The following is a 267,665-nucleotide window of genomic DNA, read 5'->3' as shown; positions in this document are numbered from 1 at the left end:
CACAGTCTAGAAGGGGGAGACAGAGAACAAAACCAAACATACTAACAAAATAAAATAAATAGAATAGATATGTACAAGTAAAATAAATAAATAGAGTAATAAATACGTACAAACATATATACAGGTGCTGTGGGGAAGGGAAGGAGGTAAGACGAGGGGATGGAGAGGGGGAGAGGAAGGAAGGGGCTCAGTCTGGGAAGGCCTCCTGGAGGAGGTGAGCTCTCAGTAGGGCCTTGAAGGGAGGAAGAGAGCTAGCTTGGCGGATGGGCAGAGGGAGGGCATTCCAGGCCCCGGGGGATGACGTGGGCTGGGGGTCGATGGCGGGACAGGCGAGAACGAGGTACGGTGAGGAGATTAGCGGCGGAGGAGTGGAGGGTGCGGGCCGGGCTGGAGAAGGAGCGAAGGGAGGTGAGGTAGGAGGGGGCAAGGTGATGGACAGCCTTGAAGCCCAGGGTGAGGAGTTTCTGCCTGATGCGTGGGTTGATTGGTAGCCACTGGAGATTTTTGAGGATTTTAATCAGATTTTACTCACGTTGGACACAGTCCCCAGCCCACATGGGGCTCTCAATGTTCATCCCCATTTTGCAGCTGAGGTAAATGAGGCCCATACAGGTGAAGTGACTGACCCAGGGTCACACAGCAGACAAGTCGGGGAGTCAGGATTAGAACCCCCACCCGGGCTATGGGGTCCCATACAAGGACCACCATTCTCCTGGTCTCCCAACCCTGTAACCTTGGCATTATCTTCAACTCAGCTCTCTCATTCAGTTCCATCCCCCAAGGCTATGCTGCTCATTGCTTTGCTACTCAGCCAGGTCTGAGAGAGGTCAATCAATCAATCAATCAATCGTATTTATTGAATGCTTACTGTGTGCAGAGCACTGTACTAAGCGCTTGGTAAGTACAAGTTGGCAACATATAGAGACAGTCCCTACCCAACAGTGGGCTCCTGAGAGAGATTTCCCCTGTCACCCCAAGCTTGCTCTCTGCAAGGCCTCTCATGATCATGTCAAGGGGCAGAGTATGGTGGGAGGTGTGATTGGGGTGGGACAGGCCAGACCTAGCACAACATTCATTCATTCATTCAATCGTATTTATTGAGTGCTTACTGTGTGTAGAGCACTGTACTAAGCGCTTGGGAAGTACAAGTTGGCAAGATATAGAGACGGTCCCTACCCAACAGCGGGCTCACAGTCTAGAAGGGGGAGACAGACAACAAAACATATTAACAAAATAAAATAAATAGAATAGATACGTACAAGTAAAATAAATAGAGTAATAAATATGTTCAAACATATGTACATATATACAGGTGCTGTGGGGAGGGGAAGGAGGTAAGGCAGGGGGGATGGGGAGGGGGAAGAGGGGGAGAATAATAATAATAAAGACCATATAAAGATATGACTGAGATTTTTCATTTTCATTTCATTCAATCGTATTTATTGAGCGCTTACTGTGTGCAGAGCACTGTACTAAGTGCTTGGGAAGTACAAGTTGGCAACATATAGAGACAGTCCCTACCCAACAGTGGGCTCCTGAAAGAGATTTCCCCTGTCACCCCAAACTTGCTCTCTGCAAGGCCTCTCATGATCATGTCAAGGGGCAGAGTATGGTGGGAGGTGTGATTGGGGTGGGACAGGCCAGACCTAGCACAACAGCCAGAAGCAGCAAGGTCCAGAGGAAAGAGCACCGGCCTGCCAATGTATTGTACTCTCCTTAGCACTTAGTACTGTGCTCTGCACACAGTTGGCTCTCAATAAATATAATTGACTGAATAAATGACCTGGGTTCCAATCCCATCTCTACCACCTACCAGCTGTAACATGGGGCAGGTCACTTAACTGAGCTGGGCCTCAGTTTCCTCATCTGTAAAATGGGGATTAAGGATCCGTTCTCCCTCATTTTTAAACTGTGAGCCCTATGTGGAAAAGGGACTGTGTCTGAACTGATTATTTCATTCATTCATTCAATCATATTTATTGAGCGCTTACTGTGCGTAGAGCACTGGACTTCATATTTCATATTTCGTATTTACTCCAGTGCTAGGTTCAGTGTTTAGTAATAAATGCTTAACGAACACCAAGACTTTAACTACCATCTCTGCACAGATGATTCTCAAACCTCCCTCCCCAGCCCCTACTTCTCTCCTTCTCTGCAGTCTTGCATGTCACCTATCTTCAGGATTTTTCTACCTGGATGTCCCAGCAACACCTTTAACTCAAAGTGCCCAGAATAGAACTCATCTTTATCCCAACTCTATCCCCCTGCCTGACTTTCCTATCACTGTAGACAAGGACCACCATCCTCCTGGTCTTCCAACCCTGTAACCTTGGCATTATCTTCAACTCAGCTCTCTCATTCAGCCCCTATATTGAATCTGTCACCAAATTCAGGAAGTTCTAGACCACTGTGACCAAATCCCCTCTAAACTGTGAGCTCAATGTGGGCAGGGAACGTATCTACAGAACGGTGCTCTGCACAGCAAGCACTCAATAAATACAATACAAATGACCAATTCTATCTTCATGACCCCTCTAAAACCTCCCTTTCCTCTCCACCCAAAGAGCTCCCACACTGACCACACTTAACATATCCCCACCTTGAATACTACATGTCTCCTCACTGACCTCCCTGCCTCTTTGTATCTCCCCACTCTAGGCCATACTTCACTCTGCTGCCCAAATCACTTTTCTAAAAAAATCACTGAGTCCACATCTTGTCTGTATGTCTGCCTCTCTCTCTCTCTGTCCATCTGTCTGTCTGTCTCTGTCTGTCCTCTCTTGGGTAAAATTCAGCCCCTGAGGACAGCTGGGTTTTATTAAAGAAGCGGGTGGGGCAACACAGACCTGTCAGCACCTTTGGGCAACAGTTGTCAATCAGGAGTTTCCTAGGCCAGTCAGAAGGTGGACACCCATCACACCCTTATAGGAGAACTGGGCCAGCCCACCCATCACTTAATGGTCTTCAGTCCTACCCCATCACTAATGGTCTTCAATCAATCAATCAATCAATCGTATTTATGGAGCGCTTACTGTGTGCAGAGCACTGTACTAAGCGCTTGGGAAGTACAAGTCCTACCTGATGAAATGGAACCTGAAGTCCTGGTGGTTAATCCCCTGTTCATTAGCTAGCTAGCAGAGCAGGCTTTGGGAGGCCCGTTGAGAAACACAGCACCTACAAACGTTGCCAGTGTGACACAGAGTCGGCCTTTCAGGACACGGCTAAAAGCAAAAGAATGAAATAATTGCGGTACTTGTTAAACAATGACTATAATAATAATAATCATATTTGTTAAGCACCTACTATGTGCCAAGCACTGTACTAAGTGCTGGGGTGGATACAGGCAAATTGGGTTAGACACAGTCCCTGTCCCACTTGGGGCTAATGGTCTCCATCCCCATTTTACAGATGAGATAACTGAGGCCCAGAGAAGTAAAGTGACTTGCCCAGGGTCCCACAGCAGACAAGTGGCGGAGCCGGGATTAGATCCCATGACCCTCTGACTCCCAAACTGGTGTCTATCCACTATGATAATATTTGCTAAGCTTTTGCTATGTGTCAAGCACTGTTCCAAGAGCTGTGGTAGATACAAGGTAATCACATTGGATGCAGTTCTTGTCCCAAGACGGCTCACAATCTAAGAAGGAGGGTGGACAGGCATTGAAGCCATTGAATCTCCCTGTTACAGATGAGGAAAGTGAAGCACAGGGAAGTTAAACGACTTTCCCAGGGTCATCCAGCAGGCAATTGGCAGAGTCAGGATTAGAACCCAAGTCCTCGGACTCCCAGGCTTGTGCACATTCCTCTAGGCTATTCTGGGAGCCTTGAGGTTGATACAATATAAGTGAATTAGACTCAGTCCCTGTCCCTGAAGGGATGGATCACAGTTGAAGAGGGCCTGGGATTCAGAAGAACCTAGGTTCTAATCCCAGATCCTCCACACGCCTCTTCTCTGTGCCTCAATCACCTCATCTGTAAAATGGGGATTAAAAGCGTGAGCCCCATGTGGGACAGGGACTGCGTCCAACCTGATTAACTCCAGTGTTTAGAACAGTGTTTGGCCCATAGGGAGCACTTAACGAGTACCATAATGATTCATATTACTATTAGTAGTGATCCCGATTTTACAGATGAGGAGATTGAGGCTCAGGGAAGTGAAGCGACTTGTCCGAGGTCACAGAACAGACAAGCGGCATAGCTGGGATTGTACTTTCCAAGCACTTAGTACAGTGCTCTGCACACAGTAAGGGCTCAATAAATACAAATGAATGAATGACATCTGGGGGATGTCAACTGACACAGGCCTTCTCCCCTGCACCCCATCTGCAGGATTCAGTTCAGCCCTCCCCCTCCCCTGCTTACCTCCCTGGCTGGGAAGAACAATTCACAGTTTCCTTCTTCACACTTGGTCACATGACCTGGCCCCCCCACCCCCACCCCGACAACGGCCACCCCCTTCCAAGGTGTTGGTACAAACCACAAAACGCCTGCCCCTGGGTGAGCGGGAACTCAGCCCTGTAAGATGGGGGCCAAACGGAAGCCAGGCGCCCTAGTCAGTCACACCCTCCCCCCCCTCACACCTCCCCCCTCGCACCTCCCGCCCCTCCCCAACTCCCCCCCACCACCCCGGGTGGATGCACAGGAACTTTCCGTTACACCCAAGCCCTGGGCCCCCCCCCCCCCCCAGCCACCCAAGGGAAGCGAACGAGGCAAAAAGCAGCCAAGTTTGTCGGTGTGCGGTGGTGGGGGGGCCTGCTCTTTGTCTGGGGATCTGGGGGTCAGCCGGGCTTGCTGTCTACTTGTGTTGTTTTATTGTCTGTCTTCCCCTTCTAGACTGTGAGCCCGTTGTTGGGTAGGGACCACCTCTATACACTGCCAATTTTCACTTCCCAAGCGCTTAGTACAGTGCTCTGCACACCGTAAGCGCTCAATAGATACAATCGAATGAATGAATGAATTATGGAGCCGGGGGCCGGGCTGAGCCGGGCCCTGGGAAACCGTCTGGTCCAACCCCAGCAGAACCCGATGGATAATGATAATAATAATAATTATGGTATTTGTTAAGTGCTTAAATGTGCCAGGCACTGTACTAAGCGCTGGGATGGATACCAGCAGATCCGGTCGGACACAGTCCCCGTCTCCCGTGAAGTTCACAGTCTCAATCCCCATTTTACAGATGAGAAAACTGAGGCCCAGAGAAGTGAAGTGACTCGCCCAAGGTCACGCAGCAGACAAGCGGTGGAGTCGGGACTAGAACGCATGACCATATAACTCTCAGGCCTGTGCTGTATCCACTATGCCATACAGTGGGGAAAGAACATCCGCCCTTTTGGGGTCTGGAGGCTTTCTCTCCCGAGACCTCAAAGCTCTTCCCCAGCCAGCCTCCCATCCATCCCCACACCACCGCTAGCTCCAATTTTCAGCTGGAGACGCCGAGGCTCAGAGGGGTTAAGCAACTTGTCCAAGGTCACACAGCGATCCAAAGGCAAAGGTGAGATGAGCCCCCCAAGTTTCCAAACCAACGCTCCCTTCGCTGATGACTTGACACCTGTCCACACGTTTTGTTTCATTGTCTGTCTCCCCCTTCTAGACTGTGAGCCCGTTGTTGGGTAGGGACCGTCTCTATATGTTGCCAACTTGTACTTCCCAAGCGCTTAGTACAGTGCTCTGCACACAGTAAGCGCTCAATAAATACAATTGAATGAATGAATGAATGTTTCTGGGAATGAAGAGCCCCCCAGTGGGCCTGGGACAGTTTACGAAAGGAGGCAATGAGGGAGGTCTCCCCAGTTTTAAAACATCCCGGGGCCTGAAAGGACCTCAGGACCCCAAAAGGTCACCTCATCTAGTCTTCTTTCTACAGACAGAGAATTTGGGGTTTTTTTAAGGGTATTTATTGTATGTGGTACTGAATTAAGAGCTGGAATAAATACAAGATAATCAGTTTGGACGCAGTCCCTGTCCCACACGGGCCTCAGAGTCTTAATCCCCATTTTCTGGATGACGTAACTGAGGCCCAGAGGACTGAAGTGACTTGCCCAAGGTCCCACAGCAGACAGGTGGCAGAGTTGGGATTAGAACCCAGGTCTTTCTGATGCCCAGGCCCGAGCTCTGTCATCATCATCATCATCATCATCAATCGTATTTATTGAGCGCTTACTGTGTGCAGAGCACTGTACTAAGCGCTTGGGAAGTACAAGTTGGCAACATTTAGAGACAGTCCCTACCCAACAGTGGGCTAACAGTCTAAAAGGGGGAGAAAGAGAACAAAACCAAACATACTAATAAAATAAATCAAAACTAGACGCTTCAAGATTCTTTACTGGTATTCTTGAGAAACTGGACAAAAGTGTGGGAGGAAATCATCCAATAACCTGTCTGGAAAATGACATACACCACTGTCTACTGAAACTATATAAAGAAACTACTTGGAGCCATTCAAAAATTTTTCATATACACACTCACTGTCCACTAGGCCATGCTGCTTCTCAAGTAGTCTGCTTCATTATGCTGTTCCTATCGACCCGGGGCTGGGAGCTGGGCAGCTGGGAAAAGGAGAGGCCCAGCAGGAAAGAAAGGGACTTTCCTGAAGGAGTGGGGGGTAAGAGGCATGGGGACGGGACCCTAGCAAGTCTGGTGGAGGTGAACAAGAGGGCTTCCCTGACTAAGCCCCACTTTTCTCCCACTCCCTTCTGCATCACCCTGATTTGCTCCTTTTATCCATCTCCCCTCTCAGCCCCACAGCCCTTACTTCCATATCTGTAACATGTCTATTAGTCTCACCCTCTAAACTGTAATCTCATTGTTATATTGTTCTATTGTACTCTCCCAAGTGCTCTGCACATAGTAAGCGCTCATTAAATACGATTGAGTGTTGACAAGGCTGTGTGCTGGGAAAAGGCCATTTTGGGGGGGTTTCCAGCTGTCTTATCCTCCTCTCTGCGGGCTCAGGTCCTGGGCTGGGAGAGGGGTTGGAAAAGGGGGTCCTCATGAACTCCACACCCCCCGACCCCAGAGTCTCCTGCCGTCCTGGAGCCAGAATGGGGCTGGGTCTATGGCATGGGCTCTAGACTGTCAACTCATCGTGGGCAGGGAACGTGTCTACCAACTCTGCTGTATTGGACTCTCCCAAACACTTAGTACAGTGCTCGACCCTCAGTAAGTACTCAACAAATACCATCCATTGATCGATTGACTGATTGAACTGGGAGGATGGAGAGTTGATGTATATATGTACATATTTATTACTCTATTTATTTATTTATTTATTTTTCTTGTACATATCTATTTTATTTATTTTATTTTGTTAGTATGTTTGGTTTTGTTCTCCGTCTCCCCCTTTTAGACTGTGAGCCCACTGTTGGGTAGGGACTGTCCTATATGTTGCCAACTTGTACTTCCCAAGCGCTTAGTACAGTGCTCTGCACACAGTAAGCGCTCAATAAATACGATTGATTGATTGATTGATTGATTGATTGATTGGATGGGGCGCCCCCTTCAGGAGAAGCCAGGTACTGGAGGAGCCCCCACCTCCATTAATCCCACAGGACCCTGGTGGGGGGCTCATTCAGTCATTCATTCAGTCGTATTTATTAAACACTTACTGTTTGCAGAGCACTGTACTAAGCGCTTGGGAGAGTTCAATACAGCAATAAACAGTGACATTCCCTGCCCATAATAATAATAATAAAAATAATAATGGTATTTGTTAAGCGCTTACTATGTGCCAAGCATAGTGAGTTTACAGTCTACAGGGGGGACAGGCAGACACAGATACAAATAAATAGGCACCTAAGTGCTGTGGGGCTGGGAGGGGGGAAGAGCAGGGTGATGCAGAAGGGAGTGGGAGATGAGGAAAAGTGGGGCTTAGCCTGAGAAGGCCTCTCAGAAGAGTTGTGCCTTCTATAAGGTTTTGAAGGCAGGTGGAATAATTGTCCATCAGATTTGAGGCTCCAGACATGGGGCTGGAGCTGGAGCCATCTGGGGTCCAGGCTAGTGGGAGAAGGGGTCATCCTAGATTCCTGCCCAGAGAAACCCTGAGGGGGAAGGTGATTGGTCAGTGACTTTTCCCCTTCTCGGACCTGGTATAATAATAATAATGGCATTTATTAAGCACTTACTATGTGCCAAGCACTGTTCTAAGTGCTGGGGAGGTAACAAGGTGATCAGGTTGTGTCACGGGGCTCACAGTCATCGTCCCCATTTTACAGATGAGGTAACTGAGGCCCAGAGAAGTGAAGTGACTTGCCCAAAGTCACACAGCTGACAAGTGGCGGAGCCAGGATTAGAACCCATGACCTCTGACTCTAAAGCCCGTGCTCTTTCCACTGAGCCAAGCTGCTTCTCAGGCCCCACTGTTTCCCCCCGCCCCTGAAACGGATAAGGATGCAAGAAAAGCCAGGCAGAGTCAAAATCACAGTCCAACCACCTCGGGGAGGGGTCAGAACACAAAATATTATCCTGCACCTAACTCATCCCCCTTTTATGGCATTTGCTAAGCACTCACTATGTGCCAGGCACTGTACTAAGCACTGAGGTCGATACAAGCTAATCAGGTTGGACACAATCCCTGTCCCACAATGGGCTCACAGTCTTGATCCCCATTTTACAGATGAAGGAACTGAATCTCAGAGAAGTTAAGCAACTTACCCAAGGTCACCCAGAAGCCGACACTTGTGGGCAATGTTGGTGGGCACAGCCTCTTTTCAGAGAAGTCCCTCCAGGAGATGATCCCACCCCGACCGGAGGAGGTCATGTGGTCACTGCCCCCTGGGCCGCAGGTCACCAAATAACCCTGGCCTTGTCCAGGATGGTGGCTCTGCTTGGCCTGGGCCTGGCTCCATTGGGAGAATCGCCAGAATGACCACCTACCTCATCATCATCATCATCATCAATTGTATTTATTGAGCACTTACTGTGTGCAGAGCACTGTACTAAGCGCTTGGGAAGTACAAGTTGGCAACATACAGAGACAGTCCCTACCCAACAGTGGGCTCACCTCAGAGGCAGGAGGCTGGCTTGGATGGCTTCTGGAAGTCCCGGGCAGCTGAAGGATTCTGAGAGGAAAAACACAGAGAGTCGCCTTTCCCGGCTGTCCGAGCCAGGAACCAATTCACTCTGGGGGACCTGCCACCCTCCCTGGCCCCCTGACCTGGAGAACTCCATCTTACTGCGCTGAGCAGAGAAGGGTCACCCGTCGCCCTGCCAGACAGAGGGGACCCGGTCTTTTCGGGGCTAGTGGCCCCATCCATGATGGAGCATCTCCCAATGGCCACCCAAGGGGAGATGTCCGATTTGGTCAGTCTACCAGAGTGGAGACCTCAGGAGGCAGAGGAAGTGGGAGGGGCCTGCCAAGCCGTGAATCTTATTATTATTATGGTATTTGTTAAGATCTTCCTATGTGCCAGACACCACTCTCAGCGCTGGGGAGGATACAAGCAAATGGGGTTGGACACAGTCCCTGTCCCAAGTGGGGCTCACAGTCTCAATCCCCTGTTACCAGATGTGGTAACCGAGGCTCAGAGAAATTAAGCGACTTGCCTAAGGTCAAACAGCAATCAAGTGGCAGAGCCGGGATTAGAATCCGTGACCTTCTGACTCCCAAGCCCGTGGTCTCTCTCCACAAGGCCATGCTGAATCTCCACTCTTGGCTTCCTTGGCAGGCTTAGAAATGATGGAAGTGACATGGCCTTGGCAGCTGGGCCCTGGGTATTACAGAACACACTTGTCTACAGCCTGTGATGGGGGATGAAATTAAGTTCACTTCAAAGGCTAGAGATACAGAAGATGGAAAACAATTATGCTCATTAACGGGGCTCTCAAGTCACACTCCCCCCTTTTAGACTGTGAGCCCACTGTTGGGTAGGGACTGTCTCTATATGTTGCCAACTTGTACTTCCCAAGCGCTTAGTACAGTGCTCTGCACACAGTAAGCGCTCAATAAATATGATTGATTGATTGATAATAGGGTGGTTCCGATTTGGAAAAGAAAATGGGGTTTGTGTGTGTGCATGTGTGGCACGTGTTCAGTATATGGATGGTTATATTCATTCACTCATTTAATTCAATCGTATTTATTGAGCGCTTACTGTGTGCAGAGCACTGTACTAAGCGCTTGGGAAGTACAAGTCGGCAACATATAGAGACGGTCCCTACCCAACAACAGGCTCACAGTCTAGAAGGGGGAGACAGACAACAAAACAAAACATGAGGACAGGAGTCAAGTCGTCAGAACAAACAGAATTAAAGCTAGATGCACATCATTCACAAAATATATAGAATAGTAAATATGTACAAGTATAATATTAGAGTAATAAATCTGTACAAACATATATACAGGTGCTGTGGGGAGGGGAAGGAGGTAAGGCGGGGAGGATGGGGAGGAGAAGAGGAAAAGGGGGGCTCAGTCTGGGAAGGCCTCTTGGAGGAGGTGAGCTCTCAGTATCAATCAATCAATCGTATTTATTGAGCGCTTACTGTGTGCAGAGCACTGTACTAAGCACTTGGGAAGTACAAGTTGGCAACATATAGAGACAGTCCCTACCCAACAGTGGGCTCACAGGGCTTTGAAGGGAGTAAGAGAGCTAGCTACAGAGGCCGAGTGTATGCGAGTATGGCATGCGTATAGGGGTCTATCTAAGTGTGTGCATGGGTGTATATGCATGTGTATGTAGTTCATGTGTGGGTTTTTTTAAGGTATTTGTTAAATGCTTTCTATGTGCCAGGCACTTCACTAAGCACCAGGGTAGAGACGATTTAATCAGGTTGGACATAGTTCATGTCCCACATGGGGCTCACAGTCTTAATCCCCATTTTTTTACAGATATGAGAACTGAGGCCCAGTGAAGTGAAGCGACTTGCCCAAGGTCACACAGCAGGCAAGTGGCGGAGCCACAATTAGTACCCATGACCTTCTGACTCGCGGGCCTATGCTCTAACCACTATGCCATGCTGCTTCTCCTTCCCTGGAGACCTCACATAGTAAGTGTTCAATAGATACCATTGATTGATAGTTAATCAATCAATGGAATTTATTGAGCACTTGCTGTGTGCAGAGCTCTGTACTAAGCATTTGGGAGAGGACAATAAGCAATGCGATCCTACAAATGCTCACAGGACAGGCACTGGTCTCACCTTGACGGGGCATGGAAGGAGGAGGAGCGGGGACTGCAGTGGGATGAGAGACATAGTCTCTGAGTTCCTCCTTCCCCCAAAACTCCTCCAGAGGTGACAGGTTCGTTTCCCCTTTCCTCTTCTCTGCCACAGCCCTGAGGGGAATAATAATAATAATAATAATAATAATGATAGCACTTATTAAGCTCTTTCTATGTGCAAGGCACTGTTCTAAGCGCTAGAGAGGTTAAAAGGTGATCAGGTTGTCCCACGGGGGGCTCACAGTCTTCATCCCCATTTTACAGTTGAGGTAACTGAGGCCCAGAGAAGTGAAGTGACTTGCCCAAAGTCACACAGCTGACAAGTGGTGGAGCCGGGATTTGAACCCGTGACCTCTGACTCCAAAGCCCGTGCTCTTTCCACTGAGCCACGCTGGGAAACCCCAGCCCTTCCAACTGAGCGGGATTCAAAGCAGTGCACTATATATACATCTCAGCTGGGGCATGGCCGCCCTTTTTTTCCTTTTTATGGTATTTATTGAGCGCTTACTGTGTGTCAGGCACTGTACTGAACACTGGAGTAGATACAACCCAATCAGGTTGGACCCAGTCCCCGTCCCTCCCGGGACTCAGAGTCTTAATCCTCATTTTCCAGGTGAGGTCACCGAGGCCCAGAGAGGTGAAATGACTTGTCCAAGGTCACATAGCAGACTCATTGCTTCTCAGTGCCTGGGAGGGACTACCCAGATGATGATGGGGGAGGGGTCCCGCCATCGACCCCCGGCCCACGTCATCCCCTGGGCCTGGAATGCCCTCCCTCTGCCCATCCGCCAAGCTAGCTCTCTTCCTCCCTTCAAGGCCCTGCTGAGAGCTCACCTCCTCCAGGAGGCCTTCCCAGACTGAGCCCCCTCCTTCCTCTCCCCCTCCTCCCCCTCTCCATCCCCCCTGCCTTACCTCCTTCCCTTCCCCACAGCACCTGTATATATGTATATATGTTTGTACATATTTATTACTCTATTTATTTATTTATTTATTTTACTTGTACATATCTATTCTATTTATTTTATTTTGTTAGTATGTTTGGTTTTGTTCTCTGTCTCCCCCTTTTAGACTGTGAGCCCAATGTTGGGTAGGGACTGTCTCTATCTGTTGCCAATTTGTACTTCCCAAGCGCTTAGTACAGTGCTCTGCACATAGTAAGTGCTCAATAAATACGATTGATGATGATGATGGTGCGGGGTGTCAGTGGAGGGGGGAGAGGCGGTGGAAGGGGGAAATTTCCCTCATATTAACAGGTCCCAGCTCTCTTTCTCAGTGAAAACAACTCAGGCCCAGAACTCCGACACCAACTTGGGGCTGGAAGTCAGAAGGAAAAGCAGCGTGGCTTAGTGGAAAGAGCACGGGCTTGGGAGTCAGGGGTCATGAGTTCTAATTGCGGCTCCACCACTTATCAGCTGTGTGACTTTGGGCAAGTCACTTAACTTCTCTGTGCCGCCTTACCTCATCTGTAAAATGGGGATTATGGCTGTGAGCCCCACGTGGGACAGCCTGATTATGTTGTATCTACCCCAGTGCTTAGAACAGTGCTTGGCACATAGTAAGCATTTAACAAATAGCACCACTAGTATTATTACTGTAAGAACCTGGGTTTTAAATCCCAGCCCCGCCACATGTCCGCTGTGTGACCTTGGGTAAGTCGCTTCGTGTCTCTGGGCTCAGTTCCCTCACCTGCAAAATGGGGATGACGACTGTGAGCCCCAGGTGGGAGACCGACTGTGTCTAACCAGATTACCTTGTATCTACTCCAGAGCTTAGAACTGTTTGGCACATAGTAAGCACCAAACAAGTACCGCGATTATTATTACTATTATTAAAATTATAAAAATTCCTCGTCGGCCTAATCATAAAAACACCCTCACTCAGTCGGCCCATCTGGAGAGGGGTTGGGCAGACCCCAGCTCTCCCGGCCGGGCTTTCCAGTCTGTGTTCCCCGGGAAAGCCTTGGAGGGATAGGAAATTTGGTTTTCATTAGCAGCGAATGTGAGGGGTTCTGTCGGATTGAATGGGGCTTTTAGTCCAGCTCAGGGTGAATTCTTTCCCAAACGTTTTTATTTCTTTTCTCCCTTCCTTGCACCAACCCATCTCCACCTCTTGATCTCCCACTGGCCAAGAGGTTGCCCTGAAAGTCGAAGAAGAGAACCCACCCGGGCACCCCACCCCACGCCAGCTGGGCATGAATGGGAGACGGGATGTCTTTACCGTCACTGACTCTGAGGTTCGACATGATGTTGACGTTGATGTGGAGCCCGCTCGGGACCCAAGGCAAGGAAGGTGTTGGAAAAAAGGGGAGCAGGGGAAAGGGGATTTTCCTGGGCTTAGGGGTGCCCTCAGGGGAGCCCCCCACTTCCGGCTCCTCCCTCGATTTCCCCCTTTCTCTCGGCCTGTGAGGTGAGAGTCTTCTCTACAGCTGTGCCTCTCTGAGAGAGTCACCCATGTCGAGGATTAGGCTTCTTTAAAAAAAATTCCCTGTGTCCCTCCTCTCTGCTAGCCCGCGGTTGGAGTGGTTACCATCTAACTACCAAAGAGGATGTGGACTCCGACGAGAGCTTGAGTGACCAGTGCTGAGCATGCTGGAAGGGCTTAGTGGCAGGCCAGGGCTGAAAGCGGTCTACTTGACTCTCAGCTGGTGAGCCTCTGGGGGTTGGGGGGGTGTCTCCCCATAGGAGACCTAAAGTCCTGGCCTGAGAATGGGGAGACCTGTCTTTGCTCCCAAGCCCTGCCCCTCGGTGAGACTTTAGCCAATAATAATAATGATACTTGTGGTATTTGTCAAATGCTTACTATGTGCCTAGCACTGTTCTGAGCACTGGGGTGGATACAAGCAAATTGGGTTGGATACAGTCCCTGTCCCACGTGGGGTTCACAACCCCACAAATACCATAATTACTGTTATTATTAGATGTGTGGTCTCCTCAGCCTAAAGTGGGTCCCGCCCGGAGGCAAGGGGATGGATGAGAGGACCTCTGACGGCCCCTTCCAGCCCCGAGAGCTCGCTTCCGATCCCAAGGAGGGCAGCCAACTGGAGTGTGGGAGGTCAGGGTTTCCAGTGCCTGAATTTCTTAGATTACTGTTAATTCTCCGCAGAGAACATCGCCTCTGCCAAAACCACAGTCAGGATCAGCCTGCGTGACTGATTCCTTCCCTGCGCCTGCCCCGCCTCCCCCCCACAACCCAACAGGCTGACCCCGGGCATCGGAACCAGTGGGTCAGAGGGAAGGGGCAACCACCCTGCAGTTGGGCTAGGGGGACGGGGGCATGCTAACGGACCACCAGGAGAGGACACGAAGGGGGACGCTAATGATAATAATTGGGTCATTTGTTAAGCGCTTACTATATGCCAGGCACTGTACTAAACGCTGGGAGTAGTTACAAGGTAATTGGGTTGGACACAGTCCCTGTTCCACATAGGGCTCACGGTCTTCATCCCCATTTTACAGAGGAGGAAACTGAGGCACCAAGGGGTCACCAGGGTGGGGAGCAAGGAGGCGACACCAGCAAGGACCACCAAGAGGAGACATGAGGGGGGATGCTAAAAATAATAATTGGGACCTTTGTTAAGTACTTACTATATGCCAGGCACTATACTAAGCAAGCCGTCACCAAAACCTGCCGGTCTCAGCTCCGCAACATTGCCAAGATCCGCCCTTTCCTCTCCATCCAAACCGCTACCCTGCTAATTCAAGCTCTCATCCTATCCCGTCTGGACTACTGCACTAGCCTTCTCTCTGATCTCCCATCCTCGTGTCTCTCTCCACTTCAATCCATACTTCATGCTGCTGCCCGGATTATCTTTGTCCAGAAACGCTCTGGACATATCACTCCCCTCCTCAAAAACCTCCAATGGCTACCGATCAATCTGCGCATCAGGCAGAAACTCCTCACCCTGGGCTTCAAGGCTGTCCATCACCTCGCCCCCTCCTACCTCACCTCCCTTCTCTCCTTCTACTGCCCAGCCCGCACCCTCCGCTCCTCCACCACTAATCTCCTCACTGTACCTCGCTCTCGCCTGTCCCGCCATCGACCCCCGGCCCACGTCATCCCCCGGGCCTGGAATGCCCTCCCTCTGCCCATCCGCCAAGCTAGCTCTCTTCCTCCCTTCAAGGCCCTCCTGAGAGCTCACCTCCTCCAGGAGGCCTTCCCAGATTGAGCCCCTTCTTTCCTCTCCCCCTCGTCCCCCTCTCCATCCCCCCGCCTTACCGCCTTCCCCTCCCCACAGCACCTGTATATATGTATATATGGTTGTACATATTTATTACTCTGTTTATTTATTTATTTATTTATTTTACTTGTACATTTCTATCCTACTTATTTTATTTTGTTGGTATGTTTGGTTCTGTTCTCTGTCTCCCCCTTTTAGACTGTGAGCCCACTATCGGGTAGGGACTGTCTCTATGTGATGCCAATTTGTACTTCCCAAGCGCTTAGTACAGTGCTCTGCACATAGTAAGCGCTCAATAAATACGATTGATTGATTGATTGATTGATAGGGTAGATACGAGGCAATTGGGTTGGACACAGTCTCTGTCCCACATAGGGCTCACGTTCTTTGTCCCCATTTTACAGATGAGGTAACTGAGGCACAGAGTGGCCACTAGGTGGGTAGGAAGGGGGTGACACTAGCAGGAATCACCAGGAGGGGATATGAGGGGGGGACCTTAATAATCATAATTGGGGTATTTGTTAAGTGCCTACTCTATGCTAGGCACTTCACTAAACGCTGGGGTAGATACAAGGTAATTGGATCGCACACAGTCCCTGTCCCACATAATAATAATGGTATTTATTAAGCGCTTACTATGTGCAAAGCACTGCTCTATGGGGCTTACAGTCTTCATCTGCTTAGAAGCAGCGTGGCTCAGTAGGTAGAGCCCGGGCTTTGGAGTCAGAGGTCACGGGTTCGAATCCCGGCTCCGCCACATGTCTGCTGTGTGACCTTGGGCAAGTCCCTTAACTTCTCTGAGCCTCAGTTACCTCATCTGTAAAATGGGGATTAAGACCGTGAGCCCCACGTGGGACAACCTGATCACTTTGTATCCCCCCAAGCGCTTAGAACAGTGATTTGCACATAGTAAGCGCTTAACAAATGCCAACATTATTATTATTATTCATCCTCACTTTACAGATGAGGTGAGGCACAGAGAAGTAAAGTGACTTGTCCAAGGTCACACAGCAGACAAGTGGCAGAGCCTCGTCCAAAGACAGCCCCCGGGCCAGGATCATCAGGGGAGGACTGGAATGACTCTGTTGGACCCCAGACCCCCCGAGCTGGTCCGGGTGGCTCCTGATCAGCGGTCCTGGAGTCGCCCATGAAACCCAGATGTGCCCGGATCCCAGTTGCCTCTGGAGGACTGCTTGCCCCAAGGGCGAGGTGGGACTCTGCTTTTGCTCCTCTGGGAAAATCCCCAGGGAATTCCCGGACGGTCTTGCCCCAACAGGGACGCCGCATCGGTCCTCCCACTTCTCAATGAAGCAGCCCTTCTGGGAAGTGGGGAGAAACCCAAAGATGCTCCTCCAGCACAGGGGGATTCTCCCCCTTCTAGACTGTGAGCCCGTTGTTGGGTCGGGACCATCTCTACCTGTTGCCCACTTGTACTTCCCAAGCTCTTAGTATAGCGCTTAGTACAGTACAGTGAAGCAGCGTGGCTCAGTGGAAAGAGCCCGGGCTCTGGAGTCAGAGGTCATGGGTTCAAATCCCGGCTCCGCCAATTGTCAGCTGTGTGACTTTGGGCAAGTCACTTCTCTGAGCCTCAGTTACCTCATCTGTAAAATGAGGATTAAGACTGTGAGCCCCCCGTGGGACAAACTGATCACCTTGTAACCTCCCCAGCGCTTAGAACAGTGCTTTGCACATAGTAAGCGCTTAATAAATGCCATCATTATTATTATTATTATCATTATTATTACAGTGCTCTGCACACAGCAAGCGCTCAATAAATACGATTGAATGAATGAATGAAATGACTCCCCCAAGGTCACACAGCAAAGCCACGGGAGACCCCGCGGGCGAACCCAGCTCTCTTCCTCCTCCTCCGACACCTGTCTGCCCCTGGGAGATGGGGGGACCCGGGGTGGTGGTGGGGGGCCTTTTGCCACCCGAGTGGAAGGGAGAGATAAGATAGCGGGAGGCTCACGCCCCCAGCAACTTCCAGGGATGAAACTAATTAAAGAAGCTAAAGGAGGGTCCGGCCGCCCACGGAGCCATTTCCAGACAACGGCTCTTCGGGGAAGGCTAATGAATTTCACAGGCGATCTGGGCCCACTGATGAAAAGGGAGCTGGTCGTCGCGGCCCCTTGTAAAAGCCGGGGTGTGCGGCTGCACTCCCGGCGGGCACATCCGGGCCGAGCCCATGGAGCGCTTGGCTTCGGCCCTCGTTAGCCACCCCGGCCCACAGGAGCCCCATCTGCTTTCCATCACCGAGTTCGGCTCCTCCGCTTCTAGTGAGGAGCAGCACGGCCGAGTGGGAAGAACCCGGGCCTGGGAGTTAGAAGGCCGTGAGTTCTAATCCCTGCTCGGCCACTTCTCGGCTGTGTGACCTTGGGCAAGTCACTTCACTTCTCTGGGCCTCAGTTACCTCATCTGGAAAATGGGAATTGAGACTGTGAGCCCCATATGAGGCAGAGACTATATCCACCCCATTTGCTTTTATCCACCCCAGCGGTTAGTACGGTGCCTGGCACATAGTAAGCAGTTAACAAATACCGCAATTATTATTATTATTCTGCGCGGAGGTGGCCGGGGTCCCTTCAGGGACGGGGGTCTGTGCCCTTCACCCCTGTCAACCCGAGGCTGATGGTCTAAGAGGGAGAGAGAGTAGGTAACAAATTCCCATTTTACAGATGAGAAAACCGAGGCCCAGAGAAGTGAAATGACTTGAGGTCACACAGCAGTTAAGTGATGGAGCCGGGATTAGAACCCAGGTTCTCTGACTCCAAGCCCAGGGAAGCAGCGTGGCTCAATGGAAAGAGCACAGGCTTGGGAGTCAGAGGTCATGTCAGCTGTGTGACTTTGGGCAAGTCACTTAACTTCTCTGTGCCTCAGTTCCCTCGTCTGTAAAATGGGGATGAAGACTGTGAGCCCCACGTGGGACAATCTGATCACCTTGTATCCTCCCTTGTATCCACCTTGTATCACCTTGTATCCTCCCCAGTGCTTAGAACAGTGCTTTGCACATAGTAAGTGCTTAACAAATGCCATTATTATTATTATTATTATTTCCACCAGGCCATGCTGCTTCTCCTCTCAGGAGTTGTGGAGTGGAGCCTCAGGCCTTCTCACCCAGTGACCTGGAAGTGTCCTTGCCGGCCCCATCAATCTGCCTTCCCTGTGAAGGTGAATTCATTCAGTCATATTTATTGAGCGCTTACTGTGCAGAGCACTGTACTAAGCGCTTGGAAGAGTACAGTACAACAATAAATGGACACATTCCCTGCCCACGAGGAGTTTACAGTTTAGAGGTAGGGAGGCAGACATTACGTGAATCATCCAAGGCCACGTCCTTCAGGCAGCTCTCCCAGAATCCCGTTCCCCCTCCTGCCCCAAGCCAACTCATGTCAAGGCCAGTTTTCTCTTTCTCCAAATCCCGCAAACCAATCATCAATCAATCAATTGTATTTATTGAGCATTTACTGTGTGCAGGGCACTGTACTAAGCACTTGGGAACAGTGCAGTATAACAGACACATTCCCTACCCACAGAGAGCTTATAATCAGTCTAGAAAGGGTGGCAGACATCATCAATCAATCAATCGATCGTATTTATTGAGCGCTAACTGTTTGCAGAACACTTGGGAGAAGACAAGACAACATTATTTCAGGCACATTCCCTGGCCACAATGAGCTTACAGTCTAGAAGGGGAGACAGACACGAATAGAAATGAATAAATGACAGATATGGACATCAGTGCTGTGGGGCTGTGAGGGGCGGTGAGTAAAGGGAGCAAGTCAGGGCGATGCAGAAGGGAGTGGGAAAAGAGGAAAAATGAGGGTGTAGTCAGGGAAGGCCTCTTGGAGGAGATGTGCTTTTAATAAGGGTTTGAAGGTGGGGAGAGTAATTGTCAGACTGATTTGAGTAGGGGGGGAGATCCAGGACAGAGGCAGGATGTGGGCGAGAGGTCGGAGTCTAGAGAGAAGAGTTTGAGGTTCAGTGAGTAGATTGGCATTCAGGGAGTGAAGAGTGCAGTCCGGGTTGAAATAGGAGAGCAGTGAAGTGGGGAAGGAAGGGGCAAAGTGATCCAGCAATCAATCCATAAATCAATAAGTCAATCACACCAACTGAGCCGCTACCACGTGCCTATTCTACCTTTGCAACATTGCTATAACCTGCTCTTTTGCTCTCCATCCAAACTGCTACTCCTCTGATCCAACCACAAACCATATTTCACCTTGTCTACTGCATCAGCCTTCTACAGCCAGCCCACACCCTCCGATCCTCTGCGCTTAACCTCCTCACTGTGCCTCGTTCTCGCCTGTCCCGCCGTCGACCCCCGGCCCACGTCCTCCCCCTGGCCTGGAATGCCCTCCCTCCGCACATCCGCCAAGCTAGCTCTCTTCCTCCCTTCAAGGCCCTACTGAGAGCTCACCTCCTCCAGGAGGCCTTCCCAGACTGAGCCCCCTCCTTCCTCTCCCCCTCATCCCCCTCCCCAACTCCCCCACCCTACCTCCTTCCCCTCCCCATAGCACCTGTATATAGGTTTGTACATATTTATTACTCTATTTATTTTACTTGTACATATTTACTATTCTATTTATTTTATTTTGCTAATATGTATTGTTTTGTTGTCTGTCTCCCCCTTCTAGACTGTGAGCCCATTGTTGGGTAGGAACCGTCTCTATATTTTACCAACTTGTACTTCCCAAGCGCTTAGTACAGTGCTCTGCACACAGTAAGTGTACGATTGAATGAATGAATGAATGAATCAGCCTCCTCACTGGGCTCCCAATCCAGGCTTCACTCTGCTGAGAGTGAACATATTTTGTGTATATATCTAGAATTTTACTTATTTTGATGCTATTGATGCCTGTCTACTTGTTTTGTTTTGTTGGCTGTCTCCCCCACTTCTAGACTGCGAGCCCGTTGTTGGGTAGGGATTGTCTCTGTTGCTGAATTGTACTTTCCAAGTACTTAGTACAGTGCTCTGCGCACAGTAAGTGCTCAATAAATACAACTGAATGAATGAATGAATGATAGAATCGTTTTTCTAAAAAAAAAAAATTCAGTCCACATTTCCCCATTCCTCAAGAACCTCCAGGGGTTGCCCATCAACCTCTGCATCAAACAGAAACGCCTTATTATCAGCTTTAAAGCACTCCATAATAATAATTATGGTATTTGTATTTTTAGACCATGAGCCCACTGTTGGGTAGGGACTTCTCTCTATATGTTGCCAATTTATACTTCCCAAGTGCTTAGTACAGTGCTCTGCACACAGTAAGTGCTCAATAAATATGATTGATGATGATGATTTGTTAAGCGCTTATTATGTGCCAAGCACTGTTTTAAATGCTGGGATAGATACAAGGTAATCAGGTTGTCCCACGTGAGGCTCACAGTCTTAATCCCCATTTTACAGATGAGGGAACTGGGGCACAGAGAAGTTAAGCAGCTTGTCCCAGGTCACACAGCTAACAAGTGGTGGAGTAGGGATTGGAACCCATGTCCTCTGACTCCCAATCCCGTGCTTTTTCCAATAAGCCACGCTGCTTCTCCACTAGCTTGTCCTCCTCAAGTCTTACCTCTCTGATCTCCTACTACGATCCAGCCCACTCGCTTGGCTCCGACAAAGGCAACCCACTCACCTCAATCTTGTCTATCTCACCGCCGACCATGCTTTTCCCCGGCCTGAAATTCCCTCCGGCACTCCACATCCAACAGACCACCACTTTCCCCACTTTCAAAACCTATTATCGTCTTTCCTCCAAGCGACCTTCCCGGACTAAGCCTTCATTATCCCTAATTCCTCTCCCTTCTCTGTCACCTATGCACTTGGGCCTGTATCCTTTAATCAATCAATCAATCGTATTTATTGAGCGCTTACTGTGTGCAGAGCACTGTACTAAGCGCTTGGGAAGTCCAAGTTGGCAACATATAGAGACAGTCCCTATCCAACAGTGGGCTCACAGTCTAGAAGGGGGAGACAGAGAACAAAATCAAACATATTAACAAAATAAAATAAATAGAATAGATATGTACAAGTAAAATAAATAGAGTAATAAATATGTACAAACATATATACGTATATACATTTCCCAAGCAAATGATTCCCCAGAAGGCACACGGTGCTTTCCGGATTTGGGAGAATCGGTAGCAAGTTTCGACTGCTATGAAATCATCATCATCAATTATATTTATTGAGCGCTTATTATGTGCAGAGCACTGTACTAAGCGCTTGGGAAGTACAAATTGGCAACATATAGAGACAGTCCCTACCCAACAGTGGGCTCACAGTCTAAAAGGGGGAGACAGAGAACAAAACCAAACATACTAACAAAATAAAATAAATAGAATAGATATGTACAAGTAAAATAAATAAATAGAGTAATAAATATGTACAAACATATATACATATATACATTTCCCAAGGAAATGATTCCCCAGAAGGCACACGGTGCTTTCCGGATTTGGGAGAATCGGTAGCAAGTTTCGACTGCTATGAAATCATCATCATCAATCGTATTTATTGAGCGCTTACTATGTGCAGAGCACTGTACTAAGCGCTTGGGAAGTACAAATTGGCAACATAGAGAGACAGTCCCTACCCAACAGTGGGCTCACAGTCTAAAAGGGGGAGACAGAGAACAAAACCAAACATACTAACAAAATAAAATAAATAGAATAGATATGTACAAGTAAAATAAATAGAGTAATAAATATGTACAAACATATATACGTATATACATTTCCCAAGCAAATGATTCCCCAGAAGGCACACGGTGCTTTCCGGATTTGGGAGAATCGGTAGCAAGTTTCGACTGCTATGAAATCATCATCATCAATCGTATTTATTGAGCGCTTACTATGTGCAGAGCACTGTACTAAGCGCTTGGGAAGTACAAATTGGCAACATATAGAGATGGTCCCCACCCAACAGTGGGCTCAAAGGTGGGTCCCATTCTTTACCTGTAAGCTTTCCCTCGCTACTTGTAGGGCTGTGCTGAATCAGGGTTTATGTCTATTGCCCGGTCACAGTCTCTGATGGCAGCATTGGGTCTTTAAGTACTTGATAGTCGCCCCAAGTTCAGCCCCACAGCACTTATGTGCACATCAGTTATTTATTTTAATGACGGTCATCCCCTCTAGACTGTGAGCTCCTCGTGGACATGAACCATGTCTACCAACTCCGTTATTTTGTTATTTCTAAAACGTTTAGTACAGTGCTACACACACACAGTAAGCACTCAATAAGTACCCTTGATCGATCGATTGCTTCATTGCCTAATAATAATAACAATAAAAATGGCACTTATTAAGCACTTACTATGTGCAAAGCACTGCTCTGAGCGCCGGGGAGGTTACAAGGTGATCAGGTTGTCCCAAGGGGGCTCACAGTCTAAATCCCCATTTTCCAGATGAGGGAACTGAGGCCCAGAGAAGTTAAATGACTTGCCCAAAGCCTAATACTGTACTGAGTGTTTGGGTAGGTACAAATGAGTAAAAATAGCCACACCCTACCCTCAAAGAGTTACAGTCTAATAGTAGGAGCTGAGAGAAACCAGCATTTATAAATATTGTGGCTGTTGATAGGAAGGATAAAAAAAACCAAGTACCAGAGTTATTATTATCAGTAATTAAAGTGCGAGTAAATAATAAGTTGAGAATATGAGTGAAGGTATATTTCTTCTAGACCGTAAGCTCCTTTTAGGCAGGGAAAGTGTCCGCCAACTCTGTCGTACTGTAGTCTCCCAAGTGCTTAGTACAGTGCTCACTTTTAGACTGTGAGCCCACTGTTGGGTAGGGACTGTCTCTATGTGATGCCAATTTGTACTTCCCAAGCGCTTAGTACAGTGCTCTGCACATAGTAAGCGCTCAATAAATACGATTGATTGATTGATTGATTGATTGCTTAGTACAGTGCTCTGTACACAGCAAGCTCTCATTACATTCATTCATTCATTCAATCGTATTTATTGAGCGCTTACTGTGTGCAGAGCACTGTACTAAGCGCTTGGGAAGTACAAGTTGGCAACAGAGACGGTCCCTACCCAACAGCGGGCTCACAGTCTAGAAGGGGGAGACAGAGAACAAAACAAAACATATTAACAAATAAATAGAATAAATATGTACAAATAAAGTAAATAGAGTAATAAATATTAGGAGCTTACTCTCAGCCAAGCACTACGGTGGATAAAAGCAAATCAGGTTGGACACAGGCTGTCATTCATTCAATCGTATTTATTGAGTGCTTACTGTGTGCAGAGCACTGGACTAAGCGCTTGGGAAGTACAAGTCGGCAACATATAGAGACGGTCCCTACCCGGCAACGGGCTATTGATCGATTAAGTGATTGAGACTAAAGTTGGATGGATACCACCTGAGAAGGTGGAGCTAAACCTTGGGAGCCTCCTGGAGGAGTTGGGGTTTCGGGAGAGCTTTGAAGATGTGGTGAGCTGTGGCCCAGTGGCTATGAACAGACACGAGGCCTTTTTGTTTATATTTTGGTTTTTTTTATTGTATTTGTTAAGCACTTACTCTGTGCCAGGCACTGTTCTAAGCGCTGGGATAGATACAAAGTAATCAGATTGGACACAGTCCCTATCCCACATGGAGCTAACAATCTTAATCCCCATGTTACAGATGAGGAAACCGAGGCACAGAAAAGTGAAGCGACTTGCCTAAGGTCACACAGCGCACAAGCAGACACAGCATGGCCTAGTGGAAAGAGCCCGGGCCTGGGTTCTAATCCCAGCTCTGCCACTTGTCTGTTGTGTGATCTTGGGCAAGTCACTTTGCTTCTCCTTGCCTCAGTTGCCTCATCTTTAAAATGGGGATTAAGACTGTGAGCTCCATGTGGGACAGGGACTGTGTCCAACCTGATAATCTTGTATCTATCCTGCTCTTAGAACAGTGCTATGCACAAAGTAAGTGCTCAGCAAATTCCACTTTTATTAGTAGTAGGAGGAGGAGGAAGAGTATTAAGTGGCAGAACAGGGATTAGAACCCAGGTCTTTCTGATTCCTAGGCCCGGGCTCTATCCACTAGGCCACACCACTTCTCAGCGTGCACTATGCACACGTGAGCACTTAGGGAAACTGGAAACAGGGTTGCCTAAAAACCATTGTAAAATCATGACCAGCCTCCCCACCGCCCAGGGGGCCTAAGGCCCATCAGGTAAGAGATGCCAAAGCTGAATTCCAGCGAGCCATTAGAACCCAGGAGTGTTTACACAAAGCATCAAAGCGGGAAAGCATGTTTCCATATAAATATCTTCACACTTCAAGAAACAGTTAAATCACTTAGGAGCCCGAGATAGCCACTAAGAACGCTCTTTGTGGGTAAGGAGGAGTGGAGACTGGGCTCCTTCTCCACCGGGCGGATGTGGGCTTTGCGTTATGCCAGTCATTAGGCTCGCGGCTGGGCAGGCCTCTGGAACCCATCTGGCCAATCCTCCTCTAATGGGAAGCAGGTCGAGGCCTGCTCGAATCCCAGCCTGCTTCCTCAGTCACGTGGTTGGCATGGACCCTGAGAGGGGAATAATAATAATAATAATGATAATTGTGGTATTTGGTAAGTGCTTACTATGTGCCGGGCACTGTACTAAGTGCTGGGGTAGATAGGAGCAAATCGGGTTGGACATAGTCCCTGTACCACATAGGGCTCGCAGTCTTAATCCCCAATTTACAGACGGGTAACTGAGTCCCAGAGAAGTGAAGTGACTTGCCCAAGACCACACAGCAGACAAGTGGAGGAATCGGGATTAGAACCCATGACCTATTGACTCCCATGTCCGTGCTCTATTGTGCTTCCCTACAAAGGGGAACATCTGGGTTTCTCCCCAAAGACCATCCCCAAACCATCTGTGCCTTACAGCCTCCAATCCCCAGCCCTGGTGGGAATGGCCACCCTGGTCATCTTGGATGTCCTCAGGGAGACGGGATCTAGCCCTTCCTGCCTCTGTGGCATGGGGAAGATCGGGGTCAGGACATCTGACCAACCCTGAGTGAGGCTTCCCCGGTGGGCCCCAGGTTTCTCCCACCCATGGGGACGATTGGATGTTTGGAGGAAGCACAGTTATGGCAGCCCTTTCTGCTCAGCCCGTCTGAGGCCCTTCAAGGAAGAGGCCTCTAGACTGTGACTTTCTAGACTGTGAGCCCACTGTTGGGTAGGGACCATCTCTATATGTTGCCAACTTGTACTTCCCAAGTGCTTAGTACAGTGCTCTGCACACAGTAAGCGCTCAATAAATGCAATTGAATGAATGAATGAAAAGAGGCAGTGATGCCAATTGGCCCATCCCTAAGTACTGGGATGATTGTCCACCTTCTACACTTTATTGATACATCTCCTCCAAGAGGCCTTCCCTGTCCCAGAGGATGCAGTGTCAGTTCCTTGTCCACCTTCTACACTTTATTGAAGATACATCTCCTTCAAGAGGCCTTCTCTGTCCTGGAGAATGCAGTGTCCGTTCCTTGTCCATAAATGGATCACTCATTTTGGCCTTTTTCTGCGGCAGTTAAGCTCTCCCCGGCCCTCGCCGGGGGTTACCTGAGGGAACCTGCTAACCACTGGGCACCCCCAGGAGCTGAGAGGGCACCCACAAAATGCTAGACGAGTTCTGGGATCCCGGTCGGGGATGCTGCCCTGTCTCTGACACCCCACTTCCTCAAATCCGACAATTACTCTCCCTCTCTTCAAAGCCTTATTGAAGGCACATCTTCAAAAGGCCTGACTAAACTCCCCTTCTTGTCCCACTCCCTTCTGCATTTTACAGATTACAGTGTCCATGCCTGTAATTTATTTTTTAATATTAATTGTCTGACTCCCCCTCTAGACTGTAAGCTCTTGTGGGCAGGGAATGTGTCTGTTTATTCATTCAATCGTATTTATTGAGCGCTTACTGTGTGCAGAGCACTGTACTAAGCTCTAGGGAAGTACAAGTTGGCAACATATAGAAACGGTCCCTACCCAACAGTGGGCTCACAGTCTAGAAGGGGGAGAGAAAGAACAAAACAAAACATATTAACAAAATAAAATAAATAGACTATGTACAAATAAAATAAATAGAATAATAAACATGTACAAACATGTATACATATATACAGGTGCTGTGGGGAGGGGAAGGAGGTAAGGGGGGGATGGGAAGGGGGAGGATGGGGAGAGGAAGGAGGGGGCTTGTGTTGTACTCTCCCAAGTGCTTAGTACAGTGCTCTGCACACAGTAAGAGCTGAATAAAATATTGAATGAATCAGTGAAAGAATCTGAAGAAAAGCTTGCATGTATATTAGCTGCTCCCTTTCCAATGGCTCCTTCCCCACTGCTTCAGACTGTAAGATTGTTACGGGCAGGAAACGTGACCGCTAATTCTGTTGTATTGTACACTCCCTAGGGCTTAGTACGGTGCCCTGAATTTAGTAAGTCCTCAATAAATAGCCTTGATTGATGGATTGCCTTCAAACATGCCCATGTATGTACTTCCATCCGAAAAAAATGCTCTCTTTTCTGGGAGCCCATAATCACCTGGCCCTCAACTCACTATTTGCCCTTCAGCCAACAGCTTCAAAGCCATGACATAGGCGTTCTCACCACCCCTAGGTTCCAGCAATCCCCCAGCTGGAACTGCTCGCTTCGGTGTTAAAGAACCTGGGTTCTAATCCTGTCTCTGCCACTTGTCTGCTCTTTGACCTTGGACAAGTCACTTCACTTCTCTGTGCCTCAGTTACCTCATCTGTAAAATGGGGACCAAGATTGTGAACACCTTGTGGGACATGGATTGTGTCCAACCTGCTTAGCTTGAATCTATCCCAGTGCTTAGTATAATGCCTGGCACAAGTAAGAGCTTAACAACCACCATTAAAAAAAAAAGTGTAAAGTCCTTTGGGAACCAAAGTTTAAATAGGGGAATAAAGCTAAACCTGTTGATGATGACTTTAAGCCGCACATTAGAAAGGACTGAAAAATCCAGATAATGATTTCCTACTAAAGGTGAGGGATTATATTTAGTTTATATCTGGCCAAAAAAAAAAAAAGCTTCAGGATGTAGGGTTGTGGGGGCCGGGAGAGAAAGAAAAAGAAAGAAAACAAAATGTGAAGCCGAGTATTTTATGGGCAGTATTAAATCTCCATCACACAATGAATCACGCAGTTCTCAGCCTAACGAGGAGGACTCCGGAAAGTCTAGTGAAAGGAGTCAGTGGAGACTCGGGGAAATATGAAAAACTCCGTCCAAGATGCACAAAAAGAGCTTTTTTTTTTTCATCTAAAAAAAGAAGCGAGAACACCATACGTGGTGAAACCTCTGAAAATGCCACCCTGATAGCAACACCCAGGCAGACCGCTGCCCGGCCTGGCCGGGCCCACGGTCCTGGGGGGATGCGTTTGCAACTCCCCTTTTGCTTCCTCCTCCACTCCCCTCCCCTCCTCTGGGGGTGGCCTCTAAGGGCGGCAAAGGGGCCACTGGCCCAACAGGCCCAAGGGATTCGCTCTTCTTTTCCCACCTGGCTCCCCAGGGCCACTGAGACACTTCTGGAATTTGGGCTGAGGGCAATCGGAGGTGAGAGTGCACACCCTCACCCTAGCCCCTAGGCCCATGGATACCTCCCCCCAACTGTAGTCAGGATGACTAGAATAATAATAACAACAGTCGTGGTATTTGTCAAGCGCTTACTATATGTCAGGCACTTCACTAAGCGCAAAACTGGTTGGACACAGTTCAACTAAGTCTCAGTCTCAATCCCCATTTTACATCTGAGTTCACTGAGGCCCAGATTGCAGGAATCTGTAACTGCAAGGGGCTGGGACCTCTCCTCCAGAACCCTTCAAACCCACGTCATTTAGGCTCAGCTAGAGCCCCGGCCTGGAAGTCAGAAGGACTTGGGTTCTAATCCCGACTCCGCCACATGTCTGCTGTGTGGCCTTGGTCAAGTCACTTCACTTCTCTGAACCTCAGTTCCCTCATCTGTCAAATGGGAATGAAGGCTGGGAGCCCCATTTGGGAAAGGGCCTGGGTCCAACCTGATTAGCTTGTATCTACCCCAGCGCACAGAACAGAGCTGGGCACATAGTAAGCGCTTAATAAATACCATTATTGTTATTATTGTGATTACATCAGTGGGTTTTCTGGCTGCTGAGGGGGCAGAGGAGCAGGCCCCCGCCCTTCAGGATCAGACCGTGACCTGGAAATGCTGCAGGGGTCCTGCCACGGTCTCAGTCTTCCCCGCGCCTAGCTTTAAATAAACGCAGGGAGGTCTCACGTTTCCCAGGCAGGGCAATCCGTCTTGCAAACGGGCCAGAGAAGGGATGCAGAAGTCAGCAGCACGATGTGAAGGAAGCCCGCTAGCCATTTTTCTTGTTGTTTCTGCTCTTTCCGCCGTTGGCACAGAACCACAGAAAACCAGAGCTGGAGTTCAGGGGCTCGATCTGGCTGGGATTTGGCAGCCGCGGAACTCGGTGTGCTCTGCTACAAGCACAGGTCCCCTCCTCGAGCTGGATCCCCCCAAGGCCCTGGGAAGAGGTGGGGGGCCACTCGGAAGGAAAAGTGTAGCTCAGCAAGCAGAGTGGTCTAGTGGGTTCAGCCAAAGTCTGGGAGACAGAAGGGCCTGGCTTCTAATCCCAGTTCTTCCACTTGTCCGCTTTGTGACCTTGGGTAAGTCACTTCATTTCTTGGTGCCTCAGTTACCTCATCTGTAAAATGGGGATTAAGACTGTGAGCTCCCTGTGGGACATGGACTCTGTCCAACCCAATTTACTTGTATTCATCCCAGCGCTTAGTACAGTGCCTTTAACATAGTAAGCCCTTAACAAATACCACTCAGCCTACCGGAGAGTCCCTGGACAATCCACTAGCAGACTAGGACAACCCTGGCAGCTGCCATAATTATCATTATTAATTTATCAATCAATATTTGTTGAGTGCTTACTGTGTGCAGGGCACTGTACTAAGCACTTGGGAGAGAATATAACAATATGACAGAGACATCCCCTGCCCCCAGTGTACAGTCTAGAGTGGAGAAGAGATATAAATATAAATGTTATGGATATGGATATAAGTTTCTGTGGGGGTGGGGGAGGTGGCTGGTGAATAAAGGGAGCGAGTCAGGGTGATGCAGAATGGAGCGGGAAAAGAGGAATTGAGGGCTTCGACAGGGAAGACTTCTTGGAGGAGATGTGCCTTCAGTAAAGCTTTGGAGGTGGAGAAAGTCGTTGTTGGATATGAAGAGGGACGATAGGACAGAGGCAGGATCTGAATGAGAAGTAGGTGGCGAGATCTAGGTACAGTGAGTAGGTTGGCATTATTATTATTATCATCATCATCATTATTATATTTGAAAAGCACTTACTAAGTGCCAAGCACTGTTCAAAACACTGGGGTGAGATGATTTGCTAGGGGCTAGACTGATCTGCTAGGTATTTGACTGCCAAATAGCTTAGGTTCGAGGCCCTCCACAAGCTACTAAATCTCACTGTGCCCCTCCAGCTCAACAAATCAATCAGTAAAATTTACAGCTTAGGCTATAAGCTCCTGTGGGCAAGCTACCAACTCTGTCATATAATACTCTCCCAAGTGCAAAGTACACTGCTCCGCACAAAGTAAGTATTCAATAAGAGAAGCAGCGTGGCATAATGGAAAGAGCCTGGGCTTGGGAGTCAGTGGTCGTGGGTTCTAATCCCGGCTCCGCCGCTTGTCAGCTGGGTGACTTTGGACAAGTCGCTTAACTTCTCTGTGCCTCAGTTCCCTCATCTGTAAAATGGGGATTAAGACTGTGAGCCCCATGTGGGACAACCTGATCACCTTGTTTCTACCCCAGTGCTTAGAACAGTGCTCGGCACATAGTAAGCGCTTAACAAATAACCATTATTACTATTATATTAATAAATACGGTTTTATTGATTTACAGAGCCTCTAACCCAACCAACCAATAAGTGGGATTTACTGTACGCCTTCTGTGAACAAAACACTTTCCTAAACGCTTGAGGAAGTACCACAGAAACAAAAGACACCTTCCCTGCCTTCAAAGGACTTGCAATCTAGTGGGGAGATTGGCGGTCATAAATTATTTACAAGTAATTGGGGTAGGAGGAAGAGTAAGGACAAAACCGATCCAGTAAGAGCCAAAGTACAGGAGATGAAATAGCTGAATAAGTAAGTGACATGGACGGAGATCAATATTTACCACCAATCTATAGATCGCTCTATATACCTAAGAGCTGAAGGTGGGTATAGAGGCATAAGTACTAAGGACTGTGGGTTGGAGCCCAAATAGATGCGCTTTTCTTTGCCCCCTTGGCAGTGGATTGGATTTGCAGCTGGGTAACTGCCTTGTCCATTTGGTGATGCCAGGATTCAGTCGCTGGCCCTCAGATCAATCAATCAATCAATCAATCGTATTTATTGAGCACTTACTGTGTGCAGAGCACTGTACTAAGCGCTTGGGAAGTACAAGTTATGTAATATAGTATAATATTATACTCAGATATAATAGTGGTCCTTGTTAAGTGCTTACTATGTGCCAAGCACTGTTCTAAATACTGGGGGAGATACAAGGTAATCATTTTGGACACAGTCCCAGTCCCATCTGGGACTCACACTCTTAATCCCCATTTTACAGATGAGGTAATGGAGGCCCAGAGAAGTGAGGTGACTTGCCTATGTTCACACAACAGACATGTGGTGGAGCCAGGATTAGAACCCAGGTCCTTCTGACCCTAGGCCCATGCTCAATCCACGAAGCAATATCCTGGGCTGAATCAGAACTGGGGAACCCAAGAGTTTTGTGGCATTTTTTAAGCACTTTCTATGTGCAAAGCACTGTTCTGAGCGCTGGGGAGGTTACAAGGTGATCAGGTCCCACGGGGGGGATCGCAGTCTTCATCGCCATTTGACAGATGAGGTAACTGAGGCACAGAGAAGCCAAGGGACTTGCCCAAAGTCACAAAGATGACAATTGGTGGAGCCGGGATTTGAACCCATGACCTCTGACTCCAAAGCCTGGGCTCTTTCCACTGAGCCACACTGCTTCTCTAAATGCTTTAGAGAAGCATTTAGGCTTTAAGTCGAAGCTCCTTGCAAGCAGGGAACGTGCCTACCAACTCTCTTGTATTGTCCTCTCCCAGCTCCATCGCTTGTCTGCTGTGTGGCCTTGAGCAAGTCACTTCGCTACCCTGTGCCTCAGTTCCCTCATCTGTAACATGGGGATTAAGACGGCGAGCCCCCTGTGGGACATGGATCGAGCCCAATCCATTTAGCTTGTATCAACCCCAGCGCTTAGTACAGTGCCTGGCACATAGTAAGCATTTAACAAATACCATTTTAAAAAATTGCTTAGCACAGTGGTCTGCACACAGTAAGCACTGAGTAAATACCGTTGATGGATCAATCAGCTTCTGGCTCTCCTCATTCAGTGAGCTAGTCCAGGCCTCAGTTGGAGCAATCTGCTGCAGAATGCTGTGGGCAGGGAATTTGTCTGTTATATTGCACTCTCCGAGGAGTTTAGTCCAGTGCTCCGCACTTAGTAAATGCTCAATACCATAATTTGATTAATCATTAAGTGAGCTTGTCAATCATATCAAGCATTTACTGAGTGCAGAGAATTGCCTTAAGCGCTTTGGACTCCCCCTTTTAGACTGTGAGCCCACTGTTGGGTAGGGACTTTATATGTTGCCAACTTGTACTTCCCAAGCGCTTAGTACAGTGCTCTGCACACAGTAAGCGCTCAATAAATATGATTGATTGATTGATGGAAAACAGAACAAAATAACAAACACATTCTCTGCCTACAAGGAGTTTGCAGTCTAGAGGGGGTGACAGACATCATCAAGCAATCATATTTATTGAGCGCTTACAGTATGCAGGCACTGTATTCCATGCTTGGGATGATGATGATGATGATGGTGATGATGGCATTTGTTAAACGCTTACTATGTGCAAAGCACTGTTCTAAGTGCTGGGGGGGATACGAGGTGATCACGTTGTCCCATGTGAGGCTTACAGTTTTCATCCCCATTTTACAGATAAGGTAACTGAGGCACAGAGAAGTTAAGTGACTGGCCCAAAGTCACACAGCTGACAAGTGGCAAAGTTGGGATTAGAACCCATGACCTCTGGCTCCCAAGCCCGTGCTCTTTCCACTGAGCCACGCTGCTTCTCAGCCACGCTGCTTGTCCTGGGAGAGGACAAAAGAATATTATAAGAGGCACATTTCCCTGTCCACAACAATCTTCAGCAGATTGCTATGATTGGGGCCCAGACTAGCTCATTTATTCTTATATTAGTATCATTATTATCGTCGTTATTATATTTTGTTAAGGGCTTACTATGCCAAGCACATTCTAAGCACTAAAGTAGATCAGACAGAGGTAGTCCCTGTCCCACATGAGGCTCAGTCTAAGTAGAGGGGAAAACAGCATTGAATCTCCATTTTACAGATGAGGAAACTGAGGTCCTGAGAAATGAAGTGACTTGCCCCAGGTCACACAGCAGGGCAATGGCAGAGCCAGGATTAGAACCCAGATAATAGTAATAAAAACTGTAGTATTTGTTAAGCACTTACTATGTGCCAAGCACTGTTCTAATGTCTGTCATCTTAAGGTGCTGAGAAGCAGCCAGGCCTAGTGGAAAGAGCCCAGGACTGGGAGTGAGAGGACTTGGGTTCTAATCCTGACTCCACCACTTCCCTTCTGTGTGACCTTGGGCGACTCACCTAAATTCTCTACGCTTTAGTTCCTTATTCAGCAAAACGGGGATTCAATAATTCTTCCTCCCACTTTTCATCCATTCATTCAATCGTATTTATTGAGCGCTTACTGTGTGCAGAGCACTGTACTAAGCACTTGGGATATACAAGTTGGCAACATATAGAGACGGACCCTACCCAACAATGTCCTCACAGTCTAGAATGGGGAGACAGACAACAAAACAAAACATGTGGACAGGTGTCGTCAGAACAAATAGAATTAAAGCTAAATCAATCAATCAATCAATCAATCAATCGTATTTATTGAGTGCATACTGTGTGCAGAGCACTGTACTAAGTGCTTGGGAAGTACAAGTTGGCAACATATAGAAACAGTCCCTACCCAACAGTGGGCTCACAGTCTAAAAGGGGGAGACAGAGAACAAAACCAAACATACTAACAAAATAAAATAAATAGAATAGATATGTACAGGTAAAATAAATAAATAAATAGAGTAATAAATATGTACAAACATATATACAGGTGCTGTGGCGAAGGGAAGGAGGTAAGATGGGGGGATGGAGAGGGAGATGGAGAATGCACATCATTAACAAAATAAATAGAATAGTAAATACATACAAGTAAAATAGAGTAATAAATCTGTACAAATATATAAATGTGAGCCCCATGTGGGACCTGATTATCGTACACCTACCTCAGCACTTTAGTACAGTGCTTGGCACAGAGTAAGAACTTAATAAATACCACCGTTAAAAGAATAATAATAATTATCATTATATCTATTATAACTATTGGACTTGGCATCTGTGTTCACATGAACTTGGGAGGAGATCTCAGTGGCTCTGGAGTAATTTGGGGTGGGGTGGTCTCCTGGAGAAATATTACGTTCAGGAGAACTCAGCATATTTAGGGAGGACGTGTGTGACATCACTTCATTTCATTCATTCATTCGATCGTATTTATTGAGCGCTTACTGTGTGCAGAGCACTGTCCTAAGCGATTGGGAAGTACAAGTTGGCAACATATAGAGACGGTCCCTACCCAACAACGGGCTCACAGTCTAGAAGGGGGAAACAGACAACAAAACAAAACATGTGGACAGGTGTCAAGTCAACTCTTCATGCGGTACGCCCCGCGTAACATGCGTCCCACATGTCTCCATGTTTGACGCTCCCATGTGCCGTTGGCCGGACGCTGTTGAACAGAACAACTCCGCCACAGCCCCCAGGCCCGGGGGAGCCGTTCCTCGCTCAAAATGGCCACCGCCGAGGAGCCGCCATCTTACAGAGCCACTGGCCTGCCAAATATCAGAAAGAGAAATTGAAATCTTGAGAGTTGGGGTGTTACCAGCAGAAGACGCTCGCCATACCTCCCAATAGTCTAAGTTGTGTAGGCCTTTTGTCATGAATTTTTGTAAAAATAATAACGACGCCCACTGCCAACAGGGAGTGCCTGTCGGGATGCCAACACCTCGATTAGCCAACGTCTGGGGTAGAGACAGGGGTAAAATGATCCATTGTCTGCAGGATCCAGCCGTTGCCATTGCGTAAGACTCCGGCGTGCTTGGAATCAATCTCCTTCACCGCACTTTCCCTTTTCTCCGGGGAATTCTAGAGAAAAGACTTAGGGAGCTGGGGCCGGGAGGAGGGCAACCCTCTTCCCCCAGAAGTTGGAGGCTGAGCCGGGACTGTCACGGAAGACTGGGACTCCCCACTTGAAGTAACTCCGTCGCCGAGCGGATGTCAAGTGGCGTATCTTGGCTGAGGGGGAGAGAGCTTGGGGGCTAGAGAGAAGCAGCGTGGCTCAGTGGGAAAGAGCACGGGCTTTGGAGTCAGAGGTCATGGGTTCAAATCCCAACTCCGCCACTTGTCAGCTGTGTGACTTTGGGCAAGTCACTTAACTTCTCTGGGCCTCAGTTCCCTCAGCTGTAAAATGGGGATGAAGACTGTGAGCCCCACGTGGGACAACCTCGTCACCTTGTATCCCCCCAGCGCTTAGAAGAGTGCTTTGCACATAGTAAGCGCTTAATAAATGCCATTATTATTATTATTATTATTATGATAGAGGCAGGAGACCTGGATTCTCATCACAGCTCTGCCACTGGCCTGGGTGGGGTCACTGAACTGCTCTGGGCCTCAGCTTACTTATCTACAAATTGGGAATAATAATAATATCTTGCCTCTCCCTACCTCGCAGAAATAGTGTGAGGCAAAAACAAGATAACTGATTTGAGAATAAGCATGGCCTAGTGGAGCGAGCACAGACCAGGAGTCAGAAGACCTGGGTTCTAATCCCGGCTCTGCTGATGGCTCGCTGTGTGATGTTGGACAAGTCACTTAGCCTCTCTGTGCCTCGGTTACCTCATCTGTAAAATAGGGATTAAATACCTATTCTCCCTCCTACTTATTCATTCATTCATTCAATCGTATTTATTGAGCGCTTACTGTGTGCAGAGCACTGTACTAAACGCTTGGCAACATGTAGAGACGGTCCCTACCCAACAACGGGCTCACAGTCTAGAAAGGGGAGACAGACAACAAAACAAAACATGTGGACAGGTGTCAAGTCATCAGAATAAATAGAAGTAAAGACAGATGCACATCATTAACAAAATAAATAGAATAGCAGACCACTTGGTAGACCACTTAGACCACGAGCCCCATGTAGGATAGGGACTGTGTCTAATCTGATAAACCCTGTATCCACCCCAGCATTTAGAACAGTGCCTGATGCATAGTGAGTGCTTCACAAATACCAAGTGGAAAAAATAAAGCACTCTACAATCACTCAACACTGTTATTATTATTATTATTTTATAGAACCTTATTACCCTTGTATAATTAAGTTGGAGGTACCAAGGTATCATCTGGTCCAGTGCCCTGGCCCTAAGGAGAAAAATAACTAAACCATAAAAGACTGATGTTCCTTAAAGACCTCCAGGAACAGAGAATTCACACCTTCCCCTAGTACCTTATTTCAGGATTTTATTACCCTGAGTTTCAAAGTTCTCATTAGTGTTTATTGAGACCCTACTGGATATCCAGAAACCTACTAAGAGGGAAGCAGTGTGGCCTAGTGGAAAGATTATTGGCCTAGCAGACAGAGGACGGATGTCCTAATCCTGCCTTTGACACTTACCTGCTGTGTGAGTTTGGACAAGTCATTTAACTCCTCTGTCCCTCAGGTCCCTCATCAGCAAAGTGGAGATTCAATAACCTGTTCTCCCTCCTATATAGACTGTGAGCCTCATATGAGATTTGTATATCTACCTCAATGCTTAGTACGGTGCTTGGCATATAGTAAGTGCTGAAGAAATGTCAGTTATTGCTATTATTATGGTTATTAATCAATCAATCGTATTTATTGAGCGCTTACTGTGTGCAGAGCACTGTACTAAGCGCTTGGGAAGTACAAGTTGGCAACATATAGAGACAGTTCCTACACAACAGTGGGCTCACAGTCTAAAAGTTATTATTATTATTACCGTTATTATTTGCTTGGAAAAACTCTCCTGCTCTAAATTTCCATTCATTCTGTCTTCTGTGGACCTGCTGGACAATAAAAACCATGCTAATAATAATAATAATGGTACTTGTTAAGCGCTTACTATATGCCAAACACTGTTCTAAGCACCTTGGGTAGATACGAGCTAATCAGGTTGGTCACGGTCGTCGTCCCATATAAGGCTCACGGTCTTAAATCCCCATTTTACAGATGAGGTAACTGAGAAGTGAAGTGACTTGCCCAAGGTCGCACAGCAGACTAGTGGCAGAGCCGGGATAAGGACCTAGGTCCTTCTAACTTCCAGTCCTTTGTTTTATTACTTGACTCTCCCTTACACTGTTCTGCTTGGATTTCTGCCTGGGATAACGCAGGGAGTTTAAAGAGTTGCACCTCTAGAAAAGCCATTTTTCCGACGGCATGCCTGAAGGTGTGAGGAAAGGGGGAAGCCAGAAAATAGGCCATTGCCCTTCAGAAGAGGGACTTGTTGACTAGTCGGCAGAACTAAGTTCCTTGTGGACAGGGATCGTATTTACCAACTCTATAGTATTGTCTTCTCCCCTCCTTCAAAGCCTTATTGAAGGCACATCTCCTCCAAGAGGCCTTCCCTGACTAAACTTTCTTTTCAATCAATCAATCAATCGTATTTATTGAGCGCTTACTGTGTGCAGAGCACTGTACTAAGCGCTTGGGAAGTACAAGTTGGCAACATATAGAGACAGTCCCTACCCAACAGTGGGCTCACTTTAACTCATTCATTCAATCATACTTATTGAGCACTTAGTGCATGCAAAGCACTGTACTAAGCACTTGGAAAGTCACCCTGACTTGCTCCCTTGCTTCATCCCCCCTCCCAGCCCCATAGCACTTATGTCCATATCTGTCATTTATTGATTTCTATTCATGTCTATCTCTCCCTCTAGACTGTAAGCTCATTGTGGGCAGGGAATATATCCATTTATTGTTTTATTGTACTGTCCCCAGTGCTTAGTACAGTGCTTTGCATCCATTAAGTCTCAACTATCATTAACTGATTCCATTCATCCTTTGTGCTTAAGCTCCTTCTGCCAACCTAGGGCACGGATGCCAGGGTGGTTAGGAAAAGTGGCACACCACCAGGCCACTGCAATCCAAGTTGGTGGTCATGGAGAGGGCCCTTTCCTTTGTTGTCTTGCAGATTACCAGGGTTTTTCCCCAGAACATCCCTTCATTCATTCATTCAATTGAATTTATTGAGCATTTACGTGGGCAGAGCACTGTACTAAGCACTTGGGAAGTACAAGTTGGCAACATTTCGAGACGGTCCCTACCCAACAACGGGCTTACAGTCTAGAAGGGGGAGACAGACAACAAAACAAAACATGTAGACAGGTGTCAAAATCACTCACAGTGCGCTGGTCCAGTGTTTTTCCCAACAGCCTCTAGTTCAGTTGCATCATCATCATCAATCGTATTTATTGAGCGCTTACTGTGTGCAGAGCACTGTACTAAGCGCTTGGGAAGTACAAGTTGGCAACATATAGAGACAGTCCCTACTCAAGAGTGGGCTCATAGACCTCTGGAGCATCCACCTTCTTGGGTGTGGCCTCCCTTCGTGCCCGCTTCCAGCTGGTGCTTGGGAGTCTGCAGCTGTTCAGCCGCTCCCGGCTCCAACCCGACCCAACCTTGTTTCGGGAAGCGGGGCTTCCAGGTTGGAGACCCACCAGGTTTGGAATCTCACCGACAGCGTTTCCTCCTTGCTCTTCAGTGCTAAGTCTGGCTCGCTAAGCTTGGTGATTGACAGCTGCAACAGGTCTGTGTCTTCCCAAACAGGCCCACGTCACCCTGTCCTTTCTTCAGAAGAGTCCTGTTGATCATCATCATCATCAATCGTATTTATTGAGCGCTTACTATGTGCAGAGCACTGTACTAAGCGCTTGGGAAGTACAAATTGGCAACATATAGAGACAGTCCCTACCCAACAGTGGGCTCACAGTCTAAAAGGGGGAGACAGAGAACAAAACCAAACATACTAACAAAATAAAATAAATAGAATAGATATGTACAAGTAAAATAAATAAATAAATAAATAGAGTAATAAATATGTACAAACATATATACATATATACAGGTGCTGTGGGGAAGGGAAGGAGGTAAGATGGGGGGATAGAGAGGGGGACGAGGGGGAGAGGAAGGAAGGGGCTCTGAAGAGAGAGGTACTCACCAAGTCAAACCCGCCTCTCGAGACCGTGCTGGCCCAGCCCATACCATTCTTCTTGGCTGCTCTTCTCTTTATAATAATAAATAATGATGGCATTTATTAAGCGCTTACTACGTGCAAAGCACTGTTCTAAGCGCTGGGGAGGTTACAAAGTGATCAGGTTGTCCCACAGGAGGCTCACAGTCTTAATCCCCATTTTACAGATGAGGTAACTGAGGCCCGGAGAAGTTAAGTGACTTGCCCAAAGTCACACAGCTGACAATTGGCAGAGCTGGGATTTGAACCCATGACCTCTGACTCCAAAGCCCGCGCTCTTTCCATTGAGCCACGCTGTTTCTCCTAACCCTCAATCGTATTTATTGAGCACTTACTGTGTGCAAAGAACTGCACTAAGCATTTGGGAAAGTACAATAGAACAACAAACAGACACATTGAGAAGCAGCATGGCTCAGTGGAAAAGAGCACAGGCTTGGGAGTCAGAGGTCATGGATTCAAATCCCAGCTCCGCCAGTTGTCAGCTGTGTGACTTTGGGCAAGTCACTTAACTCCTCTGTGCCTCAGTTACCTCATCTGTAAAATGGGGATTAAGACTGTGAGCCCCATGTGGGACAACCTGATCACCTTGTAACCTCCCCAGTGCTTAGAACAGTGCTTTGCACATAGTAAGAGCTTAATAAATGCCATTATTATTATTATTATTCTTGCCCACAATGAGCTCACAGTCTAGAGACAAGCTCACATTTCCACTCTTCTTTTTCAAGATTTGGTGATGAAATAGCACTTGGAAAAGCAGGAGATGAGGGGTACTACCGATTCTCTCTTTTCAACCCTGAAGGGAAAATAGGGCCACATATCCTTTTTTTTTTTTTAATGATAAGTGCCTTTACTCCCAAGGTGATGGTGGTCCAACCAAATTAGCTGACAACACCACCCATCCATCCATTTATTCCTTCATTCATTCATTTGTATTTACTAAGCACTTACTGTGTCCAAAGTACTGTACTAAGTGCTTGGGAGAGTACAATATAGCATTAAACAGACACATTTCCTGCCCACAACAAGCTCATAGTCTGGAGATAACTCACCACACTCTACATATCCTGAGGTTTCCAGAGTTACAAATAAACACACATGAATCTTTTAGACTGTGAGCCCACTATTGGGTAGGGACTGTCTCTATATGTTGCCAACTTGTATTTCCAAGCGCTTAGTACAGTGCTCTGCACACAGTAAGCACTCAATAAATACGATTGATGATGATGATGATGAATTTATTCAACCTCTCCCATCTCCTAGTCTGTTCCTCCTCTGAGCCTTCTCATAGGCCAGACGCAGTCACGGCATATCCATACCATCCTGTAAGTGGTTCCTCCATAACCTGCATTTCAAATTCATTCATTCAATCGAATCCTATTTATTGAGCATTTATTGTGTGCAGAACACTTTGCTTAAGCGCTGTTGTACCCTCAAAGGGGTGTAGAGTTTAATTAGCAGTTTCAGTGAAAGCTTCAATATGTGCAATGAATTAGTCCCTAATTTGCACTATCTCTACTTTTTTTTCCTTTAATGGCACCTGTTAATCACTTACAATGTGCTGGGAACTGTACTAAGCGCTGGAGTAGATACAAGCTAATCAGGTTGGACACAGTCCATGTCCCACTTGGGGCTCACAATCTTAATCCCCATTTTACAGATGAGGGAACTGAGGCACAGGGAAGTGATGTGACTTACCTACCTAGATTAGAAATACCACACTTTGGGCAATAACTCTTTAAACCTACCATCTTGTTATTCAAACAACTTGACCCCTTTCTGGATTGCATAGATATATGCATATGTATATATTCTTGGCTATCCCTAAATCAATCAATCAATGGTATTTATCAAGCGCTTACTATGTGCAGAGTGCTGTACTAAGCTCTTGGGAGAGTACAACAGGATTTGAGTTGATGTCCATTTACAATGCACATTGTAAATAGACCACATTGAGCCAAGATCCATGGGGGACAGTGCTTTGCACATAGTAAGCACTTAATAAATACCACTAAAAAAACTATGGGTATACCTGATGATATTTGACAAAATTGACTTAAGGGGAGACTGCGAAACTTGAGGGATGAAGGGTTAAAAAATACTCTACTTTGGACTCACTCATCACGGTCCATCTGGGAGAAGACCTTATCGCATCGCGTCGATGCTTGGGATGCACTTTATTAATATTCTTCCTCCTGAATGGATCCAAGTAAGAGAAGGGGGAAGCTCAAGATTCTGGCCAAGTGCCACAGAATTCCTGGAGGGATCAGCGGAGTTTAAGAGAGATTCTTCTGCATTAAAGTATTAAGGGAATGAAAAGAGACTATAAAAACAAAAAGTGTTTCAGATTAAGGCGGGGACGGCAGGGAGGTAAGGGGAGTGTTGGGGATGGAACTGCGTCAAACTTTTTCTTGCCCCATTTACCTCCTTTGTTGGGAAATTTCTCCTCCCTGGAGATTGAAGCCGGAGCAGGGAATGAAGCGGTTTTGCGAGAGAATAGTGGCCCCTGCAGACAGTCAGGATCTAAGCAGTCCTTCCCCAGATGCAAGGAAGGCAGAGGCTTTGGGGGACAGGGATTGCTGTATCTTTTTTTCTTTCATTAATGGTTTTTGTTAAGCGCTTACTAGGTGGCAGGCACCGTACTAAGCCCCAACCTAATCAGGTTGGACGCAGTCCCTGTCCCACATAGGGCTCACAGTCTTAATCTCCATTTTACAGATGAGGGAACTGAGGCCCAGAGAAGTGAAGTGATTTACCCAAGGTCACACGGCAGGCACGTGGCGGAGTGGGATTAGAATCCAGGCCCTTCTGACTCTAGGGTCCATACTCTTAACCACACGGCAACACTGCTTCTCATTCCCTTTTGGTATTTTGGTATTCCCTTTTGGGGTGATTGAACGGGTGATGACAGCCCCCCCAAATCAGAGCAGCGGCTTTGGTTTCACAGAGGTTTGCCCAGATTGGGCCTGGGAGGGCCCCAGCTACTGGTCACCCACACTCACCCAGGCAGTCAATCCTATTTATTGAGCGCTTACTGCGGGCAGGGCACTGTATGAAGCACTGTATAACAACAGTTGCATTCCCTGCCCACATTGCGCTTTCAGTCTGCTGCCTCTGGGGAACTTGTCAAGCCTCTTTGGGGGTCAGGGAGTGGGGGAAGGCAACAATTCCATCAGCATTGAACCCCAACTCCACAGATTTAAGAGGCGGGGCAGCTAGAGAGGAAGACTGTGGCAAAGGCTCGGGTGCCCTGCTCCAATTTCAACTAATTGCTGCTTGGGAGAAGATGTGCCCACCCTCCCTACCCTCAGAAATTTGGGGTGGCTGGGGGGTCTGGGGGAAAACAACCTCCCATCACCTCGCCCTCTTCTACCTCACCTCCCTTCTCTCCTTCTACAGCCCAGCCCTCACCCTCCGCTCCTCTGCCGCTAACCTCCTCACTGTACCTGGTTCTCACCTGTCCTGCCGTCGACCCCCGGCCCACGTCCTCCCCCTGGCCTAGAATGCCCTCCCTCTGCTCATCCGCCGAGAGCTAGCTTCCAGGCTAGCTCTCTTCCTCCCTTCAAAGCCCTACTGAGAGCTCACCTCCTCCAGGAGGCCTTCCCACACTGAGCCCCCTTTTTCCTCTCCTCCTCCCCATCCCCCCGACCCTACCTCCTTCCCCTCCCCACAGCACCTGTATATATGTTTGTACAGATTTATTACTGCATTTATTTTACTTGTACATATTTACTAGTCTATTTTGTTAATGATGTGCATCTAGATTTATTTCTATTTATTCTGATGACTTGACAACTGTCCACATGTTTTGTTTTGTTGTCTTTCTCCCCCTTCTAGACTGCGAGCCCATTGTTGAGTAGGGACTGTCTCTATATGTTGTCAACTTGTACTTCCCAAGCGCTTAGTACAGTGCTCTGCACCTAGTAAGTGCTCAATGAATGATTGAATGAATGAATTAATGAATGAATGAATGAATGAAAAGGCCTGCCACCCTGTCCAACCCCATAGTCTCTCTGGTCATGGTAGTTCTTTGGCCTTCCTACCCCAAATGAAGATTTCCCACCTGGACCCGTTTATTTTTCTACTGGACTCTCCCAAGTACTTAGTACAGTGCTCTGACCACAGTAAGTGCTCAGTTAATACGATTGAATGAAGACAGCACCCAAATGGGAATTTCCTGACAGATCTTGGGAGACAATTTAGGGCAGAATGCCTTTCCCAGACAAGTGGCCGCCTTCAACTGCTCAGCCTGGGCTATTGTTGGGAAAGGAATGAGGCTACCTATAATGATTGCTGTTTCCTTCCTCTTTTTATCAGCTCTATAATAATGATATAAGGGGTGATGGAGAAGAAGACGGGGTAGTATCCCTGTGGCCTGGGTCACCATGGAGACCTGGACCGGTCACGGGTTGAGGCCAGGGCCCTGACTAAATAAATGAATAAATAATAATCATATTTGTTAAGCACTTATGATGTGCCAGGCACTGTTTTAAGTACTGTGGTAGATAAAAGCTAACCAGGTTGGACACAGTCCCTGTTGAGCCATAGGGCTCAAAGTCTTAGTACTCATCCAGAGCTTGGAACAGTGCTTTGCACATAGTAAGTGCTTAATAAATGCCACTATTATTATTATTATTTTAAATATGAGGGAACTGAGGCAGAGAAGTTAAGTGAGTTGCCTAAGGCCACACAGCAGACAAGTGGCAGAGCTGGGTTTAGAACCCATGACCTTCTGATTCCTAGGCCCATGCTCTAGCCACTAGGCCATGTTGCTTCTTTCTACCGAGGAGCTGGAAAATTTAAGGGCATGTGGGGGTCGAGGAGGGATTCACTGTTGTTTATTAATCCCTTTGGGAGATTAGGATTGACCCAGCTGACTCACACAGAGGGAATCAACCCTTCTACCGTGTGTGGCCCTTATTACAATAATAATAATAATGGTATTTATTAAGTGCTTTCTATGTGCCAGGCATTGTTCTAAGAACTGGGATAGATACAAGATAATCAGGTTGGACCCAGTCCCTGTCCCACGTAGGGTTCACAGTCTTAATCTCCATTTTACAGATGAGGGAACTGAGGCCCAGAGGAGTAAAGTGACTTGCCCGAGGTCACACAGCAGACATGTGGCAGAGCTGTGATTAGACTCCAGGACTCCAAGCCACCCACCAAGGGGCTTCCACCTTTTTGGGGTTGGGAAGGGGGATAGATCTGGCCCCTCAGCTGGGCTTGCAGGCCCCAAAGTCTCACCTGGGATAATGGGGGTAGGAGCCAAATAGGGAAAAGTGGTAGGGAGGGGGAGTGAAGATAAGGCTCTGCCTTCTCACTGAGGTCCCAGAGGCCTAGATTGGGCCTCAGTTGTGAGGGCTCCTAAACTCTGTGAGCTTTGGTCAGAGGAAATGGGAGAGGATGCAGCTCTCAGCTCAGACTTCTCGGCCCCGGGTGGAGAACACCGTGGCTTCAACCTAGTCTAGCACGGTGGTTTCCCCGTGCAATGGTGCCCGATCCCCGCGAGCCTCCCGGAGGCTAGCCGTCCATCCCTCAGGCCCGACTACCCTTCTCCATTTGGCTAACCAGTCCCACTCAGCCAAATCCCCCGCACCAGGGCCCTCCCACCCCGGTTCCCTTTGACTCAAGCCAGTCACTCCACTCCTCAACCTCTCTCCGCTGACAGAGTTGCCCTGCTCTCACTGTACAAAAGGGGAGACTGAGGAGAAATTCATTAATTCATTCAATTGCATTTATTGAGCACATACTGTGTGCAGAGCACTGTACTAAGCGCTTTGGAAGTCTCTATATGTTGCCGACTTGTACTTCCCAAGCGCTTAGTACAGTGCTCTGCACACAGTAAGAGCTCAATAAATACAAGTCGGCAACATATAGAGACGGTCCCTACCCAACAACGGGCTCACGGGCCCATGCTATCATCATCATCATCATCATCATCAATCGTATTTATTGAGCGCTTACTATGTGCAGAGCACTGTACTAAGCGCTTGGGAAGTACAAATTGGCAACATATAGAGACAGTCCCTACCCAACAGTGGGCTCACAGTCTAAAAGGGGGAGACAGAGAACAAAACCAAACATACTAACAAAATAAAATAAATAGAATAAATATGTACAAATAAATTAAATAAATAGAGTAAAAAAATATGTACAAACATATATACATGCTATCCCTGGCTATTCTTTGAGAATGAGGAGGGAAAGAGAAAAGTGGAGGAAGGAAGAGGGAGAGTACTTTGTGAATGGAAATTGATCAGTATTTGGGATTTATGAGGCAAAAGACGGTGAAAGAGGGTCACGGATTCAGACCCTGTAGTTTCCGGGACGGGGGGTGTTCCGGCTTCTCTCCCCTCCAAGTCTCGCTTGGCCCTCTCTGACCAAACCGTCCCAGAGTCTGGTTGTTTTTATCTCCACAGCATTTCCTCCAGCTGCCCGGCCCTGGAGCCCTCAGGTGTTGGCAGAAACGCCCGAGTGCCCGTGACGACCTGCCTGGGGCTGGGGAGCCCTGCCGGAGTCGAGAAGGTGGCCCCTGCCGCCTCCGAAAAGGTGTGAGATACTGCCCGTCCCAGTTGACTCAACGGTCTCCGATTATCTGCTCGGCGCTGAGATGCAGATTAGCAACCAAACCGAAGAACGCTCGACACAGGAAGAAGGGGAACAGGAACAGAAGGTGCCGTCATAACTTGGCGGTGGCGGCAGTCGATAGAGCTGATAAAAAGAGGAAGGAAACAGCAAATGCTGCATATAGCCGAGCCGCTCGCACACACATATACCGGAAAAAAAAACACACACATACAGACAAAAAAAACTGACAATGCATGGCAGCTGGGGGAGTCCTGAAGAGATGAGGATGGAGAGAGCCAATGCCCCCTCGTCCGGGAGTCTCAGGACAGCACCTTTCCAAGAGGGGAAATTTAGGAGGACCTGGATTTTAAGAGCAGACTGCCAGGTTAGCGTTGCTGCCAGAGAAGGGGCCACTGTGATGGAAAAGTTTGCCCAGGGCCTTTTTTTTAAACTGCATTCACTAACGCCTACTATATGCCCATACTAAGCGCTGGGGTAGACACAGGCTAATCAGGTTGGACGCAGCCCATCTCCCCCATGAGGCTCACAATCTTAACCCCCGCTTTACAGATGAGGTAACTGAGGCACCGGGAAATGAAGTGACTTGCCCCAGGCCACCCAGCAGGCAAGTGGCAAAGCTGGGATTAGAACGGAGTCCTTCTGACTCCAAGATCCGCGCTCTATCCACTAAGCCACACTGCTTCTCGGCTCTTGGCTACAGCTATTCAGGGTAAGTTATGAGGTTTGGCCAATTCTGGGGGTGGTGGGATGAGGTTTATATACTTTGGTTCTTTGGGCTCTGCTGCCCATTTCGGATTAAATACCGCCCAGAGAAAAATGCCCAGCCTTGACAGATAGAGAAAAACAAAAAATACAGAACTCCTCAGCCCTCCTGCCCAGCGAAAAAGCAAGCCCAAAGTTAAATCCACCAGGGCACAGCCTCTGTCAGCCCCTGTAGGTTTTCTTGGTCTCTCTCCTGGGGTCAGAGGCTGTAGGCCTCAGGATGTTTGCCGGGAAGCTAGTGCTAACTTCTGGTTCATTTGTTCATTCAATCGTATTTGCTTTAGAGAAGCTCAGTGGAAAGAGCCCGGGCTTTGGAGTCAGAGGTCATGGGTTCAAACCCTGGCTCTGCCAACTGTCAGCTGTGTGACTCTGGGCAAGTCACTTCACTTCTCTGGGACTCAGTTACCTCATCTGGAAAATGGGGATTAAAACTGTGAGCCCCCCGTGGGACAACCTGATCACCCTGTAACCTCCCCAGCACTTAGAACAGTGCTTGGCACATAGTAAACGCTTAATATCATCATTATTATTAGAACAGTGCTTTGCACATAGTTGTCACCAATTTGTACTTCCCAAGCGCTTAGTACAGTGCTCTGCACACAGTAAGAGCTCAATAAATGTGATTGATTGATTAACAAATACCATTATTATTATTATTATTTACTGAGCACTTACTGTATGCAGAGCACTGTACTAAGCACTTGGTAGAGTACAATATAACAATAATCAGACACATCCCCTGCCCACCATTAGCTCTAGAACCAATTTGGCATGGACAACCGAGAGCAATGGCGTTTACGCCCGAGGTCGCTATTGACCTCCGGCCAGCCTCTTCACTTATCTGGTCCTCCATATTTTCATCTTTAAAATGGGCCCGCAACCTCCACCTAAAAGACGTCAATGTTGAAAAAAAAAAGAGAAAGCTGGGGAGAGGATCCTGACAGGCTATTTTTGTCTGATTATCTTGTTTTTATCCCAGTGCTTAGAACAGTGCTCGACACTCTGTAAGTGCTTAACAAATACTATCATTATTATTTAGAGGTCCTTGACACTGCAAGCCCCAGGAGGAGGCCTATGCTACTGGTGAATACAGATGGCTGCCCTGGGGCAGAGGCCCTAGCTGCTCTGGCTTGGCAGAGGAGACCATGGGGGTGGATCTGGGAAGGAGAGTTGTCTCTCATAGAGCGGCTCTGTGCCAACATCATAAAGTTGAGGGAGCCTGGGGGAGAGCAGCCTGAGTGCCTCTGTTCCAGGGAAACCTCCATCTCATCTATCTACCTCCCCAGCGCTTAGAACAGTGTTTTGCACATAGTAAGCCCTTAATAAATGCCATCATTATTATTATTATCTATCATCTCCATCTCTTCTGTCCCACTGCCGACCTTGCGCCCATGTCCTGCTTCTGGCCTGGAACACCCTCCCCTCCTCATATCTGAGGGACAGTTACTCTCCCCGCTACAAAGCCTTATGGAAGGCTTTGTTTATTATTTTCTTGTATTCTCCCAAGCACTTAGTACAATGCTCAGCACAAAGTAAGCACTCAATAAATGCTCAGGCACTCAAGAAATCCATTTCCAATTCAGCCAGTCTGGGAAGGAGTATTCCAACTCATTCATTCCAACTCAACGCATGGAGTTTGGAATTTTGAAGTTCCCACTTGCTACTGCCCCTGTGGATCTGAGAGTTGTATTTAAGGATATGACCCAGATATTTTTGATCCGGGGGTCTTTTAAAAAAAAAAAATCCCTGATTTACTGTAGCTTTCCTGGGCCACTTCTCCTAGCTGCAACTCTGATCTTTATAAGAAAGCTCAGCAAGGCAGGAAGTCATTAAGTAATTGGTTCTGGAGTTTCCATTGCCTAATTAATATGACGATAGCTTTCGGCTCCCCGTATATTTTAATTTCAGTGCATTGAAAGACCCCCAGGCCTACTAAAGCAGCACTAATTGCTCCAGAAATGAAACTTCAACAGGAAACCAAATTCTTTTTATCAATAACATTGTGTCATAAACAAATTTTAAAGCCAAAGTGGAAAACGCTGAGGCTGCAAGTGAAAAAATAATAACAGATCCATCTCGATGGTTGGGGTGAATGCTAAACACCAAAATAAAATATAATTATCCCCATCCCAAATCTTAAATTAAATCCCTTCAGGAAGAGGGACTTTCCATACAAGGAGCCAGGTTGTATGGTTGTGGGATTTAACAAATTAGAGTTAAAACCAATCTCCGCCTCCTCCTGGTCTGGCCCCAACCACCAGTTTCTCCCAATCCACTGCCAGGGACTTAACAGCCTCGGCCTAGTTTGTTGCATTTAGGCCAAAGGAGGCTGGATTGGAATGTAGCTGCCCCACTACATCTCAGCTAGACCTGAAGCAAGCTCAAGGACTTTGGAAGAAGGAAGAAGATGAAACAACCCATAATGTCAGACTACAATATTTATTATTATTAATGTCGGTCTCCCCCTCTAGACTGTAAGGTAGTTGCAAGCAGGGAATACATCCATTACATTGTACTCTCCCAAGCTCTTAATACAGTGTTAGCCACACAGTAATCCCTCAATAAGTATGACTGACAGACTCCAGGCAGTCTGACTTCTCTCTATGGGGGGAGAAGAGCTAAACACTCCCCACCTCCTGCCCCCCAGAACCATTAGCCCTAATACATTTCTAAGACATATACCTGTTTCTTCCTATCCTGAAGAATTGGTTGCTGAAGGGAACCAAGACTTTCTCCAACACATCCTGAAGTTCAGTTCCTCTGACCAAATGCCAAATCTCAGATGAAGAGTTAAGGGAATTTGGGTGACATGGCTGAAGGTGAGAAAACCAAGGGGCTACTTGGCTATCATTAAGTCTATGATGCCTTATTCTCAATGGACACCCATCTCTATCGAGAATCAAATAACAAGAAGTGGAACTACAGCAGGCCAAAACCAGGCATCATCAGGGAAACTCTTGGCATTTAAGATAGTGAGATTTGCAGGATGGAAAATACTCTGACGAGAGCAAAGGCATCAGCCTCAAGGACTATTTTTGAGGGACCAGTATGGAAGGGGTTGGGAGTCTCACGCTGGTCGCAGCCACACTTGAATCGGATGAAGTCTGATCGTAGTTCATTCAGTTCGATCGTATTGAGCACTCACTGTGTGCAGAGCACTGTACTAAGCACTTGGGAGAGTACAACAATAAACAGACACATTTCCTGCCCACAGTGAGCGTGCAGTCTAGAAGTAGTTGCAACTTCTTCAAACACCAAGACCTCTTTGCTTGGAAAGGAGGAGGTATCTTCTTCCAAGACTAATAACAGATTTCCCAGCAGTGTGGCCTAGTGTAAAGAACACAGGCCCGAGAATCAGAGGACTTGGGTTCTAATACATCCATATTTGTAATTTATCTTATTTATATTAATGTCTATTTCCCCCTTTAGACTGTAAATTCCTTGTGGGCAGGGAAGGTGTCTGTTTATTGTAGTTGTATTGTACTCTCCCAAGCACTTGGTACAGTGCTTTGCCTACAGTAAGCGCTCAATAAATACAACTGAATGAATGAATAACCCTGGTTCTATTAACTGCTTGCTGTGTGAACTTGGGTAAGTCACTTAACTCACCTGTGGCTCAGTTTCCTCAACTGTAAAGTGGGGATTAAATACCTGTTTCCCCTCCTACTTAGAACAAGTCCCATGTGGGACTGTGTCCAACCTGATTAATTTATATCCACTCCAGGGCTTACAACAGTGCTTGGCACATAGTAAGCTCTTAATAAATACCATATTAGTAATAGCTCAGGCTGGATCAGGGGCAATTCTGCCTGGTGGGTGGAAAATGGATAATAATAATAATATCATTTATTAAGTGCTTACTATATGCAAAGCACTGTTCTAAGTGCTGGCTAAGATTAACTGATTGACAGTCTCTTTGGGGTAGAGGATCCTCTTAATTGCTTTGCCTTTCAGAGAAACTTATCATACACTTGAGATTTATATCCTAAATGACTTATTGCATTCCCAAGAATTCAGACTAAAATCTAGAGATGCTGACAAACACACTCCTTTTTCATGTGGGAAGTACCAGCTCCCCACTGTACTTTCTCTTTTCCTTGTCCTACGTCCTCTCCCGACCAACTCTCTACAACCCCACATTCTTAAATGTCAACTTGGCATCAAAGTACTTTGGACAAAAACTTCTGGTTGAACTCATAATTAACCCCAACATCTTATTATAACCTCTAGACACTCACACAAGAAATAAAAGGGATCTTGTTTTAAACTGTTTCACTCAGTCCTGATTTTTTTCCCCCCTGAGAAACATACATAGTCCTTGGTGGTAGTGAAAATATAATTTTTATTTTTTTTAAACAATAGCTGCCAGCAGTACATGGTATACTTGTAAAATGTTCCAGAGAGAAAAGGAAAAAAATGTTAGGCATACTACAATAAATTCTCATTTGACTTCTGGAATAATTTTACAGTCAGTTTTCCAATTCAGTTCAATGTCCTGGCTTGGGGAGGGAATTTTTTTCCCCCCCGTGATGAAACGTAACTAAAGAGCATAAGCAATAGACTGGATGGGAGGGAAAGGTACTTTTCTTGGGGATGAGAGAGTTCCATGAGACCTAAGAAAAGATTCCTTCTCTATGTCCAAATACTGGAGTGGCACAAAAGAGGTTGATCATTTTTGGATTTAACCACAAGATAGGATGTGCAAGGGGATGAAACAAAATACTTTTTTTGTGAGTGCTGCTGATGCCTCTGCGCTGTTGATATTATCTTTTAAACTGACACAGAAATAAAACCATCAATAAACGACCTGTTCTACTGGGGAAATCTCACCCTGCAACTGAAGGAAAAAAGTGCCTAAAAGCACAAATTTTTGACTGCCACCCAAAAAGATTGTTCGCATGGATAAGGGCAGCTGACAAATATCAGAAATCTCTGAAGCGCACAGCTATTGCTCGGGTTTAAAGATAAGGTTGTGACAAAGCAAGAGCAGCTCGGAAATGTAGTCAGGATTGGATTTTATTACAAGAATTAATGTCGGTGAAAGGCGGCTGGAGTGCCAGTCTACGTCCTAGCTGCTCAGAACTGAGGTGGACCAAATCCGTTAGCACCCAGAAACCTTTCCTAGCCAATGTCCCCTCATCTTGGGCCTCTTTCTGGGTTTCCTGGGATCATTTGGAAGGAAACCTGATCTCTTGAGTTCGCTCAAACTTTGGCCCCTCCAATGAGGTTTGAGTAAGAGAATCCAACCTTTCCAGGGTAGAGTGGAGCATTTAATCCAGGGTCAATCCCACAGTGTTTTCCTGAAGTCAGAAGGGTGCTACTAACACATCCTGTATTTAATCTGTGATTAGCGGTGAAAAGTCCCATTACCCACATGGCCTAGAACAGCTGGGAACTGCTTAAACATCCCAGAAAGGATAGCCTGTTGGTGGAGAAAAGACGACACGAGGAGATGGGTAAGGTCCAAAGGGGGCTACAACCTTCCATTTCCCAACTTTCCCCTGCCTGTCACAATGTCACAACCTCGGCTTGGCTGCTGTATTCCCCCATCCCAGTCGGATGGAGGGCCAAGAAAGTGACACAATTTGTGCTCCTGTGGAGAAAACAGTTCCCCTCTGAAAGAGACATACTGGAAAAGAACTGGGCTGGCTCAAAACGTGGGCATGTGTAAGGGGAGGGAAAGCGAATGAGGAAAATGAATAAGTGATGGGAAATGAAGGTCTAGGAAGATGAGACCACGGATAAGGATTCAAGCTCCACAAAGCCTAAGTCTCCTCGGTGCTTACTTTACTAGAATTCAGCTCTTTCCCATTCTCCCCACCCTTCCCTCCAACTTGCAGATATAGGCACCGAGAAATATACTTCTTTCCCAGCTCTGCAGCCATGGAGTAATATTTGGCCGCAGCATTATCTGTGGCGTGTCTTTAGCACACTCGACAAAGGACTCAAAACAATTTCCCCATTGTGGGGTAGGGGGGAAAAGTCTAACAGGCTTTCCTTTGAAGGCAGAAAAGCCTCTACACTTCATGCAATATTTTAAAGTCTGAAAGATCTGTCGGCCGAGACCATTACTCTATCTGCAAGAGAGCTTGGTTGAAAGGTAAGACAGACGCAACTCCCCAAGCCAAAGGGACACGTATTACAGAACTTTTCTCTTCTTCATCTTCCTCTATGAAGCTAACTTTATCGTTACGTAAAGTTGCAAAGAAGCAGGGTGCTTAGAAAAGTCAGGCTGTTGAAGCCGGTGCTTACCAAATATTAGTGTAGAAAAGGGTCAAAGCTTGGTTGCATTAAATGCAATATACTTAAAAGTGTCCAAACTGCAGTCTGCAAGGAATGGCACTTCTAAAATCTGTTCAATAGAAAAAGGGTTACAAAAAACCCCCCAAAAAACAAAAAAAAAATCCGTAACTATAATCATAATCATGTTCTTTGGAGTAGTTTTCATAATGGCTTTTTTAAAACAGCTAAATTTTACTACACAAATTGAATTCCTATTTGATGTATTTTTCCAGGTTCTTCCTCCCCAACCAGAACCAAAACTAGTTCTGGTTTATAAATAAAACTGAAACTTTTAGAATCATAATCACGCTACTCCTCAGTGGGATTGTGGGTTTAAAAAAAAACACAAAAAACAACAACAAAAAAAACCCTTAATAGAAATGCAATGATTGAGATTACCCAAAATTGTAGTCGACACACAGACACACACACAGACACACACACACACACACACACGCCTTAACCACTCCAATTTAACCTAAAAAGGAATGAATGAATAGTTCTTTCCACTCAAATACTGAACCCCATCAAGGGAAGTTCTACTTTTCTCTAGGAAAGCTATGCATTCCGTAGGTTAAGGCAAATACTTTTCCTTCATAAAGGTCACTTACATTAAACATGCTTAAAAAAACAAATCAAACTTGAAAGACAATTGATGCCACACCTTAACTTAACCTACACTATTTCCTGTAATTGTTCATTTTTGCACTGCTATTACCACATACAGTAGCTCTACTTCAGCCAGATCCAAGTTTGCATTATATGTAGTGTTCCTTATATCCACCCGATTTTCCCCAAGGAAAAATGGTTTGCTAACCTCCCACCTTAAGGAAGAAGCCCCTTCCATTCCAAGTAAGCAGGAGAATTCAGAAACGGTTCAAACAGAGGACAGTGGGTTAACTTTGGCCGTGGAGCCGAAACATTAATGTTTGGTACGGGCTGAGGTGTCTCAGGTATAGGCAAGTCGCTCCTCTTAGATTAACCATAACAGAAGGGCAGTTCATGCCCCAGGAAGGTCCTGAGAATTAAATATCGGCTCTCCCACTGAGCTCTTCATTATCTATATTGGGTGTGATATAACTAATAAATGCTTTGAAGTCAAGGGAAGAAAGAAAAACACCCACAAACACAAAACTTCTGCAAAAGGCTCTCTTCTCAGGTGATCAAGTCCCCTGGTGCCTATCTAGAATAGTCTGAAATGGTACAACTAGATGTTGCCAATACAGTGATAGTCCTTCCACGCAGTTTGCTAAAAATCATAAACTCAAAAATACATATTAAATATTCCTGGCACGGTGCTAAGAGAGGGCCCTACTTGGGATGGCCCTGCGGGGAAAGAGGACAGGCCCTCTCTAACAGATCCTCCCCTCTCCTGCCCGAGGGACAAGATGGCCAACTCCTCGCGGTGGCAAACGAAAACCTCCGGGTTCGACGGGATTTGGGCTGAAACCTTCAAGACACTTTTCAGGTGAAATTTTTTTTTTTCCCCCAAGTTTGCTACTGTACCTGGCCTATCCTTGATCCTAACCTTGAGTAAATGCACAGTCATGCAAAATGAAACGGCTATTTTATAGAGAGAGGAGCAGTCTGTTAAGAGAAGCGCATTCTGTTAGGGGAGGTCTCTATGATCTCTCTCTCGCTCGAGTGTTGCTTTATTTGGTGAGTCTTTTGGCCACGTCGCTGTAGGCTATTTCCACCTCCTTATCGCCGGGACAGGTGTTGGTGAACTCATCCCGGCTATAGGCATTAGTTAGATACCGCCAAATGCCGGTCATTCCTTTGGGAATATCAAAGTTACGATATTTTTTGGCCACCACCTAAAACACACACGAAAAAATACAAGTCAGTTCATTCTTTCCACCTCACATGGAGAAAACCAAATCTTTGGGATTTTTTTTGCTTCTTTAGCCCACTAAAACCTTGGCAAGTCACTTCACTTCTCTGGTCCACAGAGATTAAGGGATTAAGACCAGGAGCCCTATGTGAGACCTGGACTGTATCCACCCTGATTAGCTTGTATCTACTCCACCACTTAGTACAGTGCCTGGAATGTAGTAAGTGTTTAAAAAATACAAGGCAAACACCCTGCTATCACTAAACAATCAGCATGCTACTCAATTCCCCCTCTAGACTGTAAACTAGCTGTGGGCAGGGAATGTGTCTGTTTATTGTCATACTGTACTCTCCCAAGTGCTTAGTAAGGTGCTCTTCACACGGTAAGTGCTCAATAAATACGATGGACTGACTGACAATTAATAATAATAATAATGATGGTGTTTATTAAGCACTTACTATGTGCAAAGCACTGTTCTAAGCGCTGGGGTAGATACAAGGTAATCAAGTTGTCCCACGTGGGGCTCACAGACTTAATCCCCATTTTCCAGATGAGGGAACTGAGGCCCAGAGAAGTGAAGTGACTTGCCCAAAGTCACACAGCTGACAAGTGGCGGAGCCGGGATTTGAACCCATGACCTCTGACTCCAAAGCCCGAGCTCTTTCCACTGAGCCAAGCTGCTTCTCTACAGACAATTCCTCTGCGCAGGTTCTCAGTCCTGAATTCTCAGAGTCAAGGCCCGCCCGTTATTCCCGACAAGGTCGGATGGAGGATAGGCAAGCTGGATTTATGAAACAAGGCCACGAAGACCAAAGCCACGGGGAAAGATCATAGATACGAATGCTTCCACCATGGAGTCGAATAAACAGGGGTCACCTGAGGGTGCTTATTACAGCTACAGCAGAAACTGAGCTCGGTCTGCCCCATTCTGGGGGGAGATGAAGAACACGCCATCAAAGCCTGCTCCATTTGGCAGGGGGAGAAACCAGCTGGGCATCAGGCAACCTAACTGCGAAGCCAGAGCGACAGCACGGGTTAATGTGGCAAACCCCAATTCAAGATTAACTGGTAGGGCCCGTATGAAACTACACACCACAACCTGCTACTTCTGGTGGGGTTGAAACACCCAAACACACAACAGAAATTAAGGGCTATGTTCACTTTTTTTTTTTAATGGTATCTGTTACATGCTTACTATGTGCCAGGCATTGTACTAAACGCTCAGAGAGACACAAACCAATCACGTTGGACACGATCCATGTCCCACATGGGGCTCATAGTCTTAATCCCCACTTTACAGATGAGGCCCAGAGAAGTGAATTCATTCATTCAGTTGTATTTGAGTGCTTCCTCTGTGCAAAGCACTGTACTAAGCACTTGGGAGAGTACTCTATAACAAAAACAGACAAAATCCCTGCCCACAACGAGCTTACAGTCTAGTGGGGGAGACAGACATTGATATAAATAAATAAATGACAGATACAGACATAAGTGCTGTGGGGCTGGGAAAGGAGATGAATACAGGGAGTATGTCAGAGTGACACAAAGGGAGTGGGAGAAGAGGAAAGGAGGGCTTAGTCGGGAAGTGAAGTGACTTGTGCAAGGTCACCTAGCAGACAAGTGGCAGAGCCGACATTAGAACCCAAGTCCCTTTGCCTCCCGTGTCTTGGCTCTATCCATTGTGCCACGTCGCGTCTCCCTTCATCATCAATCGTATTTATTGATTATTCCTTACTATCATTTTTCCAACCCCAAGGCAGTTGTACTGTGCAGTTTTAATTGGGTTTAGGGTCTCTCTCTTGACATCAGTGGTCAAGCAAGTTTAAAGAGGTCAGTGGAGCCGGATCTGGTGGACCGTCCAGACCTCACGGGCCCAACCCGGCCACGCTTACCTTGACGATATGCAATTTGGGCAGGAGGTTGCAGTCTGCTAGGGTCATCTCGTTGCCATCCAGGAACTTACGGGAGGAAACCTTGATGTCCTCCAAGCTGTTCTCGTCGATTTCGTCGGGGAGGGGAGAGTTCAGGTACTCGTCCAGCTTCTGCAGCGTTTTCAAAAGATTCCGCTCCAAACCTGAGAAGGGGAAGGAAGCAATGTTTAAGAGGGGTTGGGAGACCAAAACAAAACAAACCAACGTAAAAACCCATAAAACCACGGGGTTTTCATTCATTCAGTTGTATTTATTGAGTGTTTACTGTGTGAAAGGCACTGTACTAAGTGCTTGGGAGAGTACAATAAACAGACACATTTTCTACCCACAACAAGCTCACAGTCTAGAGGGCAGAATCCATTAGTGCTCAAGGTCCACGTGACTATATCAGGAAGAGTCTCTCTGGCCAAAGCCCAATGTTGTGGGGGCTGATTATTACTCTATTTATTTATTTACTTATTTTACTTGTACATATCTATTCTATTTATTTTATTCTGTTAGTATGTTTGGTTTTGTTCTCTGTCTCCCCCTTTTAGACTGTGAGCCCACTGCTGGGTAGGGACTGTCTCTATATGTTGCCAATTTGTACTTCCCAAGCGCTTAGTACAGTGCTCTGCACATAGTAAGCGCTCAATAAATACGATTGATGATGATGATGAAAGAGAAGCAGTGTGGGCTAGTGGATAGAGCATCGGCATGGGAGTCAGAAGGACCTGGGTTCTAACCCTAGCTCTGCCATATGTCGTTTGTGGGACCTTAGACAAGTCACTTCACTGCTCTGTGCCTTGGTTCCTTCATCTGTAAAATGAGGATTAAGACGGTGAGCCCTAGGTGGGACATGGACTATGTCCAACCAGATTAGCTTGTATCTACCTCAGTGCTTAGGACAGTGTCTGGCACATAGTAAGCACTTAACACACATCATTTAAAAAAAATATCAAAAAGGAAAGCTTACAGTCCAAAGGATTAGTATATCTGTATATGGGGCTTGGCCCACATCAACCAATCAATCAATCGTATTTATTGAGTGCTTACTTTGTGCACAGCAGTGTACTAAGCATTTCTGAGAGAAACAGCGTGGCCCAGTGGATACAGCACAGGCTTGGGAGTCAGAAGGACCTGAATCCCCGCTCCACAACTTGCCTGTTGGGTGACCTCGGGCAAGTCACTTAACTTTCCTGTGCCTCAGTCACCTCATTTGTAAAATGGGGATTAAGTCTTTGAGCCACATGCTGAAAAGCAGCATGGCATAGTGGATACATCACAGGCCTGCGAGTCATGGGTTCTAATGCCAGCTAAGCCACTTGTCTGCTGTGTGACCTTGGGCAAGTCACTTCACTTCCCTGGGCCTCAGTTCCCTCATCTGTAAAATGGGGATTGGGACTGTGAACCCTATGTCAGACAGGGACTGTGTCCAACCTAATCGTCTTGTATCTACCCCAGTGCTTATAACAGTGCCTAGCGGATAGTAAGCACTTAAGTACTATAATTATTATTATATGGGACAGGGACTGTGTGCAACCTGATTTGCTTGTATCCACCCCAGCGCTTAGTACAGTGCCTGGCACATAGTGAGCGCTTAAATACCACAAATTATTATTATTATACTATAACAGGCACATTCCCTGCCCACAACAAGCTTAAAGTCTATAGGGGGAGAGAGACAATAACAGAAACAAATAAAAGATACGTAAGTGCCATGGGGCTGGGATGGGGGGGCCGGGAGATGAATAAAGGGAGGAAGTCATAAAAATAGAAAGCGCTTACTCTGAATGGCATTGGGTGCACCCACATTACGTAGCTTTGGGAGCAAAGCATATTTCTAACCTTCCCAGCGCTTAGAACAGTGCTTTGCACATAGTAAGCGCTTAATAAATGCCATTATTAAATTAATTAATTACGGCATCTCCTAACACAGAAGCGACTTCACGCCTACAAAGAGAACGAGCAACTAGGCAATGGACACCAGAGGGCGCCACAGCCCATTAAATAAACTAGCCAACTGAGGGATGAAAATTTAGGATGAAAATTTATCAAAATACCATTTCCAATCAATAGAATAATAATAATAATAACGGCATTTGTTAAGCACTTACTATGTGCCAAGCACTGTTCTAAGCTCTGGGGGGATACAAGGTAATCAGGTTGCCCCACATGGGACTCACAGGCTTAACCCTCTTTTTACGGATGAGGGAACTGAGGCACAGAGAAGTTAAGTGGCTTGCCCAAAGTCACACAGCTGACAAAGCCCTTCTGAGAGCTCACCTCCTCCAGGAGGCCTTCCCAGACTGAGCCCCCGCCTTCCTCTCCCCCTCGTCATCCCCCCCGCCTTACCATCCTTCCCCTCCCCACAGCACCTGTATATATGTTTGTACATATTTATTACTCTACTTATTTTACTTGTACATATTTACTATTAACTATTTATTTTATTTTCTTAATATGTTTTGTTTTGTTGTCTGTCTTCCCCTTCTAGACTGTGAGCCCGCTGTTGGGTAGTGACCGTCTCTATATGCTGCCAACTTGTACTTCCCAAGCACTTAGTACAGTGCTCTGCACACAGTAAGCGCTCAATAAATACGATTGAATGAATGAATGACAAGTGGCAGAGGGGGGATTAGAACCCAAGGCCTATGACTCCCAAGCTCAGGCTCTTGCTACTATGCCACGCTGCTTCTCCATGGACACAACCCTCTTCAGAAGATCCCATCTTCCGTCACAAGAACCCAAATCCTTCTAACTCCCAGACCCAAGCTATGTCAATCAATCAATCAATCGTATTTATTGAGCGCTTACTTTGTGCAGAGCGCTGTACTAAGCGCTTGGGAAGTACAAGTTGGCAACATATAGAGACGGTCCCACTAAGCCACACTGATTCACCCTAGACTATAAGCTCCATGCAGGCAGGGACCGTGTCTGTTTATTGCTATATAGTACTCTCCCAAGTGCTTAGTACAGTGCTCTGAACACAGTATCTGTAGAGGGAGGAAGATGGGAAATGGCTCAAACAATACTGAAAATTACGGGCTCACTGCTCCACTCTTGCACAGCAGAACAGGGGGCTAATGCCTTCTTATCTCCCAGATTGCAAGCTTAATAAAAATAATTATGGTATTTGTTAAGTATATCCTATGTGCCAGGCCCTGTATTAGGTGATGGAAACACTTACTATGGGAAAGAATGGGTTCTAATCCAGGCTCTGCCACTTGTCAGCTGTGTGACTTTGGGCAAGTCACTTAACTTCTCTGTGCTTCAGTTACTTCATCTGTAAAATGGGTGTGAAAACTTTGAGCCCCATGTGGGACAACCTGATAACCTTGTATCTACCCCAGTGCTTAGAACAGTGCTTGGTATATAGCAAGCGTTTAACAAATACCATTATTATTATTACTATGAGCTCCAAGGATAACCTCCTACATGGAGCAGGGGGCCTCAGTGCAATTACTCCCTGTCAGAAGGAGCTGGGTTTTTTTTTAATTTTTATGGTATTTGTTAAACTCTTGTTATGCTCCAGGTATTGAACTAAGTACTGGGGTAGATACAAGCTAATCAGGTTGGACACAATCCCTGTCCCACATGGGGCTCACACTCTTAAGTCCCATGTTACAGATGAGGGAACTGAGGCACAGAGAAATGAAGTGATTTGCCCAAGGTCACATAGTCAACAAGTGGCAGAGTAAGTAAGGGTTAGAAGCCAGGTCCTTCTGTCCCCCAGACCTGAGCTCTATCCACTAGACCACGCTGCTTCCTTCTGGACTGTAAGCTCATTGAGGGCAGAGAATGTGTCTGTTTACTGTTATACTCTCCCAAGCGCTTTGCACAGTGCTCTGCACTCAGTAAGCGCTCAATAAATACGTTTGACGGACTGATTTTCCCAAACCTTGAAGCACCCCAGGATCTGACATTTGGGGCTGACAGTCACTGTTCTTCCAACACCACCCTGATGTAGGGTCACTAAATCCTAAAGACGGAGGCTCTAGATCAGAGAGAATAAAGTCTTTCCATTGTTTTAATTTCATCAATTGTATTTATTGAGCGCTTACTATGTGCAGAGCACTGTACTAAGGGCTTGGGAAGTACAAATTTACAGAGACAGTCCCTACCCAATGGTGGGCTCACAGTCTAAAAGGGGGAGACAGAGAACAAAACCAAACATACTAACAAAATAAAATAAATAGAATAGATATGTACAAGTAAAATAAATAAATAGAGTAATAAATATGTAAAGAGGACTGCAGCGTGGAGGAGAGAGACAGATTCCAGGTTTGAGCTAACAAAGCAAAGAAGATCAGGAAGCCAAGGAAGGATTTCCTTTCTCTGACGGAGGGAAGAAGCAGCCTCGCCATTTCCCGGTGCAAAAAAGTGATCCCATTACGGTTGGCATATTAAGAAAGTAGGAAATTAAATTACCATTAAGATTCAGTAGCAATCTAAATATGCAACACCTGGCTGGGTTTTATTTCCCATTGAATGGCTCTTATTGTTCGTATGATCAAGATTGTGAGGGCTGCCATGGAACACAGGAACACAGACTACTATTTGCAAGTGGGAAGCTCTGTGGAAATAGCACAGGCCTGGGTCAGAGGACCTGGCTTCTAATCCCTCCTCCTCCACTTATCTGCTGTGTGACCTTGGGCAAGTCACTTCACTTCTCAGGGCCTCAGTTACTTCATCTGTAAAATGGGGACTAAAACTGTGAACCCCATGTGGGACATGGACTGTGTCCAACCTGATTATCTTACATCTACCCCAGCGCCTAGTATAACCCCTGGCACATACTGAGCGCTTAAATACCATAAAAAAAAATTGTCAGAGAATAAGAGTTGCTCCCTCCATCTATGCACCCTTTAGTCAGTGTGTTCACTGTGGGCAGGGAAAGTGTCTACTAACTCAATTGTTCTGTACTCTCCCAAGCACTTAGAGGGGAGACAGACATTATTGCAAATAAATTACACTTTCTAGGCCCCAGAATTTGACAGGCTCCTTCTTTAAATCCAGAATTCTTTTCTCGGTGGAGAAAGAGAGGTACTAGTCGAGATACTTTCCCTCAACACAATCATGAAAGCAACCACGCTGTGGTTGAGACAAGAGACCTGAAACAGCAAAAGCTCACTGGAGAAGCCTGTTAAACTCCCAAGTGGCTTGGAATATTGTTTTCCAAAGTCTCGCTGCTGCAGCGGATCCCTGTGGCGGAAGGTTGCTTGGCAACTGCAAGTTCTTATTTACCAATCGGTAATTTAATAGAAAGGCCTTCAAATTATGCACTGTGCAGTTCATTGTGCCTTGAGTCCTTATGGGCTGTGGCATCTTGAGGGCTACAGCGCTATTTTAGGGAGAATCGAGTTGGAAGTTAAAGGAAAAAACGTAGAAAGTTCTAGAAAGCTACAGCTGAATGAGGCATCCTTTCCCCTCGGAGCGCCAAGTTTGGTTTGGGTTTGTTTAAAGGTATTTTTAAGCTTCTCGAGACAGCCAAACTTCCTGCTGGTCAAAAATTCCATTTAGTAAAGTTCCACCAGAAGGAGAGGGGAGATGTAAATCAAGACAGAAAAGTTGAGATTTTAGGCAGGAGGGAGGAGAGAAAAAGGGGAAGAGCCCAAAGAAGGCCGGGACGGCAGGAGGGAGACCCCGACCAGTGTCGAGGGCTGAGGGGCCACAGTGGACCACAACAGGAGGAAAGTGTAAAGAGAGACTTAGTTGTTCAGCAGGGATGCCGGCTGGGGAGGGAAGGTATTCCAATATGATAATAATACGTCTGGTACTTGTTAGGCCCTTCCTATGTGCCAAACATTATTCTAAGCACTGGGGTAGATACGTTAATCATGTTGGACACAATCCGTGTCCCACATGGGGCTCACACCCTTAATATCCATTTTCCAGATGAGGGAACTGAGGCACAGAGAAGTGAAGTGACTTGCCCCAAGTTACACAGTGCAGGATTAGAACTCAGGCCTTCTGAATCCCAGGCCCACCCCGTACCTACTAAGCCACGCTGCTACTCAATATGGTCTCAGTTTGCGCCCACCCTCATTTCTTAGACAAAAACTTTGGCTGATACAGCCAGGGGCTCTCTCGTTAGGGGGAAGAGGGGAGGAAAACCACTCCAACCAAAGACTGCTACTGGAACAAGTCTGCGGTCAAAGCTGTGCAAATATTTGAAGCAATGGGTCATTATTTTGCGAGACAGGCAGAAAATGCTGACATCCAACACCGGGTTTTATAAATTTCATCGCAACGGGCAAGTCTGCCCCAGCGATTTCAATTTTAAGAGGCAGCCACATGGCAGTCTTGGCTGCCTGCCTGCCTGCTCCAGGGGCAGAGGAAGGATATTTGCCAGTGCAAAGCCAGGCTTTACTTAATAATACTGATATCTTGTTGCTCCTCTTCTGCCAGCACGGCAGTTGTGTGCCTTCCCTGGGAGGGCCCTGGATCATTTGCTGCCATTTAAGGGTGAAAGAGGCCTCAAAACACTTGCCCAGAAGAGCCCCACCCAAGCTGCCTGCCTGAGCTTCTGTGGAGAGTTTTTTGAATTTCAAACCGAGGCTGGAAAGTTTTAGTTGGATTTTTTTTTTTTTTTGGCCTCTTGTTTACTAACACTTGAGCTTTCGGTGTAGCTATTTTAGGAGGAGCTGGTCTCCTCTTCCATGGAAGGAGAACGGAAGTCGGAAGGAGGGGAGTGGAAGGGGGAGGGAAAAAGAGTGCAACAGGATGGTCTGGGCCAAAGCAAAAAAATGGGGCCTGTTTTGATGAGTTTTGAACTGCGAGCCATTCCTAAGGTGAAAACTTTAAACAAAGGACAGTGTACAAAAAGTCTCTGAAACGAACGGGAGTCACAAATTGGCATCTAGCCTAAGAACAGGCCAAGTGACAACCACTTCCCTCCTCCCCCACACCAAAACAAAACAAAAAAACCCCAAAAAGGCCTTCCCCACTTAGCCTTGAGTGCCAGTGATAAGAGTGAAGATCAGATAAGGCCTAAAGTCCCCCCCCTCAACCTTACAACCCGTCACCATGTGATAAAAAGCAGCCCTATGAAGAGGGCACTCAGAGGCATGCTGTCTGGCATGCCAGCCTCTGGCATAGGTGCTAAAGACTCGCTATATTTATTTTATTTTACTCATATTGCTTTATTTATATTAATGCCTGTCTCCTCCTCTAGACTGTAAGCTCGCTGTAGACAGGGAATGTGTCTGCTACCTCATATGGAAAATGCAGATTAAGACTGTGAGCCCCATGTGGGACAGGGACTGTTTCCGACCCGATTAGCTTGTATCTACCCCAGCAATTACTATGTGGCAAGCACGGCTCTAAGTGCTTAATGAATACCATAAAAAAAAAAAACCTACCTCTCTCTGTCCAAATGACCCAGGCAGGAAGCCCAACTTACTCCATCTTTAACCCTGTCAATCAGGAGTAAGGCCAGACGGAGAAACAGGTTCTCTCGGGAGTGCCTGCAAATTCGCGAATCATTACAGCTCTTTCCTACTACAGTCGAGAAGGATTTGCCTTTTTTACCTTCATTCGCCTCCGGCCTTGAATTCTTGATGAATGCGGAAAACTTGGCAAAGATGTCCATTCCTGCAGTGTTGGATTCCGGGTGCTTTGGTGACAGCTTTAAATACCTAAGCAGGGGAAGTAGCAAGGAGTTATATATCATTCCCAAAAGACCTCAGGGGCCGTATTCTCAATAGGCCTGGTGTATGTGGACCGTAAAACTGCCATAGAGGAAGAACAAATGAAAGTTAAAATCATGAAATCTTTCGCCCTGACTTGCTCCCTTTATTCATCCCTTCTCCCAGCCCCACAGTACTTATGTACATAGCTCTACTCCCTTCAAAGCCCTACTGAGAGCTCACCTCCTCCAGGAGCCCTTCCCGGACTGAGCACCCCACCTTCTCTGCTCCTCTGCCCCTTCCCACAGCACTTGTGTATATTTGTTCATATTTATTACTCTATTTTATTAATGATGTGTATACAGCTATAATTCTATTTATCTATTCTGATGGTATTGACACCTGTCTACTTGCTTTGTTTTTTTTTTGCCTGTCTCCCCCTTCTAGACTGTGAGCCTGTTGTTGGGTAGGGTCTGCTCTATCTGTTGCCGAATTGTACTTTCCAAGCGCTTAGTATAGTGCTCTGCACACAGTAAGAGCTCAATAAATATAACTGAAGGAGTGAAGGAATATTTATTTATATTAATGTCTGTCTCCCCCTCTAGATTGTAAGCGCATTGTGGGCAGGGAATGTGTGTGTTCATTGCTATTTTGTACTTTCCCAAGTGCTTACTACAGTGCTGTGGACACAGTAAGCGCTTTATACGATTGAATAAATGAATGAATGAAATGCTCTGTCCTACGGGAGTTCACAGAGATTCTCGGTTACGGTTCTGGTCACCCTTCCGGACGGCAGATGTTAAATCCTGACAATTCTACAGGAGGTGAGGGACTTGGCCACGTGACTGGCTGGTGGTCGGCCAGACACCTGGCCTGAGATAAGCGGGGTTAAAAATGGGGGGTCTTTCAGCTGGGCCTGGCCCCCCGGGAGCTGCAATGGCTTGGCCATTTTAAGAAGCAGCATGGCCTAGTGGAAAGGGCACAGGTCTGGGAGACATAAGGTCACAGGTTCTAATCCCGGCTCTGCCACTTGTCTGTTGTATGACCTTAGGCAAACTGCTTCACTTCTATGCCTCAGTTCCCTCATCTGTAAAATGGGGATTGAGACTGTGCGCCCCATATGGGACAGAGACCGTGTCCAACTCGATTTGCTTGTAGCCACCCTGGCGCTTAGTACAGTGCCTGGCCCATAGTACGCGTTTAACAAATACCATCATTACAAAGTATTCTAATGAGACATTTTCCTTATTTGAAGGCAGGCATTTATGCCTAGACATTTTGAAATTTCCTATAGCTAGGCGTGCCTACATTACAACGTTCCTCAATGGGACTGAACGACCACACTGTTTTTAGACTGTGAGCCCACCGTTGGATAGGGACTGTCTCTATATGTTGCCAACTTGTACTTCCCAAGCGCTTAGTACAGTGTTCTGCACACAGTAAGCGCTCAATACGATTGATTGATTGATTGACTTCAAGTACTATGGAGCATTTCAAAGGAAGGACACAACTTGGTCCCAGGTCAAGAGTCGAAATGAATGCGGTGCTCTGAAACGCACTCTTTCTCCCTCAACGGAGGAAAATAATAATAATAATAATAATAATAACAATAATAATAATAATAATAATGGCATTTGTCAAGTGTTTACTATGTGCAAAGCACTGTTCTAAACGCTGGGGGGGTACAAGGTAATCAGGTTGTCCCATGTGGGGCTCACAGTCTTAATCCCCATTTTACAGATGAGGTAACTGAGGCTCAGAGAAGTTATGACTTGCCCAAGGTCACACAGTAGACATGTGGTGGAGTTGGGATTGGAACCCATGACCTCTGACTCCCAAGCCCGGGCTCTCGCCGCTGAGCCACGCTGCTTCTCACGTGAAGGACAGATTAGTTGACTTAAATGTCTCCAGCTTATCTGAGCAGTTCCTGGAATGTAGCGGCTCCAAAATGAGCCAAGGCTAAAGGAATCCGGTAGCTTTTCAGCCCCATTTTTGGGAAGATTAACCAGCTAGACGACCGGTAAAAATACCCTGAAAGCATTGAAGAACCTCAGTTCCTACACTCAGTGATGGATGGTGACGTCTTAAGTGGCAGAGGCTTTACAGAGTTTTGCCAATCATAGTCTTAGAAGGTCTTTCTGCCTGCCGGCTTGCTCAGGGTGAGGCTAAATACAGTTGGCTGGCTTGTCTTTCCTTCCTGTACTCCAAACTGCCCATAATGGTACCTTTCTTCTCCATTAAATATAGAAGTTAGACGTAGTCACTGGTCTCTGGGTTTCTGCCAACCACCCTGACTGGCTCAGAATCAAACCTGAAGTCACAGGGGTGGGGAGGGGCCCTACTGGTCTCCTCACACAATAAATTCTCCATTCGCTCCTTCCTGTGGATCCAGCTAGGGAACACTTACCATGTGTTTCGAGTTAATGCGTTTGTTCACTGCGTCTCGGAACAAAATCCAGGACAGTATTTAGCACGCGGAGGGCATTGACTAAATGAGAGTTGAATGGAGCTCATTCAGAATGTGTTTGTTGTCTTGGGGGGAGAAGGGCCAAAATAAATGCAGATGGGCAGAGTGAACTACTTGCGTTTTGGGGGATTTGTTTTTCTTTAATGGTATTTGTTAAGTGCTTATTATGTACTAGACACTGTACTAAGCACTGAGGTTATGCTACAGAATAGGTGAGATTGCATAGGCCAAAACAAATGCAGATGGGCAGAGTGAACTACTTGAGGGTTTTTTTTTATTAATGGTATTTGATAAGTACTTACTACGAACCAGGTACCGTACTAAGCACTGAGGTTATGCTATAGAGCAGGTGAGACTGCACAGGCCAAAATAAATGCAGATGGGCAGAGTGAACTACTTGAGTTTTTTGGGAAGTGTTGGGTTTTTTTTAAATGGTATTTGTTAAGCGCTTACTATGTGCCAGGCACTATAGTAAGTGTCGAGGTTATGCTACAGAGTAGGTGAGAATGCAATGACCAAAATAAATGCAGATGTTCAGAGTGAACTAGTTTTTTTTTAAAGGTATTTGCTAAGCACCTACTATGTGACAGGCACTATACTAAGTACTGAGGCACTGTACTAAGTGCTGAGGTTAATTTAATTGTGGTATTTGTTTAAACGCTTACTATGTGCCACACACTGTACTAGGCACTGGGGTCGATACAAGCAAATCAGGTTGGACCCAGTACTGTCCCACATGGGGCTCACAGTTTCAATTCTCATTTTACAGATGAGATAACTGAGGCCCAGGGACATGAAGCATCTTGCCCAGGGTCACCCAGCAGACAGGTGGCGGAGCTGGGATTAAAACCCAGGACCTTCTGATTCCCAGGCCCATGCTCTACCCACTAGGCCACACTGCTACTCCAAAAGTTATGCTACAGAGTAGGTGAGATTGCATAGGCAAAACTGTACTAGGCCACTTTAATATTCATTTCAAAGCCACTAGAAAGTCCTACCAAACAGTTCAATGGCTAAAGACTGTATGACTTGACGCAGACCCCAGACTCCACCTGACTTGGAAATATCTGAGGACCTTGGCCAATAATTCAACATTTTCCCCCGCCCTGCCTCCAAGGGGAAAGATGATCAAGACATTACCTAGTCCAGTCTTCACCCTCAAGCTGGAGAGTGACTAAACTGCACAGGACAAATCACTGTCTGTTCTGACAGACAAGAAGCAGCATGGCATAGTAGAGAAACACAGGCCTGGGAATCAGAAGATCATGGGTTTTAATCCTGGCTCTGCCACTTGTCTGCTGTGTGACCTTGGGCAAGCCACTTCCCTTCTCTGTGCCTCAGTTACCTCATCTGTAAAATGGGCATTGAGACTGAGCCCCACGGGGGACAGGGACTGTGTCCAACCCCATTTGCTTGTATCCACTCCAGTGCTTAGAACAGTGCCTGGTACATAGTAAGTGCTTAATACCATAATTATTATTATGCTATTTATGTTCGGGAATGGACACCCCACACTTCCCTCACTAGTCTATCCCAAGGAAAGTTCTTCTGACTATCCAACCAAGTTTTCTTCTGCTTCAATTCCCAGTTGTTGAGTGCCCTAAGGACCACCATCATCACCTAAGGACCATGGTAATTATTGAGCACTTACTATGTGCAGAGCATTGTACCCGATGCTGGGGAAAGTATAATACCATAGAGTTGATAGATGCAATCTCTGCCCACAAGGAGCTTACAGTTTACAGGGGAGTGGGATAGTAATGAACTCCTCGCAAAAATATCTTCATTAATGGACAGTCACAGAAGTTACCTCTTGGACTTCTCTCCTCAAGCTAGGGAGTCCTATTCCTTTCATGGTTCCTCAAAGGATCACCCTCCTTTTCATCCCTTTATTAGACCCTTTCCAGGATCTTTAAGTCCCTTTTCAACCATGATATTCAGAACTAAGCAGTAAGTTAAGGGTCCAATCAAGACCTCTTCTTTGCCAGGGCTCAATTTCAGCACCAATGGGTGGAGCTTGCCAAAAGGGACTGCTTTTTTCCTAACTCTCAGCCCTAGGAACTGGGGACCTTCCACACCTTAAACCCCTCACCCTCCTTTCTTCTTTCAGCTTGAGATGACTCATTCTCTAGATTCATTATGGGCGGGGAATGTATCGGCTAATTCTGGTGTACTGTACTCTCCCAAGTGCTTACTACAATGCTCTGCAGAGAAAGTGCCCAATAAATACCACTGAATGAATGAATTCACTGGAGAGATTGGAGAAGGTGTCAGCATTCAGTGTCGAGGCACACAATAATTACGATATATGTTAAGCGCTTACTATGTGCCACACTATGTGTACTAAGCTCTTACTATGTACTAAGTACACACTTACTATGTGCACTAAGCGCTAGAGTGGATATGAGCAAATCAGGTTGGATGCAGTCCCTGTCCCACATGGGGCTCGGTCTCAAACCCAATTTTACAGATGACATAATTGAGGCACAGAACTGAGTGACTTGCCCAAGGTCCCACAGCAGACAAGTGGTGGAGCTCGTCTATCAATTCTATGGTATTATACTTTCCCCAGAATCGGGTACAATGCTCTGCACATAGTAAGTGCTCAATAATTACCATGGTCCTTAGGTGATGATGATGGTCCTTAGGGCACTCAACAAGTGGGAACTGAGGCAGAAGAAAACTTGGTTGGATAGTCAGAAGAACTTTCCTTGGGATAGACTAGTGAGGGAAGTGTGGGGTGTCCATTCCTGAATATAAATAGAATAATAATAATTATGGTATTAAGCACCCATGACCTTCTGATTCCCAGGCCTGGGCTCTATCCGCTACGCCATGCTGCTTCTCATGTGGAGCTGTGTCTGTGGCACATCTCCACAGACTAAACACAGGATATGACCAAGCAGAAGGGCCTTCCATATTGGCATTATTAATGGCACTAGTTTAGAGACTCATTCAATTTGTGATTGAACAATACATCTTAGGTCAATTAACCGATGGTTTTCATTGACTGCAAAGCACTACATGAAGCGCTAGGAAAGTACAACAGAAGAAGCCCATTCCCTGCCCACAAGGAGCTTATGAACTAATGTATGAGACGGATTCATGGGGAAATCACTGAACAATTGGATATACAGATAAAAACAGACATACGTTCAGAAGTACAACTGTAGACTACACTAATGTTAGTACTAAACTTACCCTAGACCTCAAGCTCCTTTTGGGCAGGAATCATGTCTACCAACTCTGTAAAACTGAATTCTCCCAAAGAACTTAGTACAGTGCTCTGCACACACTAACAGCTCTATAAATACCACTGATTGCTTGATCGCAATGGTCTTCGGTTACATGAAGGGAATATCCCGTTCAATAAATAGCTGTGAGGTTGGGCATTAAATACGTGCCTCAACCTCAGGAGCTAGATATGGAAAAAAGGGGTTCAAACTGGTTCCATCCACTTCCAGCCTTCCATCTGGCGCTTATTTTCACTCAATGACAGATTCCAGCCCTTCTGAAACAGGAATGGCCTCAATCCATATTTTATGAAGATCACAATTTTAATTTATTGGCTCTGTGGTATTCTAAGTGCCTTTGGTAAGTAATTGAAACCGGCAAATACTCTAAAAACCTCACTTCAGACAGTAATGTCAAGTGCCTTAGACGCAGTCTGAAATCAAGCCAATAGATGTTCTCACCAATGATGCTTGGGCGTCAAAGAGTTTCGTTGACCAGATGGGCATGGACATTTTACTAATAAAGAATTGTGGAATTTGTTAAGCGCGTACTATCTGCCAAGCACTGTACTAAGAGTTGGGGTTCATAGAAGATAGTCAGGTCAATCAATCAATTGTATTTATTGAGCGCTTACTGTGTGCAGAGCATTGTACTAAGCGCTTGGGAAGTACAAGTTGGCAACATTTAGAGACAGTCCCTACCCAACAGTGGGCTCACAGTCTAAACGGTCCCACATGGGGCTCCCAGTTTAAGTAGTAGCAAAGACAGGTGTTGATTGCAGTGAGGGAATTGAGGTACAGAGAAGTGAAGTGACTTGCCCAACGTCACCCAGCAGGCGAGTGGAGGGACTTGCCTGGCAAAGTGTCATAAATAGATGACGACGTAGTTCTCTCCGGATGACACACTGCTCAGTATGTTCAGTTCTATTTGTATATCTTGGCCTGTGAGCTTTGCTTTCATGGCTCAAGGCCAAAAGGCAAGTCTCTCAAGTCTTAGTGCCTTGAGAACAAGTTACCTCTCTATTACTGGGGGCCCAATTACTCAGCCGGTGGGTTATCTTGCTTCCCCCTCCCTCCTCCCCCCGGCTACTTTCCATTTGATCACTTCACTACTCACCAGTTCCTCCAGAGGGGCGGTGACAGAAATTAAAGAAGCTGAGGCTCACAGCAGGCATCTGGCTGCATTGCCATTTTGCAGCTCTTTTGCAATAAAAAGTTTTGGTGTGAAAGGAAATAGAAACTGTGGCCTTCCGGGAGGTTTTTGGAATACTTGCGGGTTTCAATTTCCCATCGAGGACTGGCTTAGAGAAGAACGATCATGAGAGAGTCAGCGTGGCCACGGGAAGAGAGCACAAGACTGGCAGTCAAGGGACCTGAGTTCTCAGGCCAGCTCTGTCACTTGGCTGCTGAGGGATCATGGGCAACTCAATTTCTCTGGGCCTCAGTTTCCTCATTGGTAAAATGGGGAGAAAGCATCTGGCCTCCCTCCCTTTTAGAGTGTAGACACCCAGAGAAGCAGTGTGGCTCAGCCGAAAGAGCACAGGCTTTGGAGTCAGAGGTCATGGGTTCAAATCCCAGCTCTGCCACTTGTCAGCTGTGTGACTTTGGGCAAGTCACTTAACTCCTCTGTGCCTCAGTTCCCTCATCTGTAAAATGGGGATTAAGACTGTGAGCCCCCGTGGGACAACCTGATCACCTTGTAACCTCCCCAGCGCTTAGAACAGTGCCTTCACATAGTAAGTGCTTAATAAATGCCATTATTATTATTATCATCATCATGTGGGACAGAGATGGCTTCCGATCTGTTTATTTTGATGTACCCTGCCTTCAGCACACACAACAGTGCCTGACATACAGCAAGTGCTTAACAAACACCATAAAAAATAGTAAGGGCTTAATAAAGATCGTTCCCCCCAAAAAAGAAAAAAAAAGTCGGTTCATGAGGGAATCATATCCTCCTTGACCGTCCTAAAATACATGCAAGTCACAAGTATATTCATGAATCGGATTTCACCAGGGGGTAGCCATTACCAAGGAAGCGAGAATCTCTCTCTAGCTGAGCCCAAACACTCTGTCCAGAGCAAAAGAATGGAAGACTCAACCCACTGGACTACTGAAATGAATGTGCATTCTTTTGACACTTACTTTGGGGGACAGAGAACTTCTTCCAGGAACTCCTCGATCTTGTTCACATCAGTTTTGACTTCACTATTGAAGGTTATAAAAGGTGGATGGGTCCCCGGAGCCAAATTCTGCAAGTCAGCAGGTTTCCTATTGAGGGGGGAAGAAAAAAAAAGTAATCTTCAAAAGGAAAACAGCCCCCCCATCCCCGCAAAAAAGTAAGATAGGAAGGAATGCTAATTCCTCAAAATTGGATCTAGACAAATAAAGTTTGAAAGAGAAAGGTGACAAATTGAGCAGTTCCCAGCACTTAGAACAGTGTTTGGCATATAATAATAATAATGGCATTTGTTAAGCGCTTACTATGTGCAAAGCACTGTTCTAAGCACTGGGGAGGATACAAGGTGATCAGGTTGTCCCACGTGGGGCTCACAGTCTTAATCCCCATTTTACAGATGAGGTAACTGAGGCACAGAGAAGTTAAGTGACTTGCCCAAAGTCACACAGCTGACAATTGGCAGAGCTGGGATTTGAACCCATGACCTCTGACTCCCAAGCCCGTGCTCTTTCCATTGAGCCACGCTGCTTCTCTAGTAAGTGCTTAACAAATACCATCACTATTATTATTGTCATTATTCCCCCCACTACACTGAAATAAGTACACCTCCTGGACCTGGGTTCCAATCCCGGTTCCGCCACTTGTCTGCTGTATGATCTTGGGCAAGTCACTTCACTTCTCCAGGCCTCACTTACCTCATCCATAGAATGGGGATTGACCCAATTAGCTTGTATCTACCCCTGCACTTCGTACAGTGCCCAGCACACAATAATAATAATAATAGAAATAATAATAGTGGTATTTGTTAAGTGCTTACAATGTGCCAAGCACTGTACTATGCACTGGGGTGGATACAAGCAAATCGGGTTGGACATAGTCCCTGTCCCACGTGGGGCTTACAGTCTCAATCCCCGTTTTACAAATGAGGTAAGAGTTGAATAAGTACCATAAAAAACCCACTTCAATAAAAACTAAACAAGATTTATGGAATTTGATGGCAGGGGATTAGAGTCCCAGTCCTACCCAAAAGACCTATCCCAAACATGCCCTTTTTTAACTCCAAGCAAGATGCCAAAAGTTTATTCCGTTCAGATATTTAAAATAAAACCTATTTTCTTAGTCTCGATTCAACAGAGAGGTGAGCTGCCCTTTCATGACAAATCTGTCATAAAAAGGTAGAAAATGGGGCCCTGAAGAGCCTTCCACGATCTGTTCCACAGAATCCCCCTTTTCAGGTTTTGTTACCCTTGTGTTTGCTCATTCCCCTTCCTATTTGCTGAGGGAAGAGTTGGAACTCAATCCTATCAGCTTGAGATTCCTTCATCTCAAAGAAACTTTTACCAGTCCCAAACCCCTCCCCTAAATCCCCTTTCTCTTTGTTCCCTGCAAGGATCTTCAAACCAAAGCACATTAAGTTAGCTGAACCTGAGCTTTCAGAAAAAAAAAACAAAACTTTTTTTTTTGTTTGTTTTCTGAAACCTTCCCAAACTTAGCCCCATTTTAACACTGGCCATTTATTTTACTACATGATACTTCAGTTTGAGATGAAGCTTAAAAGGTAGGTAACTCTGAAGCCAAACTGGAGAGCACATTTTGGGGGAGGAAGCCCCTCATTTTAGAAGCAGGTTGCAGGATCATTTCAACATTACAACTTGGGAAGCAGTGTGGTCTAGAGGAAGAGCACGGGCCTGAGAGAAGGACCTGGGTTCTAATCCCAGCTCCACCACGTGTCGGCTGTGTGACCTTGGGCAAATCACTTCGCTTTTCTGTGCCTCAGTTACCTCATCTGCAAAATGGGGATTAAGATCGTGAGCCCCTTGTGGGACTTGGACTGTGTCCAACCTGATTAATTTGTATCTTCTGCTCCAGCGCATAGAGAAGCAGCATGGCTCAGTGGAAAGGGCATGGGCTTTGGAGTCAGAGGTCATGGGTTCAAATCCCGGCTCCACCAATTGTCAGCTGTGTGACTTTGGGCAAGTCACTTCACTTCTCTGGGCCTCAGTTACCTCATCTGCAAAATGGGGATTAAGATCGCGAGCCCCTTGTGGGACTTGGACTGTGTCCAATCTGATTAATTTGTATCTTCTGCCCCAGCGCATAGAGAAGCAGCATGGTTCAGTGGAAAGGGCATGGGCTTTGGAGTCAGAGGTCATGGGTTCAAATCCAGGCTCCACCAATTGCCAGCTGTGTGACTTTGGGCAAGTCACTTCACTTCTCTGGGCCTCAGTTCCCTCATTTGGAAAATGGGGATTAAGACTGTGAGCCCCCTGTGGGACAACCTGATCACCCTGTAACCTCCCCAGTGCTTAGAACAGTGCTTTGCACATAGTAAGTGCTTAATAAATGCCATCATCATTATTATTATTACAGTCCTGGCACATAGTAAGGGCTTAACAAATACCATTTTTAAAAAAGCAAAGCAAAACAAAACACGTGGGAAGAGCTGCGAAGGCCCAGCTCTAGATGGAAAACCCTCTGCCCCATCTCTGGGGTCAGTTGAATTTAAGAGATCCTCTGCAGATTTTTCCGTCTTCTCTTCCGGACTACGTGCCCCGCCTTGATCGCCACAGGACGGCAGAGGTTGAAGTTCCAGCCCTGGCTCTCTTCCCACTTGACGGCTCCAGCCTTCTCACCACCCACTCACATTCTTACGCACACAAGCACATTCATCCGTTTTTCGTTCATTCAATCGTATTTATTGAGCGCTTACTGTGTGCACAGCACTGTACTAAACGCTTGAATGTTGGTACTTGTTAAGCGTTTACTATGTGCCAAGCACTGTCCTAAGCGCTGGCGTAGATACAAGGTAATCAGGTTGTCCCACTTGGGGCTCACGGTCTTTATCCCCATTTTACAGATGAGAGAACTGAAACCCAGAAAAGTGAAGTGACTTGCCCAAAGTCACACAGCTGACAAGTGGCAGAGCCGGGATTAGAACCCATGACCTCTGACTCCCAAGCCCGGGCTCTTTCCACTGAGCCACGCTGTTTCTGTGTTTTCCTGAACTTCTTCCAGGCTCCATTTGGGTTGAGCTTAGCAGGAGGGACAGGGAGTAGGAGAAATAAAAGCTTAGTCAGGGAAGGCCTCTTGGAGGCCATGTGCTTTAAGGCTTTGAAGGTGGGGAGAATAACAGTTTGTACAATATCATCATCATCAATCGTATTTATTGAGCGCTTACTGTGTGCAGAGCACTGTACTAAGCGCTTGGGAAGTACAAGTTGGCAACATATAGAGACAGTCCCTACCCAACAGTGGGCTCAAAGTCTAAAAGGGGGAGACGGAGAGCAAAACCATACGATATGAAGGGGGAGAGAGTTCCAGGACTGAGGGGGGATGTGGGTGCGGGGTTGGCGGCAAAGTAGGTGAAACTGAGGTATAGTCACCCAAATCCTTAAGCAGGAGGCGGGGAAACTGTTACAGTTCAACTGATCAACACTGAAAAAATGACAGTTGGAGTACGAAAAGGCACGTGACATCCCGTCGCTTTTAGGTGAGGCTTTTCAGAGGTCATGGGTTCGAATCCCAGCTCTGCCACATGTCAGCTGTGTGACCTTGGGCAAGTCACTTAACTTCTTGAAGCCTCAGTTATCTCATCTGTAAAATGGGGATTAAGACTGTGAGCCCCACGTGGGACAAAATGATCACCTTGTATCCCTTCCCAGCTCTTAGAACAGTGCTCTGTACATAGTAAGTGCTTAATAAACGCCATCATTATTATTATTATTTTAAGACACCCAAAAAGTACTAGGTACTGTACGTGAATAATAATAATAATATTTGTTATGCACTTACTTCCTTCAAGGCCCTGCTGAGAGCTCACCTCCTCCAGGAGGCCTTCCCAGACTGAGCCCCTTCCTTCCTCTCCCCCTCGTCCCCCTCTCCATCCCCCCCATCTTACCTCCTTCCCTTCCCCACAGCACCTGCATATATGTATATATGTTTGTACATATTTATTACTCTATTTATTTATTTTACTTGTACATATCTATTCTATTTATTTTATTTTGTTAGTATGTTTGGTTTTGTTCTCTGTCTCCCCCTTTTAGACTGTGAGCCCACTGTTGGGTAGGGACTGTATATGTTGCCAATTTGTACTTCCCAAGCGCTTAATACAGTGCTCTGCACATAGTAAGTGCTCAATAAATACGATTGATGATGATGATGATGATGATGATGTGCCATGCACTGTACTAAGCTCTGGGATGGATACCAGCAAATCGGCTTGGACACAGTCCCTGTCCCATGTGGGGCTCACAGTCTCAATCCCCATTTTCCAGATGAGGTAACTAAGGCACAGAGAAGTGAATGACTCACCCATGGTCACACAGAAGACAAGTGGCGGAGCTGGGGTTAGAACCCATGCCAGTGTGGCTTAGTGGAAAGAGCACGGACTTGGGAGTCAGAGGTCATGGGTTCTAATCCTGGCTCCGCCACTTGTCAGCTGTGTGACTTTGGGCAAGTCACTTAACTTCTCTGTGCCTCAGTTCCCTCATCTGCCAAATGGAGATTAAGACCGTGAGTCCCATGTGGGACAACCTGCTTACCTTGTCTCTACCCCAGTGCTTAGAACAGTGCATGGCACATAGTAAGTGCTTAACAAATGCCATTATTATTATTACTATAACCTTCTGACCCAGTCCTGTGCTCTAGCCATCCACTACACCACGCTGCTTCTCTACTGAACACCAATATAACCTTGCACTTGGATTTGCTCCCTTTTGTCACCCCTCCCTCGGCCTCACAGCACTTATGTATATAACCATAATTTATTTATTTATATTACGGTCTTTCCCTCCCCTCTAGAATTTAATCTCCTTGTGGGCAGGGAACGTGTCTACCAACTCTGTTGTGCTGTATTCTCCCATGCGCATAGTGCAGTGCTCTGCACACAGTAAGAGCTCGGTAAATAATAATAATAATAATAATAATAATGATTAGTCAGGGAAGGCCTCTTGGAGGAGGTGTGCTTTTTGGCTTTGAAGGTGGGGAGAGTAATAGGCTGTCAGATATGAAGCAAGAGGCAGTTCCAGGACAGAGGGAGAAAGTGAATGAAGGGTTGGTGGCAAGGTAGGTGAGACTGAGGTAGAGTAGGATTTTTTTTTCTTTTTTGGTATTTGTTTAGCATTTACTCTGTGCCAAGCACTGTGCTAAGCACTGGAAAGATACAGGGTAGTCAGTTTGGACATAGTCCCTCTCCGTCATGGGGCTCACAGTCTTAATCCCCATTTTACAGATAGGGTAACTGAGGCACAGAGAAGTGAAGTGACTTGTCCAGGTTGGCTTTAGAGGAGCAAAGTGTGCGGGCTGGATTGTGGTAGAAAAATCAGTGAGGTAAGGTAGGAGAGGGAGAACTGACTGAGTGCCTTAAAACCTTAAATCAATATTTTACATTTAATAAAGGACTCAAATAAAACTGAGAACTCAAGCAAGAAAGCCAAAGCCTGAGGCCATTAACTTCTTACATCCAGTTTAAGTCATTCATGGGTCTGAAAAGACCACCGGTTTTAATATAATGCATTTTACCTTAAAGGGGGAAAAACAAGTCATTCATAAGATATACCGTTCTTTCCTAAACTTCATTAAAAGAAAATTACTTTATCACAGTGCATGCCCAAATTACTAACCAATAGAAAGGGAGGATCCATTAAAGAAATTGGCTAAAACGTCCCACAGATCCTTCAACAGTACACAAACAATCAGTGAAATGTTTGAGTTGGGTCTCCCCCGTCTAGACTGTAAGTTCGCTGTGGGCAGGTAATGTGTGTTATATTGTTATATCGTACTCTCCTAAGTGCTTAGTACAGTGCTCTGCACAGAGGAAGTGCTCAATAAATACAACTGACTGATTGACAACCTCCAAGAACTATGGGTTCAGATATCATTCATTCATTCAATCATATTTATTGAGCGCTTACTGTGTGCAGAGCACTGTACTAAGCGCTTGGTAAGTACAAATCGGCAACATATAGAGGCAGTCCCTACCCAACAATGGGCTTACAGTCTAGAAGGGGGAGATATCCTATATGAAGCACATTCAGAGGTGAATTCAGAGGACAGATCCCAGACTTGGGAGTCAGAAGAACCTGAGTTCTTAATCCCAGCTCTGGCACTTGTCTGCTGTGTGACCTTGGGAAAATCACTTCCCTTCTCTGGGCCGCAGTTACCACATCTGTAAAATGGGGATTAGGACTGTGAGCCCCACAGTGCCTGCACTGTGTCCAACCTGATTAGCTTGCATCTACCCCAGTGCTTAGAACAGTACTTGACATATGGTACGCACGTCAACACCATCATATTTATTATTAGAAATTGTGCTTTGAGGGATGGAAAAAAAGCCAAGTAACCTGAGTAAAACTGGGCATTTTTGCTCTATTAATCGCACTTCTGTCAGAAGGAAGAGCAACATTTTGGTGCAATATTTTTGCATAAACTCCAGGTATTCCAAAGCACAATTCTTTTCTCTCAATTGGATTTATTGAGCGCTTACTATGTGCAGAGCACTCTAATAAGCGCTTGGGAGAGTACGATACAAACAGAATTACCTGATGTCTTCCCTACCCATGACGAGCTTACAGTCTAGAGGGGGAGACAGACATTCATATTAATAAAACACTAACAATCTAGTTGGGGGGATAGTTTTGACACTTTATTCGGGCTCTCCCCTCATGGGACTAGGCACAAATTACCTGGCAAAGGAAACAGTAAACTACCGGGAACTTGAGAGCATAGCTAGAGTTGGAAGGAATTTCAACTGAATAGGAAAGCTTCAGCCAGACAGACAATGGCTTAGTTTCCGGGGCTCTGAATCAACTTTGGTTTGCTAATCTTTGTATCTCCCTTAATCTTGTGGCAGAAATCAGACCTTGAGATAAGGGCCTCTATGGTTTTAAATCCTGCGTGGTTTCAGCTTTCCTTTGTATGAGGTGAAAACCCTCCAAGTTTGTTTTTGATAAAAGAAAACTTTTTTTTTTTTAAAAAAAAAAGGGGACCAAACTGAACAGATGTCAGTTGATGCTTTAAGCAATCTAAGGAGCTTAACTTCCGTTAAAATTTAGCTTGGTATGTTTGGGACAATAGCAGGAAGTTGTGGTGGTAGAGGTCTTCCAACTCTGACAAGCACAGCTAGATGGTCCGAGAACTGGCTCTGGGGTGGCACAGAGAAAAGCATGTAGTACCAAGGAGCAGCTCCACAAATGGACAAAAATTACACAGTCGAAGTATAAATCTGCCAAAGTGGGACACATCTGTTCGTTTTCTCTTTTGGCAAGGGCCCATTTCCCGATCTCCTGGTTCATGTTCCCAGGACACTACGACCAGAAAATACTGGCTACTATTCAGACAGAAACCAACACTCAGGGATAAGGCAGCAGTGACTTCTACTTCGCCCCACTGATGTGTTATTTGTCTTAAAACTAAAAACTCAAGTAAGTCCACAATTGAGAAAGAGTTCTTCAATGCCGAATTCTTGCCTTAGCATTCTGACTTTCATTCGAAGTCAGATTCTCAATCCTGTGTGGTTTGGTGAATTTCCAACTGCTTCAGACAACAAAAAGTTTGTAAAAATGAGAATTTTCTATGAGGTGGAGAATCAGAAGGAGCTAGAGGCTAGAGCCTCACCCAAATCAAAACTTGGAACCTGGCTCATCCCGCACAAGGGATGAGCCCCCTCCTCCCCTCCCCACGCCCCCCGCCCCCGCCTTACCTCTTTCCCCTCCCCACAGCACCTGTATATATGTTTGTACGGATTTATTACTCTACTTATTTATTTTATTTGTACATATTTATTCTATTTATTTTATTTTGTTAATATGTTTTGTTTTGTTCTCTGTCTCCCCCTTCTAGACTGTGAGCCCACTGTTGGGTAGGGACCGTTTCTATATGTTGCCAACTTGTACTTCCCAAGCGCTTAGTACAGTGCTCTGCACCCAGTAAGCGCTCAATAAATACGACTGAATGAATGAATCGGGGTCACTTGCTGTGGCCCCCTGAACCTCCAATATTCAACACAGCTACACCAGGCCCTGACGGTGCCAAGGTATAGTGCCCTCCCTGCCTGGCGGGGTGACGGGTATAAGAGGCGCGCCCACCTACGCCCAGCCCACCTTTCCACAGTCCGGCACCGAGTGCAGATCACTCCTGCTAAAGGCTCCTGAAATCAATCAATGGCATTTATTGAGCGCTTGCCATACTAAGCACTTGACAGAGGACAATGCCACAGAGCTGTAGACACATTCCCTCCCCACAACGTAAGAGATTTTGGGGCTCTCATCTGCTTCCCCTCACTCACTGAGGGTTTGAAACCAAAGTCTTATTATCTTTACAGCAGTATCTACAGATTTGGGAGACTCACCAATAATATTTTGTGGCCCAAGTCTGGCAGTAAGGGAATAAGAGAAGCAGCGTGGCTCAATGCAAAAAGCATGGGTTTTGGAGTCAGAGGTCATGGGTTCAAATCCCGACTGCCAATTGTCAGCTGTGTGACTTTGGGCAAGTCACTTAACTTCTCTGTGCCTCAGTTACCTCATCTGGAAAATGGGGATTAAGACTGTGAGCCCCATGTGGGACAACCTGATCACCTTGTAACCTCTCCAGCGCTTAGAACAGTGCTTTGCACATAGTAAGCGCTTAATAAATGTCACTACAAAAAAAGTTATTTCTCTTTTTGGAGGGGTACATTAACTTTTTCAGGACATTCTGATTCTAGCCCATTCTTTCTAGAATTTTGATTTGCTCCTGAGACCCAAGCAGACTGAAATAGTTTAAGAAAAATTTGCCCCCTTCTCACTAGTGGGTCACTCCCCACGCCCTCTTTTTTGAAATGGTATTGGTTAAGCGCTTACTGTGGATCAGGCACTGAACAAAGCGGTGGGGTAGATAAAAGCTAGTCAGGTTGGACACAGTCCATGTCCCACATGGGGCTCATTTCACAGATGAAGGAAATGAGGCACAGAGAAGTGAAGTGACTTGCCCAAGGTCCCATAACAAGCAAGTAGCAGAGCTGGGGTTAGAAATCAGGTCCCTCTGATCCCCAGGCCCGTCTCTATCTACTAAGACATGCTCCTTCTCTAACAATTATTATGAGAGGTACAAAAGAATAAGTTAAAGTGTGACAAATGTGACAGAGAAGTTTTTGAGCTTGGTGATGGTGAATGCATTTATGAACTACATTTGACTGAAATTTTCCTCCTCTCCTCACGAGTGGCTCATGCGGCTCAAGTCGAATAAACTGGCCTACTGACGGAGGAGAGAATGGAGCCTCTGTCCTGCCTGTGTCCAGAGGAGGAGGAACTGTATGGCCTCTGAAAGGTTGGCAATGTTCCTCTTCATTTCAACTCCATCCATATTTCACTCGGGTCCCTAGTTACAACTACCGAACAGACTGGTAAAATGGTTTTTTTCTGATGGCTCGGGATGATCTCTGAGGGCATGGCTCATCAGAGCACAGGTAAGGAAAAGAAACTCACCAGAAGGTCAATCAGTCCATCTTATTTAGTGAGAGCTTACTGTGTGCAGAGCACTGTGCCACGCACTTGGGAGAGTGCAATGCAACAGGGTTGGTAGATGCTTCATTTGAATAATAATAATAATAATAATAATGGCATTTATTAAGCACTTACTATGTGCAAAGCACTGTTCTAAGCGCTGGGGAGGTTACAAGGTGATCAGGTTGTCCCACGTGGGGCTCACAGGCTTAATCCCCATTTTACAGATGAAGGAACTGAGGCACAGAGAAGTTAAGTGGCTTGCCCAAGGTCACACAGCAGACATGTGGGGGAGTCGGGATTAGAACTCATGACCTCTGACTCCCAATCCCAGGCTCTTTCCACTGAGCCACACTGCTAGACTTGGAAGCTCAAAGGCCAACCTTCCGCCAAATGAGGTCTACTGTTGTAAAGACAGAGGAGGTCGAAGTCAGCATATAGGAGGTCTATTGTAGATCTAGTTGGTGTTTACACTAGAAGCCACAATGCTCCAAAAATCAGCCCCCTTGAACCTGATCTTGCTATTATGAAGGCCTCACACCTTAGGAGAATGTTTACATTTGAAAAGGATGTTCTGGTGTCAGAGAAAAGGAAGGGGACTCCACGTCTCCACCACAAGAGAAGTGGCGTGGACTTGTGGATAGAGCACGGGCTTGGGAGACAGGAGGGCCTGGGTTCTAATCCCACCACTGCCACATATCTGCTGGGTGACCTTGGGTAAGTCGCTTCACTTCTCTGGGCCACAGTTACCTCATCTGGAAAATGGGGAATAAGACTGTGAGCCCCATGTGGGACAGGGGCTGTGTCCAACCTGATTAACTTGTATCTACCCCAGCACTTAGATCAGAGTCTGGCACAAAGTGCTTAACAAATATCATTTTTTTAAAAGTCCCCATTTCACACAAACACACACACTCTTTCTTTCTTCCTCTCTACCTCTCTCCCCCCCTCCCCCCCCCCGACCCCTTCCCACCACTAGGCTTCTCACTGGCACATACAGACAAATCTTACCATCTTCACCATGTTTTGGAATAAACAATATCTGGTGGTGAATAACGTGCCTGGAGAGAAGCAATTTTAATCACTGGTAATGGGGTGGCAAGAGACAGAATGGATTTCTTACAAAAAGGGACCAGAGGGAAGCAGTTCTTTTTCTGATGATGATGATGGCATTTATTAAGCGCTTACTATGTGCAAAGCACTGTTCTAAGTGCTGGGGAGGTTACAAAGTGATCAGGTTGTCCCACGGGGGGCTCACAGTCTTAACCCCCATTTTACAGATGAGGTAACTGAGGCCCAGAGAAGTGAGGTGACTTGCTCAAAGTCACACAGCTGACAAGTGGCAGAGCCGGGATTTGAACCTCTGACTCCAAAGCCCGGGCTCTTTCCACTGAGCCACGCTGCTTCTCTGATCCACATGCTAGACCAATTTACTTCAAGATGAAGACCTACAAAATTAGAGGGTCATTGAAGGACAACAAAAGGATTTAATACTTGAAATTGAAAGGAAATTTTCCATGACTTTCCCAGACCTGCTTCCATTAAAAAGAACCCACACAGGGAGAGACTGTCACAGACATTACATAAGGGCAATAAATGGGCCCCCAAATTAAAGAAATTAATACTTTCCTTGTGAGATTGGGCCAAAGTAGGCTCAAGATTTAGCCAGATTCTCCCAGGAAGCAAACTGGAATCTAAATCCTTTGTGAAGCTGAGAGAGGGGCATCTGTCTGTATAGTGTTTTGAGGGTTTTCTTAATGGTATTTGTTAAGCGCTTACCATGTGTCAGGCACTCTACTAAGAGCTAGAGAGGATAGAAGTTAATCAGTTTGGGCCTAGTCCCTGTCCCACCTAAGGCTCACAGTCTTAATCCCTGTTTTCCAGATGAGATAACTGAGGCACAGAGAAGTGAAGCGACTTGCCTGAGGTCACCAAGCAGACAAGTGGCAGAGCCGGGATTATAACCCACATCCTTCTGACTCACAGGCCTGAGTTCTATCCACTGAGCCACGGCTGCTTCTCTGGGGGTTTTGTATGCCAACACTGGGTAAGGTGGAAAGAATTTTATGTTGGGATTTTATTTTTATGCTTTTTCATTCATTCATTCATTCAATTGCATTTATTGAGAGCTTACTGTGTGCAGAGCACTGTACTAAGCGCTTGGGAGAAATGCCTTCCACAAAGGCACGAAAGGTGCTCCATCACGGCAGTTACACTAATGGATGACTGTTCAAAGCCTCATTGGGGAAGACGGGAATATGAACATACTTATTAGCACAGATTGGGGTTCTTTGCCTTGCTGTGCCAATCGAACCTGAAAAGTGGTTTGTTCTTAAGGATAAAGTATTGCACGACAACCTCCTTTTGTCAAAAACTGCAGGCTTCTAAATCACTCTTAGTATGGTTCACTTGCTCTTGGTGGGTTCCTTTTGCCAATGCTCACGACACGCTTTGGCTCAAAACCCAAGGAATTAAAACAGAGCTATAAGTCACAAGGAAGAAACTTGAGAATGCTACGGGCCTTTGGCCGTTACTCTTTAAAAATCAAATCCAACGTTTATTTCAACCTGGATATTTTATGAAAGGTATTTTATGCCACACACAAGATGAGTTGTTTCCCTGAAGTTACTTTGAAATCTCTGACGTCGTGAGTTGTGTGCCTTATTCGAGGCTGACTCTCGTGGGGGCCACTTCTCTAAGAGGCCATTTTGTGTTAAATAGGTATTTTAAGGATGGCTGGAAAGATGGGGGGCACATTTCTAAAGCCAAGAAGCTGAGGATGGGGAGAGAAAAAAGAGGCTCTTCTTTCCTCAATATCCTCGATAATGATAATTATTTGGAGTAGAGAGCTGCGAGAAGAAACTTGTCCTGGAAGTCAAAGGACCTGGGTTCAAATTTTGGCTCCGCCACGTCTGCTGTGTGACCTTGGGTCAGTCACTCAGTGCCTCAGTTCTCTCATCTGCAAAATGAGGATTCAAAACCTGTTTTCCCTCCTACATAGACTGTGAGCCTCATGTGGGACCTGATTCTCTTATACCCATTCCAGTGCCTAGTACGGTGCTTGACAAATACTATTATTATTATTATAGCTCTGCAGCCACATAGGTCCTCAGAATGCTCCTCAATGCTCATTCGTGCCAGGCTCACGCCAAAGTTTCCCAGAGAGAAGAACGAAGAAGAGAAATTGAATTCCAAAGCCCTTGGGAATTGTATCCTCTTTCCGGAAGCACGGATGGTGGTCACTCTCAGCCAGATATCGCACCACCTGTTCCCAGTCTGGGACTGTGTTGAGGGCTGTTCGGGCTTACTTGCTCCAACCAAAAAAGGGATGGGAGAAATTGGGGTATTTTAGGATACGGTCAGGGGGTGTGCCTGGCGGCCTGGTCTATTTTTAGGCAAGAGAAGGGGAAGTTTCCTTTGTGGTGCTTGGGAGCCTTCCAACCTGTATCCGCAGAACTTGGAGAGAAGAGGCAGGAAGAGATGGATAAACATGCGGATTAATCTCCTCTACACTGTAAGGTCGCTGTGGGCAGGGAAGCAGCGTGGCCTAGTGGATAGAGCCTGGGAGTCAAAAGGACCTGGGTTCTAATCCCGGCTCTGCCACGTGTCTGCTGCGTGACCTTGGGCAGTTCATTTCTCTGTGCCTCAGTTACCTCATCTGAAAAATGGGGATTAAGACTGTGCACCCCATATGGGACATGGACTGTATCCAACCTGATCAGCTTACCATTCATTCAATTGTATTTATTGAGTATTTACTGTGTGCAGAGCACTGTACTAGGTGCTTGGAAAGTACAAATCAGCACCAAAGAGATGCTAACCTTTGTCACCTAGACATGTTCTCCTGCAATCCAGATCCGTATCAGCACTGGCCTCCTCAGTCAGTCAGTTAATTGTATTTTTTGAGTGCTTACTGTGTGCAGAGCACTGTATTAAGCCCTTGGGAGAGTTTGACAATAAACAGATACCTTCTCTGTCCACAATGGGCTTACAGTCTCCTCCCTAAACTTCTGCAGTCAGCTGACCCAGCAGGCTTTTAAGGTGACTTTGACCTGTTTGCAGACCTTAAAGAGATTCATTTAGGCCCACGGGCCTGGGACACAAAACCACTCCTCTGCCCCCCTTCCCATCGATTTCCCCTCTCCTCTCACTGCTCCCCAGAAGCCTGGAAGAAAGGAGCTTACAGTTTTGAAGACCTTTCAGGTTGGGGATAAATAATACATGCACAGTGCTTTCCCAAACACCCCGCACTGGATTCCAGAGACTTATGGGGCTTGGAGTTTTCTCTTTTCCCTCTCCCTTCTACATCTCCCTGACTTGCTCCCTATATTCATCCCCCTGCCCAGACCCACTGTGCTTATGTCCATAGTACAGTGCTCTGCACACAGTAAGCGCTCAGTAAATACAACTGAATGAATCTGTCATTTATGTATATTCATATATGTCTCCCCCTCTAGACCGTAAACTCATTGTGGGCAGGGAAGGTGTCTGTTCTACTGTATTCTCTCAAGCTTGAAGTACAGGGCTCTGCACACAGTAAGCGCTCCATAAATATGATGGCTGCAGCAGTTCACTGGAAAAGGCAGTATTCGTTCATTCAATTGTATTTATTAAGCATTAACTACGTGCAAAACACCGTACTTGGCACTTATGTATGGAAAGGTCCTGAGGGAGTAAATTCAACCTCAGCTCATACAAGACCTTGTTACATAGGTCTGAATTTCTACAAAGCCAGCCTGTGAGAGAGAGACACATACACACACACACACCAAAGGGGCTAGGGAAACTCCTGCCAAGAAAGTATTTTCACTATGCCTCCAGGTTTTCATTGGAAAGTTTGCCGGTTTCCTTTAATTTCCTTCAGACTAAGGTTCGGCTTCTCTGAAATTCATAAGGAAACCTAGAAGGCAAGGCTGGCCATTCATTCAGTGGCTGAATGACTTGTCGAAGCCACAGTCTTCGTGCAGTCTGGATCTGAGGACTGCCTAAAAAGATGACGTGTCCTAGTGAAAAGAGCACAGGGCTGGGAGTCGGAGGACTTGGGTTCTCATCCCGGCTCTGCCACTTGCCTGCTGTGTGACTTGAGCAGGTCACTTAACATCTATGTGCCTCAGTTTCCTCATCTGCAAAATGGGGGTTCAATAACGGTTCTCCCTCCCCACTGGACGGTGAACTCCTTGTGGCATGGGGAATGTGTCCAACTTGCTTTCCTCTTATAGGCTTCAAGGTCCTTGTGGGCAGGGAACATGTCTACAGTGCTCTGCACAGTGTAAGCACTCAGGAAATATCACTGACTGATTGGACACTCCTCTCTAGTGGTTAGTATCCCCGCCTGTCATATGGGAGACAGGAATTTGATTCCCTGATGAGGAGGCAAACATTTCCTCTAGACTGTAAACTCAGTGTGGGCAGGGAATGTGTCTGTTTATTGTTATACTTACCCAAGCACTTAGTACAGTGTGCTCTGTACACAGTAAGTGTTCAATAAATACAACTGACTGACTCACTAATCAGCTGGAGTGCTCCTGACCAAAACACATACAGAGCATGGGGGTAGAGGGGCCAGGGAAGAGAGAACCACCAAACTATGCCTACGAAAATCACATGACAAATTCCAGCAGAATTTGCTGGACCCCCATTAAGAACTTACCTTTTCAAGTCAACAGTTGTAACACTAAACACCACTCCTTTTAGCCAAAGAATCATGAAGAGTCTCTGTGAGAAGGGACAGTTTCCTATGCTTTCACCATCGCTGCCAGCCTGAGAAAGAGAAAAGGTCAGTGTTAAGAGGTAAAGAGGTAGAAAAGAAATCACTCCTTGGGCTTTGAACAAACTTTCAGCAAAAGACAACTGGAGCAGGGGAGCAATACAGTGGCCTAGTAACTAGAGCACGGCCTGAGAGTCGGAAGGATCATGGTTCTAATTCCAGATCCGCCACATATTCGCAGTGTGACTTTGGGCAAGTCCTTTCCCTTCCTCTGTGCCTCAGTTACCTCATCTGTAAAACAGGGACTAAGACTGTGAGCCTCACAACATGGGACATGGACTGTATCCAACCTGATTAGCTTGTATTTATCCCATGGTTTAGTACAGTGCCTGGCACATAGGAAGCACTCAACAAATACCATTTAAAAAACCCCAAAAAACCCATAGAGCAAGTAAGGGGTGAAAAGGGGTCTTTGTTTGCTTCCTTTCCCCACAGAGAAGAAATGGTTGGAAAAATATTAGGGAGAGGGATAGGGTGTAGACATCTGTTTGCCTGAAGACTGAGGCCAAGTTCTTTTTAACATTTTCTGATCCACCCACGGAAGCACTCAACAAATACCATTAAAAAAACCCCTAAAAACCCGCAGAGCAAGTAAGGGGTGAAAAAGGTTCTTTGCTTCCTTGCCCCACAGAGAAGAAATTGTTGGAAAAATATTAGGGAGAGGGATAGGGTGTAGACATCTGTTTGCCTGAAGACTGAGGCCAAGTTCTTTTTAACATTTTCTGATCCACCCAATTGTCTCACATCTCTTCTTGCTTAAACGAAAGGTACTCAAAGTCACCAAGGAGCTTTCCACGAAGAGTTGGGAGGGGACTCTTCTCCATCGCTTTAGCAAGGCTCTGGACATATTATTTATTGTGGTATTTGTTAAGCCCTTATTGTGCCCCAAGCACTGAGATGGATACAAGTTAATCAGGTCGGACACAGCCTCTGTTTCATATGGGGGTCACGGTCTAAGTAGGAGGGAGAATAGGCCTTTTACAGATGAGGGAACTGAGGCACAGATAATTTAAATGGTATGTGTTAAGCACTATAGGCTAAGCCCCATACTAAGCACTGGGGTAAATACAAGATAAGCAGGTCCCACATGGGGCTCACAGTATAATTGGAGGGAGAACAGGTACTGAATCCCCATTTAACAGATGAGGGAACTGAGGCCCAGAAAAGTGACTTCCCCAAGGTCTTACAGTTGGCAAGTGGCAGAGCTGGGTTAAAACCCAGGTCCTCTGACTCCCAGTAGCGGGCTCTTTTCACTAGGCTACATTGCTCCCTAGAGGATACTCAATGAGAACCGATGGGAGCGAGGATTTCCTGCTGCTATAACCTCTCTGACTGGGAAACTCAGCATTCATGGATGTGAGATTTTGGTCGGGGGAGGAGGGAGAGGAACAGGACTGATATTCCCTGTAAACACCCCATTTCCCTGATGCAAGCACTTTCCCACAGGGAGCCAGAAAGTCACAAAAGAAAGAAATCTTTTATCGCAACCAATATTTCTAATTCCCCACCTAATGAAAGGAGCAGTTGTCTCCCCTTGGCTAGCTGGTGAGTAAGAAGTTTCCAACAACCACAGTGGAATGGTCTTTTTTCATAGCACAACGCATACTGTTCTAGAGAGACAGACTAACCAAAGGGTGTGACTTCTGGTAAAGACTGAATTTACTTACAGCTTTGGTGGTGCCTTGGGTTCCAAGATCTTCAAGAACTTAGCAGACCAATAATAATAATAATCTGCTTCATCCGTCCCCCTCCTATAGAATTATTCACTGAATTACATTCTCCCTCCCCAATCTACACACCCTGGTTACACCATCACCTACAGGACAGCAATTGATACAGAGCTCTCTGGGACATTTTTCTGTTCTTTGTTCCCTTGCATTTGCTTAAAGTGTAGGTTTGTATTCTTTGTAAACCAGTTTCCTCCATTACATTGTAAGCCTAAAGGAAAGCAGGACCACTTTTCCTGTCACAGGTTCCATGCCTTCATCTGGACCCTTCTTCCTGCCCTCCCCAATCTTCTTTTTTTAAAAAAAATGGCATGTTAAGCACTTACTAAGTGCCAGGCACTATATTAAGCGCCACGGTAGATCCAATTTGATACTACTAATGCCTATCTACTTGTTTTGTTGTCTGTCTCCCTCTTCTAGATTGTGAGCCCATTGTTGGGTAGGGATTGTCTCTATCGCCGAATTGTACTTTCCAAGCGCTCAGTACAGTGCTCTGAACACAGTAAGCGCTCAATAAATAAAGTTGAATGAATGAATGAATCCAAGCTAATCAGGTTGGATTCAGTCCCTGTCCCACATGGGGCTCACAGTCTTATCCCCATTTTAGGGAACTGAGGCCCAGAGAAGTCAAGTAACTTGTCTAAGATAACACAGCAGCCAAGTGGCGGAGACGGGATTAGAACCCAGGTCCTTCTGACTCTGAGGCCTGGGCTCTACTGGACGACTCAATCCCTCATAAACCTTCGGCAATTACCCATTAGACTCCACCTCAAACTCCCCAACTTTGGCTTTAAACCATTCAACCAGCACTGTCTCTCCCTCACCCTCTCCTCTCATTCACCTTCTTCTTCTCTTCCCCACGTTCCTCCCCAGTTCACTTCCTCACCGTGCCTCGTTCTCAACTTTCCCACAGCTTCCGACCTCTGGCTCACCGCCTTCCTCCTCTGTGGCCCCAAGACCAAACTCAGGGTTCAAGCAGCTCAACAAGGCACCCACAGACCCGAGGGTGGAAGCAAGTGTCATCAGGCAGTCTCGACGGCCAACCGGAAGCATGCAACTTCGTGGACTTCAACCAACCAGACTTATTGAGCGCTTCCTTGTACTAAGCACTTGGGAGAGAAGCAGCGTGGCTCAGTGGAAAGAGCTCGGGCTTTGGAGTCAGAGGTCACGGGTTCGAATCCCAGCTCCTCCACGTGTCTGCTGTGTGACCTCGGGCAAGTCACTTAGCTTCTCTGCGCCTCAGTTACCTCATCTATAAAATGGGGATTAAGACTGTGAGCCCCACGTGGGACAACCTGATCACCTTGCATCCTCCCCAGCGCTTAGAACAGTGCTTTGCACATAGTAAGTGCTTAACAAATGCCATTATTATTATTATTATCATTATTATTATTATCATAGCAATATCACAGAGCTGGCAGACCTAGATCCTGCCCACAATGAGCTTACAGTCTAGAGGGCTTAATATTTTTACTCTTATCACACTAAATTCTCATTTAGGCTCTCATCATAGTTCATTCATGTATATATGTTTGTACATATTCATTACTCTATTTATTTATTTATTTTACTTGTACATATCCTATTTATTTTATTTTGTTAGTATGTTTGGTTTTGTTCTCTGTCTCCCCCTTTTAGGCTGTGAGCCCACTGCTGGGTAGGGACTGTCTCTATATGTTGCCAACTTGTACTTCCCAAGCACCTAGTACAGTGCTCTGCACACAGTAAGCGCTCAATAAATACGATTGATTGATTGATTTGTTTTCTCTCCTCCTGCTACTACCCTTGCATCTGTTCTAATCCTACTTCATCAGAACTACCTTACCGAACTCAGATCATTGTTGGCAGGCTCGGCTCTTGGGGGGAAATGAGGCATTGTAACAGGAATCAATCAGTGTGATTAACTAATGGCTGGCCTCCAGTTCACTGTGCTTCAGTCTATCAAGCCAGGATACCTAACTACTGTATTTATTGGCATAATTGCCTCCATCACATAATTGCCCCACCCCAATTTTTGAGGAGGAAATAAAGGATCATTTTTTGTACCAAATAAATGCAAGCAGTGCTAGCTGCACACACTGTGGGAGGAGAAGAAAAGGAAAGAATGCAACAAAACAGAAGAGATGGGCTTGGGCTGGGGGATGGGGAGTTATGTAGACATAAAAGGAGGGGGGAGTTAAGCCATTGAGTGCCTATTGTACTCAGCGCTTGGGAGAGTGAGCATAGAAAGACAAAACTTCAAGGGCCCTTAGCTTACACTTCCCTTTCTCCCCTCAGTGATAGATTTAATTCTTATAGGTCCTGCAAACTTGATTGTGTGTCCCTGGCATGTTTTAATGTAACCAAATGGTTTTGGGAAAGTGGAGCAATGATGCATGTAAATATGGCATTTACCTGTGGAAACCATTGGGAAAAAAAAGAGACTGACCCATGTCCTAGTTCACCGTCAGCAGAATTTATCTTTTGTTGATTTTTCAGAGAACACTGTACAGTCCTGGACTTTGGGGAATTGCAAAAATATGACCCCTGCCTCTCCGGAGCTGCGAGTTTAATGGAGTTTGCAACAAGATAAAACTGCACTCTCCCAAAATCTTCCACTGTCCCCCTTTGTCACACCCCTCTCTGGCCCATCAGGCCTGCATTGCTGGCATCACAAGTTCGGGCATAACAGAATTTGTGGATGGGGGAAGGGAGAGAAAGTCAGATCTTCTCTCAAGTCAACCACTCTTTTCCAACTTGTCCTTCAGAAAGGTACAGAACGTTATCCTGAACACGTGCCCTTTTTCCCCTCCATTTCTCAAGACCAAAGTCATGATCATTAACCCCAAGCAAAAGGCCCTATGCCCCTCCAGTGGTGAATGTTGTTGTATGGCTCTTGTAATAATTGGGAGGGCAGCAGCCCGACACAACCTTTAAAGTCACGACACCCAGCAGTTCAAATAAATAAAAAATAAAAATGGAGGGGGACCCCACCCCTGCCAACATAGTGTTCTATTCACTAGACCACGCTGGAGAAGCACCTTGGATAGAGCATAGGCCTGGGGGTCAGAGGACCTGTGTTCTAATCCTGCCTCCGCCATGTGTTTGCTGTGTGACTTTGGGCAAGTCACTTCACTTTTCTGTGCCTCAGTTCCCGCATCTGTAAAAAAATGGGGATTAAGAATGTGAACTCAGCAGGGACTGTGTCCAACCCACTTACCTTGTATCTACCCCAGTGCTTAGTGTAGTGCCTGCCACATAATAAGCACTTAAATTCCACAATTATTATTATTATTGTAATAACCCTTGTGCTCTGTTCTTCCTGAAACAGAAAAAAACTTACAAACTTTCTAGTACATGACTGTAAGCTCAGTATGGGCAGTGAACTTGTCTGCCAACTCTGCCCTGTTGTCCTCTCCCAAGCGCTTAGTACAGTGCCTGATGAAAAGAAGGCTGCCAGGTTGATGCCTCTTAGGAGCCTTAACTTTTTTTTTAATGGTATTTGTTAAACACTTAACTCGTGCCAGGCACTGTACTAAACTCTGGGGTAAATACAAGCACTGGGGTAGATACAGGCTAATCAGATAGGACACTGTCCCTGTCCCACATGCCACTCAGTCTTAATCCCCATTTTACAGATGAGGGAACTGAGGCACATGGAAGTTAGGAGACTGGCCCAAGGTCACAAAGCAGATAAGTGGTGGAACCCAGAACCTTCTGACTCCTAGTCCCATGGTCTATCCACTAAACCAAGTATTTAATGTTTAGTTTAATGTGACTTTTAATGTTTTACTTGGGACAGGTTAAAGGATTGTTCACTTGGAAAAGTGACCTTCAGTCTCTCTTTCAGACGGATATAGTTAAGAGACCTAGAAAGGCAAGCTGAATTTTATTCCTTTTTTGCTTTTTTAGGCGAGCAGAGAATTAGGGGTGAGAATCGAATGCAGCACTGTATGAAAACAGATTTACACAGGGGGAAAGTCTACGGAAAAGAGGCTATATAAAATAGCTATCAAAGGTGTTTCAAAACGAAGTTGAAAAACAAAAAAAAAAAAACAAGTCCTTTACAGCCCAAAGACAACACAGAACTGTAAGCTCGTTGTGGGCAGGGAACATGTCTGTTTATTGTTACACTGTATTCTCCCAAGCGCTTAGTACAGTGCTCTGCACACAGTAAGAGCTCAGTAAATATGAATGAAAAATGAATGAAAGAGAAAAACATAACCTGAGCCCCAAACTTCCAAATCAGAAAGTACAGGGCCTTACAGGCCATGCTGAAGCAGTGTGGCTCAGTGGAAAGAGCATGGGCTTTGGAGTCAGAGGTCAGGGGTTCAAATCCCGGCTCCGCCACTTGTCAGCTGTGTGACTTTGGGCAAGTCACTTAACTTCTCTGGGCCTCAGTTCCCTCATCTGTAAAATGGGGATTAAGACTGTGAGCCCCACGTGGGACAACCTGATTACCTTGTATCTACCCCAGTGCTTAGAACAGTGCTTGGCACATAGTAAGCGCTTAACAAATACCAACATTATTATTATTATTATTATTATTATTATTATTATTTAAGACCACGCTGATTTCCATAAATAATCATACTATTGAGAGCCTACTGGGAGAGAGGAGGGAGGGCATTCCAGGCCAGAGGCAGGACAAGGGCTCGGGGTCAGTGGACGGTGAGACAGATGAGATGGGGACACCGTGAGAAGGTTAGCACTAGAGGAATGAAGTGCTTTAAAGCCAATGGTGAAGACTTTTTGTTTGATACAGTGGTGGATAGACAACCACTGGAGTTTTTTTGAGGAGCGGGCATGGATTTTCTAACTCCCGCCTCATTAACGCAGAGCTCCTCATGAAACCATCTGGACTTGGCTCTTTGTAAATCAGTGAACAGGGCAAGGCTTGGCTGCTCACAGAAGACGTGATCCCCTGCTGACTTTCAAACAAGCAAGACCAGGACAGTCTGTCTAAAGGAAAAAAAGAAAAATCAAGCCTCTGGCCAGGCAAATCTTTTGGTCTGGAACCTGAAGTCCAGAATCTAAGAGAAGCAGCATGGCCTAGTGGAAACAGCACAGGCTTGGGAGTCAGAAGGTCCTGGGTTCTAATCCCAGCGCTGCCACTTGTCTGCTCAGTGACCTTGAGCAAAGTCACTTTGCTTCTGTGGGACTAAGTTACCTCACCTGTAAAATGGGGATTAAGACTGTGAGCCCCATGTGAGCAGGGACTGTGTCCAAACTGATGAGCCTGAATCAACCTCAGTGTTTAGTACAGTGTCTGGCACATAGTAAGCGCTTAAATATCATTTTTAAAAAGTGTGTCAAAGAAGAGACGAAAAACACAGCGAGTCTGGGGGCTTGGGTTTGATTACAGTTCATTATTTGTTCCTCCCAATGCTGTTTGGACTTTGCAGTTTGAGGTCAGTGATCTGAGCAGCACCTGACAGGACTAGTGACAGAATCCTTGACCCAAACCGACACCTGGAAGATCCAGTATTGACCGATGCCCCTCTGCATGGGAAGGCCATGCAGACAAGACAAGACCACTCCTGCTGGGGGAATTAAAGGTTTGAGAAGTCGTTTAAACTAGTGGATAAAGCACAGGCCCGAGAGGCAGAGGACCTGAGTTCTAATCCCGGCTCTGCCACTTGCCTACTGTGTTTCCTTGGGCAAGTCACTTTACTTCTCTGGGCCTCGATTCCTTAATCTTTCAAACACTTTCTCCTTCGACTGTGAACCTCACCGAGGACAGGGAGTGTGTCCCATCTAATCGCATTGAATCTACCCCCAGAGCTTAGTACTATGCTTGACACAAAGTGCTTAACCCCTCCACAGCATTTATGTCCATAGCCATAATTTACTTATATTAAATGTCTGTCTTCCTGCCTAGAATGTAAACTTGTTGTGGGCAGGGAATGTGTGTTACATTGTTGTGTTGTACTCTCCCAAGCATTTAGTACAGTGCTCTGCACAGAATGCTGATAAATATGATTGACTGACCAATACCACAATTATTATTATTGTTTATAAAATTTTCTGCAGCAATATGCAAGACATATGCCACCCCACTCTAGTAACACACACCTTGAAAAACAGTTTTAATAAGGAAAATCCCCAGAAGTGAAATCTAAACATCAGGCAAGTGCAGTGAGTTCTGCGGTTTCCGCTATCGGTAATTTATTTTAACTTCTGTCGTCCCACAAAATGGTAAGCTCCTCAGAGGCAGGGATTGCATCTAGCCACTCTATTCCACTGTATCCTCCAAAGGGCTCAGTAAAGGAGCCTATACAGACAGCATTCAACAAATACCACTGACTGATTAATTGATAGATAAAAGTTGCCCATCATGCCCCAGATTTGTTATGGGGGGATTGATGTCCATCTGTAAACACTGGTAGGCTCGTAACTGACAACAGAAGCAGACTCTCTGGAATACTTCCAGACTCATTAATCATCTGACATTAGGAGGAGGAAAACTTTCGTCTCTGTCTTCTTCCCTCAGCAGACAAAATGGCCACCAAGGTCTGGCTTCTTCAGAGGAGGGAAAGGAAAAGGCATGTTCATATGCAAAACTATCCCATTTAACCTACCTCCAACTTGTTCAATCTTGTCTCTGCCCACCCCAGGTATCAATGAGTCTAAAGAAAGTCTAAAAACTTGCCCTGGGAGCCGGTTAATGCAGTCTTGGAAGAACGCTGATTACTTCATCGTCCACACCCACTGTGTTCTGAGCACTAGGGTAGGTGCTTGGGAATTTACAGTAAAGAGCAAAGTTGTAAGCTCCCTGTAGGCAGGGAATGTGTCCGTAATATTGTCCTCTCCCAAGTGCTTAGCAGAGTGTTCTGCACACTGTAAGCATTCAATAACTATGACTGACTGATTAAAAGATGTGGACCCCACACTCCTGCTCCTTAGAGTCTAGGAGAAGACAAGTGAACACACATTGACAAACACTCAATATTTGAGTGCAAAGACTTGCCACTGCTGTAGGGGAAAAACAAAGGTCAACGTAATGGCCACTTCCACCTCTAGACTGTAAGCTCCTCTTGGACAGGGAACATGTCTACCAATTCTACTGTACCATACTCTCCCACGCACCTAGTACAGTGCTCAGCTCACAGTGAGCACTCAAATACCACTGACTGATTGGGAAGGCTGGGAAAGATCACCAGCCCCATGACACCAAAGGGGAAAAATAAAAAAATGTTTACAGACCAAGTGGTCTTCAAGGGGAACCAGCTGCCAGAAATTGGTGAGCTGGGGCCTAACTGAACAAGGTCATAATAATAGTGGTATTTGTTAAACACTTACTATGTGCTACGTGCTATGCTAAACTCTGGGATCGACAGTTCCCGTCCTTCATGGGGCTCACGGTCTTAATCCCCAGATGAGGGAACTGAGGACTAGAGAAGTGAAATGACTTGCCCAAGGTTACAGGGCCGACAAGTGGGGGAGCCAGAATTAGAACCCAGGTCCCTCCAACTCCCAGGCCCCGGCACTATTAACATTCATCTAGCTGAGACAAGATGAAGTTTGAAGGCTCCCTTTCCATTCCATTTCGTTCACCTGGATGTGGGCCCAATCCTCCATGTGGTCTTCTTGTGGGTTGGCTGTCCAAACTTCATTCCCTAGATTCTTCTGTCCCAAAGATAATACATTTGTCCCTGGACAGAGCTCTCCCTGTTTATATCCACAGAATAAGCAAACAGTAGGCAAGGAAGTGAGACCTCCTCAATAAATTCCACCTACCCGCATTGGTAAAGAGGAGGTGGGGGGAGAAGAAAAGTGAGAGAAGCACAAGCCACAACAGATGTGCTCTTGTGAGAACAGGTCCTGGAAATCCTGCACATTCAGTGCCACTGTGACCAACATTAAGGGTGGGGGACAGCCGCAGCCCCCCTCCCCCACATCCCCAGCCTCAAGGGGCATCACTTGTAAACTGATGCTAGGGCAGATTGAATTCCAACTTCCCTCATCACTCTGTCCAACTTAACCCTTTCCAGAAGGTGATTTAGTATCTTCTCTGAATACCTCCCTAGGAAAATTCCCAGCCTAAATGTCCGTTAGGTCTGCCAATTGTCAGCTGTGTGACTTTGGGCAAGTCACTTCACTTCTCTGGGCCTCAGTTACCTCATCTGTAAAATGGGGATTAAGACTGTGAGCCCCCCGTGGGACAACCTGATCACCTTGTAACCTCCCCAGCACTTAGAACAGTGCTTTGCACATAGTAAGTGCTTAATAAATGCCATCATTATTATTATTATTATGGAGTGTGCAGAACTAAGCACTTAAATGGCCTTTCCCGGATTTGAGAACTGATCCTGCATCCTTCTTGCATCCCGCCGATTTTCCTCAGCAAGACAACCCCTGACTGGAACATGGAGTTTCTGGACACCCATATTAAAAAAGCCATCATGTGCAGACCCCAGACATTAAGACAGGAATAGATTTGATCCCCTCCAGACTGTAAATTCCTTATCAGTGTGGAATATGTCTACTGACTCTGCTATACTATACTCTCCCTGCTCAGTATAGTGCTCTGCCCACGGTAAGTGCTCAATCAATCAATTGTATTTATTGAGCGCTTCCTGTTTGCAGAGCACTGTACTAAGCGCTTGGGAAGTACAAGCTGGCAACATATAGAGACGGTCCCTACCCAACAGTGGGCTCAATAATGACAACCGACCGGCTGATTTAAAAGACTGCAGCAGTGCCTTTCAGTAAACACTACCGTAGTTGCCTGACCTATCAGGTAGCCAAACAGCAAGGGAAAACACAACGGTTTTCTCCTAGCCAAAGAATTCACACCTTCCATTCATTCATTCAATTGTATTCATTGAGCGCTTAGTGTGTAGCTTGGGAGAGTAAAATACAACAGTAAACAGACACATTCCCTGCCCACAAGAAGCTTACAGTTTAGAGGGTGGGGGAGACAGTAATAGCAATAAAGTACAGATATGTACATAAGTGCTGTGGGGATTGAAGAAGAAAGGGAGCAGTTCAGGGCGATGCAGAAGGTAGGGGGAGAAGAGGAAAGGAGGGCTTAGTCCGGGAAGGCCTCTTGGAGGAGATGGGCCTTCAATAAGGCTTTGAAGGGAGGGGGGAAAAACAGTCATTCTCTGTAAATTGACCATTCCTGACCAGAGGCAGGACACGGGTGAGGGGTGCGTGGTGAAATAGATGAAATGGAGGCACAGTGAGAAAATTGGCATTAGAGGAGCGAAGTGTGGCGAAGTGTGCAGGCTGGGTTGGAGTCAGGAGAGTTACTGGGGCCAAGAGGTACTGAAAGAATGGAAATGATTCTGCAACTCAGCTACATTTGTTCCAGAATCGGTTGGTTCTAATTAGAAGAACAGCAGCTTTGAGATCTGCAACGGACAGATGGTTTTACTCCCCCCTCACCCCCCTTCCCCTCTGACTGACCACCAAGCCACAATACAGCTTTTGTATGCAAATGAATGGAATCTGTGCTGGACAAGAAATACATCATGACTTCAGAAACAATCGCATTCACTCAGCATTCTCAAATTATGCCATTTGGAAAGTGTCTTATTCTCTGCTGCATAGAGAGGCCAGTGGGAGAAATGAACATTTTCTAAAAGGCCAATTTCCTCCATCTTCACTGCAGACCACAAGCTGCTTAGGGCCAAATATCACATTCACTTTCACCACATCTACATTCTCTCCTTTCAGTGGAATAATTATATATATAATGGTAGTCGTTAAGCACTTACTATGTGCCAAGCACTGTTCTAAACCCTGGGGTAGATACAAGTTAATCGGGTTGGACAAAGTCCCTGTTCCGCATGGGATCTGCACTCTTAATCCCCATTTTCCAGATGAGAGAACTGCGGCCCAGAGAAGTGAAGTGACTTGCCCCAAATCACACAGCAGACAACACAGGGCAGAGCCAGAATTAGAACCCAGGTAGTTCTGTCTCATCATCTCCCACGCACATTTTCTTCTAATCTCCCCACTGCAAATGAGAAAAGGAGGCACCCAGATGTTTATGCTCCTAATCAGGAGTACAAATATAAGGTGATGTCAGAATCAGCATAAAGTCTTCAAGCATGTCAGCAGCGGTGGAAATGTCCGATTGCACGACCATCTCTGAGAGCAAAGTTACAGAGCTCTGAAATACAAAATTCTACTCTTCTTTCTTCCAGGGCTGTAACCTACGGTTACTCTCTCTCGCCCTATCAATTTAACTGTGTTGTCTGCTTTAGAGGTGGGTTTTATTAAACAAAAAATAAATAAGATAGAATAAACACAACATCTATGTCTATCACTTCTTTCTGATAAGATGTGCCATATGACTTTTAATACGGTCTCAGTGACAAGGAGTTAACTTTGTTTTGGCAAACTTGCAGAGAGCTCTTAAGGAAGACGGCATAAGTGGAACAGCTATTGTAAGCAGGTCTGCTTTTTCGCCTTCCCCTCCGCCCCTGCCTGAGGTTTAGAGTACAACATGTGCTTTGGCCTTAATGCAAGACACTTACTCCCTCTCTATGCTCCAAACAAATCCCCAAATCCAGTCGGTAGTTCATCCAACCACAAGAAAAGAAACCTATTCCCATTTCCATTTGGGCTTCTGAAACCCACGCTGGGATCAGACTTAGAGCTTGGAAATTATATGAAGCCGAGGAAATCACGACAAAGTAATGCAGAATTGATTCCTTCATCAACAGGCGATGCCTAAAAGAACTCAAGAATGAAAAAGTTTGACTTATGGATTGCTCCAAAACAACACTAACTGAAAAAAAGTTTCCATTTTGCTAGGGGTACCAAATGGATTCAAAATCTTTTGGTGTATTCTGTTTACAGTCACAGTACTCACAAGCATAGAAACTGTTCTACACTTCTCAAGAGAGGCATTTTTCATTTTACATCGTGAAGAGCATCAAATCCAAATCCAACTTTAAGAAGAAAAGTTGTTTCTAGGTAAAAGAAGTTTGAGAGACACAGAGACAGACAGAGGCATAGCCTGGCAGACTACAGTCAGTTTCGTAATGTTTTACTCCAGCCAAAAACACAGGAAAAAAAAAATCTGAACCAAATCCAAAAGAACTAGCTGATCTCATTAGCTCTGCTTAAGAAAATTTCAGATGTGACCTCACTCCTGGATTACCCTCCTATATTTAGTTTATACCTTATAAGGATATTTAAAGTACTAAACTGACAGCCATTTCCTTTCTCCCCAAAAAGAAACTTCCTTGCCCTTTTGTCTATCAACAATGCAAGGATTAAGTGTGGGCTTCAATGGAAAACCATGCAGAGAAAGCAAGCATTAATAGAGTGCTTGGTTTGAAATTTTAGCTCTCCTCAACAACCATCATCTACAGCGTGTACATACACACACACAAACCCCCACCCCCCACCTAAAATCCAAATCTATCACCCAAATCAGAGACTAGTCACGACACATTTACTAAAGGTAGCTAAAGGTTCTTTACAAAACACTAATTAACCAAACTTCCACACTGAGTCAAGTAATGGAATTTTCAAGTCTTCTTCCTTGGCAAAATTCAGAGGTTAATGAATTCACAACCTTTTGAAAGAAAAACTTTTAATTTTTCAAACATGCAAACGAATTAAAGCATGCCATAAGGAGCTAAACCCAGAGTCTGGGGGGGAATAAGCAAAGAGCAATAAGGAATCAATCATTTATTGACCACTAACTCTGTGCAGAGCCCTGTACTAAGCATTTGGGAGAGTATAACACAACAGCAGACACATTCCCTGCCCACAAGGAGCTTACAGTCTAGAGAGGGAGACAGACATGAATATAAACAAATTATGGACTTGGCCATAAATGCTGTTGGGTGGGGGTGAATAAAGGAAGCAGGTACAAGTGCAAGGGTGATACAGAAGGGAGTGGGAGAAGAGGAAATGAGGAGACAGAAAAGTACCTGGCCATCAACTTTCTAAACATTGGAGCCAGTTGCTTATAGAAGCCTAATCGATGGAAACCTGTTTATACTTAGGCTAAGTGTATTTTACCCTGAAGGGCTGCATAAAACTTGGATTTCCATGTCAATCATATTTATTGAGCCCTTACCATGTGCAGAGCACTGTATTAATTGCTTGGGAGCTTACAATACAACAGAATAAGCTGGTATGTTCCCTGCTCATAAGAAGTTTATAGCCTTCATTAGTGCAACATTTTTTTTCCCTTGGTATTTGTTAAATGCTAATTATGTCTCACCACTGTACTAAGCACTGAGGTAGATGCAAACAATCAGGTTGGAAACAGTACATGTCCCACAAGGGGCTCACAGTCTTCATACCCATTTTACAGATTAAGTAAAGCAGCGTGGCTCAGTGGAAAGAGCACGGGCTTTGGAGTCAGAGTTCATGGGTTCAAATCCTGGCTCCGCCAACTGTCAGCTGTGTGACTTCGGGCAAGTCACTTAACTTCTCTGTGCCTCAGTTACCTCATCTGTAAAATGAGGATTAAGACTGTAAGCCCCCCATGGGACAACTTGATTCCCTTGTAACCGCCCCAGCGCTTAGAACAGTGCTTTGCACATAGTAAGTGCTTAATAAATGCCATTATTATTATTATTATGCAATTGTGGCACAGATAAGTGAAGTGACTTGCCCAAGGTTTCAAAGCAGACAAGTGGAGGAGCCAGGTTTAGAACCCATGACCTCATTCATTCAATCCTATTTATTGAGCGCTTACTGTGTGCAGAGCACTGTACCAAGCGCTTGGGAAGTACAAGTTGGCAACACATAGAGATGGTTCCTACCCAACAATGGGCTCACAGTCTAGAAGGGGGAGACACAAAACAAAACAAAACATTAACAAAATAAAATAAATAGAATAAATATGTACAAATATTTAATATTTATCCTGACTTCCAGGCCTGCGCACTATCCACTAGACTGTGTGATTTCCTACTATAATTTAAAAGATCTTCTCAATCCTCCCTTGATTCATTAGAGAAGAGGGAGGCTCAGTGGAAAGAGCATGGGCTTGGGAGTCAGAAGTCATGGGTTCAAATCCCGGCTCCGCCAATTGTCAGCTGTGTGACTTTGGGCAAATCACTTAACTTCTCTGTGCCTCAGTTACCTCATCTGTAAAATGGGGATTAAGACTGGGAGCCCCACCTAGGACAACCTGATCACCTTGTATCTTCCCAGTGCTTAGAACAGTGCTTTGCACATAGTAAGCGCTTAACAAATGCCATCATTATTATTATTATTATTATTAATTATTCAAGGCAAAGGACCCAGTGAGCTAAAATGAGTGTAGATTCAACCTCTGGGGCTAAAATGGACAGTGGCTGGAACCCTGGATTAAGTGTTCAGTCAATCACTGGTATTTACTGAGCACTTCTGTGTGCAAAGGATCGTCCAATACAACAGAGTTGACAGACATGTTCCCTGCCTGCAAGGAGCTTACAATCTCAGGAGATCAAATTTGACCCCTGCCACTAGTGAGCCCAAGGATTGGGGGAGGGAAAGGAAAATGGGGAAGGGGAAAAACAGTGGGAAAGAGGGAGGGAGAGAAAAATCAGCTTCCCTCTCAGGTTACCTCTCCTCCTTGCCTTCTTCATGGGGATGCTCATAATGGAGGTGTGGATGACGAAGGAGTTTCCTATCACAATTGGCAGGATCTTGGGCCGGCAACAAAATTTCACAACCGAGAAGTAGTGTATCCTAATGGATAGAGCCCAAGCCGCGGAGTCAGAGGAGCTAGGCTCTAAACCCGGCTCTGCCACTTGTCTGCTGTGTGACCTCATGTGAGTCACTTCACTTCCCTGTGCCTCAGTTCCCTCATCTGTAAAATGGGGATTAAGACTGTGAGCCCCTTATGGGACAGAGACCGTGCCCAACCTGATTAGCCTGTAGCTACCCCAGCGCTTACAACAGTGCCAGCCACATAGTAAGTGCTTAGAACAGTGCTTTGCACATAGTAAGGGCTTAATAAATGCCATCATTATTATTATTATTATTAAATACCATTTTTTAAAAATCCAAAATCCTGATATTATGACCTGCTCAAATCCATAAATGGATTTTCAATGTTCATGCTAAAAAATCAGCTCCCCCAATACTCCACTTGCTGGGTTTGTGAACCGCAAACTTTCTTGGCTTGAGCTACATGTTCAGAAAGTGAATGCTCCAGTGATCTGGTCGTCAGGGGCAGAGTTCAATCTTGCTTTTACCTAGCAGTGGTGGCCGAGCGGAAAGAGCACCGGCCTCGAAGTCAGAAGACTTGGGTTTTAATCCCAGCTTCGGCCGCTAGCCTGCTGAGTGACACTGGGCAAATCCCAACTTTTCCGGGCCTCAGTTTTCTCATCTGTACAATGGGGATTCAACACCTCTTCTCTCTCCCTCTTAGACTGTTGAGCCCCCTCGGGGACAAGGACTGTATGTCACCTGATTATCTTGGATTCCCCCCACAGTGCTTAGTGTAGGGCTTGGCGCAGAGTATGCACTTAAATACCATAATTCATTCATTCATTCAATCGTATTTACTGAGCACTTACTGTGTGCAGAACACTGTACTAAGCGCTTGGGAAGTACAAGTTGGCAACATATAGAGATGGTCCCTACTCAACAACGGGCTCACAGTTTAGAAGGGGGAGACAGACAATGGAACAAAACATGTGGACGGTTGTCAAGTCATCAGAATAAATAGAAGTAAAGCTAGATGCACATCATTAACAAAATAAATAGAATAGTGCATATGTACAAGTAAAATAAATACACTAATAAATCTGTACAAACATATAATGATTATTATGGCAACAAAACCAAGACTAATAATAATAATAATAATAATGACGATGGTACTTGTTAAGTGCTATGTGCCAAGCACTGTTCTAAGCACTGGGGTAGATACAAATTAATCAGGTTGGACACAGTCCTTGTCCCACATGGGGCTCAACAGTCTAAGAGGGAGGGAGAAGAGGTGTTGAATTTCCATTTTACAGATGAGGTAACTGAGACCCAGAGAAGTTAAGTGACTTGCCCAAGGTCACACAGCAGACATGTGACTGTGTGACTTTCTAGACTGTGAGCGCCCATTGTTGGGTACGGACCTCTCTATATGTTGATGACTTGTACTTCCCAAGCGCTTAGTAAAGTGCTCTGCACACAGTAAGCGCTCAATAAATACGACTGAATGAATGAATGAGGCAGAGCCAGGATTAGAACACAGGTTCTCTGACTCCCATGCCCATGCGCTATCCACTGAGCCATGCGGCTTCTGACTGATCAGGCTGATTACATATATCTATTGCTAATGGTGGGCCAAAGGAAAAAGGAAATCCTGTAACCGAGAGAACTTGCTGATCACTCTAAGATCCCACTGGCCCAGGAAGCAGTAATTGGAGCCAACTAGCGCTGGCCAACTCATAGGGACTATTATATGTACTTAGCTCAACACTCTTAAAGCCCTCAGGCCTCTTATAAATTACTCAATAAATTAGCCAAGTTCCAGTCTGTGATCACATAAGTTAATCATTCCAAGCAATCCAAATTCTGTTACGCAGGCCCATTTTTACACCACTTGGGAAGCACACAGGTTACTTTTCACCATCTCCGCTGCCGAGAGATGGGTACATCAGTTAGTCGTATTTACTGAACGCTTACCGTGTGCAGGGCACTGTACTAAGTGCTTGGGAGAGGACAATAATCAATCAATCAATCAATTGTATTTACTGAGCGCTTACTGTGTGCAGAGCACTGTACTAAGCGCTTGGGAAGTACAAGTTGGCAACATGTAGAGACAGCCCCTACCCAACAGTGGGCTCACAGTCTAGAAGGGGGAGACAGAGAACAAAACCAAACATATTAACAAAATAAAATAAATAGAATAGATATGTACAAGTAAAATAGAGTAATAATAGACAATAATAGATAACAATAATAGACAATAGAACAGAGTTGGTAGATACGTTCCCTGCCCACAGTGAGTTTATGGTCTACAGGGGGTGGGGTACATGGTGGATAGATTGAAGGTCAAGGCAAAAGAAGCAGTGTGGTCTAGTGGAGAGAGCACGGGCCCGGGAGTTAGAAGGACCTGGGTTCTAATCCTACCTCTGCCACTTGTTTGTAGTATGACCTTGGGCAAGTCACTCACTTTTCTGGGCCTCAGTTATCTCTACTGTAAAATGGGGATTGAAACTGTGAGCCTATGTGAGACAGGGACTGTGTCTAATCTGATTAGCTTGAATCTACCCCAGCGCTGAAGCAGCATGGCTCAGTGGAAAGAGCCCGGGCTTTGGAGTCAGAGGTCATGGGTTCAAATCCCAGCTCGGCCAACTGTCAGCTGTGTGACTTTGGGCAAATCACTTAACTTCTCTGTCCCTCAGTGACTTCATCTGTAAAATGGGCATTAAAACTGTGAGCCCCCCGTGGGGCAACCTGATCACCTTGTAGCCTCCCCAGCACTTAGAACAGTGCTTTGCACATAGTAAGTGCTTAAATACTATTATTATTATTATTATTAATAAGAGCTTAACAAATACCATTAAAAAGACAGGGAGAAAGAAACTAGAGGCACTAGCTTCTCGGCCGGTTTACTCTGACTTCCTACACATAGAGAAATTTCCCAAGAGCTTTTTAACTTTCCCAAACAGGGACGAGATTTTTGACCCTTTCCCCGCATCCCAAGGGACTAGGCCTTACAGGGCAAAAAACAGCTCTTCCTCGGCCATGCCTCCGACCCATACTTGTGCCAACATCAACGAAAGAAACTGAGTCAGCGGGTGGGGCAACCACCCGTTCCCAATGATGCAGCTCGACCGGAGATAACTGCTCCCAAACACTCACTCCCAGTCTTCCCAGGAGAGAGGTCCCATTATACGGAGATTGCCTAGGGCATGGTGAAACTGCCTTGGGGTGAGAATTTCTTGGAGGGAGGGGCGGGGTGTGGCTGCCATTCAACTCTGCTTAGAGAAAGGGATGCCAGGGCCACTGTAGAAGGAGCCACGAACCTGGCGAGGGCAACCCATCAAGGTTCAGGTATGCAGACACTTGTTATAGCCACTTTTCGGCTTGATCAGTCAGTCATTCAATCAATCGTATTTATTGAGCGCTTACTTTGTGCAGAGCACTGAGAAGCAGCGTGCCATAGTGGGCAGAGCAGGGGCCTGGGACTCAGAAGGTCAAAGGTTGGCTCAGTGGAATGAGCACGGGCTTTGGAGTTGGAGGTCATGGGTTCAAATCCCGGCTCTGCCAATGGTCAGCTGTGTGACTTTGGGCAAGTCACTTAACTTCTCTGTGCCTCAGTTACCTCATCTGTAAACTGGGGATGAAGACTGTCAGCCCCACGTGGGACAACCTGATCACCTTGTAACCTCCCCAGCGCTTAGAACAGGGCTATGCATATAGTAAGCGCTTAATAAGTGCCATTATTATTATTATTATTATTATTATTATTATTATTATTATTAAGGGTTCTAATCCCAGCTCTGCCACTTGCCTGCTGTGTGACTTTGGGTAAGTCACTTCACTTTTCCGTACCTCCGTTACCTCCTCTGAAAAGGGGGGATTGAGACTATTAGCCCTACATGGGACAGGGACTGTGTCCAACCCGATTTGCTCATATACTCCGCAGAATTTAGTTAAGTGCCTGGCACGTAGTAAGCGCTTAACAAATACCACAATTATTATTACTAAGTGCTTGGGTGAGTACAACAAGCCCACAGAACAACAAGCTTACAGTCTAGAGGAGGATCTAGATCAGTGGTACTTATTGAGTGTTTACTGTGTGCCGAGCACTGTACTAATCAATCATATTTTAGCACTCTATTAAGTGCTTGGGCGAGTATGCTCCATCAGAATTGGTAGATGTTCCCTGCCCACAACGATCTTACAGTCTAGAGGAGGACATTAATATGAATAAATTACAGATTTGGACTTAAGTGCTGTGGGGCTGAGGGAGAGGTGAATATCTAAGCGTTGGGGACATTCAATGTGTTGTTCAGGTATATGTTCACATAGACATGTTCCCTACCCACGAGCTGAGTGTGTAGAAGGGCAGAAAGGCATTAATATAAATCATTTATACCATGTAATTTATACTATGTACGTAACTGAAGCAGTGCAGTCTAGTGGATAAAGCACAGGCCTAGGAGTCAGAAGGATCTGGGTTCTAATCCCAGTTCTGCCACTTTTCTGTCACTTAACTTGGGAAAGTCACTTAACTTCTCTGGGCCTCGGTTCGTTCATCTGCAAAATGGAGATTAAGACTGCAAACTCCACGTGGGACATGGACCGTGTCCAATATATTTACTTTGGATCTACCCCAGTGCTTAGGGCAGTGCCTGGTCAATAGTAAGCGCTTAATAAATAACACAAAAAAATGCTACGGGGCAATCGCCCAAAGGGCACACCATCCAAGTGCACAGACAACACAGAGGGGAAGTGGGGGTGGGGGACGGGGAAAGAGGGATTAATTGGGGAAGGCCTCCTGGAGGAAAGGTGACCTTAATAAGGTCTTGAAGGTGGGGAGAGGGCAAGTCTGGAATATATGGAGGAGGAAGGAGCTCCAGGCCAGTAAATTAAGAATAAATTATATTAATTTAAGTAAATTAAGTAAATTAGTTCAGAGTTAATGCCACAGACTTTCCAAATGGCCTAAGTATTGATTGGAAAAGCAGTATATTGACATGTCAGTGATAAAAGTCCAGTATGACTCAGAAAAGAAGTGAAATGTTGAACGTTAGAACATAAGTCAAGGCACTGTACTAAGTCTTGACAGAGCAACAGAAGCAAGATGTCTGGCCTCTGCCCTCAGGAGGCTTACAGTTGAATTCATTCATTCAGTCGTATTTATTGGGTGCTTACCGTGTGCAGAGTACTGTACTAAGCACTTGGAGAGAGTACAAATAGGCAAAAATATTTATCTATAGTGGAAGCTGGATGAAGAACAAGAATAAAGTGCTTAGTACAGTGTTCTGCACACAGTAAGTGCCCAATAAATATGACTGAATGAGGCAGTAGAAACACATCAGGCCAAAACAGCTGAACAACAAATTGAATGTCCATATAGACACCTAAGTAAACAGGGAAGCAGCATGGCCTAGTGGAAAGAGCCCAGGACTGGGAGTCAGAGGACCTGGGTTCTAATCCCGGATCCACCACTTTTCCGCTGTGTGACCTTGGGCAAGTCACTTCACTTCTCTATGCCTCAGTTCCTTCATCTATAAAATGGGGATTCACAACCGTTCTAGACTGTGAGCCCGCTGTTGGGTAGGGACCGTCTCTATATGTTGCAAACTTTTACTTCCCAAGTGCTTAGTACAGTGCTCTGCACACAGTAAGCGCTCAATAAATACGATTGAATGAATGAATGAACCTGTTCTCTCTCCTAAATTGCGAGCCCCAGGGGGTACAGGGACTGTGTTTTATCTACCCCATGCTTAGAAGACTGCTAGACACAAAAGTGCTTAATACCATCATTATTCAAGAAATTAAAATGTAAATATCTATAGAAATGTAGCACCAAAGAGTTTTCTTTTCTTTTGAGAGACAGAGGGGAAGAAAATCCTTAGGTTGGACAATGCAGCAAAACAGGCTAAGGCAATGAGCTTACTTTGTGACAAGGCTTCCGTACGGTAAGGGTATGTTCCAAGAGTACGGCACAACAGAAGCTTTGGGGAAAAAATTCCAAAACCAAGAGCCAGGCACTGGAAGTGGTATAACTTCTGTTGTACTGTACTCACCCAAGTGCTTAGTACAGTGTTGCGCACACAGTAAGTGCTCCAAAAATATGACTGATTGAAACTTACAAAGCACTTTGTTATTCATTCATTTCAATAGTATCCAGCGTTTAGAACAGTGCCAGCACTTAGAACAGTGCTTTGCACATAGTAAGCGCTTAATAAATGCCATTATTATTTATTGAGCACTTACTGTTTGCAGAGCACTGTACTAAGCGCTTGATACGCATCCCCTCAGGGACAGGAACCACGACTAACCGTGTATTCTTTCCCAGCACTTAGTACAGTGTTCTTCACACTGTAAGTGCTCAATAAACACTATTACACTCTAGAAGAGTGGTTTACAGGAGTCAGACAGCTGGCACTTTTTCTCACTAAAGGCTGTGATCTTAACAAGTATTTAAACTAAGCAGGCACAGGGTGTGGACACGAATTGGATTCCCAGTCCACAGTCTCAAGTTCGTTGCGGGCACGGATTGAGTCTACCAACTCTGTTGTATTCTCCCAAGCGCCTAATAATAACCATGGTCCTTGTTAAGAGCTTACTGGGTGCCTGGCACTATACTAAGCACTGAAGTGGTTACAAGCAAATGGGGTTGGTCGCAGTCCCTGTCCCATGGGGGGCTCCCCATTTGACAGATGAGGTAACAGATCCAGAAAAGTGAAGCGGCCTGCCCAAGGTCACACAATAATAATGCTGATGGTAATTGTTAAGCGCTTACTATGTGCAAAGCACTGTTCTAAGCACTGGGGGGATACAAGATGATCAGGTTGTCCCACGTGGGGCTCACAGCCTTAATCCCCCTTTTACAGATGAGGTAACCGAGGCACAGAGCAGTTAAAACCCAGCGCTTAGAACCGTGCTTTGCACATAGTAAGCGCTTAATAAATGTTATAAAAAAGTGACTTGCCCAAAGTCACACAGCTGACAACTGGCGGAGTCAGGATTTGAACCCGTGACCCCTGACTCCAAAGCGTGGGCTCTTTCCACTGAGCCACACTGCTTCTCTCTAGTCAAGTGACGGAGCTGGGATTAGAAGCCATGACCTTCTGCCTCCCAGATTCGTGCTCTATCCATTACGCCATGCTGCTTCTCAGTGCTCTGCACAGGGTGAGCACTCAATAAATACCACCGATTGAACAAATGACTGTTCCCTTTCAAGTCAGACCCAAGATAATAGCCTGGCACTTGATTAAAATGTTCAGAGCAGAGGCTTCGGGCCCAAGTCTTGCCAGCTTGCTTTTGTGTTGGGCCCAATTCCAACTGAGGTTGAGTTCTGTCTACAGTTTCAATTGAATGCTCGGTCCTAATTTCCGCCCCTACGCTGCCAGAGAAATACCACGCCAGTTGTTAAACAGTTGCTGTGTCCCATTTCATATAAGGCAGGGATGAAGACAGATTGGGGGAAGAAGGCAGGGAAGCAATCTTTGACCCTCCAGGACCAACGACAAATGAAAGACTAGAAAAATATATAGTTAAGGAAAGAGAAAAGGGGGCGATAACAAAGGCTAAACACGGCGGACAACACGGGTCAGTCCTTTACATGCTCATAATATGGAGGGGACTGTGAATTCTACATCGGTCTTTTCTTTCACATGCACACCCCTGGGTGAACTTCACAGTCTGGGGACTCTGAATATGAAGGTTACCAAACTATAGACAATAAACAAAACCAAAACAATGAAGAAAAAAAATAGGGCACGAATGACATCTGGGCCTTCTCTCCATACCAAAGAAACCAACTTTGGCCTCCATCTTTACTTGAGTGTTGTTTTCACTCAGCACATGCATAAATTCACCCTGTCTCCCTCTCCTTTTGTGGAATCCCCTTAGAATAATCCAGGAAAGCTATGAAAGTAGATCTCATCAATAATAAATGCGTGTGGAAATGCTAGAAAGTGTCACTACTTTCACTACTACTCAGTATCACTACTGAGAAGCAGCGTGGCTCAGTGGAAAAGAGCACAGGCTTTGGAGTCAGAGGACATGGGTTCAAATCCCGGTTCTGCCAATTTTCAGCTGAGTGACTTTGGGCAAGTCACTTAACTTCTCTGTGTCTCAGTTACCTCTTCTGTAAAATGAGGATTAAGACTGTGAGCCCCCCGTGGGACAACCTGATCACCTTGTAACCTCCCCAGTGCTTAGAAAAGTGCTTTGCACATAGTAAGTGCTTAGTAAATGCCATTATTATTATTATTATTATCATCATCACTAGAAAGCAGAGGAAACTGGACACATTATTTGCACCTCATCGATACTTTGGGATGAAAAATTAGACACCACGAGAGCCAAATACTGTCCCAAAACACAGACTGAGGCAGCCTATCATTAACGGGAACAGACAAATAGGTTCTTTTGCAACCGTGAACCCTGCTAAACCACCGACAGCAGGGGAGAAAGCTACATTCCTTCTTGGAATTGTTTCTGAAGCATTTAAATACTGCCACAAACCACTGTTGGATATGAAATCGTGTTTACTGAACAAAGTGGCCAATATGACTCAGGGCACCAGAACAACAATACTAAATCTGTAAATTGCCCTATAAACTGTGACTGCCTGTGATTTAAAACGTTTATCTTAAAAGGCTCATCCACTGAACACAAACACCTGAAGAAAGGGCAATTTTGCTCTTTGAATTGCTAAATCCACTCTATTCTCCCAAGTGCTTAGGGCACAGTGCTCTGCTCGCAGTAGATGCCCAATAAATCCTAGTGATCGACTGGTGAATTTGAACTGACAACTTTGAGAACCAGACCAGATGGATACCCCCAACCCTTTCAGTCCGCAAAGGAACAGGATGATCTCTCAATCTCTGTATTTACAGATTATCTGGCTGATTTGTGGACGGAGGTCAGCTGTAGAGAAGCAGCATGGCCTAGTGGATAGAGGACGGGCCTGGGAATCAGAAGGACATGGGTTCGAATCACAGCTCCGCCACTTGTCTGCTGTGTGACCTTGGGCATGTCGCTTCACTTCTCTACGCCTCAGTTACCTCATCTGTAAAACGGGGATTGAGACTGTGAGCCCCATGTGGGGCTGGGACTGTGTCCAACTCGATTTGCTTGTATCCACTCCACTACTTAGTGCAGTGCCTGGCACAGAGTAAGCGCTTAACAAATACCATAATTATTAGGTTATGGGGGGAGGGGTAAGGCAAAGCCCCCTCTGTACTGTATAAGAATAATAATAAATACAAATAATAATACAGTTATTATTAAGTGCTTACTCTGCACCAAGCACTGAACTAAGTGCTGGGGTAGAGCCACGGTCATCAAATCTAATCCAGTCCCTGTCCCACATGGGGCTCACACTCTCGGTAAGAGAGGGAAAAATCAGGTATTTAATCCCCATTTTACAGATGAGGAAACTGAGGCACAGGGATATTAAGTGACTTACACAAGGTCACAGAACTGGCAACCCCAGGATTAGAACCAGAACCAGCGCTTAGAACAGTGCTTCGCACATAGTAAGTGCTTAACAAACACCATCATAATTAACCATGGTCCTCTGACCCCCGAGCCCACGCCCCTTCCACTAGGATACCCAGCGTCTTTGAAAATCCTTACCTGGTTCAATCCCATTTGTCTGATCTCTTCATTTTCTATACATCATTTTCTTTGATCAGCCTCTAAATAGCTTTTATTTGCCTAACTTGTACAGCTATAAAATTATTAATGACCTTCATTTATATGCTCTCCAGTGGTGCAGTTCAATGCTTTTATTATGAGAAGTTTGGAGTCATGGCTCAACCCTTTTTAGACAAGAAATTTTGTTTTCATAACTAATCTTATTTTAACAAGAATGTGCATTTTCATCGAAGTTCTTTAGACATATACTGTAGTGAAAAAAGAAAACCGAGGGCAAGAGATTGGGGTTAAGTCTTCAGGAGAAAAAACAACGTGCGACTGTAAGCTCCTATGGGGAAGGAGGAAGCAGGTCTATCACATCTGGTATACTGTACTCTCCCAAGAGCTTAGTCAAGTGTTCTGCACACAGTAAGCGCTCAGTAAATAAGTAAAATGCAAAAGATTTGGTAGCCACGTTCCCTGCCTGCAAGGAGCTCTTTTCATTCATTCATTCATTCAATCGCATTTATTGAGCACTTACTGTGTGCAGAGCACTGTACTAAGCGCTTGGAAAGTACAAGTTTTCCTTGCCCGCAAGGAGCTCTTTTCATTCATTAATTCATTCAACTGTATTTATTGAGCACTTACTGTGTGCAGAGCACTGTACTAAGTGCTTGGAAAGTACAAATTGGCAACATATAGAGACGGTCCTTACCTGCATTGTCCATACACTTGGACCTGTGACCTTTGCGCATCTGATTTTTGCCCCACCCTCACCTCCATCGCATTCTTCTATATGTTTAAAATATATATTATAAATTATTTATTTATATTAAAGTCTGTCTCCCCCCTCCCTAGACTATAAGCCGAGTGTGGGCAGGGAATCTATCTACTAACTCTGTTGTACTGTACTCTCCCAAGCACTAAATACAGTGCTCTGCACACAATAAGTGCTCAAAAAATACCACTGACAGTGATTTCCTTGTAATCTTCTCTAAATTTCCCAAAGAGTTGTTAGCCTTCATTCATTCATTCATTCAATTGTATTTATTGGGTGCTTACTGTGTACAGAGCACTGTACTAAGCACTTGGGAAGTACAAGTTGGCAACATATAGAGACGGTCCCTACCCAACAGCGGGCTCACAGTCTAGAAGGGGGAGACAGACAACAAAACAAAACATATTAACAAAATAAAAAATTCAAGATCCCTAAGAATTGGATACTTCAGACTTTCCTCTTTTGTTTCTTTCCTAGAATTGCTCAGTTTGGAGGTGGTGAGGTGTTTAATTTCCCTGTTCAGCGTCATCAGTTTAAAATTTTTTTCCCCTCCCCGGGGCCCCTTCCTCTGTAAATCTCACCTTTACAGATGTCAGCTTTACTCTTCTCCCACCCAGCACACCACTGACAGGTCATCCAAAATGGCTCTGTTGGAAAATTAAAAGCCTGCAATTCCCATTAACTTCCACGGTTTTCCCCACCGCGGAGGGTTCTATCAAGGCTGGCGTCACCTCCATGGATAAAATGAAAATACAGGTAAAAGGCTTGAGTTTTCCTCAGGATACAGCACAAAACACACCTCAACTTTCCAGGGAGGCGTGACATTCACCATAATGTTCCTGTGATATAATTTGGTGTCCGTCTCTCCCATTGGACTGTAAGCTCCACATTTGGCTCTAGTCACTCTAATGAGTTGTTCCGGTATTTTCTAAATCAATACCCATCAACGGTACTTATTTCTGTTTTGTTTTTTATGGTGCTTGTTCATTGAGGGTTATTTAGGGCTTACTGGGGACAAAGCACTGCAGTAAACACTTGGGAGAGTACAAAAAAAATAAAGTAGGTAGACAAGATTGCTGTCCACACAGAGCTTACAGTCTACCAGGGGGGAGAGAGATAGGAAAATAAATTACAGATGGAATCATACATAAGTGCTGTGGGGCTTGGGTGAATAGCCAAGTGCTTAAGGGGTTCATTCATTTATTCAACTGTATTTATTGAATGCTTGCTGTTTGCACAGCACTGTACTAAGCACTTGGGAGAGTACAGTACAACAATAAATCGACATATTCCCAGCCCACAACGAGCCAAAAATGGAAGTAAGGACTTAGCCCGGGAAGGTCTCTTGGAAGAGATATTTTAGGAGGACTTCAAAGAGAGGGAGAAGTAAGGGTCTGCCAGATATAAAGGGGGAGGGAATTCCAGGTGGGTGGGAAGATTTAGGCAAGAGATCGGCGGTGAGAAAGTTCAGATGGAGATTGAATAAGTAGATTGGAGTTACTGGAGCAGAGTGTGCGGGTTTGATCAAGCTCTGTGTTTTCCTAAAAATCGCTACTCATCTGTGTCTGCCTCGTTGTGGGCAGGGAATGTGCCAGTTTATTGTTGTATTGTACTCTCCCAGGCGCTTAGTAAGGTGTTCTGCACACAATAAGATCTCAACAAATATGATGATGGCATTTATTAAGCGCTTACTATGTGCAAAGCACTGTTCAAAGCGCTGGGGAGATTACAAGGTGATTGGGTTGTCATCATCATCATCATCATCAATCGTATTTATTGAGTGCTTACTGTGTGCAGAGCACTGTACTAAGCGCTTGGGAAGTACAAGTTGGGAACATATAGAGACAGTCCCTACCCAACAGTGGGCTCACAGTCTAAAAGGGGGAGACAGAGAACAAAACCAAACATACTAACAAAATAAAATAAATAGAATAGATATGTACAAGTAAAATAAATAGTCCCACATGGGGCTCACAGTCTTAATCCCCATTTTACAGATGAGGTAACTGAGGCACGGAGTAGTTAGATGACTTGCCCAAAGTCACACAGCTGACAATTGTCGGAGCTGGGATTTGAACCCGTGAACTCTGACTCCAAAGCCCGGGCTCTTTCCACTGAGCCACGCTGCTTCTCAGTCACTATGAATGATTGACTGAATGAGTGACTGGGAAGAAAATCTTGGAGCCACATGGCCATGCCATCAGGGGCACCCAGGAAAAGCTGATGCCAGGGGAAGCCTTTTTGTGCCACCCTTCCACAGCTCGGTCTGACCCCCACCCAAGGGGCAGAGGGTAGGCCAACCAAGCCTCTGGACTTTTAGACTGTGAGCCCACTGTTGGGTAGGGACTGTCTCTATATGTTGCCAATCTGTACTTCCCAAGCGCTTAGTACAGTGCTCTGCACATAGTAAGCGCTCAATAAATATGATTGATGATGACTACAGGAGCTCTAGGGTCTCAGGAGGGAGGCTGAAGCCCTGCCTACTGAACCATGCAAAGGTTAAGGCAGTTTTTTTTCTGTCCCCATTCAGAAGGACCTGCGTTCTACTCCCGGCTCTGCCACTTGTCTGCTGTGTGACCTTGGGCAAGTCACTTCACTTACCTCGACCTCAGTTACCTCATCTGTAAAATGGGGATTAAGACTGAGCCCCAGTGTGGGTCAGGGACTGCGTCCAAACCGATTTGCTTGTAATAATAATAATGGCATTTATCAAGCACTTACTATGTGCAAAGCACTGTTCTAAGTGCTGGGGAGGTTACAAAGTGATCAAGTTGTCCCACGGGGGGGGGGGGGGGCTCACAGTCTTCATCCCCATTTTACAGATGAGATAACCGAGGCACAGAGAAGTGAAGTGACTTGCCCAAAGTCACACAGCTGACAATTGGCAGAGCTGGGATTTGAACCCACGACCTCTGACTCCAAAGCCCGTGCTCTTTCCACTGAGCCACGCTGCTTGTATCCACTCCATCATTCAGTATACTGCCTGGCACATAGTAAGCGCTTAACAAATACCACAATTATGATTATTACACATTTTAATGTTGAGGTTTATGATAGTTAAACTTTAATTTTCATCACTGTTTGGGCCTGCCTGCCCTCTTTCGGCAAACTGTGAGCCCTCTGCGGAGCAAATGAACTTTCCTGAATTTACCCCAGTTTTTAGTATAATGTTGTCAGCACTTAAAAATATTATCATTATTAATCAAAATAGTAGTAGCAGCTATGACTAATCCTGAAATCTGGGGCAGGGTTTCCCAATTTTTCAGAATGTCTTACCAACAAACCAAGAGGCCCCCTTAGTCCGTCCTACCTGCTAAAAAAAAGAAAAAAAAGGGCTAGGGATGAGAGCTCACCTCCTCCAAGAGGCCTTCCCAGACGGAGACCCATCTTACCTCTCCCCCTCCCCATCCCCCAACCCTACCTCTTTCCCCTCCCCACAGCACCTGTATATATGTTTGTACAGATTTATTACTCTATTTTACTTGTACATATTTACTATTCTATTTATTTTGCTAATGATGTGCATTTAACTTTAATTCTATTTGTTCTGATGACATGACACCTGTCCACGTTTTGTTTTGTTGCTTGTGTCCCCCTTCTAGACTGTGAGCCCGTTATTGGGTAGGGACCGTCTCTATATGTTGCCAACTTGTACTTCCCAAGTGCTTAGTACAGAGCTCTGCACACAGTAAGCGCTCAATAAATATAGTTGAATGAATGAATGAATGAGGGGATGCGTGATGCAGTGCTCTGGGACAAAATGTTAACAGCAAATACTGAAAAGTCCGGGAGTACTTTTAGGGTCTGTGCTGAACCCAGGCGCTTAGTACAGTGCTCTGCACACAGTAAGTGCTCAATAAATACAATTGAATGAATGAATGAATCTCAGAAATAGCTCACTTCCTGACATCTTAAAGTCAAATCATTCCTCTCGCTCGCTCCAGTCTAAAAACACCCTTTCATGCAGATAGGTTTGACTACTCCTTGGTGCGTGGATTCACCCCAGCGCTTTGTACAGTGCTTGACACATAGTAAGAGCTTAAACAATACCATAATTACTCTTCAAGAATCCCCAAGTCAACTCCCTATTTTATATGGACCACACCTCTAAGAGCCCGACAGCGTTCTGCACTTTCTTTTGAAAACCAAGCTTTGCCTCACGGTTTCTCCGGGAAAAGTAATTCTTTTCTCTATTCCCATAAAGCAATTACCTTATCTAGTGGTTTAGAAAGGGTTCAGGGATTGGTTTGTACAGGAAATGCTGCACACATAAAAAAAGAGAGTTATTAATGTTAACTTTCAGGCCCTTGCCAATCCGGCACTTATTCACTGCAAGTTTGGTCAGATACTCCCTCTGCCTCCAATAACCATAAAATACCTGACAGCCAAATCATCATCATCATCAATCGTATTTATTGAGTGCTTACTGTGTGCAGAGCACTGTACTAAGCGCTTGGGAAGTACAAATTGGCAACATATAGAGACAGTCCCTACCCAACAGCGGGCTCACAGTCTTAAAGGGGGAGACAGAGAACAAAACCAAACATACTAACAAAATAAAATAAATAGAATAGATACGTACAAGTAAAATAAACAGAGTAATAAATATGTACAAACATATATACATATATACAAAATCATCCCAAGAAAGCGATATTTCTTTCCTCAGCTTGACCAGTCTTTATCCTATGGTGTATCCCGAACAGATTGCTCCCCCTTCCCCAAAGACAGTTATTTCGAAACACATCCCATCCAGGCAAAGCACGGATTCAAATTCATAAAAAAATAAACTTTAGTTGTTCCACTAACCATCTCAAAAGCCTCCTGGCAGAATTATTAACATTGCAACACTACCACTGTGCCTACTGTGACAATCGGCCTCTATTTCCCTTGGCTGCATTCAAAAACAGCCCCCAAAATAGGGCAGGTTCCCTGGTGAATTTCGCTTCCCCAAGAAGACTGTATTCTTTTCAGATTTTTCCTCTTTCCACCCCATTTTCCCACTCGGCAAATGGGAAACCCAATCTTTCCATTATCAGCCAGCTACCCAGGAGCAGGGCTCAAGTGTTGCATCATGCAAAGACTGCTCGACACTTGGAGAAACCACAAAACCATATGGTAGGAGAAAGAGAAACATCTTTGTTTATTTTTAATTTATTTTTCGTGTTTATTGAGCGCTTACTGTGTGCAGAGCACTGTACTAAGCGCTTTGTTGAGATGAAGGGGTTTCAAAATGATCGGGGCGGATTTTAGTGAAACTGTGCTTCGGAGACCATAAGCTCCTTGTTGGGAAGGGACCGTGCCCAACGACTCTGCTGGACTGTTCTCTCCCAAGCGCTTAGTACAGCGTTCTGCACATGGTAAACGCTCAGTAAGTACCACTGACTGATGGGGAGCAAAATCGCAAGAAAGAGAGCATTAGGGAATTTGGGCATTTCCCCAATTTGACCCTTACTCATTCATAAAGGGCTCCATTCATCCAGAAACCCACCCAACTCTGCCTCTTTTTTATTTCCTAACAGTTTCGACTCCCCTTTGCCCCGGAGCTGAGTCAAAATGTACCTTTCATTCATTCAATCGTCTTTATTGAGCGCTTACGGTGTGCACAGCACTGTACTAAGCGCTTGGAAAGTACAATTCGGCAACAGGGACCATCGAAGAGTTTTTGGAGAATTAGAAGGAGAACTTAAAATATTTTCCCGCTCTCCCCCTCCGTGTCCAACCCGATTTGCTAGCATTCACCCCAACGCTTAGTACAGTGCCTGGCATACAGTAAGCGCTTAACAAATACTGTAATTATTATTATTACTATTATTAATAAATTTGAGCTCCTTACAGCCAGGGAACGTTGTCTCCTGACTCTGTTGACTTGCCCTCTCCCAAACGCTACAATTATCATTATTATTCATTCATTCAATCGTATTTATTGAGCGCTTACTGTGTGCAGAGCACTGTACTAAGTGCTTGTTATTAAATGTGGGCTCCTTATGGGCGAGGAACGTTGCCTCCCGACTCTGTCTTGCTCTCTACCAAGCACTTAGCACAGTGCTCTGCACACAGGAAGCGCTCAATCAATAGCCCTGATTAATAGTTCTGGTTTGCTTGTATGTACCCCAGCGCTTAGTACAGTACCTGGCACACAATAAGAACTTAACAAATACTACAATTATTGTTATTATTAATAGTAAATGTGAGCTCTTTGTGGGCAGGGAACATTGCCTCCCAACTCTCCCAAGCGCTTAGCCCAGTGTTCTGCTCACAGGAAGCGCTCAATCAATAGCCCTGATTAATAGTCCCGATTGGCTTGTATCTACCCCAGCGTTTAGTTAAGTGCTCTGCACACAGGAAGCGCTCAACCAATAGCCCTGATTAATAGTCCTGATTGGCTTGTACCTACCCCAGCGTTTAGTCCAGTGCTCTGCACACAGGAAGCGCTCAATCAATAGCCCTGATTAATAGTTTAACAGATTTATATCTGTTGCCGAACTGTACTTCCCAAGCGCTTAGTCCAGTGCTCTGCACACAGGAAGCGCTCAATCAATAACCCTGATTAATAGTCCCGATTGACTTCTATCTACCCCAGCGCTTAGTCCAGTGCTCTGCACACAGGAAGCGCTCAATCAATAACCCTGATTAATAGTTTAATAGATTTATACTATCTGCTGCCGAATTGTACTTTCCAAGCTCTTAGTCCAGTGCTCTGCACACAGAAAGCGCTCAATCAATAGCCCTGATTAAACGTTTAATAGATTTATAATATCTGTTGCCGAATTGTACTTTCCCGGTGCTTAGTCCAGTGCTCTGCACACAGGAAGCGCTCAATCAATAGCCCTGATTAAAAGTTTAATAGATTTATAATATGTTGCCGAATTGCACTTTCCAAGTGCTTAGTCCAGTGCTCTGCACACAGGAAGTGCTCAATCAATAGCCCTGATTAATAGTTTAATAGATTTACACTATCTGCTGCTGAATTGTACTTTCCAAGCTCTTAATCCAGTGCTCTGCACACAGGAAGTGCTCAATCAATAGCCCTGATTAAACGTTTAATAGATTTATAATATCTGTTGCCGAATTGCACTTTCCAAGTGCTTAGTCCAGTGCTCTGCACACAGGAAGCGCTCAGTCAATAGCCCTGATTAATAGATTTATACTATCTGCTGCTGAATTGTACTTTCCAAAGTCTTAGTCCAGTGCTCTGCGCACAGGAAGCGCTCAATCAATAGCCCTGATTAAAAGCTTACTAGATTTATAATATCTGCTGCCGAATTGTACTTTCCAAGCGCTTAGTCCAGTGCTCTGCACACAGGAAGCGCTCAAGCAATAGCCCTGATTAAAAGCTTAACAGATTTATAATATCTGCTGCCGAATTGTACTTTCCATGTTCTTAGTCCAGTGCTGTGCACACAGGAAGCACTCAATCAATAGCCCTGATTAAACGTTTAATAGATTTATATCTGTTGCCGAATTGTACTTTCCAAGCGCTTAGTCCAGTGCTCTGCACACAGGAAGCGCTCAAGCAATAGCCCTGATTAATAGTTTAATAGATTTATACTATCTGCTGCCTAATTGTACTTTCCAAGCTTAGTCCAGTGTTCTGCACACAGAAAGCACTCAATCAATAGCCCTGATTAATAGTTTAATAGATTTATACTATCCGCTGCCGAATTGTACTTTCCAAGCTCTTAGTCCAGTGCTCTGCACACAGGAAGCGCTCAATCAATAGCCCTGATTAAAAGTTTAATAGATTTATAATAACTGTTGCCGAATTGTACTTTCCAAGCGCTTAGTCCAGTGCTCTGCACACAGAAGGCGCTCAATCAATACGACTGAACAACTAATAGCCCCGGCTGGCTTGCATCGCCCCCAGCGCTTAGTTCATTCAATTCATTTAATCGTATTTATTGAGCGCTTACTGTGTGCAGAGCACTGTACTAAGCGCTTAGTCCAGTGCCAGGCACATAGTAAGCGCTTAACGAATACCATCAAGATGATTTATTCTTAGTCGGAGCTCGCAAAAGCCCGAGACAATGGGGGCGGGGAGGGGGAAGGCCCGGGAATGTGGGGCGGAGGAGGAGAAGCGTTTCGTCCAATCAATCAATCAATCAATGGTATTTATTGAGCGCTTACTGTGTGCAGAGCACTGGACTAAGCCCTTGGGAAGTCCAAGTTGGCAACATATAGAGACGGTCCCTGCCCAACAGTGGGCTCACAGTCTAAAAGGGGGAGACAGACAACAAAACCAAACATACTAACAAAATAAAATAAATAGAATAGATATGTACAATCAATCAATCAATCGTATTTATTGAGCGCTTACTGTATGCAGAACACTGTACTAAGCGCTTGGCAAGTCCAAGTTGGCAACACCTACAGACAGTCCCTACCCAACAGCGGGCTCAGAGTCTAAAAGGGGGGAACAAAACCAAACATACTAACAAAATAAAATAAATAGAATAGATATGTACAATCAATCAATCGTATTTATGGAGCGCTTACTGTGTGCAGAGCACTGGACTAAGCGCTTGGCAAGTCCAAGTTGGCAACATCTACAGACAGTCCCTACCCAACAGCGGGCTCACAGTCTAAAAGGGGGGAACAAAACCAAACATACTAACAAAATAAACTAAATAGAATAGATATGTACAATCAATCAATCGTATTTATGGAGCGCTTACTGTGTGCAGAGCACTGGACTAAGCGCTTGGGAAGTCCAAGTTGGCAACATCTAGAGACAGTCCCTACCCAACAGTGGGCTCACAGTCTAAAAGGGGGGAGACAGAGAACAAAACCAAACATACTAACAAAGTAAAATAAGTAGAATAGATATGTACAATCAATCAATCGTATTTATTGAGCGCTTATTGTGTGCAGAGCACTGGACTAAGCGCTTGGGAAGTCCAAGTTGGCAACATCTAGAGACAGTCCCTACCCAACAGTGGGCTCACAGTCTAAAAGGGGGGGAGACGGAGAACAAAACCAAACATACTAACAAAATAAAATAAATAGAATAGATATGTACAAGTAAAATAAATAGAGTAATAAATATGTACAAACATATATACATATACAGCATTTAGAACAGTGCTTTGCACATAGTAAGCGCTTAAATACCAACATTATTATTATTATATAGAGGTGCTGTGGGGAAGGGAAGGAGGTAAGATGGGGGGATGGAGAGGGGGACGAGGGGGAGAGTGCTCTGCACGTGGCGGGCGCTCAGCACATAGCGCGGGCGATGCTGAGAGTAGTGGGAGAATTGCTCACCTTGACGAAGAGCTCGATCAGGGGCTCTTTGTCCTCCTCCTTCAGCCCGTTCACCGGCATCGACAGCGCCATGGCTGCGCTAAGGGCTCCGGCTGCACTGGGAGCTAAGAGGAGGAGGAGGAGGAAAAAGGAGGAGGAGGAAAAAAGGAAAAAGAAGAAGGAGGGCGAGGCTACTGCTGCTGCAGCAACTGTTGCAAACTCGTGGGCCCAGTCCCGGGTCTGCGCGGGAGGCGGGTTTGGCGCCGCAGCTACTAAATCCCCGGAGGGAAGGCCCCGCCCCCTAGGGGGCGCGCCCAGAAGTGCACCGGGTTCGGAGGGGGCGTGGCTATGGGGAGCGCTGACCTATCCCAGCCCCTGGCGCGGAGGGGGCGTGGCCTGAGGGCGGAGCACTGACCTATCGCTGGTCCCGAAGGCGGAGGGGCGTGGCCTGTAGGGGTGGGGCTCTGTCCATCCCTTGTCCCCCTCGTGAAGGGGGCGTGGCCTGAGGGCGGAGCTCCTACCAATCCCTTGTCCCGAAGGAGGGGGGCGTGGCCTGTAGGGGCGGGGCTCTGACCTATCCCTTGTCTCGGGCGCGGGGGGGCGTGGCCTGGGGAGGAGCTCCGACCGATCCCTTGACCCGAAGGCGGAGGGGGCGGGGCCTGTAGGGGCGCGGCTTTGACCTGTCCCTTGTCCCGCCCGTGGAGGGGGCGTGGCCTGGGGCGGAGCTCCGACCAATCCCTCGTCCCGAAGGCGGAGGGGCGGGGCCTGTGGGGGAGGGGCTCTGCCCTATCCCTTGTCCGCGCGCGGAGGGGCGTGGCCTTGGGGCGCAGCTCCGACCAATCCCTAGTCCCGAAGTTGGAGAGGCGTGGCCTGTAAGGGCGGGGCTCTGCCCTATCCCTTGTCCCGCGGGTGAAGGGGGCGTGGCCTGAGGCGGGGCTCCGACCTACCGCTGGTCCCGAAGGTGGAGGGGGCGGGGCCTGCAGGGGCGGGGCACTGGCCTATCCCTTGTCCCGAAGGCGGAGGGGGCGTGGCCTCTAGAGGCGGGGCTCTGACCTATCCCTTTCTAGACTGTGAGCCCACTGTTGGGTAGCGGCCGTCTCTCGGTGTTGCCAACTTGTACTTCCCAAGCGCTTAGTACAGTGCTCTGCACACAGTAAGCGCTCAATAAATACGATTGAATGAATGAATGAATGAATGGGGAGAGGCGGAGCTCCGACCAATCCCTTGTCCCGAAGACGGAGGGGGCGTGGCCTGACGAGAGGGGGCGGAGCTCCGAGCCATCCTTTGTCCCAGAAGGCGGGGGGGCGTGGCCTGTAGGGGCGGGACTCTGACCTATCCCTTGTCCCGAAGGCGGGGGGCGTGGCCTGGTAGAGGGCGTGGCCGGGTGGAGCTCTGATTTATCCCTTGTTCCGCGCGCGGAGGGGGCGTGGCCTGGGGAGAGGGGGCGGAGCACCGACCAATCCCTTGTCCCGAAGGCGGAGGGGGCGTGGCCTCGGGCGAGGGGGGCGGAGCTCCGACCAATCCCTTGTCCCGAAGACGGAGGGGCGTGGCCTGTGGAGGGGGGCGGAACTCCGACCAATTCCTTGTCCCGAAGGCGGAGGGGGCGTGGCCTGTGGAGGGGGGCGAAGCTCCGACCAATCCCTTGTCCCGAAGGCGGGGGGGCGTGGCCTGGGGCGGAGCTCCGACCAATCCCTTGCCCCGAAGGCAGAAGGGGCGTGGCCTGTAGGGGAGGGGCTGAGGCGGGCCTGGGTGCGTCCATTGTGTTCTGGATGAGGGGGCGGGGCCAAGGGGAAGCCATTCATTCATTCATTCGTATTGATTAATAATGATAATAATGGCACTTGTTAAGCGCATACTGTGTGCAAAGCACTGTTCTAAGCGCTGGGGAGGTTACAAGGTGATCAGGTTGTCCCACGTGGGGCTCACAGTCTTACTCCCCATTTTACAGATGAGGGAACTGAGGCCCAGAGAAGTTAAGGGGCTTGCCCAAGGATTGACTTCCTCAATCATCATCATCATCAATCGTATTTATTGAGCGCTTACTGTGTGCAGAGCACTGTACTAAGCGCTTGGGAAGTACAAATTGGCAACATCTAGAGACAGTCCCTACCCAACAGTGGGCTCACAGTCTAAAAGGGGGAGACAGAGAACAAAACCAAACATACTAACAAAATAAAATAAATAGGATAGATATGTACAAGTAAAATAAATAAATAAATAGAGTAATAAATATGTACAAACATATATGCATATATACAGGTATATCAATCAATCAATCAGTATTTATTGAGCACTTACTATGTGCAGGGCTTGGGAAAGGACAACAGAATTAGCAGACACGCTCCCTGCCCATATCGAGCTTACAAGCTTAGAGGGGGAGATGGACATTGATATGAATAATTTATAATACGTAATTTAAAGATATAAAGGGAAAGGGAGGAAAGGGAATGGAGAGAGGGTGCTAGGGGAGTCCTTCCTGGAGGATTTCAGAAGGATTTAGTAGCCCTCTGGGGCCCCCAGTTGCCTCAGTTGCAACAACTTGATAGTATTTATTAACTACAGTATGCAGAGCATTGTACTTTGTGCTTGGGAGCAATGGAAGGCTGGGAGTTTACAAGTGCTCAAGGGATGCAGAAGAACTGAATCAATCAACCAATGGCATTTATTGAGCATTTACTGTGTGCAGAACACTAACCTAAGCGATTGGGAGAGTACAGTGTAACAGAAAAGGTAGACACGTTCCCTGCCTACAGAGAACTTACGGTCTAGAAGGGGAAGTGACAATTGTGGGGAATATAACCTGGAAAAGTAGAAGTTAACTTGGGAAGGCTTCTTGGAGGAGAGGTAACTTCCAGAGGGTTCCCTTTAAGCTGGCTCTAATTGTGATTTGGTTTGACGGGTGTTTCCAGAAGCCCCTTCTGTGAGGTGGTGCAGTGGGTCCCACTTTACCGCCATGGATAAGCAGGAAGGGAATGAAGTCATGCCTGAGTTCAACTTTCCGGCTCAGGTGGCGGCTCTGCCTGGGAATCACCCCGATCCCACATTTCACCTCCACCAGCCTGAGACGGATGGCCGGAACTAAAGTGAAATCAAACCTTCTCGCTGTATCTCGATCTCGTCTATCTCACTGCCAACCTCTCACCCATGTCCTGCCTATGGCCCGGAACGCCCTCCCTACTCATATCCGACAATTACTCTCCCTTCTTTCAAAGCCTTCTTGAAGGCACATCTCTTCTAAGAGGCCTTCCCCAATTAAGCCCCCCTTTCCTCTTCTCCCACCCCCTTCTGCATCGCCCTGACTTGCTCCCTTTATTCATCCCCAGCTCCTCAGTACTTATGTACATATCTGTCATTTATTTATTTCTACTAATGTCTGTCTCCCCCTATAGACTGTAAGCTCATTGAGGGCAGGGAATGTACCTGTTTATTGTTGTATTGTCCTCTCCCAGGCGCTTAGTACCGTGCACTGCACACACAGTAAGCGCTCAATAAATAAGACTGATTGACTCAAACATGACAGGTTGGTGGTGGGGGTCTCTTGGGGGCCAGAGTGAGAACTAGGAAAGACCTCCTCAGAAATAATGAGATCAGTCTTTCAATAAATCAATCATATTTATTGAGTGCTTATCGTCAGTGAAGCACTGCGCTAAGTGCTTGGGAAAGTACAGTACGGAAGAGATTGTCCACATGGAACTTACCTCTGTCCACATGGGACTTACAGTCTACAGGGGGAAGTGGTCATTAAAGTAGATTAGGCATAAGGGAAATAGTAGAGCATAAGAAGATTTACATGACTATCTTGGGGCTGGGGTGAGGATCAAATGATTTACAGCATCCATAGCCAAGTGCAGAGTTGGCATAGAGAGGAGGACAGAGAGAAGAAATAAAGGGCTTAGTCTCGTCTGGGAAGGCCTCTGAGAGGAGACGTGATTTTAGGAGGGTTTTTAAGGTGAGAAAATTGGTCAGATATGAAGGGGGAGGGAGAATTCAGGTAAGGGGGTCAGTGGCCAGAGAGAGATGAGATCGAGGTGCAAAGAGTAGGTAGGAGTTGAGGAGTGGAGTGTGTGGGTTGGGGCGTAGTAGAAGTTCAGCAAGGTTAGGTAACCAGGAGAGAGCGATCACCACCATTGCCAAAAGACATTTCTTAATTATTCATTCATTCATTCATATTTATTGAGCACTTACTGTGTGCAGAGCACTGTATTAAGCGCTTGAGAAGTACAAGTTGGTAACATATAGAGACGGTCCCTACCCAATAGGGGCTCACAGTCTAGAAGGGGGGAGACAGACAACAAAACAACACATATTAACAAAATTAAATAGAATAGTAAATATGTACAAGTAAAATAGAGTAATATATCTGTACAAACATATATACAGGTGCTGTGGGGAGGGGAAGGAGGTAGGGCGGGGGGGGCTCAGTCTGGGAAGGCCTCCTGGAGGAGGTGAGCTCTCAGTAGGGCTTTGAAGGGAGGAAGAGAGCTAGCTTGGCGGGTGTGCGGAGGGAGGGCATTTCAGGCCCGGGGGAGGACGTGGGCCGGGGGTCGACGGCGGGACAGGCGAGAACGAGGCCCGGTGAGGAGGTTAGCGGCAGAGGAGCGGAGGGTGCGGGCTGGGCTATAGAAGGACAGAAGGGAGGTGAGGTAGGAGGGGGTGAGGTGATGGACAGCCTTGAAGCCGAGAGTGAGGAGTGTTTGCCTGATGCATAGGTTGGTTGGTAGCCACTGGAGATTTTTGAGGAGGGGAGTAACATGCCCAGAGCGTTTCTGCACAAAGATGATCCGGGCAGCAGCGTGAAGTATAGATTGAAGTGGGGAGAGACAGAAGGATGGGAGATCAGAGAGGAGGCTGATGCAGTAATCCAGTCGGGATAGGATGAGAGATTGAACCAGCAGGGTAGCGGTTTGGATGGAGAGGAAAGGGGTAGCAGTAGTAGTAGAAGTAGCAATAATTAGAGCACTTAATGAGTGCCCTCTGGGTGGATTTCAGTGTTCTAAATATTCGAGAAATACAAAACCAAGGAGTGACATGTCCCTTACCCAAAATGAGCTTAACCTCTAATAGGCAAGACGAACACAAAAGAAATCAATTAGAGTAATCAAAATAAATAACTGAATGTACAATTAGGCATTCCCTGTGCGTGGCTGGCCCTGTCTAGGCGTTTCCAGTTTCAAATAGGTTCAGAGAAACTTCGTATATAAATACACAGTCAGCTGTACAAACACTGGCAGGAAGGCGTGCTGAATTTTCACTCCTGCACAAGCACCCGGGTGAGCGGTTTTTGTGGCGTGCATGGTGAAGGGTGAAATATTCAGGTGGTGAAATGCCATGAAAGAGGGGAAAAGTCAATCAATCAATTAATGAACAATACTTACTGAGCACTGGGCTGGGCTGCTCAAGGCCGCAGAAAAGGGAAGGCTTTTGGCCTGATCTGTGGAGACGCTAATGGCCTCTGAGGAGATTTAATCCAATTAAAGTCATGGCCCCGAGCCAACGTGTTCCTCAGTCCAGGTTCCAGCCAGAGTCCAGCGGGGAAAATGGAGCCACTAGTGACCGGCTCAGAAGCAGAGCCCAGATGGGATCGGGGTGGGGGAGCAGGGGTGTCTACTTCAGTTTCCAAGAGAAGCAGCGTGGCTCAGTGGAAAGAGCCCGGGCTTTGGAGTCAGAGGTCATGGGTTCAAATCCCGGCTCCGCCGCTTGTCAGCTGTGTGACTTTGGGTAAGTCACTTCACTTCTCTGGGCCTCAGTTACCTCATCTGTAAAATGGGGATTAAGACTGTGAGCCCCACGTGGGACAACCTGATCACCTTGTATCCTCCCCAGCGCTTAGAACAGTGCTTTGCACATAGTAAGTGCTTAATAAATGCCATCATATTATTATTTCCCTCAACCTGCCTAAGGCCGGCCCTGGGGAAGGGCGGCAGGGATGGGGTTTCGGCTCCCGAGCTTACGGACCACCCCAGCACCACCTAATAATAAGCAGCAGTGTGGCCTAGTAGAGCACGAGCCCGGGAGTCAGAAGGACTTGGGTTCTAATTCCAGGCTCCACCACCTGTCTGCTGTGTGACCTTGGGCAAGTCGCTTCACTTCCCTGGGCTTCGGTTACCGCATCTATAAAAGGGGGATGAAGGCTGTGAGCCTCATATGGGATGGGGATTGTGTCCAACCTGATGATCTTGTACCCACCTCAGTGCTTACTACAGTGCCTGGCACATACTAAGTGCTTAAAATAGCATTAAAAATAAGATTGATTATAATAAATTGTGGTATTTGTTCAGTGCTTATGTGCTAAGCCCTGCACTAAGTGCTGGGGGACACAGTCCCTGCGCTATAGCTCTTGGTCTAAGAAAGAGAGAGATGAAGTCAGCTAGAAAGCTGCCCTCTTCAGAGCAGAGGAAGCTGAATTCTATCCTCCTCTAGATTGTAAGCTAATTGTGGGCAGGAATGTGTTTACTGCTCTACTGTCCTCTCCCAAGCACATAGTACAGTGTTCTGCACACAGTAAGCACTCAATAAAAAAGATTGAATGAATAAATGAATACTTCTCACACTCTACCGCTTCTCCTCTCGGTAATTTAATGTTTGACTCCCCCTTTGGACCGTAAGCCCCTTGAGGGTAGGGGATCCTGTCAGGGGAAGCAGCGTGGCTCAGCGGAAAGAGCCCGGGCTTTGGAGTCAGGGGTCGTGGGTTCAAATCCCGGCTCCGCCACTTGTCAGCTGTGTGACGTTGGGCAAGTCACTTCACTTTTCTGGGCCTCAGTTCCCTCATCTGTAAAATGGGGATGAAGACTGTGAGCCCCTCGTGGGACAACCTGATTACCTTGTACCTACCCCAGTGCTTAGAACAGTGCTTTGCACATAGTAAGCGCTTAACAAATACCAACATTATTATTATTATTATTACCAACTCATATTGCAGTCTCCCAAGTGCTCAGTACAGAGCTCTGGACTCAGCAAATACTAATTCATTAATTCAATAGTATTTATTGAGTGCTGTGTGCAGAGCACTGGGAAGAACAAGTTGGCATCGTATAGAGACAGTCCCTACCCAACAACGGGCTCACAGTCTAGAAGTGGGAGACAGACAACAATAATTATTATTATTATTACTATTACGGTATTTGTTAAGCGCTTACTATGTATCAGGCACCGTTCTAAGTGCTGACTGATTAATCAGGGGGGTGTGAGGGAAGGAAGAACAGAGGGAACAGGCGGAGGAACGGTTGGGGGTGGGCCTGGCCTGGTTCTTTCCCCAGCTGGACCTCTGCTCTGAGCCACTCAGTGGCATCTGGACAATGGAGCCCGTCCCATGGGGATGAGGAAACAAAAGGCAACCTCCCCGGGCTCTCGGCCGCACGGACAGTGACGAAGCCTTGCCATCCCCACCTGCCCTGACTCATCGCTGACTCAATGGCCCCATTTGTGCCTCTCGGAGGCTTGTGGTCCGCAGACACGGCCGCCCACCTGCTGCCAGTGGTACCCATTAGGATGGCTCTCCTCCCGGGAACGCTGCTGCTGCTGCCGCGTTGTACCTCGTTCTCGCCTGTCCCGCCGTCGACCCCCCGGCCCACGTCATCCCCCGGGCCTGGAATGCCCCCAATCCCTCTGCCCCTCCGCCAAGCTAGCTCTCTTCCTCCCTTCAAGGCCCTGCTGAGAGCTCACCTCCTCCAGGAGGCCTTCCCACACTGAGCCCCTTCCTTCCTCTCCCCCTCGTCCCCCTCTCCATCCCCCCATCTTACCTCCTTCCCTTCCTCACAGCACCTGTATATATGTATATATGGTTGTACATATTTATTACTCTATTTATTTATTTATTTATTTATCTTACTTGTACATCTCTATCCTATTTATTTTATTTTGTTGGTATGTTTGGTTCTGTTCTCTGTCTCCCCCTTTTAGACTGTGAGCCCGCTGTTGGGTAGGGACTGTCTCTATGTGTTGCCAATTTGTACTTCCCAAGCGCTTAGTACGGTGCTCTGCACATAGTAAGCGCTCAATAAATACGATTGATTGATTGATTGAGAGAAAGGGACATCTGGGGTCACAGGACAGCGGACTCTGCCGGACCCCCAACTCTCTGAGGGTCCTCGGGGCCGGCCCTTGACCTCTGTGACCTCGGGGCCTCTGTCTGCCCTTCCTTACAGCTCACCCAGACGTGGCGAAGAGAAATAAGCAGCAGCATGGCTCAGTGGAAAGAGCGTGGGCTTCGGAGTCAGAGGTCATGGGTTCTAAACCCCGATCCGCCACTTCTCAGCTAACTTTGGGCAAGTCACCTCACTTCTCTGTGCCTCATCTGGAAAATGGGGATTAAGATGGGGATTTTAGACTGTGAGCCCACTGTTGGGTGGGGACTGTCTCTATATGTTGCCAATTTGTACTTCCCAAGCGCTTAGTACAGTGCTCTGCACACAGTAAGCGCTCAATAAATACGATTGATGATGATGAAGACTGTGAGCCCCAAGTGGGACAACCTGATTACCTTGCATCTCCCCCAGCGCTTAGAACAGTGCTTGGCACATAGTAAGCAATTAATACCAAAATTATTCTTATTATTAGTGGCAAGAGCACAAGCTTGGCAGTCGGAGGATGTGGGTTCTAATCCTGGCACCACACCTTGGGAAAGTCACTTTACTTCTCTGAACACCTCAGTTACCTCATCCATAAATTGGGGATTAAGACTGTGAGCCCCACTTGGAACAACCTGATTACCTTGTATCTACCAGCGCTTAGAACAGTGCCTGGCATGTAGCAAGTGCTATTATTATTATTATTAGTGGCAAGAGCACAAGCTTGGCAGTCAGTGGATGTGGGTTCTAATCCTGGCACCACACCTTGGGCAAGTCACTTCACTTCTCTGCACCTCAGTTACCTCGTCCGTAAATTGGGGATTAAGACTGTGAGCCCCACTTGGAACAACCTGATTACCTTGTATCTACCAGCGCTTAGAACAGTGCCTGGCATGTAGCAAGGGCTTAGCAAATACCATAATTATTCATTATTACTACTACTATTAAATGGGTTCATTCATTCATTCAATCGTATTCATTGGTCACATCATAATAGTGATAATTGTGGTATTTGTTAAGCTCTTACTATGTGCCAAGCACCGTTCTAAGTACTAAGGGTAGATACTATTCCGGCTCTGCCACTTGTCTGCTGTGTGATCTTGGGCAAGTCGCCTCACTATTCTGGGCCTCAGTTCCCTCATCTGTAAAATGGGGATTGAGACTGTGAGCCCCAGATGGGACAGGGACTGTGTCCAAACTTGATTTGCTTGTATCCAGCCCAGCACTTAATACAACGCCTGGCACATAGTAAGCACAGAACAAATAACATAATTATTATTATTATTATTACAAAATAATCAGGTTGGACACAGTTTCTGTCCCACATAAGGCTCACAGTCTTAATGTGCTTCCTGGGTGCTGAGCACTGTACTGAGCACCTGGGAGAGTACAATACAACAACAAACAGACACATTCCACAATGAGCTTTGTGTTTGTCTCTCTGGGAAGCGGGCTGGGCCCACGGGGCACCCACCCCTTGCTCTGAGTCACTCACGCAGCCACCCACAGCCCCAGCTCACCTCAGACAAGAAGAAGCTTTGTTTTCTGGGAGGGTGGCCAGCCTCCAGATTAATAATAATAATAATAATAATGGCATTTGTTAAGCACTTACTATGTGCAAAGCACTGTTCTAAGCGCTAAGGGGATACAAGGTGATCAGGTTGTCCCATGTGGGGCTTCACAGTCTTAATCCCCATTTTACAGATGAGGGAACGGAGGCACAGAGAAGTGACTTGCCCAAAGTCCCCCAGCTGACAATTGGCGGAGCCAGGATTTGAACCCATGACTTCTGACTCCAAAGCCCGTGCAATTTCCACCGAGCCACGCTGCTGCAGCCCCTCTTGGTCCTCCGGACCTGTGGCCTCGTGTCCAAAACTCTTCGGGAAGGGGAACCTAACTCCCTCACGTCGTAGGTAAGGCGTATTCTTGCCTCAGTGGGCCGCTTTGGGGTTCTCTGATTCCTTTCTTCCATCATCATCATCATCATCATCAATCGTATTTATTGAGCGCTTACTATGTGCAGAGCACTGTACTAAGCGCTTGGGAAGTACAAATTGGCAACATAGAGAGACAGTCCCTACCCAACATTGGGCTCACAGTCTAAAAGGGGGAGACAGAGAACAAAACCAAACATACTAACAAAATAAAATAAATGGAATAGATCTGTACAAGTAAAATAAATAAATAGAGTTTGAGCCCAGAGGTCACAGGCCGCGCTGCTTCTCGTAGGATGGTATTTGAACGGCCCCCCTTTGCCCGGGGCAGCTTGGCCTAGTAGATAAGAGAGCAAGCCTGGGACTCAGAAAGACCTGGGTTCTAATCCCAGCTCCGACCCTTGTTGGCTGTGTGACCTTGGACAAGTCACTTCACTTCTCTGTGCCTCAGATACCTCATCCGTAAAATGGAGGTTAATGCTGTGAGCCCCATATGGGACATGTACTGTGAGCCCACTGTTGGGTAGGGACTGTCTCTATATGTTGCCAACTTGTTCTTCCCAAGCGCTTAGTCCAGTGCTCTGCACACAGTAAGCGCTCAATAAATACGATTGATTGATTGTACTGTGCCTGATTAGTTTGTATCTCCCCCAGCGCTTAGAACAGCACTTGACACATAGTAAGCACTTAACGAATACCGTTATTATTCATGTATTTATTTATAAAAAGCTTAAAAGACCTTCTCTGGCTGCTCTGGGCTGTCAGCTGCACCCCAGACCCCAGGGCTCGGACTGAGGAAACTGAGGCAGATGGGATTCACACTGAGCGTGAGGTTCCTCCAGAGGCAGAGGAGGCCTGGGAAACAGGGACCACTCCCTCGGGGGGCAAATCCCGGCCCCGTCTTGGGCTCAGTCCTGGAGGAGGGAGGCGGTGGCGGTTTCCTGTCTCGCAGATGTGGTGAGATCATCGGCCGATGAGGGTAGAGTCCTCTGGGCCGTTGTTCATTCTTGCTACACTGAACTCTGTGTACTGGTTCAGGGGTGGAGGGACATCTGCCGGCCTTGGGGGTCCCCCATTCCTGCCTCTGTCATCGCCCCCCTCAATCTCACGGGTCCATTAAAGAGCAGCCAGAATACAGGACGGCGGAATAAGAATAATAATTAAGTTATTTGTTAAGCGCTGTTCTAAACCCTGGGGTAGATACAGGTAATCAGATTGTCCCACGTGCGGCTCACGGTCTTAATCCCCATTTTACCGATGGGGTAACTGAGGCCCAGAGAAGTGACTTCCAGACAAGTGGCCTCCAGGAGGCCTTCCCAGACTGAGCCCCTTCCTTCCTCTCCCCCTCGTCCATCCCCCCATCTTAAATCCTTCCCTTCCCCACAGCACCTGTATATATGTATATATGTTTGTACATATTTATTACTCTATTTTGTACATATCTATTCTATTTATTTTATTTTGTTAGTATGTTTGGTTTTGTTCTCTGTCTCCCCCTTTTAGACTGTGAGCCCACTGTTGGGTAGGGACTGTCTCCATATGTTGCCAATTTGTACTTCTCGAGCACTTAGTACAGTGCTCTGCACATAGTAAGCGCTCAATAAATATGATTGATGATGATGATGGAGGAGCGGGGGTTAGGGTTAGCATTTACTGTGCACCGAGAACCGTAAGGGGGGAGAGCACGGGCCTGGGAATCAGGACCTGGGCTCTAATCCCTGCTCCGCTACTTGTCTGCTTTGTGACCTTGGCCAAGTTGCTTGATTTCTCTGGGTCTCAGTTCCCTCATCTGGAAAATGGGGATTAAGAGTGTGAGCCCCATGTGGGACAGGGACTGTGTCCAACCTGATTAGCTTGTATCTGCCCCAGTGATTGACACAAAACAAGGGCTTAACAAATGCCAACACTGTAATGACAGTCAGCGGCTGTGGGGTGGTCTGCTCTGGAATCCCCATCACGCATAATCAATCAATCGTATTTATTGAGCACTTACTGTGTGCAGAGCACTGTACTAAGCCCTTGGGAAGTACAAGTTGGCAACATATAGAGAGGGGGACTTAAATCTCAAAGTGGTTTATGGTAAGAAAATTAGGATGTAGAAGCAAAAGTTGCGGGGGAGGCAGGACATTCTGCTTCAGGGATCCCAACTAAATATCCAATCAAGAGTGTAATTGGGGAAGCAGCATGGCTCAGTGGAAAGAGCACGGGCTTTGGAGTCAGAGTTCATGGGTTCGAATCCCAGCTCTGCCAATTGTCAGCAGTGTAACTTTGGGCGAGTCACTTAACTTCTCTGTGCCTCAGTTACCTCATCTGTAAAATGGGGATTAAGATTGTGAGCCCCCCATGGGACAACCTGATCACCTTGTAACCTCCCCAGTGCTTAGTACAGTGCTTTGCACATAGTAAGCGCTTAATAAATGCCATTATCATTATTATTATTTTTATTAATTAGCATTTCTGGTTTACACAGGTTTTGAGTGGCAGCAATTAGCCCCTTTGGGTTACTTGGTAACCTAACTTTGCTCCGGCTCTCCTGTCAGATGTGTAACCCGAATGAATGAAACCTTAGGGAGCTGTAACGTTTTTTATACAGCACTTTTGTTCTAGACAAGCTCATTTTGGGAAGGGGCATATCTACCAATTCTGTTGTATCTACTATCTACTGTGTGAGGCCTGTGGTGGCTCAGAGGGAAAGTAACAGCCTTGAAAGGTGGGAGGCCTCGGTTCTAATCCCCCCCTCTGGTATGAGAGTTGAAAAAAGATTTTAAATACCTAGGAGGGTTTAGAATAGATCACCTAAGAGTGCTGAGATAAAATTTTCACCTGTATATATGTTTGTACATATTTTTTACTCTATTTATTTATTTATTTTATTGGTACATATCTATTCCATTGATTTTATTAGTATGTTTGGTTTTGTTCTCTGTCTCCCCCTTTTAGACTGTGAGCCCACTGTTGGGTAGGGACTGTATATGTTGCCAATTTGTACTTCCCAAGCGCTTAGAACAGTGCTCTGCACATAGTAAGCGCTCAATAAATACGACTGATGATGATGATGATGTTGTATTCTCCCCAGCACTTAGTACAGTGCTCTGCACTGGGAAGCGGTCAATAAATATCATGGATTGATTATTCCCAAAGTGTCTTCACATATTATCCTGGAAGAGAGAGGCAGACATTCTTATCCCTATTTCCCAAGGTCACTCAGCTAGCCAGAGGTGGGAGTAAGGTCCTAGATCTTCCAACGCTGACCTTCTTCAAGTTGGACTGTGTCTACTTCCCACCTGTAGATTCTTTACCAGTGAATAAGGTAGATGCTAAATACTATTACTACTACTATTTATTTACATTATTGTCTGCCTTCCCCTCTAGACGGGGAGCTCGTTGTGGGCAGGAATGTGTTGTTATACTGTACTCTCCCAAGCACTGAGTACCGTTCTTTGCACACAGTAAGCGCTCAATAAATACAATTCAACTACTACTACATTGTACTGCACTCTTCCAAGCGCTTAGTACAGTGCTTCAGTGACCGAATGAATGGATAGAATGCTCGGACTACTTTCACTATTCTATGTATTGTGTTAATGATGTGCATATAGCAGCGTGGCTCAGTGGAAAGAGCTCGGGCTTTGGAGTCAGAGGTCATGGGTTCAAATCCCGGCTCCACCAGCTGTCGGCTGTGTGACTTTGGGCAAGTCACTTCACTTCTCTGGGCCTCAGTTGCCGCATCTGTAAGATGGGGATTAAGACTGTGAGCCCCACCATGGGACAACCTGATCACCTTGTAACCTCTCCAGCGCTTAGTACAGTGCTTTGCACATAGTAAGCGCTTAATAAATGCCATTATTATTATTATTATTACTACTCTGAAACAGGTTTTTTCTACCAGATTACTTGACAATTTGTCTTCCTTTCCCAAGCAGCAATCTTCCACCAGAAAGGCAGACTCTTCAGCTTCCAAGGATTATCACAACAGAGCTAATAATAGCTGAGAGGCAGTCTTCACTAAAAGCCAAATGGGGGCTTATCCGGATATAAAGGATTTAAACCTCTAGGGACAACTTCCCAAGGGAGGTGTGAACTACAGATGAAAGTGTATCAGGCTCCCAGCCCATGCTACCTTCCTCCGGGAAAAGTATCCCAAACCTAGGGTCACTGACTGCCTGGAGAAGACAACTGAGCTCTGAAGACACAGCCAACTATTTCGTGAAACGAAATCCAGACATCAAAGACAGACTTCCTTTTAATGAAGTTTCAGCCTCCTCCTTCACCAAACTTTTCAAGGCTATGGGGAGTCAGGAGGCCCAGGTTCTAATTTTAGCGCCGACCTGCTTCGTGACCTTGTGAGCCTCGGTTTCCTCATCTTCAAAATGAAAATAAGATTCTTGCTCTATTTCCTAGAATGTGAATCTCAGCGCGTTTGCACGGAGGAATCAAATTACCATCAGAGCTGGGGACACTCGAATGCTTTTGCTTTCTCGGCTCCGTGATGACAGGGAGTAGAAAAAACAGAAAAGAGGCAGGGAAGAAGAGAGGCGCAAACTCAAGAGAGCTGGATTTTCAAAGCCTGAATATTCCACCATTCACTAGTTTAATCATTATGATATTTAAGCGTTTAGTATGTGCCAAGCAGTGTTCTAAACACTGGCATAGATAAAAAAAAAATGGGGTTGGACAGTCCCTGTCCCACATAGGACTCCAAGTCTTAATCCCCATTTTCCAGATGAGGGAACTGAGGCCCAGAAGTGAAGTGACTCGTCCAAGGTCACCCGGCAGACACGTGGCAGAGCCGGGATTAGAACCTACGTCCTCCGGCTCCCACGCCTGTGCTTTTTCCACTAGGCCACACTGCTTTCCTAGTTTCCTGAAGGGCCCGTTAGGTGCCGTGGACGGTGGAAGGAGAGTTGTGAGTTAATTTTAACGGGAGCATCCGACGAGTCACAATCCCGTTGGGCAGTTCACGAACAGGTCGACCCAACCTGGCGGCCAGAGCACTTTGAACTCGGAAGGAAACTTACCTTTCTCTGCGCCGAGGGAACTGGTAGGTGCCTGTGGCTTTCCTGTGCGCTGAAGCTGGCGCGGAGTTATTACTGTTGGAATGACCAAACGGGATTTTAAATTTAGAAATTTATTCTGTTTAATCCACAAGCTTTATATAGCTTTAGTTAAAAAAAAAAAATAAAACAAAAACAAAAAACCCCCAAAAACAAAACAGTGAAAACATGACAATATCCAAAATCCAGACCCTTCCATCTTTCAAAGAAGAGAGCTCTGAAAGTTACATATACCAATGGAAGAACCGTGACGAGACAGGAATTATGAATGGGGCAACATCATTTCACAAAACAAAATTTTATGGAACTGAAGGAACCTTTCTGGGACTCTAGTGAACTGCTCTTAGAAAAAGATAATTGGAAAAAAAAAAGAGGAGAGGAAAAACAAAAAAAAATAAGATTTCCAGTGTTCCAAATCAACTTGTTACATCGATAGAAACCCACAGTGTCCTGGCAAAACAAAACAAAAAAAAAACCATGCTTTCATTTATGTAGCATCCTAGAGTTCTAATCTTGATTCACTTCAGCAGAAACTACACAGGCAAGAGGAAAGAGATTGTGGCATGAAGATATTCTTTTATACTTTCTCGGTAATTAACAGTGGCTTCACTTCGGGGCAAGCTTACAAACCACAGAAGGTTAGAAGCAATCATAACTTAAGTGTAGGTGCTAATAAAAGGTCCAAAATGTCTGCATCTGGTCTGGTGCCTTTAAAGGAACCCGAAGGCTGCCAGCAACACGTTGAAACCGTCCGGGTGTATTTCTTCCCCCTTCCGCACCAGGCTCGCTCCAGACGAAATGACGTTGGCTGTCAATGAAAGAATGTCACTAGTACACTGTGGACACCTTTTCGCAATGTAAATCCATGCCCTTTTTTTGTCTTTTTGCTTTTTTTTCTTTTAAACATGGTGAACCTCAACCTAGCAATTATTACAACAAATGTTATAGTCTAAAGCTCAAACACAGTTTAGCGATTTTTGAAATTGAATTCAGAGTACAAACCAAATAAAATGTACATAATAACAAACGTTGCCCGCCTAAGATGGGGGTGACACTTGGGCCTTCCTCATCGACCTGAGGGCCTTCTCCCGCAGGTGTTTCTCCAAGTCGTCGAGGTTATCCTCCGCTTCGCTTTCCGTCTCCTGAACACAGAGAGGGGGTCGCGGTTAGTCTGGGGGGGCAGCGGCCGGGGGGGAAGGGAATCAATCAATCAATCAATCGTATTCATTGAGCACTTACTTTGTGCAGAGCACTGTACTAAGCGCCTGGGAAGTACAAGTTGGCAACATATAGAGACAGTCCCTACCCAACAGTGGGCTCACAGTCTAGAAGGGGGAGACAGAGAACAAAACCATACTAACAAAATAAAATAAACAGAATAGATATGTACAAGTAAATCAATCAATAAATAGAGTAATAAATATGTACAAACATATATACATATATACAGGTGCTGTGGGGAAGGGAAGGAGGTAAGATCAATCAATCAATCGTATTTATTGAGCGCTTACTGTGTGCAGAGCACTGTACTAAGCGCTTGGGAAGTCGAAGTTGGCAACATCTAGAGACAGTCCCTACCCAACAGTGGGCTCACGGTCTAAAAGGGGGGAGACAGAGCACAAAACCAAACATACTAACAAAATAAAATAAATAGAATAGATATGTACAATCAATCAATCGTATTTACTGAGCGCTTCCTGTGTGCAGAGCACTGTACTAAGTGCCCGGGAAGTACAAGTTGGCAACATATAGAGACAGTCGCTACCCAACAGTGGGCTCACAGTCTAGAAGGGGGAGACAGAGAACAAAACCAAACATACTAACAAAATAAAATAAATAGAATAGACATGTACAAGTAAAATAAATCAATAAATAGAGTAATAAATATGTACAAACATATACACAGGTGCTGTGGGGAAGGGAAGGAGGTAAGATGGGGGGGATGGAGGGGGGATGAGGGGGAGAGGAAGGAAGGGGCTCAGTCTGGGAAGGCCTCCTGGAGGAGGTGAGCTCTCAGTAGACAGACAGACCATCGCCTAAGGTCGTCTCCTCCTTCTGGATCATCCGGGGCCCAGGTGGGCAGGTAAGGCAGTGTCTGCACGGATCTGCTCTAAGAGGCCTAAGCCTCTTTCCCTAACCGTCACCTATGTGCTCAGCTCTCCCCGCTCACCGCCCCAAAGCCCTCTGACCCCAGCCCCACAGCACTCATACTCTATTTCCCCTACCTTTATTTTCAAATCCGCCTCCCCCCGTAGAGGGACCGTGCCTACCCACTCTATTATACTGTACTTTCCCAAACGCTCAGTGCACTGTTCCCGCACATAGATAGTAAGCGCTCAATAAAACACCACTGATTGATCCCTCCGGAGCCGTGAGAAGAGACTCCAAAAACCAGTGGCAGCAGAATCTAGGGGCCAGGCGAGCCACAGTGAATTGCTCAATTGGTGGTATTCACTGAGTGCTCAAATGGGTGCGGAGCACTGGACTGGGAGTTGAATCCCATCGATCCTTCTAGACTGTGAGCCCACTCTCTATATGTCTCTATATGTTGCCAACTTGTACTTCCCAAGCGCTAGTACAGTGCTCTGCACACAGTAAGCTCTCAATAAATACGACTGATTGATTGATTGATTCTTTGGGCCTCGGCTTCCAGAGGGAAAGGCCACCTTGGGCGAGAGGAGCAAATGGGATCGTGAGCAGCTGGTGGTGGTTGTTGGGTGGGATGGGGTGGATAACGTACAGACAGCTCCCGCCTGGCTGACCACCTTACTCAGCCACCCCGTATGTCCATAAAGACTGGCTACGCGGCTTACACGAACCCCTTCGACCCCTTTCCGGCACCGGCGAATCTGAGGAAGTTAGGTGCGCTTTTCAGAATTGCTTCCTTAGAGCTATGGATGAGGATCCATCCCCCCTTTTAGACTGTGAGCCCACTGTTGGGTAGGGACTGTCTCTACGTGTTGCCAATTTGTACTTCCCAAGCGCTTAGTACAGTGCTCTGCACATAGTAAGCGCTCAATAAATACGATTGATTGATTGATTGAAAGACTCGATCTCCAGACTGTCAGCCCGTTATGGGCAGGGAAATGGCCTAATTCCGTTGTACCGTCCTCTCCCACGCGCTCTGCACATAGCAAACGCTCAATAAATACCAGTGATGACCAGGGATTGACTGATCCGTTCAGCTGGGCCACCCTAGAATTGAGTTTCCCCATCCTACTGGCTTGGAAGAAGCCAGCAGGCCCAAAGGACCCTGCCAATACCCACCTTTTTGGGCTCTGCTTCTGCCTCCTGTTCTTCCTGGGCTGATGTGCTAACGGCAGCAACAATAGCAGCAGCAGCAGCAGCAGCAGCAGCAGGGGCAGCCATTACGGTCGTCGCCACTGCCGCCGCGGCCTTCTCCTTCTTATGCTTTTTGTGCTTCTTGTGCTTTTTATCCTTTTTGTGTTTCTTGTCCTTCTTCTTCTTCTTCTTCTTCCCGCCGCCTTCCTGGTCGGAATTCTGCAAAACCGTAACAGCGCCCTGTTAGAGTTTAGGCTGCTGGGGCGAGGCACTCACGCACGAGAGGCGATCCAAAGGTGGAACTTTTCCCCCCCTCACTGACTTTCTGGTTTTCCTCAAAGTTTCGAAAATGGGCTGGAGCCCAGTATGACTTCTGACACCCGACCGGAGAATGAATCCTTTTGTCTCGGGGTCAACTTTGACATGTGCGGCCGCAAAGCCACAGAGGCCCGGGACTGCACATCTTAACGGCATGGCCTGAATCGGAACCTCTCCCCCTCTAGACTGTGAGCTGGTTGCGGGCAGGGAATGTGTCTGTTATTTGTTGTATATATGTATATATACAACATATATTTATATATATGTATATATATTTGTACATATTTATTACTCTATTATTTATTTATTTATTTTGCTTGTGCATATCTATCCTATTTATTTTATTTTGTTAGTATGTTTGGTTTTGTTCTCTGTCTCCCCCTTTTAGACTGCGAGCCCACTGTTGGGTAGGGACTGTCTCTATATGTTGCCAATTTGTACTTCCCAAGCGCTTAGTACAGTGCTCTGCACATAGTAAGCGCTCAATAAATAGGATTGATTGATAGATTGATTGTTGTCTTGTACTCTCCCAAGCGCTTGGTACAGTGCTCTACACGGCAAAATACGATTGATTGATTCTGTCAAGAGGGGGTCGGCACCAAACCCCAGCAGGTTTCAGACTCTGGGCTGCTAACACGTGGTTTGGGCTACAAGGTGGCAACATATATACAAAAAAAAAGGTCAAAACGTCTGTCAGGATTCTTGACAAGAGAGGCAAAAGGTAGGTTATGTTATAACTCAGTCCTCTACCTTCTCCAACAACTATTACTCTGCTTGCATCGTGCACCTTAAACACGCAGCAGGGCACTTTCAACTCAAATATCTCAAGCACCTTTAAAACTTCCCCTTAAACCATGCTTCTTACTCATGAGGTTGTCTGCCCAAAGGGCCCCAAGTGCCACATGAAACGGCCGAGGATCTGTGATCTTTACAGCCACTTGGGGCTGCCTGAAACAATATTTAGATGAGTCATCTAAGGGGATGATCTGATTTTAAAAGCACAAAAGTTCCACCCTCAAAGGGAAAGATAGCAAGGAAGAAAAACTCGGGTTTCACTGCTTATCTTAAGCCTAATTTCCATGTAGAACTTCGAAGAACTTTCCTGCCACCAAACTACCCCCTCAAAACCCCAAAAACAAAAACTCACTACCAACAACAAAAAACCCACTTTTCTTCTGGTGCAATCAATCAATCAATCAATCGTATTTATTGAGCGCTTACTGTGTGCAGAGCACTGTACTAAGCGCTTGGGAAGTACAAGTTGGCAACATATAGAGACAGTCCCTACCCAACAGTGGGCTCACAGTCTAGAAGGTGCAATGGGGTAGAAATATACACAACCACCCTTAGTACTCAAAGCACTCCCGCACAAAGCCCTAGCCCTATTATTTAAGCACATACCTACACCGTCCCTTATAATAATAATAATTCCGGTATTTGTTAAGAGCTTACCGTGTGCCAGGCACTGTACTAAGCGCTGGGGTGGATATGCTGCCAACCTGTACTTCCCAAGTGCTTAGTACAGTGCTCTGCACACAGTAAGCGCTCAATAAATACGACTGAATGAATGAAATACAAGCAAATCATGTTGGACACAGTCCCTGTCCCAAGTGGGGCTCAGTCTTAATCCCCATTTTACAGGTGAGGAAACTGAGGCACAGAGAAATGAAGTGACTTGCCCATGGTGACACGGCAGACAGGTGGCGGAGCCGGGAATTAGAATCCACAGTCTCCTGATTCCCAGGCCATGCTGCTTCCCTTATCCTTCTTCCTCCTCACGGTCAAATACTTTAGCACGCCTAGGCTCCGAGGGCAAGGATCGTGCCTACTACTGAACTCTTCCAGGAGCTCAGTACTGTGCTCCACTTCCAGTCTGGGACTCCATGGGTATGACAGCGATTCCCTTTTGCTGAATGACTGGGCAAGTCGGGAGAAGAGTTCAACTTCACACTGATCTGCCTGGGACCTGAGCTTGCCAAGTTCCTTCCCCTTCCATCAGAAAGTCTACCGGAGAGGGGTTTAAAGGCCTCGGACGACTGGTGTGGGTGGGATGATGATGTGGAAGGGGAGAAGCCGGAGGGGACACGGGTATGGTAGTGGTGGCAGGGAGAAGTGAGGGAGGGAGCAGAGATGAGAGCCCCGGCCCGCCCCGAGCCCGTGGGTGGCAAAACCTTTGGCTCAAAGGTGGCAGGTGAAGTGGGGATTTAGGATGAGCCCCCAGTGCCCCTGCTGGGATGGGTCCCGTCGGCGGGCCAGTCTCACGCTACCGGCACGATCAACCGAACTGCTCAAGAAATGAACACGGGAGAGTTGAAGAAACTCTGCTTCCACTTCCGACAACGTTTCTCCCCCGCTTCAAAGCCTTAGTGAAGGACCATCTCCTCCAAGAGGCCTTCCCTGACTAAGCCCTCCTTTCCTCTTCTCCCTCTCATTCCTGCATCGCCCTGACTTGCTCCCTTTAACTCATCTCCCCTCCCAGCTCCACAGCAGGTACGTCCGTATCTGTCACATGGTAAGCACTTAAATACCACAATCACTATTATACGTGTAATTCATTTAGTTATTTCTACTAGTGTCCGCCTCCTCCTCCGGACTGTAAGCTCATTGTGGGCGGGGAATGTGCCGGTTATATTATGTTGTCCTCTCCCGAGCGCTTAGTACAGCGCTCTGCACACAGTAAGTGCTCAAAAAGATGGACTGACTCACTGCTCTTAGGAAATCCAGTTGGACAAGGTCCGAGCGGCCCACCGCGACGCGGTGCTGGGTGAGGGTGGCCACCCGGAAACCCCAGCGACTACGAACACGGCGGCCGAAGATCCCGCTCATTCTTCCCGCGACCGACGAGACCATCACCTACCCTTGCTGGGGACGGGCTCGGGACGGGACTTTTAGCCTTTTTCGCAGGCACTCCCGGCGACCAGTTTGTCGACGGAGACCGAGACTGGGTCGGGGATGGAGGTGCTTGGTGCTTTTTGGCCACTGGCTCGGGAGATCCGGACACCGACCTGGAGGACGACACCCGTCTCACGGACTGGGGGCTCGGCGAAACGGCCCTGGAAAAGGAGGAGAGGGGGAGCACCGAATTGGGCCGGCGCCGATCGGTACCGACAGCTGCGCTTTCCGACCCTGCCGGACCAGCCGGACGCATCTGCTCTAAAAGCACCCTTCCGTTTAGCGGTGGCTAAGGGTCGGACCTCCCACGCGGTTTCCTACCGGAGAAACGGCGCGAGCGAGAGGGCGGGCCAGGCGCCCGCCGCTGAGGACGTCCAGACGGCGTTTGCAGCTGGGCCCGAAGGCAGAGCTGTTCAAACGGTTTTTGGGGGGTGGGCCTTCTGAACCGAACAGCTGCAGGGAGGTGAGATCCTGAGCAGCCACTGCATCGAGCCGGCACCCCAACTCCCATCCAACACCCCGAGAGACGCAACTGTGGGCAGGGGGTGATGACAAGGTGGTCCATCTATCCCGGGGCTCCCTTTCCTCATTCCATTTGGCGGAGCCTTAGCCTCCAGGAACTAGTTTCTCTCAGAAAGCACCTCAAGAACCCGCGGGGGGTCTTCAAACCGGTTCCCCCCCCCCGGATTTGCGGCCTACGGCTACTGGCTCCTTTACTGACAGAGTAAAGGAGCAACTTAACAACGACAATAAAACCCACCCCCAAACCGAAACAGACCCATCCTCTTGCTTCCCCCCTCGTCGCCCCGGCCCCGGTGGCACTGGTGCGTACTGGGAAAGTTCGAGCGGGTCTGAGGGAGAAGGAGGGGAGGAACGCGATACTTTACTTTTTTGTCTTTTTGGGTTCTGGGGTCCTGGAGACTCTGCGGATGGGCCTGGTGCTGGGTGACGGGGACTGCCTTCTCTGGGGCGAGGACGAGGGTCCCCTGCGAGGCGGTGGCGGCGGTGGCGGGGGGCTCGCGGAGGGGTGAGCCGCCCGAGGCCGGGGCGAGGGGGAATGCCGTTTGTTTGGGGGTGGGGACCGGACTTCCCGGGAGGACTTGCTTGGGGGGGAACCTTTCCTATGCTTGGACGAGAGCGAGGGGGAGCGTCTCTTGGAGGGAGGGGGGCTTCTCTGCTTCGGAGGGGAGTGGGAGACGCGCCGCTTGGGCGGCGGAGACGGCGACGCCCTCCGCTTGGGAGGCGGCGGGGGGGAAGCCGTCCTTCTCTTCGGAGGCGGGGAGGGGGAGTATCTCCTCTGGATCGGGGGAGAGTATCTTCTCGGAGAAGGAGAGCGCCGGCGTGGGGGAGGAGAGGGAGACCTGGAACATACACCGAGAGGACACGTTTCCCTTTAGAAACTTACGCTGGAGATCGTAACTGGGGGCCGCGGGCCCACCCGCCACACCTTCCAGGGCGTTTGCCGCTGGCAAGGGGGCCGAGGGAGAGGAGGAGGAGGAGGAAGAAGGGTACACTCCCTGCCACTTTAGGCAGAGGAGAGCTCTCGCAGAGTTGCTTCTTTCAAGGCTTTAACTGGAGGCCTTCCGCCTCAGAGCCGCCCTGCTTTCGAAGCAGACGCTCCCGGTGGGAGCCTTCCTCTTGGATGGCACCCTTGCCCGACCCCCGCCCGATGCCCATTGGGGTGCTGCTGCCCTTTGGGGATGACGCCCACCTCTTTATGCCTCGCTGTCAGGGAAACTTCCAGCCCCAAGAGCGGTCGGGGAAGAAGAGGGAAGGAGGAGACTGTCGGGGAAGTCAGCCGAGGGCCCTGGGCCGCGTGGCCCCAAACAGCCCGGCTCTCCTCCCTCTGGAGGGTGGGGGGGACCCTGAAACCCAGCCCCGAGAGTTACCTGCGCCGAGGGGGTGTCGGTGTCCTGCGCCGCCGAGGAGGAGGGGCGGGAGAAGGAGATCGCCGCCTCCGGGCCGGGGGTGGGGATGGACTTCGCCGCCGCCTACTACTGAACAGAGGGGGGAAACCGGGTTAAGCAGGGGAGAACCGGCTCCTTCTGGTGCCCCAGTGTTCAATCAATCAATCAATCATATTTATTGAGCGCTTACTATGTGCAGAGCACTGTACTAAGCGCTTGGGAAGTACAAACTGGCAACATATAGAGACAGTCCCTACCCAGCATTGGGCTCACAGTCTAAACGACTGTGTTCTCCGGTCGGCCTTCGCTAGGGCAGATCGGGGTGCCACAGAGGCGGGCCGTTTGCTCAGAGGAATAGTTTGGGCCACTGACCCTCTCCCCTCCCCTCCCACCCTGGTTACTTTCTTTAAAAAGCCAAGGAATCCAACAAGGCTTGAATGCCCCCTTCCAAGCGCTTCATACAGTGCTCTGCATGCAGAAAGCGTTCAATAAGAACCACTGACTTCACGCCATCTGCAGCAAGCTCCAAAATTTTGCCTGGCCCACTTTTTCCCAGACTCCCTCTCATCATCATCATCATCGTCATCAATCGTATTTATTGAGCGCTTACTGTGTGCAGAGCACTGTGCTAAGTGCTTGGGAAGTACAAGTTGGCAACATATAGAGACAGTCCCTACCCAACAGTGGGCTCATAGTCATACTCTGCACATAGTAATTGCTCAAAAAGTACGATTGAGAGAATAGCATAACAAAAAAGAGGGCCTCCAGGCTGAGTCTCTTAACAAGCACTACTGTCATCAAAGGTATTTTATTTTTAGAGCAAATTTTTGGGCTAACAGAAGTCCGTTCTTTTCCCAACAATATCTCCTTGGCCCTTCCCCACCGGGGCATGCTCGGGGTACCCTCCCTCGGCCCCCAAACCCCTCCATCCCTCCCTCCTGCTGGGAAACCGGGCAGGCGGTGAATACAACAAGCCCACAGCGGAGGCGTTTCCCGGGCCTAGGCCCAACTGCAGTCTCTCCAAGGGTTCGGAGGATTAAATATAAATAAATAAGTGAAACCACCACCTTCCAGTATTCATTCGGAAAACTTGACTCCCACCCACCGCTGGAGTTCCAATTTTCCAGGAGACAAATCTGATGGGTCAACGTTCGACTCCTGTCGAGGGCAGTGAACGTGCCTACCGACTGTGCGGTCTCGTACTTTCCCGAGAGCTTAGTACGGTTCTCGGCACACAGTAAGTGCTCAGTAAATATCACTGGCGATGATGGTAGCGGTGGTGGGGAGCACAGGTCGCCCCACTAACGCAACTTGGCGCAAAGTGTGCAGATTTGGGGTGTTTCTGGGAGCAGGGAGGGGCCCGCTGAAACCATGTCAGGAGCCCAGGATGGCCCAGAGGGAAAGCCACCTAGACATGGAGTGGCAGCAAATGGACCTCCCCCAAGCTCCAGCAGAATAGGAAACGTAAAATCACGCTCCGCACCTGGGAGGTGACATCCCCCCAGACAAGGGGGCTGGCCCTCCCGATGGGTCCGGCCCAGGGGAAGGAGCTCGGTCAGGTGATTCGCAACGTGGACCGGGGCAGATCCTTCTCTCCTACCACCTGTATTCCCCTCTTCCCCGCCCCGCCGTGCCAAGCACAATCTGGGTTTAAGCGCTTAGTACAGTGCTCTGCACACAGTAAGCGCTCAATAAATACGATTGATGATGATGGGTAGCCACAGGCACAGTGATTTTAACGGAGACCGTGCTCTCGGGTGGCCACGGACCGCAAAAGCAGCCACGGCCAAGCACGAAATCCCACAGAGATCATCATCAATCGTATTTATTGAGCGCTTACTATGTGCAGAGCACTGTACTAAGCGCTTGGGAAGTACAAATTGGCAACATATAGAAACAGTCCCTACCCAACAGTGGGCTCATGTACCCAATTGTCCCATCGGCCTCCTGACAGAGGAAGGTAATTCTCATCTTCTGGTCCAGATCGATATTCTCTAACATGACTCTCTAAAACCCACGAGACAGCTGCTGCCCTAAGACCCGGGAGGCCCATCAGGGATTGAAGACTTGGAGTGGGAAAAAGAGGATGGCTGGTCCGCAGCTACCTGCATTTTTGAATAAAACTGCGGTAGTTTTCATTTAGAAACAAAGTCCGGAGCCCCATCTCAAGTATCCGCCTTGATGCCTCAGGCTTAGAACGGATTTCCCCTACGCCTAACCAGAGGACCAAGGCAATCCCCGGAAGAATGAAGACCAAATGGTTCCGAGGGCAGCCGGGCCCACTGTCACAGGGCGGAGGACGTTTACCACCACATTTCACCGGGGTGAAAGCTGAGGCCGAGGCAGGGGAAAACTGTCAGGGGAGATTTTCCGAGATTATTATTTTTGGCGGGGGGAGGAGACAATCCGCCACCCCTTCGACAGTCCCCAGGCCCGGGGCAGTGGTGAACGGAATAGCTGGGTTTCTCTGGGCCCTAATGTCGTGGTTGAAGTCACGACGTTAACAGAGCTCGAGAGCTCAGCTCAAGTGGGTCTGCCACTGGCAGTGCCCCACAACTACAGGTAACTCTGGATTAGCCCTCCAGCCCCTTCCCAGGAGCACCCCACTTCCAGCCCTCGGTCTGAAATCAGACCGAGGAACGGGGGGACACCGGGCTCAGCTCAGCAGCCTCAGGGGCTGGGCTTCCTAGACCGGTGCTGCTGAGGCTCTTACCTCCCTTTCCTGTCAGAGAATCTAGAAGGGACCCATTAAATCCCTCCACTTATAAACTTCCACCTTCTAGGAATCTGTATCCATTTCCTCCCCTCCGCCTATCCACCCGGGCGCTCCGGCCGCCTAGCGGCACGCAGACTAGTTTCAGGGCCACCTCGGGATGACTTTTCGGAAATCGTCTTGCAGATCGGCTTTCAGTCTGTGCACTTTCCCCGTCGCGGACCCCGCCTGTGAAAGTCACGACAGGCTCCGGAGACAAAAAGACTTCAAAAACGAGGCCACGAAATCCTCAAGAAGGGAAACCGAGGCCGGGGCGGATGTCTCCTCGATCGATCGCCGTCGGACTACCGCCTCCGGATCTGCCACCCCTAGCTATGATTCTCAGAGGCCCGAAGGAACCGAGGTCCCAAGCTTGAACACTTCATTCTGATTTCAGAGTAAGTTCTAACCAACCTTTTAATCATTGGCGATTGCCATCTCTTTCCCATCTGCATCCTGAGAGCAGTGGAGAAAAACACATGTCAAGAATTCCATTTATCACCGATCGACTTTGACGCAAGGTACTGACGGCGCTCTTGAAAGCGTTCAAAGACTTCTCAACGCTTGGCCAGGCACGGGGAAGACATGGCAGTCTACCAACCACCAACGGAGAAGCAAATGCAATGCCCCTGACTGTCTGGCAGGTAAGACACCCCCCTCTGCTCGGAGCTTTGATGCCACTCTGAGTCTTTCAACTGAGGATGGGACTATGTTTCCCACCCACTGGAGAGTCGGGGATATAGGGAGACTGACAGGGGGCAGGGGAGGGCGAGGAGGCAAAGGAAATCAAAGGAGGAAATCAAAGTACCGTGGGGAGGAATCTTTTTGGCGTTTCCGAGGCGATGGAGACGGGCTCCGGGAAGGTGAATGTCGCCGCCGCCTACCCACTTCGCCGTTTTTCACATTCGACCTCTTTGGTCGCTCCTCTTCCGAGGAGGAGGAGGAGCCAGAGTCTAGAAACACACACAAAAAAATGCCATTAACATTTTTCCGCTCACGGAGAGTGCCCTTTTAGACTTAGTCTTTTAGACTGTGAGCCCACTGGTGGGTAGGGACTGTCTCTATAGGTTGCCAACTTGTACTTCCCAAGTGCTTAGTTCAGTGCTCTGCACACAGTAAGTGCTCAATAAATACGATTGATGATGATGATGATGTCCTCTACCACCGGCCTGGTCGCCGCCCGACTCTTTCCAATGGGCCAACTGGGCTACCCCGGTGCTCTCCGGCTTCCCCCTCCAAGCCACATTGGTCGCACAAGTTGAAGTGAACACAACGGACTGTCCGATTCGAATATCCGGAACATTGGGGACACTGCCGGCCTCCTACCTCGACCCCCGTCTGGCCAACCCAAGTCTAAAACGGACTAAAGACAGCAAAAGAGTGGAGAGATGGGAAGTTACGTCTCGGGAGTATGAGTGGCAAAATAATTTGCGTTTCTTGTAGCTTTGTCTTTGATTTGGTTGCCATTCTGCGGGCTTATTCCCAAACCAGCCCCCGAGGCAGAGTTGGGGGTAGGGGAGGATGCTGGCTGAGGGTTTACGGAATTTTGGGATTTATGGAATTCCCAATTTAACCTGATTTCTTCCTCTTAAGTCAAACGTAAAAGACAATTTGGGCTAAACCTCCCCTGGGAAAAATAATACCAAAACAAATATTTTAGATCCAATGAACTTAGGGAAAATCACCAATTTACGAACTTCTGAGGATTCTTCCAGATTGCCCTATGTGGGTTCACTGTGCCAGGTGATAATTGTATTTATTGAGTGCTTACGGGGTGCAGGGCACTATACTAAGCACCTGGGAGAGTATAACAGAATTGGTAGACAGTTCCTGCCCACAAATTACACCCTAGAAGATGAGCTTCAGTTTAGACAATGATCTTATCAGTACCACCACCACTGCCCACTGAAACAACACGCGTTTTGAAATGTGGGGTCTGGAAGGTTTGGCCAATCTGGTTTTATTGGCAGCTGGAGCGGGGAAGGGATTTCCCTTCTTCCCACATCCTTGCTCTTCTCTGCCTAAAGTCCGGGCTTCGACACCAATTTAGGAAGGTGGCCTTGACACCTCCAGGACCTCCTAACTGTGTGTGTTGGGGGGGCAGGGGTGGGAGTTGAGGGGTCAAGTGTTGGGTTTATCAGCAAAAGCTGCATTACCAAAGAAACACATCCCGTGCTGATGATTCTGCGAACAAACTAAAAATCAAGGCCAACTCTTGGACATTTAAATCTTACTTTTATCTGTCCTTTTTTTTTAAAAGCACACTCCAAGATTTAGCCCCTGAATTACACTTTTTGCAACTCCCTCAAATCGAGCCGCTGCTGGCACAGCACATTGCGAGGTTTGGATGCCCTGAGCTGACGAGGGCATGACACCTGTGGAATTGGGTTACTAAAAAACAGCTAGGGCCGTACACCTACCACCCAGCTCTAGCTGGCTAGGACTCTGACAAAACCACCTGTGCCTCTGCCCCTCTGGACCCCACAAAAACCGCTTGCAGTGTAACCATAGGCTATTAAAACAAAAGGCCAGAGGTGGCTGATAAACAAGAACCCACGGAGGCGGGGTCTACTTCTTGCAGGTTGGAGGCCTGTTCTATCCTGACTGTTTCCTTCTCTGTGACTATTGTCATAACAAATGCGGTATTTGTTAGGCACTTTGGGTTGAGTACTATTCTAAGTGCTGGGGTGGATATGAGCAACTCGGGTCGGACAGTTCCTGTCCCACGTGGGGCCCACAGTCTCAATCCCCACTTTACAGATGAGGTAACTGAGGCCTAGAGAACTGAGGTGACTTGCCCAAGGCCCCACAGCAGACAAGTGGTGGAGCTGGGATTAGAACCCATGATGTTCTGAATCCCAGGCCAGTGCTATTTCGATGACACCATGCTGCTTTTGTGATTGAACTGCCAGTGAGCGACCCTGCTGTTTCCTTCCTGAACCTTAATCTATTCCAACTGAGGAGAGTGTTTTTTTCTTTTTTAAACACTTTCAGTTATTTCATCTAATCCCACTGAAAATATCTGTTAGGTTTTTCTGGCAAGGGGCCACTGTGATGGATTCCTGAGGTGGGTTCGCTCGCTTCTCCCGACATGTGGGCAGGGAACTGTGGTAGTGTCCTCTCCTGGGCGTTCAGTACAGTGCTCTGCACACAGTAAGAGCTCAATATATACCACAGAGGACGATTAGCGCTGGGGCACAGAGATAAGGGATGGCTCATGCCCATCAAAACGGGGTGATTGGTGGCAGAGATGGGCTATAACCCTTCCTCCCCTCCAGGTACCAGGCCAGAGAATATCCCACGGGTCCATTTTACTTCCCCACAATCAATCAATCGTATTTATTGAGCGCTTACTGTGTGCAGAGCACTGTACTAAGCGCTTAACGGCCCAGATCCTGAGAAACCCACCCCGCCATCCACCACCCCATTAAGAAAGAGTTTCCGTACCTGATGAAGACTGTTGGTTTTGCCTTCTGTACTGGCGCCTCTGTTGCACTGAATCTGCTGCTGCCATTTTGCTGCCTTTGTCTTCTTCTGAAAGAGATATACATTTAGAACCCAAGGAAACCCACAGGAGCGCCATGGCCTAGTGGAGACGGCACGATCCTGGGTTCTAATCCCGGCTCCGCCACTTGCCTGCGCTGTGACCTTGGGCAAGTCACTTCACTTCTCTGCCTCGGCTTCCTCCTCTGTAAAATGTGGACTTACACCTGTTCCCCTTCTTCGACTGGGAGCCCGGTGCAGGATGGGACCGGTGTCCAACCTGACTGACTTGTGTCTGCCCCAGGGTTTGACACACAGTTAAGCGCTTAAATTACCACAATTACAATAGTAGATGCTTTTTTATGGTATTTGCTAAGTGCTTCTACGGTGCCAGGCACTGTAAACACAGTAAACACAAACTGGTCACCATCCATGTCCCACATATGGCTCGCAGTCTTAAGCCCCATTTTACTGATGAGGTAGTCAAGGCCCAAAAGTTAAGTGACTTGCCCAAGGTCACGCAGCAGACAAGTGGCGGAGCCGGGATTAGAACCTAAGCCCTTCTGACTTCCATGCCCGTGCTCTATCCACTAGGCCACAACTGCTTCTCGGGGGAAACTGGGTAGGGGCATTTGTTTGGCGAGTCTCAGGGTTAAAAAAGGGTTTCGAGTGCCCATGGTTCATATTTCCTTACAGCCAGCAGGTCTGAGCCCACCCCAGCACTGTCTAAGAGAAGGCAGTGGAACTTCCAAATCCACGAAGGGACACCTAAGCCAGTCAAAAGTACAGTAACGTCAAGAAAAACTTACCTGACTCTGACAACTCTACTTTTCTAGGTTTCGGTGCTGGTGACGGTGACTCTCTTTTTTCCGGAACTTTATGCTTTGTCACTAGAAGGGAAGGAGAGAGGAGAGGAAAACAAAATCTAGATCAGAGGAAAGACAGCCTGAACCGCCAGTAACTTTGCCATCATGATACAAACTGGAACCAAATTTGGGGCATATCGCTCCACTAATTACATGGCTCGGTTTGAGCATAGCTTTGCTGAGCTTAGATAGGTATGCTCAGAGCAAGGTACTAAACGAAGGGTTTAAATGTCCTCAGAGGCCCTTAATATTTGCAATTCTGTAGACTAGATTGATGGGAAGTCGCTCTTATGCAGCAAAAATAATCTTAAAGCCGCTTTAAAAACTTTAGTTTCTACCGGTCTGATTAAAGCCCCTAAAAGCCTTTTGGTGTCTTCCAGGCGAGACCACCCGGCCGCCAGACCAGATTCTGGTGACCAGAATCACCAGACCAACATGAAAACTTGAGGGTGAGCTGTCATCAAAGTTTTGCAAGGTAAATATTCAGAGAAAGGTCAGCAGCCCCTTTTTTGGTCTGCTAAGCACAGGAGAAGAGGGGTAGCTAAAATAAAAACTAAGACGGTGAGAAATGCCCTCTCTGGGGACCTCTAATAGGAAGGGAAATTCTACTCAGTACTTCAGAGCAGTTCTGCATGGAAGCAGATACAGTAATAATAATAACAACATAGTGCTTAAGCGCTTACTACTTGTCAAGCACTGCTCTTGGTGCTGGGGCACAAGCTAATCAAGTTGGACACAGTCCCTGTCCCACTTGGGGCAAACCGTCTTAATACCCATTTTGCAGATGAGGTAACAGGCATAGAGAAGTTAAGTGACTTGTCCACGATCACACAGCAGATAAGTAGTGGAGCTGGGATTAGAACCCATGTCCTTCTGACTCCCAAGCCTATGATCTATCCACTAGGCCATGATGCTTCTCGACTACTAGGGCCTGGGCTAAGGACATTGCTTCGGCACCAACAAATTATTTCCCGAATCAAAGTGGCCCTAGGCCGAGTTTAAGTTTAAGTTAAGTTTAAGGGAGGGTGTATATTCGTCTTTCTTTTCTTTTCAGACTCCACACTTCATGCTTTCTTAGCCTGGCCCCACTTCAACGGGCTTCCACACAACAACGTAAAAACAACACTCCAAAGAGCTTCGCCCAGGCCCTAAATGTGACGTCAGTGATTTGAAAACCAAACCCGACGGCTCTACAGGCCGCTCATTTTTGCAGAACACAGTGTCCTTCCCTCAGAAGAACAGTGTGGCCTTGAACTAATTCAATCAGAAAACCGAGTTCTCCAGTAAGACATCAAAAGAAACTTGGGATGACACAGTGTGGCCCTTTGGCCGGGGGTGGGGAAAGAGAAGGGCAGCCTTCCCTTCAGCTGAGAGAGCCCCAAGAGTACTGGGATTGAGAGCTGTCTGCCACCAGAGTTTTTCACCTCTCCAGGACAGGGCAACTTTAAGGAGTCCTCCCTGCACTACCTGGAAACCTAATCCCCTCCCCTCGCTGCCACCATCCGTTGTCTATCGGCACCCCTAGAAGGTGGGGGGTTCAGCCAGCCCCTGGCTCTACAGGGCAGTTGGTCATTCTGGATCATTCTTCCCGAACTTCCCTCCCGCTTTCCGCAGTCGGAGGCCCTCTCCGCCTCTCTGACAGCAGCCCGAGGTACAAGTGGGCATTTATGTGCACAGGGTAAAAACCAAGTGCAATTCTTGTTCGGTGAGGCCTGTTCACCAGTCTGATTTAGCCAGTTCCTAAGACCACACCTAATCTCCCACCTTTCCTTAGGGTTCCTTAGTGGCTTGGAAGTGTTTCCCTCGGATGGTTCACTTGGGCTAGCCACTCCCTGAGTCTACCCTCTGCCCTTTTCCTTCCAATCCTGGGGTGGACTCTGCACCTCCCACATTCATTCATTCAATCAATCGTATTTATTGAGCGCTTACTGTGTGCAGAGCACTGTACTAAGCGCCTGGAAAGTACAAGTTGGCAACATATAGAGACAGTCCCTACCCAACAGTGGGCTCACAGTCTAGAAGGGGAGAGAGGATCTGCCCTTCTACCCGGGATCTCTCTTCAAATGTAGAAAAAGCCCTCGTGGCTTCTCCCCAAAACCCCCTTAAAACCTCTCCCCTTCCCTTCCTCCTGAATCTCTGCTCTGACTGGTTTCTCCTTTACTAACTCACAGGGAGGTTGACCTCCTGCTAAGCAAACTCGGAGAACAGTGGCTTTCTAGCATCTGGGCTGCTTCCCCACTTAATGAACTTTGAATGTAAACAAGACCCTCTGTATGGAAACCAACCCTGCTTCTCTCTAACTAGCCCAGGGGCCTTCAGATAGGATTCTTCTTTCCATTATGTTACCATCAGGAATACCTAACCTTGTTACTCTAGTCTTTCAGCTCATCCTTCTGAGGTTCTCTACACTAGAAAATCCCTTTTTCCAGACTCTTTGACGTTTGTTATAAGCCTCCTCCCTGGCTCAGGGCGACTGGTCTCAGAGTGCCCGGGTACCCTCTGAATCACCAGGCTGTTAAGTTCATCAAAATAATGTGACTGATGAAACTTCGTGTTTCCCCCGCTCTCCTTGGGCCTATGGAGTTGCACTGTCCAGAGTTGCCACTAGCAAGGGAAGAAACTATTAAAAATTTCCCCACATTCATTCATTCAGTCGTATTTATTGAGCGCTTACTGTGTGCAGAGCACTGTACTAAACACTTGGGAAGTCCAAATTGGCAACATACAGAGATGGTCCCTACCCAACAACGGGCTCACAGTCTAGAAAAGCTGGCGCCCCTGAAGAGTCGAGGAACGTCAGCTCCCTAAGCAGGTCAAAGGGAGGGGATGCGTGGTTGAGGCCAGGAGAGAGAGCCAACTGTCTGATCTGGATCCTTTCCAATCAATCAATCGTATTTATTGAGCGCTTCCTGTGTGCAGAGCACTATACTAAGCGCTTTCCACCCCACCCACCCCCACCCAGCCTCACTCTGGTCAGTCCTGGGGCTCTGCCAGCAGCGGGGGGGAAGGTTTCTGATAATAATAATAATGATGGCATTTATTAAGCGCTTACTAGGTGCACAGCACCATTCTAGGCACTGGGGAGGTTACAAGGTGATCAGGTTGTCCGACGGGGGGCTCACAGTCTTCATCCCCATTTTACAGATGAGGGAACTGAGGCACAGAGAGAGAAGTGAAGTGACTTGCCCAAAGTCACACAGCTGACAACTGGCGGAGTCGGGATTTGGACCCATGACCACTGACTCCAAAGCCCGGGCTCTTTCCACGGAGCCACACTGCTTCTTCAAGGAAGACAGAAGAAGCAGTGTGGCCTAGTGGATAGAGGTCATGGGTTCCAATGCCGGCTCCGCCAATTGTCAGCTGTGTGACCTTGGGCAATCAATCAATCAATCAATCGTATTTATTGAGCGCTTACTATGTGCAGAGCACTGTACTAAGCGCTTGGGAAGTACAAATTGGCATCACATAGAGACAGTCCCTACCCAACAGTGGGCTCACAGTCTAAAAGGGGGAGACAGAGAACAGAACCAAACATACCAACAAAATAAAATAAGTAGGATAGAAATGTACAAGTAAAATAAATAAATAAATAAATAAATAGAGTAGTAAATATGTACAACCATATATACATATATACAGGTGCTGTGGGGAAGGGAAGGAGGTAAGACGGGGGGATGGAGAGGGGGACGAGGGGGAGAGGAAAGAAGGGGCTCAGTCTGGGAAGGCCTCCTGGAGGAGGTGAGCTCTCAGCGGGGCCTTGAAGGGAGGAAGAGAGCTAGCTTGGCGGATGGGCAGAGGGATTGGGGGCATTCCAGGCCCGGGGGAGGACATGGGCCGGGGGTCGATGGCGGGACAGGCGACAGCGAGGTACGGTGAGGAGATTAGTGGTGGAGGAGCGGAGGGTGCGGGCTGGGCAGTAGAAGGAGAGAAGGGAGGTGAGGTAGGAGGGGGCGAGGGGATGGACAGCCTTGAAGCCCAGGGTGAGGAGTTTCTGCCTGATGCGCAGATTGATCGGTAGCCATTGGAGGTTTTTGAGGAGGGGAGGGCAAGTCACTTAACTTCTCTGTGCCTCAGTTACCTCATCTGTAAAATGGGGATTAAAACTGTGAGCCCCCTGTGGGACAACCCGATCACTTTGTAACCTCTCCAGCGCTTAGAACAGTGCTTTGCACATAGTAAGCGCTTAACAGATGCTATCATTATTATTATTATTATTAGACCACAGGCTTGGTAGTCACAAGGACCTGGGTATTATTATTATTCTAATCCCATCTCCCCGCTTGTTTGCTCCGTGACCTGAGGCAAGTCACTTCCCTTCACTGCCTGTCTGCCAAATGCAGAATAAAACTGTGAGCCCCACATGGGACTGAGACCGTGTCTAACCTGATGGCCTTGTCTCTACCCCAGCGCTTTATACAGTGCCTGGCAGATGAGTAAGAACTTAACAAATATCATTTGAAAAAGAAAAGGAGAAAAAGGACGAGCTAGGACGGGTTCAGCCAGGATCCTGGGAAGAACAGGCTCCCGAGGTGACGGAAGGGCGGTTTTCCTGGGCCCCAGATTAACGGCCGCCCGGGTTCCGTGGGCACGGACAGGAAGTTGGGGGGGGGGGGGGGGGGTTGACTTTACCTTTTCCTGAGGTTCTCCCCGGAGAGGCGGAGCCCCGGCTTTTCCTCGTTCGGTTAGACTGCTGGGGTGTCGGTGAGCGGCGGGCTTTGGGCGGCGGGCTGGCGGGGGGTGACGGCTGGCGCCTCCGCCTCGGGGGGCTCGCCGACGGAGTTAGCCGGCGGGCCTTGCGGGGGGGGCTGGATGGCCTTTTGGGCGGCTTCTTGGGAGGGGACCGGGACCGGGAGGAAGACGACGACGAGCTGCTCCCCGACAGGGAGGCCGACGACCGCCTTCTCCTGTGGGAGGAAAAGCCACCCGCTCACCCGCTGAGCCGACCCCGGGGCCGGAGGGGGCGGGGAGAATGTCGACCACACGCGAGGTTGGCGTACGTTATGAGGGCGTTCCGTCCCTTCTTTCCACTTGCGAATTTAGGGGACCGAACGACCGGGAGATTCAGAGATGCCAAAGGCAGCTAAAGGTTGGAATATGGGAGCAGAGGGAAGAGCTATGTTGGAGATGAAGACTGGGGAGAAAAAAAAAATCGCCCTGGCCAATTTCCACCTGCCTTTCTGCCCTGGAGCCCTGACCTCCTTCCTTCTGGGGCGTCCCTGGACCTTGCGGGTAAGTGTGCCTCCAGGAGTAGACAGCAAGCTCTTCGAGGACTGTATGTTCCCAAGCGCCTAGTACAGTGCTCCCTCCTCACAAGGGAGGCGCTCACTATACGCGGCTGCTGAGTTGCAGAATTAACTTTTCCTCAGGAAAACCTACTTTTAAAGTCTTTCTTGTGGGTAGGTACTTTTTTTTTGCCTCTCCTTTTAAGATGAACTATTTCTCCTTTTGGATAGTTAACCAATTTGATTACAACGGGGTTAGCCAGAGAGGAAGACTCCCTTTGCACAGATTCGCGCTATGCAGGCCAAGGCCGAGATCTCCAGAATTCTGCAGCAAAAATCAGTGGCAATTTCTGTTGCATTTATAGGTACCTGCAGAATGCACCTTTGGCTGCAGAATTTCTGAGGACCTGAAAAAAAAAAACCCTGCCTTGAGTGCGATATCGGTACCACCCAAAGGGGAATGTTAAGCAGCTCAGGAGTGCTCTGCCTTACCATACCCAACTCCGACAGAGCAGCCACCTCCCCGGGGGCATTCACCCTCGGGGTGGAGGAGGGCCTAGAGCCAGTGCTGCCTGTTTTTGGGTGACGAGCTGCCAATTCTGACTGAACAATAATAATTGTGGTACTTGGTAAGCGCTTACCAAGTGCCAGACGCTGACTTGGAAAGGCCAGGTGCCCGAGGTAACGAAAGGGCCCTCGCCCTGCCCCTCTCTCCCAAAGGCACCCCAAGACCCGGCTTCCAACATGACCCTCTGGCACGGGGGTTGGGAAAACCCCAAGAAGCCATTCTTTGGTGAGGCAATGAGGGGCACTTTTGTTCTCCTGCTTTAATCCCCGCTAGAAAAATTTTGCTAGAAAAATCTCACACCTTGAAGGAAAGGAAACATGGGGGGCATTTGGAATCTTTAACCTAACTTCTTACCTGCTCTCCCAGGCATGCAAAAAGCCAAAAGACAAAAAAAAAAAAGAGAGAGAAAAAAAAAAGATGACCGATAATGGCTCTTTGGCCACTTGCTAAGCTACTATATATAAGCTCCAAAATGCTTTATCTTTCTATGACTTCATTTTATCATTTTCAAGGACAACTGGGATATGGGCAGTTATGGACCGTTATGCTCAGCTGCTTACAACAGCAGTATTCTAACTCTCCATGAATGACTGCAGGGTTCGCAAGACCGACCAGTCAGGAGAAGCGCAGGACGGGGGAGGGCATGGGGTGGGGAACAGTTCTCCTGGACTGACAAAACCTGGAAAAATGGCAAGGGCAGTTTTCAAAGTGCCGAGCACAGCCACACGAGGAGGACTCGGGAGTAAGGAAGAATGGGTTTCCCCAAGCCCTACCCCCAATGATGACCATGCTGATTTCTGGGCCGCTGGAGTAAACATCAGAGTGAGAAGTGGGCATCGTGAAAGCGACCGGCCCAGCTCCTCCCAGGGAGCCCCACCCTCCATGTCCACAAGCCGAAAATCTCACCGCCTCACTGGAGATCTACTTCTTCTATGCCTCGGTGGGGGAGGCGGGCGTCTCGGAGGGGTTCTTCTTCGAGGAGAGGGCCGCCTTCTGGGACTTGGCCGCCTTCTGGGGGAATAAGATCTGGCACCAACGAAGAAATCCAGTGAGCCGGGAGAATGGGGTTTCTCTAAGGAGGCGGTGAGGTGCAGGGGGAGCGATTCTTCCTTAACAACCAATGCACCCACACCCCAACCCTTTCTCCCGCTTTGGAATTGTTTTACACACAACCTTTCTGCTCTTTTGACAGTGTCCCTAGGGAGAAAGCTTCAGTGACTAGGCAGGAGCCCGTACTTCCCAGTTGGAAAGGCTCAGTTCCTTCGACCTGTGAATTCACTGCCCCGAACAAGGACAAGGCAAGCCTGGAGTGCCGAGGGCCGGTTCTGGCAATCTGCAGGACCCCCCTAAAGCCCCCACAAGAACAGTTAATGGTGGGGGGGGATGGGGGTGCTACTCACCTGGATCGCGATCGGTGTCGCCGCCTGGGCCGGGTATGGGAGGGGGACCGGGAACGAGTCCGTGACCTCGATTTGGATCGGGACCGGGACCGGGGACGGGTTTTCTCCTTCTCTTTCTCTTTCTTTGAATTCTTCTCGGGAGAAGGTTCCTTCGGTTCTGGGACGGGTTCGGGTTTGGGGGCTTTCAGGATGTCACTGTTAAAACCCGAAGTTGGGGCTTTTCAGCGCTCGCTCTATCAGTATAGCAGACGGGCCCCGCTGAACTCTCTCCCCCCCCAGCTGCCGAGCTTTCGGCACTCACTGGCTCCAAAATGGGGGTAGTTCTCAATCACACCCGGCTAGCACAAGACAGCTCGGTTAAGTTTTGGTCTCGGGAACCACCAACCGCACGGGGCCGATGCTAGCCCAACTCCCGAATCGAGGTGTCTATACTTGCCTAGTGGACGTGGCCTCTTGAATAGACGGTTCCTTGGCTTTCAGAGAGGGTTCTGGGAGCTCGGGAGTGGCCTCTTTCTTTTCCGGGGCGGGGGAAGCGCTCCGGCTCTTGGTTCTGTGACGGGGAGATCGAGAGTGACTGCGCTTTCTCTCTCGCCTTACTGGGGAGGACCGTCTTCTAGGGGAAGGAGATCTCGATTTGCGTCTAGGACAAAAGCAGTTTCTCTTTCAGGTCTCGGGCCGACGCGGGGGGCGAGGCTTCGGTGGAAGGGAAAAGTCTGCGTTTGCGGCCTGCTCTTGAGAAGCCCCTCCTGGAAACTCACTAGGCAATGGAGTTGCATTCTCACGGCTGATGGGCTGTGGGGAGCGAGAGCGCCAGAGTGGCTGGAAAATAGGACGATGAACTGAACTGAGAGGGTTCGTTATGGAAAAGGCAGACCAGTGGAAACTGTCCGGCAGGCTGGATCTGGGCCTCATCTTCTCTCAAGGGGGAGTAGGGGGATGGGCTCAAACGAGCCTGAAGGCCAGGGGACACAACATGGGGTCAAGAAAAACCCCTACTTCATTCCCTGCGTCAAGGAGGACACTTGGTATTTGGCTTGCCCCCAGGCCTAGTCACAAAGCCATGACAATCGGAGAGCACTCCTCTCCCAATGGTCCTTTAGATTAACCCAAAGGAACATCACTGACCAATATCCCTCATGGCAATTAGGCAAGGATCACTGAATTGGCCCTTCACTCCCAAAGCTCTCCTTCTAGATGTGGGTAGGCTAATCGGCCTCAGGCTTTCAAACTATGGCAAAGCTTTCTTTCACCTCTAAACGGGCTGTCAATGTCGAACACTTAAATGGACAGGATTAAAGATTTAATGAATTAGCACATCCTTCTCTTGGTTTTACAAGGGGCACTGGAAAAAACACACCACCACCTGAGGAAAAAGGAAGCCCTTGGAAATCTCAAAAGGCCTGCCAAAGAATAAAATGCGGACTAAATCCAAACTGGCCTGGAACTTTCTAGTGGAGTCCAAGGAGGGTGGGCCAATTGGAAACGGGAAGGGAAGTACGGGAATGTGGGTAACTGGATGGATGAGGGTGGCTTTCAAAAGGGGGAAGATGATGTGAGGTGGGTGGGTTGCAAAAGCATGAGATATAAGAGAAGTATTGTTACAGGACAGCAGATGAGGAAATCAAACGTAGTAAAGCAGTATAGGAGGATCGCTGCAATCTGATCGGTAAGCTCATTATGGTCAGGGAATGTGTCTACCAACTCTGTTGTACTGTACTCTCCCTGGTGCTTAGCAGAGTGCTCTGCCCACAGTAGGCGCTCAATAAATACCATTGCTTGAAAGAAAATGGGATTTAAAAAAAGGACAAAGGGATTAAAAAAACGGGACAATAAATAATCAGAATTTGCGGGGGACGGCACCCGCCAAATTCATTTTCCTAAAATCTCCGGCTGAACAGTGAGGCCAGGTTAAAGAACGGCTCCCCAGTGTAGGAGGGGGGACCGCTAGCACACCTCTGGGGAGATGGCCATACCTTCTCGGACTCCTCGACCGTTCCCTCTTTTCTCTGCTGCTCTCTTTTTCTTCTTTTTCTCTCTTGTCCTTGTCTTCATCTTGTTTCTTCATCGATGCCAATTTCTCCTGCTCAATCTGCAAGTAGGACTAGGTTATGTGCATTCAACTTACGGTGCCCGCATGGGGGGAAGTCTGCATCGGTGCATGGTAAAGTTTACGTAGAGAAGACGCCCGCTCTAGAGGGAGAGCAGTCACTTCCACCTAAAACACTCCCTTTGCCTCAAGGCCACACTGGGGTCAGCCAAGCCACCGGACGGCTGACCACACCTAACAAAGTTTGGCTTTCTTTTATTCTGACTTCACATCATGTTCCTCGTGAGCCCGTTTCTTCAGCTTATTTTATTTTTTAACAGACCCAAAACAGAACCTGGATTGTGACGAACAGAACTGCCCTCCTAACGAACTGGACAACGGCGCTGAGAGGCAGCGTGGCCTCGTGGATAGAGGATGGGCCTGGGAATCGGGAGGAGTGGGTTCTACTCCCAACTCCGCCACTTGTCTGTCATGGGACCTCGGGCAAATCACTTCACTTCAGTGTGCCTCGGTTACCTCCTCTGTAAAATGGGAACTGAGACTGCGAGCCCCTTGTGGAGCGTGGACTGTGTCCATCCTGATTAGCTTTTATCTACCCCAGCACTCAGTACAGTGCCTGACACATAGTAGGTACATAGTAAGCACTTAAATACCATTTAAAAAAAAAAAGAAAGAAAAAGATGATGGTCAGAAAATGTTCCTAAGCAGGAAGGCGCACATCTCAGACCCCTTTTAATTTCAACCCCTCAGACTCAGGCAAGCCCCTAACAGGCTCTGCGTATTCTTAAAAAGACCAAATGCAACCCCTAAGATTATCCAGGTGTTCCCAACATACATATATTACCCGGTCAATTATTTAAGCACTTACTCATGTACGGATTCCCCCTTTCATCCTACCTGTAATGTATTTTAGTGCCTTTCTCCCCCACTAGATCACAAACTAGTGGGAGAAAACCTACCCGTAATGTATTTTAGTGCCTTTCTCCCCCACTAGATCACAAACTAGTGGGAGAAAAAGGGCAAGGTTCAGGTTTACAGCTTTAAGATACCCTCAAGCACCCTTGACCGACTGACCTCAAATCCAAGTAACTCAGGATCATGCACACATCAAAGCCATTCCCACCGGGCCCTCCTTGCATTCCCCTCCCTCCCCATCTCTCGAAAAACCAATCACATGCAAAAATAATTTACAGGAACATCTACAGGCCAGCTGGGCACCTCTATTAAGGACTCAAACGCTTAGTATAGTGTCCTGTACTCAAAGCACTCAACAAGTACTGACTGACTGATGGACCGAGGAAGGAGAGAACCTGGACCAACTGTCGACTCTCATCGGTTGCAACGGAACGGACCTGCCGATTACCTACATTTCCCAAGCGCTTTACTGGGTGAGGAGCAGGGTCCGTCTCTGACCCATCCACGTCCCTTCCGGCGCTTGAGCCGTCTCCCCGCCCCCGCCCCCGAGTCGTCCGTCACCTGTCTTTGCTTTATTTCCTCTTTCTTCAGTTCCAAGAAAGCGGAGGGGATCCCGGCGATGTTTTCTTGGGCACTCAACAGAAGGGGCCACAGCTCTCCCATAAATTCTCTAGCATTTTTCCCGTTCAAGAACCCAGTCAGGTTGATCTGCATCATTTTGGAATCTGGATTCTGCAGAGAGACATGACAGGAAGATCTACAGGTTACTTTGAAAAAAACCCAATAAGCTATACATTACTTTAAAACAAGTCTACCAGTGGGGCTAAGATTTCGTATACAACTCAATGCTAATTTTTTTTTAAAATTTCCATAATGATTTCTCGGCCAAATAGCACTAGCTAGGATAACCAATTTCTCTCTCTCTCTCACTTTTACCAAAAATTCAAAGCAGCCTCTTAATCCTTTGTGGATGACATAATTTTTGGGGCGAGGGTGGGGGGACGGGGACTGTGTAGCTGGAAAAACGACTTGGAATTCAATCATCATTTACAAATTCTCTCATAGATGGAGGAAAGTGCTTCCTTGGACAATTTCCCTTGTTCTGTGGATCTGCAAAGTGTGCCGAAATGGCACGTGAGTCTAACACGGAAGGTGGTGTTCTCTAACGTCCCTTATGGCCTACTGTGAAGGCTGACGGGAATTTAGGCATGCATTTTCTTACTCTCGCCAAAATTCTAGCCGGAAGGCCTGCCCTGACTGCTTTACGGCCACCGAAATACAAAATAAAAGAACGAAACCAAAATGAAAAGCCCCTCTTGTTACAAAACTGTCTCAGTCCGATTCTGCCCTGTCCACAAAGGGCTAAAAGGTCTGGGGGGGGGGGTCTCCAAAAATAAGAAGGGGAGGGGGAGGGAGGGAAGGGGAGGAAAGAGTTGAAAGGCTACGGTTGTTGGTCAAGCAACAAGGCCCCATAGAACAAGCACAGCTCAACAGCACAAAGCAAGTACAGATTCCAGGTGTCTTCAGTTTCTTCTTGGAACCTTGGGGGGGGTTTGGAATCGCCAAGTCCCCTGTAGAGAAAGATGGTCCCTTGGCTTGCTTCCGACTCCCTACTGCAACTCAACCACCTTGAGTTTAATGTTATATCATTTATCTAAATTGCAAAAGACGAACAAGCAATAATGAGTACACAACCACAAAAAAAGAAAAGATCGTTTCTTTTTTTTTTAAAAAAAAAAAAAGTTCTAAACTCTAATTTCATGCTCAGGATAAGGGGGATTATACCACTCTAGGCTCTAGTGCGCTAACATACAAGGCAGTAAAACATTCGTTCAAAGGAAATTTAAGCTTAAACTTAGTGCTTAAACTGACTTCCCTGGTTTTGGTTTCTTTCGAGTAAAGGGCGTAAAAGCCTCCAAAGTGGGGTGTATGTATATATAAATATATATTTAAATTAAGTATTCTTTATAAGTCAAATCAAAATGCAGCTAGCGAATTATTATAAAAAACGGCAATACCTTATCAGTTGAAAGGGGTGAACTCTTTGAAAAAAGGATTAACATAAAATACATTCACATAAGCATGTATGCCAATAATTCAAATGGTACATCTTACAGTCCCTTGGGTTGCAGTGGCACACTTATCTTAATAAAAATAAAAAATAAAATTAATTTTTTTTTTTAAAGTGAGTTTATCACCATCTCAGACCTCATAGAAAAAGCTACCTCATCTGAGTCTTAACGAGGCCGCCAATTAAATTCAGTCCGCAGCTTAAATTTAACTGAAGTGGTCAATCAAAACCCAAGCCTAGATTTAGGCTGTCGCCTCTTCTAGGAGCTAACGGGGCCCTTGGTATTCGTAGTTAGAGAATGAGCTCCTAACCGATTCCTACTGCCCCACGCGCTTCACACACAGCTCCGTCCACGTTACGGTAATTTCAAAGAGCAGTGTGAAGCTTCGCCCCATTGCTCTCTCGTTCTCCTGTTTGTGCTTTTGTTGTTGTTCGGCCACTTTACACAACTCACCTCCAAACACACACTGCATCATCAAGGGAGTTGGGTCAGAGCGACAATGGGACACTCACTCTGCTGTGACCTAATAAGGTGATGGTGCTATACTTCAGACGCAAGGAATAACTTCCATTTTGGTTCAGGCCTTTTAAATCATAAATCACATCATCATTAGAAAATTGCTGTCAAAGTAACTTAACATGTAACAGCAAAATTACAAACAGTAAGTTTGATTTTTTTTTCACCTGCGTAGCTTTCAAAACTATGCACCTTCACTAAACTTCCAGCCTTAAATTACAAAGTGAATTTCTTTTCACAACATACAATGCAATAAAGCCCTAATTGTATCATCTGTATTCCACTGAGAAATTCACAGTTCCCGCAGATTTCATAACATTGCATTACACATTCAGAAACAATATCCACTTCAAAGCCATTACCTTTACTTCCAGCTGGTTGAATATAAATTCAATTACTACATCATCTTCGAACCCAAGGATTTCTGTTACTCGTTTTGTTATCCAAGGCTTTATCACTTCCAGGTTTACTTTGCTCATGTCTACCTGCGTTGGAAGAAGGGAAAGTGACAACTTAAACATCCCCATCTGGTGGGATTCCCCCTGGTTTTTTCATCCAACCCTGGTCTAACGCACTCCACTACCCCATGTATTAAGTCTGTGGTGGGCCCCTATAAAAATGGGGGTTTTACTCTGGCTTTCATAAGGCAAATCCCTTGTGAGGGACAGAACTGCTTCTAATTCTCCACTCTGTATTCTCTCCCAGCGCTTAGTACAGGGCTCTGAACCCAGTAAGCGCTTGATGGATACCATTATTACTAAAAACTGTTACTACTACTTATTGAACGGCTTGGATTTGGCTATGAAGGGCTTTCAAAAACTCACCTGTGCTGTGCGGCAGCGGCCTGGGAGAGACTCAGGGGCAGAAACTTGAGTTTACGGCGCGGAAGAAGGCAATGGTAAACCACTTCCGTATCTTTACCGAGAAAACTCTACGGATATACTACCAGAATGACTGCAGACGGAGAGTGGGCCATTTTGGGAGATGCGTCCATGGAGTCACTAAGGGTCGGAGACGACTCGACAGCATAAGACAAGATGTGAACGTCTTTGGGTGTGGGGGAGAATGGGAGGGAGGAATTGGAAAGGGGATTTCAATTTCCATGCCGGTAGATAATGGGGCAGGGGTGAAGACCTTCCTTGATGCTCATTATATTGTGATGAGAGCTCGCAGAATAACCCCACGGCAGATTTGTACCGAGACCCCTATGCTGTACAGTGGGAGGCCGTACCTTTTTTTCTAGACATTCTGCAAATTTCAGCTGCTTCAAAAGCTTCTTCTGTTTGTTGCTGAAACGATTGTCCTGTTCTGCACTCGTCCCCTATTGGAAAATTGGGGAGGGGGGTCAAAAAGAAGAAATATCTTAATCACGATAAATCCACAGCATTTATTGAGCGCTCACTGTGTGCAGGGCACTGTAATAATAATGTTGGTATTTGTTAAGTGCTTACTATGTGCCCAGCACTGTTCTAAGTGCTGGGGTAGTTAGATATGGGGTAATCAGGTTGTCCCACGTAGCAATCAGTCTCAATCCCCATTTTACAGATAAGGTAACTGAGGCACCGAGAAGTTAAGCGACTTGCCCAAAGTCACCTAGCTGACAAGTGGCGGAGGTGGGATTGGAACCCACGACCTCTGATTCCTAAGCCCGGGCTCTTTCCACTAAGCCACGCTGCTTCTCAAGCAGTTGGGAGAGGACACCACCATGGAGTGGCGGCAGATGCGTCCCCCGGAATCAACTTTCACATCTGGAGATGGGGCACCTGCTTGCTCAGTGAGCTCTTTCGAACGGCATGTTCCGTCGGCTTCACCGGACGGTACCCCCCGGGACCCCCTTCACCGGCTGGCCATTTTGCCCTGAGCCTCGGGGACTCCCATGGAAAGTTCAAACGAAATGAGACCCAACAATGCCAGGGCCAGTCCGGGTTTATTGCTTTCGCAGGCTGAGGAAGATGGGCAAGATAAGACTCGGTTCCTCTTGCCAACCGCTATGACAGACTTGCTGGACTGGAGGGCAAAAACGGGAGGCCCGGAATTAACACTCTCGATTACACCCAGGGGCTCCGGAAAACTGATGCGCTAAAAATTAATCGGATTTCAAGAGCCTCGTTCCCCGCAGAACGGCACACCATTCCTTTATGGTGGCATTTCTATTTGGTCCGGATCATCTGTTGTTCCGAGATCGGGACAAGGAATAGTCTGCACTCTCTCGCCCTAATGACTAGGCTTGCACTGACGAATGCTGGCTCTACTTAGATATTTATGGAGCTGAACTGGTGTCCTATAAAGTGAAACACAGGAATATGAAGAAACTACTATCTTTTGTTTGTTTTTTTAAGGGACGCAGAAGCAGTACTAAGGGACCGGTTAGCGACGTGTAGCAAAATCTGACTGGAGGAGAAAGCAGGAAACGGATACAAGTGCCTCGTTCTTGGATGTAAATTCAGGGACTAAACGATCTTAGAGAGAGAAAAATCATCTAATTTGACCTAGAAGCTTTTTAAGATCACACTGACTCAAAGCAAGTCCCTGTTTTACAAATGAGGAATGTGTTGATATCACTCATCTGATCCTTCCAGGTTGATACATCAATAGCTAAATGACCCGCGTTTGCAAAAGGGACTGGAATTATTTCGCTCCTCCTTGGGAAAAACCACCAAAGGGACGCTAGCATTCTCTATATGTTGCCAACTTGTACTTCCCAAGCGCTTAGTACAGTGCTCTGCACACAGTAAGCGCTCAATAAATACGATTGATTGATTGATAAACCAAAAGGGATTGTTCTCCTTGAACTCAAATGACGAGCTAGACACCACAGAGCGATCTGCTAAATGTGAGCATTATCTGAAATCTGACATGCTCTGATACCCTGGAAGGGTAGGATGGCAAAAGACGTGTGCTCCAACTTCCACTTTTCACCGTGGGGTTGAGTTCTTGGTTAGAAATTCACTGTAATGTTTCATCCACACCTGCAATAAAACCAACTTGCGGGAAAAAATAAAGCAGCTACTTCATCAGGCTGCGGAAGAAAATCCCAACTATCCAAGCACGGGTGTGGCAACTCCCATCTCACTCTATGGAGTGTCGGGAACACGTCCGCTTTGAGAGCCCCATAACCGGACTCTGAAGTATTTTGTGTCTCAAGCGGTCAAGTGAATCCTCGAAAACGGTGCTCGAATTTTGCTCAGCTCACAAACTACCTACTTAGAGAAGCAGCGTGGCTCAATGGAAAGGGCCCGGGCTTTGGAGTCAGAGGTCATGGGTTCAAATCCTGGCTCCACCAATTGTCAGCTGTGTGACTTTGGGCAAGTCACTTAACTTCTCTGTGCCTCAGTTCCCTCATCTGTAAAATGGGGATTAAGACTGTGAGCCCCCCGTGGGACAACCTGATCACCTTGTATCCCCCCAGCGCTTAGAACAGTGCTCTGCACATAGTAAGCGCTTAACAAATACCATTATTATTATTATTATTATTGAGGGAGGGGAAAGCAAGAAGTGCCACTGATTTTTCATTTCTCTCATCTGCAGCAAGTGGGTTTTGTTTGGGGTGGGCAGAACGAATCTCCAAACTGGGACACCCCAGTTTGGAATGCCCTCCCTCCGCCCATCCGCCAAGCTAGCTCTCTTCCTCCCTTCAAGGCCCTACTGAGAGCTCGCCTCCTCCAGGAGGCCTTCCCAGACTAAGCCCCTTCCTTCCTCTCCCCCTCATCATCTCCCCCATCTTACCTCCTTCCCTTCCCCACAGCACCTGTATATATGGATATGTTTGTACAGATTTATTACTCTATTTATTTATTTTACTTATACATATCTATTCTATTTATTTTATTTTGTTAGTATGTTTGTTTTGTTTTCTGTCTCCCCCTTCTAGACTGTGAGCCCACTGTTGGGAAGGGACTGTCTCTATATGTTGCCAACTTGTACTTCCCAAGCGCTTAGTACAGTGCTCTGCACACAGTAAGCGCTCAATAAATACGACTGATTGATTGACACCTACTACAACAAGGTAGCAAACTTGGAATAGATTTGCCAGGGCAACAATGTGCCACTTGTCGGCTGTGTGACCTTGGGCAAGACACTTCACTCCTCTGGGCCTCGGTTAACTCATCTGTAAAATGGGGATTAAGACCGTGAGCCCCACGTGGGACAACCTGATTATCTCGTGACTGCCCCAGCACCTTAGAACAGTGCTCGGCACATAGTAAGCGCTTAACAAATACCATTATAATAACAATAATAATAGTGCCTGGCACATACTAAGTGCTTAACAAACACCACAACTATGATGATTACTCATCTGCCTTAAAGGCTCCTCTGCACCAGGACTTTCCCTCCCACCCCCCACCCCCACCTGCAAAGCAGGCCTTACCTATGGATAGTACCATAATTATTATTATTGTTATTATTATTATTATTGATAATGATGATGGAATTTGTTAAGCGTTTACTACGTACCAAGCACTGTTCTACATTGATAATTGTGATACCTGGTAGGCGCGTACAACGTGCAAAGCGCTGGGCTAAGCGCTGGGGGTGGACACAAGCAATCGGAGAAGCACCATGACTTAATGGACGGAGCCCGGCCTGGGAATCAAAGGACATGGGTTCTAATCCTGGCTTCATTACTTGTCTGCTGTGTGACCTTGGGCCAGCCACGCAGCGTGGCTTCATGGAAAGAGCCTGGGCTTGGGAGTCAGAGGATGTGGTTTCTAATCCCGGCTCTGCCACTGTCTGCTGTGTGACCTTGGGCAAGTCACTTCACTTCTCAGGGCCTCAGTTACCTCATCTGTAAAATGGGGATTAAGGCTGTAAGCTCCACATAGGACAACCTAATTACCTTGTATCTACCCCAGCGGTTAGAACAGTGCTTAGCACATTGTAAGCGCTTAACAAATACCATAACTATTAATAATTTTTATTATCTGATTTCCATCCCCATGTTTCCATAGTCACCCTGGCTTCAAGCAGCAAGGCCCAGTGGCTACAACTCGATCCTGGGACTTGGAAGGTCCTGGGTTCTAATCCCGGCTCTGCCCCTTGTCTGCTGAAGGGGCCTTGGGCAGGTCCCTTCACTTCTCTGGGCCTCAGTTCTCTCCTCTGTAAAATGGGGGTGGAGACTGGGAGCCCAACCCAGTCCCAAGATTACCTTGGCTCCACCCTAGCACTTAGTACACAGTAAGCACTTACAAATACCACTATTATTATTATTATTCAAGGATTCCCTCCTCTGCAAAATGGGGCTGGGGACTGGGAGCCCCTCGTGGGGCAGGGACTGAGCATAACTGATTACCCTGGCTCCACCCCAGCGTTTAGTACATAGTAATACAGTACAAAGGATTTGTTCAAATCCCAGCTCTGCCAACTGTCAGCTTTGTGACTTTGGGCAAGTCACTTTACTTCTCTGGGCCTCAGTTCCCTCATCTGGAAAATGGGGATTAAGACTGTGAGCCCCACATGGGACAAACCTGATCACCTTGTATCCCCCGGGCGCTTAGAACAGTGCTTTGCACATAGTAAGCGCTTAACAAATACCATCATTATTAGTAGTAGTAGTAGTAGTAGTAAGCGCTTACAAATACCATCATCATTATTATTATTATTATTCTTCAAGGATTCCCTCCTCTGCAAAATGGGGCTAGGGACTGGGCCCAACCTGATTACCCTGGCTCCACCCCAGCGCTTAGTACATAGTAAGCGCTTACAAATACCATCTTCATCATCATTATTATTATTCATCATCATTATTATTATTCTTCAAGGATTCCCTCCTCTGCAAAATGGGGCTGGGGACTGGGAGCCCCACGTGGGGCAGGGACTGGGCCCACCCGATTACCCCGGCTCCACCTCAGCGCCTAGTACATAGTAAGCGCTTACAAATACCATCCTCCTCATTATTATTACTATTATTCTTCAAGGATTCCCTCCTCTGCAAAATGGGGCTGGGGACTGGGAGCCCCACATGGGGCAGGGACTGGGCCCAACCCGATGACCCCGGCTCCACCTCAGTGCCTAGTACATAGTAAGCGCTTACAAATACCATCCTCCTCATTATTATTATTCATCATCATCACTATTATTATTATTCTTCTTCAAGGATTCCCTCCTCTGCAAAATGGGGCTAGGGACTGGGAGCCCCACGTGGGGCAGGAACTGGGCCCAACCCGATGACCCCGGCTCCACCTCAGCACCTAGTACATAGTAAGCGCTTACAAATACCATCCTCCTCATTATTATTATTCATCATCATCACTATTATTATTATTATTCTTCAAGGATTCCCTCCTCTGCAAAATGGGACTGGGGGCCCCACGTGGAGCAGGGCCTGGGCCCAACCCGATGACCCTGGCTCCACCTCAGCGCTCGGTACATAGTAAGCGCTTACAAATACCATCCTCCTCATTATTATTCCTCATCATTCTTCTTCTTCTTCTTCTTCTTCTTCAGGGATTCCCTGTTCTGTAAAATGGGCCTGGGGGGCCCCACGTGGGGCAGGGCCTGGGCCCAACCCGTTGACCCCGGCTCCACCTCAGTGCTTGGTACACAGTAAACACTTACAGATACCATCCTCCTCATTATTATTCCTCATCATCATTATTATTATTTTTCTTCAGGGATTCCCTCTTATGTAAAATGGGACTGGGGGGCCCCACGTGGGGCAGGGCCTGGGCCCAACCCGATGACCCCGGCTCCACCTCAGCGCTCGGTACATAATAAGCGCTTACAGATACCATCCTCCTCGTTATTATTCCTCATCATTATTATTATTACTCTTCTTCAGGGATTCCCTGTTCTGTAAAATGGGACTGGGGGCCCCACGTGGGGCAGGGCCTGGGCCCAACCCGATGACCCCGGCTCCACCTCAGCGCTCCGTACATAGTAAGTGCTTACAGATACCATCCTCCTCGTTATTATTCCTCATCATTATTATTATTACTCTTCTTCAGGGATTCCCTGTTCTGTAAAATGGGACTGGGGGCCCCACGTGGGGCAGGGCCTGGGCCCAACCCGATGACCCCGGCTCCACCTCAGCGCTCCGTACATAGTAAGTGCTTACAGATACCATCCTCCTCATTATTATTCCTCATCATTATTATTATTACTCTTCTTCAGGGATTCCCTGTTCTGTAAAATGGGACTGGGGGCCCCACGTGGGGCAGGGCCTGGGCCCAACCCGATGACCCCGGCTCCACCTCAGCGCTCGGTACATAGTAAGCGCTTACAAATACCATCCTCCTCATTATTATTATTCATCATCATCACTATCATTATTATTATTATTCTTCAGGGATTCCCTCCTCTGCAAAATGGGACTGGGGGCCCCACGTGGAGCAGGGCCTGGGCCCAACCCGATGACCCTGGCTCCACCTCAGCGCTCGGTACATAGTAAGCGCTTACAAATACCATCCTCCTCATTATTATTCCTCCTCATTATTCTGCTTCTTCTTCTTCTTCTTCTTCAGGGATTCCTTGTTCTGTAAAATGGGGCTGGGGGGCCCCACGTGGGGCAGGGCCTGGGCCCAACCCGATGACCCTGGCTCCACCTCAGCGCTCGGTACATAGTAAGCGCTTACAGATACCATCCTCCTCATTACTATTCCTCCTCATTCTTCTTCTTCAGGGATTCCCTCTTCTGTAAAATGGGCCTGGGGGGGCCCCACGTGGGGCAGGGCCTGGGCCCAACCCGATGACCCCGGCTCCACCTCAGCGCTCGGTACATAGTAAGTGCTTACAGATACCATCCCCCTCATTATTATTCCTCATCATTATTATTATTCTTCTTCAGAGTTTCCCTCTTCTGTAAAATGGGACTGGGGGGCCCCACGTGGGGCAGGGCCTGGGCCCAACCCGATGACCCCAGCTCCATCTCAGCGCTCGGTACATAGTAAGCGCTTACAAATACCATCCTCCTCATTATTATTCATCATCATTCTTCTTCTTCTTCTTCAGGGACTCCCTCTTCTGTAAAACGGGCCTGGGGGGCCCCACGTGGGGCAGGGCCTGGGCCCAACTCGATGACCCCGGCTCCACCTCAGCGCTCGGTACATAGTAAGCGCTTATAGATACCATCCTCCTCATTATTATTATTACTCTTCTTCAAGGATTCCCTGTTCTGTAAAATGGGACTGGGGGCCCCACGTGGGGCAGGGCCTGGGCCCAACCCGATGACCCCGGCTCCACCTCAGCGCTCGGTACATAGTAAGCGCTTACAAATACCATCCTCATCATTATTATTCCTCATCATCACTATTATTATTCTTCAGAGATTTCCTCTTCTGTAAAATGGGGCTGGGGACTGGGAGGCCAAACGTGGGGCAGGGCCTGGGCCCAACCCGATGACCCCGGCTCCACCTCAGCGCTCGGTACATAGTAAGAGCTTACAGATACCATCCTCCTCATTATTATTCCTCATCATTATTATTATTATTATTATTCAGGGATTCCCTGTTCTGTAAAATGGGACTGGGGGGCCCCACGTGGGGCAGGGCCTGGGCCCAACTCGATGACCCCGGCTCCACCTCAGCGCTTGGTACATAGTAAGCGCTTACAAATACCATCCTCCTCATTATTATTCCTCACCATCACTATTATTATTCTTCAGCGATTCCCTCTTCTGTAAATTGGGACTGGGGGCCCCACGTGGGGCAGGGCCTGGGCCCAACGCGATGACCCCGGCTCCACCTCAGCGCTCGGTACACAGTAAACGCTTACAAATACCATCCTCCTCATTATTATTCCTCATCATCATTATTATTACTTTTCTTCAAGAATTCCCTCTTCAGTAAAATGGGGCTGGGGGGCCCCACGTGGGGCAGGGCCTGGGCCCAGCGCGATGACCCCGGCTCCACCTCAGCGCTGCGTACGTAGTGGGCGCTTACAAGGGGGATTATTCTAGCGATTGTTAGTCAGGGGTCCCTTCCTCACGACGACGACGACGGGCCTCGCCGCCATTTTGGGGGCGGGGGCGGGAGGGGGCGGCGGTTCCGGTTCGGGACCGGCCCCCCTCCGGCGGGGCAGGGCGGGCCGGGCCGGTCTGGGGGCGTCGGGGGAGCCCCCCCCCCGCCGCTCTGAGGGGATGGGTGGAAGGAAGGAAGGAAGGAAGGGCCCGGGCCTCCGCCGCCCCCCACCCCCCTCGCCCGCCCGCCCGCTCCCCGCCGACTTACGCGGAAGAAGCCCGCGTCCATCTTGCTGCCTCGCTCGGAGCTGGCTCCCTGGCCCAGAATGCACCGCGGCGGGGGGACCGGGGCGCCAACGGCGCGCGCGCCCAGACCAACCTCTCGGCTCCGGCCCCGCCCCTCGGCCCCTCGGCCCCGCGACCCGACGACGACGCCGACGACGCACGGCGCCTCGGCGCGCGCGCGCAAGGGCGTCCCTCCCACGCTCTCCCCACCCCTCCGGCGTCGGTTAGGAGAGGCGGGCAGAGCGCGGGGAACCAATGGGAGCGAAGAGAGGCAAGCGGAGGACCAATGGGAGCGAAGAGAGGCGCCCGGAGGACCAATGAGAGCGGCGCTTCTCTTTCTCGCTCCCTCTGCGCCCTCCTCCGCGGGCTTCAGTCAGGAGAGGCGGGCGGAGCGCGGGGAACCAATGAGAGGGAAGAGAGGCAAGCGGAGGACCAATGGGAGCGAAGAGAGGCTCGCGGAGGACCAATGGGAGCGAAGAGAGGCGCCCGGAGGACCAATGGGAGCGGCGCTTCTCTCTTTCTCGCTCCCTCTCCCTGCCCTCTGCGCCTTCCTCCGCGGGCTTCAGTCAGGAGAGGCGGGCGGAGCGCGGGGAACCAATGAGAGGGAAGAGAGGCAAGCGGAGGACCAATGGGAGCGAAGAGAGGCTCGCGGAGGACCAATGGGAGCGAAGAGAGGCGCCCGGAGGACCAATGGGAGCGGCGCTTCTCTCTTTCTCGCTCCCTCTCCCTGCCCTCTGCGCCTTCCTCCGCGGGCTTCAGTCAGGAGAGGCGGGTTGAGCACGGGAAACCAATGGGAGCGGGGAGCGGCGCAGGGGGAACCAATGGGAGCGAAGAGAGGCTCGCGGAGGACCAATGGGAGAGGCGCCTCTCTTTCTCGCTTCCTCTCCCTGCCCTCTGCGTCCTCCTCCGCGGGCTTCAGTCAGGAGAGGCGGGCGGAGCGCGGGGAACCAATGGGAGCGAAGAGAGGCGAGCGGAGGACCAATGGGAGCGGCGCCTCTCTTTCTCGCTCCCTCTGCTCCCTCCTCCGCGGGCTTTAGTCAGGAGAGGCGGGCGGAGCGCGGGGAGCCAATGGGAGCGAAGAGAGATAAGTGGAGGACCAATGGGAGCGAAGAGAGGCACGCGGAGGACCAATGGGAGCGAAGAGAGGCGCGCGGAGGGCCAATGGGAGTGGCGTCTATCTTTGTCACTCCCTCTCCCTGCCCTCTGCGCCTTCCTCCGAGGACTTCAGTCAGGAGAGGCGGGCGGAGCGCGGGGAACCAATGGGAGCGAAGAGAGGCAGGCGGAGGACCAATGGGAGCGAAGAGAGGCGCGCGGAGGGCCAATGGGAGCGGCGTCTATCTCACTCCCTCTCCCTGCCCTCTGCGCCCTCCTCCGCGGGCTGTAGTCAGGAGAGGAGGGTTGAGCACGGGGAACCAATGGGAGCGAAGAGAGGAACGCGGAGGACCAATGGGAGCTGCGTCTCTCGCGCGCCCTCTCCCTGCCTTCTGCGCCCTCCTCCGCGGGTTTTAGTCAGGAGAGGCGGGCGGAGCACGGGGAACCAATGGGAGCGAAGAGAGGGGTACGGAGGACCAATGGGAGCAGCGTCTCCCTCACTTCTTCTCCCTGCCCTCTGCGCCCTCCTCCGCGGGCTTCGGTCTGGAGAGGCAGGCGGCGCGCGGGGAACCAATGGGAGCGAAGAGAGGCGCAAGGGGGAACCAATGGGAGTGAAGAGAGGCGCGCGGGGGGACCAATGGGAGCGAAGAGAGGCGTGCGGAGGACCAATGGGAGCTGCGTCTCTCTCCCCCCTCCCCCTCCCTCCCTCTCCCCCTCCCCCCTCTCCCTCCCCCTTTCTCTCTCTCCCTCTCCCTCCCTCTCTCTCTCCCTCCCCCTCTCTCTCTCCCTCCCCCTCCCTCTCTCTCCCCCTCCCTCTCTCTCCCCCCTCCCTCTCCCTCTCCCCTCCCTCTCTCCCTCTCCCCCTCTCTCCCCCCTCCCCCTCCCTCTCTCCCTCTCCCTCTCTCTCCCTCCCTCTCCCTCTCTCCCCCTCCCTCCCTCCCTCCCTCTCCCTCCCTCTCTCCCTCCCTCCCCCTCCCTCTTCCCCCCCTCTCTCCCTCTCCCTCCCTCCCTCTCTCCCTTCCTCTCCCTCTCCCCCCTCTCCCTCCCTCCCTCTCCCTCGCTCCCTCTTCCCTCCCCCCTCTCCCCCTCCGTCCTCCTCTCTCCCTCCCTCTCTCTCTCTCCCCCCGCCCCCCCCCAGCTTCAGTCTGGAGAGGCGGGCGGAACGCGGGGAACCAATGGGAGCGGGGAGCGGCGCAAGGGGAACCAATGGGAGCAAAGAAAGGTGCGTGAGAGACCAATGGGAGCGGCGTCTCTCTCTCTCTCTCTCTCTCTCTCTCTCTCTTTCTTTCTTTCTTTCTTTCTCTCTCTCTCTCTCTCTTTCTCTCCCCCTCTCCCCCTCTCCCCCCCCGCCCCCTCCTCCGCGGGCTTCAGTCAGGAAGGCGGGCGGCGCACGGAGAGCCAATGGGAGCCAAGCGCGGCGCCCGGGGAACCAATGGGAGCGAAGAGAGGCGCGCGGGGGACCAATGGGAGCGAAGAGAGGCGCCCTCTGTCCCTCCCGTTGTCCTCTCCCTCCCTGAGGTAAAGAGGACTCTTTATGGCGTCTGACAAGTACCATAAAAGCAAAACAGTTTCGCCAAATCTCCCCCATTCATTCATTCAGTCGTATTTATCGCGTGCTTTCATTCATTCAGTCAGTCGTATTTATTGAGCGCTTACTGTGTGCAGAGCACTGGACTAAGCGCTTGGGAAGTCCAAGTTGGCAACATCTAGAGACGGTCCCTACCCAACAGTGGGCTCACAGTCTAGAAGGGGGAGACAGACAACAAAACAAAACCTATTAACAAAATAAAAGGAGGGAGGTAGGGCTGGGGGGATAATAATGACATTTATTAAGCGCTTACTATGTGCAAAGCACTGTTTTAAGCGCTGGGGGGATACAAGGTGATCAGGTTGTCCCGCGTGGGGCTCACAGTCATCATCCCCATTTTACAGATGAGGGAACTGAGGCTCCGAGAAGTGGAGTGACTCGCCCAAGATCACACAGCAGACATATGGTGGAGCCGGGATTCGAACCCATGACCTCTGACTCCAAAGCCCGGCCTCCTTCCACTGAGCCACGGTGCTTCTTGTGATGGGGAGGGGGAGAAGAAAGAGGGGGCTCAGTCCTTTAGCAATTCACTCGAATGGCAGGATACAAGCCCCTCTTGTTTTAATAATAATTTTGGTAGGCATTAAGCGCTTACTAATTAAGCGCTCCAACAATAGATCCTTCCCTGACTAAGCCCCCCTTTCCTCTTCTCCCACTCCCCTCTGTGTCACCCTGACTCGCCCCCTTTATTCATCCATCAATCCATCAGTCGTATTTAGTGAGCGCTTACTGTGGGCAGAGCACTGTACTAAGCGCTTAGTGAAGGGGGCAGCCGGATGCGTGATGAGCCAGGGTGGGGCCAGGGGCAAAGGAAGCGGGCACCACATAGAGTAATAATGGGGATGAAGACTGTGAGCCCCTGTGGGACAACCTGATCACCTTGTAACCTCCCCAGCACTTAGTGCTTTGCACATAGTAAGCGCTTAATAAATGCCATTATTATTATTATTATTATTATTCCCCCTTCCCAGCCCCATAGCACTTTGATCCATATCTGACTCCCCCTCTAGACTGTAAGCTCGGTGGTGGGCAGGGAATGTGTCTGTTTATTATTCTATCGTCCTCTCCCCAGCGTTTAGTACAGTACTCTGCATACAGTAAGCGCCCAATAAATACGGTTGAATGAATGAATCAATCCTGCAAAACCACCAGGAGAAATCAATCAATCAATCATATTTATTGAGCGCTTACTGTGTGCCGAGCACTGTACTAAGCGCTTGGGAAAGGCAGCCAGACGATTCCCGTGCCCCCGCGGGAAGTGAAAAACCCCAACATCTTTCACTGTTCAAGTAAGATTTTTATTTTTAAAACAAACCAACCTTACCCTTCAATCTTCTCCTGGTGAGGGGAGGAGAGCTGACCATACTTCCCGGGTGAGGTGGATTTTCTCACCTAATTACACTAAGCCAAAACTTCAGAGCCTTTAAAACAAAGAGCAGCTGTCCGAAGGAGGAGGAAGGGCAGGGATCTTGGAAGGGCTTCTCCATCAGGGCCAGGGATGGAGCACCAGAATGGCGTGGGATTTCCTGAAGCTGCCTGGAATCAATCAATCGTATTTATTGAGCGCTTACTATCCGCAGAGATGTTCTGATCAAGCTGCTGACCCTGATCAAGAAGTTCCCGAGGAGTCCTGGAAACAAGGAGTGAACACTCCAAGCCACACGAGGGATAGGTCCGGGATGTACTAGTTTTCCAAAAAAAAAAAATTCATTTGTTTGTTTTATTGTATTTGTTAAGCTCTTACTATGGGCTACTGTTCAAAGCACTGGGGCAGATGCAAGTTAATTAGGTCACACATCGTCCCTGTCCATTATGGGGCTCACAGGCTAAATAGGAGGGAGAACAGGTATTGAATCCCCTTTTTTGTTTGAGGAAACTGAGGTCCAGAGAAGTTAAGTGATTTGCCCACGGTCACACAGCTAGCTGGGATTAAACCCAGGCCCTCTGACTCCGAGGCCTGTGCTTCTTCCACTGGATCAATGCATATTTATTACTCTATTTATTTATTTATTTATTTTACTTGTACATATCTATTCTGTTTATTTTATTTTGTTAGTATGTTTGGTTTTGTCTCCCCCTTTTAGACTGTGAGCCCACTGTTGGGTAGGGACTGTCTCTATATGTTCCCAACTTGTACTTCCCAAGCGCTTAGTACAGTGCTGTGCACACAGTAAGCGCTCAATAAATACGATTGATGATGATGATGATCAATGCTACTTCCCTATTGAGACCTGTGTATATGTATATATGTTTGTACATATTTATTACTCTATTTATTTATTTATTTTGCTTGTACATACCTATTCTATTTATTTTATTTTGTTAGTATGTTTGGTTTTGTTCTCCGTCTCCCCCTTTTAGACTGTGAGCCCACTGTTGGGTAGGGACTGTCTCTATATGTTGCCAACTTGTCCTTCCCAAGTGCTTAGTACAGTGCTCTGCACACAGTAAGCGCTCAATAAATACGATTGATTGATTGATTGATTGATTGACCACTGGAATAAAACTCAGAAAATCCGAATCTTCTCACCCCTCCCTGTCCTCTTCCCCTCTCTATTGGCCAAATGATAATAATAATAATGTTAATAATGCTATTATTTGTTAAGTGCTTACTATGTGTAAAGCACTGCGAGCCCCTTGTGGGAAAGGGACTGGTCCAACCCAATTGGCTTTTATCCACCCCAGCGCTTAGCACAGTGCCTGGCACATAGTAGGCGCTTTAACAAATACCACATTTGGTATTATTAATTATTATTACTGTTCTAACTGCTTGGGTAGATGCAAGATCATCAGGTCCCACAAGGGACTCGCGGTCTAAGTAGGAGAGAGAACAGGTATTGAATCTCCATTTTGCAGGTGAGGGAACTGAAACCCAGAGAAGTGAAGTGACTTGCCTAAAGTCGCACAGCAGACAAGTGGCAGAGGCAGGATTAGAACCCAGGTCCTCTGACTCCTAGGCCTATGCTCTTTCCATTAGGCCACGCTGCTTCCCTACTCTGTGCCTCTATCAATCAATCAATCAATCAATCGTATTTATTGAGCGCTTACTATGTGCAGAGCACTGGACTAAGCGCTTGGGAAGTACAAATTGGCAACACATAGAGACGGTCCCTACCCAACAGTGGGCTCACAGTCTAAAAGGGGGAGACAGAGAACAGAACCAAACATACCAACAAAATAAAATAAATAGGATAGAAATGTACAAGTAAAATAAATAAATAAATAGAGTAATAAATCTATCTCATCCACGGGTTCTTCCCCAGTGCATGATATAGTACCATGCACAGAGTAAGTTACCACTATTTCCAGGTCTCTCCCAAATAATAATAATGGCACTTATTAAGCACTTACTATGTGCAAAGCACTGTTCTAAGCGCTGAATAATAATAATAATAATAATGATGGCGTTAGTTAAGCGCTTACTATGTGCAAAGCACTGTTCTAAGCGCTGGGGGGGATACAAGGTGATCAGGTTGTCCCACGTGGGGCTCACAGTCTTAATCCCCATTTTACAGATGAGGGAACTGAGGCACAGAGAAGTGTCTGCTGTGTTGCCTTGGGCAAGTCGTTTCACTTCTCTGTGCCTCAGTGACCTCATCTGTAAAATGGGGATTGAGACTGTGAGCCCCACAAGGGACAGGGACTATGTCCAACTCTATTTGCTTGGATTTCATTCATGCATTCATTCATTCAATCGTATTTATTGAGCGCTTATTGTGTGCAGAGCACTGTACTAAGCGCTTGGGAAGGACAAGTCGGCAACAGATAGAGACGGTCCCTACCCAACAACGGGCTCACAGTCTGGAAGGGGGATCCACCCCAGGACTTAGTACAGTGCCTGGCACTTAGTAAGTGCTTAACAAATACCACAGTTATTATTATTATTATTATTATTATTATTATTATTATTATTATTATGTCCCTTCTCCCCATCTTCCATTCCCTGGGTCTCTGCCACCACAGAGGCTATCATTTTCTCTCTCCCTCTCTTGCTTCCAAGCCCCCGCCCATCCATGACGGCATCCCATTCATTCATTCATTCAATCGTATTTATTGAGCGCTTACTGTGCGCAGAGCACTGTACTAAGCGCTTGGGAAGTACAAGTTGGCAACATAAACCATTTCAGAGTGTGGAAATTACACAATTAACAAACCCAGCGGCCCACAGACACAAACCCCATCCCACTTGTCCTTTCATTGCCCCCTGCCCCCCAGGAATACCAGGCAGTTTGAGAGCTGGGGAGATTAAAACTGGAGCTCCATGTGTGCGGGGCAGAGCAAGTGCTTAGCACAGTGTTCTGCACATTAGGTGCACTCAGTCGGTTGTACTTATTGAGCACTTACCTTTCGCACAGCCCTGTTCTAAGCGTTAGGGTGAGTAAAATTGTAACATGATTGATTGATTGACTGAATGTCCTTTAGCTCCCACTGGACATTTGAAAACCAGACATGTAGTGTTCTATCAAAAAAAACCATTTATTTGAAAGCGAACAACAGTGAATTGAGAAGTAGAAGAAAACCTGCCCTCCGCCCCACCCTGGAGTCCGAGCCTTCTAGTCGCGTGAGCCTTCCCAAGGGAGAACGGAGCTGGTCTCTCAAATAGCCACTTTCCCCCGGAGAGAAACAGCACCCAGCAGGCGCAGAGAAAAGACTCGGATTCCTTTCCCTTCCTCCCTTCACACCACCCCGGGGAGGAGGAGATGGAGGAAAAAGGACTGCTCCAGAAAGTGCCGGGGGTTAGATTTTAGGTGCCGTTGACCAGAACTGAGGTCAGCCCGGCGCCCATGGGGTAACCAGCCGGCCGGCTCCCTTCCGACCCCAGGGCTGGGCAGGAAGGAGCGTGGGGCTCCAGGACACGGAGGGCCGACTCTCCCCGTGGGGGCCGGAGAGGCTCGGGTTGGCGGAGCGCTTAGCGGAGCACAATTACACTACAGAGAGAGCGACAGTGAGGCCGCTATGCTTCCACCCACGGGGCCCGGGGCGACGGCGGGGCATGCCTGGCGAGCCTCGCTCTCCCTGCCCCCTGGCACGGCGGGCAGTCCCACGGTTGCAGGTGGGGTCTGCTCTAGATCCAGATTCTGGGGAAAACGCGGCTCTAGAGCGGCCGTGTTGTCCCGCTCACAGACCGCGGCCCGGCAGGTCCAGGATGCCGACGTTCCAGGCCCGGGTGCCCTGCTGGCCTCCTCCCGGGGCACCTCCTCACTTTTCCTGGGGAAAAGGAGTCAGTGCCCGGGGGCGAGCTGTAGCCCAGGACTGGTGTGGGTCAGTCAGTGTTCCGATGGGCGGCGACGGAATGGCGATGGGCGCCCGGGCCATTGGGGCGGGCACAAGAGCCCACCAAACTGGCGGGGAGGGCGAGACCAGCGTGGGGTGGGTGGGCCCTGGGCTCTCCGGCAGTTGGTCCGCGGGGTCTCCTCTGAGGGGCCCAGGGATGCCCAGTTGGTGAGCAGTCCCTTTAGCTTCTGGGCCTCGGATTCTCCAGGATCTCTGGCCACGGGGCTCCTGGATCTTCAGCTGCTGGGCCCCAGGGTCTCCGGCCACCAGATCCCAGGCTCTCTGGCCGCCGGGCTCCAGGCTGTCCGGCCGTGGGGTCTCGGGCTGCCGGGCCCCAGGGTCTCCAGCTGTTAGACCCCGGGGTCTCTGGCTGCCCGTCCCACGTTTGTCCACGCGGCCTTCTGGTAGTTACCAGAGCCTCCGCCTTCAGCCGGGAAACAGCCGTCCGCAGATCCGGGATCCACGATCGGGAGAGACGATCCAGAGCCAGGCGTTAAGGAAACCTCCCGTCGTCCACCCGCCCATCCTGCTGACCATCTCCGGCACTGGGTGGAGCCAGGCCGAGCCGTCCCCGGGAGGAGAGTCGCCACCGGCTGATCCCAGGGAGGCCTGGGCCACACCGGGAGCCGGCGGCCCCTCTCCGGGCCCGGCCACGGAGCCAGAAGTGGGGAGGGGGAGGTTCTGCCATCTACCCTGTTCGCTCCGGAACCCGCCCCAAATGAGTTCCGAGCTCCACGGGCCGGACCCCCGGACCCCCCGGACCCCCCCGCCCATCACCGGTTCTCCATGTGGATGTCCACGGGGACGAAAGTGAGTGCGGTGGGCTGGCCGGCAGAGCCGCTGCCGGGCCCCAGAGCCGGCGGGCAGGCGGCCTTGCCGCTCTTGGGTTCCAGCTCCCGCTTGGTCCTCATTTTCCTGGAAAGAAACACCCACATGACGCTTGAGTTGGCCCCTAAATAATAATAATAATTGTGGTATTTGTTAAATGCTTACTATTTGCCAGGCACTGTACTAATCAATCAATCAATCGTATTTATTGAGCGCTTACTATGTGCAGAGCACTGTACTAAGCGCTGGGCAGAAAGAAATGTAGGAACCCCAGGCAGGGGGAGGACTTTTTCACCATCCATTGCGGTGGGGGTGTGTGAGGGAAGGGCTTCATGAGAGCCAGGTGCCCGCAGGTGACTGGGAATTCCAATCCCAGCCTCGGCACTTCATTCGTTCATTCATTCATTCATTTAATCATATTTATTGAGCGCTCTTCACCAAAGCCCACCTCCCCCATCGGGGTGAAACCAAACGCTGAATTTCAACTGGTTATTATTGCCCGTCCCGGAGAAGGAGCCACGCCGGCCTCAACGCCTTACCTGTTGTGCATTTTTAGGAGGACCAGCACCACGGTGAATACGACAATGACGAAGATCACAATGGCTGCTACTATCGCTCCGGAACCTGGAGAAGAGGGGTGGGCGAAACAGGTCAGCGCCTCCAGTAGAGTGGAAGTTCCTCGTGGGCAGGGAATGGGTTTTGTGCCTCCGGTGCGCTTTCCAGAGCGCTTAGTATAGTGCGTAACCCTCGGTGGGTGGTACAGAGAAGCAGCGTGGCTCAGTGGAAAGGGCACGGGCTTTGGAGTCAGAGGTCATGGGTTCAAATCCCGGCTCCGCCAATTGTCAGCTGTGTGACTTTGGGCAGGTCACTTGACTTCTCTAGGCCTCAGTTCCCTCATCTGTAAAATGGGGATTAAGACTGTGGGCCCCCCATGGGACAATCTGATCACCTTGTAACCTCCCCAGCGTTGCACAGAGTAAGCGCTTAACGAATGACATCATCATTATTATTATTATTATTACTGAGGCTACTATCATCATCATCATCATCAATCGTATTTATTGAGCGCTTACTACGTGCAGAGCACTGTACTAAGCGCTTGGGAAGTACAAATTGGCAACGTATAGAGACAGTCCCTACCCGACAGTGGGCTCACAGTCTAAAAGGGGGAGACAGAGAACAAAGCCAAACATACTAACAAAATAAAATAAATAGATATGTACAAATAAAATAAATAAATAAATAAATAGAGTAATAAATATGCACAAACATATATACATGTAAACATATACTACCGCGACCGCTGCAGAAAAACCAACCGTCCTTACTCTTATAGAGGAGCTCCGCAGTTGTCTTTGTACTCGCGTTCGACGGGAGGAAGGTGGTGTCACCCAGGGGTGCTACCGTGGTCATCTTGGCTGCAGCTAGAGAGGAGGAAAAGCAAAAAACAAAGGTGAAAAATCTTGATCATTATCACCTTGGATCCTCCCTACCCATTTTCCTTCTGTAGTTGACTTTGGAGAACCACCTGTAATCCTGGACCCCGCTAGACTGGGAGCCCCATGTGGGCCACGGACTGTTTCCAACCTGATTAGCTTGTATCTACCCTCAGCGCTTGCCACAGTGCCTGGCACATAGTAAGCACTTCAGAAATATCATTAAAAGCAAAAAAAATCACAGAGTAACTCCCACTCCATCTTTGGAACATCAGTCAAAGGGGTTTATTGAGTGGTTATGGTGTGCAGCGCTTGGGAGAGTGCCATCTGACAGAGTTGGGAGACACGCTTCTGTCCAGAAGGAGCTGAATCAGTCGATGGTATTTAGTGAATGCTTACTATTCATTCAATCGTATTTATTGAGCGCTTACTGTGTGCAGAGCACTGTACTAAACGCTTGGGAGGGGACAATACAACATAATTAGCAGGCACATTCGCGGCCCATAAGGAGCTTACGGTCTAGAGGCGGAGAGGGAGAGGTGGATATTAATATAAATAAATTACAGATATGGACATTAGAGAAGCAGCGTGGCTCAGTGGAAAGAGCCCGGGCTTTGGAGTCAGAGGTCATGGGTTCAAATCCCGGCTCGGCCAACTGTCAGCTGTGTGACTTTGGGCAAGTCACTTCACTTCTCTGGGCCTCAGTTACCTCGTCTGTAAAATGGGGATTGATTGTGAGCCCCCCGTGGGACAACCTGATCACCTTGTAACCTCCCCAGCGCTTAGAACAGTGCTTTGCACATAGTAAGCGCTTAATAAATGCCATAATTATTATTATAAGTGCTGTGGGGCTGAGGGAGGGTGTGAACCAAACGGGCAAATCCAAGTGCAAAGGGGATACAGCAGAGTGGCTCAGTGGAAAGAGCCCGGGTTTTGGAGTCAGAGGTCATGGGTTCAAATCATGACTCTGCCAATTGCCAGCTGTGTGACTTTGGGCAAGTCACTTCACTTCTCTGGGCCTCAGCGACCTCATCTGTAAAATGGGGATGAAGACTGTAAGCCCCATGTGGGACAACCTGATCACCTTGTAGCCTTCCCAGCGCTTAGAACAGTGCTTTGCACATAGTAAGCGCTTAATAAATGCCATCGTTATCATGAGAAGCAGTGTGGCTCAATGGAAAGAGCCTGGGCTTGGGAGTCAGAGGTCATGGGTTCCCCTTTTAGACTGTGAGCCCACTGTTGGGTAGGGACTGTCTCTATATGTTGCCAACTTTTACTTCCCAAGCGCTTAGTACAGTGCTCTGCACACAGTAAGCGCTCAATAAATATGATTAGCGCTTAGTACAGTGCTCCGCACACAGTAAGCGCTCAATAAATACGACTGATTGATCGATTGATGGGTTCAAATCCCGGCTCCGCCACATGTCTGCTGTGTGACCTTGGGCAAGCCACGTGACTTCTCTGAGCCTCAGTGACCTCATCTGTAAAATGGGGACTGTGAGCCCCATGTGGGACAACCTGATCACCTTGTATCCCCCCCCAGCGCTTAGAGCAGTGCTTTGCACATAGTAAGCGCTTAACAAATGCCATCGTTATTATTATTATTATACAGAAGGGAGAGGAAGAAGCGCAGAGGAGGGCTTAGTTGGGGAAGGCCTCTCAGAGGAGTTGTGCTTTTAGAAAAAGGCTTTTAATAACATCCAAACGAACGCCCATCCGTGACAAGGTCTCCCTGTCCTGCTACCGGGAATGTCGTCTGACGGCGCAACTTCCCGGAATAGGAGGCCTTGTCTAGAGGCACAGGTGCGGGCCGAGCCTGCTGACCGTCGCTTTGGCCGGACAACAGAGAGTCGCCTCCTGGCATTAACTGACCGGCTCCGGGAGGGAGACTGTAAGCCCACTGCTGGGTAGGGACCGTCTCTATATGTGACCAACTTGTCCTTCCCAAGCGCTTAGTACAGTGCTCTGCACACAGTAAGCACTCAGTAAATACGATTGATGATGATTGATGATGGGATGGGGGCGGTTGGATTTCTATCTCTATCTCTAAGACTGTAAGTTTATTGTAGGCAGGGAATGTGTCAACCACTGCTGCTGTATTGTACTCTCCCCAGGACTTAGGACAGTGCTCTGCAGCAATCAATCAATCAATCAATCAATCGTATTTATTGAGCGCTTACTATGTGCAGAGCACTGTACTAAGCGCTTGGGAAGTACAAATTGGCATCACATAGAGACAGTCCCTACCCAACAGTGGGCTCACAGTCTAAAAGGGGGAGACAGAGAACAGAACCAAACATACCAACAAAACAAAACAAGTAGGATAGAAATGTACAAGTAAAATAAATAAATAAATAAATAAATAAATAGAGTCATAAATATGTACAACCATATATACATATATACAGGTGCTGTGGGAAAGGGAAGGAGGCAAGACGGGGGGATGGAGAGGGGGACGAGGGGGAGAGGAAAGAAGGGGCTCAGTCTGGGAAGGCCTCCTGGAGGAGGTGAGCTCTCAGCAGGGCCTTGAAGGGAGGAAGAGAGCTGGCTTGGCGGATGGGCAGAGGGAGGGCATTCCAGGCCCGGGGGATGACGTGGGCCGGGGGTCGATGGCGGGACAGGCGAGAGCGAGGTACAGTGAGGAGATTAGTGGTGGAGGAGCGGAGGGTGCGGGCTGGGCAGTAGAAGGAGAGAAGGGAGGTGAGGTAGGAGGGGGCGAGGGGATGGATGGACAGCCTTGAAGCCCAGGGTGAGGAGTTTCTGCCTGATGCGCAGATTGATCGGTAGCCATTGGAGGTTTTTGAGGAGGGGAGTAATATGTCCAGAGCGTTTCTGGACAAAGATAATCCGGGCAGCAGCATGAAGTATGGATTGAAGTGGAGAGAGACACGAGGATGGGAGATCAGAGAGAAGGCTAGTGCAGTAGTCCAGATGGGATAGCACTGTATTAATAGTGGATAGAGCCCGGGCCTGGGAGTAAGAAGGACCTGGGTTCCAATCCTGACTCCACCACCTGTCTGCTGTGTGACCTTGGGCAAGTCACTTCGTTTCTCTGGGCCTCGGTTACCTCATCTGTAAAATGGGGATTAAGATTGTGAGCCTCATGGGGGGACAGGGACTGTATCCAATAAATACGACTGAGGAGGAGGAGGGAGAGCATCCAAATCAACCCAGCGGCAGGAATCGGGGGGGAGGAGAGGCGCGTTTTCTGCTGAGAACCTGGATTTTGTTGTTTTATTTTTTGAGGGGGAGAAATCATCACCATCAATCGTATTTGTTGAGCGCTTACTATGTGCAGAGCACTGGACTAAGTGCTTGGGAAGTACAAATTGGCAACATCTAGAGACAGTCCCTACCCAACAGTGGGCTCACAGTCTAAAAGGGGGAAACAGAGAACAAAACCAAACGTACTAACAAAATAAAATAAATAGAATAGATATGTACAAGTAAAATAAATAAATAAATAGAGTAATAATAAATAAATAGAGTAATAATAGAGTAATAAATAAGTCCATATCTGTCATTTACTGATTTATATTAACGTCTGTCTCCCCTCTAGACTGTTAACCTCATTGTGGGCAGGGAATGTGTCTGCTTTATTGTTGTACTGTCCTCTCCCGGGCGCTCAGTACAGTCCTCTGCACACAATAAGCGCTCAATTGAATGAATGAACTTTGCTAAGGCAGTTCGAAGCAGAGCGTCACAACCTTACAGCGCTCAATAAATGCGACTGAGTGAACTCGGGAGGCCTTCCCAGACTGAGCCCCTTCCTTCCTCTGCCCCTCTCCATCCCCCCCATCTTACCTCCTTCCCCTCCCCACAGCACCTGTATATATGTATATATGTTTGCACAGATTTATTACTGTATTTATTTTACTTGTACTTATCTATTCTATTTATTTTATTTTGTTAGTATGTTTGGTTTTGTTCTCTGTCTCCCCCTTTTAGACTGTGAGCCCACTGTTGGGTAGGGACTGTCTCTAGATGTTCCCAACTTGTACTTCCCAAGCGCTTAGTACAGTGCTCTGCACACAGTAAGCGCTCAATAAATACGATTGATGATGATGATAACGTGGATTTTGTTGTTGTTTTTTTTTTGAGGGGGAGAAATGGGAGGCCTTCCCAGACTGAGCCCCTTCCTTCCTGTCCCCCTCGTCCCCCTCTCCATCCCCCCATCTTACCTCCTTCCCTTCCCCACAGCACCTGTATATATGTATCTATGTTTGTACATATTTATTACTCTATTTATTTTACTTGTACATATCTATTCTATTTATTTTATTTTGTTAGTATGTTCGGTTTTGTTCTCCGTCTCCCCCTTTTAGACTGTGAGCCCACTCTTGGGTAGGGACTGTCTCTAGATGTTCCCAACTTGTACTTCCTAAGCGCTTAGTCCAGTGCTCTGCACACAGTAAGCGCTCAATAAATACGATTGATGATGATGACGAGAACATGGATTTTGTTGGTTTTTTTTTGAGGGGGAGAAATGGGAGGCCTTCCCAGACTGAGCCCCTTCCTTCCTCTCCCCCTCATCCCCCTCTCCATCCCCCCCATCTTACCTCCTTCCCTTCCCCACAGCACCTGTATATATGTTTGTACATATTTATTACTCTATTTTACTTATACGTATCTATTCTATTTATTTTATTTTGTTAGTATGTTTGGTTTTGTTCTCTGTCTCCCCCTTTTAGACTGTGAGCCCACTGTTGGGTAGGGACTGTCTCTAGATGTTCCCAACTTGTACTTCCCAAGCGCTTAGTCCAGTGCTCTGCACACAGTAAGCGCTCAATAAATACGATTGATGATGATTGATGATGGGATGGGGGCGGTTGGATTTCTATCTCTCTTTATCTCTAAGACTGTAAGTTTATTGTAGGCAGGGAATGTATCAACCACTGCTGTTTGTATTGTACTCTCCGCAGGACTTAGGACAGTGCTCTGCAACACTGTATTAATAGTGGATAGAGCCCGGGCCTGGGAGTAAGAAGGACCTGGGTTCCAATCCTGACTCCACCACCTGTCTGCTCTGTGACCTTGGGCAAGTCACTTCGTTTCTCTGCGCTTCGGTTACCTCATCTGTAAAATGTGGATTAAGATTGTGAGCTTCATGGGGGGACAGGGACTGTATCCAACCTGATTCAGTTATATCTACCCCAGCACTTAGTACAGTGCCTGGCGCATAGTAAGTGCTTAACATAGCCATTAAAAAAACAAAAAAGCACCGTACTAAACACCGGAATAGAAACAAGGTAACCGTGTTTTGTTTTGTTGTCTGTCTCCCTTTTCTAGACTGTGAGCCCGTTGTTGGGTAGGGACCGTCTCTAGATGTTGCCGACTTGTACTTCCCAAGCGCTTAGTACACAGTAAATGCTCAATAAATGCGACAATAAATGAATGAATGAAGTCATCCACAGGCCCTGTCTCACAGTTGAAGTTGGAGGGAGAACAGGGATTTTTTCCCCATTTTACAGATGAGGAAACGGAGGCTAAGAGGAAGTGACATGACTTGCCCCAGGTCACCAGGCAGACAAGTGGCTGGGTTGATACCAAGGTTCAGTGAAATGCATTGCATTCAGTTGCCGGCTCCACCGATTGCCAGCTGTGTGACTTTGGGCAAGTCACTTAACTTCTCTGGGTAGGGACTGTCTCTATATGTTGCCAACTTGTAATAATAATAATAATAATAATGGTGGCATTTGTTAAGCGCTTACTATGTGCAAAGCACTGTTCCAAGCGCTGGGGGGATCCAAGTTGATCAGGTTGTCCCACGTGGGGCTCACAGTCTTAATCCCCATTTTCCAGATGAGGGAACTGAGGCTCAGAGAAGTCAAGTGACTTGCCCCAGGTCACACAGCTGACGCGTGGTGCAGCCGGGATTCGAACCCATGACCTTTGACTTCAAAGCCCGGGCCCTTTCCATTGAGCCAGGCTGCTTCTCTACTTCCCAAGCGCTTAGTCCAGTGCTCTGCACACAGTAAGCGCTCAATAAATCATCAATCGTATTTATTGAGCGCTTACTCTGTGCAGAGCACTGTACTAAGCGCTTAGCACTGTACTAAGCGCTTAGTACAGTGCTTAGTACAGTACAATAAATACGATTGATTGATTGATTGATTGATTACCTCATCTGTAAAATGGGGATGAAGACTGTGAGCCCCCCGGGGGACAACCTGATCACCTTGTAACCTCCCTGGGGCTTAGAACGGTGCTTTGCACATAGTAAGCGCTTAATAAATGCCATCATTATTATTATTATTATTAATGTAAAGAGCCCTGGCCTCTGAGTCAGAGGACCTGGGTTGAAACTCCTCACCCTGGGCTTCAAGGCTGTCCATCCATCCCCTGGCCCCCTCCTACCTCACCTCCCTTCTGTCCTTCTCCAGCCCAGCCCGCACCCTCCACTCCTCCGCCACTGATCTCCTTACCGTACCTTGTTCTCGCCTGTCCCGCCGTCGACCCCTGGCCCACGTCCTCCCCCGGGCCTGGAATGCCCCCAATCCCTCTGCCCATCCGCCAAGCTCGCTCTCTTCCTCCCTTCAAGGCCCTACTGAGCGCTCACCTCCTCCAGGAGGCCTTCCCAGACTGAGCCCCTTCCTTCCTCTCCCCCTCGTCCCCCTCTTCATCCCCACCATCTTACCTCCTTCCCTTCCCCACAGCTCCTGTATATATATATATATATATGTTTGTACATATTTATTACTCTATTTTACTTGTACATATCTATTCTATTTATTTTATTTTGTTAGTATGTTTGGTTTTGTTCTCTGTCTCCCCCTTTTAGACTGTGAGCCCACTGTTGGGTAGGGACTGTCTCTGTATGTTGCCAATTTGTACTTCCCAAGCGCTTAGTACAGTGCTCTGCACATAGTAAGCGCTCAATAAATATGATTGATTGATTGATTCTAATCCAGATCCTCCACTTCATCATCATCAATCGTATTTAGTGAGCGCTTACCGTGTGCAGAGCACTGTACTGAGCGGTTGGGAAGTGCAAGTTGGCAACATAGAGAGACGGTCCCTACCCACCAGTGGGCTCACAGTCTAAAAGTGCTGTCCGCGCCTGTCATTCCCTTTCCCGCTGGGAGACTGAGGCTCAGGGCCTCCCGGCAGCCGCCCGATCCCGTCACCCCCGGCCGCCAGCCTCGCTGCCCTGCCGGGCCCGGGGTTCGCCGGGAGGCCAGAGTTTCTGGAAACGGACAAGGCTGTTCACGAGGCGGCGGCAGACGCGGGGGGCCGAGGGCCAGGGCGGGAGTCCGGCCAGGAGAAATAACTCTGGACGTACAGTGAGGCGTCTGTTTGGAGGACTAACAGTTTCATTTAAACATTAAAAAACACAAATGAAAAACCTCTCTTCATTCTCCTTTTTCGTTTTTCCCCCTCACATTCAGGCCCGAGGGACCAGCCCAAAATGCCCCAGCTGAACCAGGAGATTGGGCCAGTCCACGACGGGGCCCAGAAACCAGACTGAGGTAATAATAATAATAATAATTTTGGGATTTGTTAAGCGCTTCATCATCATCGATCGTATTTATTGAGCGCTTACTATGTGCAGAGCACTGTACTAAGCGCTTGGGAAGTACAAATTGGCAACATATAGAGACAGTCCCTACCCAACAGTGGGCTCACAGTCTAAAAGGGGGAGACAGAGAACAAAACCAAACGTACTAACAAAATAAAATAAATAGGATCGATATGTTCCAGTAAAATAAATAGAGTAATAAATATGTACAAACATATATACATCTATACAGGTGCTGTGGAGAAGGGAAGGAGGTAAGATGGGGGGGATGGAGAGGGGGACGAGGGGGAGAGGAAGGAAAGGGCTCAGTCTGGGAAGGCCTCCTGGAGGAGGTGAGCTCTCAGCAGGGCCTTGAAGGGAGGAATCAATCAATCAATCAATCAATCGTATTTATTGAGCGCTTACTATGTGCAGAGCACTGTACTAAGCGCTTGGGAAGTACAAATTGGCATCACATAGAGACAGTCCCTACCCAACAGTGGGCTCACAGTCTAAAAGGGGGAGACAGAGAACAGAACCAAACATACCAACAAAATAAAATAAGTAGGATAGAAATGTACAGGTAAAATAAATAAATAAATAAATAAATAGAGTAATAAATATGTACAACCATATAAGTAGGATAGAAATGTACAGGTAAAATAAATAAATAAATAAATAAATAGAGTAATAAATATGTACAACCATATATACATATATACAGGTGCTGTGGGGAAGGGAAGGAGGTAAGACGGGGGGATGGAGAGGGGGACGAAGGGAGAGGAACGAAGGGGCTCAGTCTGGGAAGGCCTCCTGGAGGAGGTGAGCTCTCAGCAGGGCCTTGAAGGGAGGAAGAGAGCTAGCTTGGCGGATGGGCAGAGGGAGGGCATTCCAGGCCCGGGGGAGGACGTGGGCCGGGGGTCGATGGCGGGACAGGCGAGAACGAGGTACGGTGAGGAGATTAGCGGCGGAGGAGCGGAGGGTGCGGGCTGGGCTGGAGAAGGAAGTGTAAGTGTAGAAGCACTTACTATGTGCAAAGCGCTGGGGAGGAGACAAGGTGATCAGGTTGTCCCTTGTGGGGCTCACAGTCTTAATCCCCATTTTCCAGATGAGGTCACTGAGGCACAGAGAAGTTCAGTTCATTCAATTCAATCGTATTTGTTGAGCGCTTACGGTGTGCAGAGCGCTGTACTAAGCGCTTGAGAAGTCCAAGTCGGCGACATCTAGAGACGGTCCCTACCCAACAGCGGGCTCACAGTCTCGAAGGGGGAGACAAACAAAAAAACGTAGACAGCTCACAGTTTCAATCCCCATTTTACAGATTTAGGCCCAGAGGTGTGAAGTGACTCGTCCAAAGTCACGCAGCTGACAAGTGGCGGAGCCGGGTTTTGAACCCGTGACCTCTGCCTCCCACGCCTGTGCTCTTTCCACCGAGCCACACTGCTTCTCTAATATTTATGGCGTTTGTTAAGCACTTACTATGCGCCAAGCACTGTTCTAAGCGCTGATGCATCAGCCTCTTTGCTGCTCTCCCTATCTCCTGTCTCTCTCCTCTCGAGGCCATACTTCCACTCTTGCTGCCTGGATCATTCTTCTAAAAATCTGTTCAGTTCACATCTCCCTCAAGACACTTCCCAAGCGCTCAGTACAGTGCTCTGCACACAGTAAGTGCTCAATAAATATGATTGAATGAATGAATATGTCTGTACAGATTTATCACTCTATTTTACTTGTACATATTTACTATTCTATTTATTTTACTTTGTTAATATGTTTGGTTTTGTTGTCTGTCTCCCCCCTTCTAGACTGTGAGCCCGCTGTTGGGTAGGGACCGTCTCTAGATGTTGCCAACTTGGACTTCCCAAGCGCTTAGTACAGTGCTCTGCACACAGTAAGCGCTCAATAAATACGATTGAATGAATGAATATGTCTGTACAGATTTATCACTCTATTTTACTTGTACATATTTACTAGTCTATTTATTTTACTTTGTTAATATGTTTTGTTTTGTTGTCTGTCTCCCCCCTTCTAGCCTGTGAGCCCGCTGTTGGGTAGGGACCGTCTCTACATGTTGCCGACTTGTACCTCCCCAGCGCTTAGTACAGTGCTCCGCACACAGTAAGCGCTCAATAAATACGACTGACTGACTCCAGTGGTTGCCCACCCATCTCCACAGCAAACAGAAATTCTTTAAAGCACTCCATAAGCTTGCCCCCTCCTATCTTACCCAGCCCACACACTTCACTCTTGTAATGCCAACCTACTCACTGTACCCCCATCTTGACTTTCTCGCCACTGACCCCTGACCCATGTCCTCCTTCTGGCCTGGAAGTCCCTCCCCCGTCATAGCTGATAGACGGCTTCTCTCCCCATCTTTGAAGCCTTATAATAATAATAATAATGATGGGATTTGTTAAGCGCTTACTACGTGCAAAGCACTGTTCAAAGCGCTGGGGAGGGTACAAGGTGATCAGGTCGTCCCACGTGGGGCTCACTGTCTTCACCCCCATAATAATAATAATAATAATGATAGCATTTATTAAGTGCTTACTATGTGCAAAGCACTGTTCTAAGCGCTGGGGAGATTACAAGGCAATCAGGTTGTCCCACAGGGGGCTCACAGTCTTAATCCCCATATTACAGATGAGGGAACTGAGGTGCAGAGAAGTGACTTGCCCAAAGTCACACAGCTGACATGTGGCGGAGGTGGGATTAGAACCCATGCCCTCTGAGGCCCAAGCCCGGGCTCTTTCCACTGAGCCACGCTGCTTCCCTATTAAAACCCTTCCTTATTAAAGCTGTGTCTCTTGGATGAGACATTAAGCCCTCTTGCCTTTTTTTTTTATGGTATTTTTTAAGCGCTTACTATGTGCAAAGCACTGTTCTAAGCGCTGGGGAGATTACAAGGCGATCAGGTTGTCCCACGGGGGGCTCACTGTCTTCACCCCCGTATTACAGATGAGGTAACTGAGGCGCAGAGAAGTGACTTGCCCAGAGTCACACAGCTGACATGTGGCGGAGGCGGGATTAGAACCCATGACCTCTGAGGCCCAAGCCCGGGCTCTTTCCACTGAGCCACGCTGCTTCCCTATTAAATCCCTTCCTTATTAAAGCCGTGTCTCTTGGATGAGACATTAAGCCCTCTTGCCCTTTTTTTTTTAATGGTATTTTTTAAGCGCTTACTATGTGCAAAGCACTGTTCTAAGCACTGGGGAGGGTACAAGGTGATCAGGTAGTCCCACGGGGGGCTCACTGTCTTCACCCCCGTATTACAGATGAGGTAACTGAGGCGCAGAGAAGTGACTTGCCCAAAGTCACACAGCTGACATGTGGCGGAGGCGGGATTAGAACCCATGACCTCTGAGGCCCAAGCCCAGGCTCTTTCCACTGAGCCACGCTGCTTCCCTATTAAAACCCCTCCTTATTAAAGCCGTGTCTCTTGGATGAGACATCAAAACCTCTTGCCTTGCCTTCTCCCGCCAGCCCACGTGCCCAGCCCACAGCCCCTTTCAAAAACAACATGGATAGAGTATTCATTCAATCGTATTTATTGAGCGCTTACCGTGGGCAGAGCACTGTACTAAGCGCTTGGGAAGTCCAAGTTGGCAACATAGAGAGACAGTCCCTACCCAACAGCGGGCTCACAGTCTAGAAGGGGGAGACAGACGAAACAAAACATATTAACAAAATAAAATAAATAGAAATATGCACAAATAAAATAAAGAGTAATAAATATGTACAGAGAGAGAGAGAGGTGCTGTGGGGAGGAGAAGGAGGTAAGGTGGGGGGATTCATTCATTCATTCAATCATATTTATTGAGCGCTTACTGTGTGCAGAGCACTGTACTAAGCGCTTGGGAAGTCCATGTTGGCAACATATAGAGATGGTCCCTACCCAACAGCAGGCTCACAGTCTAGAAGGGGGAGACGGATGAAACAAAACATATTAACAAAATAAAATAAATAGAAATATGTACAAGTAAAATAAAGAGTAATAAATATGTACAAACATATATATAGAGAGAGAGGTGCTGTGGGGAGGGGAAGGAGGTAAGGCAGGGGGATTCATTCATTCATTCAGTCGTATTTATGGAGTGCTTACTGTGTGCAGAGCACTGTACTAAGCGCTTGGGAAGTCCATGTTGGCAACATATAGAGACGGTCCCTACCCAACAGCAGGCTCACAGTCTAGAAGGGGGAGACGGACAAAACAAAACATATTAACAAAATAAAATAAATAGGAATATGTACAACTAAAATAAAGAGTAATAAATATGTACAAACATATATAGAGAGAGAGAGGTGCTGTGGGGAGGGGAGGGAGGTAAGGTGGGGGGATTCATTCATCGGCTAAGGAGTCATAAGGACCTGGGTTCTAATCCTGACTCTGCCACTTCAGTCATTCATTCATTCGATTGTGTTTATCAAGCGCTTACTGTGTGCACAGCACTGTGCTAAGAGCTTGGAAAGTACAATTCAGCAATAAAGAGAGACAATCCTTGCCCATACCAGGTTTACGGTGTAGAAGAGGGGAGACAGACATCAAAACAACATCAGGGGGCAGAGAAGCAGTGTAGCTCAGTGGAAAGAGCCCGGGCTTTGGACTCAGAGGTCATGGGTTCAAATCCTGGCTCCACCACATGTCTGCTGTGTGACCTTGGGCAAGTCACTTAACTTCTCGGAGCCTCAGTTACCTCATCTGTAAAATGGGGATTAAGACTGTGAGCCCCATGTGGGACAACCTGATCACTTTGTATCCCCCCAAGCGCTTAGAACAGTGCTTTGCACATAGTAAGCGCTTAACAAATGCCAACATTATTATTATTATTATTGAAACAAGTAAACGGGCATCAATATCCTGTCTACTTGTGTGGTATTGACACCTGACGACTTGTTTTGTTTCGTTGTCTGTCTCCCCCTTCTAGACTGTGAGCCCGTTGTTGGGTAGGGACCATCACTTCATGTTGCCAATTTGTACTTCCCAAACGCTTGGTACAGTGCTTTTAAATTTTTTTTATTGAGCGCTTCTTTATGGAGAAGTTAAGTGACTTGCCCAAGGTCACACAACAGACATGTGGAGAAGCAGCGTGGCTCAGTGGAAAGAGCCCGTGCTTTGGAGACAGAGGTCATGGGTTCAAATTCCGGCTCCACCACTTATCAGCTGTGTGACTTTGGGCAAGTCACTTCACTTCTCTGGGCTTCGGTTCCCTCATCTGTAAAATGGGAATGAAGACTGTGAGCCCACCGTGGGACAACCTGATCACCTTGTTAACCTCCCCAGCGCTTAGAACGGTGCTTTGCACATAGTAAGCGTTTAATAATGCTATCATTATTATTATGTGGTGGAGCTGGGAGCGCCCACCCCCACGACTGTGAGCCCGCTGTTGGGTAGGGACCGTCGCAATATGTTGCCAACTTGGACTTCCCAAGCGCTTAGTCCAGTGCTCTGCACACAGTAAGTGCTCAATAAATACGATTGAATGAATGAATGAATCCCCCCGCCTTACCTCCTTCCCCTCCCCACAGCACCTCTCTCTCTCTATATATATGTTTGTACATATTTATTACTCTTTATTTTACTTGTACGTATTTCTATTTATTTTATTTTGTTAATATGTTTTGTTTCGTCTGTCTCCCCCTTCTAGACTGTGAGCCCGCTGTTGGGTAGGGACCGTCTCTAGATGTTGCCAACTTGGACTTCCCAAGCGCTTAGTCCAGTGCTCTGCCCACAGTAAGCACTCAATAAATACGATTGATTGATTGATGTTGCCAACTTGGACTTCCCAAGCGCATAGTACAGTGCCATGCCCACAGAAGCAGCGTGGCTCAGTGGAAATCAATCAATCAATCGTATTTATTGAGCGCTTACTGTGTGCAGAGCACTGAACTAAGAGCCCGGGTTTTAGAGTCAGAGGTCATGGATTCAGGTCCTGGCTCTGCCAATTGTCAGCTGTGCGCCTTTGGGCAAGTCACTTCACTTCTCTGTGCCTCAGTTACCTCATCTGTAAAATGGGGATTAAGAGTGTGAGCCCCCAGGGGACAACCTGATCACCTTGTAACCTCCCCAGAGCTTAGAACAGTGCTTGGCACATAGTAAGCGCTTAATAAATGCCATAAAAAAGTAAGCACTCCATAAATACGATTGAATAAATGAAGGAATGACTCCAAAGCTATATGCTCTTTCCACTGAGCCATGCTGCTTCTCTTCACCCCAACGTTTAGAACAGTGCCTGGCACATAGTCTGCTCTAAACAAGTCCCACCATTTAAAAAAAACCCAAATTGTGCCAATGAAGGCGTCGTGCCCAGAAGTTGAGGCCCATAAATCTGTGGGCCTCAGTGGGCCTCGCCTCACAAAGCGGCTCTGTGTGGACTGCCCGCGTGGTCGGTAGTGCGCACGCGCGGAGGCCGGGCGGGAGGGCGGTAGTGCGCACGCGCGGAGGCCGGGCGAGAGGTCGGTAGTGCGCACGCGCAGAGGCCAGGCGGGAGGTCGGTAGTGCGCACGCGCGGGGGCCGGGCGGGAGGATGCTAGTGCGCACGCGCGGAGGCCAGGACAGGCCCACGGCCCTGTCAGCTCAATCAATCAATCGTGTTTATTGAAAGCATTTGGGCAAAAGAGCTCCACAAATTGACAGTATTGTAGTAATAAATGTACACATTTATTACTCTATTCATTTATTTATTTATCTTGTGCATATCTATTCTATTTATTTTATTTTGTTAGTATGTTTGGTTTTGTTCTCTGTCTCCCCCTTCTAGACTGTGAGCCCACTGTTGGGTAGGGACTGTCTCTATATGTTCCCAACTTGTACTTCCCAAGAGCTTAGTACAGTGCTCTGCACACAGTAAGCGCTCAATAAATACGACTGATGATGATGATGATGATTAATTAATAGGCGATTAATTGGGCCGGTTGAGCTGTCCCAGTAGCTCCATCTGTTTGGGTAGAAACCACAGTGTGGCTCAGTGGAAAGAGCCAGGGCTTGGGAGCCAGAGGTCGTGGGTTCTAATCCCGGCTCTGCCACATCAATCAATCAATCAATCGTATTTATTGAGCGCTTACTGTGTGCAGAGCACTGGACTAAGCGCTTGGGAAGTACAAGTCGGCAACATAGAGAGACAGTCCCTACCCAACAGTGGGCTCACAGTCTAAAAGGGGGAGACAGAGAACAAAACCAAACATACTAACAAAATAGAATAGATATGTACAAGTAAAATAAATACAGTAATAAATATGTACAAACATATATACATATATACAGGTGCTGTGGGGAAGGGAAGGAGGTAAGATGAGGTTGAGGTATTGCTAAGCCCTTCATTAATTAATAGGCGATTAATTGGGCCGGTTGAGCCGTCCCGGCAGCTCCATCTGTTTGGGTAGAAACCACAGTGTGGCTCAGTGGAAAGAGCCAGGGCTTGGGAGCCAGAGGTCGTGGGTTCTAATCCCAGCTCTGCCACATGTCAGCTGGGGGACTTTGGGCAAGTCACTTCACTTCTTTGGGCCTCAGTTCACTCATCTGGAAAATGGGGATGAAGACTGTGAGCCTCACGTGGGACAACCTGATTACCTTGTACCACCCTCCCTCCCCGGCCCCCCCCCCCCCACCCCGCGCTTAGTACAGTGGGCTCTAGACTGTGAGCCCACTGTTGGGTAGGGATTGTCTCTATGTGTTGCCAACTTGTATTTCCCAAGCGCTTAGTACAGTGCTCTGCACACAGTAAGCGCTCAATAAATACGATTGATTGATTAGAACAGTGCTTGGTACATAGTAATACCATTTTTTTAAAAAGAAGCATAGTGGCTCAGTGGAAGGAGCCCGGGCTTTGGAGTCAGAGGTCATGGGTTTAAATCCCGGCTCCTCAAATTGTCAGCTCTGTGACTTTGGGCAAGTCACTTAACTTCTCTGTGCCTCAGTTACCTCATCTATAAAATGGGGATTAAGACAGACACCCCCGAGGGACAACCTGATCACCTTGTATCTATGCTCCATAAATACGATTGAATGAATGAATGGGGCTCTCGATCCGAGGAGGGAGAACAAGTACTGAACCCCCATTTTACAGATGAAGAAACTGAGGTCCAGGGAAGTGAAATGACTCGCTTAGGTCACACAGCACGCAGGTGGCAGGGAGAAGCAATGAGGATCTGAGTTCTCATCCGGCTGTGATTACAGTTGGAGGATGGGTGATGGTGGGGGGCGGTTCTACAGCCCCATCCTTATAATAATGATGGCATTTATTAAGCGCTTACTATAGCGTTTGCTAATGGGCCTGCACCAAGACAGAGAAATTCAGGCCGTGGGGAGACCTTCACTCTCTTCCTCCCCCCTGAGATGGATGATGTCCTCTCTGTCAGTCAATCGAATTTATTGAGCACTGTGTGCAGAGCACTGAACTAAGCTCTTGGGAGAGCACAGCAGGATAATCAACAGACACGCTCCCTGCCCACAGCCAGCTTAAGGATAATCAACAGACACGTTCCCTGCCCACAACCAGCTTACAGTCTAGAGGGGGGAGACAGATGTGAATAGAAATAAGGAAATTACAGACAGGCACCTTAATGCTGTGGGGCCGGGTAAGGGGATGAATAAAGGGAGCAAGTCAGGGAGATGCAGAAAGGAGCGGGAGAAGAGGAAAGGAGGGATTAGGGAAGGCCTCTTCGTCATCATCATCAATCGTATTTATTGAGCGCTTACTATGTGCAGAGCACTGGACTAAGCGCTTGGGAAGTACAAATTGGCAACATATAGAGACAGTCCCTACCCAACAGTGGGCTCACAGTCTAAAAGGGGGAGACAGAGAACAAAACCAAGCATACTAACAAAATAAAATAAATAGAATAGATATGTACAAGTAAAATAAATAGAGTAATAAATATGTACAAACATCTATACATATATACAGGAGCTGTGGGGAAGGGAAGGAGGTAAGATGCGGGGGATGGAGAGGGGGACGAGGGGGAGAGGAAGGAAGGGGCTCAGTCTGGGAAGGCCTCCTGGAGGAGGTGAGCGCTCAGTAGGGCCTTGAAGGGAGGAAGAGAGCGAGCTTGGCGGATGGGCAGAGGGAGGGCATTCCAGGCCCTCTTGGAGGAGATGGGCCTTCAGTCAGGCTTTGAAGAGGGGGGACAGTCATTGTCGTGCACATTTTTGTCGTATGTGAATGTAGGAATAGCTGATCATCCCAGAAGCCATTAAGATTGTATACATTTAAGAGGGAAGTTCCTGAAGAGGCTTTCCCAGACTGAGCCCCTTCCTTCCTCTCCCCCTCTCCATCCCCCCCATCTTACCTCCTTCCCTTCCCCACAGCACCTCTATATATGTATATACGTTTGTACCTATTTATTACCCTATTTATTTATTTAAATTGTACATATTCTATTTATTTTGTTAATATGTTTGGTTTTGTTCTCTGTCTCCCCCTTCTAGACTGTGAGCCCACTGTTGGGTAGGGACTGTCTCTATATGTTGCCAACTTGGACTTCCCAAACGCTTAGTCCAGTGCTCTGCACACAGTAAGCGCTCAATAAATACGATTGATTGATTGTCTGTCAGAGCTGAGGAGGGAGGGCGGTCCAGGTCAGAGGCGGGACATGGGTGAGAGGCTGGCGACGAGGTAGACGAGATGGAGGTACAATGGGAAGGTTGGCATTAGACGTGTGCGGGCTGGGTTCTAGTAGGAGAGTAGCAAGGTGAGGTAGGAGGGGGCGAAGGGATTGACAGCTTTAAAGCCAAGGGTCCCTAAACTGCGTGGGTAAGAGGCCCCCGGGGGTCTTCCCCACAGTGCTTAGAACAGTGCTTTGCACGTAGTAAGTGCTTAATTAAGCGCTTAGTACAGTGCTCTGCACCCAGTAAGCGCTCAATAAATACGACTGAATGAATGAATGTTGTTCATGGCATTTCTTAAGCGCTTGCTGTGGGCCGGGCACTGTCCTAAGCGCTGTGGGTCAGAGGATCCCCTTTTTTTACGGCACCGGTTAAGCGTTTACTGCGTGCCAGGCATCATCGTCATCATCAATCGTATTTATTGAGCGCTTACTATGTGCAGAGCACTGTACTAAGCGCTTGGGAAGTACAAATTGGCAACATATAGAGACAGTCCCTACCCAACAGTGGGCTCACAGTCTGAAAGGGGGAGACAGAGAACAAAACCAAACATACTAACAAAATAAAATAAATAGAATAGATATGTACAAATAAAATAAATAAATAGAGTAATAAATATGTACAAACATATATACATATATTACAGGTGCTGTGGGGAAGGGAAGGAGGTAAGATGGGGGGATGGAGAGGGGGGATGAGGGGGAGAGGAAGGAAGGGGCTCAGTGTGGGAAGGCCTCCTGGAGGAGGTGAGCTCTCAGCAGGGCCTTGAAGGGAGGAAGAGAGCTAGCTTGGCGGATGGGCAGAGGGAGGGCATTCCAGGCCCGGGGGAGGACGTGGGCCGGGGGTCGATGGCGGGACAGGCGAGAGCGAGGTACGGTGAGGAGGTTAGCGGCGGAGGAGCGGAGGTTGCGGGCTGGGCTGGAGAAGGAGAGAAGGGAGGTGAGGTAGGAGGGGGCGAGGGGATGGATGGACAGCCTTGAAGCCCAGGCACCGTGCTAAGCGCTGGGACAGACAGCAGCTAGTGGACTCCGGACCCTCCTCCTGCCCTTCTCCATTCCTCTGAGCGCCCCTGCCACGTGATCCCTCCCGCCCCACCCTCTTGAGCCATAGGGTCCTGGCCCCCGGCCTGACCACTGGCCAGAGACTCCCTGCTCAGGTAGCCCTCCCCTGGCCTGCTCCTCCCCGGGGGTAAGGTCCAGGGAGGAGCCCATTCCGGTCCAGGCCAGTCCAGTTTAGTGCCCAGGCGGCCCTGGCTGCGTCAACGAAACCCGCCCGTGTTGGGCGCGGGGTGGGAGAGGAGGTGAGAAGGGGCGGAGGTTGGCCGCTTCCCAGCTGGATTCTGGGCGGCTGATCATCATCATCATCATCAATCGTATTTACTGTGGGCAGAGCACCGTACTAAGCGCTTGGGAAGTACAAATTGGCAACATATAGAGACGGTCCCTACCCAACAGTGGGCTCACAGTCTAAATCCCCATTTTACAGATGGGGTAACTGAGGTATGGAGAAGTAAAGTGACTTGCCCAAGGTCACACAGCAGACAAGTGGCAGAGTTGTGATTAGAACCCAAGTCCTTCGGACTCCGAGGCCCATGTTTTATCCACTGTGCCGTGCTGATTATAGGAGAATGGGGTGAACAGACTGGACGGCCCTTCTGAAGAAGATTGTGGAGACTCCCAAAACTGGATAGACTCTCATGGGCATGGAGCTATAGCCGCTAATGCTGTTGTATTGTACTCTCTCACGTGCTTAGTGAGGTGCTCCGCACAAAGTACACGCTCAATAAATACCACTGATTGATGGGATGGGCAAGGGGCAGGTCCTACCTGAAAGCAAGAGGACAGATCGGCTGGGAGCTAGGTCACTTGGGAATTTTTACAAAGACTGGGAGAAAAATCCTGATGAAAGCCATCTGGTTTGAATATCAAGAGGCACTGTCCCTCACTCTCATGGCTGATCTCCCAGAGGGTCTCCCGGCCCTTTTGCCAAACTCTTGGATCAGGCATCTCCGCCTCCAGATGACCCATACATATATGGGTATATATGTATATATGTTTGTACATATTTATTACTCTATTTATTTATTTTACTTGGACATACCTATTCTATTTATTTTATTTTGTTAGTATGTTTGGTTTTGTTCTCTGTCTCCCCCTTTTAGACTGTGAGCCCACTGTTGGGTAGGGACTGTCTCTAGATGTTGCCAATTTGGACTTCCCAAGCGCTTAGTACAGTGCTCTGCACATAATAAGCGCTCAATAAATACGATTGATGATGATGATGATGATGATGATGACCCCCGGGATCCCAGAGAAGCAGCTTGGCTCAGTGGCAAAGAGCCCGGCCTTTGGAGTCAGAGGTCGTGAGTTCAAATCCCGGCTCCGCCCATTGTCAGCTGTGTGACTTCGGGCAAGTCACTTCTCTGGGCCTCAGTTAACTCATCTGTAAAATGGGAATTAAGACTGTGGGCCCCCCCGCCCCCATGGGACAACTTGATCACCTTGTAACCACCCCAGCGCTTAGAACAGTGCTAGTGCACATAGTAAGTGCTTAATTAAGTGCTTAGTACAGTGCTCTGCAGTCAATCAATCAATCATATTTATTGAGCGCTTACTGTGTGCAGAGCACTGTACTAAGTGCTTGGGAAGTCCAAGTTGGCAACATATAGAGACAGTCCCTACCCAACAGTGGGCTCACAGTCTAAAAGGGGGAGACAGAGAACAAAACCAAACATACTAACAAAACAAAATAAAATCAATCAATCAATTAATCAATTATTGAGCGCTTACTGTGTGCAGAGCACTGTACTAAGCACTTGGGAAGTCCAAGTTGGCAACGTATAGGGCACACAGTAAGCGCTCAATAAATACGACTGAATGAATGAATGTTGTTCATGGCATTTCTTAAGCGCTTACTGTGTGCCGGGCACTGTCCTAAACGCTGTGGGTCAGAGGATCCCCTTTTTTTACGGCGCCGGTTAAGCGTTTACTGCGTGCCAGGCACCGTGCTAAGCGCTGCGACAGACACCAGCTAGCCAGGTTGGCCCCAGTCCACGTCCCACACGGGGCTCCCGGTCTGAATCCCCGTTTTGCAGATGAGGGAACCGAGGCCCAGGGAAGCGACGCGACTTGGCTGAGGTCCCCCAGTGGATTTATTGATGGTATTTGTACACATTTATTTTGTTAATATGTTTTGTTTTGTTCTCCGTCTCTCCCTTCTAGACTGCGAGCCCCCTGTTGGGTAGGGACCGTCTCTAGATGTTGCCAACTTGGACTTCCCAAGCGCTCTGCACACAGTAAGCGCTCAATAACTACGATTGAACGAATGAATGAGTGAAAGCGATGGGGCCGGGATTAGAATCCAGGGCCTTTTGACTCCAAGGCGCCGGACTCCGTCCACTAAGCAACGCTGCTTCTCAGGTCGGCCCCTGCCCGCTGCCACGCACCCCCGGACCCCCTCAGCTCAGCAGGTGGCACAGATCTTTTAGACTGTGAGCCCACTGTCGGGTAGGGACCGTCTCTAGATGTTGCCAACTTGTCCTTCCCAAGCGCTTAGTCCAGTGCTCTGCACACAGTAAGCGCTCAATAAATACGATTGATGATGATGGCACCCAGAGAGCCCGAGGAGCCGAGTCAAGGAGGCCTCCCCCAACATTGCCACTCGACTGAGGGGCGGGGGTGGGCGTCCATGGGTGTGTGCGCGGGCCTGCGTGTACACGCACGTGCGTCCACGTCCAGCGGTCTGAGGGAGAACAGGCCTCTCTGTCTCCGGCCCTGGCAGACACCCCCGCTCCGTCCTGAAGCAAAACAGCAGCCCCCTCCCCAGAGAGTCATTTCCAACCACAGGAGCGGCTCCTGTTAGCCGCTGCTCCGGCTCCCGGCGAGGCGGGGCGGGCCGGGGCCGGGCACCGGGGGCCCCGTTTTCACCTTCCCGCACGTTTGGGGACCCGGGGCGGTTTCCGTGTCGGTCGGCCTCCCCGTCCCCGCTCTCAGATCCGCAGCTCCCAGCTGGATTTCCTTTGGGAGGAAGCAAGAATGCCCCCAATCCCTCTGCCCATCCGCCAAGCTCGCTCTCTTCCTCCCTTCAAGGCCCTGCTGAGAGCTCACCTCCTCCAGGAGGCCTTCCCACACTGAGCCCTTTCCTTCCTCTCCCCCTCGTCCCCCTCTCCATCCCCCCATCTTACCTCCTTCCCTTCCCCACAGCACCTGTATATATGTTTGTATTTATTTATTTATTTTACCTGTACATATCTATTCTATTTATTTTGTTAGTATGTTTGGTTTTGTTCTCTGTCTCTCCCTTTTAGACTGTGAGCCCACTGTTGGGTAGGGACTGTCTCTATATGTTGCCAACTTGTACTTCCCAAGCGCTTAGTCCAGTGCTCTGCAATCAATCAATCAATCAATCAATCAATCGTATTTATTGAGCGCTTACTATGTGCAGAGCACTGTACTAAGCGCTTGGGAAGTACAAATTGGCAACACATAGAGACAGTCCCTACCCAACAGTGGGCTCACAGTCTAAAAGGGGGAGACAGAGAACAGACCCAAACATACCAACAAAATAAAATAAATAGGATAGAAATGTACAAGTAAAATAAATAAATAAATAAATAAATAAATAAATAGAGTAATAAATATGTACAACCATATATACATCTATACAGGTGCTGTGGGGAAGGGAAGGAGGTAAGATGGGGGGATGGAGAGGGGGACGAGGGGGAGAGGAGGGAAGGGGCTCAGTCTGGAGGGAAGGGGCTCAGTCTATGTTTGTAAGTATATGTTTGTACTTATTTATTTATTTTACCTGTACATATCTATTCTATTTATTTTATTTTGTTAGTATGTTTGGTTTTGTTCTCTGTCTCCCCCTTTTAGACTGTGAGCCCACTGTTGGGTAGGGACCGTCTCTAGATGTTGCCAACTTGGACTTCCCAAGCGCTTAGTCCAGTGCTCTGCACACAGTAATTGCTCAATAAATACGATTGATTGATTGATTGATTGACGCTTCTGGGCTGGGTCGTGGGTCCCCCCAGCGTGGCCGGAGGAGAGGGACGGGAACACCGATGCGGTGGTCCGGCCCAGGGCGGGGAAACACCTGGGGAATTTCCATCCAAGGCCCGATTCCCGGCGACTTACAACGTGAAGGCGTTTACTACAGTAGCCGCCCTTCACACCCAACAGACCAGCGAGAAAAGCAGCGTGGCCCAGCGGATAGAGTCAGGAGGCTCTGGGTTCTTATCTCGGCTCTGCCGCTTGTCATTCATCCATTCAGTCGTATTTGTTGAGCGCTTACTGTGTGGAGAACGCCGCGCTAAGCGCTTGGGAGGGCACAACACAACAATAAACAGACACATTCCTTGCCCACAACAAGCTTACAGTCTAGAGCGGGGGGTGGGGAGACAGACAGGGCCTGGGGGAACCTGGCCCCCCTTGTCCACTGCGTGACCTTGGGCAAGTCACTTCACTTCTCTGGGCCTCAGTTACCTCACCTGTAAAATGGGGATGAAAGCTGAGCCCCATGTAACTGTGAGCCTGTTGTTGGGTAGGGACCGTCTCTATCTGTTGCCAACTCGTACTTCCCAAGCGCTTAGTACAGTGCTCTGCACACAGTAAGCGCTCAATAAATACGATTGAATGAATTTGAGACAGGGACCACATCCAAATCAGTTTGCTTGCATTCGCCCCAGTGCTTAGTACAGTGCCTGACGTAGGGTGAGCACTTAACAAATCCCACAGTTATTATTACTGTTACCAGAGATCCGTTGGCTGTTGAATCATTGTCTGCCCCTTTTCTTTCTCCCCCTCTAGACTGTAAGCTCGCTGTGGGCAGGGAACATAGCTGTACTCTCCCAAATGCTTAGCACAGTGCTCTGCTCCCAGGGAGTGCTCAACAAATCCCGCCGGTTGATCGATTCCACCTCCTTTGAATGCATCCTCCCCTGGCAGGAGGATTCCCCCTTTTAGACTGTGAGCCCACTGTTGGGTAGGGACTGTCTCTATGTGTTGCCAATTTGTACTTCCCAAGCGCTTAGTCCAGTGCTCTGCACATAGTAAGCGCTCAATAAATACGATTGATTGATTGATTGATTGATTCCCCCCCTTCTAGATTGTGAGCCCGTTGTTGGGTAGGGATCGTCTCTGTTGCCGAATTGGACTTCCCAAGCGCTTAGTCCGGTGCTCTGCACACAGTAAGCGCTCAATAAATATGATTAAATAAATGATTGGATGAGGGTGGAGAAGGGGGAAAGGGATAGATCACAAATCCCCTTGACTCCTTGGATCCCCATTCCTCTCACCCTTCCCTCACACATCATCGTCATCAACAGAATTAATTGAGTGCTCATCATGTGCAGAGCACTTTGCTGAGTGCTTGGGAGAGGACAATACAACAAAGTTGGAAGATATATGTTGCCAACTTGTACTTCCCAAGCGCTTAGTCCAGTGCTCTGCACACAGTAAGCGCTCAATAAATACGATTGAATGATTGATTGAATGACTGAATAAGTTCCACCCCCCTCCTTTTTTTAAAGTAGCATTTGTTAAGCGCCAGGTACGGTCCTAAGCGTTGGGGTAGATAAAAGCTTATCAGGTTGGACGCGGTCCCTGGTCCCCATGGGGTTCACAGTCTTAATCCCCATCAAGCGCTTAGTACAGTGCTCTGCCTCCCGCCCCCCAAACCTGTGCTGTACCCACTAGGCCACGGTGCTTCCCTGCCCACAGGGAGATTAGAGTCTGGAGCTCGTGGGTTCGGGGCAGCCCGCCGGGATGGAGGACGGACGGGAGGGAAGGAAGCAAACGTCCTCTTCTAACTGGCCCTTGGGGTCATCGCGGGTGTGTGTGTGTGTGTGTGTGTGTGTGTGTGTGTGTGTGTGTGTGTAGAGGGAGGTGTGTGGAGGGAGGGGTGTGTGTGGTGTGTGTGTGGAGGGAGGTGTGTGTGTATATATAGAAGGTTGGAGGAGGGAGGTGTGTGTGTGTAGAGGGTTGGGATGTGTGTGTGTGTGTGTGTGTAGAGGAAGGTGTGTAGAGGGAGGGGTGTGTGTGTATATATAGAAGGTTGGGGAGGGAGGGGTGTGTGTGTGTGTAGAGGGTTGGAGTGTGTGTGTAGAGGATTGGGAGGTGTGTGTGTGTGTAGAGGATTGGGAGATGTGTGTGTGTGTGTGTAGAGGATTGGGAGATGTGTGTGTGTGTGTGTGTGTGTAGAGGATTGGGAGGTGTGTGTGTGTGTGTGTGTAGAGGATTGGGAGATGTGTGTGTGTAGAGGATTGGGAGGTGTGTGTGTGTGTGTAGAGGATTGGGAGATGTGTGTGTGTGTGTGTAGAGGATTGGGAGGTGTGTGTGTGTAGAGGATTGGGAGATGTGTGTGTGTGTGTGTGTGTAGAGGATTGGGAGATGATGTGTGTGTGTGTGTGTGTAAAGGATTGGGAGATGTGTGTGGGTGTGTAGAGGATTGGGAGATGTGTGTGTGTGTGTGTAGAGGGTTGGGAGATGTGTGTGTGTGTGTGTGTGTAGAGGGTTGGGAGATGTGTGTGTGTGTGTGTGTGTGTGTGTGTGTAGAGGGTTGGGAGGTGTGTATTCATTCATTCAGTCGTACTTATTGAGCGCTTACTGTGTGCAGAGCACTGGACTAAGCGCTTGGGAAGTACAAGCCGGCAACATCCAGAGGCGGTCCCGACCCAACAACGGGCTCACAGGCTAGAAGGGGGATGTGTGTGTGTGTGTGTGTGTGTGTGTGCGTGTGTTGCGGGTTGTGGGGAGGAAAGGGCGGCGGAAAGAAGGTGTTTCGGATGAAAAACTTCATCGGAGCCCCCGGACTCCGGACCCGCCCGTGTGTCCGTGTCCGCCCGTGCCCCGGCGCTATGGCTCGGCCGTCACGGGGCCATGGGTTCGAATCCCGCCTCCGCCCCTTGTCGGCTGGGGGGCCTGGGGCCGGTCATCATCATCATCATCAATCGTATTTACTGAGCGCTTGCTATGTGCAGAGCACTGGACTAAGCGCTTGGGAAGTCCAAATTGGCAACATCTAGAGACGGTCCCTACCCAACAGCGGGCTCACAGTCTAAAAGGGGGAGACGGAGAACCAAACCAAACATACTAACAGAATAAAATAAATAGAATAGATAGGTACAAGCAAAATAAATAAATAAATAAATCAATAGATATAAATAAAGATATGTATATAAATCATCATCATCATCAATCGTATTTATTGACCCTTACCTTCTCTGGGCCTCAGGTGGAAAACGGGGCGGGGGGGGGGGATGAAGGCCGTGAGCCCCCCGGGGGTCAGCCAGAATGACCCCTAGCGATTCCGGCGCTTGGAACGGCGCTTACCGAGCCCCCTGATTCTTTCTGATGATTGCTATGCTTACAGCGCTCCGCCTAAGGCAGGCAAGGCTGGAGAAGCCCCACGGACGGACGGACACACACACACACAGACACAAACACACACAGACAGACAGACACAGATAGACAGACAGACAGACAGACAGACAGACAGACAGACAGTCCGGGCCGGGGGTCCACTCACCTCCGCCCTCCTCCTCCTCCTCCTCCTCTCCGTCCTCCGTGCTGTGCGGTCTCCGTCCCCCCGTCCGTCCGTCCGTCCGCAGGTGACCGCGGCCCCGCCCCTCCCCTCCCCTCCCCCGGGGGGGACGGACCCACTGCCGGACCCACCGACAGGCCTTCCCAAGCGCTTAGCCCAGCGCTCTGCACACAGTAAGCGCTCAAGAAATACGATTGAATGAATGAATCCCCCCAGCTTACCTCCTTCTCCTCCCCACAGCACCTCTCTCTCTCTGTACATATTTATTACTCTTTATTTCACTTGTGCATATTTCTATTTCTTTTATTTTGTTAATATGTTTTGCTTTGTCCGTCTCCCCCTTCTAGACTGTGAGCCCGCTGTTGGGTAGGGCCCGGCTCTAGATGTTGCCAACTTGGACTTCCCAAGCGCTTAGTGCAGTGCTCTGCACACAGTAAGCGCTCAATAAATACGATTGAATGAATGAATCCCCCCAGCTTACCTCCTTCTCCTCCCCACAGCACCTCTCTCTCTCTCTGTACATATTTATTACTCTTTATTTCACTTGTGCATATTTCTATTTATTTTATTTTGTTAATATGTTTTGCTTTGTCCGTCTCCCCCTTCTAGACTGTGAGCCCGCTGTTGGGTAGGGCCCGGCTCTAGATGTTGCCAACTTGGACTTCCCAAGCGCTTAGTGCAGTGCTCTGCACACAGTAAGCGCTCAAGAAATACGATTGAATGAATGAATCCTTTCCCCGCCTTACCTCCTTCTCCTCCCCACAGCACCTCTCTCTCTCTCTGTACATATTTATTACTCTTTATTTTACTTGTGCATATTTCTATTGATTTTATTTTGTTAATATGTTTTGTTTTGTCCGTCTCCCCCTTCTAGACTGTGAGCCCGCTGTTGGGTAGGGACCGGCTCTAGATGTTGCCAACTTGGACTTCCCAAGCGCTTAGTGCAGTGCTCTGCACACAGTAAGCGCTCAATAAATACGATTGAATGAATGAATCCCCCCAGCTTACCTCCTTCTCCTCCCCACAGCACCTCTCTCTCTCTCTGTACATATTTATTACTCTTTATTTGACTTGTGCATATTTCTATTGATTTTATTTTGTTAATATATTTTGTTTTGTCCGTCTCCCCCTTCTAGTCTGTGAGCCCGCTGTTGGGTAGGGCCCGTCTCTAGATGTTGCCAACTTGGACTTCCCAAGCGCTTAGTGCAGTGCTCTGCACACAGTAAGCGCTCAATAAAGACGATTCAATGAATGAATGAATCCCCCCGCCTTACCTCCTTCCTCTCCCCACAGCACCTCTCTCTCTCTCTCTGTTTGTACATATTTATTACTCTTTATTTTACTTGTACGTATTCCTATTTATTTTATTTTGTTAATGTGCTTTGTTTTGTCTGTCTCCCCCTTCTAGTCTGTGAGCCCGCTGTTGGGTAGGGACCGTCTCTAGATGTTGCCAACTTGGACTTCCCAAGCGCTTAGTGCAGTGCTCTGCACACAGTGAGCGCTCAATAAATACGATTGAATGAATGAATGAATGAATCCCCCCGCCTTACCTCCTTCCCCTCCCCACAGCACCTCTCTCTATGTTTGTACATATTTATTACTCTTTATTTTACTTGTGCGTATTCCTATTTATTTTATTTTGTTAATATGTTTTGTTTTGTCTGTCTCCACCTTCTAGTCTGTGAGCCCGCTGTTAGGTAGGGACCGTTTCTAGATGTTGCCAACTTGGACTTCCCAAGCGCTTAGTGCAGTGCTCTGCACACAGTAAGCGCTCAATCAATACGACTGAATGAATGAATGAATCCCCCCGCCTTACCTCCTTCCCCTCCCCACGGCGCCTCTCTCTCTCTCTCTCTCTATACGTTTGTACATATTTATTACTCTTTATTTTACTTGTACGTAGTCCTATTTATTTTATTTTGTTAATATGTTTTGTTTTGTCGTCTGTCTCCCCCTTCTCGACTGTGAGCCCGCTGTTGGGTAGGGACCGTCTCTAGATGTTGCCGACTTGGACTTCCCCAGCGCTTAGCCCAGTGCTCTGCACACGGTAAGCGCTCAATAAATACGATTGAATGAATGAATGAACCCACCGACCCATCTGCCGCCCGCGGCGCCCCCTCCTGGACGCTCCCGCCCCCGCCGCCGCCCCGGGCCCGCGGCGCCCCCTCCTGGACGCCCCCCCGGGCCCACGGCGCCCCCCTCCTGGACGCTCCTGCCCTCGCCGTCGCCTCGGGCCGGCGGCGCCCCCTCCTGGACGCTCCCCTACCCACCCCCCCCGGGCCGGCGGCGCCCCCTCCTGGACGCTCCCCCCCCCCCGGGCCGGCGGCGCCCCCTCCTGGACGCCTCCGCTGCCCCCTCCTGGACGCTCCCCCGCCCTCCCCCCGGGCCGGCGGCGCCCCCTCCTGGACGCCCCCGCCCCGCCCCCCGGGCCGGCGGCGCCCCCTCCTGGACGCCCCCGCTGCCCCCCCGGGCTCGCGGCCACCCCTCCTGGACTCTCCCCCACCCCCGGGCCTGCGGCGCCCCCTCCTGGACACTCCCCCAACCCACCTCCGGGACGGCGGCGCCCCCTCCTGGACGCCCCCGCTGCGCCCCCTCCTGGACGCCCCCCCACCCCCCACCCCCGGGCCTGCGGCGCCCCCTCCTGGACGCCCCCCCGGGCCCACGGCGCCCCCTCCTGGACGCTCCTTCCCCACCCCCCCGCCCCCGGGCCCACGGCGCCCCCTCCTGGACGCTCCTTCCCCACCCCCCCGCCCCCGGGCCCACGGCGCCCCCTCCTGGACGCTCCTGTCCCACCCCCCGCCCCCGGGCCGGCGGCGCCCCCTCCTGGACGCTCCCCGACGCCACCCCCGGGCCGGCGGCGCCCCCTCCTGGGCGCCCCCCCGGGCCCACGGCGCCCCCTCCTGGACGCTCCTTCCCCACCCCCCGCCCCCGGGCCCACGGCGCCCCCTCCTGGACGCTCCTTCCCCACCCCCCACCCCCGGGCCGGCGGCGCCCCCTCCTGGACGCTCCTGCCCCACCCCCCGCCCCCGGGCCGGCGGCGCCCCCTCCTGGACGCTCCCCCACCCCCCCACCCCCGGGCCCACGGCGCCCCCTCCTGGACGCTCTCGCTGCCCCCCCGGGGCCCACGGCGCCCCCTCCTGGACGCTCCCCCACCCCACCCCTGCGCCCGCGGCGCCCCCTCCTGGACGCCCCCGCTGCCCCCTCCCCCCCGGGGCCCACGGCGCCCCCTCCTGGACGCTTAGCTCAGTGGAAAGAGCCCAGGCTTTGGAGTCAGTGGTCGTGGGTTCAAATCCCGGCCCCGCCAATTGTCAGCTTGGGCAAGTCACTTCACTTCTCTGGGCCTCAGTTCCCTCCTCTGTAAAATGGGGATGGAGACTGTGAGCCCCCCGTGGGACAACCTGATCGCGTTGTATCCCCCCCAGCGCTTAGAACAGTGCTTGGCACATAGTAAGCGCTTAATAAATGCCATCATCATTATCATTATTATTCTCTGGGCCTCAGTGCCCTCATCTGTAAAATGGGGATGGAGACTGTGAGCCCCCTGTGGGACAACCTGATTGCCTTGTATCCCCCCAGCGCTTAGAACAGTGCTTGGCACATAGTAAGTGCTTAATAAATGCCATTATTATTATTATTATTATTAATATTATTAATATTTCCCCCCCCACAACCTCCGGGCCCACAGCACCTCCTCCTGGACGCTCCCACCCCCGCCGCCGCCAGCCCGGGGCTCGGGGCAGCAGAACCAGAGGCCCGAAACCGGTGGCCCAAAGCCAGGGCAGCCTGGCCCAGGAGCCCGGATCACGAGGCAATGGAACCAAGGGCACCATGTGAGCCCACTGTTGGGTAGGGACTGTCTCTATATGTTGCCAACTTGGACTTCCCAAGCGCCTAGTACAGTGCTCTGCACACAGTAAGCGCTCAATAAATACCATTGATTGATTGAAACCGGTGGCCCAGGGCCGGGAGAGCCCAGGCCCGGGAGCCCGGGTGCACGACAATGGGAGCACGAGGCCGCCGCGGAACCAGGGCCGTAAAGCCAAAGGGCACAGCCCGAAAGGTGGGAGCACAACCTCCTTTCCCACCCGTCGCGGCGGCACTGGGCACCTTCCTCCTCCTTAATGGCATTTATTAAGCACCTACTAGGTGCAAAGCACTGTTCTAAGCGCTGGGGAGGTTACAAGGTGATCAGGTTGTCCCACTGGGACCTCACAGTCTTCATCCCCATTTTACAGATGAGGTCACTGAGGTACAGAGAAGTGAAGTGACTTGCCCAAAGCCACCCAGCTGACAAGTGGCGGAGCTGGGATTTGAACCCATGACCTCCGACGCCAAAGCCCGGGCTCTTTCCACCCACGCTGCTCCTCCTTGCAGGGCAGCCACCTCACCTGCACTCCGAGAATTCATCCCGCCAAACGCCCGCCACTCCAGGAGGCAGGGAAAAGCGTGCCCTCCCCATCAAAGATGGGCACATTGAAGCTCAGAGAGGGTGGGCCACTCGCTTAAGGTCACCCAGCAGGTGGGTGACGAGGCCTCTATCCCTCCCCAGACCGAGCCCCTTCCCCTTGTCCTCGGAGCAGGGCGAGAAACTGCAGCCCCAGGGGTGGAAGTGGGGGAAAGAAGTAGAAGATTGACAGGTCACAAAAATTCAGGCGGGGGCCAGAGCTCTATAATAAAATCAGACCGGACAGTTCACTACCTGGAGACCCAGAAGAGACGCCAGCTGTAAATCACACCTTGGGAAAATAAATGCCTTGGAAGCGCAAAGGTAAAATAAATACTTAAAATGAAAACATACTCAGAGTCTGGTTTTGCTGGGTGATCATAGGCAAGTCACGTATCTTCTCTGCGCCTCAGTTCCCTCATCTGTTCACAAGCCTGTAACCTTGGAGTTATCCTCAATCCATCGTATTTATCGAGCGCTTACTGCGTGCGGGGCACTGTACATAAGTGCTCGGGAGAGGACGACACGACGATAAAACAGACGCATTCCCCACTCACAGTGAGCTTCCAATCTCCACTTATCCGTCTCATTCAACCCACAAATTCAATCTATCGCCAACCCCTGTCAATCAATCAATCAATCAATCGTATTTATTGAGCGCTTACTATGTGCAGAGCACTGTACTAAGCGCTTGGGAAGTACAAATTGGCAACACATAGAGACAGTCCCTACCCAACAGTGGGCTCACAGTCGGTTCGACCTTGACGACGTGGCTAAAATCCACCCTTTCCTCTCCGTCCAAACCGCTACCGTGTTAATCCAAGCCCTTCTCCTATCGTGCCTCGATGACTGCATCAACCTCCTTGCTGCCCTCCTGTCTCTCCCCACTGCAGTCCACACTTCACTCTGCTGCCCGGATCATTTCTCTTCAAAAGCGTTCAGTCCGTGTTGCCCCACTTGTCAATAACCTCCAGTGGGTTGCCCATCAAACAGAAATCCCTTTCCATCGGCTTTAAACGCTCAATTCCCTCGCTCCGTCCCACCTCACTCGGCTATTCTCCTTCTGCAACCTCAGCCCGTACACTTCACCCTTTTAATGCCAACCTTCTCGCTGAAACTCCATTATCTCGTTTATTCATTCATTCAATCGTATTTATTGAGCGCTAACTGTGTGCAGAGCACTGTTCTGGCCACCGGCCTCTCTGCCCCGTCCCGCCTCCGGACTGAAACACCCTTCCTCCTCTTATCCGACAGTGACTCTCTCCGCCTTCAAAACCTTATCCAAGACGCAACTCCTATCGAAGACGTCAGGCCCTCCTTTCCGAGTCTCCCTCGCACTTGGATTTGATCCCTTTCGTCACCCTTCCCACAGCACTTTTTTCCCCCCATCTGTGATTTATTTACAATCATGTCTGTCTCCCCCACTAGACTGTAAGCTTGTCGTGGACAGGGACTGCGCCTTGCAACTCTCTTATAGCGTACTCGCCCAAGCGCTTAATTCAGTGCTCAGCATTCAATAAATACAACCGATCGGTCTGTAAAATGGGAAGTATAACCTACTCCCTCCTAAGTAGACTGTGAGTCCCGGGTGGTTTGGGGACCCTATCCAACCTGATTTTGAATTTTGATTTTGAAACTGCAGCCCCAGGGGTGGAAGTGGGGGAAAGAAGATGATTGAAGGGTCACAAAAATTCAGGCATTTTTGAACCTGATTAACGTCTATCCACAACAATGCTTAGTACAGTGGTTGGCACTTAAATGCCATAATAGCAGTAATTATTATTATCTACTCTAGCTCAGTGTTGGGACGTAGTGTTTAATACTTTCCATCGTTATTTCAGGACTAGTGGTAAGCATTACCACTCTACCTACAGGGCCGGGGAAAATGAAGATAGAGCACGCAATGCCAAGGACAACTCGAGAGGTAGGACCGGGTAGAAAATTCGGAAGTTTTTCCCTTTGAGAGTCACTTCCTCATTTTCTTCTCTATTTTGAGGAACTCCAGGCTCACCTCGCTTGGTTTTACAAATTGCAAACTTTCAAGAGCCCGAGGCAGGGGCAGGAATCTTTTCACCATCGTCACCTCCACATCACAGTTATTGAATGCCAACTGAATGGAAAGCATTATCGTAAGTGTTTGGATGCAAAGCACTGTCCAAGGTGTTTGTTTGGAGGTGTTTGGAGTCAGAGGTCGTGGGTTCAAATCCCAGCTCTGCCAATAGCCAGCTGTGTGACTTTGGGCAAGTCACTTAACTTCTCTGGGCCTCAGTTACCTCATCTGTAAAATGGGGATTAAGACTGTGAGCCCCCCGTGGGACAACCTGATCACCTTGTAACCTCCCCAGCGCTTAGAACAGTGCTTTGCACATAGTAAGCGCTTAATAAATGCTATCATCATCATCATCATTTGTTACAATAGAATGGGTAGACGTGATCCCTGCCCTCTAGGAGTTTAAAACATAGTACGGGGGACTTATTAATAATAATGATGGCATTTATTAAGCGCTTACTATGTGCAAAGCACTGTTCTAAGCACTGCCTCCCCCTCTCTTCATTCAGTCGTATATATTGAGCGCTTACTGTGTGCAAACTGCAAGGTCACTATGGTCAGGGAACGCGTCTGCTAATTCTGCTATATTGGACTCTCCGAAGCACTTAGTTTCGTGCTCTTGCACACAGTAAGCACTCAATCAATCAATCAATCAATCAATCGTATTTATTGAGCGCTTACTGTGTGCAGAGCACTGTACTAAGCGCTTGGGAAGTACAAGTTGGGAACATCTAGAGACAGTCCCTACCCAACAGTGGGCTCACAGTCTAAAAGGGGGAGACAGAGAACAAAAACATACTAACAAAATAAAATAAATAGAATAGATATGTACAAGTAAAATAAATAAATAAATAAAATGCCATTGATTGACTGATAGATGCAAGATATCAACATCAGATCCAGACTCTGTCCCACATCGGGTTCACAATCTAAGGGGTGGGGAATGCCGATGTTTTGTCCCCACTTTCAGATCAGTCAGTTGGTCAGTCGTATTTACTGAGCAGTTACTGTGTGCAGAGCACTGTAACAAGTGCTTAGGAGAGTGCCACATGTCTGCTGTGTGACCTTGGGCAAGTCACTTGACTTCTCTGAGCCTCAGTGACCTCACCTGTAAAATGGGGATTAAGACTGTGAGCCCCAGGTGGGACAACCTGATCACCTTGTCTCCCCCCCAGCACTTAGAACAGTGCTTTGCACATAGTAAGCGCTTAAATGCCATCATTATTATTACCACGGATACATTCCCTTCCCACAATGAGCTTACAGTCTAGAGGGGGGGATAAAGGTGAGGCCCAGAGAGGTTAAGGGACTTGTCCAAGGTGACACAGCAAGCCGGGGGGAATGATAAAAATAACAATAACAGCAATAGCAATAAGCGCTGAGCAAATGCCTCAGTTATTATAATATCTCAAGCGCTGTAGTGAATGCCGGGATGGATACGATCAAATCAGATCATCCCCAGTCTCTGCCCCATATGGGGCTCAAAGTCTAAGGGGGAAAGGAAAACAGGTATTAATTGGAAGCAGCATGGGTTAGTGGCTTGGGAGTCGGAGGTCACGGGTTCTAATCCCGGCCCCACAACTTGTCAGCTGTGTGACTTTGGGCAGATCACTTCACTGGGCCTCAGTTGCCTCATCTGGAAAATGGGGATGAAGACTGTGAACCCCATGTGGGACAACCTGATGACCTTTGTATCTACCCCAGAGCTTAGAACAGTGCTTGGCCCATGGTAAGCGCTTAACAGATATTATTATTATTGAATCTCCATTTTACAGATGAGGAAATGGAGGTGCAGAGAAGTGAGCTGATTTGCCCAAGGTCACCCGGCAGATAAGCGGAGGAGTCAGGATTAGACTGTGAGCCCGCTGTTGGGTAGGGACTGTCTGTATATGTTGCCAATTTGTACTTCCCAAGTGCTTAGTACAGTGCTCTGCACATAGTAAGCGCTCAATAAATACGATTGATGATGATGATGATGACCCAGGGCCTCTGATTCCCAGGCCCGTGCTCTATTAGGTCACGCTGCTTCCCAGTAACCTTAATCTTCCAACTTTTCAACACCGATTCTTTTGTTGGGTACCAACAAAGGACGGAGTGGGTTGTCTAAGCTCCGGCCAGTAGATTTTATTATTGAAAAAAAAAAGGGGGGGAGAAAAATCATCGGTCACAACTTGTTTGGCCAAAGCACAGAACCTGTTGTGAGGTGATGTCACTTGGAGTCTACAATGGCCCATTGAGAGGGGCGACGAGAAGTCCAGGGAGAGCAGAAGGGGAATCGGGCTCCGGTTTGCCAAAGGACAATGCGGCCCGGCCCCGAGTGTGTAGAAAACACCCCTGTGAGGTAACTCGAGCTCTGGAATGATGTTGACATATCAGCAGTGGCCCGAGAGAAGCCAGGGAGAGATGGAGAGATGGCTGCCCACTCCGAGAAACGCTAAGAATGCGATTCTTCATTGTTTTGAAGTGAATTCTCTCTCCTCCTCCACCAAATCGACGCTCGTTTCTGTCTGGCTTCGGACAGAAGGCATTTTTTCCCCAGTGGGCCTTCAGAGTTTCTTCGAAGTGAAAAAATAAGAGGACTTCATCATCAGGTTTCTTTTTATTTCATGGTGTTTGTTGAGCCCTTACTATGTTCCGGCCTAAGCGCGGGGGTAATCCGCTAGTCGGGTCGGGCACGGTCCCTGTCCCACATGGGGCTCACTGTCTTAATCCCCATTTTACCGATGAGGTGTCAGGCCCAGAGACGTGAAGTGACTTGTCCAAGATCATCATCATCAATCGTATTTATTGAGCGCTTACTGTGTGCAGAGCGCTGGACTAAGCGCTTGGGAAGTACAAGTTGGCAACATATAGAGACAGTCCCTGCCCAACAGTGGGCTCACAGTCTAAAAGGGGGAGACAGAGAACAAAACCAAACATACCAACAAAATAAAATAGAATAGATATGTACAAGTAAAATAGAGAAATAAATATGCACAAACATATATGCCCTGTTTAACATATATTATTATACCCTGTTTAACATATATGCCTCAACGTGGCTTAATGGAAAGAGCCCGGGCTTGGGAGTCAGAGGTCGTGGGTTCTAATCCTGCCTCGGCCGCTTGTCAGCGGTGTGACTTGACTTCTCTGAGCCACAGTTACCTCATCTGTAAAATGGGGATGAAGAGTGTGAGCCCCACATGGGACAACCTGATTACCTTGTATCTACCCGAGCGTTTAGAACAGTGCTCGGCACAGAGGAAGCGCTTAACAAACGCCATCATTTATTGTTATTAGAGAAGCAGCGTGGCTCAGTGGAGAAGAGCCCGGGCTTTGGAGTCAGAGGTCATGGGTTCAAACCCCGGCTCTGCCAATTGTCAGCTGGGTGACTTTGGGCAAGTCACTTCACTTCTCTGTGCCTCAGTTACCTCATCTGTCAAATGGGGATTGAGACTGTGAGCCCCACGTGGGACAACCTGATCACCTTGTAACCTCCCCAGCACTTAGAACAGTGCTTTGCACATAGTAAGCGCTTAATCAATGCCATTATTATTATTATTATATATCTCCCTGACTTCAGGGAGACTGGACAGAGCACGGGTCCGAGAGTCAAAGGGACCTGGGTTCTTTTTCTGGCTCCGCCACTTGTCTGCTGTGTGATGCTGGGCAAGTCACTTCACTTCTCTGTGCCTCAGATACCCCATCTATAAAATAGGGATTAAGGCTGTGAGCCCCATGTGGGACAGGGACTGTATCCAACTCAGTTATCTTATATCTACCCCAGTGCTTAGAACAGCGCCTGCGCGTCGTAAGGGCTTAAGAAATGCCGTAAACACAAAACAAATAAAGCACAGTCCTGGCAGTCGGAAGGATCTGAGTTCTAATCCGGGCCTCACCGCTTGCCTGCTGTGTGATCTTTTAGACCGTGAGCCCACTGTTGGGTAGGGACTGTCTCTATATGTTGCCAATTTGTACTTCCCAAGCGCTTAGTACAGCGCTCTGCACATAGTAAGCGCTCAATAAATACGATTGATGAGGATGATGATGATCTTGGACAAGTCACTTCACGTCTCTGGGCTTGATACCTCATCGGTAAAATGGGGATTAAGACAGTGAGCCATATGTGGGATAGGGACTGTGCCCGACCCGACTAGCGGATTACCCCTGCGCTTAGGCTGGAAGATAGTAAGCGCTCAACAAATACCATGAAATAAAAAGAAACCTGGGCCCCAGATCGATCCCATTCCTCAGGATTTGAGGTGGAAATCCTCAACAAACGAAGATCCACAAACAAAGAGCTAGCTCTCTTCCTCCCTTCAAGGCCCTGCTGAGAGCTCACCTCCTCCAAGAGGCCTTCCCAGACTGAGCCCCTTCCTTCCTCTCCCCCTCGTCCCCCTCTCCATCCCCCCCATCTTACCTCCTTCCCTTCCCCACAGCACCTGTATATATGTATATATGTTTGTACATATTTATTACTCTATTTATTTATTTTATTTGTACATATCTATTCTATTTATTTTATTTTGTTAGTATGTTTGGTTTTGTTCTCTGTCTCCCCCTTTTAGACTGTGAGCTCACTGTTGGGTAGGGACTGTCTCTATATGTTGCCAATTTGTACTTCCCAAGTGCTTAGTACAGTGCTCTGCACATAGTAAGCGCTCAATACGATTGATGATGATGATGAAAGAGTGACCATGAGCCAGAAACACAGGGGAACTTCCTCTTCCATCTCCCATTCCACGCTCTAGGAATATTTCCCGCCGGATTGGACCGAAAACGGAGAGAGATGCAAGCAACATCTGGCGACAAAGAACCCTGGGTTCATTTCAGGAAAACGAGAAAGGCCTTCTGGTGATTATTCAGTACTATTTATTGAGCGCCTACTGTGAGCAGAGCACTGTTCAATCTGCTTGGGAGAGGACGATAGAGTTAGTAGACAAGATCCCAGCCCTCAAGGATCTAATAATGATGATGATGATGGTATTTGTTAAGCGCTTACTATGTGCCAAGCACTGTTCTAAGCGCTGGGGTAGGTACAAGGTGATCAGGTTGTCCCTTGGGGGTTTTTATTTTGTTAATATGTTTTGTTTTGTTGTCTGCCTCCCCCTTCTAGACTGTGAGCCCGCTGTTGGGTAGGGACCGACTCCAGATGTTGCCAACTTGGACTTCCCAAGCGCTTAGTACAGTGCTCTGCACACAGTAAGCGCTCAATAAATACGATTGAATGAATGAATGAATGAATAATCATTGTAGTATTTGTTAAGAGCTTAATGTGTGCCAGGGACTGTACTAAGTGATGATGATGATGATGGTATTTGTTAAGCGCTTACTACGTGCCAAGTACTGTTCTAAGCGCTGGGGTAGGTACAAGGTGATCAGGTTGTCCCTCGGGGGGCTCACAGTCTTAATCCTCATTTTACAGATGAGGTAACTGAGGCACAGAGAAGTGAAGTGCTGGGGTGGATACAAGCCAATCGGGGTAGACACACCCCTGTCCCAGGTGGGGCATTTTGCAGATGAGGTAACTGAGGCACAGAGAAGTGAAGTGACTTGCCCAAGGTCACACACAGCAGACACAAGTGGTGGAGCCGGGATGATGATGATGATGGTATTTGTTAAGCGCTTACTATGTGCCAAGCACTGTTCTAAGCGGTGGGGTATGTACAAGGTGATCAGGTTGTCCCTCGGGGGGGCTCACACTCTTAATCCCCATTTTACAGATGAGGGAACTGAGGCACAGAGAAGTGAAGTGCTGGGGTGGATACAAGCCAATCGGGGTAGACACAGCCCCTGTCCCACGTGGGGCATTTTGCAGATGAGGTAACTGAGGCACAGAGAAGTGAAGTGACTTGCCCGAGGTCACACACAGCAGACACAAGTGGGGAAGCCGGGATTAGAACCCGGGTCCGGGCTCTATCCACTAGGCCACGCTGCTTCTCTGTAGTGGGAATCTCTTTGGAGGAAACAAACTGCCCCCTTTGCTTCCCACCCCCGTACTGCCCTTTTTTTTTTTTTCCTTACCTTTGTGGGCAGCAGTAGTAATAGTAGCTCTTTGTTGCCAGATGTTGCTTGCATTCCTCTCCGCTTTCGGTCAGATCTGGCGGGAAGTATTCCCGGAGCGGGAGGTGGGGGATGGAAGAGGCAGGTCTCTGGTATTTTGTCTCATTGGCTCACCACCACTTTTCATCCCGAGGAATCGGATCGACGCTGGGCCCAGGTGTCTCTCTCTTTTTTTAAAATGGTATTTGTTGAGTGCTTACTATGTGCCAGGCACTGGACTACTACTTTTTTTTTTTCCCCTTCCTTTCCTTTCCTCAAACCTGCAGCCTACCTACCTTCGCACTTCTCTCTCTGGCTTTAAAAGCAATTAATCAGCCACTTACCTAGCTCCAGGAAGACACATTTATGAGGTGTTTCACTCTTTATTTGCCTGAGTAGAAAAATCAATCCATCAGTGGTATTGATTGAATACCCCCTCCTCCCCCTCTCCACCCCCCCTGCCTTACCTCCTTCCCTTCCCCACAGCACCTGTATATATGTATATATATTTGGACATATTTATTACTCTATTTATTTTACTTGTACATATCTATTCTATTTATTTTATTTTGTTAATATGTTTGGTTTTGTTCTCTGTCTCCCCCTTCTAGACTGTGGCTCCTTCCATTGAGCCACACTGCTTCTCTGCTTTGCACACAATAAGTGCTCAATAAATGATTGAATGAATGATCGCATACATGCTGCTTAAATAGATCATGTGTACATCTCTAGATGTTGCCAACTTGTACTTCCCAAGCGCTTAGTACAGTGCTCTGCACACAGTAAGCGCTCAATAAATATGATTGATTGATATGTTTGGATGTATTTATTACTCTATTTATTTTCCTTGTACATATCTATTCTATTTATTTTATTTTGTTAGTATGTTTGGTTTTGTTCTCTGTCTCCCCCTTTTAGACTGTGAGCCCGCTGTTGGGCTTACTGTGTGCAAAGCACTGTTCTAAGCACTGGGGTGGTTACAAGGTGATCAGGTTATCCCACGGGGGGCTCACAGGCTTCATCCCCATTTTACAGATGAGGTAACTGAGGCACAGAGAAGTTAAGTGATTTGCCCAAAGTCACAGAGCTGACAAGTGGCGGAGCCGGGATTTGAACCCATGACCTCTGACTCCAAAGCCCGGGCTCTTTCCATTGAGCCACACTGCTTCTCTGGTTTGCACACAATAAGTGCTCAATAAATGATTGAATGAATGACCTCGTACATGCTGCTTAAATAGATCATGTATACGTCAGATACCCCGAAAATGGGCGCAGAAACCTTTGTGCCTTCCGTGAATTTCGTGACAGAGGATAAAAATGCCCAGCCTTGCAGGACTCTGCTTTGAATCATCGCTTAATACAGTCCTCTGCCCACAGTAAGCACTCAATAAACCCCAGCTCTGCCACTTGTCTGCTGTGTGACCTTGGCCAAGTCACTTCACTTCTCTGGGCCTCAGTTACCTCATCTGTAAAACGGGGATTGAGCTTGTGAGCCCCATGTGGGTCAGGGACTGTATCCAACCCTATTTGCTAAATTTGGGGGGGGGGGGAAGTAGCGTGGCTTAGTGGCAAGAGGACAGGCTTGGGAGTCAGAGGTCATGGGTTCTAATCCCGGCTTCGCAACTTGTCAGCTGTGTGACCTTGGGCAAGTCACTTCATTGGGTCTCTGTTGCCTCATCTGTAAAAAAGGGACAACCTGATCACCTTGTATCCCCCCAGTGCTTAGAACAGTGCTTAGCACATAGTAAGCACTTAATACCATTATTATTATTACTATAATAATCCCCCGGGCCTGGAATGCCCTCCCTCTGCCCATCCGCCAAGCTAGCTCTCTTCCTCCCTTCAAGGCCCTACTGAGAGCTCACCTCCTCCAGGAGGCCTTCCCAGACTGAGCCCCTTCCTTCCTCTCTCCCTCCCCCTCATCCCCCTCTTCTCCATCCCCCCATCTTACCTCCTTCCCTTCCCCACAGCACCTGTACATATGTATATATGTTTGTACAGATTTATTACTCTACTTACTTACTTATTTTATTTGTGCATATCTATTCTATTTATTTTATTTTGTTAGTATGTTTGGTTTTGTTCTCTGTCTCCCCCTTTTAGACTGTGAGCTCACTGTTGGGTAGGGACTGGCTCTATATGTTGCCTACTTGTACCTCCCAAGCGCTTAGTCCAGTGCTCTGCACACAGTAAGCGCTCAATAAATACGATTGATTGATTATAAATACGATTGAATGAATAAATCATCTGCATTTGGCTGCCCACGAGGCAATGGCCTGGTTGTGCCACCAGAGGGCGCCCACCTGAAGAATTTTTCTTTTTTCTGTTTTTTCTTTAAGTAACAATAATAATAATGATAATAATGGCATTTATTAAGCGCTTACTATGTGCAAAGCACTGTTCTAAGCGCTGGGGAGGTTACAAAGTGATCAGGTTGTCCCACAGGGGGCTCACAGTCTTAATCCCCATTTTACAGATGAGGTAACTGAGGCACAGAGAAGTGAAGTGACTTGCCCGAAGTCACACAGCTGACAATTGGCGGAGCTGGGATTTGAACCCATGAACTCTGACTCCAAAGCCCATGCTCTTTTCCACTGAGCCACACTGCTTCACGTTCATTCCATCGTATTTATTGAGCGCTTACTGTGTGCAGAGCACTGGACTAAGCGCTTGGGAAGTCCAAGTTGGCAACATCTAGAGACGGTCCCTACCCAACAGCGGGCTCACAGTCTAGAAGGGGGAGACAGACAACAAAACAAAACATATTCACAAAATAAATAGAATAAATATGTACAAGTCAAATAGAGTAATAAATACATACCAACATATATACAGGTGCTGTGGGGAGGGGGAGGAGGGGGAGAGGAAGGAGGGGGCTCAGTCTGGGAAGGCCTCCTGGAGGAGGTGAGTCACAGAGACTCCCTACCCAACAACAGGTTCACAGTCTAGAAGCTCAATAAATACGATTTTAGGGGAGTCTAGAAGGGGAGTCGGGCCCCTCCTCACAGGCTGCCCCTCACACTTCTCTTCTTTGACATAGGACAGACTAACAATAAAAGTACTATATGTTGCCAACTTGTACTTCCCAAGCACTTAGTACAGTGCTCTGCACACAGTAAGCGCTCAATAAATACGATTGATTGATTGATTGAGTCTAGAAGGGGAGTCGGGCCCCTCCTCACAGGCTGCCCCTCACCCTTCTCTTCTTTGACATAGGACAGACTAACAATAAAAGTACTATATGTTGCCAACTTGTACTTCCCAAGCGCTTAGTACAGTGCTCTGCACACAGTAAGCGCTCAATAAATACGATTGATTGATTGATAATAGTAATAATAATGATGATGGTATCTGTTAAGCGCATACTATGTGCCAAGCACTCTTCTAAGCGCTGGGGTAGATACAAGGTGATCAGGTTCTACGTGTCCAGCACTGCTCTAGGCACGGAGGTAGATACAAGTTCATTCACTCATTCATTCATTCAATCGTATTGATTGCGCGTTTACTGTGTGCAGAGCACTGTACTAAGCGCTTGAGAAGTGCAAGTCCAGCACTTAGAACAGTGCTTTGCACATAGTAAGCGCTTAACAAATGCCATCATTATTATTATCACTATTGTTAGTCGGCAACATCGAGAGACGGTCCCTACCCAATAACGGGCTCACGGTCTAGTATCTGTTAAGTGCTATGTAAGAGAAGCAGCGTTGCGCAGTGGAAAGAGCCCGGGCTTTGGAGTCAGAGGTCATGGGTTCGAATCCCGGCTCTGCCACGCCTGCCGTGTGACCTTGGGCAAGTCACTTCACTTCTCTGAGCCTCAGTTCCCTCATCTGTAAAACGGGGATTAAGACTGTGAGCCCCATGTGGGACAACCTGATCACCTAGTATCCCCCCCAGCGCTTAGAACAGTGCTTTGCACAGAGTAAGCGCTTAACAAATGCCTTCATTATTATTATTATTATTATTATTATTATTATTAGAAGGGGGAGACAGACAACAAAACACGTAGACAGGTGTCAAAACGGACCGGATACAGTCTCTGTCCTACATGGAGCTCACAGTCTAGACTGTAAGCTTGTTGTGGGCAAGGGCATATGTGTTTACAAATTCTATCGTACTCCCCCGAGCGCTCAATAAATACCACTGATGGACTGGGGGACGATGAGAAGCAGCGAGGCCTGGTGGAAAAAGCACGGGCCTGCAAGTCGGAAGGATGTGGATTCTTTCCCCGGCTTTGCCGCTTGTCTGCCGTGTGACCTTGGGTAAGTCACTTCACTTCTCTGGGCCTCAGTTACTGCATCTGTAAAATAGGGATTAATGATAATAATAATAATAATACTGATGGCATTTGTTAAGCTCTTACTATGTGCAAAGCACTGTTCTAAGCACTGGGGAGGATATAAGGTGATCAGGTTGTCCCACGTGGGACTCACAGTCTTAATCCCTATTTTACAGATGAGGTAACTGAGGCACAGAGAAGTTAAGTGATTTGCCCAGAGTCGCACAGCCGACAGTTGGAGGAGCTGGGATTCGAACCCATGACCTCTGACTCCCAAGCCTGTGCTTTTTCCACTGAGCACACTGCTTCTCTAAGACTGTAAAACCCAGGTGGGGCATGGATAGTGTCCAACCTAATCAACTTGCACCTACCCCAGCGCTTAGTAGAGTGCCTGGGACATAGTAAGCCCTGAACGAATACCTTAAAAACAAACAAAACACTGGTATATTCTCTTCTTCCAAGAGTTTACTACAGTGTCCTGCACACAGTAAGCATTCAATAAATGCGATTGATTGATTGATTGATTGGTAGTGATTGTGCCTGATTTCCCTGGCTAGCCCGATTCAATGTGTTAGAGCGTGTTGTATTCATTCATTCATTCAATCGTATTTATTGAGCGCTTACTGTGTGCAGAGCGCTGTACTAAGCGCTTGGGAAGTCCAAGTTGGCAACATCTAGAGACGGCCCTTACGCAACAGTGGGCTCACAGTCTAGAAGGGGGAGACAGAGAACACAACATATTAACAAAATAAAATAAGTAGAATAAATGTGCACAAATAAAATAAATAAATAAAATAAATAATAAATAAAATAAATAGAATGTGCACCAATAAAATAAATAAATAAAATAAATAACAAATAAAATAAATAAATAATAAAAAATAAAAATAGTAAAATACTCTCCCAAGCTCTTAGTACAGTGCCCCCCACACGGTAAGCACTCAGAAAATACAACTGATTGAACAGACATGATAGACACGATCTCTGTCCACATGGAGCTTATAGCCTAAACCACGGTGACAGAATAAGCATCCACAACGCCCAGAGAGAGCAATGAACTGGGATATTATGAGGAAGCTATTTCAGACTCCATCCCTGCCCTCAAGAAGCTTACAATTCAAAAGAAAGAAAATACACTTCGGGACCCCCTCTCCCTTCCGTCTTCTCCAACCTGTTCCCCATCCCGTGTGTCCGTCCACTTGTCTCTCTCTTCTGGGGGACAGGTGAGAGGAGGGAGGGAAATCAATCAATCAATCAATCGTATTTATTGAGCGCTTACTGTGTGCAGAACACTGTACTAAGCGCTTGGGAAGTACAAGTTGGCAACATATAGAGACGGTCCCTACCCAACAGCGAGCTCACAGTCTAGAAGGGGGAGACGGAGAACAAAACCAAACATATTAACAAAATAAAATAAATAGAATAGATATGTACGAGTAAAATAAATACAGTAATAAATATGTACAATCATATATACATATATACAGGTGCTGCAGGGAAGGGAAGGAGGCAAGACGGGGTGGGGGTGGGGGGCGGGCGGAGGGGAAAGTTTGACCTCCAGGCCTCCTTGGTTCCAGGAGCTCCAGGAGGATGTAGATTGTGTTATTTTGTTATTTTCAGCATGGACTGGTCCATGCATTTATTCAGTCCTCTTTATTCATTCATTCATTCAATCGTATTTATTGAGCACTTCTGTGTGCAGAGCACTGTACTAAGCGCTTGGGAAGTACAAGTTGGCCACTTATAGAGACGGCCCCTACCCAACAGTGGGCTCACAGTCTAGAAGGGGGAGGCAGACAACAAAACAAAACAACAAAATCATTTTAACAAAATAAAATAAATAGAATAAATATGTACAAATAAATAGAGTAAAGGACTTACTGTGTGCAGAGCACTGCACTAAGCTCTTGGGAGCATACAACAATAAACAGGCACATTCCCTGCCCACAACGAGCTGACAGTATAGGGAGGGGAGACAGACATTAATATAAACTATAGATATGGACGTAAGTGCTCTAGGGTTGGGAGGGGGGGAAAAACAAAGGGATCAAGTCATCATCATCATCATCATCATCATCATCAATCGTATTTACTGAGCGCTTACTGTGTGCAGAGCACTGTACTAAGCACTTGGGAAGTACAAGTTGGTAACATATAGAGACAGTCCCTACCCAGCAGTGGGTTCACAGTCTAAAAGGGGGAAGACAGAGAACAAAACCAAACATACTAACAAAATAAAATAAATAGAATAGATATGTACAAGTAAAATAAATAGAGTAATAAATATGTACAAACATATATACATATATACAGGAAAGTCGGGGTGATGCAGGAAAGAGTGGGAGGAGGAAAGGGGGCGCTTAGTCAGGGAAGGCCTCTCCGAGATGTGCCTTCAATAAGGCTTTGAAGGGTGGGAGGGGAATCATCTATCGGATTTGAGGAGGGAGGGCGTTCCAGGAAAGAGGGAGGACACGAGCCAGGGGTCGGCGGCGAGAAAGACGAGATCGGGGCACAGCGAGAAGGTTGGCAGGAGAGGAGGGAATTGTGCGGGCCGGATTGTAGTGGGGAGGGTAGCGGAGTGACGTAGGAGAAGGCAAGGGTTTTAAAGTCAATGGTGAGTTTACCCCCTTCCCCCCACACCACACACACAAATGGACAGCTTCACCCAGTGAGTTGTTGAAAAATACTAACTTTATTTCTTAGTTTTGAAAAACAAAACTCCTTATCGGTATTCACGAAGCTTCCAAAGAAAAAATACATTCTGCTTTTGCCACCTTTCACAGCACTTGGCGTGCTACACTGTCCTTGCAATACAGTACGGTCCAAGTTGGCTGATCACACACCGACTACGATTAAGATTGTCACCTCGATTACGATAAAACACGGAGTACATATAAATAAATACATCATCGTACTGCGTTTTGAAGGACACCGAGAACACTACACGTGACAGGACCGGAGAGGAAACGGGTCATTCGAAGAGAATACAAGACCACAAACAGAGTCGGGGCAATCCGGGTCTACTCTTTATCTATGAAGGAAACTCCCGGAGCGGACGGGTCACGGACGGACGTCGGGATTTGGGCAAACGTCTGAGGGGATTCTCCTGTAATGATCACCGTTAGTACAAGGGTGCCCCGATCACCCTAAGACGGTCACTTCTGGCCATAAAGCGTTAGTAAGAGCGGTACAGAAACCAGCCGCCGGTTCTTCAGCTGTCCTTATCCGCCCTCGGTCTCCCGCCTCCGGCTTCTTCCCGACACGAGGCTCGGGGCCAAATGGAGGGAGCTGCTGGGGAAAAACTCACCCACCGTCTGCCCGCGTGGCTCTTCCTTTCTCCCTGCGGAAGATTGTTCACGGAGGAAGACACGGGTCAGCCGGCCGTGCATTTCTTCAGGAGTCTGGGGAAATGTCTCCAGGGTGGTCCAAGGGTTAGGAGGGCTGCTTGCCTGCCTGACGACCCCACGTTTTTAACCCGGGTGAAGAAACGCCACCTTGGCACAACTTAGGCTTTCCCGATCCCCGCTGACAACTTCCAAGATGCATGTGCTGCTTTCCTAATGATTCCCGGGTGTGTGGCAGCCGAGCACAACAGCACGAATTCTTCTAAGCACAAGTTTTTTGTGGGTTTTTTTTTTTAATGTTCTGAGTCACGGGTTTCTAGAAAACTGAGGGCACAGGTCAGTTTCGTCCCAAATCCACAGGAAAAATCCCCCCCCGCAAAAATAGATCTCAAACCGGGAGGTGTTGGGACGGCAAATTCCATGCTTCTCCAAAGGGCTTTGACAGAGCCATGATCTGAATGTTAAGGGGAAGCCTAAATAAAAATAATAATAATAATAATAATAATGATGGCATTTGTTAAGTGCATCCTACGTGCAAAGCACTGTTGTAAGCGCTGGGGAGGTTACAAGGTGATCAGGTTGTCCCACAGGGGGCTCACAGTCTTAAAACCCATTTTACAGATGAGGTAACTGAGGCCCAGAGAAGTTGTTACTTGCCCAAAGTCACACAGCTGACAACTGGCAGAGGCGGGGTTTGAACCCAAGACCTCCGACTCCAAAGCCCAGGCTCTTTCCACTGAGCCACGCTAAATCCCAAAACACATCCTTTATTTTAAATCATCTGTTGTCATCGCCCATGACAACCTTAGGCCCCGAGCCTAACCAAGGGCCCGAGAAAAGGTGGGGCGGTCAAGGGGAAGGAAAGTTCAAATAAACGTTCCGATCAATTGTACGATGTACGTGGAATGGTGGACTCTAGAGAAAGTCTACAGGGATTGGGTGGGTCTCATAAAAACCTAGAAAAGGCAGAGTTTGATAATCAATCAATTGTATTTATTGAGCGCTTACTGTGTGCAGAGCACTGTACTAAGCGCTTGGGAAGTACAAGTTGGCAACATATAGAGACGGTCCCTACCCAACAGTGGGCTCACAGTCTAGAAGGGGGAGACAGGAGCAGACAGTCGTGGATTTCTCCACTGCGGCGGAAAATTCGTGACTTCAATCGATCCATTGCTCAATGGTATTTATTGAGCGCTTACTGTGTGCAGAGCACTGAACTAAGCGCTTGGGAGAAGACAATACAAGAGTTGGTAGACACATTCCCTGCCCACAACGAGCTTACAGTCTAGAGAGGGGATAGAAAAGGGATTCAAACTCACAGAGCTCAGAGGGGAGGCCAAGTTAAAAACCTGGACCAGTGCATTGAGCTACTAAAGGACTTCCTCTTTCCTGACAAAGCCCCAGCCTGGCCTAGACTTCAACCCTCGGCAGGCACAGTGGTGGGACGCTGCCGTCTTCAGCCTGTCTTTCAGTCGGTCTGCACGCGGTACGTACTCCAAAAATACCACTGATTGATCGAAGAGGATCACCACGGGTCACGGCTTTAACGTATCAGAGGGAGGTTTCGTGGTCCTGCCGACCGGAGAGGTTCTTTGATGATTTGGAGATCTCTTTCGGCTTCCCTACATCCAGGTTTTCTCTGGGCACACAGCGCCTACCTCGCCTCCGCACCCCATCATGGCCACGATCCCCACGCCCTGCCGAATTTACCAGATTCACCTTCTCCTCTTCTTTTCCTTACAGTATTTGTGAAGTGTGCCAGGAACTAAGCACTGGGAGTAGAAGCAAGCTAATCAGGTTGGACACGGTCCGTGTCCCAGTTCATTCATTCAGTCGTATTTATCGAGCGCTTACCGTGTGCCGTCTTCATCCCCATTTTACAGAGGAGGTGACCGAGGCCCGGAGAAGTGATGTGACTATCAGGAGCCGGCATTAGAACCCAGGTCCTTCCGACTCCCAGGGCCCTATCCATTAGGCCACGCTGCTTCTCGCTGCTCTGCGTTGACCGTGGGAATGAAAGCCGAATGCACGCTGAGAACCGGGGTCACTTGAGCTCCTCCATTTCCCACCCCCACAGTGGAGTCAACTCTGGGCTGGGCTGGAGAAAGAGATTAGAGGATGGGGTCGGCTACTGCCTCTACTCCAACCACAAGTCCAGCCACGAGCTTTTCTGCTTTCCGGAGTGGATTTTGGGGCGCTCTGGGGTAGACCTGAACCTGCTCCTTACACAAACGTGTAATTGAGGCAGAGACAGCTCCTGAAAACCCATCTGCTCCCAGAGGCAGCCTGTGTGAGATGCTAAAGGCTTATCTTTGGGAGATGCGCATCTTCCATTGCTTAGGTCCAACTGGTGTGATTCAGACTTCCGAGTGGTACGGGTTAAGCCAGGAGACCGTCGGGATGTCGCTGGGAACGAGGGAATGTAGACCACCTTCTCCGGGAAGGCGAAGCCATCAAGCCAGCCATCTTTCCCATCTCTTGCCTCTCGCTAAGGGGGATGGCGAGAGGGCAGATCTCTCTGGAGCCGTGCCGGTGACCTAAGCAGGTCATGCAGGGATTCAACGATGAAATCCGCCCTTCGCAATCAAAAACGTAAGGAGCGGTGGGTCTCGCCCATACACGACGGATGATTATTCTTCCGCCCTCATCCTTGTTCAGGGGAACAAACTTCCCCCGCTGCTAGTCTGGGGCATCTCTTTTGGCCCTCGTTTTTCTAAGGTTCTTGCTCACCCTGGTACTCAGAGCTGAATAAAAGTGCTCATTCTCCAGCTTCCAGAAATGTGATTTCCAAGAAAGGAAAAGGCGCACAAGTTGGAAATAAAGGAAAAAGGCCAAAGCGGAGGAGACTTCCCTTTCAACCCCGAATGCACAGCGACCAGAAACTAGGACTAGTAATGGTATTTACTAAGCGCCTACTAAGGGCCGAGCGGGGGCGGGGAGTGGGGACCCACAGGTGAAAGTGAGAAAAGTGGGGGGGCTTCCTCACTAACCGTGACTTTTGTTCTCCTCGTGTTCACCCTGTAGACAGCTCACACCGGAACGGATGCGGCAACGTGACATATTCAAAAAGGCGTGGCCGACTTGATAATTTGATAATAGATATTTGATAGAAGAGCTTCAGTTTAGAAATTTTGCAACTTGTTCAATTTATTTTCCAAAAAGGGAGATAAATTGAGCAGTTAACCCAGCAGGAAATCTTAAATGGATTTTCTGACGTTTGTAAAGACTTTACGGTTTACGGATGGCCCTTTCTGTAACTGGGTTAAGGGCTGAGGAGGGGAAGGTAAGGGGGCCCGCACAGGGAAGCCGTAGGGGAGGGTGGTGATAAAGAGGAATATTAGGGTGGAAAAACCAAGGCCAACAAATACAATTCGGCCTGGGTTTTGATAATTTAGACAGTAATGCTGAATTGAAGCTTGCTTTAAAGGAAATTCAATAGCTTCCAAACCACATTCAAAACTCACTCTGCTTCCTGACTGCACGACTCCAGTCTGGAACTCCAAGCTGGGGCCCGGAGAAGATCGATACCCGGCCCCATGTTGAACTCAGTTCCCCAGAAGTGAATTCATTAGGTAGCCACATGGCCAAACGCTGATTGCAACTAACTAAATTGCCTTTATAAATCTTAGCTTTTAATGGAATTCACAACCAGTACCACGGGAGAGTCAGGACAGATTCCAGACGCAGATTTAGGGGCCAGAAGCAGTTCAAAACAGCTCTCCCCATCATTCACGGACCGGGGACAGATTTTAAAAAGGACATTTACCCATGCCACAAATGGGCACAAGCGTGGCTAACCCAGACCGCCCGGTATGCACACGCGTGGAAATCGGTGAGGGGAACCCTTCAAAAGGTGTGTCTTGTAGCTCAGAAATACCAAGTGTGTCACCCCCAACTTGGGAAGTGAAGAACGGCAACGTGTTTTATGAAAACTCCACGTCGCGACGCCCGTCCCCAGTTAATCCCCAGAGAATGGAACAAACCCAACCGCCCCATCCTCCTTTGCCAACATTCGGACCCATGGGAGGACAATCACATCGGAGTATACGAATTCTCACCTTCCAACAAAGCAAGCTGAGAACGACTAAGTGGGCAAGAAGCCAATGACTCTGGAAATCAATCTACCGCTACAGGGACTCATCGGACGCAGAGGAGCAACAGAACTGAACGGACGCACGGAACACAGACCAGCTTAAGAACCAAGTGGACGGTACAACATCGGTGCGGGAGGGGGAGGATGGACAGCTCATGGCTGAAGGCGGGAAGCCACTCGACAGCGCTGAAGGAAGTTGGCGTACACTGAAGCCGTTCGATCCCGTAGTCCATCGTGCCGCCCGGGAGGACCGTCCCGCTCTGTCAGAGCGGCCTCCGCCTCTCGGAGAACCGGGCTTGGGGGAGGCAAGAGCGCTCGCGTATGGCCCAACAGAACCGCCCAAGAGTTCCCCGCGCTCTTCCCTTTGCTCCTTCTGGTGAGGATTTTCGGGACTGGAGCTGCCCCAGGCACATAAATCTGGGCTATCTTTTCATCATCAGTGAATTTGGCATTTCTTCTGAAGGAAGGTGGGGGGCGGGGGGGCAAAAAAATACTCGGGAAGATGGGTCAAGTAATTTTCCTCTAATCACCCCAGATGTGAGATTTCTAACCATGCAGAAATCTTGGTACATACCCAAAGGACGTTAATATTCGATCGATAAATGAATTAGGAGCTACCGGATCAGCACACGCCCACGTAGGATTGTTAAACTATAGGCTATTTTTGAACCTATAAAAATGACCCTGGACCGAGCTAATACCATTTTAGGTCTGGATACCTCACAGCAGCTGGTAGCAGGGAAAAACAAACGTTCTCGGATGACAGAAAGCCAGCTCCCCAGTTTGCCGCTATCTGAAACCTGCCAGGGTTGCTACGTTTTGGGGCTGATCCTCGAAATTAAAGTGCAGATTAGAATACCGGCATCTAAAACTCTGAACGTGAAATAGACAATTACGCGTAACATCTGCTGCTACTATAGAATATAGAGCTAATGTAGGCAACCCTCAGAATAGTACAGGACGGATGAAAATATGCATCGTGTTGCAATCACCCTTCTCCTAGTCTTACCTACATCGTCGGGGGCGATGCAGGAAGCAGTAAGGGGGATAATCTACTCTCCGTTACCGAGACCCCGGGCGGCAGTGCCTGGCTGCCCGGTCCCTTACAGCGTACAATCGAAAGTCGGGGATTCGTTTAGTATCGTAGAAGGTGGCTCGGGGCGCCTCGTCTGGGTGATTTTCTGTTTGGGGTTCTTCATTTCCTCCTCCTCTTCGGTTTCACTTTCGCAGACGTGGACGACCACACTCGGTGTCGACTCGGTGCCCGCGTGAAGCTCATACTTCTCTCCTAAGGGAGGAGAAGAAAATAAATAACGGGCAACAGAGCGGCCGCCTCTTCTTCCCTCCCTTTAGACTGTGTCGATGACGTGTCGCCCCGGGCTTCTGCTCTGCTCCCGTAGGACAACTCTGGCCCTGCCTGGGTTGGGCAAGCGGGCAAGTATTACCCGTTCCTCAGTGGGATCTGGTGGTTCTGGTTTGGCGGGCGCTGCTTTCCCCCACGTTTCCACTCCTTTCCCTTGATGCCTTATGATGTCAGGTCTGAAAAAGGGGAGCGCCGGGGCAAACAACGACCCCGATCAAGCCTCTCTATCTACTCTGCCGCAGTGGGGACCACCCAGCCTCGCTGTCTGGGTCTGGCATCGGCCCAGAGGCCATCTCACCCACCTGGTCTGTATGGCTGAAAGCTCCAGCCTTGGGCCAACTGGCACAGGCCTCCTGGGGCGGTCCCAGTTCTCTGGGTTTAACGCCACTTCACAGTCTCCAGTGGCACTTCCCTGGTGCCCGAGGGAAAGATGTGAATTCTTCTATGCCCCCTCAGGGGCCTTGCGCTAAAGCGATATCCGATACGGGCTTCCATGGCCACCCTCCCTGCCGGGCAGATCTCCTATGCCACCGCTGTCATAGGACGACGGCGGTCCCGGGTGCAAACCCTAGCCACCTAGATGCCCTTAAACCAACTCTTATCCTGTCCTAGTTTTACACACCAGTAGCGTTTCCCTGGATTTGGGGGAAAATGAGGGGCACAATTTGGAGGAAGTTATCTAGAGATTAGAGGAGGGTGGTTTAGGGAGCCAATCAATTGCATTTACTGAGCGCTTACTGTGAACCGAGCACAGAGACTCTCTGTTCTGCTACCAATCTCTCTCCCCATGTCGCAGGACTTTGGCTTCTCCCTCAGTCAACTGAATTCTACAGCTGGCCGACCTCAGGGGAGGAGTTCTCAGATCGACCCGTGGATCCCTGCAGGGTCTGGGGAAACCTGAGGTGACCCCAGGCGCTGGAGGAAAACCAGCCGAACGATCCGCAGGGTAACGTCCTTACCGGGGCCCAATTTAGACACGGCGCAGAGTAAGTCGTAGTTTATAACGGGCATCGCATCCTCGCTCTGCTTCCATCCGACAGGAGGAGATGCTGGGGGGGATATCAGGAACTGCTTGACAGGCTGAGGGGGCAGTAGGTAAGATTTGTCTCCAGTTTCATTAGACATTTGAACCTGAGGAGGAACAATTCATTCGCTCATTCATTTGTATTTAAGGAGCACTGAGTGCGTGCAGAGCACTGTACAAAGCACTTGGGCGCGTACGATGCAACAATGAACAGACACATTCCCTACCCACAACGAGCTTACAGCCTGGGGTGGGGGAGACAGACATCAATACAAATAAATAAATGACAGATATGTACAAAAGTGCTGTAGGGCTTGGAGGGGAGAAGAACAAAGGGAGCAAGTCAGGCGATACAGAAGGGATTGGGAGAAGAGGAAAGGGGTGGAAAGCTTAATTTGGGAAGGTCTCTTGGAGGAGATATGCCTTCAATAAGGCTTTGAAGGTGGGGAGAGTACTTGTGTGTCGGATTTGGGGAGGGAGGGCATTCCACGCCAGACCCACACTCTTTGGTAAACCAAACTTTTCCTCTATTTTTCCTCACACTGACCATTCCCAGTCCCTTTCCTGCTTCCTCTGGTGAGCTGGAAACCCCAGGCAGAAGAGAAGAAGCACGGCCTAGTGAAAACAGCACAGGCTTGGGAGTAAAAAGACCTGGGTTCTAATCCCGGCTCCGCCAGTTGCTTGCTGTGTGATCTTGGGCAAATCACCTCACTTCTCTGGGCCTCATTTCCCTCATTCATTCATTCAATCGTATTTATTGAGTGCTTACTGTGTGCACAGCACTGTACTAAGTGCTTGGGAAGTACAAGCTGGCAACAAATAGAGATGGTCCCTACCCAACAACAGGCTCACAGTCTAGAAGGAATCCCCATCTGTAAGATGGGGATTAGGACTGTGAGCCTTTTGTGGGACAGGGACAGTGTCCAACCCGATTATCTTGTACTTACCTCAGCACTTAGTACAGTGCCTGCCACAGAGTAAGTGCTTAATTATTATTTCTCTTTAGGCCTCAATTAACCCATCTGTAAAATGGGGATTAGGACTGTGAGCCCCTTGTGGGACATGGACTGTGTCCAACCTGATGAACTTGTATCTACTCCAGCACTTAGTATATTGCCTGACATACAGAAGGCACTCAACAAGTACCATTAGAAAAAAGGAGGTAGGGGAGAGCAGCAGATCTTATTTGTTGGTACGAGTTAAAAACACCTCTTTCAGGAATTAACCAACGCCTACTACTGAAAATCCTGTCTCTGGAGCATATGTCAGCTTGAGGCAGTCTGATGACGCAAACCTTGATGGCTCAAGGAGTCCACTGCACTGGGTTTTACAGAAAGGCAATTGAGCCGGCCAACAATGAATGGAAGAACACAACTGGCATGCCGGGCTACGCCAACTGCCCAGGATCTAGTTGTTGACAGTAGCGATGTCAGATCCATGCGAAGCGGCATGGCCTAGCGGAGAGCGCACGGGTCTGGGAGTGAGAAGGTCATGGTTTCTAATCCCTGCTCCGCCACTTGTCCGCCAATTGGGCAAGTCACTTCACTTCTCTGGGCCTCAGTTTTTTCGACTGTAAAACGGAGATTAAATCCTCCTCCCTCCTACTTAGACGATGAGCCTCAAGTGGGACAGGGACCGTGTCCAACCTAATTAACTTGAATCTAGACTGTAAGCTCGTTATGGGCAGGGAACGTATCTGCTAATTCTGGTGTACTGTACTCTCCCGAGCGCTCAGTACAGTGCTCTGCACACAATAAGCGTTCAATAAATACGAGTGACTGACAGTAAATACCGGTGACTGAGTGACCTACCCCACAGCTTAGAACATAGTAAGTGGCCAAAACCACAATAATAATAATAATGACAATAGCAATAAAACAAAGGAAAGAGAAATCAAATATCTCTTTTCAGCTAATACAGGAATTTAGAAATAAGTTCCACTTACGACTTATTTGTTAAAAATAAGGACTACCCACGTTGCCAATCCTGGACTGTACGTGGAGCTTACCAGTTTTTCTCAGCTTCAATACGACACAGGGACCAGAAATGCTAAAGGGTGCCCTTTGGGCCGTGAAATACCTGAGCAAAGTACAGCTTCAGCTTTTTGCCATTGAAATCCGTTTCATGGAGCTCTATTCGGGCTCTTGCTGCTGCTTCCGGCTTACTGAAGTTTATCCTGACTCTTCGAAAGCTTTTAAACAACTGAAATGTAACTTGGTCGTCATAGACGGTGAAAAGTGCTTCAAATCTCTCCTAAAGGGACAGAGGAGGAAAAAAAAAAACAGATTTTCAGTGAAAGGAATTTTAAGCAGTTTAATTTTGTTGCCGGGACACTTTTGTGCTAAAGTTTCATTAGCTTGAATCTATCCCGGCACTTAGTACAGTGCCTGGCACAGAGTAAGAGCTTAAATACAAAAAATAATAATATTCTTCTCGAATAGTGCAAGGTCTCCACTCCATTACTGAAAAGTCATTGGTCGTCACAAAACCGCATCCTACTCTGGTTACGGTAAGTAGTACAATGCTAAAATTTAGGCTGGCTTATCGATTTTGTCAGGAGCTCCAGGCCAGAGGAAGGTCATGAGCAAGAAATCGGCAGGGAGACAGAAGAGGTCTCCCCAACTAGACGGTAGCTCGTTGTAGGCAGGAAACACATCTACCAACTCTGTTGTATTGAACTGTTCCAAGTACTCAGTAGAGTACTCTGCATTCAGTAAGCAGTCAATAGATATCACTGATTGACTGAGATTCCCTCCTTGCTAAAAATTCAAAATTCCTCCTCTCATCCGCCCATCTCTCCAGGTGCGACCCTGAGAGGGGAATTCCCAACTTGCTTGTGATAAAAAAAGTCTCCCAATTTGGAATAATGTGTCAGTTTATTGTTATTCTGTACTCTCCCAAGGGCTTAGTACAGTGCTCTGCACACCGTAAGTGCTCAATAAATACAGCTAAATGAATGAACCACCAGCTCTCTTTTTCTGGCTCCTGATCAACTCCAAGATCATCAAACTGGTTTTCCTTTCCTTCCTAAGGAAACAGAAGGTGTCTGAGATTAATTTCCACCTTCTCTGGCAGCAGAAAGTCTTGTTCTCCCTTCCCCTCTGTAGATATGTGTGGGGTTGGCTTGTCCCAGTGGTGATCTTCTGTGTTATCCTCACCCTTGATGCTCTTGAAGTTTTTTTTTTTTCCTGAGGAAGGGAGTAAAGGTGGAAATAGAACAGACACGAGCCAGTGCTAGAAACACTCCAATTCCAGAAAGGCGGGTGAGACTCGGGTACAAATGCACCTTATTTCTTAGGAGGGCTTTGCAAGGGAAATAAAGGCAACAGAAAAGTTCTACAGGAGTTGGGAGGAATGGGTGAACCCCCACATCTGCAGATATAGACATGTCTGTTGTGTGACCTTAGACAAGTCACTTAACTTCTCTGTGCCTCAGTTACCTCATCTGTAAAATGGAGATTAAGGCTGTGAGCCCCATGTGGGACACCCTGATTACCCTGTATCGACCCCAGTGCTTAGAACAGTGCTTGGCACATAGTAAGCACTTAAATACTATCATTATTATAATTATTATCTGCATGCTGGGAATCCTCTGCTATAGTGAAATTCCTTATCAGGAAAGGCTGTCAAGAATAGTACTAGCAATAATAATAATAATAATAATAATAATAATGATAATAATGATAATAATAGTATTTATCAAGTACTTACTATGTGCCAAGCACTGTACTACAAGATACAAGATAATCTAGTTGGACATAGCCCCTGTCTCTCATGAGACTCCCAGTCTAAGTGGGAGGGAAGTGCTTAGAACAGTGTTTGGCACTTGGTAAACACAACCAATATCAGAAAAAAAGGAAGGAAACTGTAAGTGATCCACAAAACCAACAGAAACCAATGAAAACGGTGGAAAACAGATCCTAGAGGGAGTGGTTAAAAGAATTGATCTTCATTTGCCTATTAAAGAAAAGGGACACAAAGGGTAATTATGGGGTAGCCACTGGCCAGCCACTCTTCATATCCACTGAAATCTGAAATAGGGTTAAACTAAAGCAGGACAGTTGAGGGTTTTTTGGGCTCGGTTTCTGATCATTTGTTGACTGTCCGGTAAAACACTGGAAAGGGCTCTAAAAGACCAGAGAATCCCTTCATCACACACCTACATGGAACAATCTTAAGAAGTCTCGCCACTCACCTGCCTCAAGGGAGACTAAACCAGCTCTTGAGATCCCTCGGAATTCCAGGACTTGTGTATGTGTGGGCTGGACACACGTTGACCAAATTTTACCCACAAATGACAAGGAAAAATTCAATGGACACCACCAACTGACCTTCCTCCAAAATAACCCGTGGGGAGAAAACCAAAATCACCCCAGTTAAAACATAATCTCGAAATACAAGACTGAAAGTTATAATGGTACTTCTTTGAGCCAAAGGTCACCTATTTCAACAGTGCCTTTGCGTCCTCTCAGACCCGTGCTTCTGAAACGGAAGTTTCACCTGTGTTTACAAATCCTCTGGTCTGGAAGCTCATTGTGGGCAGGGAACCTATCTGCCAACTCTGCTGTAGTGTGTGCTCCCAAGCGCTTAGTACAGTGCTCTGCACACAGCAAGCGCTCAAAAAAAACACCACTGACTGACAGTGGGGAGGGAACCTGCCTGCCTATTCTGTCGCACTGCACTCTCCCAAGCGCTTAGTACGGTGCTCTGCACAAAAAATATCACTGATGACGGTGATCTGATCTTTATTCCGAGCCTTAAAATATCACCTGGAAAGAAGACTAGAGAGGCTGGAGTGTGATTTACTGAATTTGAGTACATTTCTTAGCATCTTTCTCTTCTGGGCTCATTTCCCATGAGAGATCTGGTCTTAGGGATCGCTGATTCCTTGAAATCAAGCTCTTTTGGCCCTCTCTGGAGCGCTTTCTAAATGCTGAACAGGGTGAGAGGTAGCTAGGAAGCATTAGCATTGTTCAGATAAGTACAGTTTGTCCAAGAGCACAGTTCTTCCTCTTTTAAAATCTAATCTGTTGAATTGCTTCCTTCTTTTTACTTCCCTCCCTTTAAGCAATATGTTTTATGGACTAGTTGGACACTAGTTGGAACATTCAACTCTCAAGGACGCAAGTAACGCCACCGATATTCTGCAGGCAGGGTAGCTTATCTGCTCCTGGGAGCTACGCTCCCTATCCATCTTCCTTCCTGAATGACTTCTAGTTCTCTCATGCCAGAAACGTATTTTTCTATTTTTATGGTGGTTGTTAAGCGCTCTGGCTCCGCCACGTCTGCTGTGTGACCATGGGCAAGTCACTTAACTTGTCTGTGCCTCAGTTACCTCATTTGTGAAACGGGGATTAAGATGGTGGAGCCCTTTGTAGGACAGGGACTGTGACCAACCTGATTAGCTTGTATCTACCCCAGCGCCTAGTACAGTGCATGGGACATAGTAAGTGCTTAAATATTGTAAAAAAACCCCACTTTCTACGTGTCAAACCCTGTTCTAAGCACGGTGTAGAGACAAGTGCTCAGTGGAAAAGAGCACGGGCTTTGGAGTCAGAGGTCATGGGTTCAAATTCCGGCTCCACCAACTGTCAGCTGTGTGACTTTGGGCAAGTCACTTAACTTCACTGTGCCTCAGTGACCTCATCTGTAAAATAGGGATGAAGACTGTGAGCCCCCCATGGGACAACCTGATCACCTTGTAATCTCCCCAGCGCTTAGAACAGTGCTTTGCACATAGTAAGTGCTTAATAAATGCCATCATCATTACTATTATTAAGTGAATTAGGTTGGACATAGTCCCGGTTCCGCATGGGGCTCATAGTTTCAGTAGGAGGAAGAACAGGAGAACTGAGGCACAGAGAAGTTGAGTGACTTGCCCAAGGTCACACAGCAAGCATTTGGCAGTCGGGACTAGAATCCCAGGCCCGTATTCTTTCCACTAGGCCACGCTGCTTCTCTACTGTTGTTAGTTGGGGTCAATCAATCATCTTTATTAAGTGTTTGCTGTGTGCAGAACACTGTACAATATAACAGAGTTGGTAGTCACGTTCCCTGACAACAACGAGGTCAGAGTCTAGAAGGGGGAAGACAGGCATTAATATGAACAAATAACTGATGGAGATGCCCGGAGGGGTAAATAAAGGGTGCAAATCAATTACATGGGTGATGCAGAAGGGAGTGGGAGAAGAGGAAATGAGGGCTTTGTCAGGGAAGGCTTCTTGGAGAAGAAGGGCCTTCAATAAGGCTTGGAAGGTGGGGAGAGGGATGTCTGTCCCATGCAGGTGCTGGTAGGGAAACCACACAACTCTGCCTCTGTTTGGTAAATACCATGGGGACTGTACTGAGAAGCAGCGTGGTCTAGCGGACAGACCACCAGCCTGGGAGTAAGAAGGACTGGGTTCTCAACCCAGCTCTGCCACTTGTCAGCTGTGTGATCTCAGCAAGTCACTTAACCTCTCTGTGCCTTAGTTACCTCACTTTGAAAAATGGGGATTAAGACTGTGAGCCCCATGTGGGACTTGCTCGTTCAAGCTCTCATCCTATCCCATCTGGACTACAGTATCAGCCTCCTCTCCGATCTCCCATCCTCTTGTCTCTCCCCACTTCTATCCATACTTCACGCCGCTGCCCAGATTGTCTTTGTCCAGAAACGCTCTGGGCATGTTACTCCCCTCCTCAAAAATCTCCAGTGGCTACCAATCAACCTACGCATCAGGCGGAAACTCCTCACCCTGGGCTTCAAGGCTGTCCATCCATCACCTCGTCCCCTCCTACCTCACCTCCCTTCTCTCCTTGTCCAGCCCAGCCCGCAACCTCCGTTCCTCTGCCACTAATCTTATCGTGCCTCGTTCTTGCCTGTCCCGCCGTCGACCCCCGGCCTGGAATGCCCTCCCTCTGCCCATCCGCCAAGCTAGCTCTCTTCCTCCCTTCAAGGCCCTACTGAGAGCTCACCTCCTCCAGGAGGCCTTCCCACACTGAGCCCCCTCCTCTACCTCTCCATCCCCACTGCCTCACCTCCTTCCCTTCCCCACAGCACCTATATATACACGTATATATGTTTGTACGTATTTATTACTCTATTTATTTATTTTACTTGTACATATCTATTCTATTTATTTTATTTTGTTAATGTTTTGTTCTCTGTCTCCCCCTTCTAGACTGTGAGCCCACTGTCGGGAAGGGACCGTCTCTATATGTTGCCAACTTGTACTTCCCAAGCGCTTAGTACAGTGCTCTGCACACAGTAAGTGCTCAATAAATACGATTGATTGATTGACTCACTATGGGCAGGGAATATGTCTGTTGTACTCTCCCAAGCGCTTAGTACAGTGCTCAACTAATACAACTGACTGACATGGACTGCGTCCAGCCGGATTACTCTGTATCTACCTCAGCACTTAGAACAGTACCTGGTACATAGTAAACACTAAACAAATACCATTAAAAAAAAAAAAGAACTGGAAGCTGTGGGCACACAAGTACTAAAAATAAATGGGCACTAGTAGTCCTCTAGGGTCATTAGCCCTTCCCCAACCTGGGCAGTGTTCAGAACCACAGGCAACAACCTCTCTCAGCTGGGGCACTGTTTGCTCCAGGCCAAATTTCACCCTTGGGATCATGCATAAGAAAGAGAACCCACTAAATCCATATGGGTATTTCTACTTTTACTTCTATTTATTCTGATGACTTGACACCTGTCCACATGTTTTGTTTTGTTGTCTGTCTCCCCCTTCTAGACTGTGAGCCCACTGATGGGTAGGGACCATCTCTATATGTTGTCAACTTGTACTTCCCAAGCACTTAGTTCAGTGCTCTGCACGCAGTAAGCGCTCAATAAATATGACTGACTGAATGAATAAATGTATACATTTTGAATAATCCAAGCTAAAATGGACATATTTTGGCTTATAGGACTCCCTTTCATGTCTCAAAAACGTCAATGGGTTTACTTTAACAATTTCAATATTTTACAAGTGCTAAAAGTAACTCAGCAGACAGGTGCCATGGAACGACGGAAAACGGATTTTTGGACTTTGGACTCTTCTACTGAAAAACAACAAACAAACCGAAAAACAAAAAAACCTTATTTGTAATAAACCCTGACATTTTCAAAATATTGAGTTCACCGATGTGTTCCTTCATCATTTCTATTTTTTCTGCTAGAATATAAATTTATCTGAAAAGCCAATATTTTTTTGTGTACAATTAGAATTAAAAATCACCGTACACAGCCTGGCTTTGCCATCTATCCCAGAGTTATTTACTGCAGTAACGTTTCATTTCATTTCCTTTGCGGGATAGATGGAATATCAAATAGCACAGTTACGTGATTAGGTATTCAACATGTGGACCGGTGACTGGAACAATTCCAGATTTAGTCCATAACATCACTGTGGGGACCCTAAATCCACATGCTGAAGTGAACGAACGTAAAGATATGAGTATTCAAAACTGAGTGCTAATTCTGTTGCACTGTACTCTCCCAAGCACTTAGTTCAACTACCTGCTCATAAATTAAGGGCTCAATAAATTAACCGATTGACGGAGCAAACAGTGATTTTGGATGGTACTTTCTAAGCTTCAGGAAATAATTCACGATAATGTGCACACTGTCATTTAAACCAAGTTAAAAAAAATAGGATTCTCTCTCAGTTTTAGTTATTTCCTAAGCTGAAAATGTTACACATTGAGAGAAACTGCCCAGGTCATCATCATCATCATCATCAATCGTATTTATTGAGCACTTACTATGTGCAGAGCACTGTACTAAGCGCTTGGGAAGTACAAATTGGCAACAAATTGGTCACTTAAAAACAATGAAACCATTCTGTCACTTGAGGAGGGAATATTTAGTTATTTGAGGCTGCCATATTCCGTGGCATTTAAGTACATTACCTGTGGTTTGCAGTAATCAGCACCAAAGTGCAATTTTTGCAGCATGAAAATGACAAAAAGAACAGGCAAGAAACGTAGATGATGATGATGGCATTTATTAAGCGCTGGCTATGTGCAAAGCACTGTTCTAAGCGCTGGGGAGGTTACAAGGTGATCAGGTTGTCCCACGGGGGGCTCACAGTCTTAATCCCCATTTAACAGATGAGGTAACTGAGTGACTTGACCAAAGTCACACAGCTGACAAGTGGCGAGGCCGGGATTTGAATCTATGACCTCTGACTCCAAAGCCCGGGCTCTTTCCACTGAGCCATGCTGCTTCTCCATGTTCAAAAAGAAAGCAACAAAACAGTACACCAAAACAAAATGGGGGCAAAGCTACTTCTGTACGACAACACACTGTTACTTGACTGATAACACGTGGAAAGTTGATACGCGCACATGGGAAATTGGAAAGTAACATCTGAATGTTGAGAGAAGCAGCATGACCGTGGGCCCCGGAGTCCAGAAGGACCCGGGTTCTAATCCTAGCCCCGCCACTTGTCTGCTATGTGCTTTTAACTTCCTTGTGCCTCAGTTACCTCCTCTGTGAGAAGGGGATTAACACTGTGAGCCCCATGTGGGATATGGACTGTGTCCAACCTAATTAGCTTGTATCTACCCCAGCGCTTAGTATAGTGCCTGGCACATAGTAAGCACTCAACAAATACTGTAAAGAATACAAAAACCATTTATGTGCAAATAAAGGTTTCAGTGATTGTCGAAAGTCACATATATAAAAGTGTTAGGGTTAGGTTGTGTCCAACCTAATTACCTTGTATCTACCCCAGCGCTTAGTATAGTGCCTGGCACATAGTAAGCAATCAACAAATACTGTAAAAAATACAAAAACCACTTATGTGCAAATAAAGGTTTCAGTGATTGTCAAAAGTCACATATATAAAAGGGTTAGGGTTAGGTTGTGTCCAACCTAATTAGCTTGTATCTACCCCAGCGCCTAGTATAGTGCCTGGCACATAGTAAGCACTCAACAAATACTGTAAAGAATACGAAAACCATTTATGTGCAAATAAAGGTTTCAGTGATTGTCAAAAGTCACATATACTAAAAGGGTTAGGGTTAGGTTGTGTCCAACCTAATTAGCTTGTATCTACCCCAGCACTTAGTATAGTGCCTGACACATAGTAAGCACTCAACAAATACTGTAAAGAATACAAAAACCATTTATGTGCAAATAAAGGTTACAGTGATTGTCAAAAGCCACATATACTAAAAGGGGTATCTCATTTCAGGAGATACAAAACAGTGTAAGAGAACATCTAGGCCTTTTAATAACTGCTATTTGTTAAGTACTGACTGTGTGCCTGGCGCTGTTTTAGGGACTATTCCCTTTAAGAATGCCTTTCCTCAAACCATCCTCCTCAGCATGCCCTTCTTGCCACAAACAAGATTTTTTTCCTGCGCCCCGTGGTTTCAACATCAAATATGAAATTAATTTCTATTAATTAGAAAGAAATTTCCTAGCTCACGAGCCCTCTGAGGGATAGAGACTCTGTCTGATGGAATCATCCTGCCTCTACCTTCGGGCTTAGCACAGCACTTAGCGCCTAGTAATTGCTCGGTAGTTACTGTAACTAATCCAAGTAGGCTACGGTGTACAAAGAAAGGGGGAGTCAGTGGAGTGGGGTGAGGAGAAAGGGGCAGCAAGAGTCCCTGCTGTGGGGAAAAGTCCGGCTTGGCTGACCGCTCTCCAACACCCTGATTGACCCCTGAGAAACTGTGTGGCCTAGTAGAAAGAGCACAGGCATAGGAATCAGAGGCCCTGGGTTCTAATCCCGGCTCTGCCACTTGTCTGCCGGTGATCCCGGGCAAGTCGCTTCACCGCGCCTCCGTTGCCTCATCTGTAAAATGGGGATTAAGACTGTGAGCCCCACTTGGGACAGGGACTGTGTCCAAGCCAATTATCTGGTATAAACTCTGGCCTTTAGTACACTGCCTGGTGAGCTCATTGTGTTACTTTCCAATTTCCCATGTGCGCATATCAACTTTGCACCTGTTATCAGTCAAGTAACAGTGTGTTGTCATACAGAAGTAGCTTTGCCTCCATTTTGTTTTGGTGTACCGTTGCTTCCTTTTTGAACATGGAGAAGCAGCGTGGCTCAGTGGAAAGAGCCCGGGCTTTGGAGTCAGAGGTCATAGGTTCAAATCCCGGCTTCACCACTTGTCAGCTGTGTGACTTTGGGCAAGTCACTTGAGAAGCAGTGTGGCTTAGTGGAAAGGACCCAGGCTTGGAAATCAGGGGACACTTTTCTGTGCCTTAGTTTCCTCAATTATAAAATGGGGATTAAATAACTGCAGTATTCACCTGAGAAACAGCATGGCCTAGTGGAAAGAACCAGAGTTTAGGAGTCAGAGGACTTGGGGTCCAATCCCAGCTCTGCCAGGAGCTTAGCAGAGTGCTCTGCATACAGTAAGCACTCAATAAATACAATTGAACAGTAAGTGCTTCACAAATACAACAATTATTAGTAGTATCATTATTAGGATGAGGAGAAATGTTTGCTACTTCTCCCCAATCCTCCTCAAAGCCAGACCTCCCGCTTACCTGCGGCAACTTCTCTAAAGGAGGAGAAAACGGAGGTTTGTTGGACACTAACTCTCGAGTGCACTCACATTCTAGTCACAGCCTGCCAACTACTGCAGCAGCCTCCTCGCTGACCTCCCTTTCAAAAGCTTTTCCTCTCTCCAGACCATGTTTCACCAAACTGCCTGGGTCACTGGGCTAAAAAATCGTTCTGAGCACATCTCCGCAAGCCTCACAAACCTTCAAAGGTCGTCCATCCATCTCCACATGAAGTGGAAACTCCTTCAAAACACTCAAACAGTTCTCCCCCTACCTTAGGGTGGCAAGGCGTCCCCAAAGTCCAAAGTGAATTTACCCTGAAGTCTGAATGTGCTTTAGGGCAGGAACTGTAGAAGGATGGAGAAAATTGGCTAAAAGCATCGGGCCAAATGCCAGCTTTGACAAGCACCTATGGGGTTTTATAATGGCTTCCAATGCCTAAGAGGCCTCGCCTTTTATACCTTCATCTGAAAAGAGCCTCAAGCTGTGAGCTGTGCGGAAACTCGATAGCCGTCTACAAGTTTGGGCAGCCCTGCAGGGATTCTACTGTTGGTTTGTTTTTATGCTATTTATTAAGCGCTTACTATGTACCAGGCGCTGTCCTAAGTGTCGGGTAGATACAAACTACCCGAGGTTGAATACAGTCTAAATCCCACATGGGGCTCACAGCTTTAATCACCAATTTTGCATTTGGGTGATTACAATACCGGCAGAATTGGTAGACACATCAAGTTATTTCCCGATGTGGGGGCCTGACCTGAATGCCGAGATTTCACTTGTCATCCCAGGTGTCTTGGCATTTCCACCACCACACAGTTTAGGGAGACTGCGACGGCTATTAACAACTGGGAGATAAATGGTGGCTCAAACTTCCAGCTCGGTCATGGTTTTAGGGAGAACACGAGGGGACCTCACTTGACAAATACCCTTGCACAGGTCGACGAAGAAACAAACTACTGAAATGCCAAAAATATAGAGCTGGGGATGTTTCCAACCCTCTCTGTGCCTAGGACAAGGGACGGGCACCAACACAAAAAGGACATAGGAGAATGGTGGTCAGGAGCTGCAGGAAATGAGCTGTTAAAATGGAGGAACATAATAATGATAATAATAATAATTGTGGTACTTGTTAAACACTTACTATGTACCAGGAACTGAACCAGCACTGGGGTAGATGCAAGATAATCCGGCTGGACACAGTCCCTTGTCCCACATGGGGCTTACAGTCTTAATCCCCATTTTATAGGTGAGGGAACTGAAGCCCAGAGAAGTGAAGTGACTTGCCCATGGTCACACAGTAGACAAGTGTCAGAGTCGGAATTAGAACTAGGGTCCCTCTGATTCCCAGGCCCCTCCTCTACCCATTAGGCCACACTGTACGAGAGTTGGAGACAACACCAAGTTTTGTTTTAGCTAGAGGACCAGATTTGAAATCTGCCAATAGTCAATAATAAAGCTTCAAAATGTTTCTGGTGGTACAAAACGGAGTCAGGGTGAAGGGGCCTGGTTGCACAATTACTGCAGAGAATGGGGCTACAGGGGATCAAAATCACCACAACTGTTGTACTCGCTTGAGAAGCAGTGTGGTTTAGTGGAAAGGACCCAGGCTTGGGAATCAGGGGACACTTTTCTGTGCCTTAGTTTCCTCAATTATAAAATGGGGATTAAATAACTGCAGTATTCACCTGAGAAACAGCATGGCCTAGTGGAAAGAACCAGAGTTTAGGAGTCGGAGGACTTGGGGTCTAATCCCAGCTCTGCCAACTGCTTGCTGTGTGACCTTGGGCAAATCACTTTTCTGTGCATCACTATCCTCAACTATAAAATGGGGATTAAATACCCGTTCTTCCTCCTACTTCGACTGTGAGCCCCATGCGGGACAGGGACTGTGTCCAACCAAATTAACTTGTACCTACCATAGCACAAAATGTGCAGGTAACAGCCCAGATAACGCAGCCTAAGAAACAACCCCTGAGGTCCTTCCTGTTATTAAAAAGGAGTTTTCCATTGTATACAGAGTAGAGATCGATTTAATTCACTGAAACCATTTGAGCTAGAAGTAAACAGCTCAAGAGACAAACAGTACCAGCACCAACTGTGGAAAAAGAGCACAAGTACCCTTCTGCTTGGCAGGGGACTCTAAAGACGAGCCATGAAATAATACCTGTGGATGGAAAGCAGCCTAAATATAAGCAGAGTGTTTTGGGTTTTGGGGTTTAAAATGGAGACAGACAATTTCATAAATTGAGCAAGAAGGAAATTGGGTCTTAAATCATCTGTCGCCTACGGAGGGAATATACCGCTATCCGAAAAAAAACCATCGACTCCTGGAAATTCATTTCCTCCAGGAAATGTTTTCCAATTAACCAGAGTGAGATGCTAAACACCACCCTCTCTCTTCACTCTGGTCTAGAAATTAAGAGACCAAAGGACACAAGCCATGAAAAGAATACTACTGCATGGTGGTAACTGCACAGGGCAAGTCTACTTTCTGGGATTATTTTTCCACTTTAAACATGTAATCTGACCCTCGTATTCACAGAGCAAGACACATTTTCAGGCAAACAGAGTGGAGAAGACATAAGATTGTAAGTACTAAAGCAATACCATTACTTGGCCCCTCCAATAGTTTATTCCGGACAGATTACTTACTATCTCCTCAGTAAAAGTGTGATGGTTGCCCTCCTTGATATCTGGCACAACAGTCATAGTTGAATCATCTGATAGCCCTAATTTTTCCTCTCTATAGGGTCATCGGCCAACCCGACTGTCTTTCGGGCTCCTCCTTTTGACTTTAGGGAAGTCTTCCCAGCCCACTTCTGCCCTGGGATGCTGAGGACAAAAGGTCCTGGGAAGTGGGCATGAGAAGCAGCGTGGCCTAGTACGCCAGAGAGCCAGAAGACCTAGGTTCGAATCTAGGCTCTGCTACTTGTCTCCTCAGTTTCTTCATCTGTAAAATGGGGATTAAATCTCTATCCCTGAGACTGTGAACGCCATGTGGGATAGAGACTTATGTCTGACTTGATTATCATGAATCTTACTTGGCACATAGTAAAGCCTGACAATTCCACTATTATTGTGTATACACACACAAATCTTGAGTAGCTGTCCTACTGAGCACTAATTCATGAACATATCTTCTTTTCTTTCTTCCTCCTGTTTGAATACTATTTTAGAGCCTGTCTCTCTTGCTAGACTGTAAACTCCTTGAGGACAGGGATTGTGTTTTCTATGTTGTACTCTCCTAAGTGTTTAGTTCAGTACTCTAGACCCTGAAGGCCTTCATTATATTTATATTTAATTTAATGATATTAATAAACATAATCATATTTCATTATTTATTTATTATATATTATATATAAATTATTTCTTTATTATATAATTATATTATATTAATATTTACATTTATATTTTAGACTGTGAGCCCACTGTTGGGTAGGGACTGTCTCTATATGTTGCCAATTTGTACTTCCCAAGCGCTTAGTACAGTGCTCTGCACATAGTAAGCGCTCAATAAATACGATTGATGATTATATAGTACTGATTTATTGGATATAATCTTATATTAGGGAGACAAGCTGAATGACAGAGAGGTGTTTGTTTACTATCAAGGGGGCTTGCCTTCTGCTAACAATACAGCAGGAGTGAGAGCTGAGAGATTTGATTGGGTGCATAAAAAAAAGCTTCCCTTCCTGGTTATTACCAGCTTTTTTGCAGACAAGGAAGGAAGTAAATAAAAGAGAATAACAAAAACCTAGCACATTAGCAGACTAGTTTACAGTACCACCCAGGAAGACACCTGACCAATCGGAAAAGACAACCTGCAATTTCATAAGGGGAGAGGACTGATTTAGGTCCTCAAACAAGACTACACACATCCAAATAAATTATAACAAAAATAAGAGTTGTAAACCCTTCTTTCATCACACCCATAAGCAACTTAAAAGTTAGGAATTATATTTTTCAAACTAGTATTTTTTTTTAATCCCAACTGCACTGCCTTTTAAAACAGTGTGAGGTTTTGGAGATGAAGGGCTTTGAAATTTGCGACACAAAGCTTTTCCTAGAATTTTTAAGTAGCAAAAAAAAAATCACTTATTAAAATCCATTTATTATGAGACCCTGAGATGAACTAGAGTGGCCTCCTGGATACCTGTTTGTCTGGAAAGCTGTACTAATGTAAACTGGTTCTGAGAAAAGGATTTCAAAGACAGTGAAGGTGAAAGAATGCATACGTGGAAGGTGAATACACACAGGGATTTAAACATGAATAGGGCATAATACATTTCTATATAAATCCTGTCCAGTGTACAATTTAACACTAAAACCACCAACTGAACCCCTCATGAACAAAGGATTTTCACAGAACGTAGTTCTGATCACAAGAAGATTAAAATAAAAAGGCAATGATAGAAAAGTCTCCACACTAACAAATTTAAGTCTCGATCTACATCGAAATCGATCTTATCTCTGAAATTGATCTCCCACTCTAGGCTGTGAGCTTATTATGGGTGTGGAACATGTCTACCAACTCTGTCCCTCAAACGTTTAATACAGTGCTCTGCACAAACTAAGCGCTCAATAAATATCACTGATTGATTGATTTGAAGAAAGGGAAAATGGGGAACAAAAGAAAGTTGAAGAACTATCATACTGTAACAAAGTTACATATGGCCTAGTGGCAAGAGCACAGGCTTGGGAGTCAAAGGATGTGGGTTCTAATCCAGATCCTGCCCCTTGTCTGCTGTGTGACCTTGGGCAAGTCACTTCACTTCTCTGTGCCTCAGTTATCTCCTCTGTAAAATGGGGATTAAGACCACGAGCCCCACATGGAACAGGGACTGTGTCCAATCTGGTTACCGTTTATCTACCCCAGTGCTTGGAACCTAGTAAGTGCTTAATAAATGCTATAATTATGATTATTATATCTTTTTAAAAGATGATTTGGAAGTCACAGGATTCTTTCATTAACTCCTTAACCAATTTCAGTACTGTGATAGCTAAAAGCTGCTGACAATGCAAACACAAGGATCTCAATGATTACCTTTCATATTTACTTTAAAGCTTTTAAACTAGAGGGCTTTCTTAGCATTATTGGCTACCGTTAGCTAACAGCTTGAATTTTGTGGGCATGCTCTTCCACTACTGACTACACAAGGGAAAATCGTAAAAGTCGGGATTTACAACATCAATGGAATGAACCTAACTCAGGTTTATAATACCTTTTCACCTCCATACTGGACAAAATACATCTCTGGATAAATCCTGCCCAAGCTTAAATGAAGATTCATCTTTAAAAGGTAGCAGTCCCAGTGACACTGACATAACAACCAGGTGGATACAAAATCAAGACGCATTAAAGGGCTTCTTTTGACAGATAAATGACTATTTCAATCAGCCTCCCAGCCTTTCAGAGGCAGGGTTGGTATCTTTGGCAGATATGGCTGCTCATAAACAGAACATGAGATACAAGATTTAGAGTCAGTTGAAAAAAGGTTGTTTTGCTTTCTTTTTTTAAAAAAAAGCATGATTTCACTTCATCTCATCTATCTTCCATCCCTTAAAAACCTCTCCTCTCTGCTCTCTGTTGCCTATATTTATCCATTTTTCCATCCACTAGTCTGAACACTTTACAAAATTTTGCGAGAGAAGGCACGTTTGACAATTGTATAGCCATGTTTTTTTCCCCTTTGTGCTAAAGTTTATTACTAAGAACTACCCAGTACTTTGAAGCCCATTAAACTGATCCTGATACTTTTCCTGGCATGAATTCCAAAGCAAATTTAGTTTAGGAATAATCTCCTACAGGTTTCTCAAGTAACAACAAGTAATAAAAAAGTAGCGTGCTGTGGACAAAGCAAGGATCTGGGAGTTAGAAGGATCTGCGTTCTAAACCCAGCTCCATGACTTGTCTGCTGTGTGACCTAGGGCAAGTCACTTCACTTCTCTGTGCCTCAGTTACCTCATCTGTAAAACGGGGATTAAGACTGTGAGCCCCCTATGGGACGTGGACTGTGTCCAACCTGATTACCTTGTATCTACCCCAGTGCTTAGAACAGTGTCTGGCACATAATAAACGCTTAATATCATAAAAAAAGAAAGCTTCTATATGGCAAGTCTAGATCAAACTGCTCAAAAATCTATTCTGTTCTATAACCAAAAAAAAACTGGAAAGACTTTAGCAGGATTGAAGGAGGGGGACCTCAGTACGATGTTCATTAGGATATAAATTTTAGACTCTCACTCAGAGGAATTCAAGAAATGCAATAACAGATCAGGAAGATTAATACATTTGGAATGTGAATATGGACGAACGTTTACAATGACCATTAAGTTGGGAAGTATTTTGAAAACATACTCAGGAGGGAGAGGGGAAGAACAGAAAATATTTGGGAATGTCGATAAGTAGGAAAATGAGCAATTGAGTTCTATCTTAAGGCTACGTTAATGGAGTGAAGAGGGTTGGGTGACAGGGAATACCTTGAGGCAGAAAAGTGTAGTGGGTTGGGGGGGATCTTTGAGTAAAGCATTTGAGTCATTATTTATGATTTAAGACCTATTGCCTTTTGCATGAAAATCCCCGAAAAAAACCCCCAGCCCAAACCACCTTCGAACTCCAAGTAAATAATGAATGAACTAGGAAAATTGTCTTTAAAAAGCAAGCTCCGGCAAACTTGTGGAACCTCAACAGTCACGCCCATCCGCTGAGGTGCCAAGAGTTAAGGTGCTGAAGGATAAGACAGTTTGACCTGCCCAATTTCCCAACAGTAAATAACCCATAGACAACACCCTAAGGTTAATCTTTTGAAGGTTGATTCGACAGGGCACATAATTGGGTTTCTCCGGTTGGCACGGCAGCAAAGGCACTTCAGAGACCAGGCAGTATGCAAACAAGCATGGAAGGTATTTATTAAAAAAAAAAAAATAATAAGGCAAAACAAAAGCTTTTGAATTCCACATCACTCACTGATGCTCAGGGGGAAATTCCTGTCTATTAAAGACAAAGGGAAGGACAAATAAAAGCCCAAGGATTGATGGCCAGAAATGCTTTCTGGGAAGCCACGGTACACTGTGTGTTCTAGTGCCTGTGGGTCTTTAATGGGAGCACACTTTTCCCAACCCTGACTTTCAGAGAAATGAAGCAAGTGTTTGGCTATTTGTTCTTCAGGCTACAGTGGGTGCTTGGCTGGCACGGAAAAGAGGGTGATAGTGAGGCTGTGTAAACCACTAGCACTAAAATCAATTCCTTCACACAGATTCTCGGTCTCAGGACCGACAGATGCTCGCCATCTATGTGAGCCCTCCATCCTCATTGTTTTACGGATGTTTAGGAACACAATCTACATTGATAACTTCATTCCAAATATGTGCCCCCCCACCCACCCAACGAGTATGAACCCAAGATGTTATGGGTGAGTTTGTGTGTAAAGCATTTGATTTAAGCCTTCCTCACTACTGATCAAGAAACCACGTATGTACTTACCTTCTGCTCTTGTACCTCAAATACAGTTTCATGCACACTGCACGCAAAAAGCGAGGCAGGCAGATCACTTAAATCCATCATCTCTTCTAAATCCTCTTCATTTTCACCAAAGATCATCTCTTCTTCCTCTTCTTGGTCACTGCTATAGAGATCTGACTGGCTGTCACTCCAGGATTTCATAGTGTCTCTTAGCATGGTCCTCTAAAAACAGATCTCCCTGCCACACTTTTTTGGTTTGAATACCCGAGATGTCCCACAAGCACCTGCTGAAGAAGAAACAATAATACAATTTCATGATTAACCAATAAATTACCAATAAGTCCCATTTTCTTAGGTCAGCACATCATCAGATTTATGCTAGAAAGTGAAAGAGAAATAAAAACTTTCAGTTGAGCATAACCTAGGCTCACCTAATTTCAATCCATAAAAACAAATGCGATTTCAGAAATTATGATGTTGAATGGGATGCAGTCTATTAGCAAGACAAGCAGCATGGCCTAGTGGAACGAACAAAGGCCTGGGAATCAGAGGACCTGGGTTCTAATCTCAGCTCTGCAAGTTTACCTGCTGTGTGACCTTGGGCAAGTCACTTCACTTCTCTATGCCTCAGTTTTTTCATCTGCAGAATGGGATTCAATACCTATTCTCCCTCATTTTTAGACTGTAAAGCCCCATGTGGAATCTGATGATCTTCTAGCTAACAGCGCTCAGTACAATCCTGAACACAAATTGCTTAAATACCACAATTAAACATCACAGCTAGCAAGAGGTGGGGGAAAATGCCCCTTTCTAGCAAATTTGGAAGGAAAAAGCCAAGTGAAATAACTGCTGTGGCAAAAGAGTTTACCAATCCCGAAACCAGAGTTGCTTCTGCATATTTGTATGGGGCTTGAATTTGTCACCAACACTAACAAACTGGTCCACACGGCCCACTGACTCATTGACCATCTGCAATCCTCCATCAGGGCTGTGATTGGGTTGGCTGGTGATTTCATTCTCTTAATCAGTTTGCTCTTTTGACGAATGCCCTGGCAGACATGAATGAGTCCTATATTATCAGGCTTTCATGTTTTGGTTTCTTAAAATAAAAATCAGCCAATGAGAGGGGGTCCTTTTTTAGTGTATGTTTTAGCTCTCCTTTCAAAATACTCCTTGCACTCAGGTGAGTCAAACCAGAAGCAGAGTAGATCAAAAAGCCTGAAATAAGTCAGGGAACTGGAATCCAAACCCAGGCCGGCACCAACTTGACCTCTGAGGGGGATGAATTAACCAGACCAACGTAAGGCAGCTGGTCGGCCACAGATTCGGTCAATAAAACCATCATTTTTACCCGCTCTATTTCTAAAGTCATACAGTAAATTCAACATTTGGGTTTACCAAAAAAGATCCTGTGGCTTCTTTTTAACACTCACAAAATGTCACTGAATTTTTGGTACTTTCAGCTTTATTTTTGTGTGGGACATACGCCCCATCTGACACCTGAGGTTGGAAACACAACAACTTCTGGATGTTTTGATTTCTTTTGGTTTAAACTTCCACTGTCCCCACCCCCTTAAAAAAAAAAAAAACCTCAGTGGGCAGGAAACAATACCTGAATTTTTTTTAAAAACATTCACGGTATCTTCATTTCCTGTTTTCTCCCTTTAAGTCTTTAACCCTGTAGTTAAAAGATGAGATTTCGGTGATGAGATTTCCATAATTCATGGATTATTGGCCCCATAGGTTGCAGTTTTTTCAAGAGGGTTATAGGCTATTGAATATAAGTATATTTTCAAACTGGATTCCAAAGCACAATGGCTGAATATAAAATTGAAGTGCAGTGCTCAAACAGTGAACTACAGAATCAACATAAAGACAGTGTATGAATGTTTTAAGCAGTCTTAAGTTCCAGTGATCATGAGATTAGTCCCATAATTGGTGGAACTGGTGTCCCCATAATAACAGTGTGAACAAACACATCTCCAAAATATCCAAGTCCCTGCAACAAATGACAACAGAAAAACATGTTTTGTACACTTGGGATCAAGCACAAATGCCAAAATAACTGTGCTATGAAGTTATGTGGCTCACACTTGAAAACTTAATTTACATCATTATGGAGGAAAAAAAGGAGTTAGCCAAGACCCCTGCTCCCAAGCTGGCTTTTAGACTGTGAGCCCACTGTTGGGTAGGGACTGTCTCTATATGTTGCCAATTTGTACTTCCCAAGCGCTTAGTACAGTGCTCTGCACATAGTAAGCGCTCAATAAATACAATTGATGATGATGATGGCTTCTGACTTGCTTCCATTTTGTATTAGCCATGAAAATCTTAAGAGATTTCTAAACTGACAAACAACAGCCTTTTCAGGACAGACTCTCTCTGATTCAGGATCTTTCAAGGTAGAACACAGAAGATTTTCTGAATCCGGTAAGTGCCACATCTCACAATAATTTCCTACTGATACCTTAATTGCTGGTTATTTGATGGGAGATATCAGTTGGCTAAAGTACTGAGCAAGCCACAGAGGCTGGCTGGGGTAAGGAATTAAGCGATCGTTATTATGTCAGGAGTAAGGGCTACTATCTTTCCCCCCTACTACAAGGGGACAAAGATTAAGATGCCCCTGGCGTCATATTGGCAGCGACTCAGGGGCAGCTTGGCTAGCCAACAGCCAGAGGTCCAAACCGTAGCTCTTTTCTCCAGCTTCTGCAAGCCAAGGTCTGAGCGAACCAGGGTTCAGCACCTTGTTCACTGCCAACTGTAGCTGTCATCTAGCAAGGTGTAACATCACACAGACAATGAAATGATGAGAAAGACTCCTAAGGACACAGTCATCTGTTAGGTTACCAAATCTTTGAAAGAACAAAAAATCAGGCCCCTTCTGACTGCACACGGCTTGCGAGTTTATGGCCGGGAGAGAAGCTACTTTAAGTGTTCCTAAATCCTGATCAGGGACAGTCTTTCCATCGCTAAACACTGCAGTAACCTTTTGGCTTTAATGAATACTTGTGGTGATGGACGAGGAAGGTCAGGTTCACAGAAAAACACAACCAGTGCGTGAATGTCCTGACTAATAGCACTCTGGTCTTTGATGGGCCCACAGTGCTAATACGCAAATCTGGCTGCCAAGTGGGAATCTATTTTGAGCTCCATCCCTGGCTCCTCTCAGAAGAGTCCGTGTTTCAGTTGCCTTGTCTGTAAAATGGGGAAAATATCTACTTCACCTCACAGGGATGTGGTGAAGTTCACTTCGGCTCTACTATGAACCATTCATTCATTCATTCAATCGTATTTATTGAGCACAGAGCACTGTACTAAGCGCTTGGGAAGCACAACCAGGAAACCACCTCTTTATTACACCACTTATAACATCCAAGTCTTCCCTTCTAACCCTTTTACTATATGCCACTGCATGGTGTAGTGGATAGAACACGGGCCCGAGAGTCAGAAGGTCATGGGTTCTAATCCTGGCTCCGCCACCTATCTGCTGTGTGGCCTTGGGCAAGTCACTTCACTTCTCTGTGCCTCAGTTACCTCATCTGTAAAATGGGGATTGAGACTGTGAGCCCCACGTGGGACAGGGACTGTGTCCAACCCAATTTGCTTGTATCCACCCCAGCGCTTGGTACAGTGCCTAGCACATAGTAAGCACCTATCATACGTCACAATTATTATTATTATTTTCCCCAGAGGATATACAGGGTCAGAGAAGGTAAGTGAAACTCAAGCCAAAATTCACACTTGGTGAGAAGAGGCTGAAATTTGTGGATAAAAGGCAGCATTTGGATCATCATTGGGTATCAATTACCCATGATTTCCAGGTGTCTCATCTCTGTATTTAATAAATGGAAAATTGGTGGCATTAATGTTACAGCCACTCCATGCTTCCCTAGAAATTGCTCAGTGTTTCTTCAGAAACTATAGTGGTATTGGTAAGAGCGGGTGAAGCAGAATGGGACAGAAAAATCAACTGGCAAAGGATGAATGAAATTTTCAATCAAGTCTCTAGGAAATGGAAAAGACCTCAGGCATTTGGTTACCTTTTATCAATCCCCGGCTACATCTGACAACTCCCCCCGTACCCGAATCAATCTCTGGAGTCTGCCTGTCATTGCTTTGTCCTACCTTATTTTGGGGACTTTCATAATAGTCTTTGGGATATTACAATAAAAATAAAAAAAACCCTCTTTGCTCTGTAATATACACACACAGGGAGGTCCAGTGGATACACACAGCCAAGCATAGTCAGTAAACAGTAAGGGTCTCGATATAAATGAGAAAAAACCCAAAACAATTAAATCAATAAAATAAACAAACATATTTCTGCCTAAGTGGTTTCTTTCATTCAACTACTCTTCTACTTTTCCTACATAGTTTCTTTTGTCCTTCCCAAGTGCTTAGTAGAGTTCTCTGGGACAAGAGGTGCTCAATAAATAGAACCGACCTGATTCATTTTGAAATGTCAGAGAAGCACAGAAGTTTTACAGCCCACTTTAAGAAGAGCACCTGATTTCTCTAAAAGGCTTTGAAATCTCTTCTGAAAGAAGATAATGGTACTTTGACAGTGAAGTGGCACTGGAATTCAAAGTAAACAAGATTAGCTCCTCCCTCCTACTTAGACTGCGAGACCCATGTGGGACAGGGACTGTGTCCAAACTAATTAACTTGTGTCTAACCCAGGGTTTAGAGACGCAGAATAGTGGGCAGAGCAACGGCTTGGGAGTCGAAAGGACCTGGGTCCTAATACCAGCTCCACCACTTGTCCCCTGCGTGACCCTAGGCAAGTCATTCATGTCAGCTGTGTGACTTTGGGCAAGTCACTTAACTTCTCTGTGCCTGAGTTCCCTCATCTGTAAAATGGGAATGAAGACTGTGAGCCTCACATGGGACAACCTGATCACCTTGTATCCCCCAGGGCTTAGAAAAGTGCTTTGCACATAGTAAGCGCTTAACAAATGCCATCATTATTATTATTATTTCACTGCTCTGCGCCTCTGTTACCTCATATGTAAAATGGGGATTAAGACTTTGAGCGCCATGCAGGAAATGGACTGTTCAACCTGATTAGCTTAGATGTACCCCAGTGCTTAGCACAGCACCTAGCACATAGTAAGTGCTTTATAAATACTATTAAAAAAAGAACAGTGCTTGACATACAGTAAGTGCTAGCAAATGCCAAAATTATTAGCTGCATGGCTAGAGTTGGTTTTCGGCCCTCTCTGTTCTTCTGCATCACCACACTACTAGGGGACCACTTCAAACACGAGGGATAAAATGTACCCACTAGAAAACAGAGTAGATTGTATGATGCATACACATCCAAGGAGTAGATGAAACTAAACCCAAGGTTGTCTCAACCCAAGTTAATCAAACAGAACCTTAAAAAGAATTGCCGATTCATTACATGGTCATAGCTACAAATAAGAGCAAATTGATCCCTTTATGCACTGCAAGTCACTGCAAGCAACCCTGGAGATGATTTTTTTTTTTAGTACTGTCACCAAACAGGTATTTTTGGTGCTGGGTATTCTGTTTTTAAAAATCTTCCTAGAGCTTTATATTGAAAACGCCTCTGCTAAATACTCACAATTTTGATCTGAAACACTCAAAGGGCTTCAAGAGGAACAGAGCCCACATAACTGAGGGATAGAGTCGTTGGAGATGATCCGGAATCACCGGGACTGTGTAGACAGGGCAGACTTTGGATCAGTCAACCGTGAGCCCTCATTTTGCACAGAACACTGTATTAAGCTCCTGGGAGAGTTGGTGAACATCTTTGGAGGCAGATATACAAGTTTTAGGAAGTTACCGGATAAGTAGGTCTATTGGGAAAAGCCTATCAACACACCTTTCCAGCTGGCAGGAGCAGGTGAAGTCTATTAATTATTATCATTTAATATAAATTGGGCCTTGGAGGAGAGATGAACTGACTGTTCAGAAAGCAACCCTCTCTTGCGGCCATAACCAACTAAGGGTTGGACACCAGGAAGCCAGAGGAGTCATAATAATAATAATGATGTTGGTATTTGTTAAGTGCTTACTATGTGCCAAGCACTGTTCTAAGCGCTGGGATAGATACAGGTTTCTCAGGTTGTCCCACGTGGGGCTCACAGTCTTCATCCCCATTTCACAGATGAGGTAACTGAAGTACAGAGAAGTTAAATGACTTGATCAAGGCCACACAGCTGACAAGTGGCAGAGCCAAGATTAGAACCCACGACCTCTGACTGGCAAGCCCATGCTCTTTCTACTAAGGCATGCTGCTTCTCAAATAATCTGTTAAGCTCTGTGCCAAGCACTGGGTTAGATACAAGGTTATCAGGTTGTCCCACATGGGGCTCACAGTCTTAATCCTCATTTCACAGATGAGGTAACTGAGGCACAGAGAAGTTAAATGACTTGCCCAAAGTCACACAGCTGATAATAATAATAATAATGGCATTTATTAAGCGCTTACTATGTGCAAAGCACTGTACTAAGCACTGGGGAGGCTACAAGGTGATCAGGTTGTGCCACGGGGGGCTCACAGTTTTAATCCCCATTTTTACAGACGAGGTCTCAGGCACAGAGAAGTTAAGTGACTTGCCCAAAGTCACACAGCTGACAACTGGCGGAGCCGGGATTTGAACCCATGACCTCTGACTCCAAAGCCCGGGCTCTTTCCACTGAGCCACGCTGCTTCCCCATGGGGCGAGGGTGGGGGGAAATCAATCAATCAATGGTGTTTACTAAATGCTTACTATGTGCAGAGCACTGTACTGAATGCTTTGGAGAGAGAACAATAAAACAGAGTTGGTAGAAAGGGACAGTTGGGGAAAGGGAGGCTGGACACTGATGAGGAAACCTCTTGGTCCCAGTGACTCCAGACATCTTTCCCACCAGATCCCGTCTTCCTCTCCCTGGGTTGGGATTCTCCTTTTTCCTTGGGCAGGAGGCTGAGAAACCCACAAAGTGGCACATACAGGAATTCAAAACGGGGGTTGAAGGCAGCAACCCCAGCCCAGGAATAACTGAATTTATTCAAGAAGCAGCACTGCCTACTCGCTAGAGCATGGGCTTGGGAGTCGGAAGGACCTGGGTTCTAATCCAGCCTCTGCCACTTATCCGCTGTGTGACCTTGGGGCTTGGGAGTCAGAGGTCATGGGTTCTAATCCCAGCTCTGCGACTTTGGGTAATTCATTTAACTTCTCTGTGCCTCGGTTACCTCATCTGTAAAATGGGGATTAAGACTGTGAGCCCCACGTGGGACAATCTGATAACCTTGTATCTATCCCGGCGCCTAGAACAGTGCTCTGCACATAGTCATTTCATTTCTCCGAGCCTCAGTTCCTTCGTCTATAAAACGGGGATTAAGACAGCGAGGCTCATGTGGGACAAGGAAGGTGCCCAACCTGATTAGCGTGTATCTACCCCAGTGCTTGGCACACAGTCTGTGCTTAGCAGGGTGGCCTAATGGCTAGAGCTCGGGGCTTGGGAGTCAGAAGGGTCCTAATTCATTCATTTGCATTTACTGAGTGCTTACTGTGTGTGGACCACTGTACTAAGCGCTTGGAAAGTACAATTCAGCGACAGATAGAGACAATCCCTAACAATGGGCTCACAGTCTAGAAAGCTCCTAATCCCAGCTCTGCACCTTGTCTGCTGTGTGACCTTAGGCAAGTCACTTCCCTTCCCTCTACCTCAGTTCCCTCATCTGGTCTGTGAGCCCGTTGTTGGGTAGGGACTGTCTCTGTTGCCAACTTGTACTCTCCCAAGCGCTTAGTCCAGTGCTCTATGCACAGTAAGTGCTCAATAAATATGATTGAATGAATGAATAAAATGGGGATTTAAGGCAGTAAGCCCCAGGTGGGACAAGGCCTGCATCCAACCTGATTACCTTCTATCTCCCCCAGCAATTAGTGCAGTGCCTGGCACCCAATCAGCCCCTAACAAATACCACCATTATCATCATTATTATTATTAATGATAAATAGCATTAAAAAATGTAAAAAAGATAACTGATTCACCTGAGCCTTCTCTTCCTCCTGGGAGAGGGATGCTGGGCGGCCAGGTCTATTGGGCTGGGTAGGGACCGTCTCTATCTAGAACAGTGCTTTGCACATAGTAAGTGCTTAATAAATGCCATTATTATTATTATTATTATTATCTGTTGCTGGTTTGTACTTCCCAAGCACTTAGTACAATGCTTTGCACACAGTAAGCGCTCAATCAATAATAATGATGGCATTTGTTAAGCGCTGTGTGCAAAGCACTGTTCTAAGCCCCGGGGAGTATTCAAGGTGATCAGGTTGTCCCACGGGGGGCTCACAGTCCTAATGCCCGTTTATGATTGAATGAATGAATACCATTGAGTGAATGAATAAAATGGGGATTTAAGACAGTGAACCCCAAGTAGGACAGGACCAGCGTCCAACCTGATTACCTTCTACCTCCCCCAGTACTTAGTGCAGTGCCTGGCACCCAGACAGCCCCTAATAAATACCACCATTATTATTATTATTAATAAACAGCATTAAAAATGTAAAAAAAGATAACTCATTCGCCTGAGCCTTCTCTTCCTCCTGGGAGAGGGATGCTGGGCGGCCAGGTCTACTGGCCTGGGTAAGTCAGTTATTGGGTTGGGTATCTGTTGCCGGTTTGTACTTCCCAAGCACTTAGTACAGCGCTCTGCACACAGTAAGCGCTCAATCAATACGATTGAATGAATGAATAAATAAGATTGAATGAATGAATAAAATGGGGATTTAAGGCAGTGAGCCCCAGGTGGGACAGGGCCTGCGTCCAACCCGATTACCTTCTATCTCCCCCAGTGCTTAGTGCAGTGGCTGGCACCCAGTCAGCCCCTAATAAATACCATCATCATTATTATTATTATTAATAATAGTAAATAGCATTAAAAATGTAAAAAAGATAACTGATTCACCTGAGTGTTCTCTTCCTCCTGGGAGAGGGATGCTGGGCGGCCAGGTCTACAGGCCTGGGTAGGCCAGTTGTTGGGTTGGGTATCTGTTGACGGTTTGTACTTCCCTAGCTCTTAGTACAGTGCTCTGCACACAGTAAGCTCTCAATCAATACGATTGAATGAATGAATATGATTGAATAAATGAATAAATACAATTGAATGAATGAATAAAATGTGGATTTAAGGCAGTTAGCTCCAGGTGAGACAGGGCCTGCCTCCAACCCAATTACCTTCTATCTCCCCCAGCGCTTAGTGCAGTGGCTGGCACCCAGTCAGCCCCTAATAAATACGACCATTATTATTATTAATAATAGCATTAAAAAATATAAAAAAGATAACTGATTCACCTGAGCCTTCTCTTCCTCCTGGGAGAGGGATGCTGGGCGGCCAGGTCTACCGGCCTGGGTAGGCCAGTTATTGAGTTGGGTATCTGTTGCCGGTTTGGACTATCCCAAGCGCTTAGTACAGTGCTTTGCACACAGTAAGCTCTCAAATCAATATGAACGAATGAATGAATAAAATGGGGATTTAAGGCAGTGAGCCCCCAGGTGGGACTGGGCCTGCGTCCAACCCGATCACCTTCTATCTCCCCCAGCGCTTAGTGCAGTGGCTGGCGCCCAGTCGGCCCCTAATAAATACCATCATCATTATTATTATTACTAATAATTATAAATAGCATTAAAAATGTAAAAAAAATAACTGATTCACCTGAGCCTTCCCTTCCCCCTGGGAGAGAGATGCTGGGCGGCCAGGGCTACCGGCCTGGGTACGCCAGTTGTTGGGTTGGGTATCTGTTGCCGGTTTGGACTTCCCAAGCGCTTAGTACAATGCTTTGCACGCAGTAAGCACTCAATCAATATGAACGACTGAATGAATAAAAACGACTGAATGAATGAATAAAATGGGGATTTAAGGCAGTGAGCCCCAGGTGGGACAGGGCCTGCGTCCAACCTGATTACCTTCTATCTCCCCCAGCGATTAGTGCAGTGGCTGGCACCCAGTCGGCCCCTAATAAATACCATCATCATCATCATTATTAATAATAATGAATAGCATTAAAAATGTAAAAAAGATAACTGATTCACCTGAGCCTTCTCTTCCCCCTGGGAGAGGGCTGCTGGGCGGCCAGGTCTACCGGCCTGGGTAGGCCAGTTGTTGGGTTGGGTATCTGTTGCCGGTTTGGACTTCCCAAGCGCTTAGCACAGTGCTTTGCACGCAGTAAGCGCTCAATATGAACGAATGAATGAATAAATACGACTGAATGAATGAATAAAATGGGGATTTGAGGCAGTGAGCCCCAGGTGGGACAGGGCCTGCGTCCAACCCGATCACCTTCTATCTCCCCCAGTGCTTAGTGCAGTGGCTGGCACCCAGTCAGCCCCTAAAAAATACCACCCTTAATAATAATAATAATAATAATAAATAGCATTTAAAAAATATAAAAAAGATAACATTCACCTGAGCCTTCTCTTCCCCCTGGAAGAGGGATGCTGGGCGGCCAGGTCTACCGGCCTGGGTAGGCCAGTTGTTGGGTTGGGTATCTGTTGCCGGTTTGGACTTCCCAAGCGCTTAGTACAGTGCTTTGCACGCAGTAATTGCTCAATCAATATGAACGACTGAATGAATAAAACGACTGAATGAATGAATAAAATGGGCTTCGAAGGCGGTGAGCCCCAGGTGGGACAGGGCCGGCGTCCAACCTGATTACCTTCTATCTCCCCCAGCGCTCAGTGGCACCCAATCGGCCCCTAATAAATACCATCATCATTATTATTATTAATAATAATAATAATAAATAGCATTTAAAAATGTAAAAAAAGATAACTGATTCACCTGAGCCTTCTCTACCCCCTGGGAGAGGGCTGCTGGGCGGCCAGGTCCACCGGCCTGGGTAGGCCAGTTGTTGGGTTGGGTATCTGTTGCCGGTTTGGACTTCCCAAGCGCTTAGTACAGTGCTTTGCACACAGTACACGCTCAATCAATATGAACAACTGAATGAATAAATACGACTGAATGAATGAATAAAATGGGGATTTAAGGCAGTGAGCCCCAGGTGGGACAGGGCCTGCGTCCAACCTGATTACCTTCTATCTCCCCCAGCGCTCAGTGGCACCCAATCGGCCCCTAATAAATACCATCATCATCATTATTATTATTAATAATAATAATAAATAGCATTAAAAAATGTAAAAAACATAACTGATTCACCTGAGCCTTCTCTTCCCCCTGGGAGAGGGATGCTGGGCGGCCTGGTCTACCGGCCTGGGTAGGCCAGTTGTTGGGTTGGGGACCTGTTGCCGGAGGCGCTTAGTACAGTGCTCTGCACACAGTAAGCGCTCAATCAATACGAATGAATGAATACTGAGGAGGGAGGCAGGGCGTCCAGGTCTCCTCGGGGGGGGGGGGGGGGAGGAGGGAGGGAAAAGATGGGGAAAGATGTACATACTAAGCGCTCAATAAATACGATAAATAAATAAATAAATAATTGTATAAAAATTGTATAAATAATCGTATAAATAAATACGATTGATGATGATGGGGGGCAGAGGGGGTGGGGGTCGCGGGGAGGGTCTTGGGGCGACGTCCAACTCACCTCAACTCCCTGAGGCGACGACGGTCGAGGCGAGGCCACCTCCGCTGAGGGAAGGGAGCGGCGCGCGCACGCGCGCGGGGGAAGAGCCGCTCGGCGCGCTCGCGCTCCCGCGCATGCGCCGGGCCCCGCTCTTTCGGAAGGCGGTGCCTTTCCCCCCTCCCTCCACAGAGAGGGGCGGGGGAGCGCGCGCATGCGCGCGCCGGGTGGTCGGAAGGGCGGGAACCCCCGCCGCTTCGTGCGGCGGCCAGTACGCATGCGCGCCTCGCCCGCTCTCCTGAGGGGACGCCCTTCTCGTCACTCATTGGTTCGTTCGTTCGTTCGTTC

At 47.5% G+C, this 267,665-nt stretch overlaps 4 protein-coding genes across 26 annotated transcripts; all 4 read right to left on the bottom strand.

Moving 5' to 3' along the window:
* Positions 1-50,420: 50,420 nt before the first annotated feature.
* On the bottom strand, positions 50,421-122,090 carry CLIC4 (chloride intracellular channel 4). The gene is made up of 6 exons (XM_038757699.1): positions 121,877-122,090; positions 86,771-86,880; positions 71,605-71,730; positions 63,662-63,768; positions 56,111-56,292; positions 50,421-54,201 (listed from the first exon to the last, which is right to left on the bottom strand). The coding sequence occupies exons 1-6, from the start codon at positions 121,946-121,948 to the stop codon at positions 54,037-54,039; spliced, it is 762 nt and encodes a 253-aa protein (XP_038613627.1). The 5' UTR covers positions 121,949-122,090; the 3' UTR covers positions 50,421-54,036.
* A 14,877-nt stretch (positions 122,091-136,967) lies between these two features.
* SRRM1 (serine and arginine repetitive matrix 1) lies at positions 136,968-174,443 on the bottom strand. Of its 13 annotated transcripts, none has more exons than XM_038758541.1 (18): positions 174,311-174,443; positions 166,381-166,470; positions 165,512-165,634; positions 163,123-163,293; positions 161,573-161,688; positions 160,036-160,239; positions 159,600-159,794; positions 159,106-159,207; positions 157,039-157,313; positions 152,353-152,433; positions 151,508-151,594; positions 148,869-149,013; positions 148,475-148,516; positions 145,291-145,398; positions 144,289-144,762; positions 143,367-143,562; positions 140,177-140,410; positions 136,968-138,051 (listed from the first exon to the last, which is right to left on the bottom strand). In XM_038758541.1, exons 1-18 carry the CDS (start codon positions 174,329-174,331, stop codon positions 137,947-137,949), a joined length of 2,769 nt encoding a protein of 922 aa, XP_038614469.1. In that variant the 5' UTR covers positions 174,332-174,443; the 3' UTR covers positions 136,968-137,946. The 13 variants fall into 13 exon arrangements, with proteins under 13 accessions (XP_038614469.1, XP_038614466.1, XP_038614467.1 ...); XM_038758538.1 differs by having other exon boundaries at positions 159,106-159,225; positions 174,311-174,442; XM_038758539.1 differs by having other exon boundaries at positions 145,291-145,395; positions 159,106-159,225; positions 174,311-174,442.
* An 8,598-nt stretch (positions 174,444-183,041) lies between these two features.
* LOC119938495 (non-compact myelin associated protein) lies at positions 183,042-210,209 on the bottom strand. Of its 3 annotated transcripts, none has more exons than XM_038758337.1 (4): positions 210,174-210,209; positions 184,438-184,533; positions 183,649-183,733; positions 183,042-183,196 (listed from the first exon to the last, which is right to left on the bottom strand). In XM_038758337.1, the coding sequence occupies exons 2-4, from the start codon at positions 184,520-184,522 to the stop codon at positions 183,055-183,057; spliced, it is 312 nt and encodes a 103-aa protein (XP_038614265.1). In that variant the 5' UTR covers positions 184,523-184,533; positions 210,174-210,209; the 3' UTR covers positions 183,042-183,054. The 3 variants fall into 3 exon arrangements, with proteins under 3 accessions (XP_038614265.1, XP_038614266.1, XP_038614267.1); XM_038758338.1 differs by lacking the exon at positions 210,174-210,209 and adding an exon at positions 209,864-209,894; XM_038758339.1 differs by lacking the exon at positions 210,174-210,209 and adding an exon at positions 193,072-193,101.
* A 22,066-nt stretch (positions 210,210-232,275) lies between these two features.
* Positions 232,276-267,428, bottom strand: RCAN3 (RCAN family member 3). Of its 9 annotated transcripts, none has more exons than XM_038757910.1 (5): positions 267,342-267,428; positions 255,805-256,070; positions 238,883-239,056; positions 236,739-236,910; positions 232,276-235,704 (listed from the first exon to the last, which is right to left on the bottom strand). In XM_038757910.1, exons 2-5 carry the CDS (start codon positions 255,997-255,999, stop codon positions 235,520-235,522), a joined length of 726 nt encoding a protein of 241 aa, XP_038613838.1. In that variant the 5' UTR covers positions 256,000-256,070; positions 267,342-267,428; the 3' UTR covers positions 232,276-235,519. The 9 variants fall into 9 exon arrangements, with proteins under 9 accessions (XP_038613838.1, XP_038613840.1, XP_038613842.1 ...); XM_038757912.1 differs by having other exon boundaries at positions 255,805-256,067; positions 267,342-267,398; XM_038757914.1 differs by lacking the exon at positions 267,342-267,428 and adding an exon at positions 265,096-265,153.
* Between the last annotated feature and the right edge of the window lie 237 nt (positions 267,429-267,665).

Source organism: Tachyglossus aculeatus, chromosome 16 (assembly GCF_015852505.1).
Source record: "Tachyglossus aculeatus isolate mTacAcu1 chromosome 16, mTacAcu1.pri, whole genome shotgun sequence".
Taxonomy (NCBI): Eukaryota; Metazoa; Chordata; class Mammalia; order Monotremata; family Tachyglossidae; genus Tachyglossus; species Tachyglossus aculeatus.
This window is presented reverse-complemented; position numbering and strand designations above follow the sequence as displayed.

Bases quoted from the DNA above. Each gene is read 5' to 3' on its own strand.
- CLIC4 (XM_038757699.1), bottom strand. From the start codon at position 121,948: ATGGCGCTGTCGATGCCGGTGAACGGGCTGAAGGAGGAGGACAAAGAG. The intron at 86,881-121,876 runs GTGAGCAATTCT...TCTCTTTCTCAG, and splicing joins TGATCGAGCTCTTCGTCAAG to GCTGGCAGCGATGGTGAAAG. The intron at 71,731-86,770 runs GTAAGTTCTTAA...CCCCCTCAATAG, and splicing joins ACAACTGTTGACTTGAAAAG to GAAACCTGCTGACTTGCAGA.
- SRRM1 (XM_038758538.1), bottom strand. From the start codon at position 174,331: ATGGACGCGGGCTTCTTCCGC. The intron at 149,014-151,507 runs GTACGGAAACTC...GTGTGTTTCTAG, and splicing joins AAACCAACAGTCTTCATCAG to ACTCTGGCTCCTCCTCCTCC. The intron at 148,517-148,868 runs GTACTTTGATTT...CACTGCTCTCAG, and splicing joins CAAAAAGATTCCTCCCCACG to GATGCAGATGGGAAAGAGAT.
- LOC119938495 (XM_038758337.1), bottom strand. From the start codon at position 184,522: ATGACCACGGTAGCACCCCTGGGTGACACCACCTTCCTCCCGTCGAAC. The intron at 183,734-184,437 runs GTAAGGACGGTT...CCTCTTCTCCAG, and splicing joins TGCGGAGCTCCTCTATAAGA to GTTCCGGAGCGATAGTAGCA. The intron at 183,197-183,648 runs GTAAGGCGTTGA...GTTTCTTTCCAG, and splicing joins CTCCTAAAAATGCACAACAG to GAAAATGAGGACCAAGCGGG.
- RCAN3 (XM_038757910.1), bottom strand. From the start codon at position 255,999: ATGCTAAGAGACACTATGAAATCCTGGAGTGACAGCCAGTCAGATCTC. The intron at 239,057-255,804 runs GTAAGTACATAC...CTGTCCCTTTAG, and splicing joins TTGAGGTACAAGAGCAGAAG to GAGAGATTTGAAGCACTTTT. The intron at 235,705-236,738 runs GTAAGGACGTTA...CTCCTCCCTTAG, and splicing joins CGTGTCTAAATTGGGCCCCG to GAGAGAAGTATGAGCTTCAC.